Source organism: Myxocyprinus asiaticus, chromosome 29 (genome assembly GCF_019703515.2).
Source record: "Myxocyprinus asiaticus isolate MX2 ecotype Aquarium Trade chromosome 29, UBuf_Myxa_2, whole genome shotgun sequence".
Lineage (NCBI taxonomy): Eukaryota > Metazoa > Chordata > Actinopteri > Cypriniformes > Catostomidae > Myxocyprinus > Myxocyprinus asiaticus.
Window position 1 is genome coordinate 43,049,536 of NC_059372.1, and position 243,793 is coordinate 43,293,328.

At 41.2% G+C, this 243,793-nt stretch overlaps 1 protein-coding gene across 1 annotated transcript; it reads left to right on the top strand.

Moving 5' to 3' along the window:
• The first annotated feature begins 111,947 nt into the window (after window positions 1-111,947).
• On the top strand, window positions 111,948-228,111 carry LOC127419791 (opsin-5-like). The gene is made up of 8 exons (XM_051661523.1): window positions 111,948-112,053; window positions 112,301-112,439; window positions 112,687-112,788; window positions 121,821-121,908; window positions 133,954-134,116; window positions 154,068-154,195; window positions 206,364-206,698; window positions 226,733-228,111. Exons 4-8 carry the CDS (start codon window positions 121,821-121,823, stop codon window positions 227,222-227,224), a joined length of 1,206 nt encoding a protein of 401 aa, XP_051517483.1. The 5' UTR covers window positions 111,948-112,053; window positions 112,301-112,439; window positions 112,687-112,788; the 3' UTR covers window positions 227,225-228,111.
• Window positions 228,112-243,793: the final 15,682 nt, after the last annotated feature.

The window sequence follows — 243,793 nt, forward strand, 5'->3', positions numbered from 1 at the left end:
CGCCTGTGGCAGGTTGAACTTCCTCAACTGGCGAATGAAGTACAACCTCTGCTGGGCCTTTTTCACAATGGAGTCAAAGTGGGTCTCCCACTTCAGGTCCTGTGAAATGGTAGAGCCCAGGAACCTAAATGACTCCACTGCTGCCACAGTGCTGTTCACACAGAATGCACATATCCTCACACAAACTGATATATGATGTCATAGTGTCTGTGAGCTCGTCTAGTTTGGTGTCTGCAGCTTCAAAAACACTCCAATCAGTGCAGTCAAAGCAGTAGTTCCTTTTTTGCCAATGTGTGACTGGCTTGTAACACAACTTAAAAAATGAGCCCTTCCCATACTTCCTAGGCTATCTATTAAAGCCTGTAGACTGATTTTCATGCGAATGGAGCAGGTCGGTTTTACCAGGAAAAAAAGTGGAACTTTTAAAAATACACCAGGGACACTTATTTTGAAATGTTTGCGCTTCACTGCATCAAGCTGCTCAAATAAATAAGGGAAATAAATGTGCACTCCTACAATAATCTATAACATATTACAATATAAACAATTAAAAGTAAACATTGTCATATTTCATCAACATTAACAGTTGATCATTAGTGATCACTTGTCATACATTTCCGATATAACCTAGTGATTGTGAACTGCTCTGCAACAGCTAGAAACACTCACAAGCCCCCACGTGGAGAAACTACAGTGCCGCATTTTCACTTTGAAGGACACAGTGCATACATTTATTTAATTAAATTCTTTTGAAGTTTGATAATCACATCAGGTCATATCATGATTCCCATCTGTCACAGATCCACCGGACTCCCTCTCTCACACCACACTCTGCTCTCTCTCCCTCACTCCACACAGCGCTCACTCTTGCCTGAGTTGATTACACGCACCTGCACGTCATCAGTACTCTAATCATGGACTGCATAAAACCCCGCTCTCACACTCAGTCATTTGTCTGTTCTCATCTATGTACACCCTAAATCTATGGACTCCTTAACTGCTGCAATACTTACCAGTTTGTTTACCAACCTAGTTATTTGTTCATTTCGTCTGAGTTTGGTGTCTGTTTTATCCTCCATGTATTCCTCCAGCTGTTTGACATTGTCACGATTCCTACAAGGACCAAAAGACTGTTGTGAGTTTTCTGATCATCTGCATTTTGTTAATTACCCTGTTTGGAGTTTACTCACCTGCTGTTTGAGTCATAACTGTGTTTGGATTACCTCACCTGTTTGTTTCACCTCTCATCCCTTTCCTTGTCAATAAGCCCTGCGATTTTGAGTCTATCCCTCTGCCCTGAGAGTTCGTACTTTGACACCATCTTTCTGTCCCCAAATTTAAGACCTCTTAAGACTTTTTATGACCTTGCATTTGGGAAAACTGAATTTAACACATTTTTAGACTTAAGGATCCACGGGAACCTATTGCGTAACAAAACAGCTCGAACTTGACAACTTTACTCGCTTCTTAACATATATAAATGAAAGGCTTCAAATAATAATAAACAATGAAATTGAGTTGGTGTTAAAGGCTACACTACAGAAATCATTAAACTGCTCCTATATGATTTGTGTATATGAGGAAAGCACTGAGAATTGCCCAGTAATATATTGGAGCTAACCAGTTCTTTAAAGGGTCCATTCTTGGACCTTTTCTGAACTCTTTATACAAGTACAATACTTTTGCAGCACACGAGATACAAAGTCCTTGATAATCAACAAGGTATGCATGTATTAAGTCAAAATTCACTCACTTATCGCTCAGAAAGGGTGCATGAGTTTCGATCAATGGCTGAAACAAATTAAGTTATATTAAATGTTTGTGAATGTATATAAATATTTCCAGAAATTTAACTAGTTTATTCAAGAAACATGCCTTTAATTTCGAAATACAATGACTTTCTCAAAGTACAAAGAGTTTATTCTCAATTTTGTTTAGACTCTTTTTCTCGAAAAATTGAGTTAAATCTTGCATTATAATGACTTTTAATCTCGATGTTTTAATTTTTACTTGGCCCCAATACTCGTCTGTATTTAAGTACACAGACTTGAACCTTTGTCTTTTTATCTGATTTCCAAGCACTGTTTTGATTCACATCAAAGTTTGTAATGGTGTGATTCACCTCAGAGCTGGTTGGTTCAGTTTATGTATTAGATTTATGTCTTTACCTTTTTATAAATAATATCCCTATGGAAGAAATACAGTAAATGGGGGTGGGGGGAAATACCAAAATGGCTGAAAAAGTGGGCACGCATTGTACTTTATAGGGAAATGTATTGCATGTCATTCAGGATCAGAGAGGGGCAGGACTTCTGGGAGGGGTGGGACTTTTCCTGATGTACCGCTAACTGGCAGATGCACATTTTGATATAAAAACAATAAAAATTGCCAATAAAAGGAATAAATCCCTTTTAAAAATATAATATTATTGTGAAATATTCAATTTTGAAAATAAAAAAAAATGGGCTCGGATTGGATAATACCTGTATACGTACATCTAAATTGTGCAGAGTCTTGTTTGGCAAACTTATTTATCTTTTAGATACACACTATGAAACACATTTTTTAGTTACACTTTAAAAATAAGTAGACAATTCTGGTATCATTGATTTGTACGCAAGTAAAAATAAAATGGGGATGGAATTGCAATTTAACTGATTTAGATCATAGAGATATATACGTAGTTACCCCATTCGACCACTCCTGACATGTTAAAACGTCCACCAATTTGGAACGGTCAACATTTTGGCGGCTTAGAACTCACACCAGCAACAATAATGCTTTTCACTGAAAATGCTTATTGTGCTGCCTATGTAATGGTAGCCAGCTGTTCAGTGTGTAAACCTCACACCCCTGGCCTCAAGAGGCACACTAGTGACTGACACAAAGGGCTGTAGCCTTTAGCCTCCTCGTTAGCGCGCCTGCCTCCCATGCCGGAGACCCCGTTTCGCATCCCGCTCGGAGCGGGTTGAGCAGGATCGGTTACACCTATGGTTGTAAAAACCGCAGAAATATAAATTCCAGGCAAAATGGGATAATCTTTCATAGGTAAGAATGTGAAGCTTAAGCAATCAGACTGTTGGCTTCTCTTATAATGAATCATATTTATAAGAGCTTTAATATCCGTTTAAAGTCATTTTTATTATCTACGATATTTAGAATTACTTAATGTTAATGACAAACAAAATCTTGTGAAAATCTACTGCCAAAGACTGTTGCAGACGCATGGTCAACTGCTTTCGTGTGTTTATGTATGGACTTCGACCTTTTCAGTGTGGTGGATGGCTTACGTATAGCGGCCCATAGGAACCCATGAGGCATCTATTTATGTATATCTATGGTTCCGATTCTGATTAAACGATTCAGTTTCATTATTTTAGCCTTGAATTGAAATGATTCAGTGAGTCAGACCAATTCATACAGATCCAAAATAATTCTTGGGTTTGAGATTTGTAAAAGATTTTGACTGATTCATTAAAAATAACTGACTTTTAGGAAGTAATATTTTTGTGAACTATATGTTCCCGCTATATGCACTATATGTCTGTGTATGTGTGCAACTAGTGAGGACATCACAATAGAAAGAAGTATTGTCTATCACACAGTTTATGTAACCAATCATGAGCTCACATTAGTAACTTCACAGCAGATCAGCATAACATAATTGACATTCATACCTTGTCTCTTAAATCCATTATGTTGTACTTTGAGAGATGTGTTGACTACAGTATGCTAAAATCAGTGTTAATGCTGTTGAGCAAATAAATGGTTGCATTGATTTAGGCTGATGCTTCAGGAAATATATTTTAAAAAGGTATAATAAAAAGAGAGCTATTTTGTTAGATACAGACTGCACTATGTACAGTAGCTCTCTCAAATGTGTAAAGGCGTAGCTACATTTAGTCATTTAGCAGATGCTTTTATCCAAAGCAACATAAGCTGGTTCTTAAATATGAGATGGTTTCAGCAGATCATTTGGATGTTGGAAGCTCATTCCACCACAGAGGAACAGAGAAAGTGAATGATCGTGAAATTGCCTTTTTGCGATGGGACCACCAGTTGCCACTCCTTATTGACTGCAGGGAGAGTGACCTGGAGGAGTGAAATGAAGTACGAGGGTGCTGTTCCATTGGCTGTCGTGAAGGCCAGAATCAAAGCCTTTAATTTGAGTCGGGCAGCAACAGGCAGCCAGTGGAGTGAAATCAAAAGGGGGGGTGATATGAACCCACTTTGGTTGATTGAATACCAAACATGCGGCTGCGTTCTGGACCATCTGCAGTGGCTTAATTGTGCTAGCTACGAGGCCAGCCAACAGAGCTGTACAGTATATTCAGACAGGAAAGGTCTGATTTTTCCTGATGTTGTAAAGTGTAAACCTGCAAGACTGGGTGGTTGATGAGATGTGGACAGTGAAGTTTAGCTGGTCTTCAACCACCACTCCCAGGTTCTGGGCTGTTCTGGTTGGCTTTAGTGTGAACCAAGATTAACTGTTAGGTTGTGGTCAACAGATGTGTTGGCTGGGATCACAAGGAGTTCTGTCTTGGCAAGATCCTCCAGGCCGATATATTAGAGATACAGGCTGAGACATTGGGGTCGTCTTGCTGGAACGACAGGCAAAGTTACATATAATCTGCATAGCAGTGGTAGGAAAAGCCATGTGCCTATATGATAGGTCTGAGTGATGTAGTGTAGGTCAAGAAGAGGCGTGGTCTAAGCAATGATCCCTGTGGAACACCAGTGGTTAGCACCTTTCCTCTCCAGGAGATCTTGAAGGATCTGCCTTTTGAGGAATGACTCAAACCATTTAAGTGCAGATCCTGTGATGCCCAGGTCAGAGAGGGTGGACTATATTATCTGGTGGTTCACTGTGTTGAAAGCAGCAGCAGACAGGACAAGGAGAATGAGAACAGATGATTTGAAGTTCGCTTTTACCAGTCATAGTGTTTCAGCTACTGACAAGAGTGCAGACTTTGAGTGTGCTTTTTGAAACCAGACTGATGTCTGTCGAGCAGTTTGTTCTGTGAAAGAAAAGCAGACAACTGTTTGAATACAACCCTCTCAAGAGTTTTAGCCAGGAAAAGTAGAAGAGAAACCGCTTTGTAGTTATCATCCACTGTGGGGTTATGTGTTTGAGCAGTGGGGTTATTTGAGCCTGCTTGAATGTGTTGGGGAAAGTTTCTAGTTGTAAGAGATGTGTTGACACTCATGGAGAAAAAGCTTGCAAATGATAGGAGGGGATAGGGTCAAGGAGACAGGTGGTAGGATGTTTAGAAGCACTTTGGAGACCTCAGTCTCCAAGAAAGGAGACAAAAAAGAGAGAGAGGGGGAAAAAGAGGATGGTATGTGGGAAGAAGGTGGTTGTGGGTGTGTTGTGTGGAGAACTGGCTGCTGATGCAGGCTAGTTTGTCAGTAATAAATGTGGCACAGTCATCAGCAGTCAGTAGTGGAAGGAGGTAGGGGAGGATAGAGAAGAGAAAGATGAAAACAGTTTTAGGGGAATCCAAAGTGTTACTGATCTTATTCTGGTAATAGTCAACCTTAGTAGCAGAGAACCTAGAGGAGAGAAGAGATTGATACTTGCTCAGGTCAGCAGGGTCTTTTGACTTGCGCCACTTCCTCTCCACAGCCCTAAGCTTAGTGTGGTGGTCACAAAGTGTCTCTGACAGCCAGGTGCTAGAGGGTGTGGAACATGCTGGCCTGAAGGCAAGAGGACAGACACTATCAAGGTAAGAAGTTAATTTTGAGCAAAGCGCATTTGTGGCTTCATTTACATCAAGTGAAGAGAAGTGGTTAGTACAGGCAAGAAATGCAGAGACCATAGAAGTGAGTGGGGGACAGATAGCAGATTTTATGATGGAAAGAGACCATAGGTGGGGGTGAGAGGTAAAGAAGAAAGGAGAGTGACAGAAACTGGATGAAGAAATGGTCAGATATGTAGAGGAGGAACAAGAGGATTGTTAGTTACAATTATGGATAAGGTTGAGGTCTAGCAGTTTTCCTGCTTTGTGTGTTGCATGGGTGTGCATTCTTGTAAGGTTCAACGAGGTCAGAAGAGCTTGAAAGTCAGCCTTTTGAGGTTTGTCTAGGTGAATATTGAAGTCCCCAAAGACCACCAGTGGAGTGCCATTCTCAGGGAATGAGGACCACAATACATCTAGCTATTCAACGAACTAGCTCTAATTCTTTGCACTTCATGTACAGTTTCCCTGTGATTCAGTTTAAAAAGTCAAAAATGGTTTGCTTTCTCTTGTTCAACACATCAAACAGAAAACATGACACAGTAAGTGCATTCTAATACTGTGTGACAGTCTAGCACGTAATTTATGTATGCGGCCACAGTAAATCTTGTAATGTCTGTAAAATAAGCAGCATCAGCAACCAAACATAATAAAACAGTCACATCCAATTCTGCCCAAAATGTATTTAATGATTAAAAGGAAATTTTACCCACTAGCACTTGCAGTTATTAACAATAAAATTAAATACAGCTGCATAGTTGCATGTGAAAACATTGTATTAATGTGAATCCATTTAAACACTGTCACAGCACATGCATGCCCTTAAACATTGTAGGATCATCATAGGATCATTGTAGAACCAGGCAGAAAGAAATTAAGTATTGAGACAGAATTACACCAAGATGGCCTATAAGTCCGGGAAATTCCTCTAAGCATTAAGAAGCTAGAAATTTGGACTGGCACCAAGGAGTCTGAGCTGACTTGCATCTGGCCAATGTAACTGTCTGAAATACAAATGGTAGATCTGTCCGAAAACGCTTCTAGAAACCTCCCCGAAATTCCTCAGTGTCATAAAGACTCTGCCTGCTAACACCAAAAAGTCTACCAAAACTGGGTGTAAACAATTAAAGATGCCTGAAAAGAGTCCATAAAAGCTGCTTTGAGTGTCAACCATCTTGAGAACAAAGAGTTCTGTTGATGCACCTTGACCCCTCCTCGTCCATGTTTTAAACCAGAAAAACCTCATGTTAATGGTCATCACATGACTGATACGGCCATCTCAGCAAGGCGATCCTCACCCCTAAAGGGCAGAGGGTGATTGTCAGTATAATCATCACATGCTAAAACTCATCCAAGGCAGAGAGACTGAACAGATTCTCACTGGATCTGAACTTTTGAAAACACTCTTTAGCGGGACCAAAACTAGTGTTTTCTATCATCTCCAAAGGCACAAAACAAACATTTGGGTTTTTACAATGCATATACATATATTATGAACTATAAAAAGACTCCATTTGTATCATCATTCTACACTTCTGAATGCACATAATTTAATTTTAATATGCCAAGATGCATCACATGATGCTTTAACTGTGGCTAGAATCATTATTCTGCATTATTCTGACCTTAAGTATACATGCTGCTCATTATACAATGTATAATAATGTATATTCAAATGTTAATGTGTAGTGAAGTAACCTTAAAGAGAAAATATGTAATGTTTCATATGTAAATGCTTGCCTGTTTATGTAGAGAATGTTGATATTAACAGATCATGTCTCTTACATTATTTCATTATATAAAAGTCAGGATAAATGCATGCCCAAGTTTGAGCAGGAAACGGAAACCTCAAGAACAAAAACTCAATCACCTTCAGAAGGAGGGACAGAGAGATGATCACATGGTATCTGAAAAGACACTTCTGATTGGCTCAAGACACCATTGGGGGTGCGGCCAACCTCAACTCAACAAAACCTCCCCGCCTAGGACGAACGCTCTCTTGCCTCTTCCTCTCTCCGCTCTCTTGCCTTCTTCCCAATGGGCTCTTAGCCCTTCTTCGACTGGCTTCGCTTCAGCGCCCCTCTGCCCAGGTTCCGCACAATGTAGAGTTCAGGAAAGCCCGGAACGCAAAGTTCCCGAAAAATGTCTCTTCTCTGCGCTATGATTCACATGTGACGGGGAGTCGCGAGTCACTCAGTGAGGCCTCATTTCAAAGCCCCACCTGATCATTCCAGCACTGAATTCCTGGCATCCACGATCTTAACAGAGGTCCAAAACATCGATGGAATAACCAGAACTTTCTACTGACCCAGTCAAAGAACCAAAGCAACACAAGGAAACCAAGGAAACGCAAGTACATCTCCAGACTTTTGCTAGAAAGAGCTGGTGTTTTATTTATATTTCGGGTAACTCGATTGCAAATCGAGGTATGCTAAATGAAGTATTGATGGTCCAGGGCATGGTCTATAGACTCTATAAAAGTACAATTTTCTCTGCTACAGACCATTTAATTCACTTTCTGTTACAGCTCACTCACCAACCTGTTTGTTTGTCTATGAGTGTTAGTTTAGTTTTTATGTTGTAGATTAGAAATAAAGTCTTGCTTGTATTCAAAGATAACTTGACTGTGGTATATTTTGATAAATGATCTCATCAATTGATTCTTAAAAGTCTATGCTCCGAGCTCGAACAATATTTCAACATATGTGATATTATTTTCGATGGCCATGAGAATAGTATTACTCTAAAGAGTTAACAGATGTATCATATCTACTCAGCGTAGCCAGTGATCAGACGTACACTTTAATTCTTTCAACGTTCCCCTTGAATTAATCATAATTCCCTTCTTGAGCTAAAATCCCTTACATTTATAAATTGTTAGCAGATACAACAAGCCTGTTGTATTACATATTTAATGGTTGAGAATTTTTATTCAGATTTCTAATCTGATCATTTGTCATTTATCCTTCATATAATGGTGGCCGAACGCGGCCAAGATTCCTAAACTAATTCCATTACACATTTTTTACATATTATTGGTAATGAATGCTGGCAGTTGTAAATATTCCCTGCCACAAAGTCGCTAATTTCCTACAGTTTAATCCACACAGTGTGCATATATACTACCAGAATTCTAACAACATGCATATTAGTTTTGTATAAATTTAACACTGCATCATTTAGGGTCGTTTGTCAAATTTCATTTTGGAAAGTGATTATACAAAGTACACTGTTAAAATACTAACCCTAACAAATCGATACAAATAGTATTGCTATTGTTCATAAAATTTATTTAGTAAAGATTTAAATGCATTTAAAATATTTAAAACGAAAATAAAGGAAATAAATGTTGTCTTTTTTCCTTAATTCCTAAGATACATTTCCTGAAGCCTACAACACATTTCTTAAAACTACCACCACAAAATCGAAAAAACACTTGTCCAAACAAAATTAACATTTTATTCAAAAACAAATGGTTCACATAGCCATCAAATATGTAGTTATATCGAACACTCATTACGCAGTGATATTTACTAAAAACAATATAATCATTACCTCTAATTATAATTATTTTTTTTTTTTTTTTTTCCAGAGAACCTTTAAATATTATGAAATTTGAAATAAATTACTGTGATCTACATAAATGGAAGTTTGCAGGTAAAAAGAAAATTGTCCAATTTTCAAAAATTCCTAAATATACTGTTTTGGTTTTTTGTTTACAGTAACAGTACTGCACAGTCCAGTATCGTTTTGACCACCGCATCATTTGAAATAATAATAAAGTGTTTCCACTATTTGGATGTGAATGAACACAACATTAAAAGCACAAAAAAAATAAAATAAGTCACTAAATGACTGTAGAAAAGAGGAAAAAAAAAATCCCAAAAATATGCAACCAAATGTAGAGTTAGGAACAACTATTTGTATCAAGAAATTGAAGTCCCATTTATTCTGAATCAGCATCTAGTCTGTAGGTCAAATCTCATCTTCCTCTTTTGATGTATTTTTAACCCTTGTGCAACCTTGGGGACATTTTTGTCTTTCCTTTTTTTATTTATCATTTTGGCTGTGTTAATGCCAACGGCATAAATTTTGCCAAAGGTGTATATTTTGGGGGGAACTTTGATATTTAAATCTCAGTCCCTATAATACATCTATAATACACTGTGTACACAAAATAGTTACACTCAGGACCTTAAGGACAAAAATGTCCCGATTGAAACCTCATTCCTGAGCCCTGGCTTCAAAATTAATTTTTTGTATTTTCCACCAGATGGCACCATTTTCCTCATGTTCAGCCTATGGAGCAAATACATGCTTTTTTTTCCTACATTCTGTGTGCTGTATTATAGAGCACTGCAGGCCAATTGAATAAATGCAGTTAAAATTGTGTGGGTGTGTTGGTATGGATGTCAGAGTGTGATTTGTATGTGTGTATTGAGAAATTTGTGTGTTTTTTTAAAAAAAAAAAAAAAAATCCTGAATATTAATGAATATTTGGTAGTTCTCTAACTGTCACTCACTTGACGTTGTGTCAATATAGTGACACTAGGGGTCACTCTTGGGAGCCCGAGACACCTCTGAAAATTGGTGAGTGGTATATATGTGTATATATAAGGAGCTGGTATGCAACCACTCATTCAGATTTTCTCTTCAGAGCTGAACGGTTGATGTTTAATGAGCTGACTGTTCATTCACCTCTGCTGGATCTGACGGCGCATTTCAGTGGCTTCTCCCTCCTCTGCACTGGTGCACTGCAGAGAACGCCCTTGGGCACTTTGGCAGAAAAAGAGTGTATTTTTCTAAATGAGCGGCACACACGGAACGTCTTTTAAAGACACATCTTTTTAAAGGTGCCTTTCCGTTTGTGTGTTATTCCTGGTTGCGGTCATTACCTCAACTTCTGATGGTCATGAACGCTGTCTTTCATGTCTGGGCACAACCCACGCGGAGTTCGTGGATGGATCATGTACTCACTGTGAGAACATGACCATGGCAACGTTGCGGTTGTAAGCTTTCGTAAGAAAGCAAGCCACTCCAGCGGCTCCCTGCCTCGGTCCTTCTACCTACGGGTATGAGGCCAGCGCGACTAGCACTGGGGCGATTTGGGGACCCCAATGGGACCACCTCTGCCGGGTATCCCCCCCACGGCCTCCCATTCCCCAGCACGCTCATCTGCCCCAATCGGGCTTCCAGATGAGTCCGCCGGCTCGTCTCATGGCGAGTTCGACCTCTTGTTCGGAGCCCGTGAAGCTGATGAGCTCTCGAGCGCAGCATCGGAGAGCAGGCTCATCCAGTCGGACACAGAAACCTCAGCTGGTCTCCCCCCCCCCTCGGGTGCGGTTGCCCAGTCACAGGCTGTTGCGGAAATGACGGACATGCTTTCCCGGGCAGCCAAGGGCGTCGGGCTAGAGTGGAACCCTCCACTCTCCCCTGAACCCTCGTGGCTCGATGATTGGTTCCTGGGCTCGCGGCGCCGCTCAAAGCAGCCATGCCCCGCTCCAGTCCCTTTCTTCCCGGAAGTGCATGAGGAGCTGACAAGATCGTGGGAGGCACCTTTTACTGCCCAGTCCTGATCCTTCAGCTCCTATGCCCTCACTACCCTCGATGGCGGGGCGGCCAGGGGCTATTCAGCGATTATCCACCGGGGGAAGGCGCTCGCGGTGCACCTATGCCCGCAGGGTGCCGCCACCTGGCATGGACACCCAAAGCTCCCGTCCAAGGTCTGTAGGTTCATGTCGTCCCTGATGGCCAAAGCCTACAGTGCCGCTGGACAAGCCACCACCGCCCTGCACGCCATGACTTTCCTGCAAGTCCACCAAGCCAAGGCGCTAAAGAAAATGCACAAGGGTAGTTCTTCGCTCTCCAGGCGAAGAAGATCACGGCGCGATCTCTAGGGCGGGAGTGACGACTACCTTAGTGGTCCAGGAGCGCCACCTTTGGCTCAACCTGGTCGAGATGGGTGAGGCCGACAAGGCACGGTTCCTTGCTGCCCCCGTTTCCCAGGTTGGCCTATTTGGCGACACCGTCAAGGACTTTGCCCAGCAGTTCTCGACGGTGAAGCAGCAGACGGAGACTATCTGGCACATCCTGCCCCGGTACGGCTCAAGATCCCGCACCCTGCCTGCTTGTCGCCAAGGGCGTCCCCCTGCAGTGACTGCACCGGCTCCGCCGCAGCCCGCCCCTTCGGCCCGGCCCTGGCGTGGAGCCCACCGCAGGAAGCAGACGGCACCCATCTCACAGCTGGCCACCAAGAACCCTCGGAAGGCTTCAAAGCGCCCCTGAGATGGGCGACCCAGGGATAATGAAACCCACCTTGGAGCTGGTAAGCATACCACTCCATCCCCCAGTGGAGGGCCAGGAGGAGAATCTTTTGTTGCTTTTTCATCTAATTTCGCCACATGCCCAAGTGGCTGCGGTACCCAACAAGGTTTCCTCGTTCTCTGGGTCACGTACCCAGTGTGCACGGCCGTCATCACAACCACCGTCCACCTTTCCATCCTTGCAGGTTTGGCGCTCCAGCGGTGGTCTCCCCGCCCCTGCGTGCCCAGCTGTGGCACAAATCCGCCCCCGATGTGACGGTCTCCACAGATCACAAGGACAGGCCTCTTCCTCCCCTGTCCCAGGCTGTTCCGGGAGTGATCACAAGGAGCCAGGTAAGTGCTTCGATGTCCCTGAACTCAGCACGGCCACAACATGGCGTGGCACCTCAGGCTCCGCCCCGCCGCGAGGCCCCATCTGCCGGTACGTCCGACGAGATTGTCCCCTTAGTCCCCCTCGCTTGGATGCGTGGCTTGCACTTTCCAATACGTCGCGATGGCTGATCCGGACCGTCCGACTCGGCTACACGATTCAGTTCGCTAGGCATCCGCCCAGATTCAGCGGCATCCACAAGGGCGAGAACACTGCTTCTTAGTGCACGGAGATTGCTACCCTCCTACGGAAGGATGCGATAGAGCCTGTCCCTCCGGCCGAGATGAAGGGGTTTTACAGCCCCTACTTCATTGTACCGAAAAAAGGCGGTGGGTTGCGGCCAATCTTGGACCTGCGAGTACTGAACCGGGGTTTACACAGACTCCCGTTCAAGATGCTGACGTAAAAACGCATTCTGGTGAGCATCTGGCATCAAGATTTGTTCGCGGCAGTAGACCTGAAGGACGCGTACTTCCACGTCTCGATTCTACCTCGACACAGACCCTTCCTGCGGTTTGCATTCGAGGGTCAGGCGTATCAGTACAAGGTCCTCCCTTTCAGTCTGTCCTTTGTCCCCTCGCGTCTTCACGAAGGTCACAGAGGCAGCTCTTGCCCCGTTAAGGGAAGTTGGCATTCACATTCTCAACTATCTCGACGATTGGCTAATCCTAGCCCACTCTTGGGATATGCTGTATGCACACAGGGACCTGGTGCTCTCGCACCTCAGCCGACTAGGGCTTCGGGTAAGCTGGGAAAAGAGCAAGCTCCTCCCGGTTCAGAGTATCTTTTTTCGGTTTGGAGTTGGACTCGGTCTCATTGATTAGCGTGCCTCACGAACGAGCGTGCACAGTCGGTGCTGGCCTGTTTGAAGGCGTTCAAACAGAAAACAGCGGTTCCACTGAAACTCTTTCAGAGGCTACTGGGGCATATGGCATCCTCAGCGGTGGCCACTCCACTCGGGTTGATGCATATAAGACCGCTTCAGACTCGAGTCCCGAGATGGGCACATCGCGTGGCCGCCACGCCGATCTGTCACCGCCTCTTCAGCCCTTGGACCGACCTCACATTTCTACGGGCAGGCATTCCCCTAGAGCATGTCTCCAGGCGCATCGTGGTTACGACAGACGACTCGAATGCTCTGGTACACCCTGACCGAGGCACCTCTCGGTATAGACGCGCTGGCACACAGCTGGCCCCCTGGACTTCGCAATATGCGTTTCAGCTAGTGAGCCTACTTGCACAGACCCTGTGCAAGGTCAGGGAGGATGAGGAGCAGGTCATCCTGGTAGCACCCTACTGGCCCACCCAGACATGGTTCTCGGACCTCACGCTTCTCGTGACGGCCCCCCTGGTAAATTCCCCTGAGGAAGGACCTTCTTTCTCAGGGACGGGGCACCATCTGGTACCCGTGACCAGACCTCTGGAATCTCCATGTCTGGCCCCTAGACGGGACACGGAAGACCTAAGCGGTCTACCACCCGTGGTTTTAGACACGATTACTCAGGCTAGGCCCCCCTCTACGAGGCGCCTGTATGCCTTTTTAAGTGGCGTCTGTTCGCTAAGTGGTGTTCTTTCTGACGCGAAGACCCCCAGAGATGCGCAGTCAGACTGGTGCTTTCCTTCCTGCAGGAAAGGTTGGAAGGTTGGCTGTCCCCTTCCACCTTGAAGGTGTATGTTGCCGCTATAGCGGCATACCATGACACAGTGGACGGTAAGTCCTTAGGGAAGCACGACCTGATCATCAGGTTCCTGAGAGGCGCCAGGAGGTTGAATCCCTTCAGACTGCACCTCGTTCCCTCATGGGACCGATCTGTAGTTCTTCAGGGTCTACAGAGAGCCCCCTTTGAGCCTTTTCAGTCAGCTGAGCTTAAGGCACTCTCCTTGAAGACTGCCCTCCTGACAGCGCTCACTTCCATCAAGAGGGTAGGAGACCTGCAAACATTCTCTGTCAGCGAAACGTGCCTGGAGTTCGGTCTGGGCTACTCTCACGTGATCCTGAGACCCCGACCGGGCTATGTGCCCAAGGTTCCCACGACCGCTTTTAGGGACCAGGTGGTGATCCTGCAAGTGCTGCCTCAGGAGGAGGCAGACCCAGCCCTGACGTTGCTGTGTCTGGTGCATGCTTTACGCATCTATTTGGATCGCACGCAGAGTTTTAGAGTCTCTGAGCAGCTCTTTGTCTGCTTTGGTGGACAGCGGAAAGGAAGCGCTGTCTCCAAGCAGAGGATCGCCCACTGGCTCATTGACGCCATAACTGGCATATCATTTTTGGGTAGTCGACCCATCCCCGAGGTGCAGGGACCGTGTGACATCTGTAATAGCATTGGGGGAGGTTACGTGATGGCCGGGTGCACTGGCTATGAGGCACACAAGGTCTGCCCGTCTCGCACCGCCAGTCCACGTAACATAGTTCAGTTAGTTGTGGCGTTTTGTATAGGGACCCCTAGTGTCACTACGTCGACACAACGTTGAATAAGTGACAGATAGGGAACATCCTGGTTACTTGTGTAACCTCTGTTCCCTGATGGAGGGAACGAGACGTTGTGTCCCTACTGCCACAACACTGAACTACCCGCAGGAAATGGCCGGGAACTTGTCTCGGCTCCTCGGCATAAAACCTTAATGAGTGGTGGCAAGCCAGCTCCTTTAATACCCTTATGTCCGGGGCAGTGACATGCAAATTCCACTCGCCAATTTCCATTGACCTTCTCTCAAAGATCAGAGGTGTTTGGGGCTCCCAAGGGCGAACCCTAGTGTCACTACATCGACACAACGTCTCGTTCCCTCCATCAGGGAATGGAGGTTACGAAAGTAACCAGGACATTTTTTTGTGTTTTTTTTTTTTCATAAAAACAACAGTGGCATTATTAAACAAACTGGCATTTAAAGGGTTGAAATCCTGAATTAATATTTGGTAGTTATGATCAGGACTGATGTTGTTTAAAAAAAATTAACTAATTGAAAGTGGAAAATAATATTAATATATAATATTATGGCAGTTTTTTTTGACATGGACATTTTTGTCCTCTAAGGACCTCCGAGTAACTTTTTTTTTTTTATTGACGCACAAGGGTTAAGCATTGCTTGCTCATTCAAACACTGCAAAGTCTTGTTAGCTTGCCTACAATTCTAAGAGTTCATCATTTATATTGTCTCATGGTTTGGATGTTTCACCTGATTTTTCCCGACCATTGCCTTTGAATTTACCCCTTTAAATTTGTTTGACAGGCTGGTTTGATTATTTCTGTAACTGCTGATCTCCTGGGATTTTCATGCACAACAGTCTCTAGAATTTACTCAATGGTGCCAGAAACAAAAACCATCCAGTGAGCGGCAGGTCTGTGGACGGAAATGCCTTTTTGATGAGAGAGGTCAACAGAGAATGGCCAGAATGGTTCGTACTGACAAAGTCTATGGTAACTCAGATAACTGCACTGTACAATTGTGATGAGAAGAACAGCATCTCAGAATGCTATTCTGAGATCAGGGTTGACGCTATTTTGGCGGCACGAGGGGGACCTACACAATATTAGGCAGGTGGTTTCAATGTTGTGGCTGATCGGTAAATATTGTGATATTTTCAGTGCGGCCTATGAGGCACGAAAGAGACAAACTGATCCTGCAGGATTCACGGTTTCTCTCACGGACATGCTGGATCTTTCTCACACATTTAGATCTAGGGCCGGGCAAAAATCTTGATTTTCTACTTAATCTTCATTTGTAAAATGTTGATTTTTAAAATGCCAAGATCACTATTTATTTCTATCTGCAATCCCCAACAATCAGATGTGTGTAAATACTTCCCATTTGCTACAAAAAAATGTCTGTTATTAGCCTCTGGCTGGTAATTTTCTTAGATTTCACTCACCAGTGTTTGAGTGGTGTAGTGATCTTTTCACTGCATGCTGAGAGTAAAAGTTTAGACTCTTTCTATGTGATGTGAGTCCAAAGACTAGATTTAAGCAAACCATTTGCTGTTTAATAATGTCTCTTTTGATGTCCTTTTTGTTCTCTACAGTTAGTTATTTATCAAAAACAACAAAATAAAAATGTAATTCTAATCACACATAGCATGGATGAAAAACATTAAAATAATAATAATAATGAAAAACTAATTTTAAATGATAAAAAATAAACATTTTAAATATGTCCATAATTTAACATGTTAGAAGGTCCTTTGTATAATAACGGCATTAGATGAAAGAATTTCTTTCATACTGTATACAAGCAAAATGTACATTATAACTGAACTATATCCAAATTAATTGAACCATGATATAGTAATGTATCGTGATATATTGAATCGTGACGTGTATCACAATACGTATCGTGAGGTGGCTGGCGATACCAGCCCTATCAGGAACGTTATACACAATACAGTAAGCACCTTTTATATTGGCCTAGACTACATTATGATTTTTTTTTAATGTAATTGATTTCTTCATGAGCACATGGTGTAAAATGCTGAATTTTCGTTTAGAGGGTTTGAAACTTGTTTAAAGCACAAGAATAGTAGTGTAATAGTAGTGTTATTTTAGGAAATGGTGTAATGACATTTGGCTTATCGAACAGAATGTATTGTCTAAGCAACTGAAAAAATCTGAAATGTTGTCTATTATTGTGACTACATCTTATGATGAAGATCAGATCAAATTCTAATAGCTATTTATACAGGTAATTTTAAAGGTTATGCATCATCTCATTGCTGTATGTTGATCTATAATATGCCCTAATATACTGCATTAACTAAGATCCCACCATGAAATAGAACAATAAAAGTGATTCTTTTATTGTGTATTGAAGTAATATATACAATGGCGGCCAAAAGTTTGGAATAATGTGCATATTTTGCTGTTTCGTAAGGAAAATGGTATTTTAATTCACCAAAGAGGCATTCAGCTGATCAAAGTATAGTCAGGACATTACTGATGTAAAAAGCAGCACCATCACTATTTGAAAAAGTCATTTTTGATCAAATCTAGACAGGCCTCATTTCCAGCAGCCATCACTCCAACACCTTATCCTTGAGTAATCATGTTAAATTGCTAATTTGGTACTAGAAAATCACTTGCCATTATATCAAACACAGTTGAATTTGGTTTGTTAAATGAAGCTTAACATTGTCTTTGTTTTTGAGTTGCCACAGTATGCAATAGACTGACATGTCTTAAGGTCAATATTAGGTCAAAAATGGCAAAAAAAGAAATGGCTTTCTCTAGAAACTCATGTCAATCATTGTTTTGAGGAATGAAGGCTATACAATGCTTGAAATTGCCAAAAAACTGAAGATTTCATACAAAGGTGTACATTACAGTCTTCAAAGACAAAGGACAACTGCTCTAACAAGGACAGAAAGAGATGTGGAAGGCCAGATGTACAACTAAACAAGAGGATAAGTACATCAGAGTCTCTAGTTTGAGAAATAGACGCCTCACATGTCCTCAGCTGACAGCTTCATTGAATTCTACCCGCTCAACACCAGCTTCATGTACAACAGTAAAGAGAAGACTCAGGGGTGCAGGCCTTATGGGAAGAATTGCAAAGAAAAAGCCACTTTTGGGAAAAAAAAGAGATTAGAGTGGGCAAAGAAACACAGACATTGGACAACAGACAATTGGAAAAGAGTGTTATGGATCTTAACCTCATTGAGCTTTTGTGGGATCAGCTAGACTGTAAGGTGCGTGAGAAGTGCCCGACAAGACAGCCACATCTATAGTGGGTGCTTCAGGAAGCGTGGGGTGAAATGTATTTGGACCAACTGACAGCTAGAATGCCAAGGATCTGCAAAGCTGTCATTGCGGCATGTGGAGGATTTTTTGAGGAGAACTCTGAAGTAGTTTAAGAAGTTCTGAATCTTTTTTCAAATTGTAATAGTAATGTTTCATGTTATTAATGTCCTGACTATACATTGTGATCAGTTGAAGGCCACTTTGGTGAATAAAAGTACCATTTTCTTTCCATAAGAGCAAAATCTGTACATTATTCCAAACTTTTGGCCGCCAGTGTATATAAGTTTCATTGCATTAATTTAGCAGATTGCAGGGTAATGTTTTTTTAAATAATGACATCATAAAGGAGGGGAACCAGGGCAACTTACATGATTTAATATAATACAGTTTGCAAGGCCTGAAATTCGGCCCAAGATTGCGGGTATTGCGCACAATTGTAATAATTTTCGTAAGTTCCATGTCCATAATGCGGGAAATTCCCAAACACTTTTATTTACTTTACAGTGCAGCTGCGAATTGGTAAGCCAATAGATACAGATGAAGAAATCAAATCAGTAAACTTGTTTTTGTATCAGACTGTAATTCCAGAATCTGTGCAAGTAAATCTGCTCTGTCTCTCCCTTTCTCTCTCGTGCAGCTGTCAGCAGCGCGTTAAAGGTGCTGTAAGTGATTTTAGCAATTCTGCTTCCACAAGACTGAGCCGTTTGATTAGCCACGCAACCTCTTTCCAAAACCCTCACCCCAAAGATAGCAAAAGAGCATTAATGAAACGGACATCGTGCAGAAACGATTGTTAAAAACAACAGCAGCAAAATAGCGCCCTCAACTAACAATTATGAACAACATAGCTTAAAAATGGCAGTAAATCTCAGTAATTTGCTGCACAGCACTATGTGCAAAATAATTCACAGGTCGAAAGCATCATTGTCCGCGGTTTGTGGACACATATTTGTTTGCTGATTACAGAGTCTAGAGCTGTCACAGAGACAGGTGAGATATCCTACAACACCTATTCCAGTAATATCTTTCAGAGAATAGGAAACATTTTTGCATACCTTTCCATGAAAAAATTGCTTACAGCACCTTTAAATGCTTGTTAAATTTAGTGTAAGCACGTGCAGTGAGGAAGTGCTTTGTTGCATAGTTACTGAACTTAAGATGATACAGATGTATGAACCTTTCTAAACCTGTTAACACGACTTGCAAATGGTTATACAACATCTCCGTAAGCGAGCGATGCAATAAAACTATATTGTTCCTGTTTATAATCAACAAAGCTGTTAACATTGCAAGCTTGTGACGTTGGAGCGATATAGTTTTGCCACCTTTCATATCTTCAAGCTGCACTTCGCTTCTCATGCTTTGCATTAGCTGTGTCGTGCTCCCACACTAAAATTATCAAATGCTACAACGTCGTTAATAATATTAACAAAAATAATATCTGGATGTGTTTAATAGCCTTGATGTTAAATAAAACGTTATTAATGATAGGCCTACAATAATAAGTTTACAGAACATTAGCAAGTATATGAATCGTACAGTATCTCTGAAAATTGTTCATTGTTAAATGTTTATTTTTGCATAATTTTAATCAATTGGCAATACGTTTGTTTTTTGTTTTTTATAAGCGCCTCATTCTAAATCTGGAGAAATGCTGTCATCTCCTCCTGTGTCAGTGCATTCGTTTTGTAGGCTATGTTAATTTAATAGCCAAAATATTGGAAATATGTGAATGAGAAAAAAGGTTTTGCTTCAGTAACGATGCACATTATACAACTTAGAGATCATGAAACATGACATTTTTAAAATTTAATTATTTAAATTAAAATATTTGACAAAAGGATGACAGAGTCATTTTATAAGGTTGGAAAAAAATAAAGTTTGTAAAGGTAAAAAATGCCTCCCATATGCACATGGCTGTAGCTTGTAAGATTGCTTATATTTATTGATATAGCAACATTCGTTCTAACAGCGATATTTATACTTGCAGAAGTGTGGCTGTCTGTTTTTGTGAATATATATGACAGTATGTTCTGTCTATACATTTTACTGTGTTCTAAGCACCTGCCAGTAATCATCCATGTTTCTTAATTGTTTATTTGTTCTCTAAAGATTTTAAACTATGGGGTTGTGTTGCTGTAGTTATATGTGCGCTTTGTTTTTCAGAGGTTCTTGATTAAATTATCTAATGCATTATTTTCAGTGTGTTGCTTGAAATTATTTAATAAAAACAAATATTCAGTAGTGAGTTTAAAGTGTTTAAACCATACAAAAGGTATGCACACACAGCCAGCGCTCATCGTAAAAATTCTGAAGTGCCACAGAGTGCAACTCGCATAGTTTTACATTAAATTAGACCCAAATCATTATCAAAGGACAAAGATTACTTACTCTAGCCATCACTGGATGGATTATTGTTTATATTTTTATTTCATAGAGCCTACATAATTTTCAGTTACAAGTATGTCATTTTGTGGTGTTATAGCTTGAATGAAAGACCTACATACAGAGAAATTGTATAATAAACATCGTCATTTCTAATCGTTCAGTTTATGCAGTTATGCTGCATTCCATTCAACTCAATTTGGATTTTCCAACTTCCTACAAGGAAAAGTGCAATGGAACACCACTTGAAGTCGGAATTCCAAGTGGGAAACTCGTGCGAAAATTTTCAACTCCAATTTCACTGAGATGCATGTGTGTGTGACATCACACAAACATCTCGGCACTCAGGGAGATATACAAAGTGATAAACATTTACTTTGACTCATTTATCGATATTACTTAATAAAAGTTCCTACATTACATGATATTAAAGCTTGTTTAACAAACACCTGCAGAAACAGGTGTATAAAACATGGTAAATTATACTCTTTTGTTAATCGTACACCTGTAGCACAAATGCTAGCGTTTCGCGGTTGTTTATCAGTTGGGTTGTTAGGAGACTTCTCTGGTTACAGTCAAATCCCTGCTAAGTTAACGGAGGCGTTGCAGTTTTGTTTCCTTACACGTCATCTTCCGAGCATCTGGCAATGGAATGGATTCGTGGTCGGAGATATCAAGTAGGAATATCCCACATCTGAGTTGAATGGAATGCAGCATTACACCAATTTCACTAACCTCATCATGCAAACTCATCAACATCACTTTGTTCATTCTTGAAGAAGTACCACAACTTCTGTTACTTTGGACTACCATCTCCTGTGCCGCTTCAACTTGTCTTTTGTGAGTGTGTGCTCCAGTTTGTTATATCGCCCTCTTGTGGTCTCCAACGCTATTATGCCACACTGTTAAACACAGCCAAGTGTGTATTGGAAAGCAGGCAAATTGGGCTTCTAATTTAAATGTCGGCTATTTTTAATATATACAGGTGCATCTCAATAAATTAGAATGTCGTGGAAAAGTTCATTTATTTCAGTAATTCAACTCAAATTGTGAAACTCATGTATTAAATAAATTCAGTGCACACAGACTGAAGTAGTTTAAGTCTTTTGGTTCTTTTAATTGTGATTTTGGCTCACATTTAACAAAAACCCACCAATTCATTATCTCAAAAAATTAGAATATGGTGACATGCCAATCAGCTAATCAACTCAAAACACCTGCAAAGGTTTCCTGAGCCTTCAAAATGGTCTCTCAATTTGGTTCACTAGGCTACACAATCATGGGGAAGACTGCTGATCTGACAGTTGTCCAGAAGACAATCATTGACACCCTTCACAAGGAGGGTAAGCCACAAACATTCATTGCCAAAGACGCTGGCTGTTCACAGAGTGCTGTATCCAAGCATGTTAACAGAAAGTTGAGTGGAAGGAAAAAGTGTGGAAGAAAAAGATGCACAACCAACCGAGAGAACCGCAGCCTTATGATTGTCAAGCAAAATCGATTCAAGAATTTGGGTGAACTTCACAAGGAATGGACTGAGGTTGGGGTCAAGGCATCAAGACACAGACATGTCAAGGAATTTGGCTACAGTTGTCGTATTCCTCTTGTTAAGCCACTCCTGAACCACAGACAACGTCAGAGGCGTCTTACCTGGGCTAAGGAGAAGAAGAACTGGACTGTTGCCCAGAGGTCCAAAGTCCTCTTTTCAGATGAGAGCAAGTTTTGTATTTCATTTGGAAACCAAGGTCCTAGAGTCTGGAGGAAGGGTGGAGAAGCTCATAGCCCAAGTTGCTTGAAGTCCAGTGTTAAGTTTCCACAGTCTGTGATGATTTGGGGTGCAATGTCATCTGCTGGTGTTGGTCCATTGTGTTTTTTGAAAACCAAAGTCACTGCACCCGTTTACCAAGAAATTTTGGAGCACTTCATGCTTCCTTCTGCTGACCAGCTTTTTAAAGATGCTGATTTCATTTTCCAGCAGGATTTGGCACCTGCCCACACTGCCAAAAGCACCAAAAGTTGGTTAAATGACCATGGTGTTGGTGTGCTTGACTGGCCAGCAAACTCACCAGACCTGAACCCCATAGAGAATCTATGGGGTATTGTCAAGAGGAAAATGAGAAACAAGAGACCAAAAAATGCAGATTAGCTGAAGGCCACTGTCAAAGAAACCTGGGCTTCCATACCACCTCTGCAGTGCCACAAACTGATCACCTCCATGCCACGCCGAATTGAGGCAGTAATTAAAGCAAAAGGAGCTCCTACCAAGTATTGAGTACATATACAGTAAATGAACATACTTTCCAGAAGGCCAACAATTCACTAAAAATGTTTTTTTTTTTGTTGGTCTTATGATGTATTCTAATTTTTTGAGATAGTGAATTGGTGGGTTTTTGTTAAATGTGAGCCAAAATCATCACAATTAAAAGAACCAGAGACTTCAACTACTTCAGTCTGTGTGCACTGAATTTATTTAATACACGAGTTTCACAATTTGAGTTGAATTACTGAAATAAATTAACTTTTCCACAACATTCTAATTTATTGAGATGCACCTGTAGATGCCTCCAAATATATCGATAAAATAATGTGATCAATAATCAATATCAATATTTTTTGACATTGCTATACATAATATAGATATTTAGATACTAAAATAAATGCATAAAATAGATAAATGACTTATTTAATAATTGGGTCTTATCAATAAATTACCTTGGATTTGTGTGTACAACCATGTAGTTGATACAAAGTGACAGCACGGTTGTTTTACCTATCAAATAAATAGGGAATGGAGATGTTGTATTTAAAGGTAAAATTGTCTTTATTGCCTTTTAAAATGTCTTCGCACCTTTCTCCTCTTCTACAACCTCCTCATCTCCACACTCTCACCCACACCACAATGTGCAACATTGGCCGTTATTACTTTAGGGAGCAAAAAGCACAGTCACTTTATTGATAAATGTTCCAAAAGCACAGCCTCCAGCTCTCTACTTTGCACTCTGCTGACAACACTTTGAACCTCATGCTTGTCATTGATATGATCATTCACAGGGCCTCTGTGGCTAACCGCAGCCCATTAACATATTTCTTCGCTGTCCCTAGAAGAAATTGCACCTCGACCCACAGAATTTATGAAAACGAACATTGCAAATGCACATCTGATGAATGAAGCAGTGATTCTCTAAAGGTAATAAATTGTTAATTCTGCACAAAATGATCACAAAACTACATTTAATTATGTAGTTAAATATGTTGAGTATTTAAGAAAATAAATGTAAACATTTCCCAGCAAGGTAAATTGTAAGTATTTCTAAAATTATGCACAAATATAATGAAGTTACAATGACGAGCAACTCTACACTGACACATTTCAGCTTCTCATATATGGACTGCGACTCTCAAGTAGCATTTAAAGCGTGTCTTCATGCATTCGTCTTAAGCGCAGCTTTGAGAAACGCATTAAGAAAATAATGAACGTTCGTTAAATCGCTCGTAGAAAACGCTCTTAACAACTAAGATCAATTGTTATTGGGACACAGGACCTGTACTTTTGTACGGAAAGTACCGTGGTTTTTCTCACCTTTATTGAGTCTCTCTTCTAGACAGAGCAATGACATGTACATTGCAATATGTCATGTCAAGAATAGGTGCATTTACTGGTGTTTTGGAAACACAATGGTGAAAAAAAGTTGGTAAGATGTTGCTGTTTATCTAACAAAGTGATGAGTTACTGATGAGCGGCATCTCAAATTAGACATTTTTGCATCAATTCTAGTGTGCTTACCTTTTCTTGAGGTATGACTGATAGTGCTGACACCATAACGTAATCACCTTTGCATAATCAGTGACCTTCACAATTCGAAGGTTACATTTTTCCCTCAAAGTAAGATAACATTTTTACTCCTGACTATTAGGTTTATGGTTGGGGGTAGAGTTAATAAAATGTGCATTCCTCTTCACTGTAGTACATAATTTATAACAAAAAACAACTTGCTTTACGACTCTCTCTCCATCAATGACCAGTATGCTAAATAAAAATAAAAACTCACACTTTTAAAAGGCTTTTTTTAAAATGTGAAATGACCAGCCCCTTATTCACACTGTTTATACAGTATGTAAAGTGAGGTCCAAAAGTTTAATACCACATTGAAAATCTGGGAGTCAGAATCCTATTTATTCCTCTAAATAAACAGTTTTAGGATTTGGAAAAAAATGTAACAAGGAAATGTTATGACCTAAAATAAATATGAAATATTTAAAGCTGCAGTCTGTAATTTCTGTCAATTTTGAAGTACTGCAATAATAATTAGGTTTCCCATAAGACATCCACTGTTTTCCATAGTTCAAACAAACTGGTAGTCCCGCCTCAAGCTGGACACCGGATCCTTTCCATTTTCTCTCATTCTTGCCTGCCCATCAAGTCATTCCTCCTTTGCAGGTCGACATGCAGACAAGGTTCAATGACTCCCCCATGAGAAATACTACCCTATGTCCCAAGGCCTCTGCAATGTGGACATCTGCTACACATACTATACCATATCCACTGTGCGACAAATAACCTCCCATGCAATCATATTCGCTAATCCGTTGGCTAAGGCTGTGCAAGCCCCATTGGTACCGTTAAAGTGATCTTTGCATTTTTTGGGGAAGTCAACTTACAAATGTCTTGATATGTTTGTCTCTGCATATTAAACTGGGAGAGGAGAAAGTATTTTAATACTAAAAAAATTACACACTTCAGCTTTATGATTCTGCACAATTACTAAGTCATTAATCAACTAACAAATTTGTGACATTGACAAGGACCATGGTTACTCCATTTGTCAGATTTTCTTGCTTCCATTGAAGTACACAAGAAGCCCTGTGGAACATACTCAAACCATGCTGGATAAAATGATAATCAGGTTTTGTTCATGCCAGCTCCAGCACATGCTGTTATTAAAGCTGAAGGGCAACATACCAAATACTAAGACATTCTCAGATCCATGTACATTGTTTTTACTAAACGTTTCACTCAAATTGTTTTGCTGACAAAATACTGTAATGTACGAGAGACAGACATTTGTCAAAATTCTTGTTATTCATTTAATAATATCCTTTACTGCTTAATTTGCCTCCCACAAATTTTCACACTCACATTTAAAAGCTCTCCATTCACACATACTGTGGAATAATTGCAACAACAAAAAAAAAATGGTCTCATCTTTCAGAGAACCCCCTAAACAGTGATGGTTATCTCATATGCCTGACTTCTATATATGGAGCCATTAAAGTTTTAAGTGTATTGCGACCCATATAATTAGGCCTCTTTGTAAAATATATGAAAATTAATAAGAACTCAACATGCACTCCTCAGATTAACCATCACTTAATCTGACACTCACAGGAAGTAGTGTTAAGGTCATTGTAAGTGATCTTAAAGGGGCATTCAGTAGTTCTATAAGCAAGCGTTAGCATTGCTCTTCTTCGTGCACTTTAAGTACCGATACCATAGTGGTGTTAGACGCTGTACTGCCATCTATCGACGTGGATCAGCATGATCGTCTCTGCTGCCCCCTCCAGCTCTGGAACATAATTTGTAGGGATGTCCCAATACCATTTTTATCTGCCATATTTTAGTTGCAATGCAAGATGGGATTCTGAGTTTGTGTTGACATAGAAGCAAACAAAAGGAGGAGCATAGAAGGTTCTATAAACCTAGCCCTTCCACTCTCCGAGCCCCAGAAGTGGTTGTGAAGGACGGAATGGGAGAAGGCTCGAGTGGACTGACTAGTTTGTATATTCTTTGATGATAGAAAACATTAGTGATGTCCAGTTCGCGAACGAACCATTCTTTTGAACCGGTTCTTTTTAATGAACGAGTTGAAATAGTTCACCAAATCAGACTGAATCGTTTGAAACAGTTCATGACTCAAGTCAACACTGATCCACAAGTTACTCTATCTTATCCTGTCTCTCGAATGTGCCTGACACTCTGAATCGAAATGAGCCAATAACCGGGAGTAATATGATCCTGCTTTTGCCAACTCTTCTTTGCAATTAACAGCTCCAACTAGTTCACAAATCGGACTGAACGCTCGAGTCAGCAGTCCAATGAGTTACTCGTAACTTACAGTTCTCGAGTCAACCGTACACTGAACTGAGAATCGCCTCTTTTGGAGGTGTCCGACATACTGAGAACCGATGAGCTGCTGACATTGAGCATGTGTGAGATTAAGGGGCGAAATGTGTGTTTCAGGTGTATTTTGCTGAACAACAGAGAGTGTAACAAAACATACTGGAAATATGTTGATGACTTGATTGTATTACCGTTTTATCAACGTATGAAGATGATCCAGTCTACAGCTCTCGAGTCAACAGTACATTGAGTCGATCACAGCAGTTTGCGAGTCACCAGTACACTGAACTGAGAATTGCCTCTTTCAGACATAATACTGAGAAATGCTGATCGGTGAGCAGCTGATGAGCATGCGTGAACTGAGGACTTGAATGAGGGGGTGAAACGTTTCAGACGAGAGATGTAAACAAATTTTACTATTGATTTTTGTGCATGCAGATTATATCTGAAATTGTGATGAGCTGGATCATGGTTTCTGTAAAAAAAAAAAAAAGGTGAGTTGATTAAGACTAGTTTAATCACTTTTTATGCTTTAAACATGTGTTTAACATCCACTGTATATCAGTGTCAGTATTGGGTGCTTTAGGTGCAAAACTTTAATGTAGGATGTATTGTAAGATCACTGAATGAAACACTGATGACAATAAAACACATTATTATAACTTAATGAAATAAAATGTTGTAATCAGCAATATGCCCTTACATATGGCTTTATTGAATGTGTTTGTACGTGTATTCTATGAAGCCGGTATATTAGCATTATATATAGTGATGTCATTACTTGATGACGTAAATGAACTGGTGAATCCTTTTTTTTTTTTTTTTTTATAACCAGTTCATTGAAACGAACCGTCCGAAAGAACCGGTTCTCGGAAAAGAATCGGACTTCCCATCACTAGAAAACATGGCCGCAGCGCTGCAAAACAGTGCGCTCCGACGGTAACGGCTTTATATTCTAATATAGTGACTGTTTTAATGTTTGTAACATATAAAAATAAAGATATTGTGATGTTGAAAAGACTAACCAGTTGCTGGTTCATTATGACAACCGCTTCAGTCATTATGATTTTGCTGGTAAAGAGCAGCATGAATGCAGATCACACCGCTTTGATCGTCTGAGCCCAGCCAAGTGTAATCACACCAGTTTGATTGTACGTGTGAAAGGGTCAAATAAAAATAATAATAATTAATTAATAATTAATTTTCAACAATGTTGTATTATTTTTTTATCAGATGATGTGCTTATATACAGAACCTCGCAGAACAATCCAAAATACAGCAATGGAGTTATATTTTAACAAATAAAGTGCTGCATAACAGAGCATTACAAATGTAAGATATTGCTTAAATATAATACAGTTACCATTGATGTATTAGTAGTAGTTGTAGTAGTAGTGATACAGTGAATATTACATAACTTTACTTTTTTCATTTAAATTGAGCTTTTATTTTGAAGTGTTTCTGTGTGATGATGGTAGCTTTTCAGTCCGAACAAAGCTGGTCGCTGTGTGACTCAAAGTGATTATTAAACAGCAAAAGCCTGCTACTGAATTAAATATGTACTCTGTATGTGCCTCGCGTTACAAAGTAAATTTGCGCTCTGTTCACTGTCACCTGCTACAAACAGAGCGCTCGATGCTCATGATAATGTTTACGTGTATGAGCCAAGGAGAAGCTTTTAAAGCTTCTTGCGGTGAAGCCAGCGTCGGCACAACACTGTCTCCACACATTCACTAGTGCTCTGCTCACATTTGAAGTGCGCTGCACATGCAAGTAATTTATATATTTATCTCATTAAATTGCAGCTTTTGTGGTTAAATAATCTCACTAGGACATAACGTGATTAGAATTTGTGTGCTGATTGTTTGCGTAATGACATTCGTTCATCAGATGTTATCGGTTTTTGGTATCGGAGCATTTTTTACGAGCACGTGTACGAGTGTGGTATCAGATCCAATTCCGATACCAGTATCAGAACTGGGACATCCCTAATAATTTAAATTTTTTTTCTCCCCTTTTCTCCCCAATTTGGAATGCCCAATTCCCAATGCGCTCTAAGTCCTTATGGTGGCATAGTGACTCGCCTCAATCTGGGTGGCGGAGGACGACTCACAGTTGCCTCTGCGTCTGAGACCGTCAATCCGCGCATCTTATCACGTGGCTTGTTAAGCGCATTACTGCGGAGACATAGCGCGTGTGGAGGCTTCACGCTATTCTCCATGGCATCCATGCACAACTCACCACGCGCCCCACCGAGAGCAAGAACCACTTTATAGCGACCACGAGGAGGTTACCCCACGTGACACTAACCTCCCTAGCAACCGGACCAATTTGGTTGCTTAGGAGACCTTTCTGGAGTCACTCAGCACACCCTGGATACGAACTCGCGACTCCAGGTGTGGTAGTCAACGTCTTTACTCGCTGAGCTACCCAGGCTCCCATTTCTAATGTTATTTATTACTACTGTAATATAATTGCTTTGCCTAAAAATAAAACGTCGAATTCAAGCGAACAGACTTCTAAGGACAGATTATTATTGTCCCTCATATCAATTATCTTTTGAAGACTGTCTACGTTTCACTTTATTTCTAAAGACGGTTATTACCTTTTCTATTAGAGAACTGTTTAGCGTAAAATAAACCTCAATTATCTATCGATACAGAATGTTATGGAAAAGGAAAGATTGGAATTGTTTTTGATAATCAAATTTAGCATGTCCATGAATACTGTATTTGACTAACTTGTTTTTTTTTCCAAGCAACCAAAGTCATAGTTTACACAAAATCCACAATAATCACTGTGCCAATCTACTTTGCACTAAACAAATTAAGATCTATGCCATTTCGTAGAGGGAGATGGGCCCCCTTACTATAGCTGTGATAACAAAGAAAAGAAAATTAAACTTTGCTTTCCAGTTGCATTTGTAAACACCACTGAAAACTGTCCATTACGAACACATTGACTACACACATAATTTTAAAAAGTTCTAAGGAAACTTCTATGAGTTTTCTGTATATTCCACTGATACTATTTTAGAGAGTGGTCTAAACAATTAATATAAAGTCTTACCTGTCCCACAAAAAAGAAGCAACATCGGCATCACTACTCGGGTTTTTCTCCGTCATCAAATTTTTCCACCTTGTGTATGCTGTACCGATGTTTACTCTAGTTTTTTGCCTTTGCTGGTCTTTCTGTCTTCTTGCTTCAGACCCTTTTTGCTTCTTCGCAGTGCAGCTACTGAATCACCCATTGTCTCTGCTGCTAAAGCACATTAGTAAGTATGTTCCATTGTGTTCTTTTTGCTCTTCGCATCACCAATCAACACTGCGCTAAGCATAGCCACTTGTATCTACATAGTCGGCAGCCAATTAGCAGAAGGATTTTCTTCTACGACATTTAGTGGAACACCAAGTGTCATGTCATTTCAACATGGCAAAACACATTGAAGGGGTGGCCCGCACCATGTGTAATAAAAACACTATTATAGAAAACTATTGTGAGTATAGTCTTCATTTCATATGAGTGTATACCATTCAGATCACCCTTCACAAAAACACAATTAATTGTTTAATGGGTAAAACTTGAAATTAGCCTCAAATTACTGAAAGCACCTTTCAAGAGATGATTTCCTGTGTGGTAACACAACAGACAAGACACAATTGTTTCTTAAACTATCACAAAATATGTATTTTACTTAATATAATTAATATATACATGTTAAATTAATGCTTATATATATATATATATATATATATATATATATATATATATATACTATCACTTGTATATCTCACTTATATAAAGCACTTTATTTGTGTTAAAATGTTGCAATTACATCCCAGGATACCTCTTTGAAGTATGAGGGAGACATGCAGATTTTGTTATACATCATATTTTTCAAAATGACAAAAAACTAAAATTTTATTTTTAATAATGCACAAATTGCATTCCTGCTAAAGAATATAAATCCGCAAAATGTTTACGAATAAATGGTATTTACAGTAAATTTATACCGATGCAAAGTTAAGGGACTCCATCTGCCACTGCAACTGAAGAATGACCTTGTAATGAAAAAAGAATGCGGTATATATTAAATAGGAACAATGCAAAATAGAAGTATTTATCTAGGTGGTTTCAGACTTTTGGGCCTCACTGTATGCATGAATATGTGTGGTTGTTTGCTGTGTGGATTTGTTATATATTTTATTTGAAATTAATTTAATGTCTTTTACATATTGTATGTACACTATTATAGATAAACGTGTCTAATGATGGGTTGACCCAGACCACCTGGCAACTATGTTGATCACACTCATATGCACATCATTGATTGCACAATTCCACTGGTGGATTGAAAATGTGTTCTGTTCTTTCTTCGCTGGTGCTGTTATTACAACATGACTACAGTTGATTGTACCAACTGCATATGTAATGTAATTACACACACTAGCGAGTGCTGTAAATTGCATTTTATTATTGAATACTGAATACATTCTTTTTTTATGCCATTTTAACTATTTTATAGACAGTCAGAGTTGAGACTGGAAATAGGTTGGGTGTTATGACTTTTTTTTTTCTTCTGCAGAACAAAAAAGGAGATGTTTGGCTGAAGGTTAAGGAATGACAACCTCAGTCACCATTCACTTTCACTGTATCTTTTTACATAGAATGAAAGTGAACAGTTAGTGAGGCTTTACCAATGACCAGTTTTTTGGAGGTCTCTTCAAACCATGAAATGGACTAAATTTTTTCCCTGTCGTCACAGCACAACTATCCTGATGTCAAAGCACAGGATAGTCGCTAGGAAAAGGTTTGGGACTGTGTGTGTTCTTGTGGTGCATCAGCCCATCAGCATTGTCATGGCTAGGCATTGTAATAATTGCAGTATTGTATTATATAACAAAGGTCAAGTCATTTTTATTTGTATAGTGTTTTTCACAATACACATCTTTTCAAAGCAGCTTTACAGAACATTATGCTGTAATCCAGGGGTGTCAAACATAGGGAACCGGCCCCTGGGATGATTTGCGGAAAAAATAATAATGATTTCCATGGAGCAGTTTGCGTTTACACGCATTGTGAATGCAACATTGCTTAATTCCAAACATTTGTAGCTGAATACATAACCATACAAATTAGCAAATGACATGCAGTGACATTAATGAATTGTTATGTGTATCATCATAATTCACTACAGCTTCAGAAGTGGTGTTTTATATACCTTTATGAATAACCAAAGCTGGTAAAAAAAAAAAAATCAAAGTGGCTGGTGAAATTGGGCATTCACAGCCACTGTGGCTGGTGGGCATAACAATTTCGTATCCTTTTACCCCAATGTTAGCTATGAAAACAGCATCTTTCTATTTTCCTGCTCCAATTTTCCTTTGTTCCACTGCTGATCTACCAGCGTCACTAAATAAATTATATTATACCCAAGTTATGAGATTGCAGTCTGAATTGAATGTGGTGCCATAAAAAAAAGTGTTCACTGTGAAATAACACCAAAACAGTGTGCCTTTCTATTGTGTTGTGTTTGCTCAGCAACAAAAATGGTGACTGGTTTAGTCTGATTCATGTCCGGTACTTTTAAAACAGTGATTCACCAGCTCACGAGTTCTCGTTTGATGAATACTTAATTGAACGAACTTAATGAATTACTCGGAGGGCTGAATGAATATGTGATTTTCTGCAAGTTGCTCTCAGTCATGTTGAAATGTTTTGTGTACAAAGTTGATAAAATATGATAATATATAACATTTAGTTAAAGATAATAATGTTAATGCATAATTTTAAAAGTTATTTAAAAAGTAATTTTTAAATAACTTTAATAGTAATAATTTTAAAAGTTAAAGAATGAATGTCTCTATCTATCCATCTATCTATATATACCCTGTTAAAAATAAAATAAAATAAAAACTCAAATGACAGAATAATTGTGATTAATAATCGTGATAAAAATTAAGAAAAATAATCATGATTATAATTTTCACCATTACCGTGTGGCCCTAGCTATATGTAATATAAGTCATATATTAAGTAAACAAAGTAGATTTTTGGTAGGCAATGTTTGAATCTAAAGGATATTAGTTGAACTGTAGGATTAACAACTTTGAAGTCCATCCTGAATTGACTATGGAATTGCATGTAGATGCAATGTCCTTAGTTATTTAGTTGGCAGTAATTTATTGTTTATGTATTCTATTTTAATAAAAGTGATGCAAGCAGTGGACGAATAAGTGTTACTTGCTGTTTGATTGGATTGCAGTTGATAGCATTTTATTTCGCTGTGTAGTCCATCCTAAAACCAAGAGGATGCAGGCAGTGGTCAGTGAGGTCTGCCTTGCAGTCTGGCTGGAAGCTTGTTGTAGTTCATTTTTGGTGAAGTCCATCCTAAGAATGAGGTGCAGGTAGTGGCAACTGAAGAATTCCTTGTTGTATCGATGGAGTTGGCAGCAGTTCATCATTGTAGACTGAAGTGATGCAGACAGTGATCATCCAAGTGCCCCTCACTGTCTGGCTGGCACAGGCTGCAGTAAGTAGTCATCACTAAGTGACACATAGTGGTGGGAGTGGGGATATCAGGCTGGGACAAAGCTGTATCTTGCAGGTTCTGGTAACAGGGAAACAAATGAAAAGACAGGGAAATAAACTGAATCATATTAGTTTAGATGCAACCCTCTACGGACAAGCTGGGGAAAGAATCACCATTGGCTAGTAAATTTTTGTTTTTACTTGCCAAACTTTTGACGACATGTAAGCGTAATGCAACTAAAAACTGAAAAATATATTAAGCAAACTGAGAAGGGGGCATCTTCACATATATAAAGTATTCATATATTTGACATAGTATGCAAGATTGTACATTTTATTTCATATTTCACCTTTCATCACTTCAGTCACATTTTAGCTTTTTTTTAAAGTACAAATTTCACATTCTATCAATTTATATGATGTCATGAAATTGCATTTATAGTAATGATACGAGCTGTTGCCACTATTTAAACATTCCGCACACATTTTTTGCTATTTTTTTTTTAATTAATTTAAATTAATTTGGAATCTAATAATGAAAATAGAATTCCACAGATAACAATAACATGATAATTGTATTATAAAAAATATAATTTAATGGTTACTATATTAAAAGTACCATGTAAAACATTAGGTTTTGTGAAAACCCTGCATAGGTGCTGCAAGAGACTGTTGGTGTCTCTGATGTACTTCCTGTTTTCTGTTCTGGTTGTTGCCGGCATGCTGCATGAGTCTGTCTGAGGTAGCTTGCTAGCCTGCATAGCATTGCTTATTCCTCTACGCTCATTGTTTTATTCTTTGCCATTTTACCGCGTGCTTAGTTTTTTTCGCACCCGTTTTTTCTTTTTCTTATCTTTTTTCCGCTTGTCTACATCTCGCATATCGACTGCATGCATTCGTTTTCTCCTCTGTGTTTTACGCAGATTATTGCATCAATTTCAAACAACTGCTGATCAGGAACCAACACAACAATAGCAAACAATTGTGGTAAGTCATGGCATCCGCTCATATTATTGCTTCCTGCATTGCATGCCACATGTTTACTCTAGCTTCTTCCATCAGGAGTGAGGGGTTTACATGTGATAAATGTAAGGACTTAGTCAGGCTGACGGAGAAGGTTAATGAGTTAGAGGCATGCATCCGAATGCTAGTGGAGATGATGTGTTAATCCCTTTCAAGCGGGGAAGCTATGCACACAAAATAAACAGCTTGACAGAGATTGTATCACCTAGATATCTCATAGAGACTGTGTCTGTTCCCTGAACTACCAAACACAAACCCCTCAATAAATCATTTAGAAAAAAATTTGATTAAGGTAAAACTTAAAAAAAAATATTTGAAGATAAAACATCATATAAAGGTAGGGCTACTAAACATTAGATCTCTTTCAACCAAAGCAAGAACTGTAAATGAAATTATTACAGATCATAGTTTGGATGTGCTCTGTTTGACTGAAACCTGGCTTAAACCGGATGAATATATTAGTTTAAATGAATCTACTCCCCCAGGTTATTGTTATAAACATGAGCCTCGCCTGAAGGGTCGAGAAGGAGGTTTTAATGCAATTTACTCAGAGTAACATTAAAAATGCTTAATGTGACACCGTCAGATACAATAAAAAAATCTGTCATCTTTTGTCCTTGCTATAGTATATAGATCACCCAGGCCGTATTCTGATTTCCTTGGTGAATTTGCATATTTTCTATCAGATGTAGTATTGTAATGTTTGATGTGTTTGTTCATGTTTTTCATGTCATGTGTTCCCTCGTCATGTGATTCCTGTTTCCCTCCATGTTCTTCTGTCTTGTTTTCATTGTGTTATTGTCTTGTTATCAGTTCTGTCTGTTCATTGGTTCCCTCATCATTGTTTTACCCCTTGTCCATGTATTTAAACCCTCATGTTTTCCATTGTCCTTTGTCAGGTATTATGTTTGGTAACGTAGTCAAGTCAAAGTTAAGTCAAATTCATGTTTATGTTTTGTTTAGTTCATGTTTATATTTGGTGTTATTGGATCTCACTTTTGTTAATAAAATTGCACTTGGGATCTTCACTCCATCGTCATCGTCTTTGTCATTGCCAGCACCAGCAGCATCATTACAGAATACCTGACCAACGCAATATGAACCCAGCAATCCAGCTCCTACGCCTATGTCAGGGGAATCGTCCCCTGGAGGATTATGTGGAGGATTTATGCACTCTGGCCTGCTGGGTGGACTTTAATGAGGTCACCCTCAAAGACTGTTTCTGTTTTGGATTAAGTGAGCCAATTTCCTCTTTGATGCCTGGCGGTCACAGTTCTCTCAATCTGGTTCAGTATATCGACCTTGCCCTGCAGATTACTGGTTCTATGTTAACTGTGGGGGAGGTGGATGCTGAGCCGGAGTCCCACGTCATGGCCGACAAGCCGGAGTCCCACGTCATGGTCGCTGCGGTAGCGCCATCTTTTGCCCTGGATCCTGAGCCTGCTCCATGCCATGTCACAGCAACGCCTCAGCCTGCTCCATGCCATGTCACAGCAACGCCTCAGCCTGCTCCTTCCCATGCAACAGCAACACCTCAGCTTGCTCCATCCCATTTTATTATCATGATGGCGCCGCGGATGGCCGCCTCGGTGTGGAGCGCTTCTATTGTTTTGTTGTTTTTGTTTGTTTGTCCTGTGTTTAGAGAAGAACTGCTGAACATTCGACAGCATATACCAGTCAATCTTTTCCAGGATTTTGAATATTCGAACTTTTGTTTGACATTTTAGTTGGAGGAGTGGCTGTGTTGTTTAAACATGCTATGAGACGCAGGCAAGGGAGACGAGCAGGCACGCTGGTCAAGCTCCGTCGGCGGAGCTTTCGAACAATGCTGCCAAGCATTCATCTTGCGAATCTCCACTCTCTTCCTAACAAAACGGACGAACTACATCTCCTCAGCCGCACAAACAAGGACTTTTCAACCTCTGCTGCCTTATGCTTCATAGAAACCTGGCTGAGTGAAGCCATTCCGAACAGCGCGTTACATCTGCTGGGCTTTCAGCTGTTCAGAGCTGAACAGCATCGCATCGCGGAGTTAACGGGGAAAACGAGAGGCAGTGGAATATGCTTTTACATCAGTGAAAGTTGGTGTACAGATGTAACAACGTTAAAGATGTGCTGTCCTAATTTGGAAGCGCTCTTTATTAACTGTAAGCCTTTCTACTCGCCACAGGAGTTTTCCTTGTTTATTCTGGTGAGTGTGTATATCGCGCCAAACGCGTGTTTTAATGCCGTGCTGCAACAGCTGGCTGATCAAATCACAGACACAGAACAACAATACCCAGACTCAGTTATTATTATTCTTGGGGATTTTAACAAAGCAAACCTCACACGTGAACTGCCCAAATACAAACAGCACATTACATGCCCAACCAGAGACAGAAATATACTGGATCACTGCTACACAACAATAAAGGTTGCATATTGCTCTGTTCCTAAAGCAGCTTTGGGACTATCTGATCCTTGTCTGGTTCATCTTCTTCCAACCTACAGACAGAATTTAAAATCTGCTAAGCCTGTAGTAAGGACTGTAAAGAGATGGACCAACGAAGCAGAGATGGAACTACAAGTATGCTTTGACTGCACTGATTGGAGTGTTTTTGAGGCTGCAGCCACAGACCTGGGCGAGCTCACAGATACTGTTACATCATATATCAGTTTCTGTGAGGATATGTGCATTCCTAATAGGATTTATTTAACATTTAAAAATGACAAACCATGGTTTACAGCGGAACTCAGGCAGCTTCATCAGGCCAAATAGGATGCTTAAAGAGTTGGGGATAAAGTCTTGTACAATCAGGCCAGGAACACACTGAATAAGGGAATCAGAGTGGCTAAAAGAAGATACTCTGAGAAACTGAAAAACAAGTTTTCAGCTAACGACCCTGCATCAGTGTGGAGTGGCATGAAACAACTTACAAATTACAGGATTCCTACCCCCAACCCTGTGGTGGACCAACAACTGGCTGACGACCTGAATGTGTTCTACTGTAGATTTGAAAGGCCCAGTCTCACACGCCACACCCACTCTGACCTTCATTTCACACAAACACCAACACCTCCTGCAACCCCCCTCCTCCCCCCTCCTGCTACTCAACCTGCACTTAAGATCTGTGAAAATGATGTGAGCCACGTATTTCGAAAACAAAGGATAAGGAAAACACAGGGCCCAGATGGCGTTTCACCTGCATGTCTTAGATCCTGTGTTAACCAGCTGGCCCCCATCTTCACACAGATCTTCAATAGATCACTGGAGCAGTGTGAAGTCCCATGCTGCTTCAAATGTTCCACTATCATCCCCATCCCAAAGAAACCAAAAATCGCAGGACTTAATGACTACAGACCTGTCGCCCTGACGTCTGTGGTCATGAAGTCATTTGAGAGACTGGTCCACCTGAAGGACATCATTGGACCCTTTCTAGATCCCCTTCAATTTGCTTATTGAGCAAACAGGTCTGTGGATGATGCAGTCAACATGGGATTGCATCATATCCTGCAACATCTGGACAGACCAGGGACATATGCAAGGATCCTTTTTGTGGACTTCAGTTCGGCTTTCAACACCATCATCCTATTCTCCGGACTAAATTACACCACCAATCTGTTCCCACGTCTATCTGTCAGTGGATTACCAGCTTTCAGACAGACAGGCAGTAGCTTGTGAGACAGGGGAAATTCACTTCCAGCACCTGTACAATCAGCACTGGTGCCCCCCAGGGATGTGTGCTCTCCCCACTGCTCTTCTCCCTCTACACCAATGACTGCATTGCCAAGGACTCCTCTGTCAAGCTCCTGAAATTTGCAGATGACACCACTGTTTTATTGTGGAAATTTTTGTGGATTTTAGGAGGAACCCCCCAACACTGTCCCCCCTCACCATTCTAAACAGCACTGTGGCAGCAGTGGAGTCATTCAGGTTCCTGGGCACTACCATTTCACAGGACCCGAAGTGGGAGACCCACATTGACTCCACTGCAAAAAAGGCCCAGCAGAGGTTGTACTTCCTTCGCCAGTTGAGGAAGTTCAACCTGCCACAGGCGCTGCTGATACAGTTCTATTCAGTGGTCATTTAGTCTGTCCTCTGCACTTCAATAACTGTCTGGTTTGGTTCAGCTACGAAATCAGACATCAGAAGACTACAAAGGACAGTTCGGACTGCTGAGAGGATTATTGGTTGCCCCCTGCCCACCCTTCAAAAACTATACACTTCCAGAGTGAGGAAAAAGGCTGGAAAAATCACTCTGGACCCCACTCACCCTGCCCACTACATTTTTGAACTGTTGCCTTCTGGCCGACACTTCAGAGCTATAAGCACCAGAACCGTCAGGCACAGGAACAGTTTTTCCCCCCAGGCTATCCATCACATGAACATTTAAAACTGCCCCTTTGAGCAATAATTAATGTGCAATAAACATTAGTCTTTTTATATTATCCAACACATCCTACCTCTTCTGCCATAACATTCCCTTGCACTGTACATAACCGATTTGTATTTAGATTTGCACTACGTTTGTGTGTGTGTGTGTGTGTGTGTGTATGTATGTATGTATATGTATGTGTATATATATTCGTATATGTGTATATATGTGTATATGTGTGTATGTGTTTGTGTGTATGTATGTGTGTGTGTGTGTGTGTGTGTGTGTGTGTATATATATATATATATATATATATATATATATATGTTGGGCCTCATGTATTCAGATAGAAGACAAAGGCAGGCCTAACTCAAGCCCCCACCTTCCAAGTCGTAAATCTTACTGATAAAATCGCGCCAAAATCAAACAAAGGGAGTCCAAAACAGACTACAAATCCATGAAGCCTTGCTCACTAAAGGATCAAACTCTCAACTCCTATTGGATGAGGCACACAACAGAACGTCCCTCAAACATGACATCATCAGGAGTTGAAATACCTCTGAAATGCTTCCAGAATTTACTTCCAGCGACTTTGCTTGCAGTGTGTGGATGGAGCTCTTCGCTGCTCTCCGGTGCAATCTCGTGGCACAAGGAAGTAATGTCCGATTTGAAACTGTGGCCATACAATCTCCATCTCGCTGGACGAGTTGAGATTACTCTGTGTTCAACCGAACACTCTAACGGATCCGAAGGAGACCGCCGAGCAATTCGCATCTTCATCCGTTTGCCTACAGAAGTGAAGAGATTAAAGATTTCTCTTCCATCTTCAATCAAGTCGACATTTCTGAGTTCTCCGCCAGCCCGCCGAGAATCAACAGCCGTACCGCCCGCCGACAGAGCGAGGAAATGGCCTCCCGTCATCATCCGAGCCTCAAGGAACCGGGTCAGAGTTAAAGGATGGAGGAAAACACATTCTACCTGTGTCCTCATGCGATTCAAGTAAGAGGTTTACGTCTGGGCAGAGATAGAATATTATAGTGTGTTATTCTTGTGTTTCAAGGTTTTTGCTTGTACAGTTTACGGACCGCCATATCCGCTCATTATTAATACTCATTAATTATTATTCTCATTATTAACGTGGGACTTTTACGAGCCGTCCACCGCGTCTCTGAGTGATAAACTGACAGCTGTTTTCTCTCCCACAATCGTGAAATCGGCTTTAGGGCTGTCACTTAATAATCTCTCTCTCTCTCTCTCTCTCTCTCTCGTACTAACCACACACCCACACACACACACACACACACACACACACCTTATGTGTTATAGGATTATTTTATTTCCATATCTAATCATATCACTGTTTAGTTTGTAGTTCTAAGTCTGAAGTTTATTGACTGCATTGTATTAATTATTAATTGATATTACTGCATAAATAAACTTTGTTTATATTACAAAAAAGTGTTTTGGTTTGTTTTGCATACACCTGTGTCATGCTGACAGGATGTCAGTGCTCGGATTCAAACCTTCATTCATTGTTTTTTTCCCCGAAAATCGATATTCTTCGGATGGCGATTTTCCTAAGAAAACAATCTAATATTGAGACTGTTTTACTATTTGGTTATTAGTCCCTGATTTCAGGGTGGTGCCCCGTCAATGTTAATCCTTATTAATATTCTATTGATTTTTGATAATTGATAATTATCTTTGATTGAATTTGAATGATCAATAAGCTCATGTTAATTTTAATTAATGTTTCATCGATGTTAACAATTAACGATTATCTTTGATAATTGTTGATTTAAAGGATTTTAAAAAAGCTAACATTGATTCTCATCAATGTTCTATTGATTTTAATAATTAATAATTATCTTTGATAATTATTAATTATTGCTAATAACCAAACTTGCTCCTAAACGTAGCACACTACATTTACTGGAGCCCCATATGAGGTTTCAATGAGTTAGATTCAATTGATTAATTTAAATATTAATTAATAACTACAGAAATAATTATTAATTATTTCTGATAGTAACACTGATCTAAACAACCAGTAAAGCCCTACATATACATATATATATATATATATATATACATATACACACACACACATATACACACTACCGGTCAGAAGTTTTGAAACACTCATTCTTTATTAGAAATTTTTTTTTTTTATTTTGTTTTTTTTTTTTTTCACATTTTAGAATAATAGTAAAATCATTAAAACTATGGAATAACATAAATGGAACTATGGGAATTATGTTGTGACTAAACAAAATCCAAAATAAATCAAAACTGTTATATTTTAGCATCTTCAAAGTAGTCACCCTTTGCCTAGAATTTTCAGAAATGTACTCTTGACTTTCTCAACCAACTTCTTGAGGTATCACCCTGGGATGCTTTTTAAACAGTATTGAAGTATTCAGTATAAACAGTATTATTGGCTGCTTTTCTTTATTATTTGGTCCAAGTCATCAATTTATTATTAATTAATTTAATTAATATATGTATATATATAAATATGTATGTATGTAAGTATGTGTGTGTGTGTGTGTGTGTGTATATATTGTCTATTGTGTATTCTATATATAATTGTAAGACTTCTCAGTCAAAGGAGGAGGCGAGAAGCAGATTTTCTGGTTCAGGTAAGCGTTTTATTCTCCCCACTGCAGCAAATGCACTCTTTCAGGGCTCTCACCATGTTCAATAACTCAGTCTAAACATAAATAACAACTTCAGAAAAATAAACTCTCATCTTTACAATAATAAGCTCTTGGCTTCACAATCAGGTCTCTAGTGCCCAAGTACTCTCTCTCATCTGAGTGCTGCGTGGCCCTCTTTATGCCGCTCTCCCCATGCTCACTGAAATTAGAGACAGGTGTTAGACATAATTTGGCTCAGGTGTAAGCGCCCTTACCGCTTTCTCTCTCTCTGGGGAGATGCTTGACCACGCCCCCGCTGCCACATATCCCCACCGCCCGACTCAGGCCGGGGCGGCATCCGGCCTGCCTACCACTCCCCCCCCATTCCTGGAAAGGAAGTCAGCGACAGCCATCTGCGCCCCCGGTCTGTGGACCACCTTGAACTTAAACAGCTGAAGAGCCAGATACCAACGGGTGATCCGGGCATTAGTATCCTTCATGCGGTGGAGCCACTGGAGTGGGGCGTGATCCGAGCAGAGGGTGAAGACCCACCCCAGCAGGTAGTATCGGAGTGTGAGGACCACCCACTTGATGGCGAGACACTCCTTTTCCACGGTGCTGTACTTAGTTTCCCTTAACGAGAGCTTACGGCTAATGTACAGCACCGGGCGCTCCTCCCCCTCCACCACCTGCGAGAGTACAGCCCCCAGCCCCCTGTCTGAAGCATCTGTCTGTAAAACAAAAGGGAGAGAGAAGTCAGGTGAATGTAAAAGTGGCCCCCCGCAAAGTGCAGCTTTAACTTGCGTGAACGCCCGTTGACACTGCTCCGTCCACTGGACCGGATCTAGAGCCCCCTTTTTAGTGAGATCAGTCAGCGGGCTGGTGACATCCGAATAATTAGGTACAAACCTTCTATAATAGCCAGCCAGCCCCAGGAACTGTCTCACCCCCTTTTTGGTCTTGGGTCTCGGGCAGGTCGCAATCGCCGCTGTCTTGTCAATTTGGGGATGCACCTGCCCGTGACCCAAGTGGAACCCCAGATACCATACCTCCACCTGTCCAATCGCGCACTTCTTCAGATTCGCTGTGAGTCCCGCTCGGCGCAGCGATCTCAGAACCGCCCTCAGATGTTGCATGTGCTGCTGACAATCATTGCTATAAATAATGATGTCATCTAAATAGGCAGCGGCGTAAGCTGAATGCAGTCTGAGGATTTGGTCCATGAGACGCTGAAACATAGCCGGGGCTCCAAACAAACCGAACGGAAGAGTCACAAATTGGTGTAATCCAAACGGTGTGGAGAAGGCGGTTTTCTCACGGGAAATTGGTGTCAAGGGAATCTGCCAATAACCCTTCGTCAAATCCAATGTCGAATAAAAACGAGCAGTGCCCAACCGATCGAGCAACTCATCAACGCGAAGCATTGGATATGCATCAAATTTAGACACCGCCTTGACTTTTCTATAATCCACACAGAATCACACAGACCCATCGCTCTTAGGCACTAGAACAACAGGGCTGGACCAATCACTGTGGGATTCTTCTATTACCCCCATATCAAGCAATTCTTCACGAACAATTTTCTTCTTGTGTTCGGGTAATCGATAGGGGCGGCTATGTACCACGACCCCCGGCTCGGTCTCGATGTGGTGATGGGTGAGGTTTGTACGTCCCGGTAGAGGGAGAACACATCTGCAAACTCCTGTTGCAACCTAGCAACCTCCGCGAGTTGGCTCGGTGAGAGGTGGTCTCCGCAAATGACCGGGGTGAACTGATTATGTTTTGAACTCACCTCCGGTCCGAGCTCCGCCTTCTCGGGAACTACCGTAGCCAACGTCACGGGAACCGCCTCCCTCCACAATTTCAGGAGATTGAGGTGGTATATTTGACGTGCGTCCCCTCTATCGGTTTGTTTAACCTCATAATCGAGATCTCCCACTCATCGTGTGACCTCAAAGGGTCCTTGCCACTTGGCGAGTAATTTAGAGCTCGATGTGGGAAGCAATACAAGCACTTTATCTCCCGGTGCAAATTCCCTTAGCTGAGTTCCCCTGTCATACAGTCGGCGCTGTCGTTCTTGAGCTTGGAGCAAATTCTCCTGTGTTAGTTGCCCCAAGGTGTGGAGTTTTGCTCTAAGATCAAGAACATACTGAATTTCATTTTTACTGTTTGAAGGTCCTTCCTCCCAGGCCTCTCGCAATACGTCAAGCACGCCGCGTGGGCATCACCCATACAGCAGCTCGAATGGGGAGAAGCCAGTGGAGGCTTGCGGGACCTCTCCTACTGCAAATAACAGGGGGTCGAGCCATTTATCCCAATTTCTGGAATCATCGTGCACGAACTTACGAATCATGTTTTTGAGGGTTTTATTAAATTGTTCCACCAGGCCATCCGTTTGAGGATGGTATACACTGGTGCGAATCGATTTAATATTTAACAGCTCATACAGTTCGCGTAGTGTTCGTGACATAAATGTTGTGCCTTGATCGGTGAGGATTTCTTTCGGAATCTCCACCGGGGAGATTATTTTGAAGAGTGCCTCCGCAAAACTGCGTGCTGAGATTTTGCGAAGAGGCACTGCTTCCGGATAGTCCACTAGGACCAATACAAAGCGATGTCCGCGTGCTGACCGTTCTAATGGCCCGACGAGGTCCATTCCAATTCTCTCAGAGGGAGAGGGCGCAATGGCGCTTTTGGGGTGTCCGGTGGGTTAACCTGCTGGCATTCGCGGCATGCCGCACACCACCTGCAGACATCACCGCCAATGCCCGGCCAATAGAAATGGGCTATTAGACGGTTCAGTGTTTTCCTTTCTCCTAGGTGACCCGCCATGGGATTATAATGAGCCGCCTGGAATACCATTTCCCGACGGCTCCTTGGAATCAACAGTTGGGTTGTATCCTCTTTGGTCCGAGTGTCCTGTGTCACTCGATACAACCGCTCATTTATAATTGCAAAATAGGAGTATGAAAGTGCGATGTCAGGCTGGAGTCATTGACCATCGATGACTCTCATTTGGTCGAAGGCGTGTTTGAGGGTTTCGTCTCGCGATTGCTCCAAAGGGAAATCCCCGTCAGGGAATTCCCTGAGAAGGGGAGGGGCTGCAGCCTCTCCCCCTCTCTCGTCATCATGACGTGGAGCTGTCGAGGACGGCCCTGGCTCCGCCTCCCCTGCCAGAGCATCGCACATCACACATCTTCCTATTTTCATACAGGACCCATCCGCACAAATTCCCTTTAATAAAACTCTAAAATCAGTCCCCAAAATCAGTGGATGGGTGAGGCGGGAACTAACCGCAGCCTCCACTCTATGCTTTTCCCCCTTAATTTAATTGTCAGGGTCACCACCGGATACTTGTGAATATCCCCATGTACACATTTCACCTTCACTGTTTTGGTTGTGACCAATGCCTCGGGTTGAACCAGGCATTGGTGGATAGTGGTTTGATTACACCCGGTATCCACCAACGCTTGGTGAGTACCCCCCTTGACACTTACCGGTATCCGGTACGCTCCGGCCCGGTCGGGGGCAGCCTGTGGGAGGTCAGAGACCCGCACCACCATCCCCAGCTCCATCAAAGGGCACTGATCTCAGAAGTGGCTCGGGTCTCCGCACCCCCAGCAGGCCGGCCCAGGCGCTACGCCTGCACTTGCGTCGGCGGGTGCCCCCCACCCTGAGGGGGAGAGTGGCGGGGCATTGGAGCAGGGGAAGGTGTCGCCTCCCACACCCGGGGAACTGGTCTCAGGGGCTGAGGTCCTCCTCATCTGCGTGGGGCAGGAATGGGACCTGGAGAGAGAGCAGACGAGAGAGAGAGGGGAGGGGGAAGAAACAGAGGGAGGAGAGAAAACATAGTAGGGATCTTCCGCCCTCGGGATCGCCACCATGTGGTCCTCCGCAAGTCAGATAGCTTCCTCCAATGACGCCGGGCGGTGGCACTGGACCCACTCCGCCGTCCCTTTTGGCAGTCATACTATGAACTGTTCCAGTACCACCTGGTCGATAATTCCCTGGACGTCGCGATCCCCCGCTAGCAGCCATCATCAGCAGGCTTCACGGAGCCGCTGGGCAAAGGCAAACGGGCGATCGGAGCTCTCCAACTTCAAGCTCCGGAAGAGTTGACGACTTTCCTCCGGAGTGCGACCAACCCGTTGCAAGATGGCTCTTTTTAAATCTCCATGAGCTGGGCTTCCCCGGACAATAGTGGGATCAATCGGGCTGCCTATTGGCCGAGCGGCCAGCCCCAGATCTCGGCAGTCCGCTCAAATAAATCCAGGAAGGCCTCGGGGTCGTCCGCCGCCCCATTTTCTGTAATGCTGGTGGGGGTAATGGCGTGGGAGTGTCCGGGGTCGTGGCTGAGGATGCCCCCTGGCTGAGGAGGCTCCGGATCACCTGCCAGTCCTCGGCTTGAGCATGCATGAGCTCGACAAACTGGCGGTCTTGATCTTGTCGGAGCTCAAGCAGCGTCTGTTGGTGGTTCTGATGTAGGCTGGCGAGGGCTTGGAGGATCTCCGCCAACTGGGAGGACTCTACGGGGCAACTTCCATCCATCTTCAAACCTTTCCCGGGTTTCGGCACCAGTGTAAGACTTCTCAGTTAAAGGAGGAGGGGGCGAGAAGCAGATTTTCTGGTTCAGGTAAGCGTTTTATTCTCCCCACTGCAGCGAATGCACTCTTTCAGGGCTCTCACCATGTTCAATAACTCAGTCTAAACATAAACAACAACTTCAGAAAAATAAACTCTCATCTTTACAATAATAAGCTCTTGGCTTCACAATCAGGTCTCTAGTGCCCAGGTACTCTCTCTCATCTGAGTGCTGCGTGGCCCTCTTTATGCCGCTCTCCCCATGCTCACTGAAATTAGAGACAGGTGTTAGACATAATTTGGCTCAGGTGTAAGCGCCCTTACCGCTTTCTCTCTCTCCGGGGAGATGCTTGACCACGCCCCCACTGCCACAATAATTTTTTCTTTTCAATATTTATCTATTTTTTATTCAATTTTAATTATTTTTTTAAAAAAGTCTTGTTGCTGTTTTTGTATTGTTGTGTATGTTTTTCATGTCTTTTATTTTGAAAACCTGGTTCCTGTTTCATGTCAAGTGTTCCCTAGTCATGTGATTCCTGTTTCCCTCCATGTTCTTGTGTCTTGTTTTTATTGTGTTATTGTCTTGTTATCAGTTCTGTCTGTTCATTGGTTTCCTCATCATTGTTTTAACCCTTGTCCATGTATTTAAGCCCTCATGTTTTCCATTGTCCTTTGTCAGGTATTATGTTTAGTAACGTTGTCATGTTAAGTCAAGTGAAGTCAAGTTCATGTTTGTTTTGTTTAGTTCTTGTTTATAGTTAGGGTTACTGGATCTCACTTTTGTTAATAAAATTGCACTTGGGTTCTTCACTCCATCATCATCGTGTTTGTCATTGCCAGCACCAGCAGCATCATTACAAGTATTTACTGTGAATAGAGCTTTAATTGCTGGTGACTTCAACATTCACATGGATAATGAAAATGACACATTGGGATTAGCATTTATCGATATTCTCAACTCTCTTGGAGTCAGACAAAATGTGACAATACCAACTCATTGCCATAATCATACTCTAGATTTCTGTCATATGGACTTGATGTTAATTCTATTGAAATTCTGCCGCAGACTGATGACATCTCGGATCATTACCTCGTCTCTTGTATGCTGCGATCAGCTAATGTATCTCAATCTACACCACGCTATCGTTCAGTTAGAACTATTCTTTCGACCACTAAAGATAGCTTCACTAATAATCTTCCAGATCTATCTCATACACTCAGTAAGCCCCAAAGTCCAGAAGAACTTGAAGTAATAACAGAAAATATAAATACAGTAATGTGTGTGATTATTTAAATGTGTGTTATTATATATATATATATATATATATATATAATATACACAGTGTGTGTGTGTGTGTGTATATATATATATATATATATATATATATAATTGTTTTTTATTTTTTTGTGTGTGTGTGTGTGTGTGTGTGTCTATAATCATGTGTGACCACAGGGATGTTGTTGACGGTCAGGGTGAGGTTGGGGATTGAGAGGAGTAATATTGGGGGTTTGTGGTCTATGAGGTTCGTGCGACCGGGTAGGTGCTGAAAACACGTCCGCGAATTCTGCTTGCAATCTGGCAATATCTGTAAGCTGCGACAGTGAGAGGTGGTCTCCACAAGGGACCAGGGTGAATGAACTTGATTTGGGAGATACCTCCGGCCCGAGCTCTGCCCTCTCCAGAACTATCATCGCCAAGGCTACAGGTACCACCTCCCTCCATGGTTTGAGAAGGTTGAGGTGGTAGATTTGACGTGCTCCTCCCCTATCTGTTCACCTAAACTCATAATCGAGATCTGACTCGTGTGACCTCAAAGGGTCCTTGCCACTTGGCGAGTAATTTGGAGCTCGAAGTGGGCAGCAATACAAGCACTTTAACTCCCTGTGCGAATTTCCATAGTTGAGTGCTCCTGTAATACAGTCTGCACTGACGTTCTTGCGCTTGGAGCAAATTCTCCTGTGTTACCTGCCCCGAAGTGTGGAGTTTTGATCTATGGTCAAGCACATATTGAATTAGATTTTTACTGTTCGAAGGTCCTTCCTCCCAAGCTTCCCATATGACGTCAAGTATGCCGCACGGCCGGCGCCCATACAGTAGCTCAAACTGGGAAAACCCAGTGGAGGCTTGCAGGACCTCCACCATGTGGATGTGCGCAGGGGCACTGCTTCCGGATGTCACGTTACATAATCCACCAGAACTAATACAAAGCGATGCCCGCATGCAGTCCGCTCTAATGGCCCGACAAGATCCATGACAATTCTTTCGAAGGGGGTCTCGATCAATGGCAATGGGTGCAATGGCGCTTTTGGGGTGGCCGGTGGATTCACCAACTGACATTCACGACACGCCGCACTCTCCGTGAATGCTCGGCCAAAAGAAATGGGCCATTATATGGTTCAAAGTCTTTTCGTGAACTAAGTGGCCAGCCACTGGATTATAGTGAGCCGCCTGGAAGAGTGTTTCCTGACGGCTCTTGGGTACTAACAGCTGAATTGTATTCTCTTTGGTTTGAGTGTCCTGCGTCACTTGATACAACCGCTCTTTAATAATAGAAAAGTACGGGTATGTGAGTGCAACACCGGGCTGGAGCTGTTGACCATCAATGACTTTCACATGGTCAAAGGCGTGCTTGAGGGACTCGTCACGCAACTGCTCCAGAGGGAAATACCCCTCAGGGAAGCCCCTGAGAATGGGAATTCCCTCATCTGTGTCATCCTGACACAGAGCTGACATTGACGGCCCTGGCACGCCTCACCAGCCATAGTATCGCATGCCACACCCCACCCCACCCCACTACTTTGCAGGACCCATCCACACAGATTACCCTCAATAGATTTTAAAACCAAGCTAATTGGTTCCCATAATTAGTGGATGGGTGAGGCGGGGATTAACCGCAGCCTCGACTCTATGCCTTTTTCCCCTGAATCGTATCTCAATGGTAACCACCGGATACTTGTGAATGTCACTATGCACACACCTCACCCTCACCAGTTTATTTTTATCCAATGCCTTGCCTTGCACCAAGCATTGGTGGATCGAGGTTTGAGAACAACCTGTATCCACCAAAGCTTGATGTGTATCCCCTTTTGCTCTTACCGGTATCCGATACACCCCTGCCCGATCGGGGGCAGCCTGTGGAGCGTCGGGGATCCGGACCAATGTCCCCACCTCCATTACTGGACATTGCTCTTGGCTGTGTCCGGTTTCCCTGCAGCTCCAGCAGACCAGCCCAGGTCTTCCTTCTGCACTCGTGGGGGTGGTCTCGCCAACCTGGAGGGGATAGTGGAGGGAGACGGGAGGGAGAGACAGACAAGGGGAAGGGTCCTCTGGACAGGGGGCGGGGTTTGGGCGGGCCTCCCCACCTCCGAGGAGCCAGAACTGGGTGGGAGTAAGGGAAACGGGGGAGGGAACATGAGGCACAGGTGGTGGAGAGAGAGAAGAGAGAGAAGAGACTGCTTCGCTGCCTCCTGGGAATGCTGCCATGTAGTCCTCTGCCAGCTGGATGGCTTCCTCCAACGATGCCGGGCGGTGGCACTGAACCCACTCGGACATGCCTCGGGGAAGGAGACTTACTGCTCCAATACCACCAGATCGACGACTTCCACGATGCCAAGGGTTCCCCCCACCAGCAACCATTTCCGGTAGGCGTCACGGGGCTGCTGCACAAAAGCGAATGGGTGGCCGTCCTTCCCAAAGCTTAATGAGTGAAAAAGCTGTCGGCTCTGCTCCAGGGTCCGACCAACCCGTTGCTGGATGGCCTTTCTCAGGTGGCTGTAGTCTAGGAGGCTGGTAGCGGGAAGTTGTTGTGCCACCAGCTGTGCCTCCCCGGAGAGCAGGGGCAACAGGCGGGCCACCCACTGATCGGGAGGCCACCTCCAAACCTCTGCGGTCTTTTCAAAGAGGTTGAGGAAGGCCTCCGGATCATCGTTCGGCCCCATCTTGTTCAGGGCCACCAGTGGAAGAGGTTCCAAGGAGGTCGCAGCACCAGCCCCCTCCCTGGCGATCAAGCTCCGGAGCACCTGCCAGTCCTCCGCTTGTGCCTGGAGCAGGACTTGAATGCGTTGTTCCTGCTCCCGGCATACCTCCATGAGGGCCTGATGTTTTGACTGCTGGATGCTGGTGAGGGTCTTGAAGACTTCGCCCAGTGGTGAGGACTCCATAACAGCGTTCTCCTCCAGAGCCGGGTTCTCGCCACCACTGTGGAAAATATTCTTAGTTTGGGGCAATGGAGGAGTCAGGAGACAACGAAGCAGGTTCAAGGTTAGCTCTTTAATTGGCAATTTCTTTGACTACACACACGACGGTAACCGTCGTTATAAATAAACACGTTAATAAATCTGGCACACTCTCAGACGTTGTGGTGCTTTAGGTTACTCTTCTCTCTGATGCTCTGGTGTGCCTTTTAAGTGTCCCTCCGCCATCACTATAATGAGAGACAGGTGTTAGAGATAATTATGAACCAGGTGACGAGCCTTACCGCTCTCTCTCTCCCGCAGACCGACACATGACCACGCCCCCCCATGCCACAGGGTTAAATGTTGATTCTGTGTATATATGTTTTGCTTTTCCTTGTTATCTATATGAATCTATAAAAGATGTTAATCACACAAAAACAATTTGTTAATATTGTACAAAGCTTTGAATGGTCTAGCTCCACAGTACTTAAGTGACCTTCTACCACGCTATATTCCACTGATCACAAAATTCTGGCCTGTTAATAGTTCCTAGAATATCAAAATCCACAAAAGGAGGTAGAACATTTTCCTATTTGACTCCTAAACTATGGAATAGTCTCCCTAACACTGTTTGGGACGCAGACACACTCACTCAGTTTAAGTCTAGAATAAAGTCTCATCTATTTAGCCAGGCATACACCTACTTTATCAATCAACTCACAACTAGGCTGCTTTAGTTAGGTCTGCCAGAACCAGAAACATTTATCATGCTCTATAACTCTGCAAAAAATGTAATGGCATCTACGCTAATATTATTCTATTTGTTTCCCTGTCTCAGCCTCGGGATTCATATCCCAAGGTTACCAGAACCGGCCATATCCAGCTCCGTTCCTGCTTGGTGTCGGATTCCACTGCTATGTGTGTCTGAGTGATGACGATGCCAGCCAGTCATCACTTCAGTCTATTACGATGGACTTCAGGGGATGAACTGATGCCAACTCCAACCATAAGACATGGAATACTTAACATGCCACTGCCTGAACCTTGGACTTAGGATAGACATCACCGAAATGACCTGTGATGCACCTCACTAATCTCTGCCTGCATCACCTTGGTCTAATGATGGACTACACTCTTAAAATGGAATACGTAGACTTTCAATTAACTGCCAACAAAAGCCTTCATTGGCCAACTAACAAAGGACAGTGCATCAATGTGAACTTCTGCAGTTAATCCAGAATGAACTTCAAGGACATAAGTCATTAATCTTACAGTTCATAAAAAATCTTTAAGCACTAGCCCTTAACACTTACTTAGTTTACTAATTTTAAACCATGACTTGCACTGCACATAAATAACTAATATTGACATGTTGGCTAGCCAGAGGGGAACTGACCCCCACAGTGAGCCTGGTTTCTCCCAAGGTTATTTTTCTCCATCAACCATCATCTTATGGAGTTTTATATTCCTTGCCACAGTTAACTTCGGCTTGCTCACTCTGGTTCAAAATACAATTATTATTTAATATTTTTGTTCTGTAAAGCTGCTTTGAAACTATGTGTGTTGTGAAAAGCACTATAAAAATAAAAATGACTTGACTATTTGTTAAATTCTTTCATATTTAGTGTTTGTTGAAGTTAAAATATTTAATAATGTATGATTGTTCCTTTAAACATTTATATTTACACATTAATTATACTTACTACATTTTGTGACGTTTGTTTTTTAAGCACTTGTCCTTCTTGTACTTGATTTACATTGCGTTTACATTGACATATAGCAGGCGCTAAAATGGTACTGTCTCTTTAAGAGAACTGAGAGCTCTGTGAGCAAATGTTTACAGTTGAATGATGAACACAGCGCACATTAACGAGATGCATTGTGGTTTTTCCCTTATCCGTGCAATGTGTGATTAGCATTTATATTTATTTTTTTTAGTTTTTGATCACCAACTGACTTTAAACAGGAAAGGTATATAAAAAGAGACATAAAATGAAAATGGAGTGTGTGGATCTCATCTGTGGACCCAAAATATATGTAAAAAATTCAAAAAGCTCTTCTTGCATATTTTGTATTGACTTGCTTGTACAAATAATTATTGTACAAGTTTTCAAATTCAAATCTACAAGCTCTCGAGTTTTGCAACTCTTTTTACCTTCCAACAGACGTCCAACAGGTGCGTTACACTAGCCATACTGTAAAACGGAGAATGTTTTGAAAAAAGTCTGTGGAAAAGTTTAACCAAAGTCAGAGTTGATATTGTTAAATGCAATGTAGGTTCTACTGGTTGTTTAGATCAGTATTACTATCAGAAATAATTAATAATTATTCCTTTAGTTATTAATTAATATTTAAATTAAATAATAGAATCTAACTCATCAAAACCTCACACGGCGCACCATTAAATGTAGTGCGCCACGTTCAGGAGCGGGTTTGGTTATTAGCAATAATAATTATCAAAGATAATGATGAGAATCAATGTTAGCTTTTTTAATCCTTTAAATCAACAATGATCAAAGATAATCATTAATTATTAACATCGATGAAACATAGATTAAAATTAACACTAGATATTGATCCTTCAAATTCAACAATCATCAAAGATAATTATCAATTATCAAACATTAATAGAATATTAATAAGGATTAATATCGCTGGGGCACCACCCTGGAATCAGGGACCAATAACCAAATAGAATAACAGTCTCAATATTAGATTGTTCTCTTAGGAAAATCGACATCCGAAGAATATCGACCTTTGAAAAGAAGCAATGAAGGCTTGAATCCAAGCACTGACATCCCCTGTCAGCATTTGACACAGGTGTATGCAAAACAAACCAAAACATTTCTCTTTGAAATATAACAAAGTTTATTTATGCAGTAATATCAATTAATAATCAATACAATGCAGTCAGTAAACTTACGACTTACAACTACAAACTAAACAGTGACATGATTAGATATGGTAACCAAAATAAGCCTATAACACATGAGAGGAAGGTGTGTGTGTGAGAGAGAGAGAGAGAGAGAGAGAGAGAGAGAGAGAGAGAGAGAGAGAGAGAATGGGTGTGTGTGTAAGGAGTGACACCCACAAAATGGCAGAGAGTACGTCACGCGAGATTTCCGGCCAGAGAATATGGCCACGAATGTGGGCGGAGAGAAGCCGGTCAATGGCATCTGCCCGTTTACCGCATGTCTCCGCCTGTACGATAACTTGGGGACAAAGCTGAACTTTATCACGAAGTTATCTACCAGCCAAAAGTGTGTGCGAGAATGTTTGTGAAGGGTCACGTGTGTGGTTAGTACGAGAGAGAGAGAGAGAGATTAAAGTGGCGGCACCAAAGCCGGTTTCGCGATTGTGGGAGAGAAAGCAGCTGTTAATTTATCACTCAGAGACACGGTGGACGGCTCGTAAACCGTCCCGTGGTATTTGGTTCTTTAATGGATAAACTTAGTGTGCCGGTCTCACCCACGATGGTGGAAATACACAACAGTCCAATGTGGCTGGACTACAACACAGTAGATCTCATTCGTGATAACAGTACATTACAGTAATACCTTGAGTATTATTAGCAGCAATGAGCGGGTTCGGCGGTCCGTAACTGTACAAGCAATAACCTTGATACAAAAGAATAAGGCACTATAATATTCTATCTCTGCCCAGATGTAAACCTCTTACTTGAATCGTATGAGGACACAGGTAGAATGTGTGTTCATCTGTCCTTTAACTCCAACTCAGTTCCTCGAGTCTCGGGTGATGATGAGAGGCCGTTTCCTCGCTCTGTCTGCGGACGGTACGACTGCTGATTTTTGGCGGGCTGGCGGAGAAATCAGCGACGTCGACTTGATTGAAGATGGAAGAAAAATCTTTTTCTCTTTACTTCTGCAGGCAAACGGATGAAGATGCGGATTGCTCGGTGGTCTCCTTCGGATCCGTTAGAGTGTTCGGTGGAACACAGAGTAATCTCAACTCATCCAGCGAGATTGAGATTGTATGGCCACAGTTTCAAGTCGGATGTTACTTCCTTGTGCCACAAGGCTACACCTGAGAGCAGCGATGAGCTGCGTCTCTACACGGTGAGCAAAGTTGCTGAAAGCAAATCCTGGAAGGATCTTAGAGATATTTCTACTCCCAATGACGTAATGGTTGAGGGGCGTTCTGTTGTGTGCCTCATCCAATAGGAGTTGAGAGTTTGATCCTTTAGTGAGCAAGGCTTCATGGGATTTGTAGTCTGTTTTGGACTCCCTTTGTTTGATTTTGGCACGGTTTTTATCAATAAGATCTATGACTGTTTGTGGGCCTCAGTCAGGTTTTACGACTGTGTTAGGCCTGCCTTTGTCTTCTATCTGAATACATGAGGCCCAACAGCAATGTAAATGTAACTATGGCATATCACGGCATAACTAAAGCGATGGTGACAGCGCGATCACGACATATCAGGACCCACTGCAGCTATATAAGTTAAATTTCCTTCAGGGTGCACGCTCATGAGACACAGCAACATGAGTAATATAACCATTACAAGAAGTACATTTTAGAAGTCATAAATATTAGTAATTTGTCACAGTAACTTCCCCCAGCAATGCAGATACATCGCGATGGGTTAACACACGTATAATTCATAAATGCATGACAGTCAATATAAGCTTCAACAACCCTACCAGACAACATATCCAAGCATTATGCAGGTTAACAACTTTGCGGATAACAGATAAACATCCATCCAGATTGCTGTGATGCTGTTCTGAAATGTGTGATTGATTGACTGGTCTGAACATAGTTCTCCGAAGCAAGGATGTACGTTATAAGCCAGCGATTTTGTGCCATATCTGATCCGACAGCTCAGAATATAAATAGTTTTTATAGGCTTACCGTAGTGAATCGGGGTAAGGTAAGGACATTGTTTTTAACACTGATAGTTATGTAGTCAATCAATAATGGAAAATTTTTTTAACCAAAAAATCGTACGTAGTGCAGCTTGAGAATTAGTACATTTTGTCAGGTCTCGGCGACATATAAAGCTGATTAATTATTAAGAACTAATTCCTAACATATACAAGTGTACAAAACAAATTAAACAAACTTTATGGTTTTTATAGAAATTTAATTGCTTTTTTAAACATGAAATATGCATTTTAAATTAAAAGATCACAAAGAAAGTAACTTCGAAAATAACATTAAACATTTAAGAAACTAAATGAACAGTTAAACAAATTCCCAAATAAAAAATAAAAAAATAAAAAATATATATAAATAAATATAAAACATTTGACACTTTCAGAAGGAGAATGTTTTGGAAAGCATCCCCCCTTCAGCCATGCTTCTCGAACATATTGGTTTTGTTTATATTATCTCCATAAATGTTATAAAATACACTCACTGAGCACTTCATTAAGAACACCTGTACACCTATTTATCCATGCGATTATCTAAACAGCTAATTGTGTGGCAGCAATGCATAAAATCATGCAGATACAGGTCAGGAGCTTCAGTTACTGTTCACATCAATCATCAGAATAGGGAAAAAATTGATCTCAGTGATATCGACTGTGAATGATTGTTGGTGCCAGACAGGCTGGTTTGAGTATTTCTGTAACTGCTGATCTCCTGGGATTTTCATGTACAACAGTCTCTAGAGTTTACATAGAATGATGCCAGCAGTGGCAATTTTAGGGGGTGGCCTGTGGTGGCCTGGGCCACCCCTGAAATCTCATTGGCCACCCTGTGGCCACCCCAGAACTGATTGGTAGTTCATCATGTTCATCAACACAAGAACGAAGAACCAATAGAAACATCTGTCAATCAAAGATGACATCTCAGGTCATTTGTTGATTTAGAGCCACACTGACCCAGGGTCAGTTTTATATTTCTGACCATTATAGTAGTGGTGGGACTGAAGCTGTGTGAGCTGATCTTTGGGAGGGGCAGGCCGTGGGTGGCCAGGCAGGTGCCGCAGGTCGCGGGCAGCGGGCGCCAGGTCTGGAGTATAATGGTCGGTCAGAAGCACGAAGCTGACATGAGCTAGCGTCTACCTCCAACTTCCAATGAGTTGACTATGTCGATTTGTGGTCAAAAAGAAAGTTGTTATTTGAAAGGTATGTTCATCTAATCTAATGTTTAATTTATCCCGAATTTCCATGTGAATGTGAAAATATTTTTTCATTGTTTCAGTAGCTAGGTTAAAGAGTAAGCTAGACCCTACACCACATTCAGCATGTTATCTTTATATTGACATGAAATATGAAATGCCATGTTTTCTGATTTAATGACGGAGGTGTGTAAAGTGTTTTACAGATGTATATGTTCAATAGCTGAAGTTATATATATGGCTAACCTGTGTGTGAAATGGAAGGGTTTGTGCTGTGAATGTACTTTAAATCTTTACATGAATTATTTATGAGCTCTTTATGTGTATTATTGGTCAGTCAGACCAATAAAATCTTCAAAGTTTTTATACCTTATTTGACATTTTAAACATGCAGAGGCAAATTGCACTTAAATGCCGCAAATGACTAACTATTTTATTTGGTATTATTCAAAGTAATTGAAGCTATCAGAACATGTGGAAAATAAACCTGAGTAGACACTGTAAATAGAGTTTTGTTTTTTACTGTATTCAGAGCTCAATCTGCAATTTTGGGGTTTCCAGACAGACACCTATAAGCCCTCGTAGCCAATTTCACACACTGATTTGTACCCAATTTAACAATATTTCTGCTGGACAGTGCAGTTATAGCTAATAAATGAATGAATAATTGATTGAATGATTGATTGAATTGCGCCTCAATCAGTTATCACACAGGGACCTCGTGCTCCACACCTCAGCCAACTGGGGCTTCAGGTCAACTGGGAAAAGAGCAAGCTCTCCCCTGTTCAGAGTATCTCTTTTCTCGGTCTGGAGTTGGACTCAGTCTCGATGACAGTGCACCTCACGAACGAGCACGCACAGTCGGTGCTGAACTGCCTAAAAGCATTCAGACGGAGAACAGCGGTTCCACTGAAACACTTTCAGAGGCTCCTGGGGCATATGGCATCCTCAGCGACGGCCACACCGCTCGGGTTGATGCATATGAGACCGCTTCAGCACTGGGTTCGGACTCGAGTCCCGAGATGGGCATGGCACCATGGGACACATCGCATGGTCATCATGCTGGCCTGGCATTTCTATGGACAGGGGTTCCCCTAGAGCAGGTCTCCAGGCGCGTTGTGGTTACAACAGACGCCTCCAAGACGGGCTGGGGCGCCGTATGCAATAGGCACACAGCCGCCGGCTCTTGGACTGGCCTGCGGCTGCATTGGCACATCAACCACCTAGAGTTGTTGGCAATACTGCTCGCCTTGCGGAGGTTTCAGCCGTTGATCCAGGGCAAGCACGTGTTGGTCCGGACAGACAACACAGTGACGGTAGCTTACATCAACTGCCAAGGCAATCTTCGCTCCCATTGCATGTCACAACTCGCCTGCCGTCTCCTCCTCTGGAGTCAGCAGCGCCTCAAGTCGCTATGAGCCACATCCCGGATGACCTCAACACCACAGCGGACATGCTGTCACATCAGGTTACCCTCAGGGGAGAATGGACACTCCACCCTCAGGTGGTCCAGCTGATTTGGAGTCGATTCGGTCGAGCACAGGTAGACTTGTTTGCTTCCCAGGAATCCTCCCACTGCCTGCTTTGGTATGCCCTGACCGAGTCACCTCTCGGCATAGACGCGTTGGCACACAGCTGGCCCCCTGGACTACACAAGTGTGCATTTCCCCAGTGAGCCTACTTGCACAGACCCTGTGCAAGTTCAGGGAGGATGGGGAGCAAGTCATCCTAGTAGCACCCTACTGGCCCAGCCAGAGATGGTTCTCAGATCTCACACTCCTCGAGACAGCCCCCCCCACCTTGAAGGTGTATGTAGCCGCTATTTTGGCTCATCACAATGCAGTAGATGGTAAGTACTTGGGGAAGCACGACTTGATCATCATGTTCCTGAGAGGCGCTAGGAGGTTGAACCCCTCTAGACCATGCCTCGTTCCCCCATGGGACCTCTGTGTAGTCCTTCAGGGTTTATGGGGAGCTCCCTTTGAGCCCTTGGAGTCAGCTGAGCTTAAGGCACTCTCTTTCAAGACTGCCCTCCTGACTGCGTTCACTTCCATTGAGGGTAGGGGATCTGCAAGCGTTCTCTGTCAGCGAATTGTGCCTGGAGTTCAGTCCAGGTTACTCTCACGTGATCCTGGGTCCCCGACCGGGCTATGTGCCCAAGGTTCCCATGACTCCTTTTAGGGATCAGGTGGTGAACCTGCAAGCACTGCCCCAGGAGGAGGCAGACCCAGCCTTGGCATTGCTGTGTCCGGTGTGAGATTTACGCATCTATTTGGATCGCACGCAGAGCTTTAGAAGCTCCGAGCAGATCTTTGTCTGCTTTGATGGACAGCAAAAATGAAGCGCTGTCTCCAAACAGAGGATCGCCCACTGGGTCATTGACGCCATTGCTATGGCATATCAAGCTCAGGACAGACCACCCCCTGCGGGGTTACGAGCCCACTCTACCAGGAGTGTGGCGGCCTCCTGGGCCCTGGCCAGTGGCGCCTCTTTGGCAGACATCTGCAGAGCAGCAGGCTGGGCAACAACCAACACCTTTGCAAGGATCTACAATCTCCGGGTTGAGTCAGTTTCGTCACGTGTAGTGGCAGGCACAAGCAGGTAAGTTCCGGGACAGCTGTCCGAGTGTACCGTTGCGCATAGCGCCTTTCCCTTCCCTTGAGGGGAAGACGTGTGCTCTTGTCTCCCAGTAGTGTTCACAGACTGTGATCCCTGGATGACTTCCCCCTTAGCCCTGTGGCAGTCCAGTTTGCGGAGAAACTCGCTGCCGGCTCAGTAAGTGCACTGGTAAGGCCCTGTACTGAGGTAGGTGCTCAGCATGCGGTGGTTCCCCATAGGTAACCCCATGTGTTACATCCGTAAAATCGTTTCCCTCTTGGTAAACTATGTCTTCCTTGAGCAGAGGGCCCTCTGCTCTGGTCGCCATGCTTGTAGAAACTCCTCCCCCCTTGGGTAGGACCTACCATGCGACTCTCCACATGACATACTTCCGACAAGACTTGGTAAGACCATGTGATGTATTTCCACTTGAAGTAACCCCCCCCCTTCTCTGGGTGGGGTGTGGTCTCCGCGGTGTTCCATTGGGAAGACCCCCCCCCCGACGTGGACACTCGCGGATCCCAGTCCGTTAACAAAATTCCACTCTTTTTTGGGGAGACAAAGGAGGGAAAAGAGGCCTCGGCTGGGCTAGCCTGTCCTTATTTGTTGAGCAGTCGACTTGTTCCTGAAGGACCGTTCGACGCTCATAGCAGCATTGGGGGAAGTTACATGACAGCCTGATGCGCTGGCTACGAGGCACACAAAAGTCTGCCTGTCTCGCACCGCTAGTCCACGTAACACAGTTCAGCTAGTTGTGGCATTTTGTATAGGGACCCCTAGTGTCACTACATCGACACAACGTCGAGTGAGTGACCAGATAGGGAACATCCTGGTTACTTTCATAACCTCTGTTCCCTGATGGAGGGAATGAGATGTTGTGTCCTCCTTGCCACAACGCTGAACTACCCGCTGAAATGGCCGGGACCTTGTCATGGCTCCTCAGCACAAAACCTGAATGAGTGGTTTCATACCAGCTCCTTTTATACCCATATGTCCGGGGGAGTGGCATGCAAATTCCACTTGCCAATTCTCATTGGCCTTTTTTAAAAAAAGCAGAGGTGTTTGGGGCTCCCAAGTGTGACCCCTAGTGTCACTACATCGACACAACGTCTCGTTCCCTCCATCAGGGAACGGAGGTTACGAAAGTAACCAGGACGTTTTTTTGGCAATTTCAAGCATTGTATAGCCTTCATTCCTCATAACAATGATTGACTGATGAGTTTCTAGAGAAAGTTGTTTCTTTTTTGCCATTTTTTTACCTAATATTGACCTTAAGACAAGCCAGTCTATTGCATACTGTGGCAACTTAAAAACAAACGTAAAGACAATGTTAAGCTTCATTTCACGAACCAAATAGCTTTAAACTGTGTTTGATATAATGGCAAGTGATTTTCTAGTACCAAATTAGCAATTTAGCATGATTACTCAAGGATAATGTGTTGGTGTGATGGCTGCTGGAAATAGGGCCTGTCTAGATTTGATCAAAAATAGTGATGGTGCTGTTTTTTTACATCAGTAATGTCCTGACTATAATTTGTGATCAGTTGAATGCCACTATGGTGAATTAAAGTACCGATTTCCTTCCGAAACAGCCAAATCTATACATTATTCCAAACTCTTGGCCGCCAGTATACATTCTCTATAATTTAACAGAGCGTAAATCCAAATCTTAAGGAGAACAACATTTCCCATGCGTATAAAAGGAGCGTGTCACTGTCATAGGAATATGCCAGACATTCAACAAAAAGGTAGTTAATGCACACAAGAACTTAAGTCCATATTTCTATTCTTCTAATTCATTGCAGTTCATTTAAACTACCAACTTCTTATGAATGTGCTCTTTGTTTGAATCGCTGGTGCTTGACAGGGAATGGACTATATAATAGGACGCAGAAGGTGCTGGAGAAGAACCTCCAGAATTAAACTGCACTTGACCCAGCCTAACGTTACTGGTTTCTGGCGAGTGTAGAAAATAATTACACACATTTACCATTTGCCGAAGGTAATCTAGACCCAAGGTAGTTGGTATAGGCTAAGATTACATTTACATAGATTTAAGATGACATTTTTACTCCACTGTCGATTAGGTTTAGGGTTGGGGTTTGGGGGTAGAGTTAGTAAAATATGCATTCCTCCTCACTGTAATACATCCTTTACAGCTAAAAACATCTTGCTTTTGGCACCTCTCTGTAGGCATTTCACCTGGAAACTGGAAGTCACACGTACCATTACTTTCAAAAACACTTCCCGCTTTGGCCACTGGGGGCAGTGCTTACAAATTTGGTAAGTACAGTCTGAGTAAAAAAAAGTCAACCTACTGTTTCTGAATTTACTGTGAGATCAGTCTGGAATGCAGGATGTGTACTTCCGGGACTGCATGCACCAGTCGAACAACTCCCATTGAGATGAATGGGAATGCTAACTGACAGCTCCCTCCAGGTATTATAGACCTCCTTGCTCAAACAAACAGAGCAATGTTGAAAGAGCCACAGTGTTTACACCCTGGGAAGCCAATTTACAAATGGCTTACTGATGTCTCTGCACATTGAACTTTAACTGGAGAAAGTTATTTAAAAAAAAAAAAAAAAAAAAAAAAAACACATACACAAGCTTTAAGCTTTGGGACCCCAGAGCTATATGACATAAGAAATCAACTGCATATTCCATTCTTATTGAGATACAGTCCACTTAACATAAACATTTCTACAATTCCATTATTGTCAGTGAGTTGGGTTGTGTTTGTGGATGTACTGTACACTTATATGACAATGTGCAGAGATAATGAGCTGGAAAAAAGTAGGAAAACATCTTGATGCTGGCAGGCAAACATTCAGATTTGCATGAAGTGACATACAACATCTCTAACCCTATCACTCTTGCCTCTGTCTCTGTAGATTACCTCTGCTTGCTGTAGGAACTAATTGTTGTGGGAAATTGGGACATACACAGTTTTCTTATCAGCTTAAGAAGGCATTGTTTATGTAATCAGTGTTGATTTTTCTTCAGTCCTGCCCTCCAGTTTGTCTCCCTTCAAAGCTCTGTTTTTTTTTTTCCGTTTCTATGATTATGATTGTTTTTATTGTTTATATATATATATATATATATATATATATATATATATATATATATATATATATATATATATATATCTATCTCAGCCACAGCATTAAATCCCATCTGGCACCAACAATCATGCCACGGTCCAAATCACTGAGATCACATTTTCCCCCATTCTTAGGTTGATGTGTACATTAACTGAAGCTCCTGACCGGTATCTGCATGATTTTATGCACTGCACTGCTGCCACACGATTGGCTGATTAGATAATCGCATGGATGATTGTTGGTGCCAGGTGGGCTGGTTTGAGCATTTCTGTAACTGCTGATCTCCTGGGATTTTCACACACAACAGTCTCCAGAAATACTCAGAATGGTGCCAAAAACAAAAAACATCCAGTGAGCGGCAGTTCTGTGGACGGAAATGCCTTGCTGATGAGAGAGGTCAACAGAGAAATGCCAGACTGGTTCGAACTGACAAAGTCTACGGTAACACAGATAACCACTCTATACAATTGTGGTGAGAAGAATATCAACTCAGAATGCAATTATGTGGGTTGGCGCTGTTTTGGCGGCAGGAGGGGGACCTACACAATATTAGACAGGTGGTTTTAATGTTGTGGCTGATCAATATACATATTATATATACAGTATATTATATTTACATGTATACAGAGTCTCAGCGTGTGTGCGACATGTGACAAAAGATTGTTTACAATAAATAGTGACGGGATGAGCCCTGAAATTGAGACTTGCTGACATCAAGTGTAAACAAAAACAGATGACATTTGTAAATATAATGGTCAGTCTGGCCTAATAACCTGCATGACATGCTGGTAAACAGTTGTGTTCACTTTGTAAGCATAGGAATGCATTACATTCCATACAGTGTGGCCTTTTTCACTGCAGTGCACTGGTTTTTCAGGTTGCCATGTCTGGCACATGTTGAGCAGAAGTCTGGGCTGAGATGAGTGGTACAGCAGTAACCCAGTTTCTACAGTAACAGTTCCTCCTTTTCTGAAGATTGTTTGGTGGTGTCAGTATTATCATGTAAATCTGAGCTGCTGTTATGCAAAATTCAAGGAACTTCATAATGTCTTTTTTGTTATGTACACTTTTATTAACTTAAAATTCAGTGCGGAGAAGGCATGTGACCCTTATTATTAATATGGGGAAATCCTAATTTGCATACTGTGTACATACTGTGCTGGTGCTGGTAAAGAATATACTGAATGGTAAAGTATATACTACATACACAAAAGCCAAAACATTATGACCACCTCCCTAAAATGCTGCTGGTCATCTGCATGCCTCCAAATCAACACCAACCTGCCAAGGCATGGTCTCTACAAGACCCCTGAAGGTGTCCTGTTGTATCTGGCACTAAGACATTAGCAGCAGATCCTTCAAGTCCTGTAAGTTGCGAGATGGAGCCACCATAGATCGGACTTGTTGGTCCAGCACATCCCACAGATGCTCAGTCGGACTGAGATCTGGGGAATTTTGAAGCCAGGGTGACATCTTGAACTTTTCATCATGTTCCTCAAACCATTCCAGAACAATGTGTGCAGTGTGGCAGGAAGCATTATCCTGCTGAAAGAGGCCACTGCCATCAGGGAATACCATTGCCATGAAGGGGTGTACCTGGTCTGCAACGATGTTTAGGTAGGTGGCACATGTCAAATTGATATTCAGATGAATGGCCGGACCCAGGGTTTCCCAGCAGAACATTGCCCAGAGCATCACACTCCCTCAACCGGCTTGTCATCTTCCCACAGTGCATCCTGGTGCCATCACTTCCACAGATAAATGGCACACATGTATACAGCCGTTCACAGGATGTAAAAGAAAACAGGACTTATTGGACCAGGTGACCATCTTCAACTGCTCCAAGGTCAAATTCCAACGCTCACGTCACGTGCCCACTGTTGGCACTTTCGACGGTGGACAGAGGTCATCATGGGCACTCTGACCAGTCTGCAGCTGCGCAGCCCCATCCTCAGCAGGGTGCGATCTACTGTGTGTTGTGACAAATTCCTCCCATAACCATCATTTAAAATTTTCTGTGACTTGTGCCACAGTAGACCTTCTGTCGGTTCAGACAAGACAGGATAGCCTTTATTGCCTCGGGCACCCAACACCCTGTCGCCGGTTTGTGGTTTGTCCCTCCTCGGACAACTGTTGGTAGATACTCATCACTGCTGAACGGGAGCACCCCGCAAGACTTTCTCTTTTAGAGATGCTCTGACCCAGTCATCTGGCCATAACAATTTGGCCCTTGTCAAAGTTGCTCAGGTCGTTACTCCTGCCCATTTCTCTCATTGACTATGCGAACTGATCGTTCGCTTACCATCTAATCTAATCTTATTCGCTTCACCTGTGAGTGGTCATAATGTGTTGGCTCATCAGTTTAAGTAGTGTGGTGGGGTCAGTGTTGACAAAATAAATTGTATGCCATAAAAAGATAAAATTGTGTCTTGATATCATAGACCATGTTATCAAGTACCTACTGCTAGTGTTAATCTTGTTACCCTAAAATTAATTTAATATCTGTTGTGGCTGATTTGACCTTGCATTTACTGTCCATTTTTGAGCAACAGAGAAGCTGATGGAAAAAAAGGTTAAAAACCCCTTCCTCTTTCATAGCACTAGAGGCTATGGTAAATATTGAGTGCAACAGTGTCTGCCCACTTTTTAAGCTGTCAAGGTTCCAGAAGTATTTTCCCCATTGATTTCGTCCATAGGGATTTCATAAAATCCTTCATAAAAAGTTCTAAGCCATGAACCAAACCTGTCAGCTCTGAGGTCAATAACAAAATTACAAACTTTGGGAATGAACTACAATCCCATGAAGTTTTGCAAATTATATAATCAAATAAACTATGAAAAAATATTAAACTATTGATTTAAAGTTGCTGATTATTATTATGGAATCAATTTATTTTAAGGATATAGCTAAATATTCAGATATATACAAAAATATAAGTAGTTTAAGATTGTTGGGAGAGCAACTCAAGTGCGTCATTCACAGTGCATCATGGGAGTTGGCGGTTGCTGCAGAGCTTTTTTGGCACACTTTTTTTGTTGTGATTCTCTGATTGGTGGATCTTTCTCTTCAGGATCATGGGTAGTGTAGTTCTTATCTAGGAATTCTACTATTAAACACAACTGAAAAAAATGAAGGTGAAATAATGTGGTCTTATGGCTTCAACAGAAGCATATACCATCAATTAACAATCTTAGACCTCACGATTTGTCTGTCTTTAAAGGTTTACAAGTTATCGCTAATAATCAGTTCCCCTATTTAAAAAATAATAATGGGATTTTTCCTTCCAGAACCAAACTGCTCTATTCGCCTAAAAAAATAAAAATAAATAAAAAATACATTCACAGATGCTTCAAAAATACACTGGAAATATGATATTTTTAAATGTACTTTCAATTTGATTTGGGATGCACTAATCATAACTATTTAGTAAGGATATTATGCAAATTTGGATTCACCCTTTGTCTTTCAATAAGCACTGGCAGGTGACAGCTGACTTTTCATCAACAACAGTAAAGCGCATCAAAACTGATTTGTTATCATAGAACTTCAGCACACACAATTTCTTTGTTCTCAAAGGCACCTCTTTCAAGCCATCTCATGGTATTGTCATCTGAAAGCTTTTTCAGGGCTTCGGTAACCTTCAGACCAGTACATCTGCAGCTCCGGCATGTGATCCACAACTTTCAGAGCTGTGAAGAAGTAATTACAATATATTTTGACACCAAGGAAGAAGGGTGCAGGTCATATCTGATACTACTAATCCTTCTGAACCCAATTCCGCATGGTTTAAACTTCTGCATCTTAGTCCAGCTCAGAATCCAACACACCCAGCCAAAATGTCTTATTTCACCAAATTGTTAACCATGATGTTCACCATCAAATCTTGGTAAATCAACATGATATTTCTTGTGAAGCTGTTAGAACAAGACTGGGGGTCTTTTTGGCAGTATATGCCCCTGTAAAGGGCATTCCAGTGGAAACTGAAGCATGTAATCTTGCATTTTCTAGGCATTCAGGATTATTGAAAATGACAGGCAGGTGTGTGGGAGCAGGGTTAGAACAAAACTCTGTAGGAATTTACTTCTCCAGGAGCAGGGTTGGCTACACCTGCTTTATTTAGTAGGGTTTCCTGGACCTTTTGCACAATTGTGTTGGTTAAGTGACCCTTTTATAATGGATCTCAGCTGTAGACTGTTGAGGATGAGCCAGTGTTGGTTACTGGTGTAAAAGGGGTTTTCTGAAGTTCACTGTTTCTGTTCTGTGCTGGTTTTAAGGTTCCCACTTTGGTTTCCCACATGGCATGCCAATATGTCTGTGAAAGCTTTTATTAATTCACTGTGAAATGTGTCCCTGAAGGTAGGAATCATGTTAGCTGTGGAAGTCGCCTCCGTAATGGTGCAAATTATCATTGAACACCTTCATGGACTAAACTCCCACAACGATTTATGATGGTTATGACTTCACAGTGTATGAGGTGCCAACCAGTTTACAACTGATGATGCTACTTGGATGAATTATGAAAAAGTCCAGCTGTTACATATGAATAACAGTGCTTGAAATCAGTCGGTACTCAGTTGGGCAAGCTACTCACAAAATGTAGCAAGCTAAGCTACCAACTACTCAAGAGAAAAATTATTTAAGCTAAGCTAAAAGCTACACTTCAGAGAAAGTTGCAAGTTACATTACAAGCTACATGCCAAAAGTAGCTTGCTACATTTAAGCTACTTTATATTTTTTTTAAACCAGATGCACAGAGCATACTGTCATAGACAAAGCATCTAAAAGACTTGTATAATGCTTAGCAAAACCATATAAATATAGCAGAGTACAGTATAGTGCAATACAGTATTCAAGTATATAGTATGGTGCAATATAATATGCATGTAAAAAAAAACATGTAAAATCATATTTATGCATGCTACCTATACAAACCCATGGGTTCAAAATGAAAAATCACTAGTTTTACATTTTATTTTTCATATTTATACTACTACCTCTACAAACCCATACCCATTTGAATATAATTGACTTTGCACATTCCTGTAAAAAATTCTGCGTACATATATTATTCATCTTATCCTGTAATTCTGTGTCTCGCTGTTGTATTTCTGTATGTACTGAAAGCTTCTGATCAGAGGCCAAATTCCTTGTGTGTGTGTGAGCACATCTGGGCAATAATGTGATATTTGATGGTATCAGATGGTAATACCATGGTGCTTTGAGATACAATTACCATATTTATGTATCATTCTGTATTTATGGTGCTTCAAAGAATACCATGGTACAACTATGCTTATTTGATACATGATTACCACATTCATATATAATTGAATGTACACAGTGCTTCAAGGTAATTCAAAGAATACCATGGTACTACTATGGTACATCACTATATGATTCACTAGCAATGGATCAATAGGATGCATTTACAGGTTTGGTTTCATTTGTTGTAGATTCACTGCAACCAGTGTTATCTTTATTTTTTATTTTTTATTTAAAAATATTCCGTGAGTGTGTTGGCAAGTGAGAGCACGCACAAACGATTCAGCAGCACGCGCGTGAGCTTTCTGAGTCATTCAGGTTGAATCGCGAACCAATTCAGACTGCTTTGCTATCACGTGTGACCAATTCATTGTAAAGAACTGACTCAGATGAGCGATTCATTTGTGAGTCAGACATCTTTAGTTCTGATTCAAAACGGGCCATTGTAAACACTGGTGTGATGTATGATGTAGTGGTGTAGCTTTTGTCAAAGCTACGCGCCACCTAATAAAAAATATAGCTTCGCTACTGAAAAGCTACTTGATTAGAAAAACAAATGAAGCTACCACCTCGCTACTGAGCTATGTGTAGCGAAGATTCTGCCCATCACTGCTTAACGGTATGTAGCATCAGAATCAGAATTTGGTAGCCAAACCAAACCAGACAGTTATCGAAGTGCATAGGACCGCAGTACCAGCACTTCTGCTCTATTCTGCTCCCAGTACTAAAAATTATTCTCAAATACTGGCAGCTCCCATAAATGGTTATTACTTTCTTCTGTCTCTGCTTGACAAGACAGTCTGCCCTGTCACTCTCTATAGACTAAGAGTGTTAAAGGCCAATTTATACTTCTGCTTCAAACCTACGCCGTAACCTGAAGCACACCTTTCCAACAATATAACTATACATCGGGAATACGCAGACCACAACCATTTTATTGTGTAGTTATTAATTGGATCATTTTTGAGTGCCAAAGTATGCCAAAATATGTATTATTAATTGAATAATAATAATGCATATTTATTATATTAATTATTAAGCGACTCAGTATATGGTCAGTATATGGAGCAAGCATACAGTATATGGTGGGTTTATTTTGTCTCTGCAGGGCAGGCAACATAAATCTCACATGTTCACATACTTTGATTTAATACTACAACAATTTAATAAACACTTTTGAATCCATGGATTGCTTTTGTTCATTTATGAAATGTATATTTATTTCAGAAATCAAGCCATTTTTCTCAATACACAGAATTTCTTTCAATACATGCAGAAAGATGCAAACACACCAATGCAGAACAATAAATGCAAACCACCGCATAGAGGTTATAGCGTAGGTTCGACGCAGAAGTATAAAGCCTTTAGACTCGTAACACAATGTTTTAACTATCAACAGTAACTCTGCTGTATATTCTAGCTTTATCAGCCATGTTAACCACCAGTCACACTTCACTTGTTTTTATGTGATGTTTAGGTGTTCGTATTAAAGATAAGCAATTTTTTTCATGGAAAGTTCTGCAAAAAATGTTGCTACTCCCTGAAAGATATAACTGAAATATGTGTCGTGAGATATCTCTCCTGTCTCTGTGACAGTTCTAGACTCTGTAAACAGCAAACAAACATTTGTCAGTGGGCCGCGGTCCCTGACGCTTTCTGCCTGTCAATCATTTGCGCGTTCTCATTGTATTGTAGTTGCAGCAAATTATTGATGCTTAATTCCATTTTTATGCCATGTTGCTCATACCAGTTGACAGTTGAGGGCGCTATTTTGCTGCTGTTGTTTTTGACAACCATTCTGCTCAATATCGGTCTCAATAAATCTCATTTGGTATTTTTGGCTTTGGAAAGGGGGCGTAGCTAATCCAGTGGTTCAGCTTGTGGGAATTCTAGAACGGCTAAAATCAATTACAACACCTTTAAGGGCATAATAGTGAATGCCACATAGTGCAATTTCAGACTGTTCTGATGGGAATTACCCATATAAAAGTTAAATGCTGGTATATATATATAATGAATGCTGTCAGTCATTAAACCATGTTTTAGACATTATAGTGGCAGACAATTAAACCCCTGAATAGACCTTTAGAATTCAATATATTTTTTGTTCTATTTCTATATGATTAAACATAAGCCTTTCATTGTGCTACAGTCCACTGCAATCCATTTTGCAATTGAGTTTGTCAACTGGTTTCAGGTGCTGTTCACACTTTCTCCATTCTCACATTCTGTCCTTGTATTCACACTATTTTTTTTTAAATCAATAGTTCACCCCAAAATTTAATTTCTTTCATCATTGTCTAACCCTCATGTCATTCCAAACACAAAAGACTTTCTTCTGCACAGCTCAGAAATTGTCAAGTATCTTTCCTGTATCATTTGTCAATACATTGACAGTGGATAGTGACTCAATTTTAAGCATTAAAAAGGACACAAAATTATCATAAAAGTAGTTTTTTAAGTGACTTCTGCGTCACATTCCGACTTCTTTAAGGCATACAAGGCCTTTTATTTTTTAAGGCACATTAAATTAATAGCCCTGTAAAATACTTTAAAATCTCAGTAGGTGGGGGCCTGGGTAGCTCAGCGAGTAAAGACGCTGACTACCACCCCTGGAGTCTTGAGTTCAAATCCAGGGCGTGCTGAGTAACTCCAGCCAGGTCTCCTAAGCAACCAAATTGGCCTGGTTGCTAGGGAGGGTAGAGTCACATGGGGCAACCTCCTCATGGTCACCATAATGTGGTTCTCGCTCTCGGTGGGGTGCATGGTGAGTTGTGCGTGGATGCTGCAGAAAATAGCATGATGCCTCTACACGCGCTATGTCTCTGCGGTAACACACTCAACAAGCCATGTGATAAAATGTGCAGATTGACTGTCTCGGAATCAGAGGCAACTGAGATTCGTCCTCTGCCACCCGGATTGAGGTGAGTCACTACACCACCACGAGGACCTACAGCGCATTGGAAATTCAGCATTCCAAATTGGGGAGAAAAGGGGAGAAAATAAAATACATAAATAAATATATCTCAGTAGGTATTGGTCAGGAGGTTTCATTTTAAAACACTGGTGAATAAATACGCAATGAAACGTCTGTTAAAAGTGTACTGTATCCAAAGGAAGAAATGCAATCTTGTGAAACTCAACAAACATAAACTTGCTGATGACCAAAGATCTGTCCTGTCTAGTGTGGAAAGCACTGTCTATAATCAAAACACATGGGATTTGATATCATGTTCTGGAGGATCCACTGGCATCTGTGTCCCAGTAGGCAGGCAGCAGGGTCTGCACTTACATGGACATAGCTGAAGTAGTACTGCCATGGGAGGTTGATAGCAAACAGATCCAGCAGGCCAATAAAAATGGGTATGATCTTTGGTCAGGGGCCTAATAGCTAGTTGAATATTCTGAAGTAGGATCTAGTGAGGTTTTTGCTGATGTGGGCAGCATGGGTAATGAAGAAGGAAGAGTTCTCCATCTACTCACTCCGGGTGGTGCAGCAAGGGAGGTTTGAACTGAGGAGTGATGACACATAATAATAATGCATAGGCACATGGGATTGCAGTTTATTACCCCATTAAAGATGTTAAGAGAGGGGAGGATATTTAAGTGGAAAATATGTCACATAGTCTTGCCGACCATGTGGAGAAGTCTCATGGTAGATCCTACTCAATGGGGGAGGAGTTACTACAAACATGGAGAGGGGGCTCTGCCCAAGGAATACGCAGTTTGCCAACAGGGAAACGAATTAGCAGAAGATACACATCGAATGGGGTTACCTTACAGGGAACCACCACATACGGAGCACCTACCTCAGAACAGTGCTCTTAGTTAGCATGTGTACTGGGCTGGCATCAAGTCTCTCCGAAAACTCGACTGCCACAGGGCTTGGAGGAAGTCAACCAGGAAACATAGTTTGTGAACACTACTGGGAATTAATGGCGCACGTCTTCAGCCCAGAGGAGGTGAAAGGCGCTATGTGCAAGCGATACGCCCGGCCGGCTATCCCAGGCTTATCCGCTTGTATTGCGTGCCACTACCCGGACGAAACTGGTTCCACCCGGAGGTTGTTGAACCTCGCAAAGGTGTTGGGTGTTGCCCAGCCCGCTGCTCTGCAAATGTCTGTTAGAGAGGCACCCCTGGCCAGGGCCCAGGAGGCCGCTACACCCCTGGTAGAATGGGCTCGTAGCCCTACCGGGGTGGCACGTCCTGGGCGTGATATGCAATAGCTACGGCGTCAACAAGCCAGTGGGCAATCCTCTGCTTGGAGACAGCGCTTCCTTTCCGATGTGCACCAAAGCAGACAAAGAGCTGCTCAGAGATCCTAAAGCTCTGCATGCGATCCAAATAGATGCGTAAAGCGTGCACCGGACACAGCAATGACAGGGCTGGGTCTGCCTCCTCCTGGGGCAGCGCTCGCCACCTGGTCCCTAAAAGGGGTCATCGGAACCTTGCGCACATAGCCCGGTCTGGGTCTCAAGATCACGCAAGAATAGCCCGGACCGAACTTTAGGCACGTTTCGCTGACAGAGAACGCTTGCAGTTCTCCTACCCTCTTGTTGGAAGTGAGCGCAGTCAGGAGGGCAGTCTTCAAGGAGAGTGCCTTAAGCTCAGCTGACTGCAAAGGCTCAAATGGGGCTCTCTGTAGTCCCTGAAGAACTACAGAGAGGTCCCATGCGGGAACGAGGCACGGTCTGGAGGGGTTCAGCCTCCTGGCGCCTCTCAGGAACCTGATGATCAGGTCGTGCTTCCCTAAGGACTTACCATCCACTGTGTCATGGTGTACTGCTATAGCAGCAACATACACCTTCAAGGTGGAAGGGGACAACCGCCCTTCCAACCTCTCCTGCAGGAAGAGACCTGTGCCTGTCCGAATCAACTCCAGATCAGCTGGACCACCTGAGGGTGGAGTCTCCACTCTCCCCTGAGGGTAATCTGCCGTGACAGTGCGTCCCCTGCAGTGTTGAGGTCGCCCGAGATGTGAGTGGCTCTCAGCGACTTGAGGTGCTGCTGACTCCAGAGGAGGAGACGGCGTGCAAGTTGTGACATACAACAAGAGCGCAGACCGCCTTGACACATGCTTGCCCTGGATCAATGGCAGGGACCACCGCAGGGTGAGCAGAATTGCCAGCAACTCGAGGTAGTTGATGTGCCAACGCAGCCACGGGCCCGTCCATAAGCCAGTGGCTGCATGCCCATTGCAAACAGTGCCCCAGCCCATTTTGGAGGGATCTGTCATGACCATGACATGCCTGGAGACCTGCTCTAGGGGAACACCTGCCCGTAGAAACATGAGGCCGGTCCAAGGGCTGAAGAGACGTTGACGGACCGGCGTGATGACCACGCAACGTGTCCCGCAGCGCCATGCCCATCTCGGGACTCGAGTCTGAAGCCAGTGCTGAAGCGGTCTCATATGCATCAACCCAAGCAGTGTGGCCACCGCTGAGGATGCCATCTGCCCCAGGAGCCTCTGAAAGAGTTTCAGTGGAACCGCTGTTTTCTGTTTGAATGCCTTCAAACAGGTCAGCACCGACTGTGCACGCTCGTTCATGAGGTGCACTGTCAATGAGACTGAGTCCAACTCCAAACCAAGAAAAGAGATGCTCTGAACCGGGAGGAGCTTGCTCTTTTCCCAGTTGACCCAAAGCCCTAATCGGCTGAGGTGCGAGAGCACCAAGTCCCTGTGTGCACACAACATGTCACGAGAGCGAGCTAGGATTAGCCAATCTTCGAGATAGTTGAGAATGCAAATGCCCACCTCCCTTAACGGGGCAAGAGCTGCCTCTGCGATCTTTGTGAAGACGCGAGGGGACAAGGACAGACCGAAAGGGAGGACCTTGTACTGATACGCCCGACTCTCGAATGCGAACCGGAGGAAGGGCCTGTGTCGAGGTAGAATCGAGACATGAAAGTACAAGTCCTTCAGGTCTACCGCCGTGAACCAATCTTGATGCCGGATGCTCGCCAGAATGTGTTTTTGCATCAGCATCTTGAACGGGAGTCTGTGTAAAGCCCGGTTCAGTACTCACAGGTCCAAGATTGGCCGCAACCCACCGCCTTTTTCAGTACGATGAAGTAGGGGCTGTAAAACCCCTTCTTCATCTCAGCCGGAGGGACAGGTTCTATCGCACCCTTCCATAGGAGGGTGGCAATCTCCGCGCGCAAAGTAGTAGTGTTTTCATCCTTCACCAAGGTGAAGTGGATATCGCTGAACCTGGGCAGACGCCTGGCAAACTGAACTGCGTAGCTGAGTCGGACGGTCTGGACCAGCCATCGCGCCAGATTGGAAAGCACAAGCCACGCATCCAAGTTCCGTGCGAGGTGGACCAAAGGGACAACCTCGTCAGACATACCGGCAGGTGGAGCCTCACGGCGGGGCAGAGCTCGAGGTGCCACACCATGTCGTGGCCGTGCTGAGTCCAGGGACATCGAAGCACTTACCTAACTCCTTGTGACCACCCCAGAACAGCCTGGGATGGGGAGGAAGAGGCCTGTCCTCGTAACCCATGGAGACTGTCACATCGGGGGTGGATGTGTGCCACAGCTGGGTGCGCAGGGGCGGGGAGACCGCCGCTGGAGCGCCAATCCTGCAGGGGTAAAAAGGTGGACGGTGGTCGTGATGATGACCGTGCACACCGGGTATGTGACCCAGGGAAGGAGGAAACCGCTCTTTTGCTGAACTGTTGGGTACAGCAGCCACTTGGGCATGTGGCGAAATCAAATGAAAAGGCAACAAAAGATTCTCCACCTGGCGCTCCACTGGGGGATGGAGTGGTCTTACTACCAGCTCTAATGCAGTGGGTTTCGTTGACCCTGGGTCGCCCATCTCAGGGGCGCTTTGAAGCCCTTCGTAGGTTCTTGGCGGCTGGCCGTGAGAGAGTGCGGGGTGCGGGATCTTGATCCGCGTCGGGCCAGAATATTCCAGAAAGCCTCCGTCTACTGCTTCACCATCAAGAAGTGCTGGGCAAAGTCCTTGATGGTGTCGCTGAATAGGCCAGCCTGGGAGGTAGGGGCAGCAAGGAACCGTGTCTTGTTGGCCTCACTCATCTCGACCAGGTTGAGCCAAAGCTGGCACTCCTGGACCACTAATGTGGACATTCTCCACCTGAGAGACCGCGCCATGACCTTTGTCACCCGGAGAGCGAGGTCGGTCGCCGAGCGCAGTTCCTGCATCAGATCTGGGGCGGAACTACCCTCGTGCAGTTCTTTTAGCGCATTGGCTTGGTGGACCTGCAGGAGAGCATGGCGTGCAGTGCAGAGGCGGCTTGTCCAGCAGCACTGTAGGCTTTGGCCGTCAGGGACGACGTGAACCTACAGGGCTTGGACGGGAACTTTGGGCGTCTACTCCAGGTGGCGGTGCTCTGCGGGCATAGGTGCACCACGAGTGCCTTATCCACCGGGGGAATCGCCGTATATCCCCTGGCCACCCCGCCATCAAGTGTAGTGAGGGCGGGGGAACTGAGAAATCGGGACCGGGCAGTAAAAGGTGCCTCCCACAATTTTGTCAGCTCCTCGTGCACTTCCGGGAAGAAAGGCACTGGAGCGGGGCGTGGCTGCTTTGAGCGGCACATCGACACAACGTCGAGTGAGTGACAGATAGGGAACTAGACATTCTGAAGAGGATTTTCTACATGGGGTCCATGCTGAAAATCTGGGATTCAAATATTTAAGATTGTAGATCACCAGACAAATAAGCTTATTTGTGACATTAAGCATATTCACTCCTATATGAAAAAGGTTAGATCTCCTTGCTTCCATTGAAGCACACAAGATGGGCTGAGTTCGGAATGACACAACATACTACTCTCATTATTTCTGTCATATCTATACATGGAAATGCTCTTTGGAACATTCTCAAATCATGATGAGATAACATGGATCATCAGTTCATGCCAGCTTGACTGTATACTGCCATTAAAGCAAAAAGAAGGCACACAAAATGCTAAGAAAGTATGGAAGTCCTGTTAATTTTTCCATTCTTTTTCATCAAATTATTTTGATATTATAATCAACAAATAAAGAAAAAAATTATGTATAAAAATTTGAATTTGAAAAATTTGAAACTTTGACTTTTGAACAACACTATACATTACTTTCAGCTATCTTTCAGTCAAGTATCAATTTTATTTCAGATGTTTCTCCTACAATTCTTTAGGAGAAATAACAGTAGACACTAATGAGACAGCTGTTGACATACAGTAGATAAAGCTATTAAATGAATGTAGATAGCATACTTCAAATAACCTGGTTTTTGGAAAAATTTTATGAGAAATATTTGAGTTCATATTGAAATCTCGAGCTTTGGTTGCAGACTTTGATATCTTGGCAAATCTGAGCACAGTTTGAGACATTTTTTTAGATCTCTTCTTAAACTCAGAGATTACTGGGGTCTTTGTCTCAGGAGAAAATTCTGAGAACTTAAGCATACATTTTTTGCTCTAAATTTCTACTGTATGAAACCCAGACAGAAAGACAGAATCAGAGTGAGACAATGAATATGTCTACAGTTACAGTCAGTCACACACAAAGCAGGATTACTTACAAGCAGAGGAAGAGAGAGAGAGAGAGAGAGAGAGAGAAATGGGGGGGGGGGGATTCAGCGCAAAGAGAGAGAGTGAGCGAGCAAGCCCAGAGTGTCTCTGATCTCTTGTGCTATAGTATTCTTCACGCTGTGGAAGTAGGCACAGCGAGCGTCAAATCCTGCACAATGACTCCTCGACCTCATCCTCTCTCCTCATCCTCTCCTGTTATTGCTCCCTTTAATATGAATCTCTTCATACAAGACTGATGGCCCTCACACTTTAGTGTCTTCCATAAACTTGTATCGGACCTAACGGACCACTAACATCTGTCTGTAAGGTAGGAACGGCAGTTTACACTGATAACTAGACTATTCCATGTGCAGTCACACTTATATATATATATATATATATATTATAATACTCAAAAAGGCAGCTTTAATTATAAAAATATTGAGTGTATGTACACACCACTTTTTTATGTATTTTTTATTTTATTTTATTCTTTAGAATACCTGACTGAGATTCACAGTCATTAATTATTATTAGTCATTAGTATTAGTATTAAAATTATGAAATTAATGTTTTAATGTTTTTGTCTGTTTATATGCACAATCTACAGTGATTTATTGTGCCACTGTTAAACATTCAATATAACTAACTTAATGTCCTAACCACAATAACACAGCAAGCAATAAATGATAAATCTTTCATGTAAATTGGCATTTTTGCCCTTTTTATTAATCACTTGGTTTCTATCTCTGGGTGGCCCCACCCATTGTGAACTGTCATTGGTCCAAAATACCGCTCCTCATTACTGTACTGAGTGCAACAGTCTGGTTCCGGAAGTAAAAATCCCATTAATTTTCTCCATTAGTGTATAATGTTTTGAAAATAACTTATAACCCTTTTAATACAGACTTACTATGAGCTCTGAGGTTGTTAATTTATGGTATACGTTTCTGTTGAAGCCATCAGTCAACTTTATTTCAACTTCATTAATACAAAATTATGTTTAAAAGCAGACTTCCTATCAAGTTTTCAAACATCAGCCATATAACCTCTCCGCCATTTTACATTTTATGAAAAAAGTCATGTATATTTTAAATGCTTTGTCCGATTTTAATGAAAATTTAAAGAGCTCTGGGCTTTAGTTCAAAGGACTGGGTGAACCCTGGTTTGATACCCTCTTCAGTTGGTGTAAATGTTGTGCCAGAGCTCTTTGCATTGTGCTTAGGGAATGGCTTAAGGGCTTGGCCCAGATCATTGCTGCTTGCAGATATATTTCCATATTTTTAATTTAAATATGTTATTCACAATGTCTCATGGGATTGTAATTCATTCTCTCATGAAAGATGTTAAGTACACAGTGTAGTACCTTTGTCTTTTTGTCTGATTTGCAAATCCATTTTTGCTTCAAATTAAACTTTGTAATGTTGTGATTTCCCTTGGAGCAGGTTGGTTTGGTTCATGACCTACAACTCTTTTATGAAGGATTTCATAAAATCCCCATGTAAAAAATTCATGGGAAAAAATACTTCCTGAACCAAGACAGCTGAAAAAGTGGACGGGCACTGTTGCGCTCTTTTAAACATCAAATAGGTTCTCATTGGCTGTTATTTGTCTTATTCATGTGGACAGAAAAAATTACTTGTTGCTGGAAACTTGTCATATCACACTTGGTTAGGACAGTCTTTTTCAGACCCTATAACTATTGCTTGTCTTTTATTAGTGTTTCATTTAATATTTGTGTAGAGCATTTTGAATGTGGAATTTGTTTACTGTTAATTCATGATGTAACGACATGTATCAGTGTTCATTGTGAAGACATGGATCAGCTGATTTACGTAACAAACATGAGGTTTTTTTCACTGTGTGTTTTTCACTTAAAGAAACTCAATGTGCTTGTGTATGTTTGTAAGTGAGGTCACTTGACTTGAATTAAGTGTCACATGTTGTGACGGTCCTCTCATACTAATGACAGGTGAATATAAAGTCTGCCTGCTATAAATACCCACAAGACCCTCAACATTTCCTGTGAGCACATACAGTGTCTATACATGGCTGTGTATGATAAACTCAAGCATGTTACATGTTAAGTAGTGCGCTGAGTGACTTTAAAAGGACAATTGTGGAAACTGACATGAAAACACACACACACACGCAGAGTAACTCTTCTCCCCAGGCATTTTGAGGATAGAGCTGCTACTGTTATGCTTTATTTTTTATTATTATTACACAGACCTCAGATTTGCATCATTCACAAGTCTTTACTCTGGCATTACCTTTATAAACCGTTCAACTGTTAACTGTCAGTATGAGTTTTATCTAAAGGGCTCTGCATTCATAATCTTCATAAATGGCCATTTTAAATATGATAATATTTACACATTTATTATTTTCACATCATCTTGTGTATTCATATGTCTGTTTAAATGAACTCAGTATGTACAGCTGAAGTGCGTGCCTTTACAAAAATCAGAAGATTTTTTGCCGTAAACTTGCCACAAATACTTTTATGGTGCAGAACCATCAGGCACAGGAACAGTTTTTCCCTCAGGCTATCCATCTCATGAACAGTTAAATTGCCCTGCTGAGCAATAACTATGTGCAATACACAGTTTAGTCTTTTTTATATTTATCCAACACATACAACCTCTTCTGCCATTTCATTCCTCTGAAAAAACAAAACAAAAAAAACATTTGCACTGTACATAACGATTTGTATTTGCACTGTACACAACAGATTGTATTAGATTTGCACTACCCATGTGTATGTGTGTATGTATGTATGTGTGTGTATGTACGTATGTGTATAATTATTTTGTATTTTTTATTATTATCTATATCTTGCTGCTGTTTTTGTATTGTTTTTGTATTGTTGTACACTGGAAGCTCCTGTCACCAAGAGAAATTCCTTGTATGTGTAAGCATACTTGGCAATAAAGCTCATTCTGATTCTGATTCTGATACAAATTCGCCACTGATTATTTTTACATGCAAATGATCTTGCAGATTCTTCATTGTTGCCACAGGTTTGCTACAGAAGTGTTTACCAGTTGCGGCAAACTGTCCATAGTTGCCAAAGGTTCACCAATACATGTGAACAGCTGCAAACTTCTGGCAAATATTTGCAGCAAATCGGAAGCTCTTTTGCATGTAAAATATTTGCGGCAAGTTTGCCAAACTTCTAGATTTTTTGAAAGGGTGTGTTTGTGAAACTAATTGCAAAAATAATTACTGTTTCAAACTGGTTCCCCAAACACTCATCCTGTCTACCATTGGTGAACAAAACACATAATCCCATACAAACAACTTGGCACATATTTTCCCTCTAAGATTACATTTTTACTCCAGCGATGATTAGGTCTATGTTTAGGGTTTGAGTTAGGGCGTATAAAACATGCTTTCCTGATGAATGTATTACATCATTAACAACTAAACAGATCAGACTTGCTTTTGGTGCCTCTCTGTGGACATTTCCCCCTGAAAATGGAGCTCACGTGTCCTTACGTTTAACAACACTTCCAGCTTGGGACGCTAGGGGCAGTGGTTCGAATGTCGGTAAGCACAGACCAGTTTAAACTTTTGAAATGTCCAAATTCACAGTGTGACCAGGAACATTAAAAAAAAAAATCAAAACCATGAAAAATAGACTAAGTTTCTTGTAAACTTTTTGACACTTTATGAAAGGGTTAGTTTACCCAAAAATGACCCCTCATGCCGTTCCAAACCTGCATAATGTTCTTTGCTCATTAAACACAAAGGGAGATGTTTTGAAGAATGTTTGAGCTGCTGTTTTTATACAAGGAAGGTAAATGATTGTTTTAATTGACTAGTTCCATAAAGCACCATAAACGTATTATAAAAATAGTCCATATGAATCATGCGCTATATTCCATGTCTTTTGAAGCTACTCTATACTATATAGCTTTGTGCAAGGAACAGACCAAAACGGCCCCTAACCACATCCTCCACAGTTTTAGCAATAAATGCATTGAGTTAATATGCGTTATTAATAAAAAATGTATATCCTTTCTTATATGCTAAAATGTGAACTTTCCTAACCCCTAAAAATACATATTTTATATGTTAATATATATATATACATATACACTACCGGTCAAAAGTTTTGAAACACTCCTTATTATATTTTTTTTCACATTTTAGAATAATAGTAAAGTCATTAAAACTATGGAATAACATAAATGGAACTATGGGAATTATGTTGTGACTAAACAAAATCCAAAATAAAATCAAAACTGTGTTATATTTTAGCATCTTCAAAGTAGTCACCCTTTGCCTAGAATTTGCAGACATGTACTCTTGATATTTTCTCAACCAACTTCTTGAAGTATCACCCTGGGATGATTTTTAAACAGTATTGAAGGAGTTCCCATCTATATTGTGCACTTATTGGCTGCTTTTCTTTATTATTTGGTCCAAGTCATCAATTTCAAAAACTTTTTTTTTTTTTTTAATTACATTTTAGATTAATAATGAAATAAATTAATATGGTGGCACAATTATATTTTTGTCTACAAAACTAATTTCAAACATTAAAGCATATGCCTTCAGATAAAAAGATTTTTAAGATCATGAGAAACATTTCGATCAAGTGTTTCAAAACTTTTGACTGGTAGTGTATGTATATATATATATATATATATATATATATATATATATATATATATATATATATTTTATTAATTTTTTTTACTATTATTTGTCTTTATCTTATGTATACATTTGTTTTTGGTTTATACATATTTTCTTTATATATATATATATATATATATATATATATATATATATATATATATATATATATATATAATTGTTTTTATTATTTGTTTATTTTTTTTCCCCTTCACCTGTACTTGTATTTATGATTCAGTGACTGTATTCATACATTGTTTGATCTTATTGAACATTTATATAGAAAAAACTCCACAGTTTTAGCACCATTTGTGGACTTTTCAGACTGTCCCTTACCACACCCTCCACAGTATTAACACATTTTAGCACAATGTTTGGACTTTTCAGACTGTCCCTTGCCCATCGTAGGAAAATTTTCCAACTTGTATGTATGTTAAATTAGCGATCTGGAACAGTTTCACCATGACACCATCTTACCAGCTTAAATACGGGACAAATCACGTCCCGTATTGATTCAATACGGGACCCATCATTAAATACGTGACAATCCAGTATTTTACAGGATGGATGGCAACCCTAGTTAGAGCACACATGCTAACCACAAGGCCACTGCTCTCCTTGTTTGCCAAGATATATGTTCCCTTGCATGTGGTTTTGTTTTTCCTGTGAAAAGAGAAAGGATGTATTCATGTTAAATTGGCATCCAAAAATGCCAGTTCTCTTTCTCCCCACAAAATCATAAATCATTTAAGCAGTGAGTTTCTTTTTAACTTATCTCTCTCTCCGAGTGTAAAGTGCTACATAAAAAAATAGGCTGTTATCAATTAATTAGCGGGTTTCACACTCGTTTTACATCTGCCCAAACCTTTTTCGTCTGCAAAATTTCATAGCGCAAAGGTAAATGTGACCGAACTGATACAAATTATAATTCTCTCATCATTTACTCACCCTTATGCCATCTCAAACTAGTATGACTTTCCATCTTTTGCAGAACACAAAGATATTTTGATGGAGGTATGAGGTGTTTTTGTCCAGAAGTCAATGGGGCTCAAAACCTCCAAGCTCCAAAAAGGACATAAAGGCAACATAAAAGTATATCCATATGACTCATGTGGTTTATTCCATGTCTTTTAAAACAATATGATCAGTTTTGGCTGTGAAACAAACCAAAATGTAACTCCTTATGTAACTCTTAATTCACTATAAATCTTGCCATCTGCAGTCTCCATGGCATGATCATGAGAGAAGCTCGGTTACACTTCCTTGTGCTTGACGCATGCGCAGAGCACTGTACGTGAGCAGACGCCAAGAAGACTGCAGATGTCTATATTTGTACTGAAAAGGAGTTACATTTTAGTCTGTTTCTCAATTGTTTCTCACTTTAACCCCCAATGGTAATGAGTCTTTTTTTTCTCCCCTTTTCTCCCCCAATTTGGAATGCCCAATTCCCAATGCGCTCTAAGTCCTCGTGGTGGCGTAGTGACTCACCTCAATCCAGGTGGTGGAGGATGAAAATCAGCTGCCTCCACGTCTGAGACCGTCAATCCGCACATCTTATCATGTGGCTTGTTGAGCGCATTACCGCAGAGACGTAGCGCGTGTGGAGGCTTCTTGCTATTCTCCACGGCACCCATGCACAACTCATCATGCTCCCCACCGAGAGCGAGAACCACACATTATAGTGACCACGAGGACGTTACCCAATGTGACTCTACCCTCCCTAACAACTTGTCCAATTTGGTTGCTTTGGAGACCTTGCTGGTTTTGAACTTGCGACTCCAGGGATGGTAGTCAGCGTCTTTACTCGCTGAGCTACCCAGGCCCTGTTAATGAGTCATTTTTTACTTAAATAAATTTTCCTCATTTAATAAAATGGTATCTATATTATCTGAGCAGAACAAGACTTGGTGACTTTTTTTGGCTTGATTCAAAATATGGTCCTAAAAAAAAGAGTGACACCTTTGGTATTCGTGGTCAAAATTGACCGACCATTGAAAATGAATGGGAAAGACCAAAAAACAGAGCAATTTATAGCAATCAATAAATCAGCCACAATGCAGAAAAAAATAAGACAGAAATTACAGGGTGAGACTCTATAACATCCTCAGTGCAAAACATACACACCCACTCACACACTTACACACACACACACACACACACACACACACACACACACACACACACAAATGAACTGGTGAGACTATAACACAGGAAATTGATTTTTACATTTGTCATAAAAATAAAAATAAGGCACAATGCTGAAACCACTCAGAAATGAAGGGCAATAACACACTTACAATGCAGAACACACACACACACACACACACAGAACCAGGGCATCAATTAGTCGAGTTCTACAGCCATCTTTTAGTCATTGTTGGCATTATAAGTCATCTGTTGTATTCCATCTGATGACAGCAATCTAACACACGCACGTTTGCAAAATAAATTTGTACTATAGAAAGTTTTAAATTGCAAAATGTTTACTTTGATTCTTCTGTTTTATATTGAATTTCAGAATGTTGCAGTTCATTTCTGTTTCTCGATGTTCATTTCCTTGAAGTTATTATGCATCTACTTTGAGTTATCAAACTTTTATGTTTGAAATAAATTATATGTAGAAAGATGTCAGGTTTGATGACAAGCATAATGACAATAACTGCAAAAACTGACACTTCAAATCAATTTTAAAATGCTAAACTTTGACAAATAATAGTTTGATAATGTCTAAATATATATCCAAATGCATATCTTGTGATAAAATATAAAATTAGATTACAACAAACCATTAGACCTGCACAGTAGGTTGCTACATCCATCTACTGGCTGTTACTGGCATGACATGGTTTTCAAGTCATTTATATTTTGTTCACCAGATGGCAGCAATCTGCCTCCAATGTATGTCACATTCTCATATTTTCTTAATGTTTCAAATGATAGAAGTGTAGGTTCTGAATTTATTTATTTGTTTGCTTATTTGTATATGCAAATGAATGGTAAAATGTAGAAATGTACATGTAAATAAGATAGTATAAAATCCCAAAAGAAATGCATAATGTTATTGCTCTTCAAGGAAGAAGAAATTATATCATTATCATAAAAAGAAATATAAAAAAAGAAAGAAAAAGGGTTACACATCTGACCCTTCTGGTCAAAAATGACAGTGAATACCAAAGGGAGGTGCCATTTTTCAATACCATAGGAGGGTTAAAATACATAGATTAAACCACTTGAGTCAAATGGTTTACCTTTATACTGCCTTTGTCTTTATTTTGGAGCTTGAAAGTGTTGGACCCCAGTACATTTTATGGACCAAAACACCTCATATTTCCATCAAAATACTGTATCTTAATTTGTGTTCCGCAGAAGAAAGAAAGTCATACGAGTGTGAAAAACCATAAGAATGATCATTTATGGGTGTACTATTCCTTTAAGACATTATTGTTGCTCATAATTTGGTGTGTAACTCATCCTGCATCATTTGTGCTACAGAAATGAATGTTTCCTCAAATATGCAGCTTGCTGAGGAGAGGTGTGATGTTACTTTTAAGTCATCAGACTTTTGATTGTCATCTGGCAGATAATAAAACTAGGGTGACTATATATTATGATATACTAATACTTCACTGTGTGTGCGTGCATATTTGCATTGCTTTAACCCCTCTTTGTAAGTCCCACCTTCTCGCACACCAGTTGGTCAATTATAAGAGGCTTGCAGCAACTACTGGCCAAATTCCTGCCTGTCAATCTCTCCGTGAAGCGCTGTTGTGTTCGGCATCAAACAGTTGCTTGACAGCAGCAGCAAATGACAGCTGAGTGGAAACAATGCCCAAACGAAAGTGCAAATTTACAGAAGACTTGCACATAAAATTCCCATGCTTTCATCCAGGTCGAGATCCGTGGGAAGCAGAATGTATGACATGTAAAGCTGGCACTTATGTGTCAGTTGGTAATAAAGGTGCAAGTGATTTAGAAGCACACATTAGCTCTGTAAAGCATAAAGGGTCAGCAAAAGGTGAAAGTTCATCAGGTAAATTAATGGACTACTTTTTGCGACCAGGTAAAATTATCACATTGCTTCTTTTTCCATGGCCATTCAAAATAATAGTAATAGTAAATGAAGGTACACTCATGGCATCAAATATGTTATTTTAGTACATGGACATTCAAAAGAATGTTGGAAATTTTTACTTATTTATGTTATGCTAATAGAGTGTCTTTTTCACTGTATTAAAGTTTGCATTCATAGTAACACTGTTTTGAACCCTATTATTTCCAACCTCCTGGTGAAAAAAAAAAAGGTGTCCTCTTTTTGGAAAACCAGAATATGGTCACCCTAAGATAATACTTTTTAATTAATAATTAAAACTTGCATTGATGGATGTCAAGCCATATCTAGGGACAACATTCTACTCTTATGATTTCTGCAGTATTTAGTGTGTTTACTGTGCACAGTATGCACATTTTCTGTATACATGTTATACCCAGATGACCTACTACATTTGCCAAAATGTGCAGCATACAACAGAGCACGCAGTGAGAAATACTGCATCCTACAGTGCAATGTGCTTGACTTGACCTTCCAATTCCAGTGTGATGAATGAACAGTTAACAATATATGACACATTATTTGATCTGACTGGCAAAAGTGAAGACATTTTTACACAAAATTGAATTAAAAACACAAAATAACAACAAAATACATATCATTGCATAATGCCTAATGTTTCACTTGAAAAAAGCAGGCAGTATACACATACAGTACATGCAGTACGCCATTTCCAAAATAGGTATAGAAACCTGGTAGTCTGCTTTTTAGACTTTGACCAGTAAGCACAGGCAAGTATCACCCACATTTTCCTTTTTTTTTTTTTTTTTTTTTTTTTTTTTGTGGGGGGGGGGGGGGGGTTCTCCCCCTTTTCCCTCTCCCCAGTTTGGAATGCCCAATTCCCAATGCGCTCTAAGTCCTCGTGGTGGCATAGTAACTCGCCTCAATTCGGGTGGCGGAGGACGAATCTCAGTTGCCTCCGCATCTGAGACCGTCAATCTGCGCATCTTATCACGTGGCTTGTTGAGCGCGTTAGCGCGGAGACATAGTGCATGTGGAGGCTTCACGCTCAACTGACCACGCGCCCCTCAGAGAGCGAACCACATTATAGCGACCACGAGGAGGTTACCCCATGTGACTCTACCCTCCCTAGCAACCTGGCCAATATGGATGCTTAGGAGACCTGGCTGGAGTCACTCAACACGCCCTGGATTCTAACTCGCGACTCCAAGGGTGGTAGTCAGCATCATTACTCACTGAGCTACCCAGGCCCCACTCACATTTTCTTATGAAAATGTACAAATCTTTTGACATCAAGATTTTTAGTGTTTTCTACATAACACAGCACTATTCACGTGTGAAGTGGCCTCTACTTTGATTAAAGCATCAGTTTAAAGGGAAGGTTGCATAAGCGATGAGCTCTAGGAAGCTTAGTGGCCACTGGTGTTGGGCTTTGCATTAATATGGAAAGGAAATATAATATTTAGCATGCTCTGAATGTGTGTGCTGCTGGCAGCCGTACGGATGAATCTGGGAGAGATCGGACAAAGCGGGCAAGAAATTGGATTTGCGCATCAGATTTCACCCAGGGCAACTGCTGCTCAGCGCAATTCTACCTGTCACTTTGCTTTGATGTCAGTTTTATTCGGCGAGGACGCAAATCATTCCCAACTTCTCCCTCTCTCTTTTTTGCATCTGTGTTTTATCTGTATCTGCATTGCTTTATTTTTGTGTTGTTTTCCACTAAAATCATCTAGACCTTCGTAATACAACATACATTTTCTTGAAGAACAAATTGCATAAAAATACAGTATTAGACTTCTTCTGTACAACACAAAAGGAGATTTATGTCCAAACTGCTCTTTTTCTTTAAGCAGGATTTTCAGTGAATAATAATGTAAATTTCAGTATGTGCCTTAAACAAAGCTATCATATGGCTCACAGACCCAGTCCCCATTCACTTTCACTGTAAAGAGCTGTGAACGTTCTTCAAAATGTACTTTTTTGTGTTTCACTGAAGAAAGGTCACAAAAGTTTAGAACTACATGAATTTTCATTTTCATATAAACTATTCCTTTAAGAAAGGAGTGTCTTTTGCCCCAGCTAAATCTATTTTTCTTGCTTCTCCCCCCTCTGTAGTGTGTAATGTTAGATGTTATAGCTGTGACACAACATTGTCCACTAGCTCACTGTGGCCTCTGCACCTTCACTGTGTTCAAACCACATACACACACACACACACACACACACACAGAGGCTCAGAGGTATTTATATCTGAGTGACACGTGTGCACATACAAATGGAGCTCAGACAGGGACTAAATGCAGACAGCTCATGAGTGTGTGTGTGGGGGGTGGGGGGGCTACTTTGATGTATAGATAAATACATTGGTTAGATCATCTTTAGGCATGTGTATGGTAGACTGACAAACACACAGCTGCTGTCAGTCGTTATATTTGTCACTTTTATATTTGAATGTTGTCAGTGCATGTGGGTGGGGTATATGACAAGATAACACAGCAAATGAAGTCCATGTTACCCACAAAGACCAGTTCATGGTCATATTTACAATATTACAAGCAGTGTTATGAATGATTTGTATGTCAATACTTTGGGTGAAATCAGTGGATTTTTTACTATTAGACAGTATTGACAGGGTTAAATTTTAAATCCTAAATCTACGAAAACAGTATTGTAGATTTCACAGGACTTGATGTGTATTTCAGGTTTAAGTGATTTCAATTACCTTCTGTCACATGTTATGATGGCTCTAATTACCTTTAAAGCATCCTTTCCTTTCCTTTCCTCTACTTTACTTTCCTTCCATTCCCTTCCTCTCCTTTCCTCTCCTTTCCCTTCCTTTTCTTACACTTCTTTTCCTTTGCATTCCTTTCCCATCTGTTATTTTTTTTCTAATTTCTATCCTCTCCTTTCCTTTCTTCTAATTTTGTTTCCTCTTCTTTCCTTTCTTCTCCTTTCCTTTTCTTTTTGTTTCCTGTCTTCTCTTCTTCTTTCCTTTTTCTTTTTTTTTTGTCATTTCCTTTCCTTTCCATCCCTTTTATTTTTTTCTCATTTCCTTTCTTATTCTTTATTTTCCTTTCTTATCCTCTCCTTTCCTTTCTTCTCATTTCCTTTTATTTTTGTTTCCTTTCCTCTCTTATTGTTTCCTCTCTTCTCATCTCTTCTCTTCTCCTTTCCTATCTCATCTACAACAGGACAAATAATTAATCTATAACTGTTAGCAAAGCCCTGGACAAAATACAAGAGGGATTTAATGTTCTCTGTGGAGCACCTGTCATTCTATGCTCATCTGTGAATTAGAGAGATCAATTTGAGAGGTAGAAGAGTTTACTTGAGCATTCCTCTGTGATTTGCTGTGATTTACTGTAATGTGTTTAATTTTGATAGCATTGTTATCCACTGGTCAATTAGAACAGACGCTGCATCGTCCATGTCAGTTTCTACTTTTGCTACATTTCTCTTGTAATTCATGACGAAACAGCAGCAGCATTCTTATAACAGAATACATGTTGCTTAAGGTAACATTTTTGTGGCAAAGTGAATACAGGAATGAAGATAAGCTAACTTAAACTTTTTAAATGAGTGTAAAAGTTTTCTCAAGTACTGGTGTGTTGTGTGGATGGGGCAGTGACAGACAGACAGACAGTGGGATTTGGTTGAGCACTGAAGGCGCAGCTCAAAATAAAAGTATGGTTTTCCCTCAATTTCCCTCATGGGTGTGTGTGTGTTGGAGGGGCCAACATTTAGACATCTAAAAGGAGGTAAACTTGCTTCTAAAAATCCCTCTCATCTGGAAGATTAAAAAAACAGACTGTTTCTACATTATTCTGATTTACCCTCTACAAGCTTTTGTGAATGTTACAAAGCATCTAAAGGCCTTTGTACACCAAATGCAAATTTACGCTGCGATTTCTTGCCACGATGAAGATTCTGAATAGAAACAATAGATTCCTATAGAGCCACAAAGCAAGGTTTTTTACGGTGAGTGTGTTGATCCCAATATTCAACGTGCTATGCATTCTGAGATGCTATTCTGCTCACTACAATTGTACAGAACGGTTATCTGAGTTACCGTAGCCTTTCTGTGAGCTCAAACCAGTCTGGCCATTCTCTGTTGACCTCTCTCATCATCAAGGCATTTCCATCTGCAGAACTGCCACTCACTGGATGTTTTTTGTTTTTGGCACCATTCTGAGTAAATTCTAGAGATTGTTGTGTGTGAAAATTCCAGGAGATCAGCAGTTACAGATGTACTCAAACCAGCCCATCTGGCATCAACAATCATGCCACGGTCAAAATCACTGAGATCAAATTTTTTCCCCATTCTGATGGTTGATGTGAACATTAACTGAAGTTCCTGACCTGTATCTGCATGATTTTGTGCATTGTACTGCTGCCACATGATTGGCTGATTAGATAATCGCTTGAATAAGTAGGTGTACAGGTCTTCCTAATAAAGTGCTCAGTGAGTGTATATTGTTGCATCTCTGACTTTCATCCCTTAAAAAATACTTTCTGATCTTACATGGATTGTCTTCATAATGTATTCCATTTTGCTACCTTTTTGCCTTTGCATTTAATCTTACATGAGTTCTGTACACAATAAAATACACTATATTGCCAAAAGTATTCGCTCATCTGCCTTTAGACGCATATGAACTTAAGTGACATCCCATTCTTAATCCATAGGGTTTAATATGACGTTGGCGCACCCTTTGCAGCTATAACAGCTTCAACTCTTCTGGGAAGGCTTTCCACAAGGTTTAGGAGTGTGTTTATGGGAATTTTTGACCATTCTTCCAGAAGCGCATTTGTGAGGTCAGACACTGATGTTGGACGAGAAGGCCTGGCTCGCAGTCTTCGCTCTAATTCACCCCAAAGGTGCTCTGTCAGGTTGAGGTCAGGACTCTGTGCAGGCCAGTCAAGTTCTTCCACACCAAACTCGCTCATCCATGTCTTTATGGACCTTACTTTGTGCACTGGTGCGCAGTCATGTTGGAACAGGAAGGGGCCATCCCCAAACTGTTCCCACAAAGTTGGGAGCATGGAATTGTCCAAAATCTCTTGATATGCTGAAGCATTCAGAGTTCCTTTCACTGGAACTAAGGGGCCAAGCCCAGCTCCTGAAAAACAACCCCACACCATAATCCCCCCTCCACCAAACTTCACAGTTGGCACAATGAAGTCAGACAAGTACCGTTCTCCTGGCAACCACCAAACCCAGACTCGTCCATCAGATTGCCAGATGGAGAAGCGTGATTCGTCACTCCAGAGAACGCGTCTCCACTGCTCTAGAGTCCAGTGGCGGCGTGCTTTACACCACTGCATCCGACGCTTTGCATTGCACTTGGTGATGTATGGCTTGGATGCAGCTGCTCGGCCATGGAAACCCATTCCATGAAGCTCTCTACGCACTGTTCTTGAGCTAATCTGAAGGCCACATGAACTTTGGAGGTCTTTAGCGATTGACTCTGCAGAAAGTTGGTGACCTCTGCGCACTATGCGCCTCAGCATCTGCTGACCCCACTCTGTCATTTTACGTGGCCTACCACTTCGTGGCTGAGTTGCTGTCATTCCCAATCGCTTCCACTTTGTTATAATACCACTGACAGTTGACTGTGGAACATTTAGTAGCGAGGAAATTTCACAACTGGACTTGTTGCACAGGTGGCATCCTATCACAGTACCACGCTGGAATTCACTGAGCTCCTGAGAGCGGCCCATTCTTTCACAAATGTTTGTAGAAGCAGTCTGCATGCCTAGGTGCTTCATTTTATACACCTGTGGCCATGGAAGTGATTGGAACACCTGAATTCAATTATTTGGATGGGTGAGCGAATACTTTTGGCAATATAGTATATATATTGTGGCATCTTTGCTTTTGTATCACTCTTTTTAATAAACAATTTTATGCATCTTAAATGGGTTTCTTTCCATTGTATAACAAAAATGGCTGTACTGTCATTAGCAGTATTAAAGTATCTAATAATGGGGTCAGACTAAAGATGGGTTTTGTTGGTTGAGATTAGTGTTTTATTGCTTGCATTATACAGACTTTTGGATGTCACATTTAATTTGTAACATGCAGATTTTTGAACAAATAACAGGTAGATAAACATGGCAATAAGATATTATCAGTATTATTCCAACTGATAACATTTGTTTTAAAATTAATAATTTTACACTCGATACTTTATAATCCGCCCTCAGACTGTGGTAAAGCCTACATGTTCAGTCAACTTGTCCCGCAGGTGAACTGAAAAAACTAGTGAAAGTGGCTTGAATGTTTTGTTTCTCATTGAGCAAATCAACAACATACTTCATTATTGCTGATGCATTTTATTTTTCGATCGGCTTGCTGGAGAACTTGGTTGTCTTTCATATTGTGATTTCTTTGTTTACTATTGAACTTGTCAAGTAATTCTTATTCTCATCTGTGATGGGCGCAGACCAGCTGAAAGGAGCTTTGCACCACCTACTGTACCAGAGTAAAATTGCTTGTCAATAAGCGCCACGTATTGTAAAGGTGTGAATGTGCTAACGGCTATCATTCGCCTTGCTTTTAATGCAGAAGGGCCATTTGTCGGCATTTCGTTTTGCATTATCATGTGGCCTCTGGTGTGCAAAGGCCTTTAGTTTGGCATTTTATTTTCAACAACCTTGAACCAATGTGAAGCCAAATTGTACCCTAATTTAATCATTCGCACGTCAATTATGCTGATAAATTGAGTTGACTGCAGTTGACTTCAGCTCAGAGGGGTTATGTAACAGGTCTGTACGCGTCTGTAAAGCATTACTGTCCTCTTACAGCTGTTCTGTGCTTTGACTGTGTTTAAAGATGGGTCAAGGAGGTGGCTGACAGGTCAAGGAGGAAATTTGCATTGCAAAGATTTCATATATCATTTTTGCACCAAATATACTGGGACACAGTTTGTGGACAATAGAATTTTCTTCCTGTTGTCACCATAGAGAACAAGCACAACAAATCATGTGATCCACGACTAAACTACACAGCACATCAACTAGTGACCCAGTGCATCAAGTAGTGGCAGAGTTAAATCACTGGTAGAGTAGTAGGTGCATCTCTAATCAACAAGTAGCATTAACAGTGTTTTTATGAAGAAGAAAAAAACTATTAAAAAAAAAAAACACAAGCACAAGCAAAACCAGTTACACAGCAATGTGTACTTCCCAGGGACACTTCATTAAACACCTTGCTTTATTTTCTCTTGATGTGCTTTTCATGAAACATATTCATGCTCTTGCTGCAAAAAGTTCATATTCCTCAAATGTTCTTCTGCAAAAAACCTCGATATGGTCAAAACTTATGCTGAGAATAAACCACCTTTTTCATTTGAGGGAAATTACATTTTGTACTACTTACACTACAAAATGGGGAAATAGCGCAGAAGTATGTGAATTTTTAAATGTTAGCTGTCTAGAAAGTTCCTGTTAAACAGTCAGGTCTTCTCCAAACCTTCTTGCCGCAGATAGCTTATTTTTTATTTCAGATTTAATAGAGCTCTGGCTTGGGCTGATACTCAGGTTTTTTTTTTTTTTTTTTTTTTTTTTTTTCCAAAGCAATGGTTTCCTGCTGAAGTTAATTAAGAGTAGCTAATTACATTTCACTGGTAAGCCTTCCAAACGGTGAAAAAACTGAGGAAAGCCCCAATGTCAGAGGATTATTATATTGTCAGTGTGAGTTTTAAGATTGAGGATATGATGCATGTGTGCTGTGTGCGAGGTGAGGGTCTTTGAGATGATTATGGAAACGATCAGAGCTCAGATTTTAAAAAGGAGATGTGTTTTTCCTGCTAAGTTAGATCTGACTTTAGAAGAAGGATAGAGATAAATGCAAATTTGATAGAGCTGCTGTTACTTAAAGAGAAGACAAAGAGAGGGAAAGATTTTTACATTTTCAGAAGAAAATGTGAGTGGTGTAATAATAATAATAATAATAATAATAATAATAATAATAATAAGTTTAATTTCTATAGCGCCTTTCCAGAGCTCAAGGACACTTTACAATAGTAACACAATAATACACAAACAAAGAACATTCACAAAAACACAGTTTAGATAGCACAGTCATTGAGAGTGAATACATAACACACATTAAGATATATAACACTGAGAAAACAAAAAAAGTTTAAGTTGAGATTTCACCTCAGAGATAGAAGAGATGCTACAAAGAGTCAGGGGGAGTGAATTCCATATATTGTGTGCTACTAAGCTGAATGACCTGCCATTCATAGTAGAGAGGCGAGATCTAGGGACAGAAAGGAGTCCGGACCCAGAAGACCTAAGCGAGTGGATCGGGTTGTAGGGGAGAAGCAATTCACTAAGATAGTGAGGTGCCAGACTATGAAGTGATTTAAATGTAAGCAGGATTATTTTATATTTGAGGCAAAACGAAACTGGTAACCAATGAAGTGCAAACAGGAATGGAGTAATACGAGCTGAGCGCTTGGTATGTGTAAGAATTCTAGCAGCAGAATTTTGAATATATTGCAACCTAGCAATAGAGTTACCAGGTAAACCAATGAAGAGGGCATTGCAATAGTCAAGACGTGAGGATATAAATGCATGAACCAGTGTTTCGGCATCTTTGAGATTGATAAAGGGATGAAGGCGAGCAATGCAGCATGTGCCCTTGCAAAACTCGCCACCACAATGCAAGGGTGTTGTGGGTTGGTTGCAGGGTGTTCCTTTGTGGTTGCTACAGTGTTCTCGGTGGTTGCTGAGAGGGAGTCCCCTTTGATAGTGATATCAAGGGGGGATATTCCCCAGAAGCGCAAGGCCTATTGCGACTGCACCAGTTGCACTGCCCTACAGATGGCCCAGGGTGTTCTGGATGAGTGTTATTTCATTGCAATGTGGTTGCTGGGGTGTTCTCGGTGGTTGCTAGGGTGTTGCTTACTGGCCCAAGTCAAAAGAGCCCACCCTCAAATCAATAATGAAATTCAAATCTTTAGATATGGCTCGGGTCCTTCCTTCAATGTAAGGGTGCTTCTCAGTCAGCTCCCTAGTTCAGTAGTCAGGGCACTGGTTAGGGAGTCGGATATTTCTCAATTGCAAAATTGTTCCAGTGCAGTGACGTTTGCGCCCTTAAATTCCCAGAATGCACTAAAAAAGCCAGGTAGCATTGTTGCTCACTATGTTCCCTTACCAGAAATGTCATCATGTCTTTTGAAGTCTCTCAAGCTGTTAAAGGATGAGCACAAGTGTAAATATATGATTTTAAAGCCTTATTTCTCTTTAAAAGAGAATGATCTTTCATCCATAATGTTCATAAAAGGGAAACAATCTTTTAAATATTAAAGTTCTTAAAAGATTAAAAATACAATATAGTTCTTCATTTATGTCATTTAAACACTGCTCAGTGGATCAGTACCTTTGCCAGTGCCCAAATTTGTGTTCACAATATGCTGATTCACGAAAAAGGGAGCTAGGGATCAAGATGAGACACACCCATAGTCTATGGAAGTGTTTTGCCTTTTTTATTGTCTACCAGGTGGATTTTGCTAGTCAGATTGCTCAGAAAAGTAACTGCACACTCCTCCTCAACAAGCCAAATGATTTGAGGTATCACTTGTTTCTGTAGCACAAACAATGCTGAATGAATTATGCAGCAAAGTTTACATTTACATGTAGATATTTAGCAGACTGTTTTATTTGAAGCAATTTGCCACACAAAAGCCAACAATATCCACAGTATCGCACTGCCAAGTTCTAATTGGAGCTGGAATAGTATAGAAGTTAAGAGTAAAAGAAAGAAATAGACACAAAGATATATATATATATATATACACAGATCAGCCACAACATTAAAACCACCAGCCTAATATTGTGTAGGTCCACACTCATGCCGCCAAAACAGCGCCAACCTGCATCTTAGAATAACATTCTGAGATGATATTCTTCTCACCACAATTATACAGAGCGGTTATCTGAGTTACCGTAGACTTTGTCAGTTCAAACCAGTCTGGCTATTCTCTGTTGACCTCTCATCAACAAGGCATTTATGTCAGCAGAACTGCCACTTACTGGATGTTTTTTGTTTTTGGCACCATTCAGAAATACTCAAACCAGCCCATCTGGCACCAACAATCCAGCCCATCTGGCAGTCCAAATCACTGAAATCACACTTTTCCCCCATTCTGATGGTTGATGTGAACATTAGTTGAAGCTCCTGACCCATATCTGCATTATTTTATGCACTGCTGCCACACGATTGGCTGATTAGATAATCGCATGGATGATTGTTGGTGCCAGACGGGCTGGTTTGAGTATTTGTGTAACTGCTGGCTGATCTCCTGGGATTTTCACACACAACAGTCTCTAGAATTTACTCCGAATGTTGACAAAACCAAAAAACATCCAGTGAGCGTTAGTTCTGTGGACGGAAATGCCTTGTGTGTGTACATATACATGTGGCGACTTGACATGGTTACATGGTAGGACATGGAAACATGGTGAAACAAGGTGTGGGGCGTGGTCTGAGGCCATGAGAGGCTCGAGGTGCAGAGCCATGGAAGGTTGAGCTGTGAGAGGCTTGAGGGGTGAAACCATGGAGAACTGGATACCCGGAGAGTAGCCGAAGACTCTAAGGGCCAGGGTGGAGCCGGAGGCAGGGAGGACCAAGGCAGCACCAGAGGCTCAGAGGAGCAAGGCGGAGCGGTAAAGCCGACAGGCTGAAGGACCGCGGTGGAGCCGAGGGAACGCAGAGCCGAGGTGATGTCGAGGGATCAACAGGCCAAGGCGGAGTCCAGGGCTCAGAGGGTCTAGGCGGAGTTGGAGGTTCAAAAGTTCTCCGTGTCTGGGATTTCTCAGAGGGTGATGATTGAGCTGGTGGCTTGGGGGAACCGGCTGATCAGGAAAACTCAGGGCACAAGGGCATTAACCAATTCCAACTCAAATAGCCCAGAGAGCAACGCTGGTTCGTTGGCTGTGGCAGACGTGGGCATTGGCTTGTTGACCGTGGCAGGCTTGGGCGTTGGCTCGTTGACCAGAGGTGAGCCTGAGACATTGCATGGAGCAGACTGAAGCTTGGCTGTGACATGGCATGGAGCAGGCTGAGGCGTGGCTGTGACATGGCATGGAGCAGGCTCAGGCGTGGCTGTGACATGGCATGGAGCAGACTCAGGATCCGGGGCAAAAGATGGTGCTAGCTCAGCAACCATGACGAGGAGCTCTGGCTTGGCGGCCATGAAGTGGGACTCGGGCTTGGCGGCCATGACGTGGGACTCGGGCTTGGCATCTGCCTGCCCGACAGTGAATGTAGAACCAATTATCTGCAGGGCAAGGTCGATATACTGAGCCAGATTGAGGGGTTATGACCGCCAGGCATCAGGGAAGAGACTGGCTCATTCAATTCCACCCGGAAAATGTCCTTGAGGGCGACTTCATTAAAGTCCACCCAGCAGGCCAGAGCGCAGAAGTCCTCCACATAATTTTCCAGGGATCGATTTCCCTGGTGAAGACGTTGAAGCTGGATTGCTGGGTTCATTTTGGTCGGTCAGGTATTCTGTAATGTTGTCGCTGGCAATGACATACAGACGAAGACGATGATGTGTGATGAACCCAAGTGCAGTTTATTTTACAAGCGTGGAATCCAAAAGACTTGACTTGACTTGACTTGACTTGACTTGACTTGACTTGACAATGTTACATTAACAATACCTGACAATGGACAATGGCATACATGAGGCTTAAATACATGGACAAGGGAGAAACATGACAATGATAACCAATGATAGGACAGAACTGATAACAAGGTAACAAGACAATAAACCAATGAAAGCAAGACACATGAAAATGGAGGGTAACATGAAATCACATGACCAGGGAACCACATGACATGAAACAGGAACAGGAACTAAACTTTCAAAATAAAAGACATGAAAAACATAAACAAACACATACAACCCTGACGTATGTCATGACCCCTTTAAACGAATTAATCGCATACATAAATATTTGTTTAAAAAACCCCTCAAATAACAATAATTTAATATATAATGATTAAACACTGTAATTATAAATTGTTATATTTAATATATATATATATATATATATATATATATAGTCGTAATTTTTATTTGTATAGCGCTTTTCACAACACACATTTCAAAGCAACTTTACAGGAAATCATGTATTAATAAAAAATAAAATAAAAAATGAAATGTAATATCTATAATGTCTTACAGTGATCATTGTGTAGTTTGATTAAATATAATCGTAAAATGTGTTTAGAAATTAAATAATTAAATAATAATTGTATTTAGAACCCCAGTGAGCAAGCTGAAGGCGACTGGCAAGGAACACAGAACTCCATAAGATGTTGGTTAATAGTTAATATATAAAATATTAATACAGATACTTAAAATGCATTACATTATTTTGGCACACAAGCATTAAAAAAGACAATACAAAAAGTGGCTTTAGAATGCAATATATTGTTTATTTCCATATTATTGAACAGAAGTCTATCACTGGCCTACAGTGTTACGTTTATGTGTTTTGTTCTTGTTTTCATGTCTTTTATTTTAAAGTTTAGTTCCTGTTCAGGTCATGTGGTGTCATGTCATGTGAATTCCTGTTCCCTCATGTGATCTTGTCATGTATTTCCCCTGTTCATGTGTCTTATTTCATTGGTTCATTGTTTGATTACTTTGTTATTAGTCTTGTCTTTTCATTGGTTTAAGTTCAATTAGTCTTGTTATCTTGTTTATAGTTTAGTCTTGTGATTGGTTGTCTTGTTTACCTGTTACCCATGTCCTTGTATTTAAGCCCTCATGTTTGCCATTGTTGTTTGTCATGTCATGTAGTTCATGTTTTGTTTTGTTCACGGTTATAGTTAGGGTTTCTGGTTATCACGATTGGAAATAAACTGCACTTGGTTTTCTCACATCATCATCGTCTTCATCTGCCTGTCATTGCCTGCTGAACAATGTTACATACAGTTCACAGCAATCCATTTTGCAACTCAATTCGTCAATCAGTCCGAGATTTATTATAAGGGCTTGTTTAAGGATGTGTCAGATGGATGTTTTTGGACCGTATCGGTTGCATTGTGTCATAAGTATTGTTTTTAGGTCACTGTGTCAAGTTAAACTAAGTTTGAAACTTACAAAAACACGTCTCGAGATCCCTGCCTTTGGATTTGTTCTCCAAGCTGTGTTTGAATGCAAGAATGTGTTCTCATTTGTGTTGTCTGCTCTTGGTAAGCGTGGTTTGTTCTCTGTCTATATAAGCTGCGCGTTGCCTATACAGCGAGTTTCGTTTACTGCCCCCGAATTGCTCCGATATAAGGAATATTCCTTATTACGATCTGAGGACATGATTAATTGCATACATTTGTTTTTGTTTTTTTGTACAATTAATCGCACAGAATTAACAAGTTAAATCGACAGCCCTAATGCAACTGTATGTAGCTAAAGAAAATCCCTGAAATTATCATTTATTTTAAGACAAAATGCTTGTCTTTTTTTTTAAGTTGATTACATTTTTCAATAACTGTCCAATAAGTGAAATGATAGTATTTGGGGTAAAAAAGCCCCCCTGCTACAGAGGCAAAAGGCCATAAAATGCATTGTAATTGGAGGAATACATTTGTAATGAACAATATTTTTGCAGTGGGCTTACATTGAATGATCCAATCACAATGGAGATTCATTTGTTTACAGGATACTTGAGATGTTTTGAAATGCCAAAAGTGATTTTATATTAAAAGGAAATGGTGCTCCCTAATCTAGAATGTTATTTTGAGTAAGTATTATCTTTGTTATTCAGAAAAGCCTCTTGGTGTCTCTAAAATATTTGCATAAGTTGACAGATGTTGCCATATATCTGTTGCCCCTATATCTACACTACAATCTCCCCAGAGGCCTTTTACCAAAATGTGGGCTAAAAGGCCCCCTTAAAACTTTTTTTTTTTTTTTAAACAATTTCAATCAAAATAACCTTCCGTTATTTATTTTCATACAATTTGTTTATCCATACATTTCATTAATATATATATATATATATATATATATATATATATATATATATATATATATATAATTTCAATCTTGATACTTTTTTGAGAAGCACATTTAAGCCCCATTCCATTTAGCCCTTCAGTATGTACTGTTAAACTGCTCCATACAGTTGAGGAATAGACTTTTTTTTGTGTTTTTCATTTTGGAGCTTAAGGGAACCAATCCCCATTCCCTGCCATTATATGGATAAGAGCGGCTAGGAATTTCTTCCAAAATTCTCTTTTTGTGTTCCACAGAAGAACGTTTAGAATAACATCAGGGTGAGTATATCATTACAAAATTAGCATTTTTGAGTGAACTAATCCTTTAAGTTTTTATCGACTAAATCTAAAGGCCCAAATAATTGAAAGGGTCTTTGACGGTGGTTTTCTGCCCCACATGTTCCCCATTTAATGGCAGACAAAGAATGCTGGAGCTTTCAAGATGGTTCAATGCTTCAAAAGCCTCCATGAAGAGTGTTCTGAAGAAAACAGGGAATTACATTGTGACTGGAAGAGAGCACATGTGAATAGTGGCGCAAAAAAGGCTCTATGCCGCAGGAAGTCAGTTGTTCAGTACTTTAGGCACAAACACAAGTTTTATTGATTGAACAGACAATCAGCTGTTTTAGGGCCAAAACCAGTGCATGACCAAAGGCATAAAACTGGCCTGAAACCTCAAAACATTGAAAGCACATGTTTTTATTGTGTTTGACAGCCATCTTGGTTCTGGAAGTATTTTTCTATAGATATTTCCTAAAATCCTTAATAAAAGAGTTCCAAGGTGAATTACAACATCAATTTCACCTACATCACCTTAATTTGAAGCAAAACATTATTTGAAAATCAGACAAAAATACAAAAGGTACAAGACTGTTTACTTACCGTTTTTAATGAGGGAATAAACTACAATCCTATGAAGCATTGCCAAAGATATAATCAAATTTAAAATGATGGAAAAATATAAAACTATTCATCATTCACAGTGCATAGTTCTTTTGGTGCGCTTTGTTTGCCGTGATTCTCTGATTGCTGGGACTTCCCTTACGAAAAATCTAAATTAGCTGCAAATTTGCAGCAAATTAGCCACTTATTATATTGACATGCAAATGAGCTTTTGATTCGCTGCAGATGTTTGCTAGAAGTTTGCAGCTCTTCATGGGTAGTGGTGAACCTGACGCAAACCTATGGCAACAATGGACAATTTGCCGCAAGTTGCCGTAAAGCTCATTTGCATATGAAAATTATCAGTGGCAAATTTGCCGCAAGTTTGCCATGAACTCTCAATTTTCGTAAGGGTTTCTCTTCAGGATCATGGGTAGTGTAGCTCTTCACCAGGAATTCCACTATTAAACATGATTTCCAAAAAATGAAGGTTTTACAGAAGCATATACCATTGATTAACTACCTCAGAGCTCACGGAAGGTCTGCCTTTAAAGGTTTATAAGTAATCTGTGAAAATAAATTTGCATATGGAAAAAAAATTCAATTAATTCCCCCATAGCAAAGCATGCTCACAAAAGAGATACTGTATCTTAATTATCTCAATTGTTTCTCCTAGACAGCAATGAGAGGACAAAATGTAGACAAGTGTCTCCTGCTTCTTAAATGTTCCTCCAGAGAAAAAGACCCCAGTGATCTAAAAAAATGATCTTCTAGAGTTTCAGAAGAGATCTCAACCATGTCTCAGACTGTGCTCAGATTTGCCAAGATACTAAAGTCAGCAATTAAAAGTCATAGATTTCAACTATGAACTGAGTGCTGATTGCAACACACATTTACATTTATGCATTTGGCAGACACTTTTATCCAAAGTGACTTACAGTGCACTTATTACAGGGACAATCCCCCCAGAACAACCTGGAGTTAAGTGCCTCACTCAAGGACACAATGGTGGTGGCTGTGGCGATTGAACCGTGAACCTTCTGCTTACAAGTTCTGTGCTTTAGCCCACTACACCACCACCACTCCACTCCACCTATGCCACCACCACACCACCACAAAATGTGGCGGACTAACTGTAGGATGTCTTGGAGTGACAGATGAACTGCTGTTAGACACAAAGACACGCACTTGAAGAAACACATTTTATTATAGTGTGAAGGACAGACGAAAGAAAAGCTGTCAATGCTCATCTCTGATTCTCTGTTTCTTCAGAGGCGTTCAGCGAGAGCGTGTCTCATGGAACACGCACATGTAAAGAGTTCTCTTTTCTGTTTCAGTCATCTGAAAACTGTTTTCAAGAACAGTGTCATCTATGAGAATGCTCCAAATGACCTCAGACCATCTCAGGAGGTGCTCGAAGTTTAGTTCGCTTTATTTCCATTTTGAACATGCTTTGTGAACGCAACTCTGTAGGTTCACTTTATAGCCTAAGCTAGGGATGTCCCAATACCGATACTGGTATCAGAATCTGATCCGATACCACACTCATGTTCTCGTGCTCTTAAAAATGTCAGATAGCATAAACCGATACCATCTGATGAATGAATGTCATTTCGTAAACAATCATCGCGCAAATTCTAATCATGTTATGTCCTAGTGAAATTATTTAACCACAAAAACTGCAATTTAATGAGATAAATATTTAGTTTATTTTGTATGTGCAGCGTGCTTCAGATGTGAGCAGAGCACTAGTGAATGTGTGGAGACAAGTGTTGTGCCGACACCGGCTTCACCGCATGTACCTTTAAAAGCTTCTCCTTGGCTCATACTGGGAAAACACCATCATGAGCATCAAGCACTCTGTTTGTAGCAGATGACAGTGAACAGATCGCAAATTTACTTTGTAACGCAAGGCACATACAGAGTACATATGTATTTAATTAAATAGCAGGCATTTGCAGTTTGATAATCAATTTGTCACATAGCGACCGACTTTTTCGGACTGAAAAGCTACCATCATCACACAGAAACACTTCAAAATAAAAGCTCAATTAAAAAAAAAAAAAAAAAAAAAAAAAAAAAAGTATGACAGAAATATATCACTATTGTAAAGTTATGTAATATTCACTGTATTATTACTACTACTACTACTACTAGTAATAATAATAATAATAATAATAAATGTATTGTATGTATATTATATTTAGGCAATATATTATATTATATACAGTCAAAAGTTTTGAAACATTCTTTATAATATATATATATATATATATATATATATATATATATATATATATATATATATATATATTCACATTTTAGAATAATAGTAAAGTCTTCAAAACTATGGAATAACATCAATGGAACTATGGGAATTATGTTGTGACTAAACAAAATCCAAAATAAAATCAAAACTGTGTTATATTTTAGCATCTTCAAAGTAGTCACCCTTTACCTAGAATTTGCAGACATGTACTCTTGACATTTTCTCAACCAACTTCTTGAGGTATCACCCTGGGATGCTTTTTAAACAGTACTGAAGGAGTTCCCATCTATGTTGGGCACTTAGTGGCTGCTTTTCTTTATTATTTGGTCCAAGTCATCAATTTCAAAAACTTTTTTTTTTTTTGTATTACATTTTAGATTTATAATGAAATAAATTCATATGGTGGCACAATTATATTTTTGTCTACAAAACTAATTTCAAACATTTAAGCATATGCCTTCAGATCAAAAGATTTTTAAGATCATGAGAAACATTTCAGTCAAGTGTTTCAAAACTTTTGATCGGTAGTGTATATCTGTGATGATCTGTAGTGCAGCACTTTATTTGACAAAATAGAACTCCAATGCTGTATTTCAGATTGTGCTGTGAGGTTCTGTATATACAGTAAGCACATTCATTTGACTATGTTGAAAATTAATTGTTATATTTTTATTTCATACAATTGAAATCATCTGTTGATATGGAGTTCAGAAAAAAAAAAAAAAAAAAAAACAGGTATCGGACTTGGAATTGGCGAGTATCAGAAAGAAAGTACCAGTACTCGTTCTCAAATATCTTTTATCGGGACATCCCTAGCCTAAGCCTAACAAGTTCACCTTGAACCTAATATGTATTTATATTTCAATATTATTATTATCATCCTTATTATTATTATGTTTACATTTATAATTGTTTGTAGATCTTAATTTGTATTAGTAATTTTCCACCTGTTGTTGACAGATACTTATGTGACGGCAAATGGAAGGGTGATTATCTAAGATTTTTTACCACTTCGTTATTTTAATTGCTTTTTCGTTTAGTTTGAAGTGCAATTTAAATGTAGAAATATCTTTAGTTAAAAATTTTTATATTTCAATAAATTAAATATATTTTAAAACAAAACCAATAAAGCAAGAATATTCACCGATCCTTCGGATGGGGAGTTGACGAATTAATCGGATATTGCAATATTTTTTATACAAATATTTTGGACATATTTCTTGCATAACACCCAGCCCTCTATACACATTAACTTTATGGCTTTATACTCTTACAGTACAGTATGTTAACAGTTGACTCATTTGTGTCTATTTTTATTTCTCCTAAGGAAAGCTGATACTTAAATAAAACAACTAAAAACTCAATGAAGTCTCTAGAGCCCTGAAAGAGAAACATCTGAGCAGTGAAACGTTCCTCTGGGCTGATGTGGGTTTAGATGGTGTCCTGGTTGCCTTGTTTCTGCACTGAATCATCATGTGACATTCAGTCTGAAATAACTTCATTTATTAATTTTCAAAAAGGTCTCAAGGCAAATGTGCCATTTGACAAATGAAGTACAGTGCCTGGTAAAGTCTGATTACACAGGTCAAATAGAGGACAGTGTATCATGTAAGTCATACGGTTTTAAAATTTGACATGAGTAAATGACAACATAATATTTGTTTTGGGGTGAACTATCCCTTAATATAAGTTCTCTGTCAAAGTGTAGGAAATACTGTTCTGTAAGGCTGTTTCAGTCTTCTAGAAGCAGTCTGACCTAAAGCTAACAAGAGCTCAGAGGCCCCTTCCGAGCAATTTATCATGCTGTGCTCATGAAGCCAGGAAAACTGATTCACTGTGCTACTAAAGCAATCCTTAAATGTCACTCAGACGGCCTCTTGGAAGTTGGAAACGAAAGCTTGAATAGCATTCCCCAGATTATTAGACAACTAATAGAGATGTCTTTAAAGGGAATGTTCATCCAAAAAAAATAAAATAAATAATAATCTGTTATCACTTACGTGTTATTACTCAGGATACCACTGCAGGTGAACAAGTTCAGTTCTGCAGCCTGATCTCATTTTAATTCGTAGGTATCCGTACGCAACATTTACACATTTATATATATATTTTTTGGTATGTTTGGATTGACGCTGAAATGGACAATATCGTACAATATACAAAACTGTGAGGTAGACAATGGATTTTAAATTGTTAATTTCTTAGCGTGTTTTATTTATTATTTTGTAATGTATTATTCATTATTTTATGAATTCGTTTTAATATTTTATAATAAATTGCACGTTTGAAACAGTAATATTAACATTATACTATTGTATTATAATAATAAATGATAGACAATAGTTAATATACAAATATGTTTCTTTTAATAAATATTTATAATAATAAATATTTCATTAAAATTAGCAGCTGTTTGTATCGTTATTTCTTTATTGCAATCAAGTTGGCCATCAAAGATTTGAACATAAGACCACCTCTTACAGTCATTAGCTTCAATAATGCAACAGTTTAATAGAGTTTATTTGCAAAAGATTAGCTGTCAGTGTATTGGAGGATCAGACTAATCTTCCACATGCAGCTTTCACAGTGTCACACACTTGAGCTGCAGTGAAGAACTTATGAATCTGAGGTTTCACACACCACTGACAACTAAATCTCTCTCTGACCCTTACTACCTCTTTCATGTGTACACACACAAACACACACACACACACATGTTGGTGCGGCTATCCTTATGAGGACTCTCCATAGACATAATGATTTTTATACTGTACGAACTTTAGATTCTATCCCCTAAACCTGATCCTCACAGAAAACTTTCTGCATTTTGACATTTTCAAAAAAAAAACATTGTTTAGTATGTTTTTTTTTAACCAATTTGAATTATGGGGACACTAGAAATGTCCTCATAAACCACATTTATAGCATAATACTCTTGTAATTACCAGTTTGTAACCTAAAAAAAATGTCTTATTTAAAAAAATTCTTTTAAAAATTTGTTTTAAATGTAATGTTTTATATCTTGCGTTTTCTTCAATATGAAATTATGGTAGAAATAAAGCATATTGCTGTCTAATTGTGACCCAACGCAACAGAGTGCGGTGCGGGACAAGTTTTGATTGCTGAGTGCAGGTGCGGGTGCGGCAGAAAGAAATTAATCGTGGGACTCCCGCAAAATATAAATATCTAAACATAAAATAAAAACTACTAAAATTATTTTTATGTTTTTAAGGTACAGGATATTATACGTCTTATTCTTCTATTGAGCAAGAGCAACAAAAATAAATTATTTACGGGCACAGGATTGGTGGCTCATTCATACAGATTCGGAAAGTACAACTCTGAGGCAAAATGTCTGAGCATAAAGTTGAATCCCTTAGTGCTACAGATGCTTTATGAAAGATGTTAATGAAAGTCTGACATATGAGAATTAAAATAAATAAATAAATAAAATTTGACATTAAACTGTTTTTAGTACCATTAAACAAACTGTAAAAAGAAATCGTAAAAACAAAATACAAAATATAAAAAGCAATTCATTTTTGTATAGGACAATTGTTATTTGAGTTTTTCTTAGCCCAGTGGTAATTCTTGGGGTATTATCAGAGGACTCCCTGGGATTTTCAGAGATTCCAAATGTTGGAGAGTTTGGCCATGACAACTTCCTCTCCTTGGCCTATACAGGTGCATCTCAATAAATTAGAATGTCGTGGAAAAGTTCATTTATTTCAGTAATTCAACTCAAATTGTGAAACTCGTGTATTAAATAAATTCAATGCACACAGACTGAAGTAGTTTAAGTCTTTGGTTCTTTTAATTGTGATGATTTTGGCTCACATTTAACAAAAACCCACCAATTCACTATCTCAAAAAATTAGAATATGGTGACATGCCAATCAGCTAATCAACTCAAAACACCTGCAAAGTTTCCTGAGCCTTCAAAATGGTCTCTCAGTTTGGTTCACTAGGCTACACAATCATGGGGAAGACTGCTGATCTGACAGTTGTCCAGAAGACAATCATTGACGCCCTTCACAAGGAGGGTAAGCCACAAACATTCATTGCCAAAGAAGCTGGCTGTTCACAGAGTGCTGTATTCAAGCATGTTAACAGAAAGTTGAGTGGAAGGAAAAAGTGTGGAAGAAAAAGATGCACAACCAACCGAGAGAACCGCAGCCTTATGAGGATTGTCAAGCAAAATCGATTCAAGAATTTGGGTGAACTTCACAAGGAATGGACTGAGGCTGGGGTCAAGGCATCAAGAGCCACCACACACAGACGTGTCAAGGAATTTGGCTACAGTTGTCGTATTCCTCTTGTTAAGCCACTCCTGAACCACAGACAATGTCAGAGGCATCTTACCTGGGCTAAGGAGAAGAAGAACTGGACTGTTGCCCAGTGTTCCAAAGTCCTCTTTTCAGATGAGAGCAAGTTTTGTATTTCATTTGGAAACCAAGGTCCTAGAGTCTGGAGGAAGGGTGGAGAAGCTCATAGCCCAAGTTGCTTGAAGTCCAGTGTAAAGTTTCCACAGTCTGTGATGATTTGGGGTGCAATGTCATCTGCTGGTGTTGGTCCATTGTGTTTTTTGAAAACCAAAGTCACTGCATCCGTTTACCAAGAAATTTTGGAGCACTTCATGCTTCCTTCTGCTGACCAGCTTTTTAAAGATGCTGATTTCATTTTCCAGCAGGATTTGGCACCTGCCCACACTGCCAAAAGCTCCAAAAGTTGGTTAAATGACCATGGTGTTGGTGTGCTTGACTGGCCAGCAAACTCACCAGACCTGAACCCCATAGAGAATCTATGGGGTATTGTCAAGAGGAAAATGAGAAACAAGAGACCAAAAAATGCAGATGAACTGAAGGCCACTGTCAAAGAAACCTGGGCTTCCATACCACCTCAGCCTTGCCACAAACTGATCACCTCCATGCCACGCCGAATTGAGGCAGTAATTAAAGCAAAAAGGAGCCCCTACCAAGTATTGAGTACATATACAGTAAATGAACATACTTTCCAGAAGGCCAACAATTCACTAAAAATGTTTTTTTTTATTGGTCTTATGATGTATTCTAATTTTTTGAGATAGTGAATTGGTAGGTTTTTGTTAAATGTGAGCCAAAATCATCACAATTAAAAGAACCAAAGACTTAAACTACTTCAGTCTGTGTGCATTGAATTTATTTAATACACGAGTTTCACAATTTGAGTTGAATTACTGAAATAAAAACTTTTCCACAACATTCTAATTTATTCAGATGCACCTGTAAATATGGATTGAAATGTATCATAATTCAATTCAGCACATAAAATACAATATGAAAAAAATGTATTTTTAATAAACAGTTTTTATCATATGTATTTTATGCACCAAACACTATATTGATATTTAAAAAAGGGACATTGTAAAACTGTTTTTCATTGGGTCTCTGAAACTTATGGCAAGATGACATCATAATAGCTTGTAAAATAATGAGAGCTTTATACTGACTGCATATATGAAAATACATAGAAATATTAGTTTACACTTCAAATATATATTTTAAAATATATGTCAGTGTAAGGGGGTTTCGAGGAAAGGAGGAGGCGAGAACCGGCTTGACAACTTAAATAATAATTTATTAAACAAAAACCCAAACAAAAACACACAGCTAAAAACACAGCACAGCTGTCTGTAATTCTCTCTCTCCCTCCTATTTGCGGTGTGTCTCTATTTATGCCGCTCTCCCCGTGCTCACTGAAATTAGAGACAGGTGTTATACATAATTTAGCTCAGGTGTAAGCGCCCTTACCACTTTTTCTCTCTCCGGAGAGATGCTTGACCACGCCCCCGCTGCCACATATCCCCACCGCCCGACTCAGGCCGGGGCGACATCCGGCCTGCCTACCACTCCCCCCCCATTCCTGGAAAGGAAGTCGGCGACAGCCATCTGCGCCCCCGGTCTGTGGACCACCTTGAACTTAAACGGCTGAAGAGCCAGATACCAACGGGTGATTCGGGCGTTAGTATCTTTCATGCGGTCTTGATCTTGCCGGAGCTCAAGCAGCGTTTGTTGGTGGTTCCGATGTAGGCTGGCGAGGGCTTGGAGGACTCTGCGACGGGAATCCCTCCTCCTTCCCGGGTTTCGGCACCAGTGTAAGGGGGTTTCGAGGAAAGGAGGAGGCGAGAACCGGCTTGACAACTTAAATAATAATTTATTAAACAAAAACCCAAACAAAAACACACAGCTAAAAACACAGCACAGCTGTCTGTAATTCTCTCTCTCCCTCCTATTTGCGGTGTGTCTCTATTTATGCCGCTCTCCCCGTGCTCACTGAAATTAGAGACAGGTGTTATACATAATTTAGCTCAGGTGTAAGCGCCCTTACCGCTTTTTCTCTCTCCGGAGAGATGCTTGACCACGCCCCTGCTGCCACAGTCAGAATTTTCAATGCTCTGTGATTTACTTATTTATTTATTTTTGGTGGGCATGAATGTAATGTAATGGTGATTGAGAGATATACCTCAAAAGTCTGTTGTATCATATTTGATACATGGATTTGAAAGGGGGTTTTCAATAAATAATATTCAAAACTTTAACCAAGCACAAGTTGCTTATATTCAGCAAATACTCATTTTAAAATATCAGTAACAATAAAATCATTACTGTCACTTTTACTTTGTTATTAACAGGTTTTATTGAATCCATTCATAAAACAAACACAACATAAAATACAGATTCAATTATATACATTAAACCCCTCCCCCTGAACATCCCACCCCCCACCAGACACAAACGCATAATACAGTGGTCACCAACAATTAGAACATAAAAAAAACATAAAAAAGTATATTTAAAAAAAAAAAACAACAAGAATACACATACACATCTAAACTACAAATCCCTCTCCACTGCCCCTCCCCTAGAACCCTCCAAAAAAGCCAAATATCCACCCCTTCCTGTCAAACAAATCCCATTTTCCCAGCCTTCTATAAATCACCTCCTTGAATGCCGCCAGCCTGCCCATCTCCATGCACCATTCCCGAAATGAGGGTGACCCAGCCGATTTCCATCCCCTGAGGATGATCCGTCAGCCGATCATAACTCCGGCTAGAACCCAACTTTTTACATGTCTATCCCCAATATTAATGACCGCCCCATCGCCTAAGATGCAGAGTCTGGGGCAAAATGAAAATTGAGTGTCCAGTACGTCACACATAAAGCTCGGAACCCTCAACCAAAATTCTTGGATCTTAACACATCCCCCAAAAAACAAGGGTCATGTCCCCATCTTCTGATTGCCATCGCCAGCAGGTGGGTGTGTCTTTAAGACCAAGCCTATACAATCTAGAGGGGGTCCAATATTGCAGCATCAGAGAGCGGGCTGTCAAGTCTGACGCTGAGGACTCAATTGGGCTCCCACCTTCAGGTGCGGTCGCCCAGTCACAGACTGATGCGCAGCTGGCAGCCATGCTTGCCCAGGCGGCTGCGTGTGTCGTGATGGAGTGGAATCCTCCACCCCCCCTGAACCCTCACAGCCTGGCGATTGGTTCCTGGGCACGGAGCGCCGCTCACGGCCACGCCCAACCTTTCTTCCCGGAGGTGCATGAGGAGCTCACGAGGTCATGGCGGGCGACGTTCACTGCCCGGACCCGGTCTCTGAGCTCCTCCACTCTCACTACCCTCGATGGTGGGGCTGCCAGGGGGTACTCGGCGATTCCCCAGGTGGATAAGGCGGTTGCGATGCACCTGTGCCCGCAAAACGCCGCCACCTGGCGGGGCCGCCTGAGACCCCTGTCCAGCGCCTGTAGGGTTACGCCGTCCCTGGCAACTAGGACCTGTGGTGCCGCTGGACAGGCTGCCTCCGCCTTGCACGCCATGTCTGTCCTGCAAGTGCACCAAGCCAAGGCGCTAAGAGAACTGCACGAGGGAAGTTCTGACCCAGGATTGATGCAGGAGCTGCGCTCGCCGACCGACCTCGCTCTCCTGGTGACGAAGGTCATGGCGCGGACTCTCGGGCAGGCGATGTCCACCCTGGTGGTCCAGGAGTGCCACCTATGGCTCAACTTGGTCGAGATGTGGGAAGCTGACAAGGTACGGTTCCTTGACACCCCCGTCTCCCAGGTCAGCCTGTTCGGCAACACCATCAAGGACTTCACCCAGCAGTTCTCGGCCGTGAAACAGCAGACGGAGGCTATTCAGCACATCCTGCACCGGCACAGTTCAAGACCTTGCACCTCGTCTGCTCATCACCAAGGGCATCCTCCTGCCGCAACAACACCGGCTCCGCCGCAGCCCGCCCCCATGGCCCGGCCCCGGCGTGGAGCCACCTGCATGAATCACACTTGATGCATTAAATTGACATTTGAGTGCCTTGGACAACTAGTTTAGTGTTTGAAAAGAAGATCCTTTATCCAAAGAGCACCAGTAGAATTTGCTTCATACCCAAACAGCACTCCTTGTATGCTTAGTTTGATTGTGATTTATTTTTTAACGTGCACTGATGAATCCTACACAATAAGACAAAAAACATGAATTAGTTAAGTAAATAGGGTTCATTTAGATTTTATGTTGACTTTAATACCAGGTGTAAATATAGCTTTTAACTTGAATTGCCCATCAGTTTGCTGACACTGAGGGATAAATGTGGTGTCATTTTGCACACATCTTCTCCTGGAAGGACACGTGCCAGCACACTACTGTACCAACATATAAAAAACACGTGGCTTTGCCTTTATCTCTTTCTTTCCTCAAAAGTCCATATGTTTTGAAGGCAGGGTGTCAAGAGACAACCGATTATCAGGTTTTGTCTGTAAAAGCCCATCTGCACCAGGACTGTTTCAATTGTTTTCTCACAGAGCAGCTGGTGGAGGGGTCCAGTGCAAGAAAACTCTATAAAAGCAGACATTATTAATATAAACACAGTAGCTTGAGGGGATACAGGATCTTAATTTCTGTATGTTTCTGTGGAGCCGGTGGTGATACTGAAGCTAAAGAAAGGACAATCTTTAACGGCAAGCTCTGTCTCCTCTTCACGGGGCTGGGCATGTCACCTAATGGTCTCTTTGGCAATGTCGTAGAAGGCTTTTCAGAGTGCTTCATGGCGCAAAAGCAGTCTCAAGCGATTAAACAGTTTCTGCCAAAGAGAAGTAGCACATCCCCTTTCCCGGCACGCTCCTGATCTAATTCCGGTCAGTGCCCGGCAAAGAATCCATCTATTGCTACCCCAGCAGAGCCAAAAGCTACTACTGAGCCATCAGTGAAGCCATGCAAACCGTGGCCCAAGCACCCGCTGTCTCAGCGTAAAAAAAAAAGCGCAGACGGAAAAACTCAGATCGGGCATTAGAAATGTTTGTGACATGCCCAGCCCCGTGAAGAGGAGACAGAGCTCGCCATTATTCATGGCCCAGAGCCGAAGAAGGCTCGATTCAAGGCACACAATGTTTCGCCCCTCTTCCCCAGTACTGTTCATCGGGAATGGGACATTGTTCAAAATGTTGCTTCTATGTGTATTACTCAAACAGATATGAATATCCCTGTTTTGTGATATAACTCTGGGAGTGTAATGTCACGTAGTGCGGCGTGATGGGATATCGTTCCCCATAGTGCTTACGGCAATGTCGAGTGAACTGAATCGATAGGGAACGTCTCTGGTTACACATCTAACCTCAGTTCCCTGAGAAGAAGGGAACGCAACATTGCCAAAGCTGGCCGCACTACTACTTCAGAGATTCATAATATGAGTGACTCACTCTTGTCCCTAATTCGACAAGTCGATAATTAAAACTTTTTTACTTTAAATCGGCGCTTCCATCCAGGGCTCTGATACTGTTTGAAATGACCGAACTCTCACGTGACGTTTGTTCTTCTGTTGTAAATAAGCGCCATTTCCGAATTCTTATGTGAACACGCTGCCGCGCTTACGTCATGCTTCGTGTCAGCTGTTGGCAGGAAGTGCTTTTTAAAAGTTAATAAAGTTTTAATTATCGATTTATTTTTTACACAAACGTATCGATTTGCTTCAGAAGATATTCACTGATCGACTGGAGTCATATGGATTACTTTTATGCTGCCTAAATATGACTTTTGGACCAACAAAGTGCTGGCACCCATGTACTTCCATTATAAGGACCTGACAGAGCTCTATCTTCTTCGAAAAATCTTAATTTGTGTTCTGCTGAAGAAAGACATACACATCTGGGATGGCATCAGGGTAAGTGAATAATGAGAGAATTTTCATTTTTGGGTGAACTATTCCTCTAACACAATATCATATCATGAGGCACTTTCCCTACCGGTTGGTGTTAACTGCAACACCACCTGTTGCTACAGAGAGATTGCGTCACAAATACCTTGCAAGTGATGGATAAATGTTTAAAAGACGTTAAATGATATTTAGTTTTTGGTATACATCTTTGGTTTTGTTTCACTAAAGAGGTACTTGTGGGGGAATTAATGGCAAAAAAAGGTTGCGCAACACTGCTCTAGAGTTTCAGAAGATATTTCAACTATGTCGCAAACTGTGCAGTCTTATAGCACTCACTAACGTGCAACTCGCGCGAGCATCCTGTTTCAAATTTTAATGGTCACAGAAAGTTGGTTTAACTGAAAGCTTGATGGCGATGTTACCCTAGTAAGTAAGAAATATAAATTAATTTGTTGATACATTTTATGTCATTTTTATTTATTTTGACCTAATTCCTTGTCATTTATGACTTACACATTCATACTCAAGAGTGTGAATATGTCAAATGTCCAATGTCAAAGAGAGGAAGTGATGGAAAGGTTTCAATTTCTCAACTTGTGATTATTTGCTGTTTAAGGTTTATTGTCATTTAAAAAAATATGATAATTATGTTTTTGTTTTGTTTTTATCGAAGATGCCAAATTAATTTAACATGGGTTTTAGCAAAGACCTTCAACTAACTCAGAACACTTCTGAAGTTCTGGCCATCAACATCATTAGAGCCATGACAAGTGGATGTCAAACGTTTTGACTTCAAAACAATGTCATAAAAGGTACATATTTTTCTATTATTTCTCATTATTTTGCATTGCATCAAGGTTTTTATGATAATAAAAATGGTTAATTTCTGTTTGCATTGGCTCTGGAGTGCAGCATTATTAGTTTGACCATCTTCATACAGATAAAACACAACACTCCTATTCAAGTTTTAAGATGTATTTTAGAGATACCAATTTCTTTCTGTTTTTTATTACTCTGCACACTGACATCATGTCTATTTCACGTTTCTCTTACTTACAGGGATCTGCACATCCATCATCAACCTGATCTTTCATATGGTGTCCAGACCCTTCAGAGAGTGCAGAGAGTCGACATCAAACTGATGACATGGAGATGGCTTAAGTGAAGTTTTGTTTAATATGTTGTATCCAAAATACCTTACTCAGTTTATCAGACCAGTGGCAAAAATAAATAAATAAAAAAATAAAAAAGATTCTATATCTGCCCCAGTGCTACAAATGTTTGACAGCTTTTCATTGTCATTTGTTTTTATTTCTTTTTATTTAGTTTTTTACTTGTTTATTCATCTTACTTAGGGTTATAATGTTACTTATAGTTAATGTTAAATGATTTAATGTTTAGGATTTTTATAGAAATAATATTACTGCTAATTAACTTTTAGCTTATTATTACAAACCTGTGGATTTATTAAGTCAATTCTCATAACTAATGCATTATGAATTGTGCTAATTATTGCTTGTGTTGTTGTAAATACAAACTATTAAAAATGCGTTACTTAATAATACTTTTATATGGTTATTTTACTTTCTAGTGATATAGTATATGAACTATTCAATTCGCATATCCATTAAACATTCTCCTGGTAATAAAACAAAAAAATAATTTAAAAACTAAACAAACAAACAAAAAAAAAAAAAAAAAAAAAAAAAAAAAACAGTTTCCTGAGCTTCAAAAAAGCAACATCTGAGCAAATACAATTTTCCTCTAGGTTTGAATCACAGTGGCTATCATAATTACTCTTTTTTTTCTTCTTCTTTTTTTTTTTTTTCAACAGTCTTAGCATTTGAAAATGAACAAATGTACAGTCATTCACATGTTACTGTATCTGTAGGCTGAGCACAAACTGTTGTTTGCTTTGCATGCATGTATGCAATTTGCCGCTAGTACAAAAAGCTTTGCATACTTGTGATGGTCTTAAGAGCAGAGGTTTATAGAGTGTCTTTGAAGTTAGTGTTTAATGTTTCTGAGCTATCAGGTGCAGTATGCATGTAGTCCAGGGAAACTTGTGGAGAATTTAAAAGACGGGATTTGAAAATACGGAAACAATGCACAATGCATTTTTAGCATAAAGGATGTGCTAATCTGCAAGCTGGGAAAATTTGTGCTTTTAAACTAATGCAGTTTTACCCACATTACAACCAACCTAATAACAGGAAAAAAAATTGAAAACATGTGGGTGTTTTACGTTCATTCATTTAGCCGGCACTTTTTTTAAAGCAACTTACATAAGCAAATTGTCCCGAGAAGTGTTGCAAAACAAAGTTTAAAAATTGACCAGAAAACTACAAGTTAGTACACAGATGTGACCGAAAAACAGTGAATGAGTAAAGGGCAGAGTAGATATTTTTCAGCAAGGAGTGTGGAAAGTGCCTTATACAGATGGTTGTGGATCACGTGTTTGTGGATAAAAAACTGTCTTTAGATGTTTCTTGAAGATAGTTAGGGGTTTGGTTCAGGGTTCCCAAATTTTCACCATGTTAATACGAGACACTTGAGCATTTTGAGCACTCAGTATGAGATGGGGGTGCTAAAATAAGGGACGTCTTTTAAAAAATAAATCTGAAATAAAAAATATATATATATTTTTTTTAAAAGGTGCACTCAATAATGTTTTCCTCATCAAAATAGTTTATCTACATAGGTTTTCTCATTTAAAATAGTTAAATAGCATATTTTTTCAATGGCATCCGTAACCTAAAATGTCTTGGTTATGAGTGTAACCTTGGTTCCCTGAAATGAGGGAACGAGATTCTGCGTCAGAAGCTGACACTATGGTAGCTCCTCCAAGGGGCAGTGACCTTGAAACCCTATACCATCATGGCAATTTGATTGGTGGCACTTGGCGTTCCGCCCTATGCTTGCGTCATCAAGGGAACAAATGTTACACTCGTTACCATGATTCTCTTTCAAGTCGTTTTATCATAATGCCATGCTACTGTGCCAACAGGGTAGTAAAAAGTAGAGGTCGACCGATATATCGGATTTACAGATTAATTAAGGCCGATAGTTGCGTTTTTTTTAACTATCGGGTATCGGAAAAAATACACTTTGTTAGTATTTGGTACCATTGCCTTTATATTGTTTAACTTGGGTCAAACATTTTGCGTAGCCTTCCACAAGCTTCTCACAATCAGTTGCTGGAATTTAGTCCCATTCCTCCAGACAGAACTGGTGTAACTGAGTCAGGTTTGTAGGCCTCCTTGTTCGCACATGCTTTTTTATGTTGAGGTCAGGACTTTGTGATGGCCACTCCAGTACCTTGACTTTGTTGTCCTTAAGCCATTTTGCCACAATTTTGGAGATATGGTTGGGGTCATTGTCCATTTGGAAGACCCATTTGCGACTGAGTTTTAACTTCCTGGCTGATGACTTGAGATGTTTCTTCAATATATCCACATTTTCCTGCCTCATGATGCCATCTATTTTGTGAAGTGCACCAGTCCCTCCTTCAGCAAAGCACCCCCAAAACATGATGCTGCCACCCCCATGCTTCACAGTTGGGATGGTGTTCTTCAGCTTGCAAGCCTCACCCTTTTTCCTCCAAACATAACGATGGTCATTATGGCGAAACAGATACATTTTTGTTTCATCAGACCAGAGGAAATTTCTCCTGAAGGTCTTCAGGCAGGTCAGCACTGACTGAGCACATTCGGTCGTAAGACATGCCCTGAGAGCGACCGAGTCCAACTCCATACCGAGAAAAGAGATGCTCTGCACGGGGGAGAGCTTGCTCTTCCCCCAGTTGACCTGAAGCCTGAGTCGGTCGAGATGCTGAAGCACAAGATCCCTGTGTGCACACAATAGATCTCACGAGTGAGCTAGGATTAGCCAGTCATCGAGATCATTGAGAATGCGTATGCCCTTCTTCCTTAGCGGGGCCAGGGCAGCCTCTGCGACCTTGGTAAAGACATGAGGGGACAGGGACAGACCGAAGGGGAGAACCTTATACTGGTGTGCTCATCCCTCGAAAGCAAACCGAAGAAAGGGTCTGTGTCGAGGAAGGATCGATACGTGAAAGTATGCGTTCTTCAGTTCGATGGCTGCAAACCAATCCTGATGTCATACTGATGTCGCACTTCTGCATTAACATCCTGAACGGAAGCCTGTGTAAGGCCTTGTTCAGGGCACGCAGGTCCAAGATTGGGCGCGACCCTCCCCCTCTCTTGAGCACGATAAAATAAGGGCTGTAGAAGCCCTTGCGCAACTCGGCTACGGGGACGGGCTCTATTGCTCCCTTCGCCAGAAGGGTGGCAACTTCCGCCCAAAGGACGGAGGCACCCTCGACCTGCACCATAGTGGAGAGGACACCACTAAACCAGGGCGGGTGTCTGGTGAACTGGATCATGTAGCCGAGGCGAAGCATCCTGATGAGCCACTGTGAGGGGCTAGAGAGCTCTAACCAGGCCTCCAGCCTCCGTGACAATGGCACCAGGGGGACGACTGCACTTACCGTGCCCAGGCAGGGTGGTTCGCGTCAGGAGCTGTCGCCTCATCCCTGGGCGGGCCATATCAGGACCGCCTCGAAGCCCATCTGGGGTTCTTGGGGGCCGACTGATGGGCAGGTGGAGCCGACTTCCAGTGGGAGGATCTTTTTCTCTTAGGCCGGCTTGTGGGCTCCGATGGTACAGGAGCCGGGGAAGGCACCGCAGGGGAACAGCTCTGGCGAAAAGCAGATGGGGTGCGGGACCTCGGTGGCCTGAAGGCGGCCGAAGGTGCCGCACAGGTGCCGCTCTTGGACCACAAGCGTGGACATTGTCCTCCCCAGGGCGCGTGCCGTGACCTTTGTTGCACGTAGGGTGAGGTCGGTCACAGTGTGCAGTTCCTGCATCTGCCCTGGGTCGGTCCTACCCTCGTGCAGGTCTTTTAGCACCTTGGCCTGGTGGACCTGCAGGATGGCCATGGTGTGACAGGGCGTATGCGGCCTTGTAAGCCTTCATCTTTACAGAACTTACAGGCCTTGGAAGGGAGACCTGGTCGTCGCGCCAGGTGGCTCTGCCCTGCGGGCATAAATGCACCGCTACGGCACACTCTACCTGGGGAAACTCGACATATCCCTTAGCCGCTCCGCTGTCAAGGATAGTCAGAGTGGACGAGCCCGCAAAGCGTGTACGGGCAGTAAAAGGTGCCTTCAACGACTTCATTAGCTCCTTGTGCACTTCCTGGAAGAAAGGCACCGGGGCAGGGTGCGGCCCTGAGTCGCACTCAGATCATCCAGCCGCAAACACTCAGGGCAGGGTGGAGGGTTCCACTTCAGCCCGATGTTCGCAGCCGCCTGGGCAAGCACAGCTGCCATCTCAGTGTCCAACTCATCCTGTGCTCTACCACCTGTGGGTGGGAGCTCAGAAGATTCGTCCACTTCCGATAGCAGAAGCCCACCCTCCGATGCCACGACCGAAAGCTCATCCTTGTTGCGAGAAAAAATAACATACATTTACAGTAAGAGGTGAAACCTGTGATATGACTACTACAAGTTCAATGGAAGACACTTAATTACTTTTAAATTACAATTTTCTGCCTCAGACAATGCAAATAAATTTGGTAGGGTTTAAAAAGTAGACATACAACAAAATTGTAAACTAAAAACACAAATGAGAATTCATATAGGCCTGTTGCGATTATACCATCACCTGATCATTCATTTGATCATTTGATTTAACCGTGACTATTAGAGACAACTGTGATTATTTTGCACTTTACATTTTAATCACATTGTACTATACAAATAAGGGAATTTTAAGTGAATATAGAAATGCCAGTCATGAACGCATTTTTGAGTTTCATTTTTTGGTGCGACAGTGCATTACATTTCAGCACTCCAAATGAACTGAGGCCGTCACCAACCCACACCTTCCGAGGTTTGACTATTTAAAGCAGCATCTTCTGAAAAGCATGTGAAGATTAAATGCTAGCTTGTGAATGCAAAACTTCATGGTCGTTGCTGTGCAGTTGGATATGTCTTGACTGCTTCAAGCTTATAGAGCACTTTTTCTGCCGCTGTCAATATGGAGAAAAGTGATCGAATTAACTCAGATTTACAGTTTATGCAGAGATATTGCAGAAATTATACAAAACTGCAAGCTATCGCAAATAATAAAAGATTGGTTGAATTTGCAAAAATTCTTGTGATTACAAGATAGCAAAATCCTAAAGGGACTGATTGACAATTGCCTTCAAATTTCAATCAGTAAATAAAATGAAAATAGATGATAGTAATTAAAAGAAAAGAAACATACAAAATGGTAAAACTTAAACAATATATTGGAATAGTGTTAAAAAGGATATTAATAGGGAGGAAAGAGAAACAAGCAGTTACTCAAATTGAAACACTGTCCATATATTACTAAAGACAAAATAGGATCTGGCAAGTAAATATAAATGAGCAAGGTCCGGAAACACACCTACATCGAACATAGATACAGTGCATATTTGGAAGATATTTTGAAAGTCTGCCAGTGTGTCACTTTGTTGATTTTGACATTGATACATAAAACATCTGCTGATTTTGATAATACAATTAAAGTAATGGAAGCCTAAGCGATAATTCTCGCAGAGGACTCGTAGTAGCATTACATCATTAAATTCCGGCATCTCATCCAATCATTATCTAGCCTATGCCTTATAAGGTCCCACAGCTGTCCCAACATCACCAGTTTAGGTCCCGTCCTGTTGTGGGGGGTAAGCTCCTCTACCCTGCCATCATTGCCTTCCGGCAGATTCTGATGGTTCGAGCGAGAATCCTGACGCTGAACCTTAGGACTGGGCTTTCACTAAGGGAAACTAATCTATAACTAACTCATATTATCCCATACTATCGAGTTCTCTGAGATAATTCATTATACCTACAACTTGCCCAGAGCACAGCTCAAGATCAGATAATTGTTGTAAAATGGGACGTGAACTCTTTGATGATAAGAAAGACCTCATTCATGAGAGATCATGTATTAACAACACTTAAGGCTGTGGAAGATTATTATAACATTCAACATGAGATATTAAACATCTGCTGGTTGAAAGGTAGATGTTTAGTGATATAATTCGCATGCATCACTACTTGCCGCCTGCTGACTGACTTAGATGTTGGCAAGATGCTACACTGTCCATCCATGTGATCGCTTTCACTGTAAAGTGTCAATCAAACAGCCCATACTTTGATATCTACAAAGACCTGCTCTGATGTCAGAACCTGACAGCACACATGACAAATCCATATATCAAAGGAAGAATTGTTGCATTGCAACCAACATTGCCTGTCACGCACTAGGTAGGGGATGTGATCTATTGTTTGTGGGATGAATTTGAATGTTTTGTTTTGGATATCACAAGTACATGTTTTCTATGATAAAAACAGCTTGCCGTAGGCGAGTGTGTGTGATCTATTCCTCTTCAGGTGCCCTCGGGTGAAAGATGAAAGTGGAGGAAGTCAAATTTGTTAGTAATGAGAAAGCAATGGCATCAGGGAAGTGCCAATATATTGCAGTTTTGTGTTGCCTCTAAATAGCAAATTCACTAAACATTTGCACTGTTTTTGCATACTGAATTTCAACACAAAACCTAACTATGCACAGTCTAGTTTAAGTCATTTGGATTCTTTTCATGAGATGTTTGTGTTGTGTTTCTTTGGATCATGGGAGCAGTAATTTATCAGTGTTTGATAGTAGTTAACTAAAAATAGCGATGCTACTAACTTAACGACATGTGACAGTATCTCAGCTTTTTTACAATAGTGTAGCCTTTCCAATAGCGAGCTACATTTTCCAACTAGTATTGCTGTAGCATCACAAAATGCTACATTTGTCACATTGTATTGTGAACGCAGCAATGGAGCTGAGGAAGTTATCAAACACACTCACCTAAATGTCCTCTCTCTGTCATAGCGCTGGAAAAACCAAATCATTGAAGTGAATCGGGTCTTTCAGACAGTTTATGTAAATGAACTGGTTAAATAAATGATTCCCTTATATTTAGCATTGGGAAGTCATTTAAGAGTCTATGAAGTATCATTTGAAAGCTTAGAATCTAAACTTTTCAGAGATAACCATCATTTCTGCATTTATGTTACATAAAATAACAAAATAAGGCAGCAAACATTTTGCATCACAAATTAGCGCCCTCTAGAGGTAATGGGGTAGAAATATTTATATGAAAATAAAACTCTTTCACATAGCACCTAAATGGACAAGTCATTGATCAAATGAAAGCTCTCATTCTCAGGAATTTGAATGTACAGTTTTTGTTGCCCTAATACCACAGTTTTTCAAAAGAATCACAAAGTGAAATATAATTTATGTAATTATAATAATTATGTAATTATAGTTATATCTGCTTTTACCCTTTTCTAAAAAAAAAAAAAAAAAAAAAGATTAGCCATTTTTTACTTTTCTGTGAGCTTGCTTGACTGAATAATCCAGTGTTATATCTTAGATGTACAGAACAAAATATGCCATCCAGAAGGAAAAGCATGCTAAACAAATCATCAGAAAAATATGTTTTCGACTATTGATTGTTATATTCCATCACAAAGGGGAGGATCTCAGCTTTCTTATGACACTTAGATTGAGCTTCTAGTCCACTCAAAGGCTAAGGTATTCAATGAAACAATAAGGGTGGTGCATGAACTGAAAATTTCGACTGAACATCTATGGACGAGCACATCTGTGAGGGCTAAAATGTGTTATAGTGCCACCTACATTTCAGATCTGTATATTGTGATAGAATGTGACAGGAAAAAAAAAAAAAAAAAAAAAAAGATTTCTAGTGCTTACTGCCATCTAGTGGAATGAAATGAGACTTTTCAAAGTGATGTAGAGTGAACAGAACCAATATTACATGTTTGCAAAATTGGAACCAAAAAAAGAGAAGAAAAGAAAAATTCTGTTTATCATAAGATTATAAACACATACAATATTATATATGAATAATTTGAGTCTTTTTATTTTATTTTGGGGGTTCTCTGAAAAATTAGACCAATTTTTTTGTAATTAGTCCACAGTATGTATGAATGGTGAGCTTTTACATTTGATTGTAAAAATTGCGGACGGCAGCCCAAAAATGCACCAGAGAATACTTTTCATCTTTTTTGAAGCGAAACATTTAGTGTATTGCTGCTGTTTACAAATATATTTCAATTCTATTTTATAAAATAGTGTGTTTTCCTAGTTTATCAGTGTATATTGAATACAAATGTATGTTAAATTTATTGTTGTCACCCTCATTGTTTAACCATTACAAAAATTAACCATGGTTTTACTATAATAATATTATAGTAACCATAACTCTATTAACATTTTTCTTTTCTTGGCGGAAACCATGGTTTTGATACAGTTTCAAAACAGCTTCTCCAACACTGGTTATAACCTGGCATATATTCAGATGTGTGGTGTCGTCAAGCACACTTTCGCCATTTTTAAAGGTCTGGATCACAGTTGTGGAGTGATTCTGTACAGTCTCAGTAAAGTATGTCAAATTGCAATAGCCTGCTGCTTCCTCAATTAGCATTCAGATGGATCCGCAAGATCTGGAATTGCGCTGTGCAAATTGCGTTCAGTACTATTTTTGTGAGTGCGTTTGCACTGTTACCTGATTTGCATAATTTCCTTAGTGATGTGGGGGTTGAAACAATGCAGACACGATATGCAAATAAACAACACTATCAGCGGCTGCAATTCATTCTTAGTAAATTCCCATCTGAATATTTTCAATGCTCAACTTAAACTACTGTACAGATGAATATGTTATACAATTATTGTATAATTCACTCGTATAGCCCAAACCCATCCACTGGTCTCATTTAAAGCCCCTACACACACTGTGCATTTCCTGTATGCTTCAGTGCTCACATGCTACTTGTCTTTGCCTTGTGGACTATGTGCACTTCAAGGGTAAATTAACATATGGACATAATTAGCCTCTCACTCGTTTCCGGGGGCCTTCTCATCCTTTAGACAGGAGCTGGTGTTAATGGAAATTAATTGATCAATTCTTTAAAAAAAAAAAAAAAAAAAATAAAAAAAAAAAAGAGGGAGAATCCAAAACCATGAAAAGTAAGATTTAAAAGAGGAAGGTGTGAAAAATATTGGACATGTCAGGACATTTCATACTGACGTTAAATCTGCTTCTCATCTTCTTGTGTGCAGATGGAAAACTCATCTGAAAAGAACTTGTTTCTCTCCAAAATATCAAAAGAGAATGACTTTCTTTTGGGAACCATCTACACCATATTTGGTAAGTAACTGAACAAAAGTCTAAATATGATTTTGCGGTTAATTTGATTTGTTAAAAAAATTAATTAATTAATTTAAATTAAATTCTAAATATGGATTAGTGTTCTTACTAAAAACTGTTGAATCTGTAAACACTATATTGCTGGGTCACTACAATCGTCTCACAATTCTTTAGCCTGATCTCATGAAAATTACATGACTGGCAACATTTTATTAAAATTACATTACGTGGTTCATTACATGTCATGGCAGTTCTATGGTAAAATGTCCACTGCACTAAAAGCGAGTTAAATGTTCTCCCAAACAGATGAGTTAAATGCTATTTCGAGTTTAAAATCAACAAAACCTACCTCCCTAGCCTAAACCTTAAACTTAATCGATTGTTTCAGAAATGCAAATGTGAGATGAAAAACGTAATTTCTAAAGCAACCATGTCATTTTGTAGTGCTTCTATGACACTTTCGACTCAAGTGTCAACTCATGTGCTGTTCAGGACTCATACCCCTTTACATCACAAGTGCAATTCTCTATCAGTTACCACATAATTGGATCACACTCAAACAAGCTTGTAAATGTAGTTGGTTATGTAATGCAAAGGTTAAAGTTATGGGGGTAACATGTTACAAGTAACATGCGTTACACAATTAGATTACTTTTTTCGAATAACGAGTAATGTAATGTTTTTTTTTTATTTTTATTTTTTTAAGACCATAACATCTGAGTAACTTTTTAAAATAATTTACACATTGCTTTTCTACACCTCTCCTTAACAGCATATGATATTGCCGTAAACGTTGCCGTTGTCATGACAATCACAGCCATTTTTATCAAAAATGTAACATTCTGGTAAGTGAAACTTTGTTTCCCGTGATTGATAAGTAGAAGTCTTCCCTTGGCCACAGCATGATTATGCATACAGTTTCATCCAACGTGGAATGATCCCTGACTGCTTCTGCATCCAAATTGCTCTGTTTTAAAGCAGCCCGTAAGCACAGGTCTAGGATCGGTTTGCATCTGAACTGCTCTGTGTTAAAGAATTTAACATTCAACATTCGGGTGAGTGAAACGTGATTGATTCATGTGTAAATACACACTGCTTAAAAAAGTCTGTAAACACGCTTAGGCAGAAGGATTATAAGACTAGCCGTCTCCTGGCCACGACATGATATACAGGGTGAAATGCTCATTCAATTCACTGACTTACGCAGCTGAACTGCTCTGTGTTCTAGCTAAAAAACTGATTGTGAGCAATGCCCTACATGGTTTGTGTGCACAAAGAATATGCCTTTATTTCTAAAATGATTTAACATTATAGTTTTATAATAAACAAGTAGTGTTCTTTGTGAAATGTGATTAGTTTTAATATTTTAGTAGCATTAAAAAATAAAAAACATTTAATTAAAGTTATGTACATATACACATTTGAAGTAGTATGCGATCACCCAATGGCACCTGCAGCTATACGGCTGTACGCACCATGCTCCAACTAAAACATTTTCTCAATCAACTCAAGCCTGCACTGAGATGACTTCAGAGAAAAACATCTGGGTTACTGGTGGAGGGAACGAGACGATGTGTCGATGTAGTGACACTAGGGGTTCGATCTTGAGAGCCCCAATCACCTTTGCTTAAAATAGAAAAGGCCAATGAGAATTGGCAAGTGGAATTTGCATGCCACTCTCCGCACCGGACATACGGGTATAAAAGGAGATGGCGTGCATCACTCATTCAGATTTATGCTGAGGAGCCGATAGAGAGTCCCGGCCATGTCAGCGGCCAGTTCAGTGCCGCGGCAGGAGGGACACAACGACTCCATCAGGGAACAGGGGTTACACCAGTAACCCAGACGTTCCCTGTCTGTCACTCACTCGACGTTGTGTTGATGTAGTGACACTAGGGGTTCCTGTAGGAAACGCCGCAGGCGCTGAACAATGTCACGAGGTACGGAAGAGTGGACACGGGCAAGCTACTGCATGCCTCGCAGCGAGCTCTTGACCACATCATGACCTTCCAGCGAGTTTAGGTAAGGTGTCTCCCTAGTCCCGTTAAGGGGGGAGGAGGCATTTACTGAAGGAGGCTAGAGTGGTGGCCTTTCCTGTATTTGCTGTTAAGCAATTTCCCGCCGAGCACCTTCTAGAATAAAGCTGGGAAGTGCTCTTCCCTCTCCAGGAGGGAGGGCACTACGGAGACCACATCCTACCGGAGGGAGGTTAACATGTGGAGAATACCTCACATGGACTTATCAATGGGGAAGTTCGCATATGGAATGATACCACTGGGAGGACCCTATCTACGGAGAGTGTACACAGCAACAGTGGCCGAAGCAGAACGAGGCTCTGATGAGGGGAAACACAGGGTTCACCAGAGGGGAAACCGAACAGTGGAAATGCGTCATACGGGATTACCCAGTGGGGAATCACCACATATGGAGCACTGAGCCCAAGTACACGGGCTCACCTGAAAAGGGGCATACCACGAGTACTGGGCCTGGTGGCGTCACTCCTCCGCCGAGTTCGTCACCGAACAGTGCCTAAGATTTAGAGATGCATCCAGGGTTCACCAGTTATGGGGAACTGTTGTGGTTAAAACAATGCACATTATCACCTTGAAATAGGGGAAAGGTGTAATGCAAGCAGTACACCCAACCGGCTGCCTGGCCTACCTGCTGTTACCTCGTAACAATCAGGACGAAACCGGTTCTATGCGTAGGTTGTAAAACCTCGCAAAGGTATCGGGTGTAGCCCAACCCACAGCTCTGCATATGTCTGCTAGAGAGGCCCCCCTTGCCAGTGCTCAGGAGGACACAACACCTCTAGTGGAGTGCGCCCGAACTCTCAAGGGGCATGGCAGGTCTTGTGACTGGTAAGCCAAGGAAATGGCATCCACAATCCTATGGGTCAGCCTCTGTTTGGAGACAGCTTTCCCCTTCTGCTGCCCTCCAAAGCAGACAAAGAGCTGCTCTGAGCATCTGAAGCTCTGCATGTGGCCCAGATAGATGCGCAGGGTGCGAAATGGACACAGCAACGACAAGGCCAGGTCTTACTCCTCTGAAGGGAGCGCTTGCAGGTTCACCACCTGGTCTCAAAAGGGAGTGGTGGGAACTTAGGGCATGTAACCGAGCCAGGATCTCAAGATCAAGTGAGAGTGTGCCGGCCTGAACTCCAGGCATTCGCTGGTGACAGAGCGTGCCTGTAGGTCCCCCACCCTCTTGATGGGAGTGAGCGCCACCAGGAGGGCCATCTTCAGCGACAAAGTGCTGAGCTCGGCCTGCTCCAGGGGCTCAAAGGGGGCTCTCTGTAGGGCAGGTAGGACCACAGAGAGATCCCAAGAGGGAATCAAGTGCGGTCTAGGAGGATTCAACCTCCTCACGCCTTTGAGGAACCTGGTGATCAGGTCGTGCTGCCGTGAGGGTCTCCCATCCAGTGTATCATGATACGCTGCTATAGCAGCCACGTACACCTTCAGGGTAGAGGGAGACAGCCGTATCGTATTTACTACCACTGGCAGAAGATTCGCTAGGTCTTCCGCGTCCTGTCCAAGAGCCAGACGTGGAGATTCCAGAGGTCTGGCCGCGGGTGCCGGAGCATGTCCTGCCCCTGAGTGAGAAGGTCCTGCCTCAGGGGAATGCGCCTGGGAGGGGCTACTGCCAGGAGCATCAGGTTTGAGAACCACATCCGGTTGGGCCTGTATGGCGCAATGAACAGGACTTGCTGCCCATCCTCCCTGACTTTGCACAGTGTCTGTGCAATGAGGCTCACTGGAGGAAACGCATACTTGCGTAGCCCCCGAGGCCAGCTGTGCGCTAGGGCATCCATGCCAAGGGGAGCCTCGGACAGGGAGTACCAAAGGGGGCAGTGAGAGGACTCTCGGGAGGCGAACAGGTCTACCTGCGCCTCCCTGAATCTCTCCCAAATCGATACGTGAAAGTACGCGTCCTTCAGGTCGATGGCCGCGAAACCAATTCTGATGTCGTACTGACGCCAGGATGCGCTTCTGCGTTAACATGAACGGGAGCCTGTGTAAGGCCTTGTTCAAGGCACACAGGTCCAATATTGGGCGCGACCCTCCCCCTCTCTTGGGCACAATAAAATAAGGGCTGTAAAAGCCTTTGTGTGATTCGGCTATGGGGACAGGTTCTATTGCTCCCTTCGCCAGAAGGGTGGCAACCTCCACCCAGAGGACGGAGGCACCCTCGCCCCGCACCACAGTGGAGAGGATGCCACTGAACCTGGGCGGGTGTCTGGCGAATTGGATTGTGTAGCCGAGGCGAATCGTCCTGACGAGCCACCGCGAGGGGATGGAGAGCTCTAACCAGGCCTCCAGACTCTGCACCAGCGGCACCAAGGGAACGACTGGATTTATCGTTCCCGGGAAGGGTGGTAAGGCAGAGCGGCAAGGCAGAGCAGGCGCCACACCTGGAAGACAATCCAGGGGGGACGTGCTGCTCCGCAAGCCCCCAACGGAGGCCGGTTGCTGGGGCGGGTGCATAGCCCCAGAGACCAGCACACTTACCTGTTCGCCGGCCATCTCTCGACGGAGAACAAGGGAATGCGAGATACTCGCGTCCGACTGGTTGACCGGAAAGACTTCCAGCGCTTGGCCATCACAGGCGCAATGACCCGGGGAATGAGGAAACTGCTCTTTTTTGACCATGTGGGTGCCGAGGCCCAGAGGGCACCCAGCGATGTTATACTCACCACGTGCACCACCGGTCAGAGTCTTCTCATCCCTGGGAAGCCCGTCCGGGGTTCTTAGGGGCCGGCTGATGGGCGGGTGGAGCTGCCTTCCTACAGGAGGATCTTCTTCTCAAAGACTGACGTACAGGCTCTGATGGTACGGGAGCCAGGGCTGGCACTGCAGGAGGATGGCTCTGGCGAGAGGCAGACGGGGCACGGGACTTCAGAGGCCAGAAGGCAGCCGAGTCACGCGTGGCAAGATATGTTTGATCGCCTCCGTCTGCTTCCTCGCCTTCGAGAACTGTTGTGCGAAGTCCTCAACATTGTTTGCAGAGATGGGCCCCTTGGGAGATGGGCGCATCGAGAAAGCAAACCTTCTCGGCGTCATGCATCTCCGTCGCTCGTAGGGTGAGGTTGGTCATGGCACACAGTTCCTGCATAAGCCCCGGGTCGGTTCTATCCTTGTGCAGATCTTTCAACGCCTTGGCCTGGTGGACCTGCAGGATGGCCATGGCGTGCAGGGTGGAAGCGGCCTGACCCGTGGCCTTGTAAGCCTTCGTCATCAACGAGGAAGAGAACTTACAGGCCTTGGAAGGGAGCCTTGGTCGGTCCCTCCAGATGGTTGTGCCCTGAGGGCATAAATGCACCGCTACGGCGCGCTCTACCTGGGGAAGCTCAACATATCCTTTAGCCACTCCACCGTCGAGGGTAGTCAGGATGGACGAGCCTGCGAAGCGTGTACAGGCAGAAAAAGTTGCCTTCCATGACTTCGTTAGCTCCTCGTGCACTTCCAGGAAGAAAGGCACCGGGGTGGGGCACGGCCCTGAGTCGCGCTCTGAGCCCAGAAACCAATCTTCCAGCTGCGAACGCTCAGGGCAGGGTGGAGGGTTCCACTTTAGCCCGATGTTCGCAGCCGCCCAGGCAAGCACGGTTGCCATCTCAGCGTCCGATTCATTCTGAGCTCTACTGCCCGTGGCAGGAGCTCAGAAGATTTGTCCGCTTCCGACAGCAGAAACCTACCCTCCGATTCTGCGACCGATAACTCATCCTCATCAGGAGCCCCAAACAAGACATTAAATCCGCCCTGAGGCGGACTGCCTGCACCGCTCGATAGAATGAGTGTGCTGGGGGATGGGAGATCCACGGGGGTTGAGCCGGTGGAAATGCTCCCATTTCCACATCCAGATCACCCGCGGTGCTCACCGACCCGGCTGCCTGAGTATCAGCCCAGGAAGGGCCGGGCCGGGAAGCAGCCGTGGTGGCTCCCTGCTTCACAAAGAGGACATGCCATGTCACAGCCACGCCTCAACCTGTTCCATGCCATGTCACAGCCAAGCCTCAGCCTGCTCCATGCCATGTCACAAACACGCCTCAGCCTGCTCCATGCCATGTCACAACCACGCCTCAGCCTGCTCCATGCCATGTCACAACCACGCCTCAGCCTGCTCCATGCCATGTCACAACCACGCCTCAGCCTGCTCCATGCCATGACTCAGCCAAGCCCTAGAATGCTCCATGCCATGTCACAGCCAAGCCCCAGACTGCTCCATGCCATGTCACAAGCAAGCCTCTGCTCCACGGCCTAGGCCCACCTCTGCTCCATGGTCTAGGCCCGCTCCATCCCTGCGGCTCCGCCTTGGTCCTCATCACCATCGGCTCCGCCCCTCGAGCCTCTCAGGTCCCCACTTTCCATTGGCTTTGCCCTGTTCCCACGCCCCACGCCCTGTCTCGACAGGCCATGTCTCAAGGACCCCACCTTCCCCCCCCACCCCAACTCCCTAATTAACTTTGTTATTATGTTTTGGGGCGTCGGGAGCGGCCCCTAGAGGGGGGGATATATCATGTTTATGTGTTTTGTTCTTGTTTTCATGTCTTTTATTTTCAAGTTTAGTTCCTGTCATGTCATGTGATTTCCTGTTCCCTCATGTGATCTTGTCATGTGTTTCCCCTGTTCATGTGTCTTGTTTTCATTGGTTCATAGTTTGATTACTTTGTTATTAGTCTTGTCTTTTCATTGGTTTAAGTTCAATTAGTCTTGTTATCTTGTTTATAGTTTAGTCTTGTGATTGGTTGTCTTGTTTACCTGTTAACCATGTCCTTTTATTTAAGCCCTCATGTTTGCCATTGTTTAGTGTCAGGTATTGTGTATGTAACTTTGTTGAATCTTGTAGTCAAGCCAAGTCAAGTTTTAGTCAAGTCATGTTTTGTTTATGTCAAGTCTATAGTCAAGTCATGTCTAGTCTAGTCTAGTTGTTCATGTTTATGTTTTGTTTTGTTCACGTTGGTAGTCAGGGTTTTTGGATCTCACGTTTGGAAATAAACTGCACTTGGGTTCACCACTTCACCATCGTCTCTTCGTCTGCCTGTTTCCAGCATCGTTACAGAAGGCAGTGTAATTTGTGAATTAAATAATTTTTATTTGTTTTAGGATCATTAAACCTGATTTCATATAATATATATATATATTGGACAAATTCTCACTTTATGCAGGACAAATATTTTTTTATTTGTTAAATCCATGGTTAAACCCTGCTGTACATATAAAGAGTGCATGTACAAGATATGATCGTTTGATGCATATAAAGTCCAGATTCACTTTATAATGGTTTAAAAATATCAAGGAAAAACAAAGGGGTCACATGGTACTAATATAATAATTATTATATAAATAACCACAGTCATTTAGATTGCATATGATTCGTACATATAAAATTGTAGGGAATATTAATAAAGCAACAACACTGAAAAAGAGAAAAACATTCACTGCTGTTTTCTGGATAACTTAATACACCCTTTAAAACTGAACACAAAATTAGGATGAGAAATTGTTCATTTTAATTTACAGACCCAAAGTCTGATAGCATTAAATCAGAAACATATTATTGTATAAAATCTACAGTATAATAATTCCGTGGTGACAACTGAAAAACAATTATGAATTTCACTTTTACCTGCAATATTTTTCCTGGTATCAGTCCATGTTTTCATTATTGCCATAAAGGACTCGAACAAACTTTAAAGTTGAAAAGATTATAGTTTTCTGGGTTGGTTGTATCTCTCGGGTCCAGTTTAAACTGAAAAGCACAAATTTGCACGTATGTGAGTTTCCATGCCAACACACATATGTTTTATCACTTGAGGCGTGTTCGATGACTTGTTTAAAGTAAATAAAGGTAACTTAGAACTGAAAGTTTTTAAGGCATTATTTGAAGATGTTCAATGACATATGTGCTAACAGATAAATATTTGACTGATTACAAATGATAAGGAAGGTCAGGTTCACCCAGTTATCTATCAGCTATTGTAAACCAGTCCAAAATGAACAGCGAGATTTTATATACAAAAACACAACAATACAATCACATAATTTTAGATGTGTACATTACTAATCATTTGATAATTTAATAAATGTCGGCCTATAGTCTATATTTCACCCAGAGGGGCACCTCAGCCCATGTGGGCAAAGGGGCAGTTGCTTGGGCCACTGTAGCTATCCCCTGTGTGCGTGTTTGGAACCAAGTATACTACAGAGAAATTTAATGTCGGATGCTTTTTTTACCAGTGAGTGTGAGCGGTACTTGAGCAGAGTATCCGCTTGGGCCGTGAGCGGCTGAGCGGAGCGCACATGCATGGAGCGGATTATTGAGCGGAGTGTCACACCACCCCGCTTCGCTCACATGCTGGGTGGTAACTATGAATGCTCTTTTTAGACTTCGGGTGAGGCTTTGATTTCTGAAACTTACACTATGTTTTTACAGTACAGTTAATGCTTATACAGTATGTCTAAATATCAAGGAAAATGTGATTATCCATTTCATGATCCCTTTAAGGCACCTCCATGCCACCTAGCAGCCGTCTCGCTTTCCCCACTGTCGCAAGCTGGGAACGAGTTTGCAGTATGACGCTGGTCACGTAACCCTCCTATGGGCTTCATAAATGAGCCCTACCTTTGGTCCTTTTGGACATTATCAGACTTTTATTTGTCAAAGTTTAGCATTTTAAAATTGATTTGAAGTGTCAGTTTTTGCAGTTAACAGAAATTAATTGCAAAATTGTGAAAATTCAAGTATAACACACAAGAATCATTTTGCAATTTTGCAATTTCAAACTTTCTGTAGTACCAATTTATTCTGACAACATTTTTAAGTCAGTAAGGTAACCAGCAATAATGAACAACAATAAATGCATAAAATAACAATAAATAAAAAACAGTAAAAACGAGTGACTCCAGCAAGGTCTCCTAAGCAACCAAATTGGCCCGGTTGCTAGGGAGGGTAGAGTCACATGGGGTAACCTCCTCATGGTCGCCATAATGTGTTTCGCTCTCGCTGGGGCGCGTGGTGAGTTGTGCATGGATGCTGCATAGAATAGAGTGAAGTCTCCATGGTAATGCACTCAAGAAGCTACGTGATAAGATGCGCGGATTGACGGTCTCAGACACGGAGGCAACTGAGATTCGTTCTCCGCCACCCAGATTGAGGTGAGCCACTACGCCACCACGAGGACTTAGAGCGCATTGGGAATTGGGCATTCCAAATTGGGGAGAAAAAGGGGAGAATATCGACAACAACAAAAAACAGTAAAAACAGTAAATAATGATGCAATGTCTTTATGCATTCATGCATCAGTGGCAGTGCGAAGTTATGATGGTATGTACCTTGCAGATGGATTTTTTTTTTTGTTTTTTTTTTGTGCTTTTGTTGCACACCATACTGGTTTTAATGTCTCTTAGGAAACAGTCCGCACACCTTTATTTCTGTGTGTGTGTGTGTGTGTGTGTGTGTGTGTGTGTGTGTGTGTTTGTGTGTTATGTTGTGTGTTCTGCCTCCTGGCTGTTTTAGTCTCACATATTTATTTCTGTGTGTGTGCACGTTCTGCACTGTGGGTGTGTTAGTGTCTCAGCCCCATTATTTCTGAGTGTGTGTGTTTAACATTGCAGCTGATTTATTGGTTTTATTTGACAAATAAATAAATAAAAAAAGCTCTGTGTTATAGTCAGTCAATTTTTGACCACAAAGACCGAAAGTGTTGTTTTTTATTTTATTTTTTTAATTTTTTTTTACAACCACTTAAACTTACCGAATCATGCACAATTTTTTTTATATGTTCAGATGGCAAGAGAAGGAAAAATCTCCAAGTCTTGTAAAGATAAAATAAAGGAAACCATTTTGATTAAATCAGCAAAAGTAATTCCACTCAAAAATGACCGAAAACCATAGGAGGGTTAATTGCCTGCCTTGCTTTTTTTAGCAGCGTGCCAGAAGACTGCCATGGAGCAATATAACAACTTAAGACATATGCAAAATAAGGTGTAAGGTGTCTTTCCACTGTCCTTCGAGAGAGAAAAAAACCCTCGCCATCCCAAATGCAGCCCTCTCGCTTTCCCGCCATTGCGAACAAGTTGGCGGCATGACGCAGGTCACTTTCAGTGCCTGTTTTATTGCTGTTAGTGATGTGTAAAAACACTGCTTGTCACAACATGGGGATTTAAGGCATACACACTGCTTTCTTCCAGCCTCAAGAAGGCCCGGTGTCCCGCAGTCATCGAACCGTAAACAAGTTGTGGCATATCGCAGGTCACTTTGATGCCAGTTTTACTTTTGTAGGAGACATTTCAGAAGGCTGCCATGTCAAAACACGGACAACAGACCTAGTTGCATATGCACGAGGCATGCATGCCCAGTAAAACCCTGTGAAGCGGGTTCTTCCATGTTCTCAGGACAGGGATTTCGCTTTTCCCACCATTGTATGCCAGAAATGAGAAAACGATCCCAGATGGTGACTGTTGTATTGCCCTTTGGTTGCATGCCAGAAGACTGCCACGGCGCAGCTCAAATGACAATGGCTGCACAAGGCCCACAAGCTCTTAATTGATTAAGTTGGGCAGGGCGACCGCCCTCTGTGGGTGGGAGGCTTGCTGGCATTGACAGTCACAGAAGAAAACCTGCGTACGCATGCCTCACTACTTATTTCTCACTGTTAAGGGACTGAGATATGAGCTCCCCTCCCTTCTGTCCAAAAATCCTGATGAAATGGCGCTGTACTCTGGTTTTTATGCTCACGATGACGCACACATAAAGAGCAGAGCGCCAAGTGCAATCTGCCAATGAGACTGGCATGATTCTAAAAGGGTTTAGTAATAGTCACTCCTGCGAGGAGCTCCCACAGCATCAGCTTTGGGAATAAAGGTTTAATCTGTAACCTAGACATTCATATCCCTAGTAGTCCCACCTTTAAAATGTTGATTTAGACAACTTTATGGCGGATTTTTTGTTTGTTTTTATAAGCTATATTTTTTGGAGTATCTGACTCAAATCTGTTGTTTACAGACTGAACAGCAAAGAGCAACATTGAATCTTTACAAATCCAATCCAAACCACATATATATAAAACATTCTAAATGGTCAGATCAGATTTCAGGTACTGTAGCTGTTTTAGCATTCATGACGCAATGCTTATGGAATGTCATATAAAGTGTGCAATATTCTCTGAATCTGTGTCTGAATACACTCATATTCACTCACTGTTTGTGAAATATTCTGTATATAGTGATTGTAACATTTCCTGTGTGGTGAATTGTGAATGAGTGAATGAATAAATTGTTTCAGATACAGCAAATGCATAAATGTAAATACACTAATGTGTCTGTTGCTTATGTTCTCTCATGCACCACGAGAGTTCAAACTGACAGCTACGCTCAAGCTGGGTTTCAGTCAAAATGTTTTGCATATTTAAGCATAGTTCTAAAACTTTGACTAAAGAAAATATGAATCATTGTGTGTTTCCATCCACTGCATCATGCGAATTATTTTGAGGGAGCTCTCCTTGTTATGATGATGGAGCAGCTTAATGACCTCCTTGCTTGGGGGAGAGATTTGTTTGCAGAATTGGAGCAATTTTAACTCTTTTTATTAAATGCTGCCAGGACACCCCGCAGAATAAATGTTAGATTTATATATATAGCTGATATAATGAGGGCTGAAATGGCTGTTATGCCCATACGCCACCAGCCTCCGTAGACCTGGGAGTGCCCGCACTGAAAAAACTGTTCTGGAGAATTGTGAGGACACCATTTTCACAACCAGCTGTGGGTTAAACACTTCCGAATGTCAAGGGCTATATTCAAAGAATTGTGTGCTCAGGTCGGCCCTTTCGTTGGGTCAATCACATCAAGCAATCGCACACTTGTAACACCTTCACAAATTGTCAAAACACATCATCGTTTGCGAATAAACTGTTTCCATCACCTTAATATTCTATCACCTTCTTTGTTTTTGCACAATTATGTAACAAATGCTGTCAATAGAGCTTTCATTTATAAACCAGTTTGCACTGTGTCTAACACCACCTCTCTGTCTTTCCCTGTGCAGGTGTGCTGTCTGTGTTAGGAAACACTACTTTGTTGTTTGTGGCCTATCGTAAGAAGTCATCTCTTAAGCCAGCAGAGTTTTTTATCATCAATCTGTCCATCAGTGATTTGGGCATGACAATCTTCCTCTTCCCCTTCGCTATTCCCTCTGCTTTCGCTCACAGGTGAAACTCATTTACAGCATGATCATTTCACATAAAAGGCAATGTTAAAGAAAGAATTCACCCAAAAATTTAAATTCTGTAATTATTTACTCACCCTCATGTCATTCCAAACCCATATGCTGCAATTTTTTCCATAGTACACAAAAGGAGAATTTTTTGACAACAGAATTTATCTGTTTATCAAACTTCAGAGCACTGTCAAATAAAACACCCAGGATTTTCACAAATGGTTTAACATAAGAGAACAAATTACCAAAATTAAGGTTGGGTAAACCCGAGGCTTCAGAAGGCCCAATAGCAATTATCTCAATTTTACTCTTGTTGAGTTTTAAGAAATCCAAGAAGCGAACCAAGAAGAAAATGCAATGTTGTAACAATTTAAACATTTTTTTTTTTTTTCAGAACAAATCAAATGAGCTACAGGTCTGAAAATGCCCTTAGATCCTTTGTTGACAAGATAGCGGATATTAGATTGCATATCCTATTCTCTGCCAATGATCCATCTGTCCCTTCTATTTGGACTGGTGCTTTAAGCTAGTTTGAACATATTTCACATATTTTTTTTTTTTTACAAGAAATTGTTGGTCAACTAAAGCCTACAGTTTCTCCCCTTGGCCTTATTCCCCCACGTCTTCTTAGATATGTTTTTGACACTGTTAGACCCAGTATCCTGTTAATTATCAATAAATGCCATGCAAAAGTTATAGTGAAATAGGATCAAACTGACTTAAAGCACCAGTGCAAATGGAAGGGACAGATGGATCATGAGCAAAGAATATGATATGCAGTCTTATATCCACTATCTTGTCAACAAAGAATCTTAAGTTCTTTGTTTTGTTTTGTTTTTTAGACCTGTAGCTAGTTTGATTTGTTCCCGAAACTGGGACATTTGTTAGAATGTTGCATTTTCTTCTTGGTTCAGTTTGCTTCACAAGGTAACTTTTCAAAATGGACCAAAACTGTGTTAATTAGGGATGTTATAAAATATCGATATACTATATAGATTATTACGCTATTTTATCAATATATTTTTGAGGCATCAACATTTAAAAGTTAGCTGACATTTAAATTAGAAGCCTAATTTGCATGCTTTTTAATTCACTCAACTGGCCTTCTGTTTAATAGTGTGGTATAAAAGCAATGGGACACCACAAGGTGGTGATATTACATTTACTGTAGCCGGGTCGCAGGTAGGAAAAACATACAGAGGACAAGATGATGCAGCACAGCATCAGTCAGTCTAAAGTTACGGAGGTTTTTGTACTTCAAAAATGAACAAAGTGACGTTGAGGAGTTTGCAGTTTAGTGTATAAATCCGGTAACTGCGCAAACTGAATGATTAGAAATGGTAAAGTTTATTATGCAATGTCTCTGTATGTAGCATTGAACAGGTCTTTCTTTCAAACTGTCAAACCACAAAACGACATACTTTTAACTCAAAATACATTGTGTAGGCTATATGAAAGTAACATATAAATAATAGTCTATATCATCCAATGATGGCTAGAGTAAATCATCTTTGTCCTTTGATAATGATTTGAGTAGAATTTAATGGAAAACAATGCGAGTTCACTCTGTGGAACTGCAGAATTTTGATGCTGAGCGTTGGCGGTGTGTGTTTACCTTTGTAGAAAATAATTGTAATTAATTTTTGAACACGCCATGTCATCTGCCAGATACGTCCGTGCACCCCTCTTTAATTTACCCTGCTGGCTCACGCTTTATTAAAGTTATGTTGAGAAATATGTTTGAAAAGACAAAAACTATTGCGCAACAAGCAGCCCTATTTCTATTTGAAATAAATCCCGATATCTACGATAATCATCTGGAAAATCTTCAGATTAATGATGCGTGAAAAAGGCATCGATCCCAAGCCTAGTGTAAATAAAAGTCCCATGTGATCAAACTGTTCCCTTATTGATCAGAATGTTTGTGCGCTGTTCTGGTATTTAGCGGATCCATTGATATACCGGTTGAAATTATATACCTGTTAAAATTTGTCAAGCATTACAAATTTTCAGGTGTTGTTTATGTCACACTTATGCAAAGCGCTACTACGTGGTACAGAATGTGTGTTCCATTCAGAGGTTGTGCTGCAAATACACATTCTCTGACACACGGATGATATTAGTTATAACATTTATGTCACTTTTATTTTTATCCATCATTAGTTGCTTTTGCATGTGTGGCATGCTTCAAATGTGAGCACTTGTGAATATGTTGAGACAGTGTTGTGCTGACTCCGGCTGCACCGCATGTACCATTTAATCCTCCTTGGCTCATACAGGGAACACTGTAATGAGCATCGAGCGCTCTGTTTGAAGCAGATGTGTAGCAAAGATGCGGGGGCAGTTGTGTTAAGATCCATGTGCAGTTTAATAATAGTATAAATAGTAAAACGAAGCAGCAAAATAAAGGGAAAACAAAAGGCAGGCAAGGGTTCGATACACAGGCAGACAGTCCAGAAAGGCAAACCAAGTAAATCTGAGAGGCAGAGGAGTAATCCAGTAAACAGGCAATAAATCCAAAAAACACACAAGCAGGCTGGGAAATACGAAGAACAGGCAGGAGTCAAAACACAGGGAAAACAGGAATGGTAAATAATGCTCAGAAATGTAAACCAGGCAAACAAGACTTCACAATAAATGCATGTAAACCGGGAACTTAAATAGACAGAGTTAATATGGAACAGGTGGTAATCAGTTTGAATGGAGAATTATGGGAAATGTAGTTCATGAAATGTTAGTACTCTGGAGATGGCGACCTCTGGCGGCGTACAGGAGAGATAGCAGGCGCTACAGGTGTAACAGAGACATGGTCGGAGACAATATCTTCAGGTAGGCCATAAAAGCGGAAGACGTTCTGGAACAGGTTCTCAGCACATTCCATAGACGAGGGGAGCTTGGGCAGAGGGATGAATCTGCAGGCCTTAGAGAAGCGGTCCACTACCGAGAGTTGGGTAGATCCGTGACGAAATACACAGCGATATGGGACCAAGGACATCGAGGGGCAGGTAGAGGCTGAAGAAGACCAGATGGAAGCTGTCGAATAGATTTAGAGGTGGCACACACATTGCAGTTCTTTACATAATCAGTGACCTCAGTCATTAGGTTCTCCCACCAAAACCGGTTTTGCACTAACCTACAAGTAGCTTGAGCACCTGGATGTCCCGAGCAGGCCGAGTCATGAACCCACTGAAGAACTCTGTTGCGTAAGGAGCTGGGAACAAAGACCTTATCTGGAGGGCAGTCAGCAGGAGTGGGTTCTTGGATCTGAGCTTGGGTGATGTCTGCCATTATGTCCCATTGTACGGGAGCGACAATGAGAGTAGGTAAGATAATGGAAGTCACAGGATTGTTGCCAGTAGTGGACCCATAAATGCGGGATAGGGCGTCGGCTTTGGTGTTCTTAGGAGCCAGGTCGAAAGATGATGTTTGACCTGAACCTGGAGAAGAAGAGGGACCATCGAGCCTGATGAGGATTTAAGCGTTTAGTAGACTGAATGTATTCCAGGTTGCGATGATCCGTGATTACCAGAAAAGGATAAAGAGCTCCCTCTAGCCAATGTCTCCACTCCTCAAAAGCCACCTTCATGGCTAAGAGTTCTCGGTTGCCGACATCATAGTTTCTCTCAGCAGCAGATAACTTGCGTGAGTAGAAGGCACAGGGATGGAGTTTGGTGGGAAATCCTTGTCGTTGGGAGAGTACCGCACCAACTTCTGTATCTGAGGCATCCTCAGAAACTTCCAGCACAAAGGGTCGAGTGGGGTCTGGATTATGGAGAATGGGGGCTGTAGTGAAGTGGCATTTAAGGTCATCGAAGGCTTGACGAGCAGGAGGTGTCCAGTTTAGTTTCTGGGCTTTACCACGGGGCAATGAGGTGAGTGGGGCAGCCACCGAGCTGAAGCCTTGGATGAATCATCTGTAGAAGTTGGAAAAGCCAAGGAAGTGCTGTAGTTCTTTGACTGATACAGGTAATGGCCACTGAAGCATGGCTTTTACCTTGGAAGAGTCCATGGTGACCCCCTTGGGGGAGATGACATACCCCAGGAAAGAGATGGTAGACTGGTGAAACTCACATTTCTCCATCTTGGCATACAGTTTATGTTGGATGAGGCAGTTGAGCACCACTCTGACGTGTTGAACATGCTCATCAAGGGAAGAAGGGTATATCAGAATGTCATCAATACAGACTATAACCCATTTGCCAATGATATCATGAAATATGTAATTTACAAAGGCTTGGAAGACAGATAGACTGTTGGAAAGTCCAAAAGGCATTACCTGGTATTCGTAGTGGCCAGTGTGTGTAGAAAAGGCTGTCTTCCATTCATCCTCCTCCCGGATGCAGATTAAATTGTAGGCGTTACAAAGATCCAGTTTGGTGTAGATCTTGGCGCATCGTAATTGCTCTAACGCTGCTGGTACCAGAGGGAGGGGATAGCAATATTTGATGGTGACTGTGTTCAGGCCTCGGTTGTCAATGCATGGACGAAGACCCCGTCCTTCTTTCCTACGAAGAAGAAAGCAGCAGAAGCAGGAGAAGTGGATGGTCAAATGAATCCTTTTTCCAGGGATTCCGAAATTTACTCCTCCATAGCTTTAGTCTCAGGCTCAGATAAGGGGTATATCTGTCCGCGTGGAGGAGAGAAGCCTGGCAGAAGGTCAATGGCACAGCCACAGGAACGGTGAGGAGGAAGTTGTGTAGCCTTTGATTTGCTGAATTCCTCCTGGAGATCTGAATAACAATGTGGTAGGTTCAAAATCTCCTTTTCAGGGAGGATCGTTGTGGTGCTTACAGGAGGGAGAGAGATGGGTTCAGAAAGGTTGAGGCAAGACTGGAAACAGGAAGCACTCCAACGAGTGATTTGTCCATCTCTCCAGGAGATTTCAGGGTTGTGATGTCTCTGCAATGGCAGGCCAAGAACAGTCGGGTTCTTAGGAGAGTAAGTGACTAGGAACTGAATTTCCTCATGATGAAAGAGTTCAAGTTGAAGATGAATGGGTTGGGTGATCTGTTGAATCTTACCAGAGCCCAGGGGTCATCCGTCTAGTGCTGCGACATGTAAAGAAGGGACAAAATAAAATAAAAGCTCCGCCAAAATAAAACGTCAATTAATGTTAAATTAAAAAAAGTATGACAGAAATTTAACATTCACTGTTATACTACTACTACTACAACTAATAATAATAATAATAAATCAATAGTAATTGTATTATATTAAAGCAATATCTTACATCTGTTATGCTCTGTAGTGCATCACTTTATTTGATAAAATATAATTCCAATGTATTTTAGATTGTGCAGTGAGATTCTGAATAAAAGCAATTAATTTCATAAAAATAATACAATATCATGTTGAAAATTAATTGTTATACTTTCATTTGATTAAAGTTCTAATGAATTTATTTATTTAAACACCATTTTGATGATAAAATTTAAATAAAAAGTTATCGAACTCGGTATCGGCGAGTACCCCCAAAAAAAGTAGTGGTACTCATGCTCGGTTTCAAAAAATTGGTATCGGGACATCCCTAAACATCACACACCCCACCATTTTACGAGCAAGATGGAAGCTTAAAGGATTAGTTCACCCAAAAATGAAAATTCAGTCATTGTTTACTCACCCCTGTGTTGTTATAACCTCATATTACTTTCTTTCTTTTCTTTCTGTTTCGCACCAAACCTTATCGTATACTTTCATAACAATCATGAGTCTCATGGAATAATTTCTTAGACTTCTGAATTATACTTTAGTGTCCTTTTGAAGCGTGAAGAGGTAGTCACCATAAACTGCCATTGTATGACATCACTGAGCACAACATTTTTTCACAATTTCTCCCTTTGTGTTAAGAAAAAGAAAGAAAGTCACATGGGGTTATAACAACACTGGGGTGAGTAAACAATGACTGAATTTTAATTTTGGGGGAATTATCCCTTTAAGCTGAGGGATCAGACAGCTAGCCCTCCAAATGAACACGTGGAGACTGAAGCTGCCATTTGTTTGCTAATTTTGGTCTTTGCTTGGTGGAAAGCTAGACCTGACTCAGCGAAACACCACCTTTGACATTGACCCCGCCTCAGTCCCTAGTTGGCCTTATCTGGTCCAAGGGTAATTGGCAGGCCAAAGGTGCTTGCCCGTTGGCCTCAAAGAGGCCCAGAGGAGGCATGATGAAGCTCCGGATGTGACAGTGGGAATGCAAATTCAAGGAATTCAAAATCTACAGTTGAAGTCAGAAGTTTACATACACTATATTCTATAGCAGACTATAGTTTTGGCAAGTCGTTTAGGACATCTACTTTGTGCATGACACAAGTGATTTTTCCAACAATTGTTTACAGACAGATTGTTTCACTTTTAATTGACTATATCACAATTCCAGTGAGTCTGAAGTTTACATACACTAAGTTAACTGTGCCTTTAAGCAGCATGGAAAATTCCAGAAAATTATGTCAAGCCTTTAGGCAATTAGCCTAATAATTAGCTTGTAAGTGGAGGGAGCAATTTCCAAACACCTGATGGTACCACGTTCATCTGTACAAATAATAGTACGCAAGTATAAACACCATGGGACCACACAGCCATCATACTGCTCAGGAAGGAGACGCATTCTGTCTCCTAGAGATGAGCATAATTTGGTGCGAAAAGTGCAAATCAATCCCAGAACAACAGCAAAGGACCTTGTGAAGATGTTAGAGTAAACAGGTAGACAAGTATCTATATCCACAGTAAAACGTATCCTATATCGACATAACCTGAAAGGCTGCTCAGCAAGGAAGAAGCCACTGCTCCAAAACCACCATAAAAAAAGCTATTTTTTTCAAGTGCACATGGGGACAAAGATCTTACTTTTTGGAGAAATGTCCTCTGGTCTGATGAAACAAAAATTTAACTGTTTGGCCATAATGACTATCGTTATGTTTGGAGGAAAAAGAGTGAGGCTTGCAAGCCAAAGAACACCATCCCAACCTTGAAGCTTGGGGGTGGCAGCGTCATGTTGTGGGGATGCTTTGCTGCAGGAGGGACTGGTGCACTTCACAAAATAGATGGCATCATGAGGAAGGAAAATTATGTGGATATACTGAAGCAACATCTCAAGACATCAGCCAGGAAGTTTAAGCTCGGTCGCAAATGGGTCTTCCAAATGGACAATGTCCCCAAGCATACCTCCAAAGTTGGGGCACAATGGCTTAAGGACAACAAAGTCAAGGTATTGGAGTGGCCATCACAAATAGATACACGATAGAAAATTTGTGGACAGAACTGAAAAAGCCTGTGTGAGCAAGGAAGCCTACAAACCTGACTCAGTTACACCAGTTCTGTCTGGAGGAATGGGCCAAAATTCCAGCAACTTATTGTGAGAGTCTTGTGGAAGGCTACCCAAAACATTTGACCCTAGTTAAACAATTTAAAGGCAATGCTATCAAATACTAACAAATACTAAGTGTATTTAAACTTCTGACCCACTGGGAATGTGATGAAAGAAATAAAAGCTGAAATAAATCATTCTCTCTACTATAATTCTGACATTTCACATTCTTAAAATAAAGTAGTGATCCTAACTGACCTAAGACAGGGAATGTTTTCTATGATTAAATGTCAGAAATTGTGAATAACTGAGTTTAAATGTAATGTTGGCTAAGGTGTATGTAAACTTCTGACTTCAACTGTATCAAAATTCAGGATAATTTCCCCTAAAAAATCTAAAAAAAAACATTAAATAAATTCTTTAATGAGTTTTGGTGGTCAATACACCACTGCGATCAACAATGGGTTTCCCAGTTCCAATAGAGAACGTCATGGTTACTTGCGTAACCTCTGTTCCCTGATGGAGAGAACAAGATGTTGTGTCGATGTAGTGACACTAGGGGTCACTCTTTGGAGCCCGAGACACCTCTGGTCTTTGATAAAAGGCCAATGAAAATTGGTGAGTGGTATTTGCATGCCACTCCCCCGGACATACGGGTATAAAAGGAGCAGGTATGCAACCACTCATTCAAATCAAATCAAATCAAATAACTTTTATTGTCACACAGCCATATACACAAGTGCAATAGTGTGTGAAATTCTTGGGTGCTGTTCCGATCAACATAGCAGTCGTGACAGTGATGAGACATATACTAATTTACAATAACATCAAATTAACACAACACAATTTATAGTCTAATATACACATAATTACAACACAATATACAAATAATAACATACACTGTACAGTATACAATACATGCAATATAGATACACATTATTAAATAAAAAAGTATATATAGTATATATAGAATGTACAGTAGGCTGTATTGTACTGTATTGACATTCAGGCTGTCGGTTGATAGTAAGTTGTTAAGAGAGAATATAATATAATAATAATATAATTTATGACAGTCTGGTGTGAGATATAAGAGTAATAAAGTGCAGTGATGATGTATTTTGATCATGGGAGATCAAGAGTTCAAAAGTCTGATTGCTTGGGGGAAGAAGCTATCATGAAGTCGGCTGGTGCGGGTCCTGATGCTGCGATACCACCTGCCTGATGGTAGCAGTGAGAACAGCCCATGGCTCAGGTGGCTGGAGTCTCTGATGTTCCTCCAAGCTTTTTTCACACACCGCCTGGTATATATGTCCTGGAGGGAGGGAAGCTCACCTCCGATGATGTGTCTGGCAGTTCGCACCACCCTTTGCAGTGCTTTGCGGTTGTGGGCAGTGCTATTGCCGTACCAGGCGGAGATGCAGCCAGTCAGGATGCTCTCTACAGTGCAGGTGTAGAACCGTGTGAGGATGTGGCGGTTCATTCCAAACTTCCTCAGCCGTCTCAGGAAGATGTTGTGGACACCCAGGAACTTGAAGCTGCTGACTCTCTCCACTGGTGCTCCATTGATGGTGATGGGACTGTGTTCTCTGTCTTTTCTTCTGAAGTCCACCACAAGCTCCTTTGTCTTACTGACGTTGAGGGAGTGGTTGTGCTCCTGACACCAGTGTGTCAGAGTGTGCACCTCTTCTCTGTAGGCTGTTTCATCATTGTCAGTGATCAGACCTACCACCGTCATGTCATCAGCAAACTTAATGATGGCATTGGAGCTATGTGTTGCCACACAGTCATGTGTGTACAAGGAATATAAGCGCGGGCTGAGAACACAGCCCTGTGGGGCTCCAGTGTTGAGGGTCAGTGATGAGGAGATGTTGCTGCCTATTCTAACCACCTGGCGTCTGCTCGACAGGAAGTCCAGGATCCAGCTGCACAGTGAGCTGTTTAAGCCCAGAGCCCAGAGTTTCTCATCAAGCTTGGAGGGCACTATGGTGTTGAATGCTGAGCTGTAGTCTACAAACAACATTCTCACATAGGTGTTCTTTTTTTCCAGGTGGGAGAGAGCAGTGTGTATTGTAGATGCAATGGCATCATCAGTGGAGCGGTTGTTGCAGTAAGCAAACTGCAATGGGTCTAGAGAGAGAGGCAGCACAGAGCAGATGTAATCTCTGATTAGTCTCTCAAAGCATTTGCTGATGATCGGGGTCAACAGGATGCCAGTCATTTAAGCAAGTGATTTTTGAATGCTTTGGAACAGGAACAATGGTGGAAGTTGTAAAGCATGTGGGGACTACAGACAAAGAGAGGGAAAGGTTGAAAATGTCCGTAAAAACATCAGCCAGCTGGTTCGCACACGCTCTGATGACGTGGCCCGGAATGCCGTCTGGACCCGTGGCTTTGCGGACATTCACCCATTGGAAGGATCGGGTTACATCCGCTACAGAGACGGAGAGTGAACTAACCTCTGTAGCTTTGGCCGCGAGAGCTCTCTCCGCGAGGGCAGTGTTATTTCCCTCAAAACGAGCATAAAAAGTATTTAGCTCATCCGGGAGAGAGGCAGCGGTGTTCATGGCGGAGTTTTTATTCCCTTTAAAGTCCGTGATGATGTTAATTCCCTGCCACATTCTTCTAGAGTTGGTGGTGTTAAACTGTCCTTCAATCTTGTCCCTGTACTGGCATTTTGCTGTTCTGATAGTTTTTCGGAGGGCATAACTGGCTTGTTTATGCTCCTCCGCGTTCCCGGAATTAAAAGCAGAGGTCCGCACATTAAGTGCCGCGCGAACATCGCTATTAATCCATGGCTTTTGGTTTGGATAGATCTGTGTTGTTCTGGTCGGAACAACGTCCTCTATGCACTTTCTGATGAAACACATTACGCTATCAACGTAAAGCTCGATGTCGTCATCAGAGGCGGACCGGAACATCTCCCAGTCTCTGTGATCAAAACAGTCTTGTAGCGTAGAGTCTGATTGGTCTGACCAGCACTGGATCGTTCTGAGAGTGGGTGCTTCCTGTTTCAGTTTCTGCCCGTAAGCGGGCAGAAGCAGAATGGAAGAGTGGTCTGATTTGTCAAATGGTGGGCGGGGGAGGGATTTGTAGCCATCCTGGAGAGTAGCAATGGTCCAAAACCCGGTCCCCTCGTGTGTTGAAACTAATGTGCTGGTGGTATTTTGGTGCGACTGATTTGAAACTGGCTTTATTAAAGTCCCCGGTCACAATGAACGCAGCCTCAGGGTGCGCGGTTCCCTGCTTGCTTATAATCCCGTACAGTTCCTTGAGTGCCCAGTCTGTGTCAGCTTGTGGGGGGATGTACACAGCTGTGATAATGACCGCTGTGAATTCCCTCGGTAGCCAGAATGGTCGACACAGAAGCATGAGAAATTCCAGATCAGGAGAGCAGAAAGGTTTGATAGAATGTACGTTCCTCTGATCACACCAGGATTTTTTTGATCATAAAACATGCACCACCACCTCTGCTTTTACCTGAAAGGTCTTTCGCTCTGTCCGCTCGGTGCACGGAGAACCCCGCATGTTCAATGGCTGAGTCTGGAATCTCCGCAGACATCCAAGTTTCCGTAAGGCAGATAATGCAGCAGTCCCTCGTCTCTCGTTGGAAAGAGATCTGCGCTTTCAGCTCGGAAGTAACCATGACGTTCCCTATCTGTCACTCACTCGACGTTGTGTCGATGAAGTGACACTAGGGGTCCCTATACGAAATGCCACAATTGGCTGAACTGTGAATTATGTGAACTGGTGGCGTGTGGTGGGCAGACTACTGTGTGCCTCATAGCCAGCACACCAGGGTGACACATAAACCCCAGAACAGAACTCTTAGTTAGCACGTGTACTGGGCCGGCAGCGAGTCTCTCCAAAAAATCGACTGCCACAGGGCTTGGAGGAAGTAAACCAGGGAACAAAACTTGTGAACACTACTGGGAATTAATGGCGCACGTCTTCAGCTCAAAAGGAGGTGGACACGGCCGGCTATCCCGGGCTTATCCGCTTGTATTGCGTGCCACTACCTGGGACGAAACCGGTTCCACCAGGAGGTTGTAGAACTTTGCAAAGGTGTTGGGTGTTGCCCAGCCCGCTGCTCTGCAAATGTCTGTTAGAGAGGCACCCCTGGCCAGGGCACAGGAAGCCGCTACACCCCTGGTAGAATGGGCTCGTAGCCCTACCAGGGGCGGCATGTCCCAGGCATGAAATGCCATAGTTATGGTGTCAATGAGCCAGTGGGTGATCCTCTGCTTGGAGACAGTGCTTCCTTTCCACTGTGCACCAAAGCAGACAAAGAGCTGCTCAGAGATTCTAAAGCTCTGCGTGCGATCCAAATAGATGCGTAAAGCGTGCACCGGACACAGCAATGACAGGGCTGGGTCTGCCTCCTCCTGGGGCAGCGCTTGCAGTTTCACCACCTGGTCCCTAAAAGGGGTGATGGGAACCTTGGGCACATAGCCTGGTCGGGGTCTCAGGATCACGTGAGAGTAACCTGGACCAAACTCCAGGCACATTTTGCTGACAGAGAACGCTTGCCGGTCTCCTACCCTCTTGATGGAAGTGAGCGCAGTCAGGAGGGCAGTCTTCAAGCTTTAAGCTCGGCTGACTGCAAAGTCTCAAAGGGGGCTCTCTGTAGACCCTGAAGAACTACAGAGAGGTCCCATGAGGGAATGAGGCACGGTCTGGAGGGATTCAGCCTCCTGGCACCTCTTAGGAACCTGATGATCAGGTCGTGCTTCCCTAAGGACTTACTGTCGACTGCGTCATGGTGTGCTGCTATGGTGGCAACGTACACCTTCAAGTTGGAAGAGGACAGCCTCCTTTCCAACCTCTCCTGCAGGAAGGAAAGCACTGATCCAACTGCGCATCTCTGGGGGTCTTCCCGTCGGGAAGAACACCACTTAGCGAACAGACGCCACTTAAAGGCATACAGGTGCCTCGTCGAGGGGGCCCTAGCCTGAGTGATCATGTCTACCACCACAGGGACCTTGCACAGGGTCTGTGCAAGTAGGCTCACTGGGGGAAATGCATATTTGCGTAGGCCAGGGAGCCAGATGTGTGCCAGCACATCTATGCCGAGGGGAGCCTAGGTGAGGGCGTACCAGAGTGGGCAGTGGGAGGATTCTTGGGAGGCAAACAGGTCCACCTGTGCCCGTCCGAATCGACTCCAAATCAGCTGGACCACCTGAGGGTGGAGTCTCCACTCTCCCCTTAGGGTAACCTGCATGACAGTGTGTCCGCTGTAGTGTTGAGGTTGCCTGGGATGTAAGTGGCTCGCAGCGACTTGAAGTGCTGCTGACTCCAGAGGAGACGGCGGGCGAGTTTTGACATACAACGAGAGCGCAGACCACCTTGGCGGTTGACATATGTTACTGTTGCTGTGTTGTCTGTCCGAACTAACACGTGCTTGCCCTGGATCAACGGCCGACACATCCACAGGGCGAGCAGAATTGCCAACAACTCGAGGCAGTTGATGTGCCAATGCAGTCAGGCCCGCGGCTGCATGCCCATTGCAAACAGCGCCCCGGCCCATTTTGGAGATGTCTGTCATGACCACGACGCACCTGGAGACCAGTTCTAGAGGAACACCTGCCCATAGAAATGAGAGATCGTCCAAGGGCTGAAAAGTCGGTGACAGACTGGCATGATGACCACGCAATGTGTCCCGTGGCACCATGCCCATCTCGAGACTCGAGTCTGGAGCCAGTGCTGAAGCGACCTCATATGCATCAACCCGAGTGGGGTGGCCACCACCGAGGATGACATATGCCCCAAGAGCCTCTGAAAAAGTTTCAGTGGAATCGCTATTTTCTGTTTGAACGCCTTCAAACAAGCCAGCACCGACTAGGCATGCTCTTTCGTAAGGCACGCCATCAAGGAGACTGAGTCCAACTCCAAACCGAGAAAAATGAGATGCTCTGAATAGGGAGGAGCTTGCTCTTTTCCCAGTTGACCCGAAGCCCTAGTCGGCTGAGGTATGAGAGCACCAGGTCTCTGTGTGCGCACAACATGTCTCGAGAGTGAGCTAGGATTAGCTAGTCATTGAGATAGTTGAGAATGTGAATGCCCACCTCCCTTAACAGGGCAAGGGCAGCCTCTGCGACCTTCGTGAAGACGCGAGGAGACAGGGAGAGGCCGAAAGGGAGGACTTTGTACTGATATGCCTGACCCATGAATGCAAACCGCAGGAAGGGTCTGTGTCGAGGAAGAATCGAGACGTGGAAGTACGCATCCTTCAGGTCTACCAACCTGAACCACTCTTGATGCCGGACGCTCGCCAGAATGCGTTTTTGCGTCAGCATCTTGAACGGGAGTCTGTGTAAGGCTCGGTTCAGTAATCCAAGATTGGCCGCAACCCACCGCCTTTTTTCAGTACGATGAAGTAGGGGCTGTAAAACCCCTTCTTCATCTCGCCTGGCGAACTGAATCACGTAGCCGAGTCGGACGGTCCGGATCAGCCAACGCGACGGATTGGAAAGTGCAAGCCACGCATCCAAGTTCTGCGCAAGGAGGACCAAGGGGACAATGTCATCGGACGTACCGGCAGGTGGGGACTCGCGGCGGGGTGGAGCTCGAGATGCCACACCATGTCGTGGCCGTGCTGAGTCTAGGGACATTGAAGCACTTACCTGGCACCTTGTAACCACCCCCTAAACAGCCTGGACCACATCGGGGGCGGCTGTGTGCCACAGCTGGGCGCTCAGGGGCGGAAAGACCACCGCTGGAGCACCAATCCTGCAAGAAAAAACCCGTGGACAGTGGTCGTGATGACGACCGTGCACACCAGGTATGTGACCCAGGGAGGAAGGAAACCGCTCTTTTGCTGAACTGTTGGGTACCGCAGCCACTTGGGCATGCGGCGAAATCAAACAAAAAGGCAACAAAAGATTTTCTGCCCGGCCAGACCGGGGGATGGAGTGGTCTTCTTCATCCCTGGGTCGCCCATCTCAGGGGCACTTTGATGACCTCCGTGGGTTTTTAGGCACCGACTGTGAGACGGGTGGCGTCTGCTTCCTGCGGTGGCTGGAGGGGCGGGCTGCGGCAGAGCCGGTGCAGTCACCGCAGGGGGACACCCTTGGCGACGAGCAGATGGGGTGCGGGATCTTGAGCCGCGCTGGGGCAGGATGTGCCGGATCGCCTCTGTCTGCTGCTTCACCGCCGAGAACTGCTGGGCAAAGTCCTCGACGGTGTCGCCGAATAGGCCAGCCTGGGAAATGGGGGCAGCAAGAAACTGTGTCTTGTCGGCCTCACCCATTTTGACCAGGTTGAGCCAAAGGTGGCGCTCCTGGACCACTAGTGTGGCCATCGTCCGCCCGAGAGACCGCGCTGTGACCATCGTCGCTCGGAGAGCGAGGTTGGTCGCCGAACACAGTTCCTGCATCAAACCTGGGGCGGAACTACCCTTGTGCTGTTCTTTCAATGCCTTGGCTTGGTGGACCTGCAGGAGAGCCATGGCATGCCGGGCAGAGGCAGCTTGTCTAGCAACGCTGTAGGCTTTAGCCATCAGGGACGACGTGAGCCTACAGGGCATGGATGGGAGCTTAGGGCGTCCAAGCCAGGTGGCGGCGCTCTGAGGGCATAGGTGCACCACGAGCGCCTTATCCACCGGGTGAGTCGCCGTATAGCCCCTGGCCGCCCCGCCATCAAGGGTAGTGAGAGCGGGGGAACTGCGGAATCGGGGCCGAGCAGTAAAAGGTGCCTCCCACGATTTCGTCAGCTCCTCGTGCACTTCCAGGAAGAATGGCACTGGAGCAGGGCGTGGCTGCTTTGAGCGGCACCGCAAGCCCAGGAACCAATCATCAAGCCGCGAGGGTTCAGGGGAGAGTGGAGGGTTTCACTCTAACCCGACGCTCGCGGCCGCCCAGGAAAGCATGTCCATCATTTCAGCATTGGCCTGTGATGGGCAATCGTCCCCGAGAGGGGAAGCCCAGCTGAGGCTTCTGCGTCCGACTGGACAAGCCCGTTCTCCGATGCTGCGCTCAAGAGCTCATCATCTTCGTGGGCTCCGAACAAGAAGCCAGACTCGCCGTGAGACGAGCCGGCGAACTCATCCGGAAGCCCGTTTGGGGCAGACGAGCGTGCTGGGGAATGGGAGGTCTGCGAGGGGGATACCCGGCGGAGGCGATCCCCAAATCGCCTCCAGTGCTAGCCACGCTGGCCTCATACCCCTAGGTAGAAGGACCGAGGCGGGAGCCGCTGGGGTGCCGTGACCGCAATGCCATGACCACAATGTTGCCATGGTCATGTTCTCGCAATGAGAACATGAACCATCCACAAACGCTGCCTCCATGTGGGTCGCGCCCAGACACGAAAGACAGCGATCATGACCATCCGAAGTTGAGAGATAACGACCGCAACCAGGAATAACACACAATCGGAAAGGCATATTTAAAAAGACACGTCTTTAAAAAGACGTTCCGTGTGTGCCGCTCTTTTAGAGAAATATATACTCTTTTAGAGGAAAAAGCTCTTTCAGAAAATATACTCTCTTGTTTTCTGCCGAAAACCCAGGGGCGTTCTCTGCAGTGCACCACTGCAGAGGAGGGAGAAGCCGCTGAAATGTGACGTCAGATCCAACAGATGTGAATGAACAGTAGAATTCAGCTCAATGAGCATGACCGTTCGGCTCCGAAGAGAAAATCTGAATGAGTGGTTGCATACCAGCTCCTTTTATACCCGTCTGTCCAGGGGAGTGGCATGCAAATACCACTTGCCAATTTTCATTGGACATTTATCAAAGACCAGAGGTGTCTCGGGCTCCCAAGAGTGATCCCTAGTGTCACTACATCGACACAATGTCGAGTGAGTGACAGATAGGGAACGTTAAAGTTCAAAACTAGAACAGGCATCAGTCATTAAAGTCCGGCAACAGGGAAAAAATTTGCAGTCAGAAAAGGGGCTTAAATCCCCAGCATTAATCCAAGTTTCAGTTACAAATAAAAAATTCAAACCACGAGAGGTGAGAATCATTGAGATCATCTTATTTACCAACAATACAGATTTAATCAGAGCCATCCCGATTCGAGCAAGTCGCCTAGCCTGCGTTTGCATTCAGATTCAAACATGTTGTCTCTACATCATTGAAGGCAAACAGAACTGGTTCTCCTGTTTATTAAGCAAATGTGACAGCGCAGTTTCGAATTGTGGACTTGAACAAATATGCAAATTCTATATTCTATATACCTGTAATTCTATAATCTGAATTTTTACAGCTAATTCCAACTCTTAAAAAAAAAATAAAAAAAAAAAAAACTCCTTTTAAAAATACAATATTATTATATATGCCACTAAAATCTCCAAAATGTCACATGTCTAGTTTTCAAATAAACACATTTCGGTAACAATTTAAAATAGTGTTCCATTTAACATTAGTTAACATGAAATAACAACAAATAATACGTTCACAGCATTTGTTAATTTTGGTTAATGTTAATTCCAATGTATAGTAACACATTTTTAAAATGAAAAGTTGTATATGTTAACATTAGTTAATGCACTGTGAAATAACATGAATTAACGATGAACAATTGTATTTTTGTTAACTAGCATTAACAAAGCTTAATAATTGCTGTAAAAAATATGTTGTTCATTGTTAGTTGTTGATTCCTAATGCATTATCTAATGTTAACTAATAGAAACTTATTGTAAAATGTTACCCACATTTCTGATTCAAATACTTTAGTCATTTTTCTAATAATAATACTTTTTTTTGTGTGTCCATTTTGGAGCTTGATAGACATTGGCTGTGCCTCGTTTGGAGGCTGCATGCTAGGCTGCAGTATACCAAGTGTAAACTAGACGGCCTTCGTAGGACAAACAGAAACGGAATGTATCATGGTTGCTATGACAGCACACCACTCTTTAACAAGTGGGAGCGCTTTGAGTGAGAAGGGAACAAAGTCCCTTTAGAAGGGAATGTATGAGGTACATTTTAGGAGAGTTATAATGAGGTAAAGAGAAAAGAAAATAAATTTTACAGGTGTACTTTTAGTCTAATATTCTATTTTAATTATATATTAATATAATTATACATATTATATACTCTGCATTCATCTACTGAGGTACTTCAACTTGGGAATTAACATTACTTGCGTTTGAACATCATATGCAAATTGGCGTCATTTTTCTTTTTTTTACATTTCCATTGAAGTAAAGTATTGTGGGTTATGAGTGCCCACGAAGGATACACCTCAAGCATCCTCCGAATTCCCGTGAAAGAAGGTCACATTCGAAGGCTGCATTCGAAGTGTCCTACTCGCTTTTCTGAAACGAGCCTTGATGACGTATGCGGCCGACAAATGCGTCCTCCGAAGGACGCAGCCTTCCAAACGAGACACAGCCATAGTCAAAATGAAATTTTATTGTATGAAAAAAGAGCTGTGTAACTACTCTTTGTCTGTGTAAAATTTGCTGTATGTTCTACATGGAAAAATTAAAAGCATACGTGTTTGAAACAAACCTGAGGGTCAGTAAATAATGACAAAACTTTCATTTTTGGGTAATGTATTCCTTTAAGGAAGAAAAGCACATCTCTCTATCTTTTTCTTTTGCCCTTTAGATGTTGATTTGCCCTCTTGAGACTCATTAAAGAGGGTTGCCTCTCTTTCTCATATGAATGGCGTCATCATTATAAAGGCTGATTAAATCAGCTGTAACAGCTGAAAGCACATGAGTGCAGCATTAGGACATGATCTCTCTTTTGATGTCACATTTCTGCAGTTCACACATGAATAAATATACCTCCAGGGGCACATTTTATTTGCTATTCCATCTTTTCTTTCCCTTTTTTGTTTGTTTCATGTGCTCCAATCATTGATCATGTAAAGCTATTCTATCTTTGAAACCATTTCTAGATTATCTGAACAAAGATTTGTTAAAATATATGTTAAAATATACACATTAACATCCATCTCATGCAGTATGTGTATGTGCAGTGCATGCCATGCATCTAAAATGCATGCACAGACAATGCATCTAAACATTAGAAATGAAAATGCCTGACAGGGACAGAAAAGTCAAGGCAGTTGTAAGGCTGTTTTCTCAGCTGCCTATCCTTGTTTTTGCTAGTAATGTGATTTTTGCATCATATTATCATTCACTTTAGGAAGAAAGCATTTAATAATAACATAAATGTGATGTAAAGTAGTGCATCTGGATTGCCAAAAAATTGGACGAAGCAAACTAAACTACAGTTGCACAATTGTGTGATATTGCCTAATATTGCTTTCAATTATCCTTAATCCGTTTACACTATTAATTCTGCATGATTCAAGTGTTGTTCATGTGTGATGACTTTGCAGGTCCTTTCAAATAGAAAATTATTTTGGAAAGTGAAGTAGATCTCACTGGTATCCCATTACCAGTGCGCAGGACAGGCTTGGGGAGTAATGGAATACATGTTACCGGATTACGTATTTAAAATACAAAATATAAGTAACTGTATTCCACTACAGATACAATTTAAATCACTGGTAATTAGAATAAAATTACATTCAAAAAGTATTTTGATTACTGAAGAGATTACTTTGCATTTTATTGTCATTTGTTTCATTTAATATTTAGTCCTTTCAGATGGAAAACATTTATACATATAAATGATGTGATCCAAAGTGCATTTTAACAGTGGTGAAACACTTTCTTATGATGTGTTACATTCATACGAGCAGACAGATAAGTAAGTTTGAAGTAAGTTTGGAGCAGAAGAAATAGAAATAAACCTTGTGTAAATTGTCAGTTTTACGCAAAGCTAAAATGCTATTTCTAGCCATTTTACATGCACGTTACCAGGCACGAAAATATATATATATTTTTTTTTATCAAGAAAATTCACGTTGGATCATAATTTCTTATTTTCTATTTAGACCTTTGATATTAGGGTAAAAATCTTATTCTTGATAATAATTTTTGTATTGTTTTCCTGTAAAAATATCTAAAAATCCTTAAAACAAGATCAATTTGATTGATCTTGTTTTAGAAACAACACTGTTTTTAGTTATTTAGATATTACTAAGATGTTTAGGTTTTTCAGAGAATGTATTTTTAACATGTGTATTTTGTCTTACTGTACTAGCAGAGTTTTAATAGTCAAAACAAGTGAAAAAATCTGAAGAAGTAATCCAAAGTATTTAGAATACATTACTGACCTTGAGTCATCAAACGTAATACGTTACAAATTACATTTTACAGCATGTATTATGTAATCTGTAGTGGAATACATTTCAAAAGTAACCCTCCCAACACTGGTGCAGGAAGCAGTGAGCACTGCAATTTTGCCTCAATTTTGTCTTTCACTGGTTTGATCTGATGCATTGAGGGTCAGTGGTGTGGAAACATGCTTCACATCATTGCTTAGCAACTGTTTAACCATGCACATGATCCGTGGAGAGGTTATGTCATATCAGAGAAATTAAACAGACAAGTGTGTAAAAACAGAATATAACAAGATCTCGTCACTTTTGCTCTCGGGTATTTGTTTTTTACTGCTTATATGCTCAAATAAGCTTAAAGGGATAGTTCACAGAAAAATTGAAATCCTGTCATCATTTTGGAACAACATGGGAGTGAGTTCATGATGACAGAATTTTCATTTTGAGTGAACTATTCAAGTGATTGCACAGATTGAAATCTTGTTGTCTTGTTCTCTCTTTAGGTGGTTGTTCACGGAGGTGATGTGTATGTGTTATGCATTCTGTGGAGTTCTGTTTGGTCTCTGCAGTCTCAGTAACTTGACCGTGCTCTCCTGTGTGTGCTGGCTCAAAGTCTGCTGCCCCAGCTATGGTAAGATATGTATTTGCGTGTTATGTGGCGTGCTACATAATTTCTGTTAAATCTAATAAAGAATCATCTGTTAAGTTCCAGATTTTTTGATTGGTTATTTTAAAGCCCTAGTGCTTCAAAGGGTATAAGAGGTCTTTCTACAATAAAAACATACTGTAAATTTAAGAACTCAAAATTTAATCCCCAAAGCAATAAAAGCGTTTATTGAAACCAAGCTACAAAAATGCCTCGTTCACTGCTTCCACGACTTCCCTACATCATTTGGGGGACAATTAATCCATGACCGCCTCTACAGCGAAAAACATCAACACCTACTTAAAATCATCGCACCCATGGCCTTGCCCACTGGTGCTGAGTTCATACTCAGAGAGAGAACTGCGGCCTCACTATTACTGAACACCAAAGGGGACCCATCTGGACTATTTTTTATTATTTTTGTATATATTCATGCACTAGACAGATACACTATATTGCCAAAAGTATTCGCTCATCTGCCTTTAGACACATATGAATTTAAGTGACATCCCATTCTTAATCCATAGGGTTTAATATAATGTCGGCCCACCCTTTGCAGCTATAACAGCTTCAACTCTTCTGGGAAGGCTTTCCACAAGGTTTAGAAGTGTGTTTATGGGAATTTTTGACCATTCTTCCAGAAGCGCATTTGTGAGGTCAGACACTGATGTTGGACGAGAAGGCCTGGCTCGCAGTCTTCGCTCTAATTCATCCCAAAGGTGCTCTATCAGGTTGAGGTCAGGACTCTGTGCAGGCCAGTCAAGTTCTTCCACACCAAACTCGCTCATCCATGTCTTTACGGACCTTGCTTTGTGCACTGGTGCGCAGTCATGTTGGAACAGGAAGGGGCCATCCCCAAACTGTTCCCACAATGTTGGGAGCATGGAATTGTCCAAAATCTCTTGGTATGCTGAAGCATTCAGAGTTCCTTTCACTGGAACTAAGGGGCCAAGCCCAGCTCCTGAAAAACAACCCCACACCATAATCCCCCTCCACCAAACTTCACAGTTGGCACAATGCAGTCAGACAAGTACCGTTCTCCTGGCAACCGCCAAACCCAGACTCATCCATCAGATTGCCAGATGGAGAAGCGTGATTCGTCACTCCAGAGAACGCGTCTCCACTGCTCTAGAGTCCAGTGGCGGCGTGCTTTACACCACTGCATCCGACGCTTTGCATTGCACTTGGTGATGTATGGCTTGGATGCACCTGCTCGGCCATGGAAACCCATTCCATGAAGCTCTCCACGCACTGTTCTTGAGCTAATCTGAAGGCCACATGAACTTTGGAGGTCTGTAGCGATTGACTCTGCAGAAAGTTGGCGACCTCTGCGCACTATGCGCCTCAGCATCCGCTGACCCCGCTCTGTCATTTTACGTGGCCTACCACTTCGTGGCTGAGTTGCTGTCATTCCCAATCGCTTCCACTTTGTTATAATACCACTGACAGTTGACTGTGGAATATTTAGTAGCGAGGAAATTTCACGACTGGACTTGTTGCACAGGTGGCATCCTATCACAGTACCACGCTGGAATTCACTGAGCTCGAGAGCGGCCCATTCTTTCACAAATTTTTATAGAAGCAGTCTGCATGCCTAGGTGCTTCATTTTATACACCTGTGGCCAAGGAAGTGATTGGAACACCTGAATTCAATTATTTGGATGGGTGAGCGAATACTTTTGGCAATATAGTGTATATTGATACATATCTTGTGCTGCTTTTAAAAGAAGCAGTGTCAATTTACAACTCTGAAGAGAAGACTCCATGCGGTTTCATTCAGCTGCTTTGCCTCTTGCTTTTTTGAGCACAAACGCATCATGGACGCTTTCTTTTACCCATCTGCACTATTCTTTTTTTTTTTTTTTTTTAATTTGGAATGCCCAATTCCCAATGCGCTCTAAGTCTTCGTGGTGGCGTAGTGACTCACCTCAATCCGGATGGCGGAGGAAGAATCTCAGTTGCTTGTTGAGCGCGTTACCGTGGAGACGTAGCGCGTGTGGAGGCTTCACGCTATTCTCCACAGCATCCACGCACAACTTACCACGTGCCCCACCGAGAGCGAGAACCACATTATAGCCACCACGAGGAGGTTAGCCCATGTGACTCTACCCTCCCTAGCATCCGGGCCAATTTGGTTGCTTAGGAGACCTGGCTGGAGTCACTCAGCATGCCCTGGATTCAAACTCGTGACTCCAGGGGTGGTTGTCAGTGTTTTTACTCACTAAGCTACCCCGGCCCCCTCCATCTGCGCTATTTTTAATTGTTGGTGTATGAAAACATGCGCTAGATGGACGTCTTTAATCATTTAGACATGTTTGTGCTGTATGTGTGTGCGTCTAGTTCAAACCGTGCTTTGGACTATGTGTGTGCGTCATGTGGATGTGTCTTTATTGTATTTCGGTGTGGAGTGTATGTTTTTTCTGCTCATGTCAGCGTGGTTTGCTTGTGAAACAGTCATAATACGATTTAAGCTTTGCAAAGCAACTATTTTTGAAGGATGGGGCAGTTAAAAACAATTGGACCCGATGCAAAACAGTAAGTAAACAGCTTCATTCATGAATATTTCAAATGTCATGACTGTTTGATAGTTTATGGTGCTGAGTGTTAACAGTTTTGCTTGAGATGAACAGTTTAATATATTCGGATGCAATGTGTTGGATGTGGACTATGTTTAACCCCTTACATTTAGTTTTATAATGTTGTGGAGCTTGTTCATTCTCTTCTGATTGAGTTTCAAATATGGCTGATTTCAAGGGGCTGCACGATGTTAGCCAATCAGATCAGTGGGCGTTTACCTTGAAGTTTTAAGGAAGCTCTTAGGCAGTCACGTGACGCCATGCAAAGATTGGATGTGTGAACAGCGAGCTCTGCGCACTTTGCTAGTTTTAACACTTTTAATGACATAAACCGGTGAGATTCGATAAACTCTGTTCCATAACTGTTCTAGGAGGACAATATGTCAAAGAATTCAAAATCATCGGGCTCTGGAGACATTAAAAGACACTTACGTGCTCAAGCTGACACCCCCGAGAAGGCCCCGAGCCAGGGAGTCGATTTGGTCATTTGCTGCATGGCTTGAGGCTTTGACGCTGCTGTTTTGTTTCATGTTTTGTTTTGTTTCTGTTTTGGTGTTGTGGTCATTTAAATATTTGTTTGTTTTCCTTTTGCTAGCTTTCGAGCTTAATTGTTTGTGTTTTCATTTATTTTTGTTTGCTGCTACTACTTGCATTTGGATAGACTGAGTATCTGGTATCCCAGTGGATTAAACTCCTTGCTGTGGTGCCGCTAACGATTGGAGTTTGAAATCCTCAGGTTTGTATGTCTTTCTTGTGGTATTCTAATTTGATTTGTTTTCTGTAATGGGCGGCTGATTATAAGATCCTGCGTTTATTTTCCAATTTGATTTCTCTTCTGTGATCATTGGTTTTGGTGAATTTGATTTTGATTTCTTTTTTTTTTTTTTTTGACTTTCTAGGAGCTGGGGGGCCCAGAGTGGGCAGGCTAGTCATCCCCATGTGGTGGTGTTTCTCCTTTCACTGAGTGCTGTGTGCATATCTTTGCAGTGAATCTCACTGGAGTGTGTGAGAGCGTGTGATCTGGTGCACGTGCTCAGAGTTATTTTGTAAATTTGTGTCTTGACGTTATATTACAGCAGCTTGGTGCTGTTTGCCTTTTATTGGCACTTTATTCCTGCTACACCACATTGAATTTTTGGTATAACCATACCCATGTCTCTATGTGAGAGAAATCGAACCTGTGTGCCCTTATTGGGTATTTCCCTTGGTAATTAGATTGGGTTGGCATAGTCGCTACTTGCTGTAGAGGTAAACCTCCTTAGAGGTGTATCATCTGAGAACTCGCTGTTTTTAACCCCCTTGATCCGCTCGCTTCACCAAAACTGCCATAGAGATGAAATTATCTGATGTGGTTACAAGAGAAGGGGATGTTGAGAAACGGATCGATTATCTGGAGTCATCGGAGAGGGAATTATTTGCTAATCCGCTAGCAACTAAGGTGGATTCGGAGCATGTCTGCGAGAAGCTGGAGGACATGGAGAACCGTAGTCGGCAGAATAACATCCGTATTGTCAGAATTCCTGAGGCCGAAGAGGGTCAGGATATGGTGAAATTCCTGGACGAGCTCTTTCCGACATAACAGGCCATAAGCTGGAAACCGAGTGAGCTCACATGGTTCCTTCTCAGCGAGCTGCAGAGGGAGGCAGGCCCCGATCAATTCTGGCCAAATTCTGAGATCATCCGATAAAGATCTTGTGTTAAGCAAGGCGAGGAGTAAAGGAAGGCTTTCTTGGAAAAACCACAACATTTTCTTGTTCCCAGACTTTGCGAATTCATCAAGAGAGAAACATGATCGAATCAAGGAATGCAAGAAACTTTTACATCAACAGAAGGTGGCTTTTGCACTGATATTCCTGGCCAAATTGAGAATAGATGCTAAGGATGGCCATAAAACATTCACATGCCCACAGCAAGTGATGTCCTTCATAAAGTCAATGGAGTAAGTTATCTTGTGGTACTCATGCTGCAGCCAAGTGGACCGACTCACTGACTGTTGGAGGAAACTGAGCGCCTTTTCTTTTTGTGCTGTTTCCTCCTAGTGGCTGGAGTTTGTTTTGTGGAGTAACACTACTTTGGGAAGGTTTTGTGGATGAGTCTGCATGCTCTTTGTGCATATGCCTCTTATTGGCAGGAGTTTGTTTTGTGGAGTATTTCTTGCAAGACAATGGAGTGATTAGGTTATTTGTTGCAGCCGAGTGGGCCGGCTCACTGAACATTCGTTTGACTGTCCGAGGAAACTGAGTGCCTTTTTTTTTTTTTTTTTTTTTTTTGCTGGTTCCGCCTAATGGCTGGAGTTTGTTTTGTGGAGTAACACACCTTCGGGACAGTTTTGTGGATGAATCTACATGCTCTTTGTGTTTATTCCACCTATTGGCTGGAGTTTGTTTTATAGATTATCTTCTGTTGTGTAATTCTGTCTCACAAAATTTTAGCAATCTGATGGAAAAATTGTCACGGGGGTTCTCGTAGGCGTACATGGACTGTTTGAGTTTAGAGGGATGGATGCCAGTTGGCGCTGTTATGCGCGGGGTTAATGTGTATGCTTTTCTTTTTTCTGTTTGTTTGGTTCTAGAGGAAGTTTAGGGTTTGATTGTTGCACTAATGTTGGAATGTGGTCTTTATAATTTTGTTTTTGACACACAATCTATTTTTTCTTATATGTCAAAATATCAAATGTTAATATGAGTGGATTGTCTCTCTCAACATGGAATGTGACTGGGTTGGGGCACCCCATAAAAAGAAGGAAGGTTATTTCTCTTCTTAAGTGTAAGAAATATAATATAGTGTTTCTTCAAGAAACACATCTTTCCCCGCAGGAAGCTGAAAATTTTGGGAAGATATGGGGTGGACATGTTTTCTTTAGTGCTGGCACAAGTAAGAGCAGGGGAGTCATTACATTGATAAGTAAACATCTACAATTCAAATGTCTCAAACAGATTAAAGATAAATTAGGAAGAGTCATTATTGTTTTAGCAGAAATTCAGGGGCAAAGTCTAATTTTGGCTAATATTTACACACCTAACTTTGATGATCAGGGCTTTTTTATAGATCTTGAAGGGATGTTGCAAGCCGCTGGCACCCCTCATGATATAATATTGGGAGGAGACTTTAATCTTTTGATGGACTTAGTCCTTGATCATAGAGAAGCAAAAGTGCGCAAGCCCCCTAGAGCAACATTGACGCTTCACAGGATGTGTAAAAATATTGGGCTTACAAATATTTGGAGACTTTTGAACCCATCTGGTAGGGACTATACTGTAAGGGGGTTTAGAGGAAAGGAGGAGGCGAGAACCGGCTTGACAACTTAAATAATAATTTATTAAACAAAAACCCCAACCCAAAAACACACAACTAAAAACACAGCACAGCTGTCTGTAATTCTCTCTCTCTCGAACTGTCGTCCCCGGCCGCCTTTATCCCTCGCACGCCCCATCAGGCTGATTGGGGACCGGGTGTGTCTCATTCCAGCCCGGCCCCGCCCTCCTCAGCTCTACATATACATTTTTTTTTTTTCATCAGTCCATAAGATTTACTCTAGAATAGATTTGATAAATATATCTAAGCCCCTCATTTCATCTGTTGTTGATTGCTTAATTGGAAACATTTTAATCTCAGATCATGCCCTGGTGTGTTTAGAGGTTTTGCCACATATAGAGAAAAGGAAATCATATAGTTGGTGCTTTAATGTATCCCTTTTGTAAAATCTTGAATTCCAACAAATGTTAAAGGCTAAAATCAATGTTAATATGGAGACCAACTTGTCCTCAGTATCCTCTGTGGGCGTGGCTAGGGAGGCACTTCAGGCAGTTCTTAGGGGCCGGATCATACAGTATGCCTCATTCACCAAAAAATCCAAAGCACAAGAACTCGTGGAATTGGAAGGGAATATTAAAAGTGCAGAGGCAGAGCTGAAGCGCCGAATGTCGTCTAATAGCCTCAGAGAATTGACCCGATTGAAATATAGATATAATACTATTTTGTCGCAGAAGGTGGTGTTTTGGCTATTCAGGGCAATACAGTAATATTTTGAGTCGGGGGACAAGGCAGGAAAACATCTGGCTAGATATATAAAACAGAGAGAGTTGTTTCTACCATTCCCTCAGTGAAATCTGCTGGTGGTGAAATATTTAACTGAGCCATTGATATTTATAATGCTTTTAAAGAATTCTATCTTGATCTCTATAGTTCCACGTTGTAGGGCTTTACTGGTTGTTTAGATCAGTGTTACTATCAGAAATAATTAATAATTATTTATTTAGTTATTAATTAATATTTAAATTAATTAATTGAATCTAACTCATTAAAACCTCATATGGCGCTCCAGTAAATGTAGTGCGCTACGTTTAGGAGCGGGTTTGGTTATTAGCAAAAATTAATAATTATCAAAGACAATTATTAATTATTAAAATCAATAGAACATTGATGAGAATCAATGTTAGCTTTTTCTAATCCTTTAAATCAACAATCATCAAAGATAATTATCAATTATCAAAAATCAATAGAATATTAATAAGGATTAACATTGATGGGGCACCACCCTGGAATCAGGGACTAATAACCAGATAGTATAACAGTCTCAATATTAGATTGTTTTCTTAGGAAAATCGACATCCGAAGAATATCGATTTTTGGGGAAAAAACAATGAATGAAGGCTTGAATCTGAGCACTGACATCCCATCAGCATGACACAGGTGTATGCAAAACAAACAAAACACTTCTCTTTGTAATATAACAAAGTTTATTTATGCAGTAATATCAATTAATAATTGATACAATGCAGTCAATAAACTTCTGACATACAACTACAAACTAAACAGTGATATGATTAGATATGGAACTAAAATAATCCTATAACACATGAGGGCGTGTGTGTGTGTGAGAGCGACTGTGTGTGTATGTGTGTGTGTGTGTGTTTAAGGAGGGACGCGCACAAAATGGCGGACGTGACTCTCGTGGAGAGTGTGTCACGCGACACTTCCGGCCAGAGAATATGGCCGCGAATGTGGGCGGAGAGCAACCAGTCAATGGTGTCTACCAGTTACCACATGTATCCGCTTGTACGATAGCTTAGGGACAAAGCTGAGCTTTATCACGAAGCTATCTACTAGCCAAAAATGTGTCCGAGAATGTTTGTGAGGGGTCGCGCATGCGTGTGTGTGTGTGGTTAGGATGATAGAGAGAGAGAGAATAAAGTGACGGCCCCAAAGCCGGTTTCGCGATCGTGGGAGAGGAAGCAGCTGTTAGTTTATCACTCAGAGACGCGGTGGACGGCTGATTCTTGGTGGATGTTTGATTCTTTAATGGATAAACTCAGTTTGCTGGTCTCACCCGCGATGGCGGAAATGCACAACAGTCCAATGTGGTTGGACCACAATACAGCAAATCAAATTCATGATAATTAATACCCTGAGTATTAATAACGAGCGGACATGGCGGTCCGTAAACTGTACAAGCAATAACCTTGGTACACAAGAATAACACACTATAATATTCTATCTGTGCCCAGACATAAACCTCTTACTTGAATCGCATGAGGATGCAGAATTTGTGTTTATCCGTCCTTTAACTCAGATTCGGTTCCTCGAGGCTCGGGTGATGACGGGAGGCCGTTTCCTCGCTCTGTCGGTGGGCGGTATGGCTGCTGATTCTCGGCGGGCTGGCGGAGAAATCAGCAATGTCGACTTGATTGAAGAGGGAAGAGAAATCTTTTCTCTTCACTTCTGCAGGCAAACGGATGAAGATGCGGATTGCTCAGCGGTCTCCTTCGGATCCATTAGAGTGTTCGGTGGAACACAGAGTAATCTCAATCCGTCCAGCGAGATGGAGATTGTATGGTCACAGTTTCAAGTTGGACGTTACTTCCTTGTGCCATGAGGCTGCACCTGAGAGCAGCGATGAGCTGCGTCTACACACGGCGAGCAAAGTTGCTGAAAGCAAATCCCGGAAGCATTTCAGAGGTACTTATACCCCTGATGATGTCATGGTTGAGGTGCGTTCTGTTGTGTGCCTCATCCAATAGGAGTTGAGAGTTCGATCCTTTAGTGAGCAAGGCTTCATGGGATTTGTAGTCTGTTTTGGACTCCCTTTGTTTGATTTTGGTGCGATTTTTATCAGTATAATATATGACTTGGTATGTGAGGGCCTGAGTTAGGTTTTACGACTGTGTTAGGCCTGCCTTTGTCTTCTATCTGAATACATGAGGCCCAACAATGTTTTCGTCTACTGATGAGTATATTAGAAGCTTTGTGGAACCATTAGAACTTCCTAAACTGACAAAAAAATTCTCTTGATTCTGAGATAAACTTGGAGGAGCTTGGCGAGGTAATTAAGGCCTTGCCTACAGGCAAGGCTCCAGGGCCAGATGGCTTTGCCGCAGAGTTTTTTAGATCTTATGCTGCAGAACTGGCTCCACTTTTACTAGAAGTTTATATGGAATCATTAAAGTATGGAAAGCTTCCGCCAACCATGACGCATGCCCGGTTCAGTCTGACTGATTCTTAAAAAGGAAAAAGTTCCAAGTGAGTGTAAGATTTACTGTTCAATTTCCCTGATCCAGCTAGATGTTAAAATATTTTTAAAAAATTTGGCTTACTGATTAAGTAAAGTTATGACATCTCTTATACATATAGAACAGGTGGGGTTTATTCAGGGCCATAGCTCTTCTGATAACATTAGGCATTTCATTAATATCATGTGGTCAATGGCGAATGATCAGACTGCTGCCATCTCACTTGATGCCAAAAATGCATTTGATATGGTAGAATGGGATTATCTTTTTAAGATTTTGGAAATGTATGGGTTTGAGAATACTTTTATTGGTTGGATTAAGTTACTTTATATACACCCAGTAGTGGCAGTACAAATTAATGGGTGAATTTCAGATTATTTTACTCTGGATAGGGACACCCAGCAGGGTTGCCCTCATTCCTCCTTATTGTTCTGTCTTGCCCTGGAACCATTAGCAGCCGCGATAAGAAAGGAGGATGATTTTCCAGGGGTGGTGGCAGGAGGTGTGGCGCATAAGCTTTTGCTTTATGCAGATGATATGTTATTATACATCTCTGACCCTACTAGGTCTATGCCTTGCCTCCACAGAATTATTAATTCCTTTTCTAAGTTCTTAGGGTACAGAGTTAATTGGTCTATATCCAAAGCTTTGGCTCTGACAGCGTACTGCCCGGTAACTGCTTTTCAGCTGGGTGCCTTCCAGTGGCCCAAACAGGGCATTAAGTATTTGGGTATTTTATAAATGGTTTTTAAGCAATGTGGGCAGGTGGGCTTCATTACATTTATCTATGATTGGGAAGGTTAATATTATTAAAATGAATTGTATTCCAAAATTCAACTACCTGCAATAATCTCTCCCTATAGATGTCCCCCTCTCTTATTTCAAACAATTTTATAGCGTAGAAAAGTCCTTCATTTGGAATGGTAAACGTCCCAGATTACATTTCAGTAAATTACATAGGGCGATTGACAAATGTGTGCTAGGCCTACCCAAGATTTTGTTTTAGTATTATGCATTTGGTCTCAGACATTTGGCTCATTGGTCACTTCCACCTGAGAGAGCTGCTCCCTGGTTTTGTATTGACCAGGAAGTTCTTGCCCCTACTTCATCATTGCAAAGCCTTTCTATCAAACTAACCGGAGAAGTTAAGTTAAACCCTGTTATCTCGCATTTGCATGCAGTATGGGCAAAAGTGTCCAGAGTGTTTAATTTGGACATATATTTAAATGTTGCTTCGAGTATATGGCTGAACCCAAAGTTATGTATTAATAAGTCCCCTTTCTGCTGGACAGAGTGGATTGTGAAGGAGGTTAATGCGCTCAGTGACTATATGAGAGTGGATTGTTGAGATCCTTTGAAAATTTGGTTCAACATTTTTGGATTCCCAGGTCTCAATTCTTTAGGTATTTACAGCTGCGCCACCTGCTTTGTACTATTTTTGGGAGCAGTATACACCCCACTAAAGTGACAGATAGTCTGGAAGTGGTGATTACTGCATTTGAAAAAGGCCATGAGGCATCAGTGTATTACTCCCTGCTAATTCAGAGTCTGGGGGATGGAGCTTTAACTTCTCTCAAGAGATTATGGGAGAAAGATTTAAACTTGGTATTGGAGGAGGGAGTGTGGGCTAGGATTCTAATAAACATCAAGTCTGCATCTAGAGAGGCAAGCGTGCGCCTTATGCAAGTCAAGATTTTACATCGATTCTATTGGACCCCCTCTAGATTGTATAGGCTTGGTATTAAAGTCACACCCACCTACTGGCGATGCCAATCAGAAGATGGGGACACAACTCATGTTTTTTGGTGGTGTGTTAAGATCCAAGAATTCTGGTTGAGGGTTCAGAGTTTTATGTGTGACGTATTGGGCACTCAAATTTAATTTTGCCCCAGACTCTGTATTTTAGGCGATGGGGCGGTCATTAGTATAGGGGATAAATACATAAGAAATTGGGTCCTAACCAGTGTCATGATTGGTAGACAGATCATTCTGAGGGTATGGAAGTTGGCTGGTGCGCCCTCATTTCGGGAGTGGTACACGGAGATGGGCAGGGTGGCAGCATTTGAGGAGATGTCAGATAGAAGGCTGAGCAACCTGAGGGTGTTTGATATAAAGTGGGGCAGCTATCTGACCATTTTGGAGGGCTCTCGGGTAGGGGCAGTGGAGAGAGATATATAGTTTGATTGTGTGTAATTATTTTATATATATATGTGTGTGTGTGTGTGTGTGTGTGTGTGTGTGTGTGTGTGTGTGTGTGTGATTTAGCTTTGACCACAGGGATGTTTGTTGGGGGTTAGGATGAGGTTGGGGTTTGGGAGGGGGAGGGGAATAATGGGGGTTAAAAGTTGATTCTGTGCATGTATGTTTTGCTTTTCTGTTTCATATGTTGGAATCAATAAAAAGTGTTAATCGGAAAAAGGAGGCTCTTAGGCCAAAACCAAGCATTTCAGACAGAGGGCCAGAGACAGGGTGGAAAATGATAATTACTCAATTATGACTGTTTTGGTGAAAAAAAAAAAAAAAAAAAAAAAACCCTTAATAACCTTATCAGCGGACCTCAGGGAAGATAATGAAACTACAAAAAAGAGCATTCCATGACCCCTTTAAACTCTTGTTTTAGTGCAGTGGTTGATTGACAGGTTAGTAGGTGGTCATTCACCACTGTCCAGGATGTACCAGCATGGATTAGCTGTTCCGGTTGCTGCCTGTGTGCTGCACAAGTGTTTGTAGTTTGCTAGCCTGCTTAGTATTGCTTATTCTTATTCTTATACGTTCATCATTTTATCCTTTGCCATTTTACCACGTGCATCGGGTTTTTCCGCTTTTCTACTGTTTCAGCTGCATGTATTTTACTGCGCGAACCCGTTTTCTCTCTTTTTTCCCTGCTTATCTTCATCTCACGTCTCTACTGCATGCATTTGTTTTCTCCATTGTGTTTTACACAAATTATTGCATCAGTCTCCAGCATCTGCTGATTAGGAACCACATCGAACAACGTCGATCTCAAACCATCACCGCTCAAAAACAACCATAACGACAATGACAACAACAAACAATTGTGGTAAGTTATGCATCCGCTCATGTTATTTCTTCCTGCATTGTATGCCACATGTTTACTATAGCTTCTTCTGTCAGCAGTGAGGGATTCACATGTGATAAATGTAAGGAATTAGTCAGGCTGATGGAGAAGGTTAATGAGTAAGAGGCACACATCAAAACGCTAGTGGAGGTCAGTGAGAAACAGAAGCTGGTAGATACTGTTTCGGATGAGGGTAGTACAGTGAACAACACAAACACTTTGGTTCCAGATGTACAGCCCCCACAGCATGGCGTTTGGGTGACGTCTTGGTGGCATACTCATTTAACAAAGCGACACCACTCTTCCATTCCTGTTAGGGTTTCCAATAGATTCTCTCTGCTCAGTGATGCACCCACTGAGAATCATGTTGAAAGAGCCTTAATAATTGGTGATTCTGTTGTAAGGAACGTGGAAATAGAGACTCCAGCCACCATTGTTAAATACATTTCCATGGCTCGAGCGTCTGACATCAGATCAAATCTACAAGTGCTGGCTAATGATAAACATAGATTTTCTAAAATTATTATTCATGTAGGCACTAACGATGTTCGACTTCGCCAGTCGGAGATCACTAAAGATAATTTTAAAGAAGTGTATGAACTTGCAAAAACGATATCAGACACTGTAATATGCTTTGGCCCCCTCCCTGCTTGTCGTGGTGATGAGGTTTATAGTAGATTAGTGTCACTGAACAGCTGGATGTCTGAGTGGTGTCTGGAGAATAGAATAGGATTTATAGACAATTGGAAGAGTTTTTGGGGTAGACCTGACCTGCTAAAGAGAAACGGACTCCATCCCTCCAGAGAAGGTGCCACTCTCCTCTCTAGTAATTTGGCTCATAGTCTTAATAGTGATAGTATTTGACTAACTGGGGCCCAGGTCAAGAAGCAGACAAACTGGTTAATCTGAACATCTGCTAGCTGCCTTGAGATGTCACACAGGTCATATAAACTACAACACATAGAAACTGTATCAACTAGATATCATATAGAGACTGTGTCTGTTCCCCGAACTACCAAACACAAAACTCTCACTAAATCATTTAGAAAAAATTTGATTAAGGTCAAATAAAAAAATAAAAAATACAAATGTGAAGATAAACATCATATAAAGGTAGGGCTACAAAACATTAGATCTCTTTGTACCAAAACACTAATTGTAAATGAAATTATTACAGATCATAGTTGGATGTGCTGTTTGACTGAAACCTGTCTTAAACCAGATGAATATAATAGTTTAAATGAATCTACTCCCCCAGGTTATGGTTATAAACATGAGCCTCATCTGAAGGGTCGATGAGGAGGTGTTGCTACATTTAACAGTGAAGTTTTTGGTGTTACTCAGAGGACGGGATATAAGTTTAAGTCTTTTGAACTAATAATGCTTAATGTGACACCGTCATATATAAAGAAAAAGTCATCTTTTGCCCTTGCTACAGTAAATAGATCACCCAGGCCGTACTCAGATTTCCTTGGTGAATTTGCAAATTTTCTATCAGATCTAGTAGTTAATGTAGATAGAGCTTTAATTGTTGGTGACTTCAACATTCACATAGATAATGAAAATGACACATTGGGATTAGCATTTATCGATATTCTCAACTCTCTTGCAGTCAGACAAAATGTGGCAGGACCAACTCATTGCCATAATCATATGCTAGATTTAATTCTGTCATATGGAGTTGATGTTGATACTATAGAAATTCTACCACAGAGCGATGACATCTCAGATCATAACCTCATCTATTGTTTGCTGTGATCAGCTAATGTCATTAAATCTACACCACGCCATCATTCAGGTAGAACTATTCTTTTGACCACTAAAGATAGCTTCACTAATAATCTTCCAGAATTGTCTCACATACTCAGTAAGCCAAAAGGTCAAGAAGAACTTGATGAAATAACAGAAAATATTAATACAGTCTTCTCTAGCACTCTTGATAGTGTCACCGCCCTTCAATTAAAGAAAATTCAAGAAAAAAAAAAGCCCAGCACCATGGTACAATTATCACACTCATACTCTCAAGAGAGCAGCTCGGAAAATGGAGCGCAGGTGGAAGAATTCAAAATTAGAGGTATTTCGTGGTGCATAGAAGTATAGTGTCTGTAGCTACAGACAGGCACTAAAAGCTGCCAGGTCAGCATATTTTAGCAAACTCATAGAAAACAACCACAACAATCCTAGGTGTTTATTCAGTACTATGGCTAAATTGGTTAGGAATAAAGCATCGACTGAACCAGATAATCTATCGCAGCACAATAGTAATGACTTCATGATTTTTTTTACTGATAAAAAAATAATCAGAAATAAAATTGGAACTATGCAATCAACTGTCACAGCACCTCAGAAAAGAGTGTCTCATAATTTTCCTCATGAGCAACTTCAATCTTTCGCTGTCATAGGTCATGAAGAGCTAACAAAACTTATCAAAAAATCAAAAGCCACAACTAAGCTCTTAAAAGAGGTATTCCCTGTAATCTCAGATCCTCTTCTTATATTATGAACTCCTCGCTATCCTTAGGACATGTCCCAAGAAACTTTAAAATGGCAGTTATCAAACCTCTTATTAAGAAGCCACAGCTTGATCCTGGAAAATTGGCTAATTACAGACCGATTTCAAATCTACCATTTATGTCGAAAATACTAGAAAATGTAATGTCTTCCTAACTATGTTCATTTCTACAGAGAAATGGTGTATATATGAACAATTTCAGTCAGGATTTAGGCCCCATCATAGTACAGAGACTGCACTTATCAGAGTTATAAATGACTTGCTCTTATCATCTGATCACAGCTGCATTTTCCTTCTAGTGCTTTTAGATCTTAGTGCTGCCTTCGAGATGATAGATCACAACATTCTCTTGAATAGGCTGGAGAATTATGTTGGCATTTGTAGACATTAGCATGGTTTAGGTCCTATTTAGCAGACCGCTAGCACTTTGTATGTGTAAACGAGGAATTGTCAAATCAAACCAAAGTTAAGTATGGAGTGCCACAGGCATCAGTTTTAGGGCCTCTGCTTTTCTCCTTATACATGCTTCCCCTGGGAGATATCAGGAATCATGGAATAAGTTTCCACTGTTATGCTGATGACACCCAACTTTATATTTTTTTCTAAACCCTACGAAAATTCACAATTCTCCAAATTAGCAGAGTGAATCAATGAAATCAAAGATTGGATGGCCAGAAATTTCCTTCTACTCAATTCCGACAAAACAGAGGTACTAATTATTGGACCAAAAACCTCTAAAAAAAATAAGCTGCTAAAATATATTTTGACTCTCGACGGATGTTCTGTTACGTCGTCTTCTACAGCGAAGAAATTAGGTGTTATATTTGACACCAATCTGTCCTTTGAAAATAAAATTTCCAGTGTTTGTAGAACAGCATTCTTCCACCTCAGAAATATTGCTAAGTTACGACACATGCTCTCTGTTTCTGATGCCGAAAAACTAATTCATGCATTCATGACCTCAAGACTAGATTATTAAAATCATTACTGGGAGGATGTACTGCAAGTTCAATAAATAAACTTAAATTGGTTCAAAATGCAGCTGGTAGAGTGCTGAATAGAACCAAGAAATATGATCATATTAGCCCCATTTTATTGTCGTTACTTTGGCTACCTGTTAAATTTCATATCAATTCTAAAATTCTGTTAACTACATACAAAGCTTTGAATGGTCTAGCTACACAGTAAATAAGTGACCTTCTGACATGCTGTATTCCATCATGTTCATTACAATCACAAAACTCTGGCCTGTTAATACTTCCTAGAATATCAAAATCCACAAAAGGAGGTAGATCCTTTTCCTATTTAGCTCCTGAACTATGGAATAGTCTCCCTAACATTGTTCGGGATGCAGACACACTCATTCAGTTTAAGTTTAGACTAAAGACTCATCTTTTTAGCCAGGCATACACCTAATGTATCCATCAACCCACAATTATACTGCTTTAGTTAGGTCTGCTGGAACAAGAAACATCTATCATGATCTATAACTCAGCATAAAATTGAATAGCATCTACACTAATATTATTCTATTTGTTTCCATGTCTCAACTTCGGGATTCATATCCCGAGGTTACCAGAGCCGGCCAGATCCAGCTCTGTCCCTGCTTGGTGTTGGACTCCACTGCCACGTGTCGCTGAGTTATGACAACAAACTACAGCCAGTGCTAGCCATACATCACTTAAGTCTTTTACGATGGACTTCAGAGGATGAACTGATGCCAAATCTAACTGTAAGACATCGGATAATTCATATGCCACTGCCTATACCTTGGATTTAGGATGAACCCCACCGAACCTCACCGAAATGACCTTCCAGTTGATCTGCAATGCACCTCATTGATCTCTGCCTGCATCACCTTTGTCTATTGATGGACTACACTCTTGAAATGGAATACATAGACTATCATTTAATTGCCAACAAAAGCCTTCATCAGCCAACTAACAAAGGACAATGCATCTATGTGAACTTCTGCAGTTAATCCAGGATGGACTTCAAAGACATTAGTCATTAATCTTACAGTTCATAAAAAAATATTTTTTTAAACACTGGACATTAACACTTAGTTTACACATTTTAAACCATGACTTGCACTGCACACAAATAATTAATATTGGCATTATATTCATGTTGTTTAGCCAGAGGGGAACATGACACCTATTTCAAAGGTGTCATATAGCTGTTTATTCTTCTCAATAATGTCATAAATGAAAGTAAATGGAAAAAAAGTGGCATATTGTTACAGTATATGTATTATTATAATTTGCAATTATTACAGGTTCTGTCCCAGTGAAGTAACCTAACCTTTCAGTTCAGAGTTCAGTGTCTTGATCGAGGGCACAGTTGTTCATGAATGGGGTGGGGTCCATGTGGGGCTTTTATCCTACTACCTCTTCATTAACTGATTAGATCATTTAATCAAATCAAATCAAATCAAATCACTTTATTGTCACACAGCCATATACACAAGTGCAATGGTGTGTGAAATTCTTGGGTGCAGTTCCAATCAACATAGCAGTCGTGACAGTGATGAGACATATACCAATTTACAATAACATCAAATTAACACAACACAATTTAAACATCTGTTTTACACATAATTACACTCAACAATATACAAATAATAACATACACTGTACAGTATACAATACGCTGTTTTTTGTTTTTGTTTTTTTTTGTGTTTTTTTTTGTTTTTTACTATATAAATACACATTATTCAATAAAAATAAAAATTTAAAATATATATATAAAAAAAAGTATATATATATATATATATATATATATATATATATATATATAGAATGTACAGTATTGTACTGTATTGACATTCAGGCTGTCGGTTGATAGTCAGTTGTTAAGAGAGACATAATATAATAATAATAATATAATTTATGACAGTCCGGTGTGAGATATAAGAGTAAGGGTAATAAAGTGCAGTGCTGATGTATATTGATCATGAGAGATCAAGAGTTCAGAAGTCTGATTGCTTGGGGGAAGAAGCTATCATGGAGTCAGCTGGTGCGGGTCCTGATGCTGCGATACCGCCTACCTGATGGTAGCAGTGAGAACAGCCCATGGCTCAGGTGGCTGGAGTCTCTGATGATCCTCCGAGCTTTTTTCACACACCGCCTTGTGTATATTTCCTGGAGGGAGGGAAGCTCACCTCCGATGATGTGTTTGGCAGTTCGCACCACCCTTTGCAGTGCTTTGCAGTTGTGGGCGGTGCTATTGCCGTACCAGGCGGAGATACAGCCAGTCAGGATGCTCTCCACAGTGCAGGTGTAGAACCGTGTGAGGATGTGGCGGTTCATTCCAAACTTCCTCAGTCGTCTCAGGAAGAAGAGGCGCTGATGAGCCTTCTTCACAACGACTTCAGTGTGGATGGACCATGTGAGTTCCTAAGTGATGTGGACACCCAGGAACTTGAAGCTGCTGACTCTCTCCACTGGTGCTCCATTGATGGTGATGGGACTGTGTTCTCTGTCTTTTCTTCTGAAGTCCACCACAAGCTCCTTTGTCTTACTGACGTTGAGGGAGAGGTTGTGCTCCTGACACCAGTGTGTCAGAGTGTGCACCTCCTCTCTGTAGGCTGTTTCATCATTGTCAGTGATCAGACCTACCACCATCGTGTCATCAGCAAACTTAATGATGGCATTGGAGCTATGTGTTGCCACACAGTCATGTGTGTACAAGGAATACAGGAGTGGGCTGAGAACACAGCCCTGTGGGGCTCCAGTGTTGAGGGTCAGTGATGAGGAGATGTTGCTGCCTATTCTAACCACCTGGCGTCTGCTTGACAGGAAGTCCAGGATCCAGCTGCACAGCGTGCTGTTTAAGCCCAGAGCCCGGAGTTTCTCATCTAGCTTGGAGGGCACTATGGTGTTGAATGCTGAGCTGTAGTCTACAAACAACATTCTCACATAAGTGTTCTTTTTTTCCAGGTGGGAGAGAGCAGTGTGTATTGTAGATGCAATGGCATCATCAGTGGAGCGGTTGTTGCGGTAAGCAAACTGCAGCGGGTCAAGATTGAGTGGCAAGACAGAGCAGATGTAATCTCTGATTAGTCTCTCAAAACATTTGCTGATGATGGGGGTCAGAGCAACAGGACGCCAGTCATTTAAACAAGTTATTTTTGATTGTTTTGGAACAGGCACAATGGTGGATGTTTTAAAGCATGTGGGGACTACAGACAAAGAGAGGGAAAGGTTGAAAATGTCAGTAAAAACATCAGCCAGCTGGTTCGCACACGCTCTGATGACGCGGCCCGGAATGCCGTCTGGGCCTGCGGCTTTGCGGATATTCACCCGTCGGAAGGATCGGGTTACATCCGCTACAGAGACGGAGAGTGAACTGACCTCTGTAGCTTCAGCCGCGAGAGCTCTCTCCGCGAGGGCGGTGTTATTTCCCTCGAAACGAGCATAAAAAGTATTTAGCTCATCCGGTAGAGAGGCAGCGGTGTTCATGGAGGAGTTTTTATTCCCTTTAAAGTCCGTGATGATGTTAATTCCCTGCCACATGCTTCTAGAGTTGGTGGTGTTAAACTGTCCTTCAATCTTGTCCCTGTACTGGCGTTTTGCTGTTTTGATAGTTTTTCGGAGGGCATAACTGGCTTGTTTATGCTCCTCCGCGTTCCCGGAATTAAAAGCGGAGGTCCGCACATTAAGTGCCGCGCGAACATCACTATTGATCCACGGCTTCTGATTCGGATAGATTCGTACAGTTCTTGTCGGAATCACTTCCTCTACGCACGTTCTGATGAAACACATTACGCTATCAGCGTAAAGCTCGATGTCGTCATCAGAGGCGGACCGGAACATCTCCCAGTCCGTGTGATCAAAACAGTCTTGTAGCATAGAGTCTGATTGGTCCGACCAGCACTGGATCGTTCTGAGGGTGGGTGCTTCCTGTTTCAGTTTCTGCCTGTAAGCGGGCAGAAGCAGAATGGAAGAGTGGTCCGATTTGCCAAATGGTGGGCGGGGGAGGGATTTGTAGCCATCCCGGAACGGAGAGTAGCAATGATCCAAAACCCAGTCCCCTCGTGTGTTGAAACTGATGTGCTGGTGATATTTTGGTGCAACTGATTTTAAACTGGCTTTATTAAAGTCCCCGGTCACAATGAACGCGGCCTCAGGGTGCGCGGTTTCTTGCTCACTTATACTCCCATACAGTTCCTTGAGTGCCCGGTCTGTGTTGGCTTGTGGGGGAATGTACACAGCAGTGATAATGACCGCTGTGAATTCCCTCGGTAGCCAGAATGGTCGACACAGAAGCATAAGAAATTCCAGATCAGGAGAACAGAAAGACTTGATGGAATGTACGTTCCTCTGATCACACCAGGATTTGTTGATCATAAAACATACACCAACTCCTCTAGTTTTACCTGAGAGGTCTTTCGCTCTGTCCGCTCGGTGCATGGAGAACCCCGCGGGTTCAATGGCTGAGTCTGGAATCTCCACAGACATCCAAGTTTCCGTAAGGCAGATAATGCAGCAGTCCCTTGTATCTCGTTGGAAAGAGATCCGCGCTTTCAGCTCGCAGAGCTTGTTATCCAGAGACTGAACATTTGCCAGTAGAATAGTGGGTAGCAGGGGTCGATTTGCGCGGCGTCTTACTCTGATGAGAACGCCGGCTCTGTTTCCCCTTTTCCTCCTGCGTTTCCGCGGCCGTGCTGCCCAGACAAAGGGCTCCGCTTGCGTGTTTGTAAACAGCGGGTCGGCATTGAGGAATGTGAAGTCCGGTTTTCGGTGTGAGATCGCTGAACCAATGTCCAAAAGTGTTTGTCTGTCGTAGACAATAAGGCAGACAACATCCAAGACAAAAAACATAAGGATTGTAAACAAAACAAACAAAACATTGCTATGTTGTGTCGGAGCTCGCAACGCAGCAGCCATACTCGGCGCCATCTTGATTCCAATCTTGATTTACAACTAGGCAGGCATTCAGATGAGTCTAAAGCAGATTTTACAGCCTCCCAAGCTGTTGTTTTCATGTGGAAGGACACGTGAAGGACACATGAATGCAACGCAAAGTTATTTCTACACATTAATTTGAGGTGTCAGCCACATTGTGTGCTTGTTGACAAAATGAGATTGACTTTTTATGTCCTGACATCCATGTTCTATGTTGTATTTGACTTTCTGTTAGTGTTCTTGTATATTAGTGATATTTCGTACGTGAATGATTCAGTCTTTTTGAACAAATCCTTCTCGTTCACCTCATACACTTGAGTCATATTTCTCATTCAAAAGGGACGTCTCTCCCTTTTGAAGCCAATGAGCTTAACTGCTTTTCATGCCTGTAAAGACTGACTATGGCACGAGCCAGCAGCATTCAATTGCAGGCTGTGAGGCAGCATAACTTTGGTTTCACCTGCTGAACGAATACACCCCTTTTCTGAACCAGTTGAGTTGGTTGTTGGAGTCTGAACGAGATGAGACATCTTGTTCATGAATGGACTGCATGTACTAGTAAACTCGTTCGTGAACTAAACGAATGTCTTGGTGATCTCGTTGATGAGCAAAGATCTGCTGAACGAATAAACGAGGAGGCATGATCATTCATTTCAGCATGTAAGTCAATCACGATCAACAAGGAGAGAAAGAGGCGAAATGCACAGACAAGTTTATAGGTATGCACAAAACATAATCCCGAATTTATGAATGTGTAAAAATTACTGATTAAAAGGACATGAATACTGTGCTTTGGAGCACAGTGTAAGATATCATTAGGCTTTTCTTGTAAATTTTTTTGTGTCTTGATAAAATTGAAGATCAGCATTTGACAAAATATAGCAAAAATAAGACAGGTCATTTGTGGTGAAAATGGTTATGGTGTTTAAACTCTATTTTTAAAGTTTCTTCATACATTTGTTGATGTGCAAATTCCATTTGTATTGCTTTTAAAGACTGACTTTAGTGAGAACAAGCTGTGAAGAAGCATATTATTGGTTAGACACACTAAACGAATACACTCCTTAACTGAACCAATCGGACATTTGAGTCTGAACGAGACGAGACACCTCACAGAATAAGTCATCTTGAATGAGGATCTGCTGTTCAACTGAACAAGGGGAGGAGGCATGTTGTTCATTCAGTTCGGCAGTCTCATTCAACAAGAAAAGGGGCTGGATAAATTATGAATAAAAGTGAGCGATGATCACACATTACAATGACATATGGACGTTAATGAAACTCATAATTATTTTGTAGACTAGTACTGTTGTCTTTTTTTTTTGTATAACTTGATAAAGTTGTGCTCAGCAGTTCACAATATGATAGATATGCTTTGTTGTCATTTGTGGGGAAATGCTAAAACACTCTGCAGTGCTGAAGTCTCTTAGTGTATTTAATGACACTCAAATTTTAATAAAAAATGATGAGACTTGTTCCTGTCATGAATGAATTTGTGCTTTTGATTAAATGTAAAAACTCGTTCAAAACGTAAAAGACGGTCATTTGGCTGCATCTACAGGTGCAAAGGTTAATTTGCAGAAATGGTCAATGAACGAATCAATGAACAAATTAAAAAAATCTTTTTAGTGAACAGTTTCAAAAGACTCGAGTCACTGAGATGAATCAAAATTACCACCACTGATGGACGATTTCCAATCGGAAGTGAGCATCCCCTACTCACTCCAAAGGCTAGAACCCTTGAAGTGGGAACTCTGGAGGGAGCAGGGCACTCACATCTCATATACGGCCCTTTGGAAAACCCTTGATGAAGGGAATAATGAAAAACATACATCACTTACTCTTTATCTTCACCTGAAATATTAAGATTACGATGTAGCGTGTCCATCATCCTATTAGCTGTTCTAACAACAGGAATCTCTTATTTATTGATGTTTATTTGTCATTGCAAATAAATATATTTTTGTAATATTTTTTTTTTTCAAACACTGCCTTTTGTGTCTTATTTGCCCCCCTTGTGGTGTTTTTATAATAATAATAATAATAATAATAAATAGCTGTACTACATATACAGTTGTGCTCAAATGTTTGCATACCCTTGGAGAATTGGTAATATATGTACTATTTTTAAAGAAAACATGAGTGAGCAGGCAAAACACATTTATTTTATTTCTTATGGGATTCATATTCAACTGTAGGTTATAACAGAATGGCACAATTATAAAACAAAACATGGCAACAAAGAAAAAAATGAAATGGCCCCTGTTCAAAAGTCTGCATACCCTTAGTTCTTAATACTGTGTACTACCCCCTTTAGCATCAATGACAGCGTGCAGTCTTTTGTAATAGTTGTCTATGAGGCCCCAAATTCTTGCTGGTGGTAAAGATGCCCATTCGTCTTGGCAAAATGCCTCCAGGTCATGCAAAGTCTTTGGTCGTCTTGCATGAACCACACGTTTGAGATCTCCCCAGAGTGGCACGATGATATTAAGGTCAGGAGACTGTGATGGCCACTCCAGAACCTTCACCTTTTTCTGCTGTAACCACTGGAGGGTCAACTTGGCCTTGTGCTTAGGGTCATTGTCATGCTGGAAAGTCCAAGAATGTCCCATGTGCAGCTTTCGTGCAGAAGAATGCAAATTGTCTGCTAGTATTTTCTGATAACATGCTGCATTCATCTTGCCATCAATTTTGACAAAATTCCCCGTGCCTTTAGAGCTCACACACCCCCAAAACATCAGTGAGCCACCACCATGCTTCACAGTGGGGATGGTATTCTTTTCACTATAGGCCTTGTTGATCCCTCTCCAAACATAGCGCTTATAGTTGTGACCATAAAGCTCTATTTTGGTCTCGTCACTCCAAATTACAGTGTGCCAGATGCTTTGAGGCGTGTCAAGGTGTTGTCGGGCATATTGTAACCGGGCTTTTTTGTGGCATTGGCACAGTAAAGGCTTCTTTCTGGCAACTCGACCATGCAGCTCATTTTTGTTCAAGGATCGTCGTATTGTGCTCCTTGAAACAACCACACCGTCTTTTTCCAGAGCAGCCTGTATTGCTCCTAAGGTTACCTGTGGGTTTTTCTTTGTATCCCGAACAATTCTTCTGGCAGTTGTGGCTGAAATCTTTCTTGGTCTACCTGACCTTGGCTTGGTATCAAGAGATCCCTGAATTCCCTATCTGTCACTCACTCGATGTTGTGTTGATATAGTGACACTAGGGGTCACTCTTGGGAGCCTGAGACACCTCTGGTCATTGATAAAAGGCCAATGAACATTGGCGAGTGGTATTTGCATGCCACTCCCCAGGACATACGGGTATAAAAGGAGATGGTATGCAACCACTCATTCAGATTATCTCTTCAGAGCTGAACGGTCATGCTCACTGAACTGAATTCCCACGACTGTTCATTCACCTCTGCTGGATCTGATGGCGCATTTCAGCAGCTTCTCCCCCTCTGCACTGGTACAATGCAGAGAATGCCCCTGGGCACTTTGGCAGAAATAAAAGATGCTGACACAAAAACGCATTCTGGCGAGCATCCGGCATCAAGATTGGTTCGCGGCGGTAGACCTGAAGGATGCGTACTTCCACGTCTCGATCTTTCCTCGACACAGACCCTTCCTGTGGTTTGCGTTCGAGAGTCAGGCGTATCAGTACAAAGTCCTCCCTTTCGGCCTGTCCCTGTCTCCTCGCGTCTTTACGAAGGTCACAGAGGCTGCCCTTGCCCCATTAAGGGAGGTGGGCATTCACATTCTCAACTATCTCGATGACTGGCTAATCCTAGCTCATTCTCGAGACATGTTATGCGCACACAGGGACCTGGTGCTCTCACACCTCAACCGACTAGGGCTTCGGGTCAACTGGGAAAAGAGCAAGCTCCTCCCTGTTCAGAGCATCTCTTTTCTTGGTTTGGAGTTGGTCTCCTTGATGGCGTGCCTTACGAACGAGCATGCCCAGTCGGTGCTGGCCTGTTTGAAGGCGTTCAAACAGAAAACAGCGGTTACACTGAAACTTTTTCAGAGGCTCCTGGGGCATATGGCATCCTCGGTGGTGGCCATCCCGCTCGGTTGATGCATATGAGGCCGCTTAAGCACTGGCTCCAGACTCGAGTCCCGAGATGGGCATGGCATCACGGGACACATCGCGTGGTCATCACGCCGGCCTGTCACTGTCTTTTCAGCCCGTGGACCGACCTCTCGTTTCTATGGGCAGGCGTTCCTCTAGAACTGGTCTCCAGGCGTGTCATGGTCACGACAGACGCCTCCAAAACGGGCTGGGGCGCTGTTTGCAATGAGCACACAGCCACCGGCCTCTGGACGGGTCCGTGACTGCATTGGCACATCAACTGCCTCGAGTTGTTGGCAATTCTGCTCGCCCTGCGGAGGTTTCGGCTGTTGATCCAGGGTAAGCACGTTAGTTCAGACAGAAGGCCCGAGTCTATGACCGAGGCCCCCCTCGGCATAGACGCGCTGGCACACAGCTGGCCCCCTGGCCTACACAAATATCCATTTCCCCCAGTGAGCCTGCTTGCACAGATCCTGTGCAAGGTCAGGGAGGACGAGGAGCAGGTCATTCTGGTAGCACCTTACTGGCCCACCCAGACGTGGTGCTTGGACCTCACGCTCCTCGTGACAGCTCCCCCCGGCGAATTCCCCTGAGGAAGGACCTTTTTTCTCAGGGACGGGGCACCCTCTGGCACCCGCGACCAGACCTCTGTAATCTCCATGTCTGGCCCCAGGATGGGACATGGAAGACCTAAGCAGTCTACCACCTGTGGTGGTTGACACGATCACTCAAGCTAGAGCCCCCTCTATGAGGCGCCTGTATGCCTTTAAGTGGCGTCTGTTCGCTAAGTGGTGTTCTTCCCAACGCAAAGACCCCCAGAGATGCGCAGTCGGATCAGTGCTTTCTTTCCTGCAGGAGAGGTTGGAAGGGAGGCTGTGCCCTTCCACCTTGAAGGTGTACGTTGCCGCCATAGCAGCACACCATGACGCAGTCGAAGGTAAGTCCTTAGGGAAGCACGACCTGATCATCAGGTTCCTAAGAGGCGCCAGGAGGCTGAATCCCTCCAGACCATGTCTTGTTCCCTCATGGGACCTCTCTGTAGTTCTTCAGGGTCAACAGAGAGCCCCCTTTGAGCCTTTGCAGTCAGCCGAGCTTAAGGCACTCTCCTTGAAGACTGCCCTCCTGACTGCGCTCACTTCCATCAAGAGGGTAGGTGACCTGCAAGCGTTCTCTGTCAGCAAAATGTGCCTGGAGTTTGGTCCGGGTTACACTCAAGTGATCCTGAGACCCCGACCAGGCTATGTGCCCAAGGTTCCCACCACCCCTTTTAGGGACCAGGTGTTGAACCTGCAAGCGCTGCCCCAGGAGGAGGCAGACCCAGCCCTGTCGTTGCTGTGTCCGGTGCGCGCTTTACGCATCTATTTAGATCGCACGCAGAGCTTTAGAATCTCTGAGTAGCTCTTTGTCTGCTTTGGTGCACAGCGGAAAGGAAGCGCTGTCTCCAAGCAGAGGATCGCCCACTGGCTCATTGATGCCTTAACTATGGCATATCTCGCCCAGGACATGCCGCCCCCGGTAGGGCTATGAGCCCATTCTACCAGGGGTATAGCGGCTTCCTGGGCCCTGGCCAGAGGCGCCTCTCTAACAGACATTTGCAGAGCAGCGGGCTGGGCAACATCCAACACCTTTGCAAGGTTCTACAGTCTCCAGGTTGAACCGGTTTCGTCCCAGGTAGTGGCATGCAACACAAGTGGATAAGCCCGGGATAGCTGGCCGGGTGTATCGCTTGCACATAGCGCTTTCCACCTCCTTTTGAGCTGAAGACGTGCGCCATTAATTCCCAGTAGTGTTCACAAACTTTGTTCCCTGGTTGACTTCCTCCGAGCCCTGTGGCAGTCGAGTTTTCAGAGAGACTCGCTGCCGGCCCAGTACATGTGCTAACTAAGAGTTCTGTTCTGGGGTAGGTGCTCCGCATGTGGCGGTTCCCTGTAAGGCTAACCCCATGTGATATATATCTTCCACTAATTCGTTTCCCTGTTGGCAAACTACGTCTTCCTAGGGCAGAGCCCCTCTGCCCCAGTGTCCATGTTTGTAGTAACTCCTTCCCCATTGGGCAGGATCTACCTTGAAGACTCTCCACATGGTTGGAAAAACCATGTGACTTATTTTTCCACTTAAATATCCCCCCCCCCCCCCTTTGGGCGAGGTGTGGTCTCTCCGCTGTGTCTTCCCCTTGGGAGGGACACTCCCCGACTAGTCCTGGCGGCCAAGTCGGATTATCCCCCTTCTTTTTTAGGGAGTGGGAAAAAAAAGTAGGGGAAAAGAGGCCACGACTGGGTTAAGCCTATCTCTATCATTTGGGTAGTCGACTTGTCCCCAAAAAGAGCCGTTTGACACTCATAACTATGTTGGGGGAGGTTACGTGTCGATCTGGTGTGCTGGCTATGAGGCACACAGTAGTCTGCCCACCACACACCGCCAGTTCACGTAACACAGTTCAGCCAATTGTGGCGTTTCGTATAGGGACGCCTAGTGTCACTACATCGACACAACTTCGAGTGAGTGACAGATAGGGAACATCATGGTTACTTGTGTAACCTCCGTTCCCTGATGGAGGGAACGAGACGTTGTGTCCCTCCTGCCATAACGCTGAACTACCCGCTGAAATGGCCGGACCTTATATTGGCTTCCCAGCATAAAACCTGAATGAGTGGTTGCATACCAGCTCCTTTTATACCCGTATGTCCGGGGGAGTGGCATGCAAATACCATTCGCCAATTTTCATTGGCCTTTTATCAAAGACCAGAGGTGTGTTGGGCTCCCAAGAGTGACCCCTAGTGTCACTACATCGACACAACTTCTCGTTCCCTCCATCAGGGAACGGAGGTTACACAAGTAACCATGATGTTTTCCACTTCTTAATAAGTGATTGAACAGTACTGACTGGCTTTTTTAAGGCTTTGGATATCTTTTTATATCCTTTTCCATCTTTATAAAGTTCCATTACCTTGTTACGCAGGTCTTTTGACAGTTCTTTTCTGCTCCCCATGGCTCAGTATCTAGCCAGCTCAGTGCATCCATGTGAGAGCTAACAAACTCATTGACTATTTATACATAGACACTAATTACAATTTAAAAACCACAGGTGTGGGAAATTAACCTTTAATTGCCTTTTAAACCTGTGTGTGTCACCTTGTGTGTCTGTAACAAGGCCAAACATTCAAGGGTATTAAACTTTTAATCAGGGCCATTTGGGTGATTTCTGTTATCATTATGATTTAAAAAGGAGTCAAACAACTATGTGATAATAAATGGCTTCATATGATCACTATCCTTAAATAAAAGACAGTTTTTTTGCATGATCAGTCATATTTTCAAAATCAGTGCCAAAATTTCACAATTTCTGCCAGGGTATGCACATTTTTGAGCACAACTGTATATATATATATATATATACATGAATGAACATTTCCTGCCGAAAATTATTTGTTGTGAGCACGAGGTATCTTAATAATTAGGTTTCCTCAATGTTTAGACTACAGGAAAATGGACCCTGTTTGTTGAGTATCTCTGCTTATGGCTATCTGTTATCTTATGTATGAGGACGAATGTAAACTGCGGAGGAGTTGTATTTGCTACAAAAGGGCTATAGAGCTTGCACGAGCATTTGAACGTAACGTTTTACTGACAACCTTGCTTCAAAATATATTGTGAGATCACGCCACCCAGGGTCACATGATTATAAAGAGTAAAATTACTTTGTTTGAGTGACCATTGCATGTAACCTTCACTAACTGCCTTGGGGAAGGGCTCTTCGTGGAGGGGTTGAGTTGCTCACTTTGATTTGGATCACCCATTTATTCATTGTTGTGGAGAATCCAAAAGAATTTTTACCAAATACAAGATTTTTTTCACTGTTTTTGACAGCAAGACAAACATGTTTACCTGTTCATTTATCACTATTAAAGATGATTGGACATGAGACCTTAAAAAAATAAATGTCTTGTGATCTTCTGTTATCATGTTAACTGAGGCAGAGACAGGTCAAGAAAACACTGCAGGAGAGAGATGGGTTAGAGTGGATTACAGACAGTCTGTGATACTGGAGAGGAACATTTCAATTAAAGACAGCTGGACCATAAATCATTCAGGATGTTGTGTAGAGTCTGGTTAGTGATTGTGTCGAGAATGTCAAAGCCATGAATCCAGTTCCTTACCAAGATGAAGAGAATTTATCAAATGCTTCACTCAAAGAAACACACAAGCTCAAGGGAAAGACAGAGACAAATGAAGGAGACAAAGAAATGGTAACATGAAAGAATTTGTTTTAGACAGACTTCATTAGCTAATAGGATGTATATGCCTTTTGAAACAAAAACATAAGGATATAACATCAGCATTTTATTAAATTTCTATATACAGAAAATATTAATAATACATTATGTAAATTATACTGAATGTGATTATGAGAATGCAAGAATGAATTAAAAGTCAAGTGAAACACAAAAAGCCCCACAAAAACAAAAAATAAAAAATGTCATAGCACTGATCCAAAATATAAGTTCCAAAAAAAAAAAAAAAAAAGAAAATACACTAAAAAAGTGGTAGTCTGAAATTGTTACCTCAAGGATCTATTTCTACTTGATCTAACCCATAAAAACTACTTTTGTTGGTGTTACTTAAATTGTCATATTAAATTACATTTTTTTAATTAAATGAAATCTGTTAATTTAGATTAATGCAGATGCTCTGTTAATTTTCACAGTTCACGCATACCTTCATGCAGCTGTCTTTGGTTTCGTTTATTAATGGAACTCTGTTGGTTCAACTGCATGTTCTTGTGTATGGGTTCCTCTTTTTTATGTGTCTATTAAATCATTTGACAGTCTTTTATTTGTGTCTGCATTCAGGGGTGGACTGGCCATAGGGAGAACCGGGACTTTTCCCGGTGGGCCAGCTGCGAAACGGGGCTGAACGGGACCAAACGGCCAAACACCAAGTTAGTTAGTTTTAGTTACTCTGGGTGAGATTAGTGTTCCTCTGAGTTAGTTGTGATACTGTTTACATATGTGTGATGTTCGGGACATTTTTGTCTTTTTCATTTTAGTTTTTTTTTTTTTTTTTTTTTTATCATTTTAGCTGAGTTAAAGCCAAATGCACACGTTTTGCCAAAGGTGATTCACATTATGGGATATTGTGTCCACCGCAGTAATTAAGAAAACCACAAGATGGCGTCAGAAAGCAGTATATGGAGTAAAAGATTGCAAAACTCAAGAGCATGTACTATAAATATTTTCAAGTGCAAAGTTGATATTTACACTTGCAGCCCCTGTGTGAAAACACAACAATCATAGGGCCTTAGAAAAGAATTCAGACACTTGACCAATTCTCACATTTCACTGAAAAAAAAGGCCTATATTCAACTTTTACTGTGTGTGATACATTATCTAAAAACAAAATGTCACAAGTAAATTAAGGCGACAATGGTTTTATGTTGTAATATGCAACGAAGAGTAAAAAATTAAAGCAAGCAGTTTTATAAAAATCTTCAACACCTCTATCTGCTCTGGAAGCATCATTTTTGTACACTACTAAAAAATGACATAATGGCAATTCAAATACCGAACAATTGGCCTCAACCTGTGAATTTAACATTCTTAATAATGCTTCAAAGACTACCACAAGCCATTCTCAATTTGCATCAGAAAATGCAGCATTGACAATTCCATTAACTGGCCCAAAACTGACACTGATCCGTTAGTACCTACCGACAGTGGTCCGAGGAGGGACAAACCACAAACCGGAGACAGGTTGTTGGGTGCCCAAGGCTCATCAATGCGCAAGGGTAACGAAGGCTATCCCATCTGGTCTGAACTGAAAGAAGGTATACACAGAAAATTTTAATGATGGTTACGGGAGGAATGTGTCACAACACACAGTGCATCCGACCCTGCTGTGTATGGGGCTGCATAGCCGCAGACTGGTCAGAGTGCCCATGATGACCCCTGTCCACCATCGAAAGCACCTACAATAGGCATGAGAGTGTCTGAATTTGACCTTGATGCAGTAGAAGAAGGTCGCCTGGTTCGATGAGTCCCGTTTTCTTTTACATCACATGGATGGCCGTGTATGTGTGCACTGTTTACCTAGGGAAGTGATGGCGCCAGGATGCACTGAGGGAAGACGACAAGCCGGTGGAGTGTGATGTTCTGGGCAATATTCTGTTGGGAAAACCTGGGTCCAGCCAATCATGTGGACATCAATTTGACACATGCCACCTACCTAAACATCATTGCAGACCAGGTACACCCCTTCATGGAAATGGTTTTCCCTGATGGCAGTGACCTCTTTCAGCAGGATAATGCACCCTGCCACACTGCACACATTGTTCGGGAATGGTTTGAGGAACATGATGAAGAGTTCAAGGTGTTGCCCTGGCCTCCAGATTGCCCAGATCTCAATCTGAATGAGCATCTGTGGGATGTGCTGGACCGACAAGTATATATATATGTATACATAATATCTACAGTATATTTTAGAGCTGCTAATCTCAAACCCTACCCCTAAACCTAACCATAACCATTTCTTGACTACATCAAAAAGTACCAGGCAGTCAAATCACAATTTATTCAGAAAAACGGCAAAAAGCAGTACTAAAGTAGTCCAAACAATGCTGTGCTGCATTTAAAGTGCTAGCAGAAAGTTGAATATAAGTTGTTAATCGCTGAAAATCTCCTGATCTACTCCATGAAGGCATCATATTTAATTTAAACAAATAAATCACACAGAATATGGCATGTTGCAATCAGTCATGAGACATGCGAGAGGCAATGAGTATTTCACATCACTGACGTAAAACCTGTTGTAACACTCCTGAGGATGCAGTTTTTTAAGTGTTTAAATGAATGCAGGATTTGACTGTTCGGCCACTATGGCAGATTGAGACAAAGATCACTAAAATTTGGGTCTGTTCGTTACACAGAGATCCATATCCTAATGGCTTTTGAAGTCTTGGATCGCACAAATAAATGTATTATTCGTATGATTGTTTTATTGTGCTTAAGAGGTGTATTTTAGGAGGATTTTTTTTTAGCTTCAGCATATTCAGAAAAGGCCTTTTGTGTCCCACGGCAAACAAAATAAAACTGTAATGATTATGATTAAACGACTACATAATTTGTTCATTTTATCATTTTAAAGTTTAATGTTGATTAAAGTTATGTAATCCGTTGAAACAAGTTGAATAGGCCACCAGAAATCATACAGAACACAATGAAACTGGTATAATGTCAGATTAGGTAAATGTCTCAACTGCATTAAAGAAATGTGATAATTAATATTTAATCTGATTGATTATAAAAATGATACAATTAACTGATTAATTCCACTAATTCAATATTCAAGGATTAAATAAGGATCCGTAAACATTTGTACGTCTCTAAAGTTGTTCATACATCAAACTAATTAAGTTTTAGTTGCCGTCAATACATAAGGAACATGTGCCAGAAGCACACTTTACGTAAGAATACATACCGATACCCATGTGATCATATTGGTATACTGTATATGAATACCATTTGTATGGAAAAGAGCAGCTCAGACATTCTGGAATGGATGTTATGTTTTACAGTAGAAAGAAAGTCATACGGCTTTGGAAAAGCATGAGGGTGAGTAAATGACAATTTTTAATTTTAAAGAATTTGGCCAAAATGATGGTCAGGTGGCTGACAAGAGGTGTCACAGCTTTCCCCAACCCAGAAATAACATTTCCATTATCACATAGATTGCCTTAAACATCGGTCCAAAATCTTCACATGGCTGTCCTTAAATGAGTGTTTTAGATGCAGGTGCACACTTGAGACCGGTCCAGAGAGCTTCGTTCGTCTGTGTTACTCCAGCAGACTGTGAAGTGGCTTTGTTTCATTGCACAGCATTGCACTTGCTATCCTGTTTTTGTCTTTGAGCTGGTTTGTGTTGTTTGTGCACGGTGATGTACTGTTGACTATCCCGGGCTTGTGTTCCCGTGGGTGACTGGATTTAAACAGCAGGTTCTGGCAGGTGTGTGTCTGTGAGTGTGCTCGTGTTTGTGTAGTCTCAAATAGCCAGACCTCTACAGTAACTGTGGCAAAAGATCTGGTCCACATTGCAGCTTAAACTGGCCAAGAACCACCCTTTTAGATCTTAATGACATCTAAAATGATCAATAACAGTTCAGTCTGTTATTACATGGCAATTAGGGATGGGATTACCGGAGATATAGTATACCTAGAAAAAGATATAAATGGCGCGACAGTCTCTGTAAGTGATTACACAAAAAAAAAAAAAAAAAAAAAAAAAAACTCGAAATATATGTAGAGAGTCTAAGTACAGAAAACCTAAATACAGACTATTTTATATAAATTAAGAAAGTAAAACTGAATTTACAGTTCTGCACATAGAGATCTAGTTTACTACGAAACTGAATATCTTTAAAGTATTCAGTGATAATCTGATCCTCAAAACACTTGTATTAACCTGGTATGTTGCACATTTCTTTCCAGGCAGTCGGATAAAAAGTCTTGTGCTTTTATTTTTGGAAGTTACATTAAGGCAAGGCAAGTTCATTTAAGTAGCACATTTCAGTTTGATAATTCAAAAGGGTAATTCAAAGTGCTCAAGACACAAGACACAGAGAACTTAATTTAAGAACAAGGAATTGCAAATAATTAGAAATAAAAGATTTATAAAAACAAATTATAAAATATATAAAAAGAATACATAAATAAGATTAAATAGTGCAGTCAGTAAAGTGCTGCATAGTGCTCAGTCAGTGAAAGCACAGGTTGTCAGGAATAAACAATAATAATAAACAACTGCAAATATAATCAACTCTGGTTTTAATAAATAAGCAGAATTTAAACAAGGAACAACTTTCTTGTATAAATATAATTTACAGTTGAAGAGAGTCGCCCGACTAGTGAGTCACCGCATTCTTTTAAATTCAGCTTTTTGAACATGATGTCTCTTAAGCTCCTGAGGCATTATGGGGTCCAGCCAATCCACTAGGGGTGTAACGATTCGTTCTGACAACGATTTGATTTCGATTCTTTACCTAACGTTTACGATGCATCGTGAAATTGGAAATTTGGTCACGATTCGATTCAATTATTTTGGAACGATTCATAATTATTTTTAACAAATATGCCCGAAAAAGATTAAAAGTTTTTACTGAACACTAATATTTTAGACAGCACAGAAATGCACCAGATTTGAGCACTAGAGTCACAGATGCATTTAGGACCAAGGAGGATTCTTATATGTGTGGCTGCATATGTTAATGAAAAATGCATTACATAATATGCACTATAGATATTATGAATATGTTACATATAGACATAATGTGGTACATATAGGTATGTTACATACATAATAGATATCCGATACTAATAAAGAATAACAAAGTCTGATGCAACAATGACTTGATGCAAACACACACAAACAGACAGTAAACTGTTAAATAAGCTTGATAGATTTGCATATAATGTAATGTTAAGATATTGCACCAATAATTAAAGATAAAATATAATGTGCAGGCAGATAAGATCCAAGTTTAAATCGAGCAGGGTCATCGATTAAAAAATTGTCTAGTAGTAGCATGTAAAGGCGGTTACATGGGATGTGGTTACCAAGTTTCCTATTTATTTTGGGACAGGGAGAGAGGCACAAGGCGGCTAAATGGAGGCGCCTCCTCTTGTCAAGCTTGTTTGTGTGAATTCAATCGCATTTTCATGCTGGACTGTTTGCGGAACACACTGAGAAAGATAAAAATGTTTTATATTTTTGTGCCTGGCACATGACATTGACCAATTTCAGGTGACTGTAATCAATTGGTTCCCCTTAGAAGGGTCTGAAATTGCTCCATATTCCCTGTAGCATTCACTATAGAGAGAATGAATGAATGAGTCACATTTATCTAAGCTTTTATTTATTTCATGGAAATATAACACATTTTATGCAGATACAAAAGCAATATTAGGCTAACGGAATATATCGTAATTGGGGAAGAAGCAACGACAATGAACTTACTTTGGTCAAATGGATGCAAACAGTTTTGAATAATGACACAGAAAGCCGAACTCTGGAGCATCAATCTATCCATCCATTTTATCTTATACGTAAGTTTGCGGGGTGAACTTGGCAACATACACTTTTTTTTAATTTTATTTTCCCTTCAATCTCGCATGCTCTGCTCTGTGTCCGTTCCGAGAAGGTTTGTGTAATATGAGACGGTCATATTGGGTATATTAATATAGCAATGATAATCGATTCTTAAATTCCATAATCGATGCTTAATAATTTATTTGAAAGATTGATACACCATGATGCATTAATGCATTTTCACACCCCTACAATCCACACTTTAGAATCTCACCGGAAATAATAGGTCATCCGGGTATTTCTCACATACTATTTTAAAAATACTGAGGATTTGGACATACTACTCCATTGGCAAACTGTTTTTGGCATACTATATAGTGGGTAAGTATGGAAATTTGGACGCAGCAATGGGTTCTGGTCCCATGAAAACCATGAAGTAATAATGTTCAAATAAATAATGTTGAGTGCCAAAAATAAATTTTGACTCCACTTACGGTTAGGTTTAGGGTTAGGGTTAGGGAGTTCGGTTAATAAAACATACTTTCCTGTTGACTGCATTACATCATTTACAAATAAAAATACAACTTACTTTTGGTGCCACCCTCTGGACATTTAACCCCAATAACACGTCCAGCTTCGGTCACTTGGGGCAGTGATTAGAATTTTGGGAAGCACAGACTGATTTCAGCTGAAGAACATTCGACCTACTGTTGTCGAATTCACTGTAGCTGCGTCCGAAATCGTGTACCATCAGAATATCTAGGGCTATCACTATCGATTCTTTTTGTAATTGAGTAATCTAACGATTATTCTAACAATTAATCGAGTAATTTGAAAAAATATTTAATAACTCATATTGAATAAAATTGTTGAGGTGTCATGTTTGGCTAAAATGCAACCAAATGCAACCAAAGTTTTGATGTACTCTGCAATTGAATAACAACAAAACAAACTCTAAAGCCAACAGACAACCAAAGCAGATCTATAATATAAAATGTTTTATATAATTCAAGCTGACAGACACTGGCTACTCCAGGTATGCCCAACTTTTTTTGAAATTGCAAGAACTTTTTCATTAACTATTTTAACACGATCTACCCATTTCAGTTTAAGACTCAAATATGGAAAAACAGGCTATGGAAATAAAATATTTCATCTTTCTGGAAACAGTGTCTGCACACCAATCTTGTTTATTGAGGATGAGTTATATTCATGGTTAAACTTTTTTATGGAGATATAAAAGCAATTTTATTAGGTTGTTGTTGTTTTTTTTACTACCACTTACATGCAACACTGAATACAATAGGCTATTTACAGTGATTGCGTCATTGAGAGATAACAAACTTCGACTCTGGATTATGCAGAATATGCTTATGGACTGTAACGCTATGATTTTCATGGAAACTTGGCTCAGCGGCAGCATTCCAACCAGAGTGATTGAGCTAGAGGGACATAACATCTTCAGGGCTGACAGAACTGCAGTGGAATCCGGTAAAGGCAAAGCTGGGGGTTTTTGCATTTACGTAAACAAAGCTTGGTGCACTGATGCTGTAATTACTGAATCCCATTGTTCTGCGGATCTTGAATACCTCATTGTTAAATGCAGACCTTTTTATCAGCCCTATGAATTCACATGCACTATAATTGCTGCAGTGTATGTTCCTCCAGATGCCAATGTAAAGCTAGCCATGAGAGAACTAGGTGCTACTATTAGCAGGCTACAAACATCACACCCGGATGGAGCCTTTATCGCTGCTGGCAGTTTCATCCATGCTAATTTGAAGACTGTACTTCCTAAATTTCATAGAAATGTCTTCTGCCCCATGAGAGGAGACCATACCTTGGATCAGGTTGACTGCAATGTAACTGAAGCTTACAAAGCCATTCCCCTCCCCCATCATGGACAATCTGATCAACTTTCTCATTTTCTTCTCCCCAAATACACCTTCATCACCAAACATGTGAAACCCATTGTGAGGACTGTAAAAGTGTGGCTAGAAGGAGCAGAATCCTCACTGTAGCAGCAGTTTCAGCACACTGACTGGAATATGTTTGCCTCTCAGGCCACCCTGGACTCCCACACAGACCTTGATGTTTACATAAACTCTGTTCTTGATCACATAAATGTGTCAACTCAGTCACAAACCATAAGGAAATTAAAACATACCCCAATCAGAAGCCCTGGATGAGTAGAGAAGTACACCTCCTACTGAAGGCATGAGACACTGATTTTAGATCTGGAGACTGAGAAGCCTACATATCTGCCAGGGCCAACCTGAGGTGGGATATCAGGGAAGCCAAACACAGCTACAAACTGCAGATTGAAGACAACATTTATAGCTCTGATCCCTGACGCATGTGGCAAGGCATTCAAACACTCACAAACTACAAACCCACCAACACCTCCTCCTTAATCAGCAACACCTTCCTCCTGGATGAGCTCAGTAATTAGGCTGCTTTAGTTAGGTTTGTCAGAGCCAGAAATATTTATCATAATCTATAACTCAATTGAATGGCATCTACGCTAATATTATTCTAATTGTTTCCCTGTCTCAACCTCAGGATTCATATCCCAAAGTTACCAGAGCCAGCTAAATTCAGCTCTGATCCTGCTTGGTGTCAGACTCCACTGCTATGTGTCGCTGAGTGATGATGACTAAATGCAGCCGGTGCCAGCCAGACATCACTTCAGTCTATTACGATGGACTTCAGAGGATGAACTGATGCCAACTCCAACCATAAGACATGGGATACTTCATACGCAACTACCTGAACCTTGTACTTAGGATAGACCTCACTGAAATGACCTGCTGGTTGAACTGCAATGCATGTCACTGATCTCTTACTGCATCACCTTGGTCTAATGATGCACTACACTCTTAAAATGGAATACATAGACTATCAATTAATTGCCAACAAAAGACTTCATCAGCCAGCTAACAAAGGACAATGCATCTATGTGAACTTCTGCAGTTAATCCAGGATGGACTTTAAAGACATAAGTCATTAATCTTGCAGTTCATACAAAATCTTTGATTTAACACTTACTTAGTTTACTAATTTTAAACCATGACTTGCACTGCACACAAATATTGGGTATATAATATTGGCATTATATTCATGCTGTTTATCCAGAGTGAAACTGGCCCCCACAGTGACCCTGGTTTCCCAAGGTTATTTTACTCCTTTAACCAACATCTTATAGAGTTTTGTGGTCCTTGCCACAGTTGTCTTCAGCTTGCTCATGGGGGTTATAAATACAATTATTATTTAATTATTTATTTTTATACACAATTTACAATTATATTTAATCAAACTACACAATGATGATTCTAAGACTTTATAGATATTATAGATTCATTTTCTGTTAATGCATGATTTTCTGTAAAGCTGCTTTGAAATGATGCGTGTTGTGAAAAGTGCTATACAAATAAAAATGACTTGACTTAATTTCTATGGTTGCTTCGACCAGGAGAACTCAGTACCTTCCATCAAAGCCAAGCTGCACCCAGATGACATGCCACTCACACTCTCCATCAGTGATTGTGCTCCACCTTGAGCAGTGTGAATGCATGCAAAGCTGCTGGCCCTGATAGCATCCCAGGCCATGTGCTCAGGGCCTGTGCTGAACAGCTTGCTGGGGTTTAACCTGTCCCTGGCCCAAGCAGTTGTCCCCACCTGCTTCAAAACAACAACCATTGTACCTGTGCCTAAACATGCTGCTGCTACAGCTCTCAATGACTTCCATCCTGTCACTCTTACCCCCATCATCGCCAAGTGTTTTGAGAGGCTGGTCCTTTCCCACTTCAAAACCTGCCTGCCCCCAAAACTGGACTCACATCAGTTTGCCTAATGCCCTAACAGGTCAACTAAGGATGCCATGACCTCAGCTCTTCAACACTGTCATTCCATCTAAGCTGATCTCCAAGCTCACTGACCTTGGTATCAGCACCTCCCTCTTTAATTGGACCCTGGACTTCCTTACTAACAGACCACAGTCTGTTAGGCTTAACAACCACAACTCCTCCACCCTCATACTGAGCACTGGTGTACCACAGGTCTATGTGCTGAGCCCCCTCCTCTACTCCCTCTTCACCTATGACTGTGTTCATGTGCATGGCTCAAACTCCATAATCAAGACACCATGGTGGTAGGCCTGATCAGCAGAGAGGATTAGATGGCCTACAGGGATGACATGCCAAGTGACGTGGTGCGCAGACAATAACCTTGCCCTTAACACCCAGAAGACCAAATAACTAATTGTGGACTACCGACGGACCAAGAAAAACCATACACACACCCCTATCTATATCAAAGGGGCCAAGTTGTGTCCAGTTTCAAGTTCCTCAGTGTCCACATCTCCGAAGATATCTCTTGGGCCCTTAACACCTCCTCCCTGATCAAGAAGGCACAACAGTGTCTCTACTTCCTCAGGAGATTAAGGAGGGTCTGCCTGTCTCCTCACATCCTGATGATCTTCTACTGATGTACCATCAAAAGCATATTAACAAACTGCATTATGGTATAGTACGACAACTCCACATTCTCCGATCTGAAGGCCCTCCAGTTTTGAAAACTGCCCAATACATCACTGGTGTCCAGCTGCCCTCCATAAAGTATATACAGGACAAGCGCTGCCTTCGAAGAGCAAGAAGTATCATCAAAGACACCTCCCATCCCAACCATGGACTCTTAACCCTTCTTCCATCCAGGAGGCGCTACAGAAGCCTCCGCTGTCATACTAGCAGACTATGGAACAGCTTTTTCCCCTCAGCTGTCAACCTGCTGAACTCTGAAGCCAAGTGCTAATCTTCACCCTCCCATCTGGACATTCAGTTCCTTCTTGAGTTTACACTGTTAATAATTTCACATACAAAGACTAGACGTTACTCCCTCAGGTAAGCCCGTGTCATATTGGTCTTTGAGCAGAACCCAAATCACAATCTGCAGAAAATAACCTTCTTAGATTGTGTGGATTCAGTCGCGTGGATAGCGCATGAAGGCAGGGAGATATAGATCTACTGACAAACAGATGCAATTTTGATTTTGTTTATTTAAAAAATTCAGTCGAACAAGATTTGCTCTCACAACCTCCCACAATTAAATCAAGAAATATTCTTCTGAGCGACGACAATTCATATTTAATTAAGAGGCTGATCCCCTGACTGGCATCCTAGAATAGCCCTTGATGGATACCACTGTAAAGTGCAATCCAGGAAGGCTAATTTGTTTTGCTATATATTTTCCTGTGTGAACATATATTTGTCAACACTGTTGATGTTTTCTGTAAACAGAGGGACTTGACCAGATCTGGCCAGCTCTGGTAACCCCTGGATATGAATCCCGAGGTTAAGACAGGGAAAAAATAGAATAATATTAGTGTAGATGCCATTCAATTTATTGCAGAGTTATAGATTATGATAAATGTTTCTGGTTCCGGCAGACCTAACTAAAGCTGCCTAATTGTGAGTTGATGGATCAGCTCACTTCAAAACCTGCCTGCCCCCAACACTGGACTCACATCAGTTTGCCTAATGCCCCAATAGGTCAACTAAGGATGCCATGACCTCAGCTCTTCACTCTGCCCTGACCCACATGGACAATAGCAATTCCTATGTCAGGATACTATTCATTGATTTAGGTTCTGCCTTCAACACTGCCATTCCATCTAAGCTGATCTCGGGATATGAATCCCGAGGTTAAGACAGGGAAACAAATTGAATAATATTAGTGTAGATGCCATTCAATTTATTGCAGAGTTATAGATTATGATAAATGTCTCTGGTTCCGGCAGACCTACCTAAAGCTGCCTAATTGTGAGTTGATGGATAAATTAGGTGAATGCCTAGCTGAATAGATGAGTCTTTAGTCTAGACTTAAACTGAGTGAGTGTGTCTGCATCCCAAACATTGTTAGGGAGACTATTCCATAGTTTAGGAGCCAAATAGGAAAAGGATCTACCTCCTTTTGTGGATTTTGATATTCTAGAAACTATTAACAGGCCAGAACTTTGTGATCATAATGAATGTGATGGAATATACAGTAGCATGTTAGAAGGTCACTTATTTACTGTGTAGCTAGACCATTCAAAGCTTTGTATGTTGTTAACAGAATTTTAGAATTGATATGAAATTTAACAGGTAGCCAAAGTAACGACAATAAAATGGGGCTAATATGATCATATTTCTTGGTTCTATTCAGCACTCTACCATCTGCATTTTGAACCAATTTAAGTTTATTTATTGAACTTGCAGTACATCCTCCCAGTAATGCATTTTAATAATCTAGTCTTGAGGTCATGAATGCATGAATTAGTTTTTCGGCATCAGAAACAGAGAGCATGTGTCGTAACTTAGCAATATGTCTGAGGTGGAAGAATGCTGTTCTACAAACACTGGAAATTTTATTTTCAAAGGACAGATTGGTATCAAATATAACACCTAATTTCTTCGCTGTAGAAGACGACGTAACAGAACATCCATCGAGAGTCAAATTATATTTTAGCAGCTTATTTTTTTAGAGGTTTTTGGTCCAATAATTAGTACCTCTGTTTTGTCAGAATTGAGTAGAAGGAAATTTCTGGCCATCCAATCTTTGATTTCATTGATTCACTCTGCTAATTTGGAGAATTGTGAATTTTCATAGGGTTTAGAAAAAATATAAAGTTGGGTGTCGTCAGCATAACAGTGGAAACTTATTCCATGATTCCTGATATCTCCCAGGGGAAGCATGTATAAGGAGAAAAGCAGAGGCCCTAAAACTGATGCCTGTGGCACTCCATACTTAACTTTGGTTTGATTTGACAATTCCTCGTTTACACATACAAAGTGCTAGCGGTCTGCTAAATAGGACCTAAACCATGCTAATGTCTACAAATGCCAACATAATTCTCCAGCCTATTCAAGAGAATGTTGTGATCTATCATCTCGAAGGCAGCACTAAGATCTAAAAGCACTAGAAGAGAAATGCAGCCATGATCACATGATAAGAGCAAGTCATTTGTAACTCTGATAAGTGAAGTCTTTGTACTGTGATGGGGCCTAAATCCTGACTGAAATTGTTCATATATATTATTTCTCTGTAAAAATGAACATAGTTGGGAGGACACTAACTTTCTAGTATTTTAGACATAAATGGGAGATTTGAAATCAGTCTATAATTAGCCAATTCTCCAGGATTAAGCTGTGGCTTCTTATAAATGGTTTGATAACTGCCATTTTAAAGTTTCTTCGGACAAGTCCTAAGGATAGCGAGGAGTTAATCATATTAAAAAGATGTTCTGAGATTACAGGGAATACATCCTTTAAGAGCTTAGTTGGCACTGGATCTAACATATACAGTATGTTGTGGCTTTTAATGTTTTGATAAGTTTTGTTAGCTCTTCATGACCTATATTAACTTCTATGTGGACAGTGTACTCACAAAAAAGACCATAATTATGTACCCAAACAATAAACCATATATAACTAAAGATCTGAAGGATTGCATTAATAGGAGAACGGCAGTGTTTAGAAACAAAGATTGGGATGGGCTATAATTCATACAAAAAGAGCTTAATCAGCAGTTAAATGAGGCTAGGAGACAACAGAAGGACACTATTTAACATCATTTCACCACTATGAACTCAAAAAAACTGTAGGATTCAATGAAAGCCATTACCAACATGGAACCAAGTAAAACACATATTAGTACTACTGACGACCTACAGAAAGCTAACAAACTGAATGATTTTTACCTAAAGTTTCAAAACTATGACTTTTCCAACAAATGCAATACTGTTCTAAACTCTCTCAATGATGATATGGCCATAAGGCTTGAGGTGGATAGCTTTAAGATACAGTCACTGTTTCGTAAATTATGTACTAAGAAATCCAGAGGACCCGATGGGATTTCTGTCCACCTCCTAAAGACCTGCCCTGAGGAACTTACTCCAGCTTGGTGCTCTCTTTCAGCATTCATTGGGCTCACACGTGGTTCCTTAACTATGGAAAAAAATTATGATACCGCCATTCTTGGTTTAGTACAGAGAGATCAAAATATATAATCTTACCACTCTAAAATCAAACAGTTTGTGGATTGGTGTGACGCTCACCACCTTGTTGTGAATGTGAAGAAAACTGAGGAGATGATATTCGATCCGAAGTCAATTGGTGACCATAGTCCAGTACTCGTTCATGATGTACCAATAAATCAGGTTTCTTCATATAAATATGTAGGTGTCTGTATTGACAGCTCGATTACATGGCATGTTCATGTTGAAAACCTTTGCTCTAGGCTACAACAGAGGATATACTTTTTGAGAAGGAATGGTGTTAGTAGTAAAATTATGTCTTTGTTTTATCAAATGATTTTAGAGAGTGTAATTCGATACGGCATACAAATATGGTATGGTAACCTGTCAGCACAGTTAAAGTCTAAGCTCGTCCAAATCCAAAATGTTGGTGTTTTTCTCCCACCTCCCACAAGAAAATCCCCGGCAAAATTAGCTACTGTTTTCTGACAAACACTAAGGTCATTTGTAATTTAATTGCCATCTGAATCCACATGTCTGAGTTTAAAGTCAAGAATAATCCAAAAGTTGTTTTGAAAATCCCTTTTGATCACTCCTAATTGTCGTATGGTTTCTACATTTGACACATTGTGCTGCGCGGGAATGTACAGTTGTGAATTATGGAGGATTGTGTAACAGAAATGTTAAAAATGATTCACAATAATAAAGTTACAGCGCCGCTCCACCACAGTGAGTGGGAGCTTTCAAGTAGAAGGGGGAAAAAAAGAGCTAGATCGCATAAACTTTTGAAATGGACCATTTTTATGGCAGCAACAGTTATGTAATAAAATTGTTGTTTTATATATATATATATATAACATTTTAATACAGAAACATTCTATATACATTTATATATAAGACTTGCATGACTACTCGTTTTACTGACTAGTAGCAGAAAAGTGGCCAGAATAATGTTTATTTAATTTAAAAGGTTGCTGTAATTTCTATTGGATCAAAATTCCCTCAAAAGTATTGCGGTCACGGATCCAAAAATAATAAGCGTGAATCAAAAAATAATACGCGCAGATAAAATAATAAGCGGAAAAATAAATAAAAAGTGCAGATCAAAATAATAAGAGTAGATCAATATAATTAGCACAGATCAAAATAATTAGCGCAGATCAAAAAATAACAAGCATGAATCAAAAATATATAAACACATTTAAAATATGCTGCAAAAAAAAAAAAAAGAAAATGACAGAAAAATTGCAAAGAGAAATACAGCGTAAGTGTACAAAAAAATGAAAATATGAGCAAAATTGTCAGAGCACAAAAAACAGTAATATAACCATGGAAAACATGATTTTGTTTACAATTCTGATGACTTTGCTTTTTTTTATTTTATTTTTTTTTATTTGTTTATTTTTTTTTGCAGCATATTTTAAATGTCCTTATATATTTTTGATTCATGCTTGTTATTTTTTGATCTGCTCTAATTATTTTGATCTGCGCTTATTATTTTGATTTGCGCGTTTTATTTATTTTTGCGCTTATTATTTTTTTTTATCTGCACTTATTATTTTTTGATTCACGCTTATTATTTTGATTCATACTTATTATTTTTGGGTCCGTGACAGCAATACATTTGACGGGATTTTGATCCCATACATTTCCCCATTATTTACACATTTTAAAACACTTACGGATAATTCCCCCCAAAAAAAAAAAAAAAAAAAAAAATTACCATAGTGCCTCAGATTTCATTTTAACTATCTTTACTGTCCGTGGCATGGGTGCCTGCAGGATTTAATCTGAGGGTAAGCACAGAAATCTGTCGTAGAGGTCTGCACTGGCCTTAAAATGAAACCTGACCCTTACCCGAGACCATGTGGCCCAATCGGCCCGAAGGATAGGCTACCATCAGATTTTAAGCCCGAAATCGCTTACTATCTAATTTCTTCTCCTAGCAAGTACTGTTGCAATAGGCCGTATTTTATGAAAGTATATAGGCAACATTTGTAACTGAAACAGTAAACATACACCGTTTTAACAAGGCGCAGCAGACCCTTAGCACACTAGAGCATTGATTTACCATTTATTTAATGAAACTTAACTTGGTGCAGAACAATCTGGGATAAAATGAAACACTGCAACAGTCCCCTCTATGCAGCCTTAACTTGTTTAGAATGTTGAATCTTTGTGACAACTGTGCTAAAAACAATCTAGACACCGCGCAAAGAATGAAACAGAGTGCAGGTGTCTTTCTTTTTAACTTGACGATGTTTAAAATGTGCCAGTCCTGCTTGAGATGCTGAAGAAAAAGCGAGACACGGTGCAAATGTCAAAGACATTCGCCCAGCATGTGTTTAAACAATGGGAAAATAACTGTAACACTCTCATTGCAGGCCTCCCTGCATGCTCAGTTAGACCCCTGCAAATGATCCAGAATGCAGCAGCAGCACGTCTGATCTTTAATGAACCAAAGAGAGTGCATGTTACACCACTCTGTCTCTCTTTGCTGGCTGCTGGTTGATGCACGTATCAAATTCAAGGCTCTGATGCTGGCATACAGAACAGTCACTGGATGTGCTCCAGCATACATAAAATCATTTATGCAGAGCTACGTTCCTACCAGAAGCCTGCGGTCGGCAAAGGAATGGCACCTTGTTGTACCAACGCAAAGAGACACCAAAACACTTTCCGGGACTTTCGATTTTATCGTACCACGTAGGTGGAATGACCTTCCCAACTCCATTCATGAAGCTGACTCACTTTCTGTCTTCAAAAAACAGCTAAAAACACATCTTTTCCAGTCACAAAAAAACAAAAACAAAATTCTTGTTGTACTTTAAACTGTCTTGAAAACTACTATTCTGATGCTAGTGAAACTTTGTAATACAGCACTTTTCGTACCACTGTCTCCTTAAGATGATTCACTTATAATGTATTCCTCTTTTGGATAAAAGCATCTGCCAAATTAATAAATGTACATGTAAATGAAAGCAGAACAGACGTGCGCAAAAACACGTTCGGTGTGAATGTCCCCTAACTCGTCCGTTCGCGCGTGTCAGTGAGTGAGAGCGCGAAACAAGTTCGGTAGGCCTGTTTATTTTTTCATTCATACAAACCCGAAGTCCTACTTGAAAAACTGACCTGAACCCAACCCGAAACCCGTCGGGTTCTCAGATCCTGTCGGGCCTGGGTCGGTTTGCAGACCTCTAAATCTGCCTAATAAACCTTATATCATGCTCCCCTGTGAGATTTTTTTGTTTTGTTTTGTTTTGTTTTGTTTTGTTTTTGCAAAAAAAAAAAAAAAAAAGTGTAAATTCTGGTTACTTTGAGATAACCATTTATTTATTTTCACGAGTATGAGTAGCATTCATGTAACTATTGGCTAAAGCATTTCTTCCAGTAACTGTTCAGACAGACGTGTTCTCGCACTAAAAAAGTAAAATTCACCACAACTAATAGAGCAGAACGCAGCTGTCTCGAGACGCGTTTTTATCAGTTGATGAAGTTCTTTTAACTTGACAGCGTCTAAAAATGCAGCACTCCCATGAGAGATGCTAAAAACACAGTGAATCGTGATGCAGTTGTCAAAAGACATCCAACAGTGCGAGCAGACGCAAAAACATGTTCAGTTTGAACAGCCCCTTGTTCACATGCCAACGCACTAGCTGAAGTTTCTCAAAGTTACCTCTCAAAAAGACAGACTTTTGTTTCAGTTGACTGTAGGTAAATTTACACTGTATACAGCACTGTATTGGTAAATATCCCAAAGAAACCGCTCCAAATGATTAAGTGAGAGAGTGCTCTGAATGAATTATACTGAATCACGAATCGATTCAGACCGTTTTGCAAGCCCGTTTGACCAATTCACTGAAAAGAACTGACTCCAACAAATTATTAATTCGCAAATTGGTCATTGTTAGTTCTTTTAAACAGCCAACAGAAATACGGGACACATTTCATGATTGGTGAAATATTCTGAGAGTAAATATTTCACTGGTGTATGTGTCACGTATTGTTTTTGCTTAGACTTTTATTTTGAAATTTTTGTTTAGTTCCCCGTTCCTGTTAATTTTGTAGTCCTTTGTAGTTTCTTTTCATGATTGGTTTTCCCCTGATTGTTTTCCCCAGGTGTTCCTCGTTTCCTTGTTTGCCCATTTGTATTTAAGCCCTTGTTTCCCCTGGGTTCTTTGTCAGTCTTCACATGTGTTGTCATGTTCTGTGCCTGGTTTCCTGTGTTTTGTTTAGTTTTTTCTGAGTACATTGTTTATCTTTGATTTCCATTAAAAGCTGTATTTAGATCATCATTCCTTGCCTGCCGCCTCACAGAAAGACTGACCAAGGAATGGATCTAGCGGCTGTCAGAATTCTACTCCTTCAACAAGGGGACCATCCAGTTGAGGATCATGTCTGTGAGTTTTTAGAGCTGGCAAATGAAGTGCACTACCCAGACCGCTCTCTGGTGGTTTTCTTCTGGGCCGGTCTGAATAGTGCACTGAGGGAACTGATGCCTATGGCTGATCCTCACGGGACGCTCAGCGACTATGTGGAAGGCTCTGGAACTTTGCGGTTCCCATTATACAGTGGATTATGGCGGGAACCCCGGGCCAAAACCTTCATCTTCGGCTCCCTGTCGCGAATCCTTCCACGGCCCCTGTCGCGATCTGCCACTGATGTCGGTGCATAGGTCCATGAAGATCCTACCTCAAAAACTGTCTGCGCCTACGCCTGCCACGGCCAACGAGCCTATGCCTACGCCTGCCACGGCCAACGAGCCTATGCCTACGCCTGCCACGGCCAACGAGCCTATGCCTACGCCTGCCACGGCCAATGAGCCTATGCCCACGTCCCAGAGCCTGCGTTGCCAGCCTCGTCCGACCACAGAGGTCGTTCCCGTGTCTCCGCCCATGCTCACGACTACAGAGGTCGTTCCCATGTCTCCGCCCATGCCCACGACTACAGAGGTCGTTTCCCAGTTTCTGCCCATGTTCTCGACCACGGAGGTCGTTCCCAAGTCTCATCCCATGAACATGACCATGGAGGTCGTTTTCGAATCTCTGCCCATGACCACGGAGGTCGTTCCCAAGTCTCTTCCCATGTTTGCAACCACAGAGGTCATTTCCCATTCATCCAGGACTCTTTGTCTCAAGCCTGCCACTGCTCTGCCTTCCACGGCTTCGCCCCCCGAGCCTGCCATGGCTCTGCCTTACATGGCTTCCCCCCTCGAGCCTGTCACGGCTCTGCCTTCAACGGCTCCGCCCCAGAGTCTTCCATGGCTCCTCCCCCAGAGACTATTTCTCCTGAGGCTCCGCCCACTCCCCCAGAGACTCCTCCTACAACAGCTCCGCCGCCTGACCCAGCCCTGTGGCCACCTCCCAGGCCTCCTGACCCTGTCTCGGCCCTGCGGCCACCTCCCAGGCCTCCTGACCCTGTCTCGGCCCTGTGGCCGCCTCCCAGGACTCCTGACCCAGTCCCCACCTTGAGGTCATCTCCTTGGTCTCCTGGCCGTCCGCCTGATCTGCTCTGGTCTCCTGGCCGTCCGCCTGATCTGCTCTGGTCTCCTGGCCGTCCGCCTGATCTGCTCTGGTCTCCTGGCCGTCCGCCTGATCTGCTCTGGTCTCCTGGCCGTCCGCCTGATCTGCTCTGGTCTCCTGGCCGCCTGCCTGATCTGCTCTGGTCTACCTGCAGCGTCACCCTGGCTCTCCATCCCTCCGGCTCCGCCTTGGTTCCAAGCCTCCCTGACTTTTCTTTGTTCCTCTGCTCCCCTTGCCTCTTGTGCCCCCCTGAACTACCTGTTTTCCCCCACACCCCATGGACAATTTGGCTTTTTGTTTTGTTTTTGGAGTGTCTGGAATCTGCTCCTTAAAGGGGGGCTCTGTCATGTATTCCCTGTGTTTTTGCTTAGACTTTTTATTTTGAAATTCTTGTTTAGTTCCTGTTTCCTGTTAATTTTGTAGTCCTCTTCATGATTGGTTTTCCCCTGATTGTTTTCCCCAGGTGTTCCTCATTTCCTTGTTTGCCCATTTGTATTTAAGCCCTTGTTTCCCCTGGTTTCTTTGTCAGTCTTCACATGTGTCACGTTCTGTGCCTGGTTTCCCGTGTTCTGTTTCGTTTTTCTGAGTACTTTGTATATCTTTGATTTTCCATTAAAAGCTGCATTTAGATCCTCATTCCTCGCCTTCCTCACAGAACGGCCGTACAGCTGCAGGCACCACTGGTCTGTGATATATATATTATGTGCAGTTTCTCTCTCTCCCTGCTCGGCTAGAGCGCAAACACGTGCAACTAACATGCGGATGAGAAAAGAATAGTCTGCACTGACCCAAATTCTCAACTATTGACAAAGCTAACAGAGTAGTCGGTGCAACCCCTAATTCAAATATTATAACTTACTTTTCACTTACAGTCATGTAAACCATTCATATTAAAAACACCTGTTAATCATTGATTATTTTAGCTTCTGTCCGAGTTTTAATAACATAAAAGAAAGGCTAAAATAAATAGCCTAATAGATAAGCAATAACAGACATTGTGTTCACAGTTGACAATCTTGTGAGGCATCACTTATGAGGAGCAGCATTTTCTGGGAGACAGATGTGTTGGAACACTTCACAGATAGTGAGTGGTATCAGAACTTAAGGAGGGGGAGTTCTGATGAGGGGGAGCGTAAAAGGAAAATACCTCTAGTAAACATCTTGGTAAAAGGAATATTCCTTGTTCAATACAAATTAAACTATTTTTAAAGGAGTAAAGGAGGGCCAATTCTAACATTTTGTTGATATCTACATTATGCCACAAATGCTGTCAATTGAAATGAACTTGTATTGAAACTGGAATATTCCTTTAAAATGTTAGATTGTGTAGAAAAGTTCACAGTAAGCGTAGAGGTTTAGTACAACAGAATATTTTATTGTAAACAACAACAATACTTTTCTGTAATTAACTTTGAATAGAGCACTTTAGAAGTACAGAAACTGAACCCTTTTCTTTAACAAGTAACCTATTCTTTCATAAATTTCTATGAAACAATGAAATAGTATAAAATAGTGCAAACAGAACATTCTCTATAAAGAGGTAGTTATTTTCTTTAGAGTTTTAACTTTAGTTTGGTAACAGTGCAAACAAACAAATAACATACGGTAAGTGCAAAGGTCTGTAGTAAACAAAATATTGTGCAACACTAATGTTCTCAAATGTTTAAACAAAAACAAACAATAAAAAAACAAACAAAAAAAACAAAAAAACAATGTGTTCCCTGAGATTTATTTCAGTGTACTCATTGTGGATTTTGTGGGTTAAACCAGTCAGCCTGGCCATGTTGGGGCACTGCTTATGAAGCAGGGGACAAAGGCGCTCCAGGAGGCAAATGTCAGGACACCTGGATGGCCTGAGTGAAGTGCACCTTGATAAGGTTGGTAGGGTTGTAATGGCCCATAATGTGGAACAGGAGGTTTTAAGATCTGTAAAAATTGCAACCTCATTTGCCGGCTCTCCTGTACACGTCTCTCTTCTGCTTCCATGCATTTCACCTCAAAATCTAGATGTGCTTTATCCAGCTCCAACCAGCCTGCTGGAGCTGCCTTTTCCAAGCAAAATGCTCCCTCTCGTGAAGCAGCTCTGCCTCAAAGCTTGAAGATTTATGATCATGTTGTATCAGCCGGTCAATTCCTCTCTCCATCGCCTCCATAACTTTTGTTTTTGTTTTTCCTCTGCATTTTTTGCACTAGATATAACAACCACACACACACAAATGTATGTTTACAAAAGTTGACATGCATCACAATTATTTTAGTAAATCAGTATAACTAATGTACACTGCCTTGCCAAAAAAAAACGTTGCACACACTAATATTTTGTTGGAGTGTCATTAGCTTTGGAATTGTTTCGACAAACTTATGCAATGTCACAACATTTATTTAGGTCCAGAGTTGCATTAATTTTTGTCCGAGATCTTGTATTGATGACAGGAGAGTCAAACCACTCCATAAAGTCTTCTCCAGCACATCCCAAAGATTTTCAATGGGGTTAAGGTCAGGTGGTGGCCAATTCATGTGTGAAAATGATTCCTCATGCTCCCTGAACCACTTTTTCAAAATTTGAGCCTGTTGAATCTTAGCATTGTTGTCCTGGAATATGCCCGTGCCATCACAACTTCATTTTATTGCTGCATAATGTTGCTGAGCCTAGACCTGACCAACTGAAGCAACCCCAGATCATAACACTGCAAACAATCCAAACGGCGACCTGGCAAGGTCATGGCAAGGCAGTGTATTACTTTTCCTGAGTATTAAATGTGACATACCTGGAGGATCTACATCAGTAGATTTACAAGGTTGTGGTGTCTCCCTGGAGCTGTGTTCTGAAGACTCCAAACTATCATCATTAGTTTCTGAAGCCCCTGAAGTCCCTGTTGTGTCCTCCTTGTCCTGGTCCCCCTCTTCTGGCCCTTGTGATGACACTGTATTGGGAGCTAGACCACATGTAATTACAATAAGAACAAACTTGTAAGCACAACACCTTTATTTTAAGGCTTGAAGCATTTACAACTATTTTAAGTAATGACTAACAGAGACACTCACTGGGTTGTTCATCATCAGAGCTAGATAAATCCAGAGAACCTTAACTAGGGTTGTTCACTGGACGGCAACCTACAAAAAGTATCGTTAGGTGTATGCAATCCATGTATTTGGAATGTTCAGTAGTGTCACAATGATTAAAGAGTTATGCAAACTTAACATGTTCTGGCTGGGTATTAATGCTTGAACAGTTGCTGAAGTAGTAAATATAATATGTGAATTATAATGTGTAATGATATAAACAACTGTATCTGTGTGTCTGTTTGTCTCTCTATCATATTTCGTATCTCATGTTAGATACTCTATTTTAGCTAGCTGCTTAGTTTGAAAAATACACATGATTGCTTACCTAAGACCGCATCCATTTCGAAGAAGTAAGGACTGTGCTGAGGACTGTGCTTTTGTTGTTTTTAATTGCTTCCCGGTACCGCCTCTTAAGATAGTCAATGCGCTCCTTGCATTTGATCCAATCAAATGTTTCCTCGATTGAAGGACAGAGCTGGCAAGCCTTTCGCCACACGGCTTCCCATACTTTATGGTTGTGAATAGTTTTGTCGAATTGTTTTTTTAAATTTTTAATCAACTCATATTAAAGCCAGCATTTCTGCACACATCCAGTGTCGCTTCATTGCCACCATGTTGAACATGTGACTCAGTCAAGAATGCTTATTTGTGAGTCCATCACATTTACAGTATATGTATACTATATGTACTAACATTTATTTATTTAAGGGTACTAATATTTTTTCACTGTAAGCATGGATTCTACAGGTATATATTGCAGCAATAGTAAGAGTAATATTGTAGAATGCTATTCTCTCATGCTTTGTCTTTTATGTTTTCATCAGGTAATAAATTTTCCCCATTGCACGCATTTTTGCTGGTGGTGGGGGTGTGGTGTTACGCTGCTGTGTTTGCAGTCGGGCCTCTCTCAGGCTGGGGTCAGTATGGGTCAGAGCCATACGGTACAGCCTGCTGCATCGACTGGCACGCGCCCAGCTACAGCACACCTGCCATGATCTACATCATCTTCCTCTTCTTCTTCTGCTACATCGTGCCCTGCACCATCATCATCCTCTCCTACACACTCATATTTGTGACAGTGCGGGAGTCCCAGCATGCAGTGCGGCAGCACGTCTCTCCTCAAAACAAGATCTCCAATGTGCAGACACTTATTGTCAAGGTAAGCGTTATGAGAGAGCTGAAGTAGAGAGAGAATGGTTACACCTGCTCTTGAACTTACTATTGGCACAAGTATATGTAAGCAGTACTGATGTGTGAATTATGCCAAATAAAGTTGTAAGGGAAAATCTTTTAAAAAGCTAGTTTATGTTTAATGCATGTGCCAAAAAATTACATCTTTGTACTCATGTTGGTTCCATACTTCAAAACATTTCAATAAAGGTTAATTTGTTAACACTACCTTAGTTCTCTTTGTTAAGGGTTTATAAGGGTAAGGGTAAATAAGTCATTAACAAATGCATTATAAATTACTGATATGCAATTATAACAGCATGAATAACAAGGGTGTTTTTTATACAATACTTAAGGAGCATTTTAACTCACATGTTATAAATGCCTAATAGATAAATTAGTAATATTTATATTAATCAAAAACTTAACTAAATGCATTTTGACATGAAAAGTATATTGAGTCAAATTTTAGTACTTTCAAAAACTGTGATTAATCGTGATTAACTATAAAAAATCATGCGATTAAACATTTGAATCGACTGACAGCACTGACAGCACAACTATAAAATTATAGTTTTATATATATATATATATATATATATATATATATATATATATATATATATATATTAGGTCTCGGAAATTTAACGTTAATTTCTGTGATTAATAGTTGACTTTTTAACGCATTAAAAAACATCTGGGTTTTTTCACTTCGTAAAACTTCACTAATGTTTTCCCATACTTCCTGTGTCTAAAATTGGCATATATACATTTCAGATCTTCATGTTCATTCACAAAATGTATCATATAATAAAGCCTTATGGCCATTAAACCATATGGAACTTTATGGACATTAATATTGTAAATATTTCATATGTATCCACATTACTATATTAAGGTATATTTTCATAGGTTACTAATGTTGAATAAATGTTATTATGCATTTATAACGTGAGATAAAATGGCTCACTATTGGGCAAGTATTGCATGAAAGTCTCACTTTTTTAATAATGTTATATATGCATTTCATAGATTTTGAATGCATTTGTAGATGACTTATTAGTCTTTAATGAACCCCTTTATAAACCCTTAACAAAGGGAACATAATGTATATTGTTAAAGGCCTAAATCTCAGTTGGTGCAAAAATCAAAGGCAAAGTAAAAACATATTTTCCCTGCACCTTAAATACATGTCAGTGTACACATCTTAATGATTATATACACTGTATATATGTGTGTGTGTATTTAAGTTTTTTTTTTTTTAATGTATAGGTAAAAAGTTTTGATAAAACTTTATTTTAGGGATCAGAAATTAGACAGCAATTAATGACTAATAATTGGACTTGTAAGGGACTAGTTACGGATTTGTTTAGAATTATAAGGTATTTGTTATGCCTTTGTTTGCTGATTTCATACTCTTGCCTAATAGCCTCTTTACATTTGTTTTTTTCTTGCAATAAACTTTTGAGTAAAAAAAAAAGAATATCTAGTAAGGTGCAAAGTACATCCTTTATAAGTTCTTATTACACTGTGTAAATGTGCAGCTTATAAGTATAAAATAAATATAGAACTCGGAGACTTTTGTTGCTTAGTGTAAATCAAATAATAATAATAAAAACAACAACAACAAAAAAAAACACCTTTGCACAAAGTGTAAATAGATGCTATTTGCAACCCTAATTAAATACTACCATACAGTATAGGGGCATCCCTGCAGCATGTTTATTGTGTTAATTTAGAGTCCCACAGGCACCCACCAACCCCTAACCCTAACCTTCCCTGCTTTGTTGAAATACTGTATGCATTCTGCATGTATTTTATACTTATAAGCCACACATTCACACAGAGTACTGAGAACCTATAAAGGATGTCATCTGCATCATATTAGCTACCGATATGTTTTGTTTTTAGCTAATAAATTCATTGTTATATGACAAAAGCAAACGTAAACAGGTTATAAAGCAAGAATAAGAAATCAGCCAATAAAGGCTTAATAAATACTTTATTATGCCAGACAAGTCCATAATTAGTCACTTTTAAGTGTAATTATTAGTCATTAATTATGGTCTAATTTCTGATACCTAAAATAAAGTGTTACCACAATTTTTCACTAATATTATGAATTTTTTGAGTCATGAATAAAGTTTTCTTAGGGTTATATCATTTGGCAATATAAACTGACACACAGTAATGGAGGTCTTCTGGGGTCCCCTCTGTGATGTCCTGTTTGATGGAGTTCTTCTCACATAACAACAGCATGTCTTCTTGCATGTTGGTCACACCAAAACTTCCTATTTCAGTAGCAAATAGGTCAACACAGGCAGGAGAATTGTGCTTGTTAAGTGACTTATGTGGTCTCTAAGAAATATTAATAATGAAAGGCATAGTAGTAGGAATTTCAGAATTATACTTAATTTCTTCATTTCCTTCTCAGGACGGTTACACCAACTATATGGAGCTAATATCATGACTAAAGTCTTTGAAGCATAAAAGCATGTTGAATTGCTCTAATCGAAAAAATAAATGCGTTGAACTGACAATGCTTGCATTTTGGGAGGCTGAATTTTAACAAAGTTGTATTTTTAAGCATTGAATATTTAATTTGGAAACATTTCACAACTAATTTAATTATTAAAAATTCAATAATAAATATTCTCCTTCCAAAGTTAATTTCCAAAATATTCAATTCATTTGAAAATACAATCTAGATTTTTCGACAGGTAAAATTCAGCCCGTTATATTTTGCTTAACAAAATTCTGATTGGTCAACCTGTGTCATCATCAGTTCTTCAATGCCGTGCAACAGAAAGAATAATTATCCACTGCTTAACAACTTTTAATGCAACTGCATATTATCTCTCTCATCAAACAACCGGACTCAGGAATGCATGTGACACAAACCGTACTAGTACTATAGGGAAGGGTCTATAGAAAGGGTTTCGTGCAGCACACCGTGGTTTCGTGTAAAAATCTCTATCAAAAGGTGTGACTAAGCTGCGCACAGCGTGATCCACTGCGCGAAGCGGATGCATTTACTTTGTAGTGAAGCACAGGCCAGTGTGTGGAATGCATTGGCTTTTAAAAATGTTTATAAAAAGATTGCCGATACATTGTCCAGGTTCTTACATAACTCAGATGCTTGAAGCGCTGATTATTGGTAGGCATTATAATGTAGTAGGGTGACCAGTCCATAAATTGGAAGTTTTTTTTTGGTCTCATTTCATTTATTTGTCCATGGCTGGGTTTCCCGAGGCACTATAAAACATTAGTATCACTAAAGTAGTACTTAATCTCTACAGCATGTTTCCCAAAAAGCATCGCTATAGTAACATAAAACTTTGTAAATCATAAGTGCAACTTGAATTTACCTTTCTCAAATTTTTTTCCAGTTTATCAGAGAATAAGGAATATTTAATGACTAGCATTGATAAATTTGGATAATTGGAAAGCCAGAAACAAGGCTTTGGGTGTGCCAAGGGAAAGTGCAAGAACTGAAGCACAATCAAGTGACATTTTTTATAAATTGTACAATTGCCTTTCACAAATGTAATCATCTTTTAGCGTGTTTTTTATTTTATTTTCTACTTAACCCGTGTTACATTGTAATGAATTTATTAGCCTAAACAAATTAATGGCACTTTTATCAATGGAGTTGGTAGGCCGGTTAATATATATGTGAAGTGAGCGGATCAAGAGGGTTCAAAAATAAAGAGTTCTCAGATGATACACCTCTTAGGAGGTTTACCTCTACAGCAAGTAGCGACTACGCTACCCCGGTCTAATTACCCAGGGAAATACCCAATAAGGGCACACAGGTTCGATTTCTCTCACATAGAAAATGACACGTGAATATGTTTATACCAAAAATATATATTTATTCAGTCACAATAAATAGATTAAAAAAACAGAGGAAAAGGGGATTCAATGTGGTGTAACAGGAATAAAGAGCCAATAAAAGGCAAACAGCACCAAGCTGCTGTAATAACGTCAAGACACAAATTTACAAAATAACTCTGAGCTGGGGCTTACCCGTAGCAAGGCAGGCTAGATACAGGGCTTTAATAATGCCCGCAATAATAAATACCCACACGTGCACCAGATCACACACTCCAGTGAGATTCACTGCAAAGATAGGCACATAGCAAGGAGAAACACCACCACATAGGGACGACTAGCCTGCCCACTCCGGACCCCCAGCTCCTAGAAAAACAAAAAAAAGAAATCAAAATCAAATTCACCAAAACCAATGATCACAGAAGAGAAATCAAATTGGAAAATAAACACAGGATCTTATAATCGGCCGCCCATTACAAAAAAAAAAAAAAAAAAAAAAAAAAAAAAGAAAATCAACTTAGAATACCAAAAGAAAAACTCAAACCTGAGGATATCAAAACTCCAATGGTTAGTGGCACCACAGCAAGGAGTTTAATCCACTGGGATACCAGAAACTCAGTCTATCCAAATGCAAATAATAGCAGCAAACAAAAATAAATGAACACAATTAAGCTTGAAAGCTAGCAAAAGGAAAACAAACAAAAAAATGTTTAAGTGACCACAACGCCAAAACAAAAACATAACACGAAGCAAAAACAGCATCAGAGCGACAGAGCAGGAAGAGATGCGCTAATGGGCTGATTTATTCACCAACACGCGGAGAGAATACCATCTATCCAGCAGCAGATACTTCAAAGTTCATGAGCAGGAGAGCAGCAGTCACCAAACGACACAGCATGCAAGCAGTTCTTTAGTGTGGAACGATCCGACTCCAATGAACAGCGATCAGCCGCACTATGTGGCAGAGTGAGCACACCTAAGCAGACACCAGCTCTGACGCAGAGCAGCAGAAACCCGGAAACAGCGATCAGCCGCACTATGCGGCACAACAAACACACCCGAGCAGACTCTAACACAAAGCAGCAGAAACCCGGAAACAGCAATCAGCTGAACACAAGTGATGCACCGCCTAGCTGACCTGGTGACACCTTTATACCCCCACTAAATGCGGCTCAATAAGTAAATACCAAAGGGGTGTGGGCATCAAACAGCCTTGAGGGTAGAGGCAAACAACTACATTTCACTACAATCTACCCCCCACTTTTGCATCACTGCCCCGACGATGGACTAACCAAATGATGACCACAGGAGTCAATTCCAAGGCCTGAAGATAGCAGTCACGGAGTTAGATACGAAATTAGAGGGGAGTATAGCCCCTACTGTACGAGGAAGATGATTAAGATCAGAGTGGCGGCCAGCGGTTACTCACCCTGTCCGTTGCACCACAGACTCACCTGCCTCAGACTGCTCTACCGACAAAGGGACCGATCCGGATGCGGGACATACCTCTACCACATCGGATTCACAGAGAGAATTTTCTGGTTCCATATGAACCAAGTCTGAGAGCCCCCTCACTGACTGGGGACTGGTTTGCATAGGCAAGACTAATGTTCTGGACTCGATACTCTGCGCACTCTGACCTCGTTTAGGTAGCACACCCACCAAATCTACCTCGTCCTCATCGTTCTGCACTGACACCTCCAATGGTTCACCACACTCCTCAAGAGGTGCACAACCTCGAGAATCCCTCTGGACTCTACCTTTTAGCAACGAACGGTGTACAGTCTTCACCTTACTCAGGTCATCCACGGGTGCAATTGAATAGACTGCACTGCCCTCCCAAGGCACCCGCACAACCTGGTACACTAGGTACACTAGGTGTACTAGTTATACTAACTGACCTTCCACCAGTGGTGCATCCCGGACATGCTGATCGTATTTTTCCTTGCGTCTAGTTGCCATGATCTGCAACCGCTCTCGTGCACCTTCAAAAGCCACCTGCAGCCTGGTCTGATGTTCCCGGACCCACTCATGCACACTGCCCATAAATGGCTCCTCCACCCTACCTAAAAAAAAGTCCACTGGTAATGGTTCCTGACCAAACATTAAAAAATTTGGTGACTCACCAGTGGATTGATGAGGAGTGGTGTTGTAGCAAAAGAGGACCTGGGGAAGACATGCTACCCTGTTCCTCTTCCTGGAAAACTGGCAGAGTGCGCAATAAATTATGCAGGGTCCGGTTAAAGCACTCGCACTGGCTGTTTCCGGCTGGATGATAAGGTGTGCTACGAGACTTCTTCACCTCATACAGACCACAAAGCTTGCGGATCAACAGAACTCTAAATTACGCCCCTGGTCGGAGTGGAGATGGCCTGGAACACCAAACTTATAAAACCTCTCCATAACCAGGGCCTGTGCCACAGTCTCAGCCCGTTGATCTCGAGTAGGAACAACTAGCATATATTTACTGAACACATCCATCATTACAAGTACGTTTTCGACTCTTAAACTAGACGGCTCCAACACAGTAAAATCAATGGCTAGAATTTCGTTCTGTCTTGAAGCCAAAAGATGACCCATAAAACTTAGAGCAGGTGGCTGCATATCCTTAGCAGACTGACATCTTTTGCACTCCTGACACCAACGGACAACGTCCAATGACATACCTGGCCAGTAACACCGCCTCCGAACCAGTTCTGCAGTCCGCTCTATACCCTGATGGCCATGTTGTTGATGCAACTGAGTGAGCAATTCCGACTTCAGAGCAGCAGGCAAAAGTAACTGTAGGACTTCCTCTCCCCCGTTTGGACAATAGACCCTATGATAAAGTACCCCATTTCTCTCCACAAAGCGATCCCATTGACAGAGCAACGTCACGGCCAGAGTAGACATCTGCTGACATTCTTCCAGCCCAGGACAGGCCTTCCTCCTCCAGAATGGCAAGATCTCAGAGATGACAGGGTCCACTGCCTGCAATAAACCAGAATCAGCAAGTGAGTGGCTAGGCAGGGTAACAATCATTGATTGTTGTACATCCCGTGGTGGTTCTGCCTCCACAACCTGTTGCAATGATGTAGGCACTATTGTCCCTGGACCCAGTCCACCCATCACCCCACTCCCTGGTGGATTCTGTCAGGAAAGGGCATCCGCATTCTTATTACTTTTCCCTGACCTGTAACGGAGCTCAAAATCATACGCAGCAAGCTGGGCAGCCCAACGCTGCTCTGTGGCTCCAAGTTTTGCAGTAGACAGATGGCTAAGAGGATTGTTATCTGTAAAAACCACACACCGACTGCCCAACAGGTACTCTCTAAACTTCTCAGTCATGGCCCACTTGAGCGCCAGAAACTCCAACTTCATGGAGCTATAGTTAGACATATTGTGCTCAGTGGGCCTCAGACAGCGACTGGCATACGCAATAGGTCGCACTTTCTCTTCCTGCTCCTGGGAGAGGACCGCTCCCAGTCCCCCATGACTGGCGTCAACTTCCAGGATGAAAGGCTGAGAGAAGTCAGCGTATGCAAGTACAGGGGCAGTGGTGAGTTTTACCTGTAACTCCTCAAAGCTCTTCTGACACTGCTCACTCCAGGCATTACTAAACTCCAATCCAACAAATTTCTGTAGCTTGGCCTTAACACCTGAGAACTCTGCTACCAGCCTATGCAGAGGGGCTGCGATCTTAGCAAATCCCTCCACAAAATGCCGGTAGTAGCTCGCAAAGCCAAGGAAGGAGCGCAACTCAGTAGCACGGGACGGCCAATGCCATTGGGCCACAGCCTGGGTTTTGCCAGGATCTGTTGCCACACCCTCAGATGAAATCACATGGCCCAGTTACCTCACCTCTTGCTGCAAGAACGCACACTTTTCCAACTTGGCCTTGAGACCCTCCTGCTCCAATCGACCCAAAACAACTTCCAGCCATTCCAGGTGCTGTTCGATAGAAGAAGAGAACACAATAATATCATCCAAATACAGAAGTAACGATTGACACTGCTGGTCTCCGAACAAACATTCCATTAGTCGCTGGAATGTACTGGGGGCATTGCAGAGCCCAAACAACATTCGATTCCACTCGAATAAACCGAATATGGTGCAAAAAGCGGTCTTGTGCTTATCCCCATCAGTGACCGGAACCTGATTATACCAGCTGGCCAAGTCCATAGTGGAAAACCAGCAGGCGCCCATCAACATATCCAGAGACTCCTGAATACAAGGTAAGGGAAACACATCTTTCCTAGTTTTGGAGTTCAATTGACGGTAGTCCACGCACATGCATAGACTACCGTCTTTCTTCTTAATGAGCACAATTGGAGAGGCGTACGGACTACAACTCTCCTAGATTACCTGTGCATCCAATAACTGGTTTATATGTGCCCTAACCACTTCGTATTCGGATGGTGGTATGTGCCGATACCACTGTCGGATGGGTGTGTAATCAAGGAGAGGGATGTCATGGAAGATGAGATCTGTGCACCTCAAATCCCCCTCAAAGGTGGAAAAAACAGACTGATACTTCTGGAGGAGGGCCCTGACCTTACTCCACTCTTCCTCCGACAGAAGGGACAAATCCACAGCATCAGTCTGTTCTAGCGCAGTTAAAGCCATCAAACAAGCAATCCCTGACCATGGCCTAACCTCAGTAACCCCTGGGGGCGAACTAACCACATATACACTGGTTAACGTGCCTATCACTCGGTGAGGGAACAGCAGAGCATCAGTAGTCCCTACATTCACAACTGGCACATAGATCGTACCCCTAATCACTTGGACCAGAGCTGGAGAAATCAACAGCCCTACTAGGAGTCCAAACTCCGGAGGCTCAAAAAGTGCAACACCACTCAAATAATGTTCCGAACATGTTGCTGCTACCAATTTGATCACACCACCTGGGATACGACTCGCCCGAGGACCACGCACCTTCATCCTACCTGTACAATCAGAAGGGGACTGGATGTTCGCCCGATGACAGTGTTGCAAGGCTTGGAAAACTGACCTAGGCGCACAGGATACGGGTGGAGAATCAAAAAGAGAGGGCCCATGTTGTCCAAAGAGCTCCTGGTAGCACCGGCCCAGTAAATTCATCCCCAACACACCAGGGGCTTGAGCACAGATACCACCAGGAGGATCTCTGACCACCAGCATGCCACATCTTGGAAACAACTTTCCGCAAAGCTCTACATCTAATTCCATGTAAGCTATATAAGGAATGGAAAACCCATTGGCAGCCCTAAGCTGCAACCACTGACATGTCCTAAGACGGTCCTGGCCCCATGGCTCAAAATGTTCATGGAAACAACTTTCCGTAATGGTGGAAACCATTGAACAAGTGTCAATCAAACAGGCCACAGATATGCCGCCTATAATAACAACCAAATGGGGGCAAGAACACATTAAATTTGACACCGAGCCAAAACTGCCCATCATATCAGAGCCTGGATTTTCCCCAACCGAGATATGGCTCAACAGCTCGGCGGGAACTAGTTTTCCGATGTCAGACCTGAATGAGGCTGTCTATTTTCCGGGGCCCTGGTGTTCGTTTGGTTTAACAAGGGAGAGCGAGGGGGAACACGCTCCCCGTCGCACTCCCTTGCAAAATAGGCAAGTTATAATATACATATATATATAATTCTACATATAACCAAACCACTATGAACAGGCTGGCCACGACAAGGCGGGTCACGTAATCGAGCTACACTTTGGGTGAGTCGAGTTAATTGTTCTTGCTGCAATTTTAACATTTCCCTAATCTCACTCATCTCAGATGGCTGAGGAAAATAATCTACCCCTGGGCGTGCACCGCTGTGTACACCGTATTGAAAACCATGCGCCAATGGAACAGAATGACTGCGGCTTCTCACCCCTCCAGGCATGCCTTCACATTCCCACCTAATGGCATCACTACGAACGTCTAGCAGCATAGCAGTGGGTTGGCAGCGAACCAGCTGCTTCAACTCACGACGAAGAGTGCTGTCAAGAACATGTTCAACAAATTGATCACACAACAGTATTTCAGCATTCAACAGCACGTTCGGAGGCTGCTGCTTAACCTTTTCCAGAAGGCCCATGAGCGCGAGGGAAAACTCCAACAGTGTCTCACCCTCCTGTTGCCTCTTGGAAAAGAAAGCCTCCTGCAACGAGACGTACGACTGAGAACACCCGTATAATTCTTTTAGAGTGGAGATAATCTTAGTAGGATCTTCCCGTTCCCTAACAGGCCGGTACTTGATCTCTTCTCGTGCCGCCCCCTCTAAGTGATCAAACAAAAAGAAAGATTGGTCTGCCACAGACAGATGTCGGGCCCACATGCAAGCCTGTACTTCTTCAACCCACTCATTGATCCCTATACCGGACCTACCATTAAACTTTGGACACCTTCAGTCCCTCGGTATAAAAACAAATCGTTCAGTCGATGCAACAAGTTGGGATGGTATTACTGATGGCTCAGGTATGCTTGAAGGATCACCACTAGGACCAGGCAAACCAACCTGCGCCTGCTCTTGCCACAATTTTGCATTGCCTGCTTTCAATTGAGCTACTAACTCCTGCAATTCCTGCAATTCGTCTTCTATTATAAAGAAAAAAGTACAATACTTACCACCAATTAGTGGTAATTAGTGGTAGTGATAATCACTTTAACAATCTGTCTAAAGCTGTACACTGTAAAAAATGTCTGTAATTTTAACGGTAAAACTGTAAAAATGCTACAGGAAAAAAACGTTAATTGATTAATGAGTATATACTGAATTTTAAAAAAAATATATTTTAAAAGACAATACAGTAGTTTTTACAATAAAAATGTTATACAAATAAAAAATTTTAGATGTAAAAAGTACGATTTTCATGTACAGTTAATGGTAAAAATGTACATTATGTTTAACAAGAGAGTACATGTACTTTTTACAGTAAATTATCATTAAAATTACGGTAAAAAACAGCAATTGGGCGTTCCCAGAATTCCCTGCATTACCCATGACATTTCATTATATTTTGTGGGAATAGTTATATTTCTTCTTATTTTTAATATCAGTTATGTACATTGGGGTGTTCTGTGTTATATCTGATGTAGTTTAGTTAATTTTTACTGCATTATTTTAATTTCACATGTGTTACCCTGATGGTGTTTAGTGTTTGAGTGACATTGAGTACTGTCTCTAAATGTTTATTGGTCATTGCTCCTGGAAGAGCCACTATTGGTGAACTTCATGTCATCATGTGCTCTTCTGTAATTTTTACGCCGATTAATAATACCTTATAAAGTAAAAAGCAGATTTTTACAGTTTCTGAAGGTTAATATCAAATTTATGATAATATATCATATATATATATATATATATATATATATATATATATATATATATATATATATATATATATATATTTTTTTTTTTTTTTTATTTTTTATTTTTTTTTTTACAGTGCCAGCATGGTCATGTAAATTACAACAGTTTTAAACTGTGAAATGTACAGGTTGTTCTGTAAAGATGTTTACATTTTTACAGTATTTTTTACATAATTATTCTAGCAACCACAGCTGGCAGTTTTTTTTTTTTTTTTTTTTTTTTTTGTAAAAACAACAGGATTTTTTTTTAACAATATACTCTTAACTGATTATTTATTTATTTATTTATTTTGAAGCTTTGGCAAATCTAATCAAAAGTCAAGTCGTTTTTGACTCTAGTTCTTCCACAGAGGTGCTCATTGTTGTAGCCTGGTAACTTTTAAACAATGCTTTGTTATCTGATGAAGTGATAAAAGCCTGTGCACCTCATAAGATCTGTCAGCCAATAGAATGGATTTTCTAACATCTCTTGCAGATTTCATGCAAGAGATTTCTGAGACTGAGACTAACCCTTAGCATTGACCAAAATAAAATTAATTGTTTAGTGTTTTACAAGAACAGAAACTAAAACATAGAGAGTGCACAATAATCAATCCCATATCCATACCACATTTTGAAATAATAATAACATACTCATATTACTATTAATATTCATGTTCAGATAAATTCTAGCCATTTCTGAAACTCCAACTCACCAAAGAATATGCATTTTCCTATTTGCTTCTTTGTAGTACACTACAACAATAAATACAACCATTTTAATAAGTATTTTTATTAACATTCATTATATATTATATTTATTATAATGTTATTATATTAATTACATTATCTTTCAACTACTAATATGGGTGTGTTTCCCGAGCAACGACATAGCTCCCTGCTTAACCACCATAGTAAGATGCATTGTTAGAGAAATTAACTAGCTAGTCACGACTGTTTCCCGAAACCGCAGTAACTATGTGGCACATCCATCATTAGAACCACATTGGTTCAACAACATAGAACTGTCATTAATGACGTTACGCAGGGGGTGGAGTAATAACTTAAGGGAAAATTAAATTATAATAGCTCTTTTACACATACACCAGAAAGACGTTTAATGCAAGAAAGCTGCTGAAGACATCTCAAGTTTTTAATTGCAGATGTGAGAGCACTGCGCAATGAGCCTTGTTTCCCAAAAGCATCGTAAGCCAGGTAACATGAATGTACGCGATGTGAATCATAAGGGGCTTTCACGTTGCCTAAAGTTTTTTTGTCTGGAAACTGAACAAATGCACACAGAACAGGATAATAAAATGACGGACATCAGTACTGAACTACTCATAGACCTGTCTAAATATGAATAAATCATCTGGTTAGAGTTCAGTGTACTCAGTAGCAGTTCTAGCTGGTATGGCACCCAGGGCTCAACCCGCTTCAACACGCCCCCAAAGTTGTTGACCGGGGGGAGGGGGGTGGGGTGATTGTATGGCGTCTTGGGTGAAACACGCTTCAACACGCCCCCAAAGTTGTTGATGGCACTGAGTCACGAGGCTAATCTGTTTAATAATAATTGATGTTATTAATAATAATAATAAGAATAGGCTAATAATAGTAATAATAATAATAATAATGCATAAAATAGATGAATAGATAAAATAAATTCAGAGAGAGCAGAAAAATGTCAATGGCTGGGTTTCCCGATAACGTTGCAACTTAAGCTTTTACGATCATCTTAACTAACGTCGCTCATTATTTTACGATAGAGTAACGCCTGTTTCCCAAACCAGTCCATCACTTACATTGCTCGTTATAAAGTAGAACTTGAATGCTTTGTTACAGAAGCTGTCCGGTCAAATACTGAAACCTTGGTCAATATGTCCAGGAGTTTGTCTTCTCAACATGACAATAATGCGGAAATACTGACAAGCTTGGAAATTATAAGTAACCTTGTTGAGACGCCAAAAGTTAATGACGATCACTGCATTTAAATAAAGAAATAATGATGATTTTGGTAAAACGGGATTTCAGATTGATGCTCAACTTTATAGAGATTACTGATAGAAATGCATGTGAACGCACGCAATGTGAATCATAATAAGGGTCTCTAATGTTGCCAGAAGTTTGTTTCTTTTGCTGGAAACTGAATGCACACGGTATTGTCATTTTTCTATTTCATAAAATGCATCACACATTTATTGCTTTTCCTAAATGAAGTTTTTGAATCAGTAAATGTAAAACATGGTGTAGTACTTTGTCAGTTAGTGCACATTGTCCCTTCATTTACCTGTGCATTTGTAATAATATTTAGGTAAATAATTAGTTAACGTTCTAAAATAATTGAATCAAATTTTATTACTGAATATTAAGCCTAATATTTGGATATATTAACAAGCCTACCAACTCCATTGATAAAAGTGACATTAATTTGTTCAGGCTAATAAATTCATTATAATGTAACACGAGGCTAAATAGAAAAGAAATTTAGCGCTAAAAAATGATTACTTTTGTGAAAGGCAATTGTAAAATTTATAAAAAAATGTTACTTTATTGTGCTTCGGTTCTTGCACATTCCCTTGGCACACCCAAAGCCTTGTTTCTGGCTTTCCAATGATCCAAATATATCAATGCAAGTCATTAACTGTTCCTTATTCTTTGATAAACTGTGAAAAATGTGAGAAAGACACATTTAAGTTGCACTTATGATTTACAAAGTTTTTTGTAACTATAGTGATGCTTTTTGGGAAACATGCCATAGAGATTAAGTACTACTTTAGTGATACTAATGTTTTATGGTGCCTCGGGAAACCCAGCTATGGACAAATAAATGAAATGAGACATAAAAATTCCAATTTAGGGACTGGTCACCCTACTACATTATAATGCCTACCAACAATCAGCGCTTCAAACATCTGAGTTATGTGAGAACCTGGACAATGTATCAGCAATCTTTTTATAAACATTTTTAAAAGCCAATGCATTCCACACTGGCCTGTGCTTCACTACAAAGTAAATGCATCCGCTCCACGCAGTGGATCGCACTGTGCGCAGCTTAGCCACACCTTTTGATAGAGATTTTTATAGCTGACAGCTAAATAAAACAGACTGTGTGTCTAAGAAGTAGGCCAAGTAATTTTGAGTACAGATGCGAGGGACATCAATAGGCTATTTCTAAAACAGACAACTAATATTTTTCTGGCACACGTAGGTTGCAGAACCCATGCCTATGCAGAAGAATGTTGGCACGAAGCCCTCTCTATAGACTCTTCCCTGACTAGTACGGTTTGTGTCACAAGCATTCCTTAGTCCCATTGTTTGATAAGAGAGAGATAATGTGTAGTTGCATTAAAAGTTGAGCAGCGGTAGATAATTATTCTGTTGTTGTGCCTCATGTATTCAGATAGAAGACAAAGGCAGGCCTAACACAGTTGTAAAACCTAGCACAGGCCACAACATACCAGGTCATAAATTATACTGATAAAAATCGCGCCAAAATCAAACAAAGTGAGTCCAAAATAGACTACAAATCCTATGAAGCCTTGCTCACTAAAGCATCGAACTCTCAACTCCTATTGGATGAGGCACACAACAGAATGTCCCTCAACCATGACATCATCAGGAGTAGAAATACCTCTGAAATGCTTCTGGGATTTGCTTCCAGCAACTTTGCTCGCTGTGTAAAGATGCAGCTCATCGCTGCTCTCAGGTGCAGTCTCGTGGCACAAGGAAGTAACGTCCGACTTGAAACTGTGGCCATACAATCTCCATCTCGCTGGATGAGTTGAGATTACTCTGTGTTCAACTGAACACTCAAACGGATCCGAAGGAGACCGCCGAGCAATCCGCATCTTCATCCGTTTGCCCGCAGAAGTGAAGAGATTAAAGATTTCTCTTCCATCTTCAATCAAGTTGATGTTTCTGATTTCTCCGCCAGCCCGCCGAGAATCAGCAGCCGTACCGCCCACCGACAGAGCGAGGAAACGGCCTCCTGTCATCACCCAAGCCTCGAGGAACCGAGTCTGAGTTAAAGGACGGATGAACACACATTCTGCATCCTCATGCGATTCAAGTAAGAGGTTTACGTCTGGGCAGAGATAGAATATTACAGTGTGTTATTCTTGTGTTTCAAGGTTTTAGCTTGTACAGTTTACAGACTGCCATGTCCGCTCATTATTAATACTCAGGGTATTACTTATCACGAATTTGATTTGCTGTATTGTGGTCCAACCACATTGGGCTGTTGTGCATTTCCGCATTCGCGGGTGAGACCGGCAAACTGAGTTTATCCATTAAAGAATCAAAGAACGTGGGAATGTTTACGAGCCGTCCACCGCGTCTCTGAATGCTAAACTAACAGCTGCTTTCTCTCGATCGCGAAATCGGCTTTGGGGCCGTCACTTAATTTTTTCTTTCTCTCTCTCTCTCTCTCATACTAACCACACACAAACACACGCGCGACCCCTCACAAACATTCTGGCACACATTTTTGGCTAGTAGATAGCTTCGTGATAAAGTTCAGCTTTGTTCCTGAGCTACCATTGACTGGTTTCTCTCCGCCCACATTTGCGGTCATATTCCCTGGCCGAAAGTCTCGCGTGACATACTCTCCACAAGAGTCATGTCCGCCATTTTGTGCGCGTCCCTCCTTACACACACACACACACACACACACACACACACACACACACACACACACACCCTCATGTGTTATAGGATTATTTTGATTTCCATATCTAATCATATCACTGTTTAGTTTGTAGTTGTAAGTCGGAAGTTTGTTGACTGCATTGTATTAATTATTAATTGATATTACTGCATAAATAAACTTTGTTATATTACAAAGAGAAGTGTTTTGGTTTGTTTTGCATACACCTGTGTCATGCAGACGGGATGTCAGTGCTCGGATTCAAGCCTTCATTCATTGTTTTTTCCCGAAAATCAATATTCTTCGGATGTCGATTTTCCTAAGAAAACAATCTAATATTGAGACTGTTATACTGTCTGGTTATTAGTCCCCGATTCCAGGGTGGTGCCCCGTCAATGTTAATCCTTATTACTATTCTATTGATTTTTGATAACTGATAATTATCTTTGATGATTGTTGAATTTGAATGATCAATAAGCTAGTGTTAATTTTAATTAATGTTTCATCGATGTTAACAATTAACGATTATCTTTGATAATTGTTGATTTAAAGGATTAAAAAAACTAACATTGATTCTCATCAATGTTCTATTGATTTTAATAATTAATAATTGTCTTTAATAATTATTAATTATTGCTAATAACCAAACCCGCTCCTAAACGTAGCGCACTACATTTACTGGAGTCCCATATGAGGTTTTAATGAGTTAGATTCAATTAATTAATTTAATTATTAATTAATAATTAAAGAAATAATTATTAATTATTTCTGATAGTAACACTGATCTAAACAACCAGTAAAGCCCTACACTGTTGCATGGCATTGAGGAACTGATGATGACACGAGTTGACCAATCAGTGGAAAGGTGTGTTTCATGCCCACCCACATGTGCAAATCAAATATTTATCTATTTTCTACCCACAAACAATTTTGAAAAACAAACTATCAAAACGTACACAGCTATTCTCTCTATCTGTAGCTTTGGTCTTTAGCAGTCAACACTAGTGATGGGTCGTTCATGAACGATTCATTCATTTTGAACAAATCTTTTATGTGACTCAGAAGAATGAGTAGTCTCAGAAAGTGATTCGGAATAAAATTTTTATTGGTTGCTTCTCAACATGACACATAACAAAGCAAAACATACATATACAGAGTCAATCATTAAACCCCATTGTTTCTCTTACCCCCTCCCAATCCCCAACCCCACCCCGACCCCCAACAAACATCCCTGTGGCCAAAGTCCGAGTACTCCCACAGATAAAAAAAAAGGAAAAAATATATATATATATATATATATATATATATATATATATATATATATATATATATATATATATATATATATATAATAAAAATAATTATAATAGATATTTACTTAGCAATGTAATGACTCCCCTGCTCTTACTTGAGCCAGCACTAAAGAAAACATGTCCACCCCATATCTTCCCAAATTTTTCAGCTTCCTGCAGGGAAAATGCATTTCTTGAAGAAACACTATATCACATTTCTTACGTTTAAGAAGAGAAATAACCTTCCTTCTTTTTGTGGGGTGCCCCAACCCATTCACATTCCACATGGAGAGAGACAATCCACTCATATTAACATTTGACATTTTGACATATTAAAAAAAAATAATATTGTGTGTCAAAACTAAAATTATAAAGACCACATTCCAACAGTAGTGCAACAATCAACCCCAGAACTCTCCCCAGAACAAAACAAACAGAAAAAATAAAAACATGTGAATTAACCCCTGTGCACGACAGCGCCAACTGGCATCCATCCCTCTAAACTCAAACAGTTCATGTACGCCTACGAGAGCCCCTGCGACAACTTTGCCATAAGATTGCTCAAGTTTCTATACAGAAGATAATCTAAAAAACAAACTCCAGCCCATAAGCGGAATAAAAAAATAAATAAATAAAAAAACATGTAGATTCATCCACTTAATTGTCTCAAAGTTGTTCCTCCACAAAACAAGCTCCAGCCGCTAGCGAAAAACAAAAACAAAAAAACGGGCTGTTCAGTTCTTCAGGCAGTCAAACTCACTCAAATGTCCTGCAAGAAATATTCAACAAAACCAACTCAAGCCAACAGGAGGCATAAGCACCCAAAATGAGCAGATTCATCCACAAGCTGTCCCGAAGAAATGATATTACAGAAAAGAAACTCCAGCCGCTAGGCAGAACCAGCACAAAAATAAACGAAAAATGCGCTCAGCTTCCTCGGACAGTCAAGTGTATGTTCAATGAGTTGGTCCACTAGGCGGCAACATGAAAATCACCAAATGGCTAACTCCAATGTTTTTATGAAGGACAGTGCTTGCTGTGGGCATGTAAATTCTCTACATCCATCCTTAGTATCTAGTTTGGCTGGAATCATCAGTTCAAAAGCGATCTTCCGTTGATGTAAGAGATTCTTGCATTCCCTGTTTCTCTCTTGTCGAATTCACAAAGTCTGGGAACAAGAAAATGCTGTGGTTCTTACAAGAAGGCTTTCCTTTGCTCCTCGCCTCATGTAACACGAGATCTTTATCGTATGATCTCAGAAATTTGGCCAGAATTGATCGGGGCCTGTCTCCCTCAACCGATCTCTGATTATGATTCTCCAAATCCTCCAGTTTTTCCCATACGCGTTGCAAGTCTGTCTTGGTTGCTAGTGGATTAGCAGCTAATTCCCTCTCCAATGACTCCAGTTAATCGATCCGTCTTTTGACATCCGACAATCTTGTAACCAACTCAGAGAACTTCGTCTCCATGGAAGTAATCGATCGACGTATTACAGCCAAATCCTCCAAGTCTGCAACAACCTTCGTCAGCATTGCCGACACGTTCATCAATTCACACTGGATTTCTTTCAGTTCACCATATAAATTGAGTCCGGGGCTTCCGGCCTGCCACTGCAGGGAATCAGCTTGAGCATGTAAGTGTCTTTTAATGTCTCCAGAGCCTGAGGATTTTGAATTTGACATATTGTCTTCCTAGAACAGTTAAGAATCAGGGTGTATCGAATCTCACCGGTTTATGACACAAATAGCATTAAAACTAGCAAGCTCCCCTCAGAGAGTGATTAGTTAATTTTGTGTTGGCCACACATGCGCACTGCGCAACCTCCGTTCGTTTGTTACGTGAAAACCACATTCACCTTTCAACTCTTTTGGTCCGAGTCGTTCGTTCTTTTGTCACGTGACAGCCGTATACGGTAGCGCTAGATTTCAGAGGTGAACTAATCTTTCTGTTTCTCATAATTTGTCCTTGGCTGCATTATAATTTTTTCCTTATTGGGACTATAATCAAAGTTTGCGTAAGTAGACATGTTTGGGGGGGGGGGGGTTATTTGGCTATTGAAAATGTAACATTTTAATTTAATTCTGCTCAAATGAACGAAATGCTGAACAAGACTCAAAGATCCAAGTCAGTAAAATGATTCGATCTTCCATCACTAGTCAACACCCGACTGCACTGCACCACCTACTGGTGAGAACGAATAGCACCAGATTGAGATTGTGTATCGGTATTCTGCTGCTTTTCCTGCAGCTCCCGGATGTAGAAGGTTGAATTTTCAACCTAATTTGAACCACTGAATTTGAGGAAGCTAATTTTGTTAAACAAAATATAATGGGCTGAATTTTACCTGTTGAAAAATCTAGATTGTATTTTCAAATGAACTGAATATTTTGGAAAGTAACTTTGGAAGGTGAATATTTATTACTGAATTTTTAATAATGAAATTAGTTGTGAAATGCTTCTAAATTAAATATTCAATGCTTACAAATACAGCTTTGTGAAAATTCAGCCTCCAAAAATGCAAGCACTGTAAATTCAATGCATTTAAATGCAAGCACTGATAATTCAATGCATTTATATTTTCGATTAGAGCAATTCAACATGCTTTTATGCTTTAAATACTTTAGATATGAATATACTTCTATACAACTAGACATTTAAAAAAAAAAAAAATCAAATTGTTTTTTATACTAGAAATTGAAAACATGTTATTCATAGAAGAATTTTATTCGTGTCCTTGCCTTTATGAATTGCATCTTTTATGTATTTTAGAATACATCAATACTACATCTGTCAGACAAATAAACAAGCTTCACATCATAGATGCTTTACTATATGAAAGAGGAAAGAAATGTGGTAAAGCAGATGGTTATCTGTATTATAGGATGTTTGTTGATATTTTTGTCTCTGTGGGTGTTTGTTTTCCTCTGCACACAGCTATCGGTTGCAGTATGTATAGGATTTCTGATGGCATGGAGCCCATATGCTGTGGTGTCCATGTGGGCGGCCTTCGGTGAGCCAGACTTGGTTCCTCCAATAGCGTTTGCTCTGGCAGCCATGTTCGCCAAGTCATCCACCCTCTACAACCCAGTAGTCTGCCTCGTGTTTAAGCCCAGCTTCCGCAAGTCCCTGTGCAGGGACGCCACAAAGTTCAGGAGGACACTGTGTCCATGCATGTGCCAGACAAAGAGTCAACCAAAAGAAGCCACAAATCTACCGAAACTGAAAACAAAGGAGGACTGTAACTTCACATGGTCATCTAACGGGCTGCATGAGAGCCACCAGTCCTGCAGACACTGTCCAAAGGGCAGGATGGGACATTACCTTGACATCACACCCCAGAGGACAGCTCGCATCCTCACTGGCTCAACACACAGCGAGGTGGTGGTCAGTCAGCTCTCCAATGACATGCATAGCGACTTCCTGTAGATAGTGAGAGAGGGATGAAGACCACTTAAAAGAAGCAAGATTGTTTCGGTTTGACCACAATCATAAAGGAAAATGGTTTTGTTGAGGGAATAGATCCAATGTCATACTTTGGAAGATATAAAACAGGAATATGCCTTAAAGTCTCGTACTAACAAAAATGCCGGTGGCAAGAGGATATTTCACTACTCATTACAACCTGGTCTCATAAAATCACGTTACTTTATGTACATTTTTGCAAAACAATTTTTTTGTGGCTCGTTATACGTATCCTGGCAGTTTCCTGGTGAAATGAACACTAGAGGCACTACAAAAACAATTACTTTTATTCACTTTCACACAAATCACCAGTAAAATGGCAGATTATCAGTTCATAAACCCTCCAGAAAAGAATGTGGTTGCTTCAGCAATTGTGTTTTTTGATCTCACATTTGCTTTTTATGACACTAGTGGTTAGGTTTAGGTTTAAGGTTTAGGGTAGTGAGGTAAGTTTTATTGATTGAAAACTCGATAGAGCATTAAACTTCAAAGCCTCATCTGTTTGGTCATCTGTTTGGTCATCTGTTTGGGGGGGACGGACACCGTAAAAAACCATTAAAGCCATCTGAAGCCATCCAATAGCTTGGTGTGATGAAATTCAATCTGTTCTTCACACAAATAATTTTAAATTCAGTCATGAATCTCTATATGCACAAGGTCCTTTGAACATGTAATCTGTAAACCAATCTGCTCACACACTCCATGCTGATACACTGCAAAACATCTTATTGATTTTCTTATTGTTTTCCAAATACAAATATCAAAACATTTTTAAAACAAGATGCATTTACTTGAGATGCAAAATTACATGAGATATTTTGTCTTATTTTCAGAGAAATCTAAAAACTTAAGCAACGTTTATTCTTAACAAGAAAAAAGATTTGCGAATGGAGTTAAAAAAAAAAAAAAAAAAACTTGATTAAAAGGGAAAACAATTTCATTTTCTTAACCCATTGGCAAATCTTTTTTTTTTTTTTTAAACATAAAGTTCACTACATTTTATAAGATTTCTCTGAAAACAACACTTGCCACTAATGTCATTTTGGCTTTGCAAGTATTTTTCTTTTTTTGTTTTGTTTTTTGTTTTAAGGATGTTTAGATATTTTTACCAGAAACCCTCCTCCTCCCCAGCACCACTTGTCTAGGTCTGTTTCAGGGGGATTGTATGTTAGTCTAATTGTGCAGCAGCAGCATGTCTTACATGCTCAACACAGTCTATCTGTGTATGTTCTAGTCTAGCAGTAGCAAGTCTTTGTACTTGCTCTGCAGTAGCATCAGCGTAAGAAGATTTAGTCTGCCAAGACCAAGCATATCAACTTTTCATATCCTTAAACTTATTCCAAGAGATGTCATGACAGAAATCTATAGCATGACTTCAGAAGACTATAATGCAGAAAAGCTATAAAAGCTATGTACTGCTTTTACAATATTTTAATGGTGTTTTTTCCCTATTTGGAGCTTGACAGCTGTGGTCACTATGAACTGTCATTGTATAAAAATTATGAACTCATGAACCTCACAGCCAATGACTTCTCTTCCAGAGGGACATCAGTAATCAGTCAAGTGCTCACCACTGCCTATGCATTACAAGCCTTTATCTATTTATTAATTTATTTAAATCAAGCCTCAAATGCAAGTAATATATTATGGATTAGACTGTAAAATTTAATGGGATCCAACAGTCTCATGATAACTGGTAATAATTTGTACGAGATGGCGAAATCATACGATTTCATACAACCAGGCTCATACGAAAAGGTAAAACTTGTATTACCAACCAAACAACAAACAGAATTTCAAATCGATACAAACAGACATTAAATAATTTTTAGCTAGCCTCCTATCCAAAACTTAGAAAGGAAACATCAGTGAACAAATTTGGTTACTCATTCCATATTTATTTATGCAATAAAATTAATGATATGTATGTCAGTAACCTGCAATATGCTTCCCTCGTCTCATTCCAAACAACGTTTTCTTTCTTCCGTGGTACACAAAGCTTATTTTCCTTTTAAATTCGGTTTAGAGTTTGGTTAAGGATTTATTTAATCTCTAAGGAAGTAAAAGTCATACATTTTTATATAAGCCAACTCGTACAATTTCACCATGTAGACTATTATTATGACTTGTCATGAGACCGGTTTAATTTCTCATGGTAGGTCTTGGGTATAGTTCAGAATCTAGTGCGAATGATCATTTCACATGCTCCATTCTACTCCAACACGAAGAAGAATCTTATTTTGTTAATCGATTTAGTTAAATAGGGGATTCGTTCACAGACTGGCTCTTGTTGCACAATGTGGTTTGAGAGCTATCTTTTTAAAAGTGTCAATTACAAATGTACAAAATTACATAACCAAATGGTTTAGAACTGTATGTTAAAACGATTAAATAACAACAATGTGGTCAAAACACTTAGAATTCAAATTAGCTGGAAACATAGGTTTATAATAGGTATTTATACATTGTTATACTGGGGTGATGTTTAAATATATGGCCTGCTTTTTTACACCTTTGACACAAAGCTTACAGTTAGTGTCCTAAACCAGTAACCCCCAGGATGCTCCATGCAATTAATTTACTGTAATTCACTTTCTATGAGACATGTCAGGTAAATGTCAACTAACTAGTGAGGTTTATAAATGTTAATGGGTAGAAAGTTGACTCCATACACTAAGACTGATGTAAGGCATTGATTTAGATCTTTTTTTTTAAATGGAAAAAAGCAAATAAATCTATATAATCTATAGCAGATAAATCTATATATATATATATATATATATATACAGGTGCATCTCAATAAATTAGAATGTCGTGGAAAAGTTCATTTATTTCAGTAATTCAACTCAAATTGTGAAACTCGTGTATTAAATAAATTAAATGCACACAGACTGAAGTAGTTTACGTCTTTGGTTCTTTTAATTATGATGATTTTGGCTCACATTTAACAAAAACCCACCAATTCACTATCTCAAAAAATTAGAATATGGTGACATGCCAATCAGCTAATCAACTCAAAACACCTGCAAAGATTTCCTGAGCCTTCAAAATGGTCTCTCAGTTTGGTTCACTAGGCTACACAATCATGGGGAAGACTGCTGATCTGACAGTTGTCCAGAAGACAATCATTGACACCCTTCACAAGGAGGGTAAGCCACAAACATTCATTGCCAAAGAAGCTGGCTGTTCACAGAGTGCTGTATCCAAGCATGTTAACAGAAAGTTGAGTGGAAGGAAAAAGTGTGGAAGAAAAAGATGCACAACCAACTGAGAGAACCGCAGCCTTATGATTGTCAAGCAAAATCGATTCAAGAATTTGGGTGAACTTCACAAGGAATGGACTGAGGCTGGGGTCAAGGCATCAAGAGCCACCACACACAGACATGTCAAGGAATTTGGCTACAGTTGTCGTATTCCTCTTGTTAAGCCACTCCTGAACCACAGACAACATCAGAGGCGTCTTACCTGGGCTAAGGAGAAGAAGAACTGGACTGTTGCCCAGTGGTCCAAAGTCCTCTTTTCAGATGAGAGCAAGTTTTGTATTTCATTTGGAAACCAAGGTCCTAGAGTCTGGAGGAAGGGTGGAGAAGCTCATAGCCCAAGTTGCTTGAAGTCCAGTGTTAAGTTTCCACAGTCTGTGATGATTTAGGGTGCAATGTCATCTGCTGGTGTTGGTCCATTGTGTTTTTTGAAAACTAAAGTCACTGCACCCGTTTACCAAGAAATTTTGGAGCACTTCATGCTTCCTTCTGCTGACCAGCTTTTTAAAGATGCTGATTTCATTTTCCAGCAGGATTTGGCACTTGCCCACACTGCCAAAAGCACCAAAAGTTGGTTAAATGACCATTGTGTTGGTGTGCTTGACTGGCCAGCAAACTCACCAGACCTGAACCCCATAGAAAATCTATGGGGTATTGTCAAGAGGAAGATGAGAAACAAGAGACCAAAAAATGCAGATGAGCTGAAGGCCACTGTCAAAGAAACCTGGGCTTCCATACCACTTCAGCAGTGCCACAAACTGATCACCTCCATGCCACGCCGAATTGAGGCAGTAATTAAAGCAAAAAGGAGCCCCTACCAAGTATTGAGTACATATACAGTAAATGAACATACTTTCCAGAAGGCCAACAATTCACTAAAAATGTTTTTTTTATTGGTCTTATGATGTATTCTAATTTTTTGAGATAGTGAATTGGTGGGTTTTTGTTAAATGTGAGCCAAAATCATCACAATTAAAAGAACCAAAGACTTAAACTACTTCAGTCTGTGTGCATTGAATTTATTGAATACACGAGTTTCACAATTTGAGTTGAATTACTGAAATAAATGAACTTTTCCACGACATTCTAATTTATTGAGATGCACCTGTATATATACAGTATATATATATATATATATATATATATATATATATATATATATATATATATATATATATATATATAATCTTTCCTATTGTTTTCAAGTTAATATATCTAAACATCCTTACAATTACATCCTTATATTACAGTTAGGTTGTATTTGTTAACATTAGTAAATGCATTAGGTATCATAAACTAGGAAATAACAATATATAATTTAAAGCATTTATTAATCTTTGTTAATGTAAATTTTTAAATATACTGTATATAAATTATAAAAAATACAATTGTTCATTCTTAGTTTGTGTTAGTTCATGTATTGCAATAACTAATGTTAACACATACAACGTTTAATTAAAAAAAATATTAGTATGTTTAAATTAACCTTCACCAAGATTAATAAGTGTTGTTCATTGTTAGCTCACGTTAACTAATGGCAACGAACACAATCTTATTGTAAAGTGTTGCCAAATAATTATTTATAGAGTGCATTTTCAATTATATATTTTTGTCGTGTTTCACTGGTAGATTTTATCATTTGTTTTAAGCATAAAGAGCACTACATTTATTATTTTATTTTCTAACAGCCATTATGGACAGAAATTTAATTAGATAAAAAGTACATAAACACACAAATTGCATATCTGAGAGAATGTATGTGTAGATATGTTTATTATACTTGCATTTGCAAAAACACATATGATTGTCCTCTTTGAGGGACTGGATATATATGAAAAATATGAAAGTATGAGCAAACAGGGAAATTAAGAACTGTGATGCTGTCACACAAAGAGCCGATTCTACTTCTTTACTCTTATAGATATTAATGAGAGAAACACAAAAAGGTTGCCGGCAAATTCTGCAAACATTTTCAAAACATTTCAAGTTAAAAAAAGAACAATAACTACTCATGAAGGACGGTCTCTGGCAATTAAAATATTTTTTGTTTTAAATTATTTTTCTCCCTGATTTTCTCTTTAATTATGCCTCAGTACAACAAGAATACCTCAAAATATATAGTTGTATTTTTTTATGATTTATCAAAAATAGTTTCATATCACTAAAAATTATTAGACATGTTAACAAAAATACCTTTTATCTTTGCTTGCCAACCTGCATTGTGTAAGCAGGTAGACAATTACAAATGCCATTGAGACATGGGATTCTTCATATGCCACTACCTGAACCTTGGATTTAGGATAGACCTCACTGAAATGACCTACCGGTTGAACTGTGATGCACCTCATTGATCTCTGCCTGCATCACCTTGGTCCAATGATGGAATACACTCTTAAAATGGAATACATAGACTGTCAGTTAATTGCCAACAAAAGCCTTCATCAGCCAACTAAGAAAGGACAATGTATCTATATGAACTTCTGCAGTTAATCCAGGATGAACTTCAAAGACATTAGTCATTCATTTTACAGTTCAAACAAAATCTTTGTTTAAACACTGACCCTTAACACTTACTTAGTTTACTATTTTTAAACATGACTTGCACTGCACATAAATAACTAATATTGGCATTATATTCATACTGTTTAGCCAGAGGGGAACTGGCCCCCACAGTGAGCCTGGTTTCTCCCAAGGTTATTTTACTCCATTAACCAACATCTTATGGAGTTTTGTGTTCCTTGCCACAGTCACCTTCAGCTTGCTCACTGGGGTTCTAAATATAATTATTATTTAATTATTTAATTTTAATACAAAATTTACATTCATATTTAATCAAACTACACAATGATGACTGTAAGACATTATAGACATTACAGTTTCATTACTGTACATTAAAAGCAACATAAAAGTGGTCCGTAAGACTAAATTCCAAGTCTTCTGAAGCCATGCAATAGCTTTATGTGAGGGGCAGACAGAAATTTAAGTTGTTATTCACTAAAAATCTTCCACACTCCTTTTCATATCCAAGGCGACGACACATCCGACAACATACAATTTAAAGTCACTTTTTGTCATGTTGTCAAAAGAGACTATACAAAAACCATATTCAAAATCTCAATTCATAAACTTTTTGAGACTTTAGAAATTATCGCACTGTGAGTTCAGTAACATTAGGTCAAAAGTTCTGCTGCTGAAATGGATCTGTGCGTACCAAAATTCAAACTACTGCCCTCAGAGGCCAAAGTTGGAAGTTGTATTTTTAGTTGTAAATTATGTAAAACAGTCAACAGGGATGCAAATTTTATTGACTTAACCCCCTAACACAAACTCCAACTCTAAACAAAACCATCAGTAGAGTAAAATGTAATCTTTGAGCAAAAATGCAACCTCTGAACCACGCTCACCAGTCACGCCACAGAAAAAGATCACAGCCATGCTGATATTCAGTACAACATAACAACTGGGAGTGTGATATTGCTCCTATGCAGCAGTTCTAAACAATCCGAACATAAAAATGACTTAACAATAGCATTTGGACTTGCCAGAGCAAAACTACCATTTACTGCAGGTGTCTACCTGAATGACGACTATCTGTGAATTTACTCAAAATCTTCACACACTTTCAGTTCACACTTCCGATTTGGTAATAAAGCTAAAACCTTCTATTTTTGTGTCTGTGTCAAAAATTTCATTTTAGCCATAATCTCTGTGACGCAATGATGATAACTAGAACTATCTGTTGTATTATTTGTTTTAATTTCAATGCTAAACAATGCTGATCTCAGGGTATATAGGTAAACTTTCTATAACCAACCGTATGTGCACAACAGCCTGTAAACGCCTAAAGAGGCTGTTGTAACCAACCTCTCGCACACATCACTGCATGGTTATTCTTTTATTAGTTCTTTCTGGAATAATATCAGCATCTAATCTCTCAGGAGGCCACTTGATGTCAACCACTGTGCTTCACCTGATTAAAAACAGCATATCCTATCTGTAACCCAATAAACATCATTGTTTAGTTTGATGGATTTCAGTTTACCCCCTTTAAACATTTTTTATGGTAAAAATGTTATTCAGATTCAGTCCAGTTTAACGCATCATATTTCAACTGATCTTTGTACTGGGTTTACAATAACAGGAACAGGTTTAAACCAAACAATGGCCTTTACGGATTTTAGAAATCAAATTCTTTTTATGTATGGAAACTACTGTGAATAACACCATCTATGCAACAATGCATTAACACAAACAAGGTTAACAAAGTTCAATTTCTTTCTGTTTTTGCTTTAATTTTTGCACCTGATGTTTGATTTCACTTGATTTGATACTGCATTTAAACATTTTGCCAAGCACTGATTATATGTGACATAAACAGAGACATATGTATATAGCCTGTATACAAATGATTCTAAAATTATTGTTATTCAAGATTTGGATGTGTTTGTATTATTTTCTGCTTGTTACAGAGAGACTATGTAATTCTATGAAAAATCAGCTTATAGACACATGTTCTGATCTTTTTCTGTGCTCTAAAGTATACCATGCATTTGTGTAAGGTTATACTGAATTTGTGTCTTTGAAGTGTATAAGCACAAAAAGAGCACATTGTATATATATGTTCATGGTTGATAAGGTTTGACATCATTAAGGCCTAGCCTAGGGAAACGCTTACATTCAAGAATGTCCTTTTGGTAACAGGAGAATGTACATTCTTCTATACAATTACTAGTGCTGAAAATTAACAACATACTGTATGTATCTGATCAGCATGTAGGTCACTATAGCAAGGTGGTGCTATTGTACAAATATAAACTCAGGACAATTATTTCTTCCATATACAGAATAATATTCAGAACATTACTATCAGTCAAGGCTACGGTGGAACATGGGTGATTTTACAAAAACATGTCCAGGTTATATTTCATATCTTATTTACTGTATGCATACTGCAATGTAAATAATATATCTTTTTTTCTTTCCGCATGACAGTAATGAAAAAAATGCATTATGGTAATGAGATTTTGGGTGGAAAATGTGCTTAAACATGAACATACCACAATCCCATATATATATATATATATATATATATATATATTATATATATATTTGTTCTGTTTGCTTTCTTTGTGTAAATATTTAATTTCTTCTTCTTTTTTTTTTTTTTTTAAAGCAAAAGATATGATGGCAGTGTCTGTTAAATTGTGATAAAAATGTATCTGTCTCCTTGTTCACCCCCACTGATGTTGTAAATATGTTTATATACTGTATGAAATATAATTGTAACATTATTACAGTTTTCATTTTATAACAACTATAAATGAGATTTCAAATGCACTGTAAAGACTTGTGTCAGTATGCATGATTTGTGGTGTAATGATTTTCCTGGTGGATTTTAGCCAGCTGGGCAATCGAAGCAAATAAAAAAAAAAAGAAAAAAAAAAGAAAAGAAAAAAACCTGAACTTCGGATATAAAGTAATCCATTATCTCTTTCACACAAATATCTGACCTCTGCACAGACCCACAGTGAATCAGTTCAATGTATCAGGTTTTTCGTTGACAACTTCTAAAGTTTCAGCTTTCAAATATCAATTTGCAGGCAAGAACTCTGTGTATTAGAAAAACTACACAGTGTCCTTTGGGAGGAAACATTCATATATCTTGTTACAGTCAGCAATTTATAACTGTCCAGATGAAAATTCATTGTATCTACCTCATGATTCAGAGACAGCTTTAAAATGTGATTTACATTTTTAATGTTGTACATTTGTTTTCTTTTAATTCTAAACATTGCATTTATGTGCATGTCCATTCTGTTTGGCTACACAGTTACATCTATTTATGTTATGGTCAGGCTTTTCATAGTTGTACAGTATTCAACAACTGCATTGTGATCAAAAGTACGTTTCATTGAAATATATATATAAATATCAAAGTTTAATCACTTAATATTTGATTATATACTGTATGTGCAAAATAAACATGTTGTGCACATATATTATTCTTAATGCCTGTGTGTGTGTGTGTGTGTGTGTGTGTGTGTGTGTGTGTGTGTGTGGGCAGGTTTAAGTGGTTTACGAGGACTTTATTAGGTTACAAACTGGTAATTACAAGGGTATTATGCTATAAATGTGGTTTATGAGGACATTTCTAGTGTCCCCATAATTCAAATCGATTAAAAAAACATACTAAACAATGTTTTATTGAAAATGTAAAAATGCAGAAAGTTTTTTGTGAGGGTTAGGTTTAGGGGTAGGGTTAGGGGATAGAATCTATAGTTTGTACAGTATAAAAATCATGTCTATGGCGAGTCCTCATAATGATAGCTGCACCAACATGTGTGTGTGTGTGTGGGAGAGAGAGAGAGAGAGAGAGAGAGAGAGAGAGAGAACAGTTATAATGCAGTTATAATCATTGTTGATGATTACTTTAGAATATTCACATCCTGATCATATAAAGTACTGCATACTGTACATTTACAGTAAATTAGTTTTTAAATTCTGTTGCAATGGAGTCCAGTTTGTAGTTGAAAAAATATCTGAAAATTCAACATTCCATGAAGCCACATGATTGGTCGAATGGAGTTATAAAATATGTGCAGCGTTCACGTTGTGTCTGAATCATTGTAAATGACCAAATGACAGAGATTCAACTTTTCCACCATCAGGCCGAATGGTTCTAAACATGATAAGTAATGGTTCCAATAGCATTTCCACTCAACACAGTTCGGTATATTATTGTACGATTACTAACCATTCCTGGTCTGGATTTTTCAGCACGGTTAGCTAATCTTACTCAGGACAGAGAACTTCTCTGTCTTTAGTGACATGGTGACTCACAACTTCATGTCACAAGACAGCAATGTGTTTGGAATTAAAAAGTTTTTCATGCACCTATTTTTTTGAGGGGGCACCAAGGTCATTCCCCTGCAGTACCCCCTACAGTGAATTATTTCCATGCATGACACTGCACAGCCAGCACTAAAGCGGGGCGGAGTGTAGACGAGTATTTTATTGAATTCTTGATTTCTTGTCAAAAAATTTAAAATACTGTATATACTATAATAAACATATGAAAAAACGGGTTATTTCGACTGCACTGTATTTGCTTTAATTCTTTATTTTATATACATCTATAAAAAATAAATGGACAAATAACATCAGCATATATGGTTTGCATGTGCACTGTTTGACATCTCAGACATTGTTTGTGTGTGTCAAACGTATCATCACCTAATGTAAACAGACATCTGCGTGCATAGGATGATCGCGATTGTGTTGACTGTGAGTATACAAGTTATAAACTGTTATTGTGGTGATTTTGTAATAGATTAGCTGTCTGTTTCAGAAAAAAATGTATCATATGTTTGAAAAGACTGTTTAAGTTGCTGTTTGTGTGACGAATGACAACCACATTACCACTTATGTAAACAAACGTGGCTGCAAGCATCGGATGATCACGTTTGATGTGTTGACTGTGCTGAGCACATGAGCTGTAACCTTTTTATTACGGTACTTTGGTGACTTTTTGAATGTATGTGTATAAAATAAACATATAATGTGCTTGAATGATTAAATATTTGTGCAAATATGAATTACAGGCACTGTGTGTTGGTGCGAAAGCTGGCTATTGCAGTATGAATCAAAGGGTTAAGTGAACTGAATAAATAAAAAATAAATGCAGGTTTATTAAAGTTATGTCTATGAGATGCTCAATTTCATACAGCAGCCACGATACGCTAAAATATAGTTATCTTGTGCAGTGTGTGCTGTAAGTAGTCATGCCAGACAAAGTGACTGATGTGTTGTGAATGAGCTTTGACAAACTGCTACACGGGCAAGCTGCTGCATGTCTCGCAGCAAGTGCTCGACCATGTCTAGACCTTCCAGCGAGTTTAGGTAATGTGTCTCCCTAGTCCCGTTAAGGGGGGAGGAGGCACTTACCCAAGGAGGCTACAGGCGGTGGCTTTTCCTGATATTTGCTGTTAAGCAATTTCCCGCCGAGCGCCTTCTATAATAAAGCTGGGAAGTGCTCCTCCCTCTCCAGGAGGGAGGGCACTACAGAGACCACATCCTACCAGAGGGAGGTTACCATGTGGAGAATACCTCACATGGACTTACCAACGGGGAAGTTCACATATGGAATGATACCACTGGGAGGACCCTATCTATGGAGAGGATACACAGCAACAGTGGCCAAAGCAGAGCGAGGCTCTGATGAGGGGAAACACAGGGTTCACCAGAGGGGAAACCGAACAGTGGAAACACGTCACACGGGATTACCCAGAGGGGAATCACCATGTATGAAGCACTGAGGCCAAGAACACGGGCTCACCTGAAAAGTAGTACTGGGCCTGGTGGCATCACTCCTCCACCGAGTTAGTCACCGAACAGTGCTTAAGGCTTAAAGAGGCATCCAGGGTTCACCAGTTAGGGGGAACTGTTGTGGACAAAATAGCGCACATTATCACCCAACCGGCTGCTTGGCCTACCTGCTGTTACCTCATAACACTCGGGACGAAACCAGTTCTATGCGTAGGTTGTAAAACCTCACAAAGGTATTGGGTGTAGCCCAACCCGCAGCTCTGCATATGTCTGATAGAGAGGCTCCCCTTGCCAGTGCCCAGGAGGACGCAACACCTCTAGTGGAGTTCGCCCGGACTACCAAGGGGCACGGCAGGTCTTGTGACTGGTAAGCCAAGAAAATGGCATCCACAATCCAATGGGCCAGCCTCTGTTTGGAGACAGCTTTCCCCTTCTGCTGCCCTCCAAAGCAGAGAAAGAGCTGCTCCGAGCATCTGAAGCTCTGCCTGCAGTCCAGATAGATGCGCAGGGCATGAACTGGACATAGCAATGATAAGGCCGGGTCTTCCTCCTCTGAAGGGAGCGCTTGCAGTTTCACCACCTGGTCTCGAAAGGGAGTGGTGGGAACTTTGGGCACGTGACAGGGCCGGGGTCTCAAGATCACGTGAGAGTATGCCGGCCTGAACTCCAGGCATTCGCTGGTGAAATAGAGTGCCTGTAGGTCCCCCACCCTCTTGATGTAAGTGAGCGCCACCAGGAGGGCCCTCTTCAGTGACAAAGTGCTGAGCTCTGCCTGCTCCAGGGGCTCAAAGGGGGCTCTTTGTAGGGCAGGTAGGACCACAGAGAGACCACAAGAGGGAATCAGGCACGGTCTAGGAGGATTCAACCTCCTCGCACCTTTGAGGAACCTGGTGATCAGGTCGTGCTGCCGTGAGGGTCTCCCATCCAGTGTATCATGATATGCTGCTATAGCAGCCACATACACCTTCAGGGTAGAGGGAGACAGCCATCTCTCCAGCCCTTCCTGTAGGAAAGACAGCACAGACCTGACCATGCACCTCTGTGGGTCTTCCCCACGAGAAGAACACCAGTTTGCGAAGAGACGCCTCTTCAAGGCATACAGCCACCTCATAGAGGGGGCCCTGGCCTGAGTGATTGTATTTACCACCGCCGGTGGAAGATTCACTAGGTGTTCCACGTCCCATCCAGGAGCCAGACGTGGAGGTTCCAGAGGTCTGGCCGTGGGTGCTGGAGCATGTCCTGCCCCTGAGTGAGAAGGTCCTACCTCAGGGGAATGTGCCAGGGAGGGTCTACTGCCAGGGGCATCAGGTCTGAGAAACACATCTGGTTGGGCCAGTACGGCGCAACGAATAGGACTTGCTGCCCATTCTCCCTGACTTTGCACAGTGTCTGTGCAATGATGCTCACTGGTGGAAACACATACTTGCATAGCCCCCGAGGCCAGCTGTGCGCCAAGGCATCCGTGCCGAGGGGAGCCTCAGACAGGGAGTACCAAAGGGGGCAGTGAGAGGACTCTTAGTTCTACCTGCACCTCCCCGAATCGCTCAGCTGGGCTATGTGGGGGTGGAGTCTCCACTCCCCACGGAGCATTACCTGCCGTGAAAGCGTATCCGCTGCACGGTTGAGGACGTCTGCTGACTCCAAAGGAGGAGGCGGCGGGCGAATTGCAACATGCGACATGAGCGTATGCCGCCTTGGTGGTTTATGTATGCCACGGTTGCTGTGTTGTTGGTCCGGATCAACACATGCTTGCCCTGAATCAACGGCTGAAGCCTCCGCAGGGCCAGCGATACTGCCAGCAACTCTAAGCAGTTGATGTGCCATTGGAGTCGATACTGCTTGCCCATTGCACACGTCACCCCAGCCCAAGTTTGAGGCATCTGACGTGACACGATGCACCTCGAGACCTGCTCTAAAGGAACGCCTGCCCTTAGAAATACCAGGTCCGACCAAGGGCTGAAAGTCTGATGGCAATGTAGCATGATAGTCACACGCTGGGTGCCGTGGCGCCATGCCCACCTCGGGACTCGAGTCTGTAGCCTGTACTGAAGCGGTCTCATATGCATCAACCCAAGGGGGATAATCACCACCAAGGATGCCATATGCCCCAGGAGCCTCTGAAATTGTTTCACTGGCGCCGCTACCTTCTGCCTGAAGCTTTTCAGGCAGGTCAATACTGACCGTGCACGCTCGGTCGTAAGATGTACCTTGAGAGTGACCGAGTCCAACTCCATACCGAGAAAAGAGATGCTCTGCACAGAGAGAGCTTGCTCTTCTCCTAGTTGACCTGAAGCCCGAGTCAGTCGAGGTGCTGAAGCACAAGGTCCCTGTGCGCACACAATAGATCCAGAGTGAGCGAGTGAGCCAGGATTAGCCAGTCATCGAGATAATTGAGTATGCAGATGCCCTTCTCCCTTAACAGTGCCAGGGCAGCCTCTGCGACCTTGGTAAAGACGAGAGGGGACAGGGACAGACCAAAGGGGAGGTCATGAAAGTGACATTATTTTTATTATATTTCAAAAATAAGTGAAATGACCAATAATATTGCATTCTTTGTCCCACTGAAATGCTCATTGTATAGTATGGCATTGATTTTTAAATTGGATGCAGAATTAAATTTACTGATATTAACAACAGTAAGGTTCTATGACATCTATGAAACATTAACACCTAATTTATGTGGTTAATTTATTCTGACAGTTGTAACTTTCCTTTCATCAGGTTTTTATTGATTCAAATTCAGTCATCTCTTGGAATAGAAGTCAAACAAAACCAGTTATAATTTCTTTCATTAAAAAAAATATTTTTTTAGCCTATTATATATATATATATATATATATATATATATATATATATATATATATATATATATATATATAGTTTAAGCAGTGGTATTTGTAATAAGACCATGGTAAGCACATGGAAGCAAGGATGTTCACTACCATGGTTAGATATAACATGATTTCTGTAAAACAAACTATAGCATTTTTGTAATTATAAACAGTAGGTCTACCCTAAACACATTTAAAAACATTTAATACAAAATATAAACATTTATAAGTAGTAAAAATATTTATTACATTCCCTCACTCCCCTAATGTAGCCTATTACAATAGAGCTGAAGTGATATGATCATATTTATTATGTATCTGTTTCTGCCTAAAGTAAATTTAGTGTTACTATAGTAAATTCAAGGGTGGTGATGTGTGAAAAGACTTGTAATTTGTGCATGTCACAGTGTTTTCTCTTGTTCATCTTGTCAATCCTATTTAGAATGTCGGGCTGTTTAATGTAGTTTTAAACTAGTTTACTCACCATGGGTTTTCACAGAGGTTTGCACCTGAGAATTCTGTGCCAAATGCAAATGGTTTCCGCATCTCACGCAGTGGTTCTCGCAGCACTGTAACGATCAGAGGTGCACATTTGAAAGATCGAGACCAGTCTGCGAATAAAAACACATTTGCCCTGGGCTCGTGCTTTTCTGTCCATGAAGCCATCTACAGAGCCATACAGGTGCATTAGTGGAGGATGTGACTACACCTGTCTATTTGATGCCATTAATCCAGATACTTCAGATGACCACAGTACAAATGCATACCAACCCGTATAATGGAGAACTTGTATATTCCAAGTCTAAATAAATGTGTTTATGCAATGAGGAACTTGACTATAGATTTGATTAATATGACCGATAAATGCCCACCATTTTTGACCTAACGCCCCCCTCTCAACTGATTTGCTCTCAGCGCGCCATGGCATCCTTTGAACGCCCCCATTGAGAACCCCTGATTTAGACGCTTAGTGGATTGAATGTGTTCCAAATTATTGTGGTCGGTCCATACAATGAAGGGCACCCCAGAACCTTCCAACCAATCGTATGGGTGATGAGAAGGAAGGGATGTGGCCCGGGACTTGCTGAACACTGCCCCTGCAAGTTGATCCACTGGCTCCTCTTGCAACACAGAACAAGACATGACTGGAGAGACAGCAGAACCAAGGCAGCAAGACAGACAGAAGGAAGTCCAAGCTAAAACAGAATTGGTTACCCAGTCAATATGGGGGTTATGTTTGGTAAGCCATGGGTGTCTTAGGTCCAGAGGCATAGCCGGTGGCTTGATAAGTAAGAAGGAAAGTCCTTCGGTATGATTTCCAGTGATGGTTAAAGTGAAAAGACAGGTGGAGTGCGGTATGTTAGCCAAGGGTGTCCTGCTGAGTGTGTTAGTGGCAATGTGCTCGTCCAACCGACTCATGGGAATCTTACACTGGGCAACCAAGTCAACGTCAAGGAAGTTGCCCTCAGCACCAGAATCAACAAGGGCAGGACAATCTAAGCTGGATCCAACTTTGAGTCTGGCTGGCTGGCTGGTGCAAGTCCAGGGGAATTGTTCCTAGAGGATGCACTAGCCCATATCTCCTTGACTATGGGTGAGCGTTGGCTCTTAACCAGACAATGAATCATGGTATGACCTGTCTACCCACAATATAGACAAAGTCCTAGGTGTAATCAATGGCATTTCTCCACTGCAGATAACCGAGTCCTCCCGATCGGCATAAGTTCCCCCTCCCCGGTGGGTTCAGATGTTGACTGGACAGGATTTTCTGGTGGACAAGTAGTTGTGCTGGGAATGGAGGTGGAGCATCGCGCAGGAAGGCAAGCCAACCGGTAATCCACCCGAATGGCTAGATCCACCAGGTCATCAAACCACGGTTGGAGGTCAAGAGTGTAAATTTCATCAAGGACGTGGTCTGATAACTTATGCAGAAACTGGTCCCACTGTGCCCTCTCATTCCAGCCACAGGAAGCAGCAAGTATACGGAACTCAATGCAAAATTCTGAGACAGACCGGGTACCTTGCTCAAGGCTGACCAATTCCTTAGCCACTTCATTGCCTTGGACAGAGCGGTCAAACACTTTCCAGAGCTCTACTGAGAAGAACTGAAATGAGGT

Coding starts and splice junctions, on each gene's coding strand:
- LOC127419791 (XM_051661523.1), top strand. CDS start 121,821: ATGGAAAACTCATCTGAAAAGAACTTGTTTCTCTCCAAAATATCAAAA. Junction 121,909..133,953: donor AACCATCTACACCATATTTG/GTAAGTAACTGA, acceptor TTCCCTGTGCAG/GTGTGCTGTCTGTGTTAGGA. Junction 154,196..206,363: donor AGTCTGCTGCCCCAGCTATG/GTAAGATATGTA, acceptor TGTTTTCATCAG/GTAATAAATTTTCCCCATTG.